General features: G+C 45.8%; 3 pseudogenes; all 3 read left to right on the top strand.

The window, feature by feature from the left end:
* Positions 1-23,724: 23,724 nt before the first annotated feature.
* Positions 23,725-174,520, top strand: LOC149298463 (neural-cadherin-like; annotated as a pseudogene).
* LOC149298464 (neural-cadherin-like) lies at positions 119,777-139,940 on the top strand (annotated as a pseudogene).
* Positions 174,521-206,743: 32,223 nt separating the features above from the next.
* LOC149298462 (neural-cadherin-like) lies at positions 206,744-256,179 on the top strand (annotated as a pseudogene).
* The last annotated feature ends 712 nt before the right edge of the window (positions 256,180-256,891 follow it).

The following is a 256,891-nucleotide window of genomic DNA, read 5'->3' as shown; positions in this document are numbered from 1 at the left end:
ATTGAATGTCCACACAGTACAATACAGAGAGTCAAATCACAAGTACAATGCAAAGAGTAACAAATCACAAGTAAATCACGAGTAGCAAATCACAAGTCAAAATGTAACAAGTACAGTGCAATGAGTAACAAATTACAAGGCTTAGAGATAAATACAATTATGAAGTCATGAGTAACATTAAGTGAAAGTAAAAGTAAGCCTACATTGACAATAATCACAGTTGAATTACATTCTTAGTCTGCTCCGGGTCCAGCCACACTGCTGTTAATGGGGTTTTGTTTCCATTCCCAAAGAGATTACAAGGGGTCGGCTCCTTCTCATCTTCAGACAAGACCTGACCACGCTGAGGCTTGGCTTTCCAGAGCAGGTGAACGTTACAGAGGGAGAATGGCATCGGATAGACCTGCGCATAAAAGATAAAGTAAGTTAATTATCACATTGTGAGCCAGACATGTAATTAATGCAGCCACAGGAAAGCTTAAATATTCTCCTTTACTCACAGAAGTAGAATGAAGGCAAATCTTTAAGAGCAGACACAGAGCTGCATTATACTCAACTAACTGACCCTCAGCTAACGCTACATGGAACATAACCAAGACAAGTCACACCAAATACACAACAATTCGAGTCGCACGCAGTCAAATTTACTTAAGGAAAATGTCAACGTCGGGCAGTCAGGGAAGATGAATTACTGACTTCATTTACTTCGGTGCAGGGAGTCAGCCTGACTCTGGATCACTGCCGCACGGCTTTGATAAATGACAGAGGGGATCGGAGGAAAGCTACTTACAGAGGATCGAACGAGTTGTGAAGTCCACGTAGTCATCATGCAGGACAGAAGGTATGAAGCACACGGACGGCTTGGGCGGGAGATCAGGGCTGACTTTACTGCAGTCACAGACGATAAACCGGGATTAATGCCTAGCGGCTGCTCCACTGGGTTTGCAGTCTGCGTGGATGAAGAGAAAGGAAGTGTTGAAGAATCATGACAATTTTTATGCATGTTTAATATTATCTGCAGTAGTAAAGCCCCACACCACGTGTTACTGTGACCCGTGTCTGATATGCATGCCATTCTCTGCAGGTTTTGGGAGCCGGATACCGTTCTGCAGCTCGGAGGCGTTAAGCAGTCATCTACTCGTTCCCACAATCTCCTTCCGCACAAACCCTTTAAAGGCTGTCTCCGCAACATCGTTCTTAATAAGCAGGTAATGACTTTCTATCACGCAGAGTATCGCTTACCTCTTACTGCAGACGGCTGCTCTGTAGTGGACGTGGGAGCTGCGGATGCATCTGGTAAACTGGATCAGCTTCGGTACTTTGGGGGTCACTGAGCAGAGGGACGCGGTATAACCAGGTGGGTTAGGATAGTCATGGCCGGTATCACGTAGGACAGAGGTTGGTAATGATTCCTATAAGACACGAATAAATGAGAGTTTTGATTAGTAACGTATATTACCAATATTCAGTAACATACAACTCGCAGATATGCAGCCGGACTGCACGAGGAGTCAGGTCAATAGACATTCTAAGGGTAACAAAGGGTAACTAAACCGTAAGAACACAACCGGTAGCGGGGTCCGTATCAAAGCTTTCCACAGAGTTATCTGAGCTACTTTGTGCTGACCTGCAGAATGATATCTAATAATTTTCTTTATGGGGTGTGTGTTTCCTTTAACACAGGTGTATGATCTAGCGGCACGCTGGAGGCCGTTAATAGTTCCCCAGGCTGTGCGAGGAAGGGTACAGCTTGCTCATCACCCGCACCCTGCGACTCTCCTTGCGTCAGTGACCCCCGGACCCCCAGCTGTGATTGCCCACCAGCTCACCAGGACTGTAGAAAAGGTACAGGTTTGGCTTTCACCGATGTGCTCACGGGTAATAACTCTACAAGAACATTAAAAGGAGAGAAACCTGAATTAATGGTTCCGCCACCTCGCTGATATCACAATGTCTCCCAATATACAAATGTGTTTTATATTAAGCCATTTAGAAGAAGTGCTATTTTTCATGCCAATATTTATGTTATATTAAAGAGACTCACCTGAACCAGGACATCTTTGTGAATGCCCAGAGTATAGTGTAGATTATTGGAAAATGGGGAGTCGCGGTGCGATCATCAAGGAATCCATTCGAATGTTTGGGGCCAAAGCTCCGCCAGAATGGACTCTTCATACATCACATCTGAACGCTCTGCCACCGCCTGGTGCTCTGCGGGGCGATCATTTCTGTATCATAGTGAATAGCGTAATCTGCATTATATACTCATCGTTTTGCAGATGTCCACGAACACTTCTTCCATCCTGGAGGCCACATCCAGTACCTGCTCCCTCATGCTCTCCATCCGCAGCGCACACATTTTCAGGCAACGTTTAGAACACGCAACGCCGACAGCATCATCCTGCGTTTGTCTTCTAAGGACCGGAGCGAATCCATCCACCTGCAGGTACCAAACAGCATGAAGTCCACACCTTGACATGCGCCATGCTGCACGTTGGGTAGAGTCGCGTCCACATCTGAAGCTCCCGATTCAGAGCAGCTGGTAGATGGGACAGCTTTAGGGTCATTGTATTTCAGCGTTCGCTGCGAGAGCCCAGAGTTCTCAACTGTTAGGTGGTCCGGGTCCGCAGCAATGGCGAGCAGCCTGTAGATCATAGCGGAGCTTCAGCACCCGATGGTTCAGCATGACCCGGGGATCTAACGGCACAGTTTGTTTTGTCGAGGTGAGGCATGGGCTTCTAACAGTCTCCTACAATCTCGGAGAGTGGAACAAAGCTGGCTTGGAAAGGATGCAGAACGAGTTCACGCTTCGCTTTAATGGAGGAGGGGAGCACAGAGAGACGACAGCAGCTCACAGGACCTACAAAAATTAAAGTCGTTCCGAGATGCGCGACTCTGGGAAGCATCAACCAATCGGGTTATCAAGGTAAAAAAACAATAGTTACAGATAGTAAGCGTTTACGCTTTCACAACAATGAGCTTCAATAAAACTAAAAGCATTTCTAGTGAATGTAAGAGTAGAAGCGATCTGTAAATCCATGGGGTATAAAGACTCTCCCTGCCCGTCATTACCTGGAATACACCATACAATGCTGAATTCTCACTGTCCCACCATGCGCTGATCTCCAATTCCTTCTGTGTAATCAGGATGCATAAAGAACGCGAGACTGAACGGCTACCGCCTGCCCATGGAGTGCATCTCAGACGTCTGTAGCAGCGGCTGCTTTGTCTGCGTTGATCTATGGATGAGCCACGAATGCAGGTATCACCCAACGCGTGCTGGGGTCACAAGACTTTGTGAGACAGAGCTTTGGGGTCTTACCTTGTGCTTTCTAAGCATTCCCAGTTAAGCTGCACTCCGTACACCGCATTCACTCCTCTCGATTGTTAAACCAGCACTCCCATGTGTGGAGGGATAATGAGAATCGTTGTCCTGTATAAAAGAAAAACATTTTGAAACACTTTGTTTATCCAGCGCTGGAAGTCCTACCAAGGGTGGATCAGGGCAAGTTAAGATTGGTAGCAACCCTGTTATTCATGATGGATCAAGAAAAAGCATTAAAATATAAAAAATATTCCGTACCTTGCATGCTTCAAGAGGATCATTGTTGTGTCTCCATTCGCAGCGCTGATTGTCGGAATTCTGTTGTGGTCTCGCTGGAAGAGGAGGAAGACCATAAACCAAGGAGTTTATCACGTATCCTGGGCATAGCCAGGACCTTGAGGACACCAGAAAAAACATCTTCCATTACAACGAATAAGGCGGCGGCACGAAGACCACGTGAGTAAAGAGTTTGTGGGATACAATGTTACATTTTTTATATGTAGTTTGTAGCAAGTTTAAGACTTTGGTCCACTCACCAACTAATACCAACCATGGACAATTACAGGCCGATAACAGGTGGGAGCTGCTGCTGATCCTGGAATTCTGATACAATCCGTACTCCATACGCCTTAAGCCGCTTCATACACAGCTGAACAGTTAAAGGGATAATTGCCTTGTGTAACGAGATGGAATGTTTTAATTACCTAATCACACTCAAAATACATTTATGGGGGGGGGTAGGCAAGCACAGATTTGGTGCAGGACGGGTTAAATTGGATGAATGCTCGTTTGGTTCGTTCGTCTGTCTCAGCGAGTTGCCAATCAGTTTTAATTCGAGTGAATGTTCTCTGCAGGACGCATTCAACGCGACAGAGCTCCAGCTGTGTGATAGGAGCAGCGCCGCGCACGCTTTCTGCAGGAAGACCGGAGGGCTTCATGGAAATGGTCCCTTAAGCTGCGATTCCGAGACGTCTGTCAGCCGTGTCGGAGCGGAGCAGTTTTACCAGCGGAGATTTCGGCCGATACTTCTACGACGCGTTCCAAGAAGCTGCCTACATCCAGCAAGCGCTTTCATGCGACAGCTTAAAGGTCTATCACGTGGAAGGAGACGGCTCCCCGGCGGGCAGCCTCAGCACGCTGGCGTCGTCCGGAGCCGAGGGGGACGTGGAGGAGCAAAGTTTGTGACTCTCTCTAAACTGTACTCTTACACGGACGCCGATGATCTGCAGTGAAAGAGCAATGATTGGGAAAGACATCCTATGCTTTTGGCAGAGACTTGCGGTGATAACATTGAGGATTGTGCACCCAAAGCAACAATGGTTTGATCTGGAGAAGCTGCAGAAATAAAGGAGAGAAAGCGGACCAAAGAGCTTACAGTCTAACCCGTGGTATCCCCTCGCTCACCTTGGGACCGAGTCCGCCAAGTCTGAAGATGTCCAGAACAGCAGCGAACAGGTCTGCAAACCTAGAGCCAGGACAAGAAGCTTGCATTAGTTCTCTAGTTACCCTTTATACCCCCGCGTGACTCCAATTAACGTCTGATCACCGCACCCCTATCAAAGCTTTAACGAGCTCCATCCGGGACTGGGATTCTATTTCCTTACGAGGGCCCAATAAGGATAGAGGATTCATTTCATTAACATTACGGGGCTCACTCGGCCCACCCACGTGACCCCCTGTTCATGCCTTACCGCCGGCATGCATTCACCTGTGCCAAAGCCTCAGCTCCCTCTTCTGTTTTCACCCTTTAAAGATTGAAATAAACTCAGTAAAACGATTTGGCTCTTTGTCCTCAATTTGTAGTAAAACATTGTTAGGGGCCGGCAATTAAAACAAACCATGGAAACAATTGGAGACCACCCCAAAACTTCATGAGGCCATTTTTTGCTGCACATGGTACATTCCAGCCCCAATATTTGTTTTATATAGCACCATCATATTTAGTAGCGCCGTACAATGGCTAGACAGGGTATAAGCCGTATGTAACAATTTGACTTAAAACACAGGTGAGGAGGGCCCGCTTGTGTTAATAGGGGGCAAACCCTGCATTTTCAAAGTATATTTGACACATTTCAAATAAAAAATATATATAGAAAACCGCTTCTAACAGGATTATGGCCCTTGAGAGCTCCTGTATACTGCGAAAGAGCATCTGAAAGCATGAAATTAACCATTTAAGTAACCAAACTACTGAAAAACTTATGTAACACAAAGAAATTACTTTCACAGCATTAGGTAACAAAAGGCAAATGAACTTGTACCAAAAAACTATGCATACCCTGACTATGTGAGACACTCTGTGACTGAAAGAAACGATCTTTGCTTCTGGGGGGTAGATCAAGAGGGCTGCATTCATTTCAAAATCACAGAATTCACAAACCTTTGCCGGTCAATCTCCAAGCTCAAGACCAGAGCATCAGCTCCACAGGACCAACACAAAGTTCTGGCTGGAAGACTGGAGAAACGCCCGGGTTAAATAGACTTTTGATTGAGGAAATGAGGTACAGGTGTGAGTCAGGAACAGGCAGACATCTTATGACCATGGAGAGGTAAATAGTACAAAATATATGTAGATATAGCTTGTTTCATGGCAAAACAGCAAAAAGTCTAGTTGTCTTGTGGCGTAATGGTGATTCTATTCCTGGTAAATATATATTATTATAGCGGCTGCGCGTATATCTAAGTCTTCAGAGTAGGTGAATTTGAGTTTATCTATTATGGACGAATGCACTTGGGATGTAGAAATAGTGAGACAAACTATAGCATTGGGAATGCTGTTCTGCCAGTGACAGCAGACAACAGGGATTTAGAGTAATAATTACTGATGACTTAAAGGTAAGCAGACAATGCCATAAAGCGTTGCAAAAAGCAAGCAGGGTGCTGGGTTGTATAACAAGAGGCGTTGGTAGCAGGAAGAGTTTCTGCCTTGTATTGTAAATTATAAATCATCCAAAATGTTATACAAGGAAACATGCTTCTCTACGTATATATTTTGTGCTGTTCCAATAGCATGAGCATCCTGCCATCGTGTACTATTCACCATACATCAACGGGCCCATCAGGAAATACTACTTTACAGAAAGGGTAGTGGATGCATGCAATCACCATACAGGAGAAGTGGTAGATGTTAATACAGTGAAGACATTTAAGCAAGCATGGGATAGGTATAGGGCTAAGCTAGATATAGGATGAGGCCAGATACTAAGGAAAGGATTCAGAGGTTGGGCAGACTGGATGGGCCGAATGCTTCTTATCTGCCGTCACTTTCTATGTTTAACACAGGCAGCCAGAAGGGACCCTTGCGCTCTCTCGGAAACTTTACTAAAGGAGCCAGTCGAGATTGGGTGCTCATTGACTCTTACTATTAGGTCCCTCAACATCGACATCCCTCACATCACAGTGTAACAAAATACACATCCTGACTGTAAGCAACGTCCACCATCCATTATATTTCCAGAATATGAACTTCACTTCCTAATCACAAATTCACCCGGCTTTTTGCAATCCATTTATTAAATGCAAGGTTTTTTTGTAATATAAATAAAAAAAAGGACATATCTCTTACTAATAAAGCTTTTCGACACGCGGGGATTAGAACCAGCAACCCTTTGCATGGAAGGTTGATCGCTCACCATTATGCCACATGGCAGTCACACAAACAATTCTGTTTCACATTTATATACCGGCTCCGTGATCCAGGCACAGGCAGGCATTATATATCCACGGGGAGCAGGACCATTTGTAAGAACCGTGTGGTGTGATGGTTAAGTGGGCTGTCTATGATGTGCAGGGTTGTTGGTTTGATTCCTCCAGATTGTGTTTGAGGAAAAAAACTGCTATGTGAATATATAATTAGCTGCATGCACTGATTATTTTTTTTTTCAGCACAAAATATCTTTAGATAACGGCATAAAAACAGGTGCCTTATCTCGTGATTCAATTCCCATGAGTCCTGACATACACAAACACACCATCACACACAAACACAAACATACTCATACACAACCACACCGACTCATGCGCTCAACCTAAGGCCGACACCACCACCACAGACACCACTACTGTTAGGGCTCATGGGAATTGAACCAGCAACCTTTTGTATGGTGCATAGGACACCTGACCATTGTGCCACCCACGTGGCCAAGAATTTCCACTTTCCATAGTCCTCTTATCCTCACATGCATTCGTTCTAAAACTTATATATATTTACATAAGTCAAGCTGGGGGAACGAACCTGTAACCTTCTGTATCAGAGGATTTACACCTAACCTTTGCGCCACCACATAGTTGGAAACTTTTTCCCCCCACAGATATATTACACTCGCCTGCCGCCCCTACGCACATCTCCTCAGGAACAGGCAGGCTTTATACGCCAAATGGGGAGACAAAGTGCATAACAGCGTTGTGGCATTGTGGTTAGGTGGGATGCCTACAAAGGACAAGGCTTCTGGCTCCACACCTAAGGGTTCTTGTACCGTGTGGTTGTGTAAATACGAACACAGCCGCTCTAACTTATACACAGCTCACAAAAGTATTTTGTCTTACATTTTTAGAGCAAATATTTTTACAAGTCAGGTGTCTTATCGACTGTTTTATACTTTCCACGATTCCTGATTTACACAGCCACTCAAACACATACACACACACCAACACCACAATGTTTATTTGAGCTATCCCTGAACTGTAAGGAGGGAGGAAAAAGGAGAGAGGTGCAGCTTAGTGAATGAGGGGACAAAGGGACTCTGGGGATGATTATGGGGGAGAGGACCCCCCAAAGTTACAGTATGGTCAGAACGAGGAAAGACTGCATTAACTCTCACCGTCTTCGCTTAGCCAGTGCGGCAAATATTTTATTTTGAGTTGTGGGAGCAGAGGGAGTGATTGCATGCTAGGGGGTGTGGAAGGCCCAGGTTTTGTTACAAACATTGCACTGTTACCAGTGTTTAATATATTACTGTACTTGTTTGCACTTGCACATAAACAATCTCTAATTAAAACTATCGGTAGTTGTTTGTTACAAGATGTTTTCCTTCCTTCCTTCCTTCCTTCCTTCCTTCCTTCCTTCCTTCCTTCCTTCCTTCCTTCCTTCCTTCCTTCCTTCCTTCCTTCCTTCCTTCCTTCCTTCCTTCCTTCCTTCCTTCCTTCCTTCCTTCCTTCCTTCCTTCCTTCCTTCCTTCCTTCCTTCCTTCCTTCCTTCCTTCCTTCCTTCCTTCCTTCCTTCCTTCCTTCCTTCCTTCCTTCCTTCCTTCCTTCCTTCCTTCCTTCCTTCCTTCGCCAGAGTAATTGTGTGCACAGGGAGCCTGAACATTCTAAACTTAACCTTCAAACAGGGGGCGGAACCCAACTTTGATTGAGGTCAGCTGTCATTCAATTCGTTAAATGGAGTCGTTAAAGCTTTGATAGGGGTGCGGTGATCAGACGTTAATTGGAGTCACGCGGGGGTATAAAGGGTAACTAGAGAACTAATGCAAGCTTCTTATTTAGACATAATACATCTTTAACCAAAACAGTGCACTGCTAATAATCTTAAACATAACCGTACATTAACCCTAAGCTATTTTTTAGTTCTTGTCGCACATTTTTCCATTCGCATACCTGCCAACACACCCAACATTTTTGTGGACAGTCCTGCTTTTATCCAGTTCTGTCCCATCAAATTTAGCTAAACTAGGTATACTAGTGCACGTAGGTAGGTATAGCTGGGTAGGGTAGCACTACAACGTTAAATAAATATAATAAAGTAAACAATAAATATAACTTTAAAATAAAATTAAATAATTCATTTGTTGATGCCAGACGAGCCCCCTTCCGGCGACTAATAGAGTCGCACACACGTACCTTCACGGCGCGAACGCATCTGCTGCTGCGGCTCCGATGTGTTCTTAACCACGTATTAACCCCTGCTACGCAGCCGGGAGAAAACGAAGATGAAACGAGCACGAAGAATGTCCGCGAATATTCGCCCGTTCCTGTCTTCTTTTCGGGCGAATATTCGTGGACATTCTTCGTGCCCGTTTCATCTTCGTTTTCTCCCGGCTGCGTAGGAGAGAAAAAACGCCATGAAAAAGCCATGTGGGTTTATTGCCTTGGCGTTTTTTATGGCGTTTTTTCCACAGTTACAATGCAGAGGATGGACCCAGTATCTGTGTGTCCTACGAGAAATAGGCTGAAAACAAACAGTTTCACACAAAACAAAGTCCTGGACTGGTTCATTTTGAATTTTACACCATTTGGAACAAACATACCATTACAAACAAACATACCCGACGCATCAACTGGATCCTGCGTGCCAAAAGCAACAGCAAACAATTTGCACCATCATTTGGGGCCAATCTTCCCAGAGGAGCAGACATTCGAAATAAAGCATGCCTTACAAACCACAGAAAAGAGACAAAAGGGTCTACCAAGTAAATGACATCAGGAGAGGGCAGATACTTGCCATTTATCCTAATCCCTTTTAGCTGGGTGAAACTTCTAACTTGTAATGGCTGGAAAAACTGCCTAAGGTCAAAAAAAGCAATTTCCACAGAAAGGCTAAAACGCCAGAAAAAACTCCAGAAAAAACGCCAAAACGCAGGTAAATGCAGTGGCAGTTTTCTTGGCGTTTTTCCTGGCGTTTTTCATCAAGAAAAAAACGCAGGACAAAAACCCAAGTGGAAACCTAGCCTTACGAAGATTTTTTCCCCCCTGAAGACGAACACGAAGAGCTCCCTGGTGCCCAAGTCTAATCGTTATAGTGGATCTGTGTATTTGTATCATTTTATACTTGGTGCATATGATTATATGTGGAGCAGGCAGACATCGTATGCATTGCTAACCATATAAAAGTATTTTGGTTCTAAACTCCATGAAAGCTGGATCTACATGTGTAGCGCGTCTGCATGTTCTTCTTATGTTTTTAGAGGGGGTCCGTATGAGTAAATATAGAGCAGGTGGGCGGGCCAACACCCTGTGGTGGTGTGGCGTAACGGTTAGGTGTATCGCCTAAACTGTGACTGGTTTCTGGTTCAAACCCGCTTTGCTCCCGTAGGTAACTGTATAGTGCTTCTAACCCCCTTCGCTTCGTGGCTAATTTATTTCTAATGTTTTTAGAGTCGGGAGATATTAGTATATGTGGAGCCGGTGGGCACCCATCTCCTGTAATGGAATGGCGTGATGGTTAAGTGAATTGTGTAACGTGTGGCTGGCTGCTGGTTCTCACCCGTCGGTCTGCTGTATGAGCTGATTTCTAATCTTTTAGAGCGGGTACATGAGAGTATTGTGCTGTGGAAACAGCAGCCAGCAAAGATCAATTTGCGCCGGTGGTGTAGATGTTAGGTGCCTTACCCACCACCCAAAACGCTACCGGTTCTAGTCTCCGTGAAACCCATGTTGATGTGTGCAACATGTCCGTGTGTTTTCTTTTAATGTGTTTAGAGGGGTATATATGAGTATATGTGGGGCAGGGGAAGTTCAGGAGGCATGCTGCTTCGTGGTGTAACGGTTAGGTGCGTCACCTACCGTTTCTCTTGTTGTTGGTTCTAACCCCCTTAACTCCTGTCGGTAACTTGATGTTGGCTTGAATGTTTTTTTTCTTAAGTGTTTAGAGTGGGGTACATAAGAGTATTTGGGGGACAATCCGTCAAGTCATAACCAGCCGCAGTGGTAGGTTAGGTGTTTGGTGCATTATCTACCATGCAGCGCTTTGTTGGCTCCAACCCCGTGATCTCAGTAAAAAAACGTCTGGTGAATGTGTTTTTTTTAAATGTTTTTAGAGCGTGTGAATCTAAGTATATGTTTATCATGCCATGGTGTGGTGTAGTGGCTGCGTGTATTACCTGTAATACAACAGGTGAACTCGCTGTGTATAGTGTGGCTGTGTTATAGTGAGTGTTATAGTGCGTGCGTGTGTGACTTATTTTATATTTGGTGCATGTATGTGTATCAGGCAGCCGGCGAGCTCCCGTTCATGCGGTGGCGTAAAGGTTGGGTGCGTTATTCATGTTGTGAATGATAATTTTAGTCCCTGTGAATGTGTGGTGCGGTTGTGTTGATTGTTATAGTGGATCTGTGTATTTGTATCATTTTATACTTGGTGCATATGATTATATGTGGAGCAGGCAGACATCATATGCGTTACTAACCATATAAAAGTATTTTGGTTCTAATCTCCATGAAAGCTGGATCTACGTGTGTAGCGCGTCTGCATGTTCTTCTTATGTTTTTAGAGGGGGTCCGTATGAGTAAATGTAGAGCAGGTGGGCAGCCGACGCCACGTCGTGGTGTGGCGTAACGGTTAGGTGTATCGCCTAAACTGCGACTGGTTTATGGTTCAAACACGCTTAGCTCCCGTAGGTAACTATATAGTTCTTCTAACCCACTTTGCTTCATGGCCGATTTATTTCTAATGTTTTTAGAGTCGGGAGATATTAGTATATGTGGAGCCGGTGGGCACCCATCTCGTGTGGTGGAATGGCGTGATGGTTAAGTGGATTGCCTAACGTGTGGTTGGCTGCTGGTTCTCACCCGCCGGTCTGCTGTATGATCTTATTCTTAATCTTTTAGAGCGGGTACATCAGAGTATTTGTGGAACTGGCAAACCTCCTGACCCAGTTGAGATGGTGGTCTAGGTGTTTGGTGCGTTACCCCCCCCCCCCTCCCCCCTCCCCTCATCCATACAAGTGGATGCAGGTTCTATTCTCCATGTATCCTGTATATAAACTAATGTTATGTTTTCAGAGTCGGTGAATCTGAGTATTTGTATAACAGACAAGGCACTTTTGCCCCATGGTACTGGTGGCGCATGTCTTAGCTGTGTTCATCACCATGCTCCTGGCCCCTGGTTCTAATCTCTGTGATTCCTGTATAACGTATGATTTTATGTTTTTTGGAGTAGGTAAATTTGAGTATATGTGGATGGGACAAGGGCGGCAATCCAGCTGTGTGTGTGGCACGTGTGTTAGGTGAATCGCTCACCATGCGTGAGGCTCCTGGTTCTAATCCCTGTGCGGCCTGCGTGTAAGGGTGGATATTTGTAACATTATGTTTTTCCAGTGGGTGAATTTGTGTATTTGTATTAGGGATGAGCAGCTCTTCTCCATCTCGAAGGTGGCGCGTGTGATGCGTGTATCACACACTGTGCCGTGAGTTCCGGGTTCGAGCCCCAGGAAGTCCTGCGACTAGAGACATTAAGTTATGTTTTTAGACTCTGTGAATTTGAGTATAAGTATTACGGACGAGCAAATTCGGTCTGCCACAAGGGTGGCGCAGGTGTCAAGTGTACTTACTTACCAAGCGGTTTGGTTTCTGGTTCTAATCCCCGTGAGGCCTGGCGAGTGGTTGCGGTGCGGTATGGTCGGTGCGGTGTGTAAGGCGTATGGGTATGTTCGGTGGTGTGTGAAAGTGCGTATGTGCGGGTCAGGATGATTGGGGGTTAGGGCCAGTCGGTAGTACACAACACCTTTTATGCTTTTTTTCTATAAATACTAAAAAAAATAACAATAATACTACAGCGCAGGTTTTTTTTTTTCAGGGTAAGACCACCGTACACACAGAGACATTGTCAGTAGCTGTACCGAGCCACACGTAAGCAAGCTATCAGCGCATCATCTCGTAGGCAACACACCGAACCTTCAAGCGAAATCAGACTGGGACCACAGCATTGAGTATGCAACACACCGAACCTTCAAACCACCGCATGGCTGGATGCTCCCCACAGAGCTACAGGGAATCGAACCGGGACCGCAACATATGGCAGGCAGTGCACCTAACCATTACACCATCGGATGATTGAAGGATCTTCCTCGCCATGAACATATGACGCCTGCGTGTGATGCACAAATACACATAACATCTAACATAATGCACACAATCTAAAAGGTGCACTGCCTATTGCTTAGTGTGTCTAACTGCTTAGTGTGTAGAATTATGGTTTCGGTGGGGGGGGGGGTATTTGAGTATTTGTATTACGGACAAGCAGCTTTGTCTGTTGCAAGGGTGGTGCAGCGGCAGTGTTTGTTACATCCCATGAAGGTTGGTCCTGGTTCTGATCCCTGTACGTAAAATTATGTTTTCAGATTGGGCGAATTTGAGTATTTGTATTACGGACGAGCAGATCCGTTTATCGGAAGTGTGACGCGCAGGTAAATTGTGTTCCTCGCCGTGCGGAAAGTTACAGGTTCTAATCTCATTAGAGCATCTGTCTCGGTGTATGTTGTGAGTTTGAGTATAAGTATTTTTTAGGGACGAGCTCATTCGGGTTATAACACATACATGCTGCAGCCACGGGGTGACACTCAGCAAGCCATTATAACACATACATGCTGCAGCCACGGGGTTACACTCAGCGAGCCCTTATTACACATACATGCTGCAGCCACGGGGTTACATGCACCAGGCCAGGACTGCAAACACTTTACTTATTAAACCCAACCCGCTGCACCCTCAGCGGCTCAGCATGATGGGAATTGCTGCACCAACAGCAGCCGCTGGCCTGAAATGCAGATAAATTAGTAGATCAGCCCCATTCGGCCCCCGTCCAGTCTCGTCTTAGATTCAGGAGCCGTATGTCTATCCCACACGTTTACGATCCCTTCACTGTATTAGCCTCTACCACTTCTGCTGGGGGGCTGTTTCACTTATCTTCCACCTCCTCTGTGTCAGGGGATTTACCCCCCCATCTTAGCTGAAGCCCCCTATATAGTGATGGGGTGGTTTTACACTGTTCAGCTGCACTGTATATATCTCCCTGCCTGCCCCAATAATAACCACCAGTGCAGATAAGTGCAGAAAAAATGGCCTCATGAAGTTTTGGGCTGGTCTCCAATTGTCTCCATATTTTGTTTTAATCGCCGGCCCCTGACAATGTTTTACTACAAACTGAGGACAAAGAGCCGAATAATCGTTTTACTGAGTTTATTTCAAACTTTAAAGGGTGAAAACAGAAGAGGGAGCTGGGGCTTTGGCACAGGTGAATGCATGCCGGCGGTAAGGCATGAACAGGGGGGTGTCACGTGGGTGGGCCGAGTGAGCCCCGTAATGTTAAAATGAAATAAATCCTGTATCCTTATTGGGCCCTCGTACGGAAATGGAATCCCAGTCCCGGGTGGAGCTCGTTAAATGGAGTCGTTAAAGCTTTGATAGGGGTGCGGTGATCAGACGTTAATTGGAGTCACGCGGGGGTATAAAGGGTAACTAGAGAACTAATGCAAGCTTCTTGTCCCGGCTCTAGGTTTGCAGACCTGTTTGCTGCTGTTCTGGACATCTTCAGACTCGGTCCCAAGGTGAGCGAGGGGATGCCACTGGTTAGACTGTAAGCTCTTTGGTCCGCTTTCTCTCCTTTATTTCTGCAGCTTCTCCTGATCAAACCATTGTTGCTTTGGCTGCACAATCCTCAATGTTATCACCGCAAGTCTCTGCCAAAAGCATAGGATGTCTTTCCCGATCATCGCTCTTTCACTGCAGATCCTCGGCGGCCGTGTAAGAGTAGAGTTTAGAGAGATTCACAAACTTTGGCCCCCGCCGTATTATCTCCTCCTCGTACTCCACGTCCCCCTCGGCTCCGGACGACGCCAGCGTGCTGAGGCTGCCCGCCGGGGAGCCGTCTCCTTCCACGTGATAGACCTTTAAGCTGTCGCATGAAAGCGCTTGCTGGATGTAGGCAGCTTCTTGGAACACGTCGTAGAAGTATCGGCCGAAATCTCTGCTGGTAAAAGAACCGCTCCGCTCCGACGCGGGGTACTTTGACGGCTCCTTCAGGCTGACAGACGTCTCGTAATCGCAGCTTAAGGGACCGTTTCCATGAAGCCCTCCGGTCTTCCTGCAGAAAGCGTGCGCGGCGCTGCTCCGATCACACAGCTGGAGCTCTGTCACGTCGAATGCGTCCTGCGGAGAACATTCACTCGAATTAAAACTGATTGGTTCGTTCGTCTGTCTCAGCGAGTTGCCAAACGAGTAGTCATCCGATTTAACCCGTCCTGCCCCAAATCTGTGCTTCCCTACTCTGTCCGGAGTCAGAGCTACTACTGCAGAAAATGGAAAATCTCCCCCCCCCCCCCCCCCCCCATAAATGTATTTTGAGTGTGATTTGGGTAATTAAAACATTCCATCTCGTTACACAAGGCCTTTATCCCTATAACTTTTCAGCTGTGTATGAAGCGGCTTAAGGCGTATGGAGTACGGATTGTATCAGAATTCCAGGATCAGCAGCAGCAGCAGCTGGTGAGTGGACCAAAGTCTTAAACTTGCTACAAACTACGAATAAAAAATGTAACATTGTATCCCACAAACGCTTTACTCACGTGGTCTTCGTTGTAATGGAAGATGTTTTTCTGGTGTCCTCAAGGTCCTGGCTATGCCCGGATCCGTGATAAACTCCTTGGTTTATGGTCTTCCTCCTCTTGCAGCGAGACCACAACAGAATTCTGACGATCAGCGCTGCGAATGGAGACACAAGAATTATCCTCTTGAAGCATGCAAGGTACTGAATATTTTTTATATTTTAATGCTTTTTCTTGATCCATCATGAATAACAGGGTTGCTACCAATCTTAACTTGCCCTGATCCACCCTTGGTAGGACTTCCAGCGCTGTATAAACCAATGCCCTTGGGTTAATGAATGACCGATCCCCTTAAAGGTGGTGCTGAGCCCCCCTCCCGGGTTACATGGGAGGTAATGAGGGAGACGGTGTGTTAAATTTACCTATGATCGTCAGGAGGCAAATCAAGATGATCTAAGGATTGCTGATCCAGAGTCCAGGGCTGAAGACGTGACATCCGCTCCCGACGTACCCCTCTGCGCAGAGGTGGGTGAATTTGGCTGGCGAGCGTGGCACGTGCCGTGTTTGCAGGGGTGGCTGGCACATACTGTGTAGACGCAGTGAGCCTCTGTGCCGTTCTCTGTAAGCAGGTATCCGGGGGGGCACCTGTTGAGTTACAGGGAGAGAAGGGGTTAAATCTACCATAACAGCGGAAGATCAGATACATTTTAAGCCAGTAAAACGAAATCATGTAAAGTGTTTCAAAATGTTTTTCTCTTTCATACAGGACAACGATTCTCATTATCCCTCGACACATGGGAGTGGTGGTTTAACAATCGAGTGGCGTGAATGCGGTGTATGGAGTGCAGCTTAACTGGGAATGCTTAGAAAGCACAAGGTAGGACCCCAAAGCTCTGTCTTCTGAAGTCTTGTGACCCCAGCACGCGTTGGGTGATACCTGCATTCGTGGCTCATCCATAGATCAACGCAGACAAAGCCGCGGCTGCAGGGGCTGCTGCTACAGACGTCTTAGACGCAGTCTTCGGTCACTCCTTCCCGGCTTATAACGGACACCGGCGAGGCCGTCGTGTTCTCCATGGGCAGGCGGCAGCCGTTCAGTCTCGCGTTCTTTATGCATCCTGATTACACAGAAGGAATTGGAGATCAGCGCATGATGGGACAGTGAGAATTCAGGATCGTATGGTGTATTCCAGGGAATGACGGGCAGGGAGAGTCTTTATACCCCATGGATTTACAGACGGCTTCTAATCTTACATTCACTAGAATTGCTTTCAATTTTATTGAAGCCCATTGTTGTGAAAGCGTAAACGCTTATCTTATTGGTAACTATTGTTTTTTTCCTGAAAAGAAAGGAAGTGTTGAAGAGTCATGACATAGTTTTTATGCATGTTTAATATCTGCAGTAGTAAAGCCCCACACCACGTGTTACTGTGACCCGTGTCTGATATGCATGCCATTCTCTGCAGGTTTTGGGAGCCGGATACCGTTCTGCAGCTCGGAGGCGTTAAGCAGTCATCTACTCGTTCCTACAATCTCCTTCCGCACAAACCCTTTAAAGGCTGTCTCCGCAACGTCGTTCTTAATAAGCAGGTAATGACTTTCTATCACGCAGAGTATCGCTTACCTCTTACTGCAGACGGCCGCTCTGTAGTGGACGTGTGAGCTGCGGATGCATCTGGTAAACTGGATCAGCTTCGATACTTTGGGGGTCACTGAGCAGAGGGACGCGGTATAACCAGGCGGGTTAGCAGGATAGTCACGGCTGGTATCATGTAGGACAGAGGTTGGTAATGATTCCTATAAGACATGAATAAATTAGAAAGTTCTTTGATTAGTAATGTGTATTATTACCAATATTCACTAACATACAACTCGCAGATATGCAGCCAAACTGTGTGAGGAGCCGGGTCAATAGACATTCAAAGGGTAACTGAACCGTAAGAACGTAACGGGTAGGTCCGTATCAAAGCTTTCCACCGAGTTATCTGAGCTACTTTGTGCTGACCTGCAGAATGATATCTAATAATTTTCTTGATGCAGTGTGTTTCCTTTAACACAGGTGTATGATCTAGCAGCCCCACTGGAGGCCGTTAATAGCTCCCCAGGCTGTGCGAGGAAGGGTACAGCTTGCTCATCACCCGCACCCTGCGACTCTCCTTGCGTCAGTGACCCCTGGACCCCCAGCTGTGATTGCCCACCCGCTCACCAGGACTGCGGAAAAGGTACAGGCTTGGCTTACACCGATGCGCTCACGGGTAATAACTCTACAAGAACAATAAAAAGACAAACCTGAATTAATGGTTCCACCACCTTGCTGATATCAGAATGTCTCCCACTATAAAGTGTGTTTTATATTAAGCCATTTAGAAGAAGTGCTATTTTTCATGCCAATATTTGTTATATTAAAGAGACTCACCTGAACCGGGACATCTTTGTGAATGCCCAGAGTATAGTGTAGATTATTGGAAAATGGGGAGTCGCGGTGCGATCATCAAGGAATCCATTCGAATGTTTGGGGCCAAAGCTCCGCCAGACAGGACTCTTCATACATCACATCTGAACGCTCTGCCACCGCCTGGTGCTCTGCTGGGCGATCATTTCTGTATCATAGTGAATAGCGTAATCCGCATTATATACTCATCCTTTTGCAGATGTCCACAAACTTCTTCCATCCTGGAGGCCACATCCGGTACCTGCTCCCTCATTCTCGCCATCCGCAGCAGACACATTTTCAGGCAACGTTAAGAACACGCAACGCCGACAGCGTCATCCTGCGTTTGTCTTCTAAGGACCGGAGCGAATCCATCCACCTGCAGGTACCAAACACAGCATGAAGTCCATACCTTGACACGCGCCATGCTGCACGTTGGGTAGAGTCGCGTCCACATCTGAAGCTTCCGATTCAGAGCAGCCGGTAGATGGGACAGCTTTAGGGTCATTGTATTTCAGCCTGTAGATCGTAGCGATGGTTCAGCATGACCCGGGGATCTAACGGCACCGTTTGTTTTGTCGAAGTGATGCATGGGCTTCTAACAGTCTGCTACAATCTCGGTGATGGTCCCAACACAGTCACACTTCCCGACCATAAAATAGACACTGGGGAGTGGAATGACGTTGGCTTGGAAAGGATGCAGAACGAGTTCACGCTTCGCTTTAATGGAGGAGGGGAGCACAGAGAGAAAACGGCAGCTCACGGGACCTACAAAGAAATTAAAGTCTATCCGAGAGGCGCGATTCTGGGAAGCATCAACCAGTCGGGTTATCAAGGTAGACTGCAAACCCAGTGGAGCAGCCGCTAGGCATTAATCCCGGTTTATTGTCTGTGACTTCAGTAAAGTCACCCCTGATCTCCAGCCCAAGCCATCCATGTGCTCCATACCTTCTGTCCTACATGATGACTCCGTGGACTTCACAACTCTTTCGATCCTCTGTAAGTAGCTTTCCTCCGATCCCCCTCTGTCTCATTTATCAAAGCCGTGCGGCAGCGCTCCAGAGTCAGGCTGACTCCCTGCACTGAAGTAAATGAAGTCAGTAATTCATCTTCCCTGACTGCCCGATGTTGACACTTTCCTTTAAGTAAATGTGACTGCATGCGATTAGAATCGTTGTGTATTTGGCGTGACTTGTCTTGGTTATATGTTCCATGTAGAGTTAGCTGAGGGTCAGTTAGTTGAGTATAATGCAGCTCTGTGTCTGCTCTTAAAGATTTGCCTTCATTCTACTTCTGTGAGTAAAGGAGAATATTTAAGCTTTCCTGTGGCTGCATTAATTACATGTCTGGCTCACGATGTGATAATTAACTTACTTTATCTTTTATGCACAGGTCTATCCGATGCCATTCTCCCTCTGTAACGTTCACCTGCTCTGGAAAGCCGAGCCTCAGCGTGGTCAGGTCTTGTCTGAAGATGAGAAGGAGCCGGCCGCTCGTAATCTCTTTGGGAATGGAAACAAAACCACATTAACAGCAGTGCGGCTGGACCCGGCGCAGACTAAGAATGTAATTAAATTGTGATTATTGTCAATGTAGATTTACTATTACACTCACTTCATGTTACTCGTGACTTCATAATTGTATTTGTAACTCTATGCCTTTGTAATTTGTAACTCATTGCACTGTACTTGTGATTCTTTGCATTGATTTTTAACTCATTGTATTTGTTACTCCTTGCCTTGTGATTTGTAATTCATTGCACTGTACTTGTTACTTTTTGCCTTGTTACTTTACTTGTTACTCTCTGCATTGTACTTGTGATTTGACTCTCTGTATTGTACTGTGTAGATATTCAATAAAAGTGGTTGGGTGGGACGCCTACAAAGGACAAGGTTTTTGGCTCCATACCTTAGGGTTCTTGTACAGTGTGGTTGTGTAAATATGAACACAGCCACTCTAACCTATACACAGCTCACAAAAGTATTTTGTCTTATATTTTTAGAGCAAATATTTTTACAAGTCAGGTGTCTTATCGACTGTTTTATACCTTCCACGATTCCTGATTTACACAGCCACTCAAACGCATACACACACACCAACACCACAATGTTTATTTGACCTATCCCTGAACTGTAAGGAGGGAGGAAAAAGGAGAGAGGTGCAGCTTAGTGAATGAGGGGACAAAGGGACTCTGGGGATGATTATGGGGGAGAGGACCCCCCAAAGTTACAGCATGGTCAGAACGAGGGAAGACTGCATTAACTCTCAGTCTTCACTTAGCCAGTACTGCAAATATTTTATTTTGAGTTGTGGGAGCAGAGGGAGTGATTGCATGCTAGGGGGTGTGGAAGGCCCAAGTTTTAATGCAAACATTGCACTGTTACCAGTGTTTAATATATTACTGTACTTGTTTGCACTTGCACATAAACAATCTCTAATTAAACTATCGGTAGTTGTTTGTTACAAGATGTTTTCCTTACTTTTGTGTGGGGCAGCAGAGCCAGAGTAATCGTCTGCACGGCGAGCCTGAACATTCTAAGCTTAACCTTCAAACAGGGGGCGGAACCAAACTTTGATTGGGGTCAGCTGTCATTCAATTAACACCTGCAGGTTTGCCTTAAAGAAAAGTCCCACAACAGGTTGGAAGATAAAGAAGCCCTCATTGAGTTGCCAAGACTCAAATTCAATAGTTTGATATTTTCCTTGTCTCCACTACCATAATGGTGACAATGTAACTATATAGTTGGGGTTAACTGCACCGTTTAGATTTTAGGGGTCATTTTATATTGACCCCTAAAATATATGTCCACAAGGCGGCGCTATATGTGCACTTTATAGCCTGATGAAGCCCGTGCACATTTTAAGGACCAACTATGACATTTTTCCATTATTTTTTAAAAGAACTAATGGCTCATCGAATTTCCAAGGAGCAGAATTATTTGTAGATATTTAGTTTAAAAGAAAGGGAGCTGAAGGTGGCACAATTAAATACGCTTAATATGCTGAACGTATCTCCCTCCGCCACTATTTAAAGGGCTGCCGGAAATAACCTTTTGATTTGGGAAGGCATAACTTTTTTGGCCTTTCTGGAAGTTATATCAGCCACACACACACACCATTCCTATAATGTTTTTAAGGCTCTAATAAGAGGTTGGTTTATGGTCATAAATCTCTACTGTGTAATACATGTGGATACCCAAAAGGGATGACGGGGAAACCTTTAGCACCCAGGATCCTTATTCCTAACTCCGCAATGTAAAACAATAAAGATTTCAAGTGTCCTTTAGTCTCTTAGTATCAACAAAATACTGTACGCGCGTATAGAGCGATAAAGTGATTATTATTCATTACTGATATATATAGCACCATCATATTCTGTAGTGCTGTACAATTGGCAGGTGTATCACCTAACAAGGTACTCTCTGTTTAATAAAGAGAGGGCTGGAAGGAGAACTGCATTTCACTGTTTATTAGGAAGGGTCCTATCCCGGGGGTTTCCTCCAACAAGAAAGGTTGAGCTGGCCCTGTATAATGTATAACTCAATAGGCGAGGAGACTTTGGAGAAATCTCATAGATTTAACCATACATTATACAGACAGGATCTTCCTGCAGCAAAAGCTCACCAGGGATGAGCATTTATAGTGTATTCAAATCTATTACAGAGCCACCCAGCTTTGAATATGAATATATATTGCCCTCAGCACAGAAATCCTAAAGGCAGCTCTGTGCCGCCATATACCTGCAGCCTACAGCATCAAACAACAGATAAGAAGCTAAGCAGAACATATTTTGTGTACATGCGTGTGTTCATGCGTGTGAACATGCACCAGGCTATACAGTTAACATATAGCGCCACCTTGTGGACACAATATAAAACGACCCTTTAAGGCAAACCTGCAGGTGTTAATTGAATACATTTGAATTGGGGGGTGGAGTTGAGCGTAGATTATATAAGTGGCTGGTTTCCTGGGCTCAGCTTACTTGGTTGCGTGTCTGTGTGCTGCTGGGCTTTCTGGCTTTTCTGTTTGTTTTGCTTTCTGGCTTTTCTGTTTGTTTTGCTTTCTGGCTTTTCTGTTTGTTTTGCTTTCTGGCTTTTCTGTTTGTTTTGCTTTCTGGCTTTTCTGTTTGTTTTGCTTTCTGGCTTTTCTGTTTGTTTTGCTTTCTGGCTTTGCTTCTCCCCCACCCCTGCTCTCTTTTGACTGCCCCTGCAGGTTGGTGGGTTGACCGGGACATGGAGGAGCTGCTCGCTGGCGTGCGGAAGGCTGCGTTGGAGCATAGCTCTGCACTGGAGCCGGTTCGGGGGTCTGGAAGGTCGGTGAAGAGGACTCGTCTGCTTCGTTGGTTGAGTCCTGGAGAGGAGGAGAGGCCCAGTGAGGATCGTAGTGCGGCCTCTGGAGCTGGACCAGGCCGGAGCACCGGTATTTCCCAGGGGGGCGGCCGGGATTCGGAGCGGAGGGGGAGGAGGAGGTGCCGGTGGGACGGCAGGCGACGGTGGGACGTTCTGGAGCTGATGGAGACCCCGGCCAGAGGCCGGGCAGGGAGCCAGCTCGCTCCCCAGACATAGGATCCAGTGTCCGGAGCTGCAGGAGACGGAGCAGTCGTGCTAGGCCTCCGGGGCCTAGAGGCCCGGATCAGGTGTCGTCTGGAGCAGAGTCCCTGGATCTGGAGACAGGGAGGAAGAGGAGCCGGCTTTACAGCTGGGTGCATCCTGCATCGTGGTCTGCGTGTGCTGGGAGGAGTCGACCAGACAAGTACGCAGGGCAGCAGGAGGTGGGGGGGGGGTAATGTTGCAGGTGGGGGTCCTGTGAGGGGTCCCCCTTTTCCATGGGGTCATAAGGGGGGGGGGTGGGTTCAGATAGGAGCTCGGTGGGTATGTCTGTTTCCCCTGTGGGTAGCGTGTTTGGGCCTCGGCAGCTTTGTGGTACGTCGGGTTCTTCTGCTGATTTAGTGGGGGCCGGGGGTGCTGGCCCAGCGGGTGGTTCTCCCAGGTCTGGTGGGGTGTTGGGGGCGAGCAGTGCATCTGGCCGTTCTCGGCGTGTTAGGTGTTCTCGTTCCCTGTCCCAGCGTAGTTGGTGCGTCGTTCTTCTTGTGATAGGGGGGTTTGCAGTGTTAGGGTCGGGATGTTCAGATGGTGTGGGGTCGTTCTCCTGTGGGGGGGGGCGGCGGGTATCTTGGGACAGGGCTACGGGGGTGCAGGCTTGGGGGGGTTGTTCCGTTGAGGCTGCGGGAGAGGTCATCGGGTTTGCGGTCTTTGGCAGCACATTCCAGGTGTCTTTCTGTTTCCAGGAGTCAGCGGGATGCTGAGGATCGACGGCAGCCGGCCTTACAGCCTGTGAGCGCGACTTCGGTGGCAGGCACTCCACAGGTTCCATAGACGTCAGTGCAGGATTCTACGGCCCAGCGGGTCGGTGAGTGTCTATTGCAGTTGATTAGCGCGTTGCCCAGGGCGCCAGTGGGTCGGTTCGGGGTTTGTTGCAGGGGCTTCGGGTTTTGGTGGAGGTGTGTGGGCAAGGGGCCAGTTCGGCCTCAGGGGTTAGGGGTGCGTGGGAGCCAGGGGCTCCGGTGGCAGGTGGTGCGGGTGAGGTACCCCAATTGGTAGGGCCAGACGTAGGGGGCGCAGGGGTGTCTGCTGAGGTTGAGGTCGGCGAGGGTGTGGGTGATAAGGGGTCGTTGGCAAGTGTGGTCCCAGATGCGGCGCGGCAGAAAGCATATGTCTCTTCGGTCCATTGGTGGTGCATTTAAAGTCCGACAAGAGGTGGAGGAAAATTCCGAAGACTTTCGGAAATTGGCTGCGGGCTTTTTGTATTTTGGCGAGCGTTATCGGGGAGAACGTGGGGGTAGTCGCAGCCTGTCCAAGTGCTTTAAGCGTGCCGAGGCAGGTGCATGCTCGGGTCAGTCTGGGTCTAAAAGGGAGAACGCCAGTGAACCGCGTTGCGATACTGCCGTGGCTAAGCCGTTACGGTAGGCGGGCGGATGCTGCGTTTCTGCGGGACTTCTTTGTAGATTGTTTAGGGTGCTGCAGGGTATTTGTTTTGAGGTGCTCTTGTTTCTGGCGGTTTTTGCTTTGGCCTTTTTCGGGTGTCGGAATTGGTTAGTCCCACTAAGTCTGTGTAAGGTGGTTTGGCTTTGTGGGATGTCGCGTGTGAGGGTGAGTCTGTGGTTATCTGGTTGAGGTCTTCTAAGACGGATGTGTTGGGACGAGGCGAGCCGGTACAGTTGAATGCTTTGCCCTGTGCAGTGCGTGCGGTGTTATTGGGGTGTTCGGCCGGCAAGTGGGGTGTCATTCTTGGTTCATCGGGATTTATCACCAGTATCTCTGTTTCAGTTTTTGCATGTGATGAGGCTGGGGCTTGGTAATTTGGGTTGGCGTTGGCTGAATTTGAGATGCATTCGTTCCGGATCGGGTTTGGGGTTGGATGGTGGAGTCATCCAGAGAATTGGTCGGTAGGAGTTGGCTTGTTTTCGGATGTTATCAGGCCGTTGCTTTTGTTGAGTTGATTGTGGTTTGTTTTGGTTGTTTGTTTCCTCTGTTCGTTACGTTTTTTTTTTTCGGTTTTGCTTTGCAGGGCCTCGTTTCATCGTTTGGATCATCGGCCACTCTTTTGTGTACTGGACCCGACGGAGAGCCACAGTTAGGCGCAACGGCCTCCACGCTGGGGATAATGATATGGGCAGGCCCGAACTTGGACAAAAAATAGGCCTGGACATTTCAGACTGAGCAGCCCGTTTTTATGAAAAAACATATGTACATACATACATAATACTTGGTCATTCAACATGGGAAGGCTGAAGCCACAATTTAGTGCGACTAATCCTTGAAATAAATATTAACGCAATACCTTTTCCACTAAATGATTTCAGGGCCTTGAATGTTTTGTCCCCTGAAGTCGCTACAAATTCAGGAAGGCGTTTAATCTCTGGATAAGTAAAAATGAAATGGTTCCTACTGTAAATTAAGTGCCAGGAAACCGAGCCTGTGTTGGTGTGTGTTTGGTTATCTGTCAGACACCCAGACACACACATGCCAGGATAGGCTCTGCCACACTGACACCCAAACACACACCAGGACAGGCTCTGCCACACCAACACCAGACACGCATACCAGGACAGTTAAAAAAGAAAAAATGGTTCAGCACTAAACTCCCAGGAAGCTGGGTGCTAGCAGGAAAAAAGGGACAACATAAACCCTCTTGAAGTATACGAATACAAAAAAGAATCCCAGCACTCCAATCGGCTTCCAGCCCTAAGGTTACTTTATTCAGAGAATGCAAAACAAAAAAAGCAACGTTTCGGCCAAACAAGGCCTTTTGAGCTTGACAAAAGCCCTGTTTGGCCGAAACATTGCTTTTTTTTTTTTGTTTTGTTTTGCTTTCTCTGAATAAATTAACCTAAGGATTGTAAGCTGATTGGACAGGCTCTGCCACACCAACACCCAAACGCACACACCAAGACAGGCTCTGCCACACTGACACCCTCATCTGGAGGGCTTCCATGGACGCTTTCACTTTGGTATTGATTTATGTGATGGTCGCTGCCCCCAAAACAGCCTTCCTGTGGCATCTTTGCCCCCTAAAACAGCCTGCCTGTTGCATCTTTGCCCCCCTACACATCCATATTATCACACTCATTCACGCCTTCACAAATATTTATTCACTAATTCAGATAATCATTCACTCCTTCAGATATTCATTCATACATTGATACTCATTAATTCCCTCCATTAATTCATTCACTCCTTCACAGATGCTGATTAATTTACTCACTCAATCTCACATTCTCCTTCATACAGCCTCCCTCACTTGAACTGATTATGTCCATGGAAGTCTGAGCGGAGCTTACAACCTGTTCTACTCCACAGGGGAAGCAAACGTGCAGCAGGGTCATGCGACGATGGCCAGTCCGGGCCTGGATATGGGGGTGATGTTGAGCGTTTGGAGCTGGTTTGTTTGGTCGGAGATGGTTCCGAGACGCAATTGGCGTCATGCGAGGGATAGTGCGGCTATGGAGCGTAGCCGTGGTAAGGTTAATAAGTTAATGGCGAGTTTTGTGCGTCGGCGTCGCGAGGTGGTGGTTAGACATGTTGCATTGGAGGAGTTTTGCCCTAGTTTTAGTGGTGATGGGGTACATCTGTCGGACTTGATTTCTTTAACTTGGCTACTACGGAGGGGATAGAAAAGGCCTCGTCTTTCCCTTAGTCGAAGCTTCAACTACAACTTGAAATAATAGGCAAGGTGCGCAGTTCCATCCATTCTTACTGTAGGAACAAAGAAAAAGTATCTCTCACACAGCTCACAAAAGTATTTTGTCTTGCATATTTAGAGCAAATACTTTTACATAGCGGCATAAATGTCAGCTGTCTTGTCGACCCTTTAAACTTTCCATGATTCCTGACCTACACAGGAACTCTCACACATACATACACACCAACACCACAATGTTTATTTGAGCTATCCCTGAAGGGAGAAATGTAAAAGAGGTACAGCTTAGTGAATGAGGTGACAAAGGGGCTCTGGGGATGATTATGGGGGAGAGGACCTCCCAACGTTACAGTATGGTCAGAACGAATGCATTAATTCTGTCTTCTCCTAGCCAGTGTGGCAAATATTTAATTGATTTTAGTGTGGGAGCAGAGGGAGTGATTGCATGCTAGGGACTGTGGAAGGCCCAAGTTTTGTTACAAACATTGCACTGTTACCTGAAGCCCATGGAGCAGCGCAGCTTAGGCAGAGTGGGCCTTGACAGAGCTAGGTGGTGTGCAAAAGGAGTGATTTAATTTAATTGGTTCAAAGTTGTTATGGGTGGGGTTATTATCAAGGTATATAAGTGGCAACCATTTTGTAAACGGTCACTTAACTGCTTTTCTAAATCCTGGTTGTTCTGTATTGAGCGATTTGGTTTGGAGAGGCTTTTGCTTTATTTTTCAGATGGTGCGGGAAATTTAGGAGATTCTGGAGGGGCTTCGAATGGCTGCGCGGTACCGGATGGCTGAGGGAGCAGTTGGCACCTGTACTGGACGTCGGGACGGTTCCTTCATTGGGTCGGCCTCAGGAACGTTTGAGCCCTGAGATGTCGATGGGAGGACGGCAGGTCCGAAGTCGCTCGGGAGACCGGCGTGACGAGCGTGCAGGAGGCCGGAGCGGAGCTGGTGTTCGTGGGAGTGGTACTTCGCGGGCGCTGCGTGGTCTGCAGTGGGCCCTGGCGGAACAGCAGAGGATGGAGGTCGACCTGGCTGGTGGCGGTCGGCAGGTATGAGGAACCGAGTGTGGCGGGCCCCGGGAGGTCGAGGGGTGCTGTCAAGTCTGCGAGGGGTGAGACAGGTGGCAGCGTGGTTGGCGGTGCGTCTGCCCCTGAGGTGCGCAGCGGCGGGAATTCCCCGACGTTTTCGTCGGAAGATGAGGGGGCGGCTTCTGCAGCGGTGAGGGTTAGTGGCAGCCCCCGAGCGTTTTCTTCGGGCCTTCGGTGCGGGGAAGGTGCCGTTTTTGCGACAGAGCAGCTGGCTGAAGGTGATGGGAGTTACACGGTGGGCCACGGGCGGTCCCGTGGTGCCGTCTCTGGATTTACGGCCACTTCGTTGGGCCGGGTGCAGCGTATGACGCAGGATGCTGGGTTTTTTGTTGAGGAGGCTAGTGGTAGGCAGGTGGGTCGTGGTGGCCGCACTTCTGATTATGGGAGCCAGGCTCAGGATGTTGGTCTTCGCGATGACATTGAAGCGCTGGTTTCGTCTGGTGGCTTAGGTAGAGGTTTGAGTAGGGCTTGTATTAGGTCTAGGTCTCCCAGTAGGAGCCCGGGGAGGGATGCTAGGGATGTTAGTGGCTTTCGGTCCCGGATTCCTGTTCGGCGGAATTCGTCATTTCGTGGGGAATCTGTCGGTGTCTCGGCTTTTATCTCCTCCTAGGTCTTCCAGTGCAGAAGGAGTTCATGGCCCGGGTCCTCAGCGACGTCCTGCTGCGGCTGGGAGTGATAGTAGTACGGCCTTGCCGGGGGATCTTCGTGAAGGCGGCGGCTAGGAGCTACGGCCGGAGGTTCCGATGGTGAGTCCAAAACCATGGTTGAAACTCAAAAGTTGTTAGATGGTTTGAAGGGTTTGTTGGGGTCTCTGCAGAAGGGGTCTCAGGTGGGTTCTGGTTGTGGTCAGGTGTGGTCTGCGGCTAGCTCCGGCTTGGGAGCGGCCAGTGCCGTGGTTGTACCAGCAGTGGAGGGCATGGATAGTAGTGAGGTTTTGGCAACGGGGGCTACTTCGGTTGGTGCCGAGCGGGCAGAGTTGACAGGTGGGATTCCTGATTCGGCTAGACAGAATGCCTGTTTCTTTTGCTGGCCCCCTGGGGGGGTCCATCTTAAGCAGGATGTTAAGGATAAGATTTGGAAAGGGGACTTTGTGGAGATATTTTCTTTGTTACCTTTAGAGGAGTTTATTGACTTGAAGGAGGAGGAGGAAAAGAAAAAGCGTTACAGGAAGATTCCCAAGTCGTTTGGGAATTGGTTGAGGGGTTTTTGTATTTTGGCTAGTGTTATTGGGGAGAAGTCACCTAATTTGTGCTCCCCCCTTTTCTGCTACTTGGATGGTATCTGGGAAGCATATAGGACATACGGGGGTCTAGCGTGGTGGAAATACGACGAGCAGTTTAGGCAGCGGTTGTCGGCTAATCCAGGTATGCGGTGGGACCAGATGGACCTGCCATTATGGATGAAGCTTATGATGGCGCAGAAGGCGCAGCCCTTTCAGTCGGGGGCCGGCGCGGCCGGGCACGGTTCCTCATCGGCTATCAACAGGAAAGGTTTTTCCTGGCTGTTCAACGACAGCCATTGTAAGTGGGGGTCTGCTTGCAAGTTCAAGCATGAATGTTCCGGTTGTGGGGGTGCCCATAGTTTCGCAAAGTATTTTAAGAAGGGAAAATCTGGAGGAGTCCCGGGAACCACGCCTTCCGGGTCCGGGGCCGCTTCCTCTGGGGCTAACCCCGGTGAGGTTAAACGCGATGCTACCCTGGCTAAGCCGTTACGGTAATCGTGAAGCGGCACAGTTGTTTGAGCGTTTTCGTTACGGGTTTTACATTCCTTTTTCTGTTCGGCAGTTTAGAAGTTGTAGTTGGAATTTGAAGTCGGTTTTGGAGTTTCCAGAGGTGGTGAGGGACAAGTTGACAAAGGAGGTTTCTTTGGGCAGGATGGCGGGCCCCTTTTCTGTTTCCTCTCTGGATAATTTACGTTTGTCACCATTGGGGGTGGTACCTAAAAAGGAAGTTGGGAAGTACAGGTTGATTCATCACCTGTCATACCAGAAGGGTTTGTCGGTGAATGATGACATTGACGAAGTGCTGTGTTCCGTTTCCTATGCATCATTTGACCAGGCTGTCGAGTTGGTTAGGAAGGCGGGCCCGAACGCACTTATGGATAAGGCAGATATTGAATCGGCGTTTCGTTTGTTACCGGTTCACCCTGATTGTCATCATTTGTTGGGTTGTTCTTTTGAGGGTCAGTATTTTGTCGACTTGTGTCTCCCTATGGGTTGCTCCATCTCTTGTTCTTATTTTGAGAAGTTCAGTTCGTTCATTGAATGGGTGGTCAGGATGGAGTCAGGGAGTCGGTTTTTGGTTCACTATCTGGATGACTTTCTTTGTGTGGGTCCTTGGGGCTCTGGGGAGTGTGGTTACTTGTTACGGATGCTGGAGTGGGTGACCGGGTCGTTTGGTGTTCCGCTGGCTGCGGACAAGACTGAGGGTCCCACTACCTGTTTACGTTTTTTGGGCCTGGAGATCGATTCGGTTGCTGGTGAATGCAGGCTGCCGCAAGATAAGCTGTGGGCGCTTCGGGATGTGGTTCGCGAGTTTCGCGGCGTTCGGAAAGTAACCCTGAGGCAGTTACAATCCTTGATTGGTCGTTTGAATTTTGCGTGTCGGGCAATACCTATGGGCAGGATTTTCATTCGGAGTCTGTCAAGGGCTACTTCGGGCGTCAAGTTGGCGCATCATTTTGTACGGCTTTCGGCGGCTATGAGAGCTGATTTGGAGGTTTGGGAGGTGTTTTTGCAACATTTCAATGGTAAAGTGTTTTTTCGCAGGGAGTTGGTGTCCACCGAGGAGTTGGAGCTTTATACTGACGCTTCTGGGAGAATTGGTTTCGGGGCGTACTTCCGGGGCTATTGGTGCGCGGAGCGTTGGCCGGATTCTTGGAGGGACAGTCCGCTCATGTGCAATTTACCGTTTTTGGAGTTCTTTCCTTTGGTGGTTGCCTTGTCTTTATGGGGCGATTCGTTTCGTGATAAGAAGGTGGTGTTTTTCTCGCATAATATGGCAGTGGTTCACGCGGTAAATCGGCTGTCGGCTTCATCTATGGCGGTTGTTCGGTTGTTAAGAAGATTTGTTCTGCTCTGTATGTCTTTTAATGTGGTGTTTCGGGCTGAGCATGTCCTGGGTTTCTTAAATGTTATAGCGGATTCCCTGTCTTGGGAAGGAATATGTCAGCCTTGGCATTTTTGTTCAAACTTAAGGGTTGGAAGGATCATACTAAGGAATTTTTGGTTCGCCAGGCTTTGAAGGGATTTCGGAGGCGGGTTAGTGTTGGTGACTCTAGGCGCCCGGTTTCTGTACAGGTGTTGCAGAAGGTGCTTGATGTTTTGCCGTTGGTGTTTTTCGGTTTATGAATCCAGGTTGTTCGGTTTGGCATTCATTCTGGCGTTTTTCGGAGCTTTCCGGATTGGGGAGCTGGTGAGCAGGAGTCGGGCAGGAGGTGGTGGTCTTCAACGGTCTGATGTGATGGTCAGCGAGGACATGGTGTCTATTTGTTTACGGCGGTCCAAGATGGATGTGCTTGGGAAAGGCTGCAATGTCATATTGTATCCATGGCTTGGGTCCGGGGTTGTTTTTGAATACTTGACTCATCGCCCTGAGGTGGTGGGACCTTTTCTCCTGCATGAGGACGGGTCGGCTTTGTCTCGGTATCGATTTTTACGGATCTTTCGTACTTGTTTGGATCGCGCGGGGCTGGATCCGCGTCAGTTTGGTACCCACTCTTTTCGTATTGGGGCTGCTACAGAAGCAGCCCGTCTGGGTTTTAGTGATGATCTGGTCAAGAAGTTGGGGTGTTGGGAGTCTGTACGATTTAGGTCGTATGTTAGGCCTGAAGGTCTGGTATGAGCTCAGCTTTGCTGGGGGGTTTCTGTTTAATGTTGATTTTGTTTTTTCAGGTTTGGTGGCATGGATCCTGGGTCATTCCTTACGTATATTGGGCTGGTCAGAGAGCCGCAGTTCGTGCGACGGGTCAACAACTGGGCTTTCCGGAGGATCGTCTGTTGCTACGTTGGATTGGCCTTCGTGGTGCGGGATGGAATGTCGTGTGTGCGGAACTTTGGCGCCTCTTACAGGAGGAGGGGGTTCCGGACATTGTTTTGTTTCATGCGGGAGGTAACGATTTAGGAAGATGGTGTCCGCTTAACTGATGTGGGCATGGATTTTTTGAATTTGGGTTTTCAGGATGCGTTAACCCAAGCTTTGTTTTTTCGGTGTGGCGGGGCTCAGACGGCTTGAGGGTTCAAGGTCTGGCCTGTGGCGGGGATAGTTGGGGATTATTGCCTAGTAAGGTGGTTTGTTATGTTTTGGTTTAATAATTTGACTTGGTTCAAGTTATTTGGGTAGGTTTCAAGCTGACCTGTGGCTCAGAACCTGGGGTGGTGTAGGGGTGTCTCGGTATGCCCCTGCATTGGGGGTTTGGTTAAATTGGTGGTGTAGGGGTGTCTCGGTATGCCCCTACATAGTTATAATTTGGTTAAACGGTCTGGTAGGGGTGTCTTGGTATACCCCTATTGTGGTTAATGGGTTAATGTGGAGGCACCTGGTATGTATTGGTGCCATTGTTATATGGTTAATTTATTTGTTATGGGAGGTCATTGTCAGTGTTAATAAGAGGAAAACTGTTAATTATGTTTAACCGGGGGTGGCTTGGTTGACAATGACCTTTAAATATTGTATATATGTTAAAGCTGTGGACAATATATTTTGCACCCAAATAAAGTGTCTGTGTCATTATTTGGGTACGGGGTACGGTCTTCCTGGGCACAATCTCAACTATGCACTTGTCAAGTGTTTAATATATTACTGCACTTGTTTGCACTTGCACATAAACAATCTTATTAAAACTATCGGTAGTTTGATACAAGACTTTTTCCTTACTTTTTTGTGGGACGGCAGAGCCAGAGTAATCGTCTGCAGGGGGAGCCTGAACATTCTAAACTTCCATAATTTCCAAAAGTAATGTGCTATGGAATTATACTTTTGTTATTGGGCTAAAATAATACTTGATCATTCAACATGGGAAGCCTGAAGCCACAATTGAGTGCGACTAATCCTTTAAATAAATATTATAACACAATAAATAACTTTTCCACTAAATGATTTCAGGGCCTTTAACGTTTTGTCCCCTGAAGTCACTACAACTTCAGGAGGGCATTTTATCTCTGGATAAATATAAATTAAATAATTCCTACTGTAAATTAAGTGCCAGGAAACACATGACCACACACACACACACCAACACAGGCTCTGTCACACCGACACCCAGACACACACCAGGACAGGCTCTGCCACACAGACAACCACACCACCACACACCCCCACCCAGACAGGCTCTGCCACACCCACACACACCCGAGGACAGGCTCTGCTACACTGATAATCAAAAACACACAAACAGCAGGACACAATCTACAGATGTCTACATCAGGATGGATTTTTCACACTGCATTGTCGTTTTTGCCCCTTGTGTATTGATGCCCCTGCTGCCCATATATATTATTAACCCCAGTTGCCGATAGCAGGTATAGATCAACACATTAACACACAAACCAAGCTTTGCATGTATAGATCAACTGAAATTCACTTGTGATCTAAGCACTGCAGGTATATATCAAATAAACAGAATCAGACACACAAATCCTGTATTTGCAGGTATACAATAGTATATGAAATGTAGCATTGCAGGTATAGATCAAAAATACATGGAAACAGCATTGCAGGTATTAATCAACTGAATAAGACATACAAACACTATTTGCAGGTATACATAATGTATGGAAATATATAGATATGGATCTACAGAATAACGCAAAAACCCAGCCCTGGTGTCCACACTGCCCACACAGCAATCACACTCCTATCATACCCAGGCAACCGGTAGATGCTGGTACCTAGGCATGATGGGACTGTGATTGCTGTTAGCAATCACACTATCATGCCAAGTCAGCCAGTACATGCAGGTACAGGGTGGCTGTAAGTGATGTGTAGACCCCATACTGCTGGCAGCATCAATACACAAGGGGGGCAGCAAGCTAGGTTTCAGCATGTACTGGCTAACTTGGCATGATAGGAGTGTGATTGCTAACAGCAAAGTCCCATCATACCTAGGTTCCAGCACTTACACACCATGCTATCACACACACTCATTCATTCATATATTCATTCATTCACAGATTAATTCCCTCAATCACGCATACTCATTCAAACACCCACCCCCACCCCGTTACATGCACTGCAGCTCCTCGATGCGTGGCCTCCCTCTGTGTTCTCTGGTACTGCACAGAGGAAGCAGGACTGGAGCAGAGTCATGTGATGTCACGTGAACTCTGCTAGGTTCCGCTTCCTCTATGTAGTACTTAGAAGACCCTCCCACAGGTAAGTAGCAGGGCTCGAGGTGCGGCCCGCGTAAGATCAGTTGCCCTGGCTGCCGATCTTACGCGGGCCGCAACTCGAGGTCTCGCGGGCTGCATTTTGGCAATGGGGGGCTTACATTGCCCCCCCTGTAGCGATGCCACTGGCTGAACCAAACTTTGATTGGGATCAGATGTCATTCAATTAACACCTGCAGGTTTGCCTTAAAGAAAAGTCACACAACAGGTTGGAATATAAAAATTCCCTCATTGAGTTGCCATGATTTAAATTCAATAGTTTGATGTTATTTTCCTTGTCTCCACTACCATAATGGTGACAATGTAACTATATAGTTGGGGTTAACTGCACCATTCCAGATTTTAAGGGTTGTTTTATATTATGTCCACAAGGCGGCTCATTTTATAGCCTGATGAAGCCCGTGCACATTTTAAGTGCCAACTATGGCATTTTCCCATTATTTTTCATTTATTTTTTATTTTAAAAAATCTTCATTTTGTTTTATATATAAAAAAAACAGACACTCACAACATATTAATATAAAGACAAAGGATGGTCAGCACCTTTGTTTGGTAAAAAGGTGAGCGAAAAACTCTTAACATATGAATTGTCCTTATTTTCAAGTGCTAAACCCTCTAGCGGAAAGATCTGGATCTTAGTCTCATAGTCACACCTAGTTGAGGTCTGATTATAAGACGAGGGGTGTTTTTCAGAGCATTTGCTCTGGAAAAAACTTTGTCTTATAATCGGGCAAATACGGTCTATTTTACAATACGATGTGTTTTTACGGTGGAAATGTAAAGATATAGCGCCCCAAATATCTGTCCAGTAGTTAGCAACTTGCATTTTTCAACGTTCTACATGGGGTTAAAAAATTTCCCCCATCGTACCAAAATATTAACAGTTCAGTCGTGTCACATATACCCCCCCTTTATAATATCTTACAATACGGAAAAGCTTACTGTGGCAATTTAAAAATATAGAGCACTAAATTTTAACCCATTGGTTAAAAACAGACTTTTTTCTATATCAGAAAAGGGGTAAAAAAAATTCCTCCATTGGACCAATACATTTACACTACATGTACCTCATACACCCCCCCCCTCTATAATATCTTACACATAGGGGCAACTCCATATGTACAATACTAATGGAACCGACAGTGAATTCCATGCATGTTTGCATCAATATAGAACAAATAAAAATCATAGATGTCAACATGCAAGAAAAAAAAATATTCTTAGCCCTGGTGGAAGAAATATCCGGAGCAAGAACCTTGATTTGAATGTAGTTGCGCTTCTTCTCCAGCAGGGGGCGACCTAACACTGCCTGCTTTTGGACATAGAACTGCTTCATTATTATTATTTATTATTATTGTTGTTATTATTTCTGCAGCGCCTCATACAGTCCATACATTCAAAGGCTGTGACAAATTTAGAATTGACAGACCAAGAGAAACAGATACATTCGAAAAAGAGCGACCGTCGTTTCCCTGCATATAAAACACTTCAAAACTGATATTCCTAAAATGGCCCATTGTATAATCTCCAATCACCTTTCCCTTACTTCTGTATTCATGTTCCCTGGATGCATTTTTGACAAATTGTATTGTATATACACAGGGCCGGCCCTATAATGGGGCAGACTGGGGCAATTGCCCCAGGTGGCACTTTAGAAGGGGCGGCACTTTGCCGCCCCAAGCGTTTTTTTTTTTTTGTTTTTTTTGAAGCGGAGGAGAGAGAGAGGGGCACCGAGTGGTTTTCGCTTACCCGCTCGGCGCCCCTCTCTCTCTCTCCTCTGCGGCGAGTCTCCCTGTTCGGTCCCGGTGCCGGCTTGTAATGCAGAGCGCCGGAAGTGACGTCAATTTCCGGCGCTCAGCATTACAAGCCGGCACCGTGGCAGAGCAGGGAGACTCGCCGCAGGACTGTTTAAAGGTAAGTACCGGGGGGGTCGTAGATTATGGCGTCGGCGAAGTTTAAAATGCCGTTTTAAACTTCGCCCCAGGCGGCGTTAAGTCTTCGGCCGGCCCTGTATATACAGAATGATACACTCTGCAATCTGCGCATTTGTATAGCAGAGCAATCATCCACCCTCTCAGTCTGGAGGTATCAGTAGCGGCTTGGAGATTGTCATAAATGGGACAATTTGCATAAAAAGCCTAAACACAAAGATTCCGCTGTAGCCACGGGTGAAGTATGTGCTTCCCTCATATTAAACCGTTATTATATGATATTATATATCCAATTATATTAAACACAAAGATTCCGCTGTATGCCCCCCGTTTAACACTCCCTCCCCCTCCCTCCTCCAAACTTACCGGTGCTTCTGAGTCCCCGGTGCTTAGTCCGGGCAGCGTGTAGAGCTGTACGCGATTCGCGTAGACAACTTCCGCTTGAGCGGAAGACGAGGGGTATTTTTCATAGCATTTGCTCTGGAAAAAACCTCGTCTTATAATCAAGCAAATACGGTACTGTTATTATTATTAATTAATATTATTACTACTATTAATAATATTATTACTATTAGTATTGATATTTTTTCTGATTATTTTTAGTAGTATTGCTATTATTGTTATTAATATAACAATAACTTTGTATAACACATACTATAGTCCAATCTTATAGCATAAAGTGCAGATATTGCCCCGTTATACATCGTTCACATAATAATGATTATTATTGCCCCTCTCCATGCGGTAGGTGCCCTGTTACAGCTCCTGTAGCTGTCCTCCGACGAATATCACAGTTTATTCACGTATTGTTACTGCGAGGTCTGATCCCCGCGGGCTGTCAGGATCTCCTGGTAGGAATGGAGGTGGATCTTGCAGGTAGAGGGCGGCCCTGATTGATCCACCTGGGTCAGGACTGCTGGGCTGTTCAGTGATTTCCACTGAACAAAGAGCTGCTTTGATGTTGCCGCTTAATCCACTCTTTCTATTAGGAAATGGAAACCCAAAAGACCCCACAAGTTTGCGTGGGGGGCTGCTGTCAACTTTCTGCCCCCCGAAAAGTCTGTTTGGAGTGAAGTGGGGAATTATCTGCTCAATCAAGCAGCAGGCCAAGGCCCTGGAATATAATATTGGTTGCAGATCGGCGGAGCTCTGGGGAATGGATTATTACACCAAAATCTACCGCATGGAGGGATTGTTTGGACTATTACAGTAAGGACACGGAGGGCCGGTGAGTGGCTTGTTTACAAGACAAGCATGTGGTTTTATTTACCAATAAATAGTTTTTTTTTAAAAATCCAAACTGGGCCGAAAGGGTTAAAGCCTGTGTTTTATGCTGTTGTGATGTAGCATCTGAGATGTTTGCCGCTCGCTTATATGTCTTTAACAATACGATTGTGTTTGCTTTGCAATGGGCCGCACGCCGCTGTGGAACACAGAGGGTTAATATTGTAGCGCTGTTTACTCTTTGTGCAGCGTTTATGTCCATGTTCTGGGGTTTGATTCGCTCGCTGGGCCGCGGCGTGCCGGTTACCCTCTCATGTGTGTAAAGCTCTTGGTGCTGATACGTTGTATATATTGTGTATATAAGTAATAATAATAGTAATAATGCCGTCTGCCATTTTTGTTTGCTATGTGTTATTTAAAGCCTCCCGCACGCCCCTAGATGCCCCTCGTTTCTCTGCCGTGTACTGGACGTTCCGTGTTTAATTGCCCGGATAATTCTGACTTTGTGCAACAAATGTGATATCAATGGCTGTGGGTAGTTGGCTCGGCCACACGTTACTTTCACTGGATTTGGCTCTTTATATCGTAACCTTATATCTGCAGATCTGCGTCTTTATATTATAACTTGATATCTGCAGATCTGCGTCTTTAAATTATAACTTTATATCTGCGTCTTTATATTCCAACATTATTTCTGCGGATCTGCGTCTTTATCTTGTAAAGACCTGCTGCCCGCGGACCTGCTGCCTGTGCGCGTACTCAGTGCCGTGGAACGTCCATATACCCGGTGGTCCGCGGAGCCTACAGCTGCTGCAGATCTGCTTTGGAAGCTAAGAGGTTGATGGCGCAGTGGGCTACAAGTTTGGGTTCTTAAAGGTTCCTATTGTTCGACTGCATACATGTTGGGTTCTAAAGCATTTATCCTGCTGGCTGTTGAGTTTGTAATGATGTACCAGACAAACCCTACAGCTGCTGCAGATCTTCTTTGGAAGCTAAGAGGTTGATGGCGGCTGTGGAGTACAAGTCGGGTTTCTCAGGATCTGCAGCAGTTATGAGCTTTACAAAGAGGATGGTTGATGACGGACAGTTCTGCTTGAGTTTGCATGAGCTCTGAGGTCTTTATGGATTGTATTGCCGTAGATATCATCGGATCTATTTGCACGCAGAGGAAAGATGAGGGTTATCTAAAGCCTGATTTGTGGTCTAAAAGCCGGCAGCCAAACTCAATGTGTAGCCCATCTGGAGAGGTAATAAAGTGTAATGCACCTCAATAAATAGTACTTGAGAATAACTCCCCGGGGTATCATACACCAAAGACTGCATCGTGCAAATGACATCGTAAGCGGCTTACGGCTCTACGAGTAATTACGTTTGCCACACATTATTTAGCCAAACGCTCGCAGATCTTGTTAAGCTCCTATAGAAACATATGGGCTTTGTCACTCTTCCTCGGAATCGGTCACACTGACAGTTTTAAGAGCCGGCCTCCAGATCTTTCCTTTCATAACTTTAATGTAAAAAATGTTGTGTCCATTAGGTTTCTGCGTAGAAATATCTACTAATGTTTCCAAAGGTCACTTGAAGAATAAAAATGTTACTGGGGGGGAAAAAATGGTCTTAAAGAAAAAAAAACTGACGTGTAACATTTTAAAAACGTTCTAGAACGAAAGAAAACGCCTCAAGTTCCCTTTTTCACGTTACAGGCAGAAAAATATCTGTTTTTTTTTTGGATGGGTATTTTTTTACGTCTCCCCCCCCAAAATTTTTGATGACTTTCTGGTTTGAGGACGTGCGATATCACTGATACGCGTAAATATAGAGAAAGGGGGACATTCTCCGATTTAACCTTGTTTACCCAAGTGGCAAAAAGACCGGCGCTGGCAACCCGAGAGTTAACACATCGTATATTGTTCCCAATGGAAAGCTCACTGATTTAATTACAGGATGAATCTCAAATCCGCCGTTCTTTGCCTTGTTCTACGGTAATTCTGAACGTTCTTCGTGCCCCGTCTCATGCATCGCTTAGTATATCAAAGGCTTGTTTTGGTTACTGAAATGCCCCCTCCTCTCCCTTCCCATCACATCCTAGCAGACCCCTTGATGTCTCTGCCACACACAGAGAGCGGGCTGAAGGTCTCCTCCTCCACCCATAGAGGGTGCCCTAAACGCGTCCAACTTGACCAAATCTCTGGCTTTCTGCATCAAACTGCCTTCAGCTCCAGGAGGATCGCAGATGTTGCTGGGTTTTGATACGTTGTATCTTCTCGTTCCCATTGAATCCCCTTTTCCTAGCCTGCTGGGGGTGATGAGGACCAGGCTCAGGGGCTGCCTGCTCTGCATCCTCCTTTCCAGGTGGGCTCTGGTGTCTCTGGCCACCTGGACTGATGAAGGACCTAAACTCAGAAGACCTGTCTTCTGTGTGTCGGTGCAGGAGAACTGGCCCATAGGGACTAAAGTGAATGGGTTAAACATCCCCCTGAACAGGATCAGCCCCCAGCCTTGGTGCTCCGGGGTAACAGGTCCCCAGCTGCATCTGGAGCTGCTCGGGGACAGGGGGTCTCTGTTTGAAGTCTATTTCCACCACAGGTATGCCCAGCTGTCTCTGAAGACCACCCAGGTGCTGGACAGGGAGGAGAGCTCCCGGTATGAGTTCAGGCTGGGGCTGTGCTGCCAGCGGTGCTCCTCTCCGGGGCATACCGTCAGCGAGCTGGCCGTGCTCACCGTGCACGTGTTGGATGAGAATGATAATGCCCCCCGGTTTTCCCCCGCAAAGCGCTCCACGATCAGCCTGGATGAGACGGCGGGGCGGAGGTCCGTGGTGTTCAGGGTCTTTGCCCACGATCCGGATCAAGGGACCAACGCCGAGCTGGTGTACATCGCCGAGCCCACCAGCGACTACTTCTTCATCGTCCCGAAGACCGGCCAGGTGGTCCTGGTGGGGTCCCTTCTCAACGTCAAGAAGCCCCTCAACCTGACTGTGTATGCCCGGGACCATGGCCAGCCCCCGCTGCGCAGCGCCCCTCTACAGCTGCGGATCTGCCCCAGGGCCAAGACGTTTTCGATGCCCAGTAAAGAGGAGGCATCTCCGGGCATCTTCAGGCGGAAGAGGGCATCCCCCGTGCCCCAGGCGTTCTATGCCATCTCCATAGCAGAAGACGCCGCCCCGGGCTCTGCTGTGAGCGCCCTGGAACCTGGAGAACTCAATGGCTCCTCATTCCAGCCAGTCTCCCCTGGGGACTGTCCCATTGGGGTGAACTGGGAGACCGGCGCCGTGACCCCCTTCAGGACCCTGGACAGAGAGTGCTGGACGGCACCGGTAAGGGGTCCATTCGTAACTCTGGTTTCCCCCTTTCTCTCTGTCTCCCCCTTTCTCTCTGTCCCCCCCTTTTCTCTCTGTCTCCCCCTTTCTCTCTGTCTCCCCCTTTCTCTCTGTCTCCCCCTTTCTCTCTGTCTCCCCCTTTCTCTCTGTCTCCCCCTTTCTCTCTGTCTCCCCCTTTCTCTCTGTCTCCCCCTTTCTCTCTGTCTCCCCCTTTCTCTCTGTCTCTCTCTTTCTCCCTTCTCTCTGTCTCTCTCTTTCTCCCTTCTCTCTGTCTCTCTCTTTCTCCCTTCTCTCTGTCTGGGTTCTGGCTCATGCGCTATACGTCCGGGCTCATGCGCTATACGTCCGGGCTCATGCGCTATACGTCCGGGCTCATGCGCTATACGTCCGGGCTCATGCGCTATACGTCCGGGTTCATCCAGACCAGCATAAGACCTCGCTGAGAGAATGAAGATACTAACATTTTCTTTTATATGGTCACTAGCAGCGTGTCTCGCGCAGGTCATTGTTCAGCTGACCGTCCTTTCTCAGGTTGGTGGAAGCAGATATCCTAACGAAGGCGAATCAAGAGAGGTCCGGAAACCCTCTAGGAAGAGATTCCCTGTGCATTGACTTTTAGTCTCATGTTAGACCCTCACCCGGTTTACCAGATACTTCATACCATCCTGAACTATAACGTGTCGCGGGATCGCCCCAGACGCAGAGACAGCACATTGTGTGGCCCTTGTCAGAGCCCCTAACCCCACGCATCAGATTGTGAGGCCCTTGTCAGAGCCCCTAACCCCATGCATCAGATTGTGTGGCCCTTGTCAGAGCCCCTAACCCCATTCATCAGATTGTGTGGCCCTTGTCAGAGTCCCTAACCCCCCACATCGCCCGCGGTGTGATTTTCCGCTGGAGACGTTTGCGCAGGCTCATTTAAAAGGGAAAGGACGGCTGGATCCGTAGCTCGTGGTGGCCCGGGGGAAATGTGATTTTCTAGATGTATGTAGCCGGAGCCATAGGCGGAAGGCGCCTGTCTGAGCGCAGCACACCTCGGGTCCCCCCACACCGCTTGTCTGCTCTCGTGAACAACAATAATAATAATTGCTTTGGGGGGGCATTTAAATCATTTGGCACTTCTGGGGACTGGATACTGTTACCAAGGATTAACCCATGTGCATACACACAACCTATCCCGTTAGTAGGGACTGCTTTTCAGTGCAGAGTGCACATTAATCTTTAAAAAAAGATTTTAACTGCTTGGGTGGTGTGACGGAAGCCTCCATCACTGGGACCACTGGAGAAGCCTGACTGCCAGCCTCCTCCCTATTGACTATGGGCCCTGGGTTTGTAAAGGCTTCTGTGGCTACCCCCAGCAGTATCCTCTCATCACTGGTTGAGAGGATTATCTCCAGCAGACAGCCAGGATCTGCCACCAGGGAGTGACCACCATTCTTTGATGTTTAATGTTGTATAAAGCAGTCTCCCCCCACCTATTGTATTGTTAATCCCGTTACTGCCCCTGTTGTCTCTGAGAGGCAGATTAAGGGGGCGGTTTGTGTCCCAATATCTTGTTTTATGTTAATGTGTGTTTAGCTGGATATATCCAGCTCTGTGTGTCTAAAATAAATCAGTCTTCGTTTGGTTTTACCCTACACTGAGTCTCGGCTAGTGACTGGGGAACCAGGGAAAGTGTGTTGTCCCAGGCTAAGGGACCATAAGACAGCGGAGGTAGTCGGTCGGACTAGCCAGCTCCGTGACATTGGTGGCAGCGGTGGGATTGCTTCTTAGTCCGAGGGACACTTACTTTCTACCGGGATTAACCGACAGGACGGAAGACTTCGGTCGCCTTGACGAGGACATGGATGTGGTATCAGAATTCCAGGGGCTGCTGCGGGTCATCCTCTCCTGCTACACCACTGCCCTGCCTACAGAATAATACCAGAACCTGAGGCAAGTGGTTCGACGGTCAGTATGGCAGAGGGCTGTTATATGCCGGGGTCAGTGTCTTCCAAGCTCCGAACAAAAGATTAGAGACCAGCGGGAACTACGGATGTCATTCCTGGGACAGCAACCCCAGGAGCAATGGGTATCCCAATTGGACAAGCTGGTCCAACAGGAGGTAGAGCTGGAAGATCACTATAGGGCTCTGCAGTGGTATACAGAGCAAGCATATTGGGGAACTGCGAAAGAATGTTCTCCAGAGGGCTATGACTTCGGTGGCCTGGGATTATTATGGGATAGTCTTCAGGAGGATCCGGACTTCGGCAGCACAGCGGAGTGGCGGATTGAGGACATCCGGGATTTCAGGGAGTGGGACCTCCCAGATGCACTAGAACTTAAAGGTGATTTAGACTTTTTAATTACACAGGAGTGGGAACTGGAGAAGGCGTATAAAAAACTGTTCGAACGCGTTCAACAGAATGCCCCGGTGTCCAGGGATTGTGTGGATTTTGTGGATGTGATTGAGTGGTCAGCGGAGGATGTTGACCAAGGCGGGGTGGATGGGACTGCGGTCTCCACCCCTGAGTCACAGGGATGCTGGGCAGCTAATCCAGATCCAATACTGGAGCTGTGCGACTGTGCTCCACAACCAGATCCAGAGATTGTGGATCTAACCGATTTTACATCTGAGGATGTTAACCCAAGAGGGGTGGATAACACTGCGGTCTCCACACCGGGGGCCTCAGAATGCTGGGCAGTCTGCCCAGATCTCTTAGTCCCAGCTGAAGAGCTGGCAACAGGGCAGAGCGCTGCTGGCTTCTGCCCCACACCTGCAATGACTACAGGGATCCAGGGAGATGTGGCAGCCGGCCCTTCTCCCCAGCGGCAGCTCACATGTCCGGGAGCGGAGGAACTTGTTTTTCCTCCCCAGCGGCAGTGGGAGGAACCGAGAGATGTGACAGCCGGTCCATCTTCCCAGCGGCAGCTCACATGTCCAGGAGCAGAGGAACCGGCCCTCCCTCCCCAGCGGCAGGCCGACCCACAAGATTCCCTAATCCCAGCTGAAGTGCTGGCAACCAGGCAGAGCATCGCTGCCCTCTGCCCAGCACCTACCAAAGCTGCAGGAGTTCAGGGAGATGCAGCGGCCGACCCGCCCCCCCAGCAGCAGAACCTAATTCCAGGACCGGATCAACCGGAACTCCCTCCTCAATGGCAACAGGAGCACCAGGGAGTGGATGCAGGCGGCATCACTCCCCAGCGGTACCCGGGAGATGGCGCAGCCGGCCCATCTCCCCAGCAGCAGCAGGAGCACCAATTTTGGGAGGGCATTAATGGGCCAAATAAACTGACTGACTACGGCGTCAACCCGTTTGGGGTCTCATCCTATGTCAGTCCAATTCGAAGGGGGGAGAATTGTGATGGAAGCCTCCATCACTGGGACCACTGGAGAAGCCTGACTGCCAGCCTCCTCCCTATTGACTATGGGCCCTGGGTTTGTAAAGGCTTCTGTGGCTACCCCCAGCAGTATCCTCTCATCACTGGCTGAGAGGATTATCTCCAGCAGACAGCCAGGATCTGCCACCAGGGAGTGACCACCATTCTTTGATGTTTAATGTTGTATAAATCAGTCTCCCCCCACCTATTGTATTGTTAATCCCGTTACTGCCCCTGTTGTCTCTGAGAGGCAGATTAAGGGGGTGGTTTGTGTCCCAATATCTTGTTTTATGTTAATGTGTGTTTTGCTGGATATATCCAGCTCTGTGTGTCTAAAATAAATCAGTCTTCGTTTGGTTTTACCCTACACTGAGTCTCGGCTAGTGACTGGGGAACCAGGGAAAGTGTGTTGTCCCAGGCTAAGGGAGCATAAGACAGCGGAGGTAGTCGGTCGGACTAGCCAGCTCCGTGACAGGTGGGTTAAATCACTTGAATGGTACAAGCTTATAATTAGCTGCTCTACAACACCTGATGTTTGAATAAAGAAGCCTTCAGGGCCAGGACAATGACTGGAGACGCTAGGTCGGTATTCGGAAATCCGCCAGGAGCGGCTCTGTACCTCGTTCACCTGGAGCTGACCATGGTGGACGTTAATGACCAGAGCCCAGACAATGGAGTCCTCGCCTTTCCTGGCTGCGGTGTTACCTTCTGCCGGCCCGGGAACACGCGTGTATAAGCTACATGCTATGGATAAAGACGAAGGCATGAGCGGAGAAGTGGAGTATTTCTTATTGGAAGGTAATAATTCCAGAAACAGCATACGAAATGCACAATGTATATGATCCCGACGCGTTCCTCTCTCAGATGTGTGCCATTTCTGGTGGGTATCCCAGAACCTTTTCTGCAAGCCCCTTGTAGGGGTTTTAACTTGGCATTGGGGCGAGAGTGTTCTTGCTTGAAGGTTTGCTCTTGATGTACAGTTTTATGACATCTGTTGGCTTTCCAGGTGGAGAAGACAGATTTGTCGTTGACCACAGCACAGGTTGGATACGGACAACTAACCAGAGTCTACAGGAAGGTCAGGAGTATCTGCTCAACGTGCAGGCCGCTGATAAGCTTGGGAGGAGAGGTTCCCCGGCTGTCGTGTCTGTGATCGCCGGTGTCAGACCCTCACAATTTAAACAAGCTTCATACACCGTACACGTTCCGGGAAGCACGTAAGTCGCCATTCAACGGTCTCTTTGGTTTTGGAGCCGCTGCCCGCGATGGATTGACCTGTCCTCCGTGTTCTAGGTTGGTGACCGTATCCGCGATATCGCATCAAAGTAATCCCCTGAGCTACAGCATTGTCGCAGATCCCCAAAGCTTGTTCTCCGTGGACCGGATCACTGGCGAGGCGGCGCTCATCAGGTGTAGATTTTGAGAGTGACCCGCACCAGTTTCTACTGGGAGTTACCGCTACCAAAAAGCCGACGGACCTGAAGAGCACCGTGCAGGTAGCCCAACAGACGGCGGACGGGGTCTAGGAGTATTTCTCTGTATATGCCGCAATGTACGCTGTTGTGTTGCCCCGTATCTCATACATTCGTAGCCAGGTAGTCATTATGTTTCAATGAAGTACGAGATCAGGAAACAGAGCTCCTATAATGTTCTTCCATAATGTTCCTATATATTTTAATTAAAGTGCTGCACAGAGAGGCTCGCTAATGCCTGCACAGATGGTGGGAGACTCTTTCTAGCCCAAAAGGAGATAAAATAGTGGAATTTATGCATCAGAAAGATGTCCGCTCGTTTGCCGGGACGTGCAGCGCTTACGCACGCGTTTGGGGAGAACGCACCCCGGCAGGAGACGTTTAGTGGCTTGAGATGTCTCCGCGCGCATGGTATACATTTGGATGCGTTGCTATGTTATGCAGATTGAATATTTTTCTCATTGAATATCTTGCAGGTGGCGGTTGGAATCACAGATGTTAATGACTGCAAGTCAGAATTTCAGCAGCGAATCCTTAGCAAGGATAACGTACCTGAAACAGTGCCTGCGGCAGCCGCTCTCTTACAAGGTTAATGTGATAGTCCTTGCTGGCGTGGGGGGTCTTATAGCTCTCTACCTGTACGCCCCACGAGATAGAATGCACTTTTCAGGTGATAACTCTCACTTCTTGGTATATTAGGAGATAGCGGCTGAGAAGAGGATCTATTTGTTAATTACTGAAGAGGTAGAATTTCATTATTCGTTAAGAAACCGAGACTGACTCTTCTCCGTTCTGGGACTGGAAAACTTTCATTTTTTAAGACTTTGTCATATTTCTATAGTATAATATATAGTATAATATATGGTATAATATATAGTATAGTATATGGTATAATATATAGTATAATATAATTATATAGTATTATATATGGTATAATATATAGTATAGTATATGGTATAATATATAGTATATGGTATAATATATAGTATATGGTATCATATATGGTATAATATATAGTATAGTATATGGTATAATATATAGTATTATATATGGTATAATATACAGTATAATATAGCTTCCTGCATCAGTCTGAAAGATGTCACCCATGCGGTGAGATACTCGGTGCTCTATTTCTATAATGCTCCTACTTCCAGAAGTGGAATTAGCAGAGTATGTATATGTGTGTGTGTGTTTATGTATGTATGTGTGTTTGTGTTTGTGTGTATGTGTATGTGTGTATATATATTTATGTGTATGTGTGTATGTATGTGTATATATATTTATGTATGTGTGTGTATGTATATGTATGTGTGTGTATTTATTTATGTGTGTGTGTGTGTGTGTGTGTGTATGTGTGTATATATATTTATGTATGAATGTGTGTGTGTATATATATGGATGTATGTGTGTGTGTATGTGTGTATATGTATGGATGTATGTGTGTATATGTATATGGATGTATGTGTGCGTGTGTGTATGTGTGTGTGTATAAGTGTATAAATGTATTGGGTAAAATGTCATTTTCCCTTTAAGGCTTCAAAATAATTTTCACCCAGTGATATCTGGGAATAAAGAAAGTGAACGTCGAGCGATCAGCAGCAGACTCAATTACAGCCGTAATCCCCCAAACCGTACGGCTGTCCTACTATAGGGCTGTATTGCCAGCTGTATTGATGTGTAATGATATGGTGTATCAGAGCGCCGCGCATGCTTATTGTTCTTGTGTTTGCTTCTAACCAGTGACAGCCACCGACTGCGACTCCGGTTTGAATGGCGAGGTTTCCTATTATTCTTTGAGCCCCGATTTTGGCATCTCCGAGGAGGGCGTTATCAGCCCCTTCCAGGAGTTGGATTACGAGAGGCCCAACCATCTTTACGAGTTTGTGGTTCTGGCGATAGACCACGGAGAAGACCCAAACACCGGGACAGCCACCGTCCGCATCCGTGTCTCCATGTCTCCAACATGAACGATGAAGCTCCGGAGTTCTCTCAAACCACGTAGGTGCAGCTCACGAGACTCTTCTTAGTTAGGGTAGGGCCGACATGTAGGTGGCAAACCTTTCCCCTTCACAGCGTGGAAGTAATGGATCCAAAACAGATTCAAACTTGAGAGGTTTGGGCAATCTTTCCCAAAGATTAATTGTTAAACTTTGGGCAATTTTCTAAGCTTCGCTTCCAAAGGGGAGGGCAATACAATGCTAGGTGATCATTTTAGAAGAGGGATAGTGTTGTCAGGTAATTAACAGCCACTCTATACTGCCCCCCGCAGGCCGGGGTGATGGTGCACCCACTCCGCGAGGCGTATGAAATGCCGTTTCTGTTGTCCTGTATGTTGCACTCGCTCTACCCGGGGTGCCGTGTATAGCCCTGATTGTCAGAATGATTGCAGGGCCATTAGTCAGTTTAATGAGCGTGAGATGGTCGTTTAAAGAGAGGCGTCTCGAGGGGCCAAAGTTTGTTTTGTTTTGTCCATTAACGCATCTCGGTGTATTGCCGGAATCCTTTCTTCTCTCCCTTCTTCTCCCCCATCACAAACTTGCACCTTCTGTAACTGATACATTGTTGCCCTACTTTTATTCTTTAAAGCCTCCTTTGTCTTGCGAGACCTTCCCGCGAAGTCACTTAGCTTTAAAACTGTCAAAGCTAAAATCAATTTGCTCGTTAGACCGGAGGCAAAGACAGGGGCCAGTCTCCTTCAATTTGCAGCCGTGTGATCCGGACAGAGCAGACGTCTCGGCGTAATGGCCGTTGGTTACTCTTTTTTCTCATTCAGGGTTTTCTCATTTCATATTTCTTCCGCTTGCACAAATTCATGCAATTGAGTTTTTTCTTTTTTAACCTATTATTAACAATGACATGTTTGTAACTGCCGCGATTCTTTGGAGCGCGATACATTTTAAAGCCGGGCGTAGAACGTCTATTACGTCTCTGCCGGGGAGAAGGTCACGGTTCGGTCTTTTTTCTAGACTTGGGCACCAGGGGGCTCCTCGTGTTCGTCTTCGTGCTCGTTTTCGGGGGGAAAAAAACCTTCGTATTCCGCGAATATTCGCCCGTTCCTGTCTTCTCTTCGGGCGAATATTCGCGGACGTTCTTCGTGCTCGTTTAATGTTCGTTTCCTTCCCGGTTGCCTAGCAGGGGTTAATACGGGGTTAACAACACATCGGAGCAGCAGCAGCTGCCGTGAAGGAACGTGTGTGCAACTCTATTGGTCGTTTCGGCAGGGGGCTGGTCTGGCATCAACAAGTGAATTGCAGAACGCACTTCATCCGTTGATGGCAGGCCAGCCCCCTGCCGAAACGACCAATAGAGTTGCACACACGTACTGAGGTGTACTGTACACAAAATGACCTAGAGACAAATGCTCCAAGGAACTTGGCCTCCGTTTATCATACACAATCACACATCCATAGATGTTTAATAAAAGAATAGGGATTATTTTACATTTTTAAATTGATTTTGGACCACTTGTAATACATGCCTAACATTTGCTACCTATTCACAATGGCATACTTTGCAACAACCCAACTTTTACTGGACAGGACTGGAAAAAAGCAGGACTGTCCACCAAAATCTTGGGTGTGTTGGCAGGTATGCGGATGGAAAAATGTTGGACAAGAACTAAAATATAGCTTTGGGTTAATGTACGGTTATGTTTAAGATTAGTAGCAGTGCACTGGTTTGGTTAAAGATGTATTATGTCTAAATAATAATTTAATTTTAATGGGTTTTAAAGAAAAAATTAGGGGTTTATTTAAATGTATTTTAAAGTTAGATTTATTATTTAGTACTTTATTATATTTATTTAATGTTTATACTAGTGCTACCTACCGAGCTATAACTACCAACGTGTATTTGCATACCTAGATAGCTAAATTAGATGGGACAAGACTGGAAAAAAGCAGGACTGTCCCTTAAAAAGTTGGGTCTGTTGGCAGGTATGTGGATGGAAAAATGTTATAGTATGAAGTGTGAGTTATAGCGTTAATGCTAGTGAGTGTAGAAGTGAAGGCCAGGACAAATAACAAGAGGAAAGGTCCTTGTGATTTGTGCATTGTACGTGTATGTGTTATGTGTGTTATGTGTTATGTCACTGTGTTATTTGTGTTATTGTGTGTTATGTTTGGTTGGTTGGTTGTGTATCAGAAGGAAAATAATGAAATGGAAAAGGCGAATGAGTGGGCAATTGACGACCCACTTACCTGTTTCACCCCAGAGCAAAGCATCCAAACACTGTCAGTCCTTGGCGTTTGGGAGCGGACTTCCAGAGCTCAGACACTAGGCCCTAGCGTAAATTGGCTACATTGGCGGAGGTAGCAGGCATTGCCACACCGCAGCAAGTGCAACCTGGGGGATTAACTACCCTCTCCATTAGGGACATTTGAGGCATGATTTCAGCCAGGAAGCGAACTGGCAAAAGATACTGGCACTACCACATGCAGCAGCGTTGGAAACGGAAAAAGATGAATGAGTGGGCAATTGACGACCCGCTCACCTGTTTCACCCCAGGGCAAAGCATCCGAAGACTGTCAGTCCTTGGCGTTTGGGAGCGGACTTCCAGAACTCAGACACTAGGCCCTAGCGTAAATTGGCTACACCGGCGGAGGTAGCAGGCATTGCCACACCCGCAGCAAGTGCAACCAGGGGGAGAAACTACCTTAAACATTACAGAGAAAAAAAATTAACTTGACCCTTGCACTGCCCATACCCAGGAGGTTCCCCATTTCCCAAACCCGAAATAAGAGACAGACACCAGCAGGATTGGATTTAGAAAAGGCCGAGACATTTATTTAACAAATGTCTCGACATAACTTTATTTAACATCTTATAAATTATTGTAAAAACACTTTAATAATAACTTCTGTATAAATACTATACAGTCTTCTGTACACCTATGTACAAACAGCTGAGGGTTCCCAACCTAAACACAAAACAATGGCTTCACACTACCCCTTCCGCCGGATACCACAATCGCCCAAGCGACCGCGGGTCGGATAGGGGAGCTCCACCTTAACGCTTTGGTTAATCCTGTACAGGGAGGGCATTAACTCTAACCTCTAACCAAAACCATCAACTTGCCACTCCCATTATCATTCAAACTTCTCCAGGGAACTCCTCCGCCACAGCAAAGAAAACAGATCCTGCAAAAAGAAAGGGGGAAAGAAAAAACACACAAAGCCAACACAGAAACACAAAGCCAAAAGACAAAAAAGGTGGAGGGCGGGCGGGAAACTGCTCCTGTGGTGTTCAGTAATTGCCCCTTGCACGTGTGCTTAGAGAGGCTTTATAGCCCTGTCCCCTTCCCCCTACAGTCACGTTCCTTGTGACTTCCCCCTCGTTCCCTGTGCATTCTTACCTCGTGCTAACCCTTGCTGAGTTAACCCTTTCCTGCCCTAATACCATGTGCACCGTCCTGTAGTGCTGGCAGGGTCATGTTCCCCTTACGCCTATGACTCCAGGGTTTCTTTCCAAGCAAAGAGCTGGGTAACCCAACTTGGGCAGATTGAATGTAAGAAAGGCAATCTGCTCCATCAGATGAGGTGGCATGCGTGAGCGCTGTGGACTCAGTATGTTTCCAGTCATAGAAAACATGCGCTCACTTTGAACAGTGGTTGGCGGACATGATAGTAGCTGCTGTGCAACCCATGAGAGTGCAGGCCACACACTCTTCTTTTCATCCCAGTAGCTAAGAGGATCAACATTAGGCGCAGAAGGAACTTCACAGAGGTAAAGTTTGACCATTTCAGCAGCACTACTCTCCTTTCTGCTGCTAGCTCTGTCAGATGGTCCAACTATACTCCCAAGTGCCTCTTCCCAAAACGCAGCTGCTCCACTCAGCTGTGTTGTGCTGCTTGTGGCACTGCTGCTGATGCTGCTGCTAGGAGTAGCAGACCACATCATCTCTTCCTCCTCCTGCACCTTTCCCTCCTCGGACAGCATTCCCATTTTAAGCTGCCAGTCACGCACCTTTTTGACCAATTGCTCCCGGTAGCTACTGAGAACATTAAATTTCAAAGCTAGCTTTCCCTTAATTCTTGGATCGCAAAGACACGCTAGCTGTACTTTTAGCAGATCCTTCAGCTTCCTGACTATGGCTGCTATGTCAGGATGTAGAGTGCCACCTTGAACAGCCTCACGGTTTCCAAGGAACACATCCATCTTGCTGCCTAGATGGGAGACCACTGGGTTTACCTGGGCCAGACTGGCAGTGTTTGAGCTTAAATTTTCTGTGGCATCCCTGAATGGTTTAAGGACTGCCACTAGCTGGGCGATCACTGTCCAATCCTCCCTATTCAATGGAGAGGTAATCCCAATATTGTGCTCTGAGGCAAGATTATGGATTGCCCTCTGCTGCTCCAAAATCCTCTCCAGCATGTCTAACGTGGAGTTCCACCGTGTACTGACATACTGACGTAGGCAGTGTATGGGAAGACCTGACCTCTCTTGCTCTTCCCTCAAAAGTTGGCTAGCCTTAACGCTATGGTGAAAGTGCCCAGCGATCTTTCTGCAGCGGGACAGAACTACTGCTGCCACATTAGTTCCTTCTGACATTGGTGCCTTCACTACAAGATGGATGATGTGGGCTGCATAGCGCACACCAACAATATGACCATCTCGCAGCGCTTTCACCATATTGGCACCTCCGTCAGTTACCACAAAACCAACTTCAACATTGGTGCCCGCCTCTGCTCCCACCCAAAGGCTAAACATTTTCCTCATTGCATGCAGAATATTTTGGGAAATGTGCTTTTCATCCATCACTTCTGCATGGAGAAGGAAAGATCGGTAGCCTGCTGCAGCAGCTTCCTTAGACACACCGGGCTGCCACCAGTGTGCTGTCAAAGAAAGAAAGGCATGCTGGCCGCTAGGTGCACTCCACAAATCTGTAGTGAAATGAACAGACTGACCAGCAGCCTTGGAAAGCTCGTCTTTCACTGCTGCAACACAGGACCGATACAATGAGGGGACAATGTTCCTGCTGAAAGTGGAACGTGACGGAACTGTATATTGTGGAGCCACAGCCGCCATCAATTGTTTGAAAGGCTCCCCTTCGATCATAGAGAAGGATGCCCCTCCAACAGCAATGAACTGACCAATCAGTCGCGTTACTTTATTGGCCTGCTGTTTGGGCATTGACCTTTTGGATTGGAATGCCAGGGTGGGCTGGACATGCAGTGCTCCAACCTGCCTTGGTCTCTGGCTGCCAGCACTAGCTGCTGCTGCTGCTGCTATTGGCTCAGAAGAAGAAGCTGTTGGGGTTTTTCCACGGCCACCAGCTATGCTGCCTGCATTAAGTTTTACTTCTGCATCTTTCCCCAATAGCACAGCGTTGTGTTGAGTGCTGAGGTGATGCTTCATGCTAGCACTGGTAAAATGGCCAGACACTTTCCCTCTGCTTATTAGCTTCCCACAATGTTTGCACTTTCCATAGCGCCCTTCTTCAACATTTTCAAAGTGCTCCCAAATTGGGGCGCGCATAGCCTTGGAGTGTGCCTTGGGTGCTGCTCCTACTGCTCGGGGTGGATGAACAGAGGCAGAACTAGTGGTGGTGGGACTGGTGGTAACAGTACTGGCCATAGTGGGACTGCTAATTGCTTTCGCTCTAGATTTGCTTGGTTTTGCTGCTGCTGGTGGCGGTGATGGTGATGATCGTAGCGGAGAAGGTGGAGGCTCAGGGGAAAATTGTGCACTAGTCATTTGGACACTGCTCCCTGAGGAATCTGATTCCTGACCACTCATCTCCTCTACTTCCAATGGCTCATAGTCTAGCTCTTCATTAGCCAGATCGAATGGAATTCCTGCTAGGCTGGAGCTAAGACTGATATCGTCGTGAGACTCGTGACTAGTAGTAGTGCGAGCAGGAAGAATAGACTCTGCACTTGGCCTCTCAGTCTCAGGCTCCTCTGCTACCTCGCTAGGTGGAGTTCCACTATGTGTAGCCCTCTCTCTAACTGCCTTTACAAAAATGTTGTAAGGACTTTGTGGCTTGCTAGAGGTACTAGGAGGACATGGCGTGGCGGTACCAGTGGGAACAGTAGGCGCAGCACTAGTGGTGGTAGAGGTGGGGGTGGGGGTGGTGGTTTTCCCTACAAAGGAATGAGATCGCTTTGGTTTGGGACCCCTCTGAGTCTTGCTGCTAATTTGGCTCTGCTTGGTACCTTGCATGCTGCTTGTGGATGGGGAAGATGCTGCTTGGGGCAAAAGGCACTTCTTTTTAGTCACTGGGCTGGTACTACTTGTGCTACCCTTTAACTTTGAACGTGCTTCTGGTGCTTTATGCTTTCCGTAAAAAACCATAGAGCTCGTGGACCTAGCCGCACTACTACTGCCTGCTTTTGGTTCCTTTCCTTTACTTGATGATCCTTCAAGCAATGCTTCCCCAAATGATAAGCGAGAGCTTGGCCTACTTGGCCGACTAGACTGACGCAAAGGCTGCATCTTAGAACTGGTGGTGGTGCTGGTGGTGGTAGATGGAGCTTGTCCCTCCTTAGTCCCAAAAGGAGGATCCATTTCAAATTTTGTGTTGTGTGTGTAGTGTGTTGTGTGTGTAGTGTAGTGTAGTGTAGTGTTTAAAAAACTATAAAAAAAAAAAATAAATTAAAAAAAAAAAATAAAAAAAAAAAAAAAGGAAAAATGAATTAAAGACAAAAAAATTAGAGGAAGTTCTCTTCAGTGCTACTGCTTAAAAAGTAAAACTATGCACTACTGCACTGTGCTGTTGTGTGCAATCTGCCAAAGTGCTAAAGTTATTTAAATTATTAACTCAAGATTAACTATTTAATAACTAGCAGTATTTTATTTTTAATTTGAATTTACACGGGCCTAAGAGCTTAGCCTTACTATAAGTCTACCTCTAGGCAGACGCTCTCAAACCCACTAAGCTAAAGTGAGGTTAAATCAGATTCAGTTTATGATTTATTAATTAATATTAAGTTATATTAATAGATTAGAAATAATTTACTTATATATTATGTATTATAGATAGAAGAATATAGATTATGAATTAGAATTTAGAATTAGAATTGATATTGTTATATATTATTTATAATATATTATAAATTAAGATTAAAGAAGATTAGAATTATTTTAGTACTACAGCTAGTAGCTTGAAGCTTTGCTTAGTACAGCTCGTCACACAGTCAATTTTTCTTGAAAAGAATTAGAAATAAAATAAAATGTCACAGCAAAACAGTTAGCTTCACTGCTTGCTGAACAAAAACACACAGCACTTATGCGGCTGCACTCACTAGCCCAACAAGTTCACTTCACTGATGGACTGAGGTGAGCAAAGCACTAAGGGTACTTTTAATAAAATTGAAATAAAATGTAAAATAAATGAGAAAATCTTTGCAAAACAGTTAACGTCACTGCTTGCTGATCAAAAAAAAACACAGCACTTATGCGGCTGCACTCACTAGCCCAACAAGTTCACTTCACTGATGGACTGAGGTGAGCAAATCAAATGAAATAAAATGAAAGATTAATTAAGAAAAATCTACTTGGTCTCTTACTGTTGCTAAAACAAAGCACAAACTATAGAGCTGCAGCACCAGTACTAATAAGATTAGCTGAACTATACGCTAGTAGTAATTAATTAATATTATTACTTTTATTTATAGTTAACTAATTTAATTAACTATTAAGATAAGAATTATTGATATTACTGATTTTAGATTAGACACTAGTAGATGTCTTGAATGTCTACAGTACACTCTACACTAGTATACTATTACTAACTATAACTGACAAATATATAATTTTATAATGAATTCAATTATTAATTATATTAATTAATATTACTGATTTTAAATTAGACACTAGTAGATGAATGTCTACAGTACACTCTACACTAGTATACTATAGTATATATATATATGACTGACAAATATATATATAATATTATAATGAGCTATTAAATTATAGATTCTATTAAATTATTATTTATAAATTCTATTTAATTTATTTCAGCAGGACAGGCAGTAGGCACTAGTGCCAGCCCAGGGCAAGGGCACCCCAGTGCCACTGAGGCACTGGGTGCACTGTCAACTCAACAGCACTTACACTACACTTAATGACAAATTAAATAAAAAAAAAATTAAACTAATCAAATTATTATTATTAATTATATTAAGTAGCACTGAAGTGAGGATGAAGTACACTGTGAGAAATGGCAGGCTGAGGCTTACCAGTCTCACACAGAACAGAACAATCTCTCTGTAACGCTCGGATGCAGCACAGCAGTGTTGCCAAAGCAGTCACAGCGAAAAATGAATGGATCTCTCAGGCAAGCTCTGGTCTTATAAAGGCGCCTTCAGAATTCAAAAAACAGCAGGACAGGCATTGGACGAGACCCTTAGCGTGACGTCACAAGAGTGAGCTGATTGGACAGACGAGATCAGCTCACTCCTGTTTGAAATTTTGGCGGCTGCGCGGCAAAAACGAAGACGATCTTCGTGGTTCTTCGATTCTTCGTGGTTGTGAGTCTTCGTCTTCTCCTACGTTTTGCCGGCACTGTATTCTCTTCGGCGTGTCTTCGGAACGAACAAAAAAACGGCCTCTTCGTGCTCGTTTTCATGTTCGCCCGAAGACGAATGCGCAAGTCTACTTTTTTCTTTATGGCGTAAAATATTGTAGCTTCACTCCCATAACCTAATACATTGTAATACATTGCGGTTCATCAGGTCTCTCCCAACGAAGGCTCGGGGGTTTGTCCCAATACGATCCATAAATGAAAGGCGACTGCATAGACTTCATTCTATAACTTCTTTGCCAGGGCCGGTGAGGCTGGGATGAGTTTTCAGCTCAGAAGGCCTATAGGTTTGGTGTTGGCCGAGCCTCGGGGTAGGGGGTAGCACTGAATGGGTCTCTTGGCAGCGTTTCTCTGCGGACGAACTTGATTATGTACTCAGTTTTCCAGATACAGAACGTTTGTATCGGAGGAAGCTGCTCCCAACAACCTGGTTGCCACCGTACATGCCTTTGATCCAGATGGAGATCATGTGACTTACAACATTTCGGAAGGAAATAAAGAAGGGAGCTTTATTATTGATTCCGAGAAAGGTACGTAGAGCTATATTTTGTATACATCCATAACTAACACCCCCCCCAATGCCACCGATGCTTTTTACAGATACCTGATGATTTCTCGCATATTCTGCTACATAAAGAAAAAAATTAGTCATCGAGATAAAATCGACTTCCTCCCCAGAATTCCGTCACAGTAACTATAACTTGAAGTTCCTAAATAGTTGAGTAGGGGGTATCACTTACCCTGGGTTAAGGATTTGTAACAATGGGACTGATTTATCCTCAAACCATTTAACAGGAATAATCCGTCTTGGTTCTAACCTGCTTCCAAAGCATCATGGAGCCGAGTATGTTCTGTATGTGACCGCCACAGATGACACCGCTTCGGGGGGTCCTCACAGCCTCACCAGCACGACTACAGTCGTCGTGAGAGTCGATGACGTCAACCAGAACAAGCCCGTCTTCCATCAGGTACCTCATACATTAAATCAAACTCCAGAAAACTGCTTAGGAGAATCATCCCTTACTGAACGCCAACGAACTAAAGCCGCGTTAGAACTGTCCTTGGCTCCAAGATGTAGCCGGATCCTAAAACAAATGTGTGGATTTAATGTTATTTCCAGTGTGCCCAGTACCGTCACCACGCCGTAGTCTTGTAGAAGCAGCCCCCAGGAACGTTTGTGCTGCAGGTGGAGGCGAAAGACGCAGACGTTGGCGTCAACGGTCAAGTGGAATACGGGATCGTTCATCGCGAGGGCTCTCTTCCTGCATTCAGCATCCATCCGGACACAGGTGCCACCGCCTCCTATACCTTAAAGCCCTTTAAACATTGTATGGAGAGACGGGCTGCGGCACGGTGACCGAGGACACACTTTCCTCCCCAGTGTATTTGTGTTCTAGGTTTTTAATATGCTTTTTGCTGGATTGCTGGATTGGTGGATACACTTCTACCCTTCTACCCCAGGGTCAACAGCCAGAGGTGACATCATGGAGCTTCATTTGATTCTGTTAAAACCAGTGGGTCAGATAGGCTCGGCGATGCAGGTTTTAACCATGGTTGTATTTCAGGTTAATCAGCCAAGCTTTTTTTCTCAAAAGCTTATGAGAAAATGTTCTTCACGTGTTATAGCAGGAATCACCAGTCACATCGCCTCCGTGCTTTCTTTAACACGTTTCCCACGCAGGAGTCCTGACAACCCTTCAGAGCATTGATCGGGAGAAGCAGAAAGAGTTCCCCGTCGCCATCAAAGCCACAGACCAGGCGGCCGAGCCTCTCATAGGGCTGTGCCAGATCAACATACAGATCCAAGACCAAAATGACGACCCCAGCTTTGAGAACAACCACTACGAATGTAATTGAGTCTCCGTGGGTAGAGTATGAGATCTCTACAAGCACCAAGTCCCCATCATGTTCTTCTGTCCTCTTCTAATTATAGCTTTAAGTGGAATTCAGCGTTAAGAGTCTTCCTAGATCTGCTGGTCCACAAGAGCTTGGCCGGCTCGCCCATGGGGTATTTGGGACCCCAGTGGACAACATAGAATTCAAATGTTTTCATTCTTGTCCTAGATTTCCTGAGAGAAGATGCTGCCGTGGGGAGCAGCTTCCTCCGCGTTGCGGCCCGTGATGACGATTATAGCCTGAATGGAACGATCACGTACTCCGTGTCTGGAGAGGAACCAGTGGCCTTCAGCATTAACACCTCTACGGGGTGGCTTTATGTTCGCCAGCCAATATCTCGGGTAACGTAGCAAGCGTTTACATGCCGTGTTTAGAGATACAACTTACATTTCAACAAGTGATTGTACTCTTAAATAAAAATATTGCGGGGTCACCTTCTGACCCCAGACCCCTTTATACAATATGACTTATAGTAGGATTGTAAGCCACTATATATATATATATATATATATATATATATATATATAAATATATATATAATGCCGTAATAAGATATGGCGCACTTGTATCTCTCTTTTGTTCCTAATATTAAGTAACCGGTTTAATGTACATGCGGACAAACTACAATGTATCTCTTATGACAGCGAGTAGCTTTGTGTTTGGATATTTCAACTTTATGCTTTGCAAACACAGCTGGTGGCTTTTTAAGTGGGGACGTAACGGGGCTTTTTGGATAGTTTTAAGGCATTGTCAAGCTGTCATGTTTGCTTTTTCTAAAATCAAAAGTCTCTACGACCAGACGACGACATCTGGACACTGATCGGAAGGCCCCCCGTGTGAGTCCCCGAGGTTACCGCTAAATGAGACTCTTCATTGCAGAAGTCCAGCTGTTTGCTGGGAATCGTCCACTGTCTTTTTTTTTTTTTCTTGTTTTTTTTACGTGCCTCTGGTTAGCTCTGCAATTGGAAATTGGTTGGGCGATAGAATGAAAAACACTCTAGAAAAAGTACCATACAACTAAATAACACTTTGAGTACCAGAGTATGTGAGTGGTGCATGAAACTCGTCAACCATCTGTCACTCACAGCTTTTAAATCAATTGGGAGAGCAATTTTGGGTTTGTTTTTTTTGGTCGGGGAGGTTGCTGAATGGAGAAGGTTTAAGTGAATGTAATTAATTTTTTTGTCTTAACCTTTTTTTCCCCATCAGAAATCATTAATAACACTAGAGGTCACGGCCACGGACGGAGGAAATAGAAGCACGCAGGTGGAAGTAGCCGTTCGAATCACAGATGCTCAGAATCAGCCTCCGGTCTGGGAAAAAGAAAGATATGACCTGGTGATTCCAGAAAATACCATGAGAGATACGCCTGTTGTGGTATGACGTGACCTCTGACCTGGAAACCAGTGGAATTTTTCCACCCGTCGGTGGGAACTGTACAATGCTTCCAGCCATTGGTTGGGCACCTTACAATGCTTCCAGCCGGGGCGTGGCTTGGATGGCTAAGAAGTAGGACGCAAGTTGGTGGAGCTCCTCCGGATTTTGTTCTATATTTGCAGTATATACTACATTTTTGGCACCTGGTTGAGTTTTTTTTGGCTTGTACCTGGCTGCTGTGATGTCCCTGAATAGGAATCGATCGTCTGCCCAAAACTTACCTGGCTTTTTTGAGCCTAAGCCAAAGAGAAAGGCGGCTTCCCGCGCTTTGCAGTTGGCGCGTGGGGGGGAGGAGGTAGATGATCCCATGTTGCTTCCAGACCCTGCTCTCCAACCGGCCTCGCCGACTCCTTCCACGGACGATTCTGAAAATCAAGCGGTTACCATTACATCTATGAAACTGCTGCTGGAGGAGATGAGACACAAGTTTCGTCATGACATTGAGGAAACCTTCTCTGCTGTCCAGAGGGACCTGCAGAACTTGGGAGACAGAACGAGCCACCTGGAAAACAAAATGGAGGACTTCTCCGCCGCCCATAATACGGTAGTGGATGTGTGTGATTCTCTCCAGGCTGAAGCTGACTCCCTACGCCTGAAGCTGAGTGATTTGGAGGACTGGTCACGCCGTAACAATGTTCGCATTCGTGGGATTTCTGAGGATGTATTGCCTGGCGACCTACGGGCCTATGTTTCCTCCTTTATGCGTGAGGTGCTGGATCTTCCTGACACGGCTGACATACATATTGACCGTATACATCGCCTGCCGGGCCGTAAATCACTGAAGGGTTCCCCTCCTCGTGATGTTATTCTGAGGGTACACTACTACGAACTCAAGGAACAGTTCATGTCCAAGGTGAGACTCAACACGGACATACCTGAGCGATACCGCCATTTGCAACTCTTTAATGACCTCTCACAATATACACTGCAACACAGAAAATCCCTGTCTGCGATCACAGCTACACTACGCTTCCACAAAATATCGTACAAGTGGGGTTTCCCTACTCGCCTCCTGATTTCTAGGGACGGTATGACCCACTTGATTCGGTCTCCCAGGGACGGTATGGCCTTATTGGCGGATTGGGGCTTAGATGTGCAACCACAGAACCCTCCCTCGGTTCCACCGCCTTCCTGCTCTACAGCCTCCTCACCCAAGCGATTGGCACGAGAATGGTCCACGGTGTCCGCTACGCGCTCCGCTCCCTAAGGTTTTTGGGCTCTCGTCTCGTATTCCACTATTGTGTTTGCCGGGTTGCTGGATTCCCCCTTTTGGTTTCTTTTTTTTTTTTTTTTTTTTTAATTATTATTATTTATTTTTATTTTTTATTTTATTATTGTTTGCTACACACTGGGACGATGTTTGCCGGGATTGCTACGGCTGAGCCTCCTCGACCGATTGGATCTGCCGGTAGATGTCGCCCTCGCACCCCGGGCCTTCTTTTTGCTGCCTCTACAACTTCCCGCCGTTCTGCGGTAGTCTGCGAGTTTGCCGGGCTGAGAGTGGCCTCCTCACCTCATTCGTCAAGGACGTTGACAGATGAAGACCGTACATCTGGGGGTTTGCTTTTTCGGCTCCCCCGCTTCGCGTGTCTCTGTGACTTCCCGATGTGGGATGTGTTCGTGTCCTGCGGCTGCCCGGCAGCGTCTCCAGATGGTGTCTCTGCTCCACGGGACTCATTTACGTTGCTGCCGGCTTATACGTGAGATGCTGTATTCATTGCTAGCGTTTTTAATTCCTTTGTTGCCTACACGTTTTCTTTCTTTTTTACACTACACACTACACATTGTCCTGTTGAGCGAGCCACCTGCATATTCTTCGAGATCCCGAGCAGTTTTTCAGTTTTTTGTTTATTCTTTCTGTTTTTGCCTGTGCCGGCCTTTTTTACACCACATTATTGGCTAGGTTTCGGCCTGATTATATATGGTTACTACTATTTTCGGCCTTCCTATGATGTACTTTGGCCCCATTTATTTTGTTGCCCTTCCTTCCCTCCCCCCCTTTCCCCTTTTTTTTCTTTTTTTTTTCTTTTTTTTTTTTTTTCTTTTCTCTCATACACATGCACCATGGTTTGTTTATATATCATTTCCTTACATAGTTTTTGTGGTATTTGTGCCGGAGGTCTCCTCTTGCACGCTCTCACATTAGCTCACACGTTCCACCTCCTCTCCTCTCTTGGGAGCCCTGTTTTCGGTACACAGGGTTCTCTATCTGCCTCCCCCCTTGGCGGCCTCCTGCTTCCTAGGTCGTGATTTTCGGAACATGTTTCCGTTTGATCTGTTTTTGTTTACATATTATTATTTTTGTTCTGTTTTGGATCAGCTATCGGACGCATATTATACCTACCTTATGTCATATCTTTTTGCGCATTGTGACCCTTCTGACCAATGGAATGTATTCGCATGCATATTTTTCTCAGGCTTCCTGATTTCTTTGGGTACCTTATGTTGTTTCTCGGTAATACCGTTATGTACAGAGACTGGGCGCGATCTTTTTCTCCTTTTGCTATTCGGCGGTCTTCCCTGGGGGTCTTCGTCATTTTGTTTTCTTTTTGTGTCTTGGCCCTTTCTATTATGTTTTCTAGGTTTTTATTTTGTCACCCTGTGTGCAGTCTCTAGTGCTCCCTCCATATTCTCCTGATGGCGTCTCTTACTGTAATGTCCATTAATGTTAATGGGCTCAACACGCCTCACAAACGGCGGATGTTATACTCGGAGGCCAAAAAAGCTCATGCACACATTTTATGTCTCCAAGAAACGCACTTTAAGCAATCAAAGCCCCCACCATATTTTTCCAAAGATTTCCCGTGGCATTTTCATTCTATGGCCAAGACTTGTACAGCGGGTGTTTCTATTTTTTTGTCTAGGCACCTATCGTTTCAACTACTTAGGAAGACGGCTGACCCCCAGGGGAGATTTATGATTCTTAATTGCATTATCAACTCACACGAATACACTCTGGTCTCCTTTTACACACCTAACACGTCGCAACTGCACTTTGTGACTAAGCTTTTGTCTAAGATTGATCGCCTGAAAAAAGGCCGTCTGGTTCTGGGTGGTGACCTTAACGCTCTTCTGGACCCTACATTAGACACTTCCACTACTTTTAGGGGCAGTTATGGTAAACAAGTGAAGTCGTTGGCTACTTCTCTTACTAAATCCTTTCACACCTTTCAGCTTTACGATACATGGCGCTTACGTCACCCACTGACAGGGACTATTCTTTTTTTTCGGCAGTGCATAAGTCTTACACTAGAATTGATCATATTTTGGTTGACAAACATACACTCCAACTGGTTTGGGACTGCTCTATTGGTGTTATAAATTGGTCGGATCATGCGCCGGTGTTTCTTTCGCTTCGGGTTGATCATTCTTTTGTTGGCAAGGGGTCTTGGCGCCTGAATAATTCCCTTATTTCTGATGTGGAGATACAATCTCAGGTTCATTCTCATCTAGGCCTGTATTTTGCTGAAAACCAATCCCCGCACACCTCCATAGAGACATTATGGAATGCCCATAAAGCGGTCATCCGTGGTCGGTTTATTAGTATTGCTTCCCAGTTGAAGAAGCAAAGGGCCATGGCTGGTGATAAGGACTCCTTACTTTTACAGCTTTATGATTTAGAATCCCTAAATAAACAACACCCCTCTGATCAATTGATTGCTGACATTGCTGCTATAAAGCTTAAACTGTCCACGATTCAGGCTGAACACACGTCTCGCATGCTGTTGCGCTTGCGTCAGCGCTTTTACTCTAAAGGTAATAAAGCCGACTCTATGTTGGCTAATAAGCTCAGGCATTCGATGGCCCTGGCGCGTCCTCAATTTGTCTTGTCACCACAGGGACTCCCCCTTAAAAACCCTTCTCACATAGCGGATAGGTTTGCCACTTTCTACTCTTCCTTGCATAACTTACGGTGCTTCTACGCCTCAACCCACTCTCTCCTCTATTAATACGTATCTTGACTCTGTGTCTCTGCCTACTCTTACGAAGGAGATGTTATCGCAACTAGAGGCCCCCCTGACCTTGGATGAGCTCCATTCCACAGTCCGCATGCTGAAGAAAAATTCGGTTCCGGGGCCTGATGGTTTAACATGCTTTTACTATAAAACCTTTTTTCCGCTTTTGGGTCCCCACCTTCTTTCTTTGTTCCAGTCTTTTTATGACCAAGGGCCATATTCCCTCTGAAAACTTATACGCCCATATTGTCACGATCCCTAAACCCGGTAAATCTACGGATAGATGTGAAAATTTCCGCCCCATTTCACTGTTGAATAATGATGTGAAACTTTACCCAAAACTTATCGCGAATAGACCTACCTATGGCCCTGTCCTATCAGCAGGACAGGGCCATACCAATCAGCAGGACAAGGCCATACTAGTTCATAGGACAGGACCATAACATTTCATAGCATAGGGCCATACCTATCAAGAGGACAGGGGTGCATACCAGTTTATAGCACAGGGCCATAACGATTCATGGGACAGGGCAATACTGATTCATAGGATAGGGCCATACTGGTTCAAAGGACAGGGGTGTATACCAGTTCATAGTACAGGGCCATACTGATCCGTGGGACAGGGCCATACCAATATCTACACAAGACCAGGGGGTCAGCACGTTAATTAGAGTTACTGATGCCACATAGGGGGGTTTTCTCGCCTGATAACACTGTCTGGTATTAGGGCCAGATTGTTGATTGTCGAGGGGTCATGTGTCAGTTAAAGCCACGAATAAATAATAAAGAGAAATTAAATTGGTTTGCGGCAGAGCAGACAGACCTTTTGCTCATCGGATCGCAGCATTTCCTGCGCACCGGCATTACTGTTACGTTAATAATATATGTAGTCCTGGCAGAACATGTTCAGTAAAAGCTTCCAGGCCTTTGCAACAAAGAGCATTTGTGATTTTCCATCAGTTCCACCTTATATCAGCAAAGTGTTTTCAGGGCAGCCTGCGCTAACTGTGGTCTGATTGTCTTGCTCCAGATCACCTATTCTATTTTAGAAGATCGCAGCGGAGACCATGCTCTGTTCCACATCGATCCCCAGACAGGAGTCATTTACACAGCTGCCGTGTTTGACCAAGGGCTCGTATCTCCTAGAAGTTATGTCGTCGGATGGATCAGAGTCTGCTCGACCTGGAAAACATGGGCAACCCAATTCTGGTGAGGATAATATGGGGTTTATTTTGGCACAGTGGCCTTACTGCTCAACAGAAATGCAGCATACATCCCAAGATCTATTCCTAAATAGTTGCCCACAACCCTCCCCACCCCAAGGTCCTGCCGAGATACCCATACCCCTCCCTACCCCAAGGTCTGATCCTGCTGAGATACCCATGCCACTCCATACCCCAAGGTCTGTTCCTGCTAAGTTGCCCACAAACCACCCCGATGTATCTTAACAAAGCAGTGCCCATAGCCCATAAAACCCCAATGCCTCATCCTGCTGAGGTGCCCATAGCCCTTCATACCCAAGGTCTGATCCTGCTGAGATACCCATACCCTTCCATACCCTTCCATACCCCAAGGTCTGATCCTGCTGAGATACCCATACCCCTCCATACCCCAACGTCTGATCCTGCTGAGATACCCATACCCCGCTTTACCCCAACATCTGATCCTGCTGAGATACCCATACCCCTCCATACCCCAACGTCTGATCCTGCTGAGATACCCATACCCCGCTTTACCCCAACATCTGATCCTGCTGAGATACCCATACCCCTCCACACCCCAACATCTGATCCTGCTAAAATACCCCAAAGTCTGATCCTGCTGCAGTGCCAGAGGGAGGGTCAATTGTTACGTTGGTAACTCTCAGCCCTGTTACCTCCTCACCTTTTAAATATTTAGGGTTGGGCACACCTGTCAACATGTAAAGAAACCCAGGGATTAACTCATGCAGTTCTGTTCGTATAAAATGACTTTAACCTGCCAGAAGCTAATGCAAATCATGTCACTTTTTGTGTATTTAAATTAAGTTATGCACAAAAAATTAAATGTATTCTTTTATGCAATGCTAATGAAAACTATTGTAGAAGCAGCTTCAGGCTTCACAAACGGCTTAATATCGTGAATTTATAATGGTGTTCAGAAGGATCTACATCCTAACGCTCCTCTGAAGAGCAGCACGGTTTGCAAATGAGAACAAATTAACCCCGATAAAATGCGTTATTGGGGCAATTGGGCCAGAAATAAAAAAATAAAAAAATGAGCCATTGACATGGGGCATCAGTTATACTCGTGTTATCCATTGAAACAAATTCCCGTCCACATTCATCTCATCTTCAAGAGCTTTGGAATAACGCGGCTGTATAAATTGTTTCCGAGCCGCAGGGTCTGTCCGTGGATTGTATGCATATTAGTTTTCCGTGAAGAGACAGATACTTACTTTCTTCTTATTGAAGTTGAAGACGGCGGAGGAATGAGTTCCAACGGTACGGCAACTATTCATGTTCTAGATATCAACGATCACGCTCCGGTGTTCACCCAGGATACGTGGCATGCTACCGTCTGGGAGACAAGTGAAATCACCTCTAACGTCCTTCAGGTGGTGGCAGTAGATGAAGATGATGGAGAAAACGCTTTATTGTCATTTAGCATCGTTGGAGGAGACCCAGGCCACGCATTCACTATTGAAAGCAACCAAAATGAGAAACACGCGATAATTAAACTTAATAAGAAGCTGGATAATGAGATCCCTGAGGAACGGAGATTTAACCTTACCATCGAGGTCCGGAACTGTGATTTTTCTTCAGTTTCCCACTGCCTGATCGAGTTACAGGACTGCAATGACCATCTGTTTTGCAAGTGCCCCCTTTCTTGGAAAATATAACCGTGGGCTCTACCGTTACGCATGTCACAGCTTCTGACGCCGACTCCGAATTAAATGGACAGTTTGCTTATGGCATTCACGCGGAGCCTGATGTCTTCGGTCAGTTTTATGTTGACCAAAGTGGGGCTGTCAAAGTGGTGAAAGCCCTAGACCGGGAGGTGACTTCCCAATACCACCTGGTCATTGTAGCCTCAGACCGGGGTATCCCAGTTCAAACAGGAGGCGCAACTGTCATTCTAGACCTTCTGGATGTTAACGACAACGGGCCAGCATTGGCTGCTCCGTACAAACCTATTGTTTGGGAAAACGCAGTCTGGCCTCAGAGCGTCCATGTCAACGAGACATCGGATTTTTTGTATGCTGTGGATCTGGATACTGCAGAGAACGGAGCCCCGTTTACTTTAACTTTGCCAAATGACCATCAGAATTATATCTTTACGTTCTCTGTCCCAGATGCATTATTTTACATGTTTTGGCTCAGAAATCTAATTTTCTTCTTGTCACCAAGTCTTTAATGACCCTTCCTATCCCCCCCCCCCCCCCCCCCCGAACATCAGTTTGGTTATACGTACGTTCTCTTGATAAAGAGGCAGGAATAATGTTTGTTTTTAAATTGATTATAGAGACGCGCGGCGAATGGTGGCTGTAAGATAAAGGTCGTTCTAGACACGTCATTTTTTTGCTAGAAGATTTATAAATATGAATTTTATATATGTACATAAAATGAATGAATAATTTAAGCATACGAGAGATTGAAACAAAGGAAAAAATAATTAATCTCCTTGCCAAGGACAGACGCGCATGCCCATTCTTATTTTTTTACATTTTTTAAGTAGGCTAATGACATGTAAAATATAAGAGTTGATATTTATTAGATCGCTTTAAATCTGCACAATGAGTTTACATCCAAAAATCCCTCCTGGGAAACGCCGCCAAGTGAAAGTGAGCAGCAACAGCGAATGAATAATCTTTAGGCAACGTTAATGGCTGTCAGAGTTATTTTCATTCCGCGCTTAACTGAGCTAAACAGGAGGGACGTATTGGAAATTAGTCCTAGTTAATTCTCCGGCAGGGCATGCTGATCGTATATTGTACAGTTCCTGACAGCAGAATGTAGGACAAATGATTAAAAATACAGATGGGCATGAATGCAGACATACTTATGAATGTCTTACCATTTTTTCTTGTTTAAAACAGCCGGGTGGTCATCAGTAGAGATTGGGAAGGTCGTTGTGCTGGATGAAGATGGGATATAAAACACTATTCCTCCGTCTCTCAAATACCCAGGTGAGTTCCATGGCTCGAATAACACACGCATTTCATGGTCATTAATGCACTTCACTATTGACACGCAATGGGTTATAGGTTGACCATGTCGGCCGGTGGCTGACCAGTTGCTTAAAGAGGTCTCAGAGAAGTTGATGGATATTTATTCATCAATCCAGAGGTAAATTGGAATACTCTGTCATGACAAGTGTTTGAGATGTCAGACTTTGATCATTCAGGTGGATCACTGCTAAGGTAGGACGATCTTTAGTGCCGGTCTATAAGGTGTATGAAGGAACTGGATGACAGGATTGAGCAGACGTGTCTGGTGTATGAGGGAGATAGATGTGTCTGATAAATGACGGAGTGAGAGGACATGTTGTATAAGAGAGGAAGTAGACGTGTCTGGTGTATAAGAGAGGGAGAAGACGTGTCTGGTGTATGAGGGAGAGAAAAGATGTGTCTGGTGTATGAGGGAGAGAGAAGACGTGTCTGGTGTATGACGGAGCAAGAAGACGTGTCTGCTGTATGAGGGAGAGAGATGATGTGTCTGGTGTATGAGGAAGCGAGCAGACATCTCTGGTGTATGAGGGAATGGGATGACATGTCTGGTGTATGACGGAGCAAGAAGACATGTCTAGTGTATGAGGGAGAGAGAAGACACGTCTGGTGTATGAGGGAACGGGATGACACGTCTGGTGTATGAGGGATTGAGCAGACGTGTCTAGTGTATGAGGGAGATAGATATGTCTGATGAATGACGGAGTGAGAGGACATGTCAGTTGTATAAGAGAGGTAGTTGACGTGTGGTGTATAAGAGAGGGAGAAGACATGTCTGGTGTATGAGGTAGAGAAGAGATGTGTCTGGTGTATGAGGGAGAGAAGAGATGTGTCTGGTGTATGAGGGAGAGAAGAGATGTGTCTGGTGTATGAGGGAGAGAAGAGATGTGTCTGGTGTATGAGGGAGAGAAGAGATGTGTCTGGTGTATGAGGGAGAGAAGAGATGTGTCTGGTGTATGAGGGAGAGAAGAGATGTGTCTAGTGTATGAGGGAGAGAAGAGATGTGTCTAGTGTATGAGGGAGAGAACAGATGTGTCTGGTGTATGAGGGAGCCAAAAGACATGTCTGGTGTATGAGGGAGTGAGCAGTCGTGTCTGGTGTATGAGGGAGAGAACAGATGTGTCTGGTGTATGAGGGAGAGAACTGAGGTGTCTGGTGTATAAAAGAGGGAGAAGACATGTCTGGTGTATGAAGGAGAGAAGAGATGTCTGGTATATGAGGGAGCGGGATGACATGTCTGTTGTATATGAAAGGGATGGGACAACTCTGGTGTATGAGTAAGCGAGCAGACGTGTCTTTTTAATGAGGGAGAGAGAAGACGTGTCTGGTATATGAGGGAGATAGGTTTGTTTGTTGTATAAGAGAGGGAGAAGGCATGTCTGGTGTATGAGGGAATGAGAAGAAATGTCTGGTGTATGAGGGAGAGAACAGATGTGTCTGGTGTATGAGGGAGCCAAAAGACATGTCTGGTGTATGAGGGAGTGAGCAGTCGTGTCTGGTGTATGAGGGAGAGAACAGATGTGTTTGGTGTATGAGGGAGATAACTGAGGTGTCTGGTGTATAAAAGAGGGAGAAGACATGTCTGGTGTACGAAGGAGAGAAGAGATGTCTGGTATATGAGGGAGCGGGATGACATGTCTGTTGTATCTGAAAGGGATGGGACAACTCTGGTGTATGAGTAAGCGAGCAGACGTGTCTTTTTAATGAGGGAGAGAGAAGACGTGTCTGGTATATGAGGGAGATAGGTTTGTTTGTTGTATAAGAGAGGGAGAAGGCATGTCTGGTGTATGAGGGAATGAGAAGAAATGTCTGGTGTATGAGGGAGCGAGCTGATGTGTCTCGTGTATGAGGAAGATAACTGAAGTGTCTGGTCTATAAAGGAGAGAGAAGACATGTCTGTTGTATAAGAGAGGGATAAGACGTGTCTGGTGTATGAGGGAGGAGATGTGTCTGGTGTATGAGGGAGAGAAAAGACTTGTCTGGTGTATAAGTGAGAGAACAGATGTGTCTGGTGTATGAGGGAGTGGGATGACGTGTTGTATAAGATAGGGAGAAGGGATGTCTGGTGTATGAGGGAGCGAGATTACGTGACTGATGTATGAGGGTGCGAGATTACTGTATAAGGGAGGGAGAAGACATGTCTACTGTATGAGGGAGAGAGAAGATGGGTCTGGAGTATGAAGGACTGAGAAGCCGTGTCTGGTGCATGAAGGAGAGGGAAGGTGTGTCTGGTGTATGAGGGAGCGAGAAGACATGTCTGGTGTATGAAGGAGTGAGAAGAAGTGTGTCTGGTGTATCAGGCAGAGAGAAGACATGTCTAGTGTATGAGGGAGAGAGAGGATGTGTATGACGGAGAGAGAAGATGTGTTTGGTGTATGAGGGAGAGAGAAGACGTGTCTGGTGTATGAGGGAGAGAGAAGACGTGTCTGGTGTATGAGGGAGTGAGAAGACGTGTCCGGTGTATGAGGGAGTGAGAAGACATGTCTGAGGGAGCAAGATAGTCTCTGGTGTATGAGGGAGCGAAAAGACATGTATGATATATATATATTTATTTTTTTTCCTTGCTCCCTCATACACAACACGTCTTCTCCCTCCCTCATAAACCAGACATGTCTTCTCGCTCCCTCATATACCAGACATGTCTTCTCTCTCCCTCATCCACCAGACACATCTGCTTGCTACCTCATACGCCAGATATGTCTTCTCCCTTTCTTATACAACAGACACGTCTTCTCACTCCCTCATAAACCAGACACGTCTTCTAGCTCCCTCATACAACAGACACGTCTGCTCTCTCCCTCATATACGAAACATGAATTCTCCCTCTTTCATACACCAGACATGTCTTCTCTCTCCTTTATACACCAGACACTTCAGATCACTCCCTCATACACCAGACACGTCTTCTCTCTCCCTCATACACCAGACACGTCTTCTCTCTTCCTCATACACCAGACACGTCTTCTCTCTCCTTCATTCACCAGACACGTCTTCTCTCTCCCTCTTACACCAGACACGTCTTTTCTCTCCCTCATACACCAGTCACATCTTTTCTCTCACTCATACACCAGACACGTCTTGTCCTTCCCTCATACACTAGTCACGTCTTCTCTCTCCCTCATCCACCAGACATGTCTTCTCTCACCCTCATACACCAGACACGTCATCTTGCTCCCTCATACACGAGACATGTCTTCCCTCTCCCTCATACACGAGACACGTCTTCCCTCTCCCACATACAGCAGACACATATTCTCTCCCCCTCAAACACCAGACACATCTTCTCTCACCCTCATACACCAGACACGTCTTCTCTCTACCTCATACAGCAGACATGCCTTCTCCCTCTCTTATACAATAGGCACGTAATGTCGCACCCTCATACACCAGACGTGTCTTCTCACTCCCTCATACACCAGACATGTCTTCTCTCTCTCTCATCCACCAGACACATCTGCTTGCTACCTCATACGCCAGCTATGTCTTTTCCCTTTCTCATACAACAGACATGTCATCTTGCTCCTCAAACACCAGACATGTCTTCTCGCTCCCTCATAAACCAGACACGTCTTCTCGCTCCCTCGTAAACCAGACACATCTTCTCTTTCGCTCATACACCAGACACGTCTTCTCTCTCCCTCATACACCAGACACGTCTTCTCTCTCCCTCATACACGAGACACGTCTTCTCTCTCCCTCATACACGAGACACATCTTCCCTCTCCCTCATACAGCAGACACATATTCTCTCCTACTCAAACACCAGACACATCTTCTCTCCCCCTCATACACGTCTTCTCTCACCCTCATACACCAGACACGTCTTCTCTCTACCTCATACAGCAGACGTGCCTTCTCCCTCTCTCGATACAATAGGCACGTAACCTCGCACCCTCATACACCAGGCACGTAATGTCGCACCCTCATACACCAGACGTGTCTTCTCACTCCCTCATACACCAGACATGTCTTCTGTCTCTCAAATGCAACAGATACATCTGCTTGCTACCTCATACGCCAGCTATGTCTTCTCCCTTTCTTATACAACAGACATGTCATCTTGCTCCCTCATACACCAGACATGTCTTCTCGCTCCCTCATACACCAGACATGTCTTCTCGCTCCCTCATAAACCAGACACGTCTTCTCGCTCCCTCATAAACCAGACACGTCTTCTTGCTCCCTCATAAACCAGACACGTCTTCTCTTTCGCTCATACACCAGATACTTCAGCTCACTCCCTCATACATCAGACATGTCTTCTTGCTCCATAAGACATGTCTGGTGTATGAGGGAGCAAGAAGACATGTCTGGTGTATGAGGGTGAGAGAAGACGTGTCTTTTGTATGATAAAGAGAGAAGATGTGTCTGGTGTATGAGAGAAGATGTGTCTGGTGTATGAGGGAACAAACAGACGTGTCTGGTGTATGAGGGAGAGAGCAGACGTGTCTCTTGTATAAGAGAGGGAGAATACATGTCTGATATATGAGGGAGCAAGAAGACATGTCTGATATATGAGGGAGAGAGTTGAAGTGTCTGGTGTATGAGGGAGAGAGAAGACGTGTCTGGTGTATGAGGGAGAGAGAAGACGTGTCTGGTGCATGAGGGAGAAAGAAGACGTGTCTGGTGTATGAGGGAGAGAGACGAAGTGTCTGTTGTATGAGGAAGAGAGAAGATGTGTCTGGTGTATGAGGGAAGATGTGTCTGGTGTATGAGAGAAGACGTTTCTGGTGTATGAGAGAGTCAGCAGACGTGTCTGGTGTATGAGGGAATGAACAGACGTGTCTGGTGTATGAGGGAACAAACAGACATGTCTGGTGTATGAGGGAGAGAGACGACATGTCTGGTGTATGAGGGAGAGAGACGACGTGTCTGGTGTATGAGGGAGTGAGCAGACGTGTCTGTTGTATAAGAGAGGGAGAATACATGTGTGATATATGAGGGAGAGAGCTGAAGTGTCTGGTGTATGCAGAGCCGGCCTTAAGTATTCTGGTGCCCTGTGCGGACTACTCTTCTGGCGCCACCCCCATCCCCTTCTCACTGCCCCTCCCCCCACTCTGCCCCTTCTCACTGACCCCCCCCCTTCTCACTGCCCCCTCCTCTGCCCCTTCTCCCTATCCTTACTTACCTCATTGCCGGAGTCCTGTGGTGGAAGCGGGAGGCGTCCGTCTTCCCGATCTGCTGCGGTGCGTGCTTCACAGCTGAGCGCCGGAATATTAAGAGTGAGGGGCGCCGAGCGGTCGCTGAAAACGTCACGAGCGACCGCTCGGCGCCTCTGCCAGGACTTAAATTGAAACATCGGGGTTTTTTTTGTTTGTTTTAACTTTATTTAACATCATCCATGTTAAATAAAGTAAAAAAAAAAAAACCAAAACAGAAAAACGATGCTTTAATTTAAGTCCCAGGCAGGCTCCCCTGTTGCCATGGCGCCCTGTGCGGCCGCACAGGTCGCACACCCCTAAGGCTGGCCCTGGGTGTATGAAGGAGAGAGAAGACGTGTCTGGTGTATGAGGGCGAGAGAAGACGTGTCTGGTGTATGAGGGAGAGAGAAGACGTGTCTGGTGTATGAGGGAGAGAGAAGACGTGTCTGGTGTATTAGGGGGAGAGAAGACGTGTCTGGTGTATGTGGGAGAGAGAAGACGTGTCTGGTGTATGTGGGAGAGAGAAGACGTGTCTGAGGAAGATAACATTGCATTGACAGTTTTTTTTGTAGGTATTTTTGGTTGAACCAAAACAAAGCGACAATCCTAATGACCGAGAGACCTCTGCAGGGAACGTACAACCTCAATATTACGGTTTCTGACGGTGTGTGGCCAGATACCTTCTCTACTATCAAAATGTATGTACAAGAGATTGGAAGTGACGCCTTCCGCAGCTTGGTGTCTCTGAGACTCACAAGTAAGTAATAAGTCGTGCGGAGGGGTCTCAGGTAGATTCTTGTAGGACTCCGCTGGGACATTTGATGGGAAGACTGCCTGGTTTGACCATCATAGAGTTTGCACTAGATAAAGAAGTGATGTACAGGTCACCAGAGCTACATATATATGTAACCATTTCCCTGGACTCCTTTACATTGTACCATGAAGACATTAAAATGATGTAGTATCCCTGCATAGGGATAAAAGGAAATGGTGGGACAGGAACACTCTTGGCATTAAGTGACCCCTGTCCTACTCAGTGCGTAACCCCAATTCCCTTCCCCGCTCCTATCTGGGTAAATATGTTACTATCTCTGCTTCTCAGTCACAACTTTTTAACCCGCATTTTAGGCATTACAGCAGAGGAATTCATCGAGAAGGCTGAGTTTGGAGTCAGCAGACGTGACCCGCTCCAGGCCGACGTGGCAGCTGCCCATCCCAGCCATATCCACATCTTCAGTGTGGTGAATGCAGAGGATAACGCGACCGACGTGACATTTTCAGTATGCGGAGCTGCCTCCTGCCTCAAACCCGAGATCTTACGGAGCTTATTGACAGCCCAGAGAGAGAAGGTATGGACAGAGTGTTTATGACGTTATTACTGAGTAAGAATAACGCTGGCTGTCTCTTAAAATTAATGATATTACAAAACGCAGAATATTTATCAGTCTCATGATATCTAGATGTATCCTGTTTGTCTTTCAGAGTTTTGTGGAAATAATTCACTTTATTTTGAATCTCTGAGGGTACAACCGGGGGTTTATTACTTTATAACAAAAGTAAAGCTCTAAGAGCGATGCGTTTTAATCATCTTTATCTGCGTTTGTTGTGGGAGGGAGCTGGTCCTGGGGTGCCTAATGGCAACAGAACTGTGATGGTGTCTAGATAAGTTTTTGGTGCCGTCTTAACTGAGTTTTTTTGTATTCTTCTCAATGACAGATCCGATCAGTTCTGAAGGAAAGGAATTCCCAAGTATCCATTGAGTTCTGTTCGCAGGATGGCGGGTGCACAATCCATGGCGCAGTCAGCAGATCCCCGCCTCTCGTGGGTGGAGGTAGCGCATCTTTAGTCTCAATTCCCCAAGTCAGAAACGTGTCCTGCACAGAAACAATTTTACCAGAACTGTTATTCTCTGCCCCAAAACCCTTGCCTGAATGGTGGGACTTGCACGTCGACTCTCACCGGTTACAGGTAGGCAGATTCTCTGGACTATGTTCCCGTGTGACTTATCCCTTACATCACCAACTTTAGACAGTCTACCTTTGGAACTAAAATATTTCCGTTTGTTTTTCTAGGTGTCACTGTTTGACTTTGTTCCTTGGGCCACGCTGCCAGCAGACTCAGAACATTTCACAGTATCGGCCACCCATATATCGTTGGAGTGCATAAGCGAAAGCACAGACGGATTATTACTACACAGCAGAGCGTCAAGAGACCGTAAGAACTTCATTGCAGTTGGTGAGTATCAGGAAAGGGTGTAGAGAGGAGGAGGAGCAGCAGCATCAACAACTAGAGAGCAGAGGCAGAGCACCTTCTCTTCCTTGTATTGTATGGTTATTATATACCCTCAGATGCTTTCTTAGGCACAAGAGAAGCTTGTTTGTTTCTTTTTGTGCTTTAATTGATTCAAACTGAAAAGAAATTGAGAACTAAACCACTTTTATTGAATGTCCACACAGTACAATACAGAGAGTCAAATCACAAGTACAATGCAATGAGTAACAAATCACAAAGCAAAGAATCACAAGTACAGTGCAATGAGTTACAAATTACAAGGCTTAGAGATACAAATACAATTATGAAGTCATAAGTAACATTAAGTGAAAGAAAGTAAGTCTACATTGACAATAATCACAGTTGAATTACATTCTTAGTCTGCTCCGGGTCCAGCCTCACTGCTGTTAATGGGGTTTTGTTTCCATTCCCAAAGAGATTACGAGCGGTCGGCTCCTTCTCATCTTCAGACAAGACCTGACCACGCTGAGGCTTGGCTTTCCAGAGCAGGTGAACGTTACAGAGGGAGAATGGCATCTGATAGACCTGCGCATAAAAGATAAAGTAAGTTAATTAACACATTGTGAGCCAGACATGTAATTAATGCAGCCACAGGAAAGCTTAAATATTCTCCTTTACTCACAGAAGTAGAATGAAGGCGAATCTTTAAGAGCAGACACAGAGCTGCATTATACTCATCTAACTGACCCTCAGCTAACACTACATGGAACATAACCAAGACAAGTCACACCAAATACACAACAATTCGAGTCGCACGCAGTCAAATTTACTTAAGGAAAATGTCAACGTCGGGCAGTCAGGGAAGATGAATTACTGACTTCATTTACGTCGGTGCAGGGAGTCAGCCTGACTCTGGATCGCTGCCGCACGGCTTTGATAAATGACAGAGGGGATCGGAGGAAAGCTACTTACAGAGGATCGAACGAGTTGTGAAGTCCACGGAGTCATCATGCAGGACAGAAGGTATGAAGCACACGGACGGCTTGGGCGGGAGATCAGGGCTGACTTTACTGCAGTCACAGACGATAAACCGGGATTAATGCCTAGCGGCTGCTCCACTGGGTTTGCAGTCTGCGTGGATGAAGAGAAAGGAAGTGTTGAAGAATCATGACAATTTTTATGCATGTTTAATATTATCTGCAGTAGTAAAGCCCCACACCACCTGACCTGTGTCTGATATGCATGCCATTCTCTGCAGGTTTTGGGAGCCGGATACCGTTCTGCAGCTAAGAGGCGTTGAGCAGTCATCTACTCGTTCCCACAATCTCCTGCCGCACAAACCCTTTAAAGGCTGTCTCCGCAACATCGTTCTTAATAAGCAGGTAATGACTTTCTATCACGCAGAGTATCGCTTACCTCTTACTGCAGACGGCTGCTCTGTAGTGGACGTGGGAGCTGCGGATGCATCTGGTAAACTGGATCAGCTTCGGTACTTTGGGGGTCACTGAGCAGAGGGACGCGGTATAACCAGGTGGGTTAGGATAGTCATGGCCGGTATCACGTAGGACAGAGGTTGGTAATGATTCCTATAAGACACGAATAAATGAGAAAGTTTTGATTAGTAACGTGTATTATTACCAATATTCAGTAACATACAACTCGCAGATATGCAGCCGGACTGCACGAGGAGTCAGGTCAATAGACATTCTAAGGGTAACAAAGGGTAACTAAACCGTAAGAACGCAACCGGTAGCGGGGTCCGTATCAAAGCTTTCCACAGAGTTATCTGAGCTACTTTGTGCTGACCTGCAGAATGATATCTAATAATTTTCTTTATGGGGTGTGTGTTTCCTTTAACACAGGTGTATGATCTAGCGGCACGCTGGAGGCCGTTAATAGCTCCCCAGGCTGTGCGAGGAAGGGTACAGCTTGCTCATCACCCGCACCCTGCGACTCTCCTTGCGTCAGTGACCCCCGGACCCCCAGCTGTGATTGCCCACCAGGACTGTAGAAAAGGTACAGGTTTGGCTTTCACCGATGTGCTCACGGGTAATAACTCTACAAGAACATTAAAAGGAGAGAAACCTGAATTAATGGTTCCGCCACCTCGCTGATATCACAATGTCTCCCACTATACAAATGTGTTTTATATTAAGCCATTTAGAAGTGCTATTTTTCATGCCAATATTTATGTTATATTAAAGAGACTCACCTGAACCAGGACATCTTTGTGAATGCCCAGAGTATAGTGTAGATTATTGGAAAATGGGGAGTCGCGGTGCGATCATCAAGGAATCCATTCGAATGTTTGGGGCCAAAGCTCCGCCAGAATGGACTCTTCATACATCACATCTGAACGCTCTGCCACCGCCTGGTGCTCTGCGGGGCGATCATTTCTGTATCACAGTGAATAACGTAATCTGCATTATATACTCATCGTTTTGCAGATGTCCACGAACACTTCTTCCATCCTGGAGGCCACATCCAGTACCTGCTCCCTCATGCTCTCCATCCGCAGCGCACACATTTTCAGGCAACGTTAAGAACACGCAACGCCGACAGCATCATCCTGCGTTTGTCTTCTAAGGACCGGAGCGAATCCATCCACCTGCAGGTACCAAACAGCATGAAGTCCATATCGTGACACGCGCCATGCTGCACGTTGGGTAGAGTCGCGTCCACATCTGAAGCTCCTGATTCAGAGCAGCCGGTAGATGGGACAGCTTTAGGGTCATTGTATTTCAGCGTTCGCTGCGAGAGCCCAGAGTTCTCCACTGTTAGGTGGTCCGGGCCCACAGCAATGGCGAGCAGCCTGTAGATCATAGCGGAGCTTCAGCACCCGATGGTTCAGCATGACCCGGGGATCTAACGGCACCGTTTGTTTTGTCGAGGTGAGGCATGGGCTTCTAACAGTCTCCTACAATCTCGGAGAGTGGAACAAAGCTGGCTTGGAAAGGATGCAGAACGAGTTCACGCTTCGCTTTAATGGAGGAGGGGAGCACAGAGAGACGACAGCAGCTCACAGGACCTACAAAAATTAAAGTCGTTCCGAGATGCGCGACTCTGGGAAGCATCAACCAATCGGGTTATCAAGGTAATAGAACAATAGTTACAGATAGTAAGCGTTTACGCTTTCACAACAATGAGCTTCAATAAAACTAAAAGCATTTCTAGTGAATGTAAGAGTAGAAGCCATCTGTAAATCCATGGGGTATAAAGACTCTCCCTGCCCGTCATTACCTGGAATACACCATACGATGCTGAATTCTCACTGTCCCATCATGCGCTGATCTCCAATTCCTTCTGTGTAATCAGGATGCATAAAGAACGCGAGACTGAACGGCTACCGCCTGCCCATGGAGTACATGACGGCCTCGCCGGTGTCCGTTATAAGCCGGGAAGGAGTGAGCGAAGGCTGCGTCTCAGACGTCTGTAGCAGCGGCTGCTTTGTCTGCGTTGATCTATGGATGAGCCACGAATGCAGGTATCACCCAACGCATGCTGGGGTCACAAGACTTTGGAAGACAGAGCTTTGGGGTCTTACCTTGTGCTTTCTAAGCATTCCCAGTTAAGCTGCACTCCGTACACCGCATTCACTCCTCTCGATTGTTAAACCAGCACTCCCATGTGTGGAGGGATAATGAGAATCGTTGTCCTGTATAAAAGAAAAACATTTTGAAACACTTTGTTTATCCAGCGCTGGAAGTCCTACCAAGGGTGGATCAGGGCAAGTTAAGATTGGTAGCAACCCTGTTATTCATGATGGATCAAGAAAAAGCATTAAAATATAAAAAATATTCCGTACCTTGCATGCTTCAAGAGGATCATTCTTGTGTCTCCATTCGCAGCGCTGATCGTCGGAATTCTGTTGTGGTCTCGCTGCAAGAGGAGGAAGACCATAAACCAAGGAGTTTATCACGTATCCTGGGCATAGCCAGGACCTTGAGGACACCAGAAAAAACATCTTCCATTACAACGAAGAAGGCGGCGGCACGAAGACCACGTGAGTAAAGAGTTTGTGGGATACAATGTTACATTTTTTATATGTAGTTTGTAGCAAGTTTAAGACTTTGGTCCACTCACCAACTAATACCAACCATGGACAATTACAGGCCGATAACAGGTGGGAGCTGCTGCTGATCCTGGAATTCTGATACAATCCGTACTCCATACGCCTTAAGCCGCTTCATACACAGCTGAACAGTTAAAGGGATAATTGCCTTGTGTAACGAGATGGAATGTTTTAATTACCTAATCACACAATAAATACATTTATTGGGGGGGGTAGGCAAGCACAGATTTGGTGCAGGACGGGTTAAATTGGATGAATGCTCGTTTGGTTCGTTCGTCTGTCTCAGCGAGTTGCCAATCAGTTTTAATTCGAGTGAATGTTCTCTGCAGGACGCATTCAACGCGACAGAGCTCCAGCTGTGTGATAGGAGCAGCGCCGCGCACGCTTTCTGCAGGAAGACCGGAGGGCTTCATGGAAATGGTCCCTTAAGCTGCGATTCCGAGACGTCTGTCAGCCGTGTCGGAGCGGAGCAGTTTTACCAGCGGAGATTTCGGCCGATACTTCTACGACGCGTTCCAAGAAGCTGCCTACATCCAGCAAGCGCTTTCATGCGACAGCTTAAAGGTCTATCACGTGGAAGGAGACGGCTCCCCGGCGGGCAGCCTCAGCACGCTGGCGTCGTCCGGAGCCGAGGGGGACGTGGAGTACGAGGAGGAGATGAGACGGTGGGGGCCAAAGTTTGTGACTCTCTCTAAACTGTACTCTTACACGGACGCCGATGATCTGCAGTGAAAGAGCAATGATTGGGAAAGACATCCTATGCTTTTGGCTGAGACTTGCGGTGATAACATTGAGGATTGTGCACCCAAAGCAACAATGGTTTGATCTGGAGAAGCTGCAGAAATAAAGGAGAGAAAGCGGACCAAAGAGCTTACAGTCTAACCAGTGGTATCCCCTCGCTCACCTTGGGACGGAGTCCGCCGAGTCTGAAGATGTCCAGAACAGCAGCGAACAGGTCTGCAAACCTAGAGCCGGGACAAGAAGCTTGCATTAGTTCTCTAGTTACCCTTTATACCCCCGCGTGACTCCAATTAACGTCTGATCACCGCACCCCTATCAAAGCTTTAACGAGCTCCATCCGGGACTGGGATTCTATTTCCTTACGAGGGCCCAATAAGGATAGAGGATTCATTTCATTAACATTACGGGGCTCACTCGGCCCACCCACGTGACCCCCTGTTCATGCCTTACCGCCGGCATGCATTCACCTGTGCCAAAGCCTCAGCTCCCTCTTCTGTTTTCACCCTTTAAAGATTGAAATAAACTCAGTAAAACGATTATTTGGCTCTTTGTCCTCAATTTGTAGTAAAACATTGTTAGGGGCCGGCAATTAAAACAAACCATGGAAACAATTGGAGACCAGCCCAAAACTTCATGAGGCCATTTTTTGCTGCACATGGTACATTCCAGCCCCAATATTTGTTTTATATAGCGCCATCATATTTAGTAGCGCCGTACAATGGCTAGACAGGGTATAAGCCGTATGTAACAATTTGACTTAAAACACAGGCCCGCTTGTGTTAATAGGGGGCAAACCCTGCATTTTCAATGTATATTTGACAAACACATTTCAAATAAAAAATATATATAGAAAACCGCTTCTAACAGGATTATGGCCCTTGAGACCTCCTGTATACTGCGAAAGAGCATCTGAAAGTATGAAATTAACCATTTAAGTAACCAAACTACTAAAAAAACTTATGTAACACAAAGAAATTACTTTCACAGCATTAGGTAACAAAAGGCAAATAAACTTGTACAAAAAAACTATGCATACCCTGACTATGTGAGACACTCTGTGACTGAAAGAAACGATCTTTGCTTCTGGGGGGTAGATCAAGAGGGCTGCATTCATTTCAAAATCACAGAATTCACAAACCTTTGCCGGTCAATCTCCAAGCTCAAGACCAGAGCATCAGCTCCACAGGACCAACACAAAGTTCTGGCTGGAAGGCTGGAGAAACGCCCGGGTTAAATAGACTTTTGATTGAGGAAATGAGGTACAGGTGTGAGTCAGGAACAGGCAGACATCTTATGACCATGGAGAGGTAAATAGTACAAAATATATGTAGATATAGCTTGTTTCATGGCAAAACAGCAAAAAGTCTAGTTGTCTTGTGGCGTAATGGTGATTCTATTCCTGGTAAATATATATTATTATAGCGGCCGCGCGTATATCTAAGTCTTCAGAGTAGGTGAATTTGAGTTTATCTATTATGGACGAATGCACTTGGGATGTAGAAATAGTGAGGCAAACTATAGCATTGGGAATGCTGTTCTGCCAGTGACAGCAGACGAGAGGGATTTAGAGTAATAATTACTGATGACTTAAAGGTAAGCAGACAATGCCGTAAAGCGTTGGAAAAAGCAAGCAGGGTGCTGGGTTGTATAACAAGAGGCGTTGGTAGCAGGAAGAGTTTCTGCCTTGTATTGTAAATTATAAATCATCCGAAATGTTATACAAGGAAACATGCTTCTCTACGTATATATTTTGTGCTGCCATCGTGTACTATTCACCATACATCAACGGGCCCATCAGGAAATACTACTTTACAGAAAGGGTAGTGGATGCATGCAATCACCATACAGGAGAAGTGGTAGATGTTAATACAGTGAAGACATTTAAGCAAGCATGGGATAGGCATAGTGCTAAGCTAGATACAGGATGAGGCCAGATACTAAGGAAAGGATTCAGAGGTTGGGCAGACTGGATGGGCCGAATGCTTCTTATCTGCCGTCACTTTCTATGTTTAACACAGGCAGCCAGAAGGGACCCTTGCGCTCTCTCGGAAACTTTACTAAAGGAGCCAGTCGACATTGGGTGCTCATTGACTCTTACTATTAGGTCCCTCAACATCGACATCCCTCACATCACAGTGTAACAAAATACACATCCTGACTGTAAGCAACGTCCACCATCCATTATATTTCCAGAATATGAACTTCACTTCCTAATCACAAATTCACCCGGCTTTTTGCAATCCATTTATTAAATGCAAGGTTTTTTTGTAATATAAATAAAAAAAAGGACATATCCCTTACTAATAAAGCTTTTTCGACGCACGGGGATTAGAACCAGCAACCCTTTGCATGGAAGGTTGATCGCTCACCATTACGCCACACGGCAGTCACACAAACAATTCTGTTTCACATTTATATACCGGCTCCGTGATCCAGGCACAGGCAGGCATTATATATCCACGGGGAGCGGGACCATTTGTAAGAACTGTGTGGTGTGATGGTTAAGTGGGCTGTCTTTGATGTGCAGGGTTGTTGGTTTGATTCCTCCTGGTTGTGTTTGAGGAAAAAAACTGCTATGTGAATATATAATTAGCTGCATGCACTGATTATTTTTTTTTTCAGCACAAAATATCTTTAGATAACGGCATAAAAACAGGTGCCTTATCTTGTGATTCAATTCCTGTGAGTCCTGACATACACAAACACACCATCACACACAAACATACTCATACACAACCACACCAACTCATGCGCTCAACCTAAGGCCAACACCACCACCACAGACACCACTACTGTTGGGGCTCATGGGAATTGAACCAGCAACCTTTTGTATGGTGCATAAGACACCTGACCATTGTGCCACCCGCATGGCCAAGAATTTCCACTTTCCGTAGTCCTCTTATCCTCACATGCACTCGTTCTAAAACTTATATATATTTACATAAGTCAAGCTGGGGGAACAAACCGGTAACCTTCTGTATCGGAGGATTTACACCTAACCTTTGCGCCACCACATAGTTGGAAACTTCTGCCCCCCACAGATATATTACACTCGCCTGCCGCCCCTACGCACATCTCCTCAGGAAGAGGCAGGCTTTATACGCCAAATGGGGAGAAAAAGCGCATAACAGCGTTGTGGCATTGTGGTTAGGTGGGATGCCTACAAAGGACAAGGTTTCTGGCTCCACGCCTAAGGGTTCTTGTACAGTGTGGTTGTGTAAATACGAACACAGCTGCTCTAACTTATACACAGCTCACAAAAGTATTTTGTCTTATATTTATAGAGCAAATATTTTTACAAGTCAGGTGTCTTATCGACTGTTTTATACTTTCCACGATTCCTGATTTACACAGCCACTCAAACACATCCACACACACACCAACACCACAATGTTTATTTGAGCTATCCCTGAACTGTAAGGAGGGAGGAAAAAGGAGAGAGGTGCAGCTTAGTGAATGAGGGGCGTAATGGAATGGCGTGATGGTTAAGTGAATTGTGTAACGTGTGGCTGGCTGCTGGTTCTAATCCGTCGGTCTGCTGTATGAGCTGATTTGTAATCTTTTAGAGCGGGTACATGAGAGTATTGTGCTGTGGAAACAGCAGCCAGCAAAGATCAATTTGCGCCAGTGGTGTAGATGTTAGGTGCGTTACCCACCACCCAAAACGCTACCGGTTCTAGTCTCCGTGAAACCCGTGTTGATGTGTGCAACATGTCCGTGTGTTTTCTTTTAATGTGTTTAGAGGGGTATATATGAGTATATGTGGGGCAGGGGAAGATCAGGAGCCATGCTGCTTCGTGGTGTAACGGTTAGGTGCGTCACCTACTGTTTCTCTTGTTGTTGGTTTTAACCCACCTAACTCCTGTCGGTAACTTGATGTTGGCTTGAATGTTTTTTTTCTTAAGTGTTTAGAGTGGGGTACATAAGAGTATTTGGGGGACAATCAGTCAAGTCATAACCAGCCACAGTGGTAGGTTAGGTGTTTGGTGCATTATCTACCATGCAGCGCTTTGTTGGCTCCAACCCCGTGATCTCAGTAAACAAACGTCTGGTGAATGTGTTTTTTTTAAATGTTTTTAGAGCGTGTGAATCTAAGTATATGTTTATCATGCCACGGTGTGGTGTAGTGGCTGCGTGTATTACCTGTAATGCAACAGGTGAACTCGCTGTGTATAGTGTGGCTGTGTTATAGTGAGTGTTATAGTGCGTGCGTGTGTGACTTATTTTATATTTGGTGCATGTATGTGTATCAGGCAGCCGGCGAGCTCCCGTTCATGCGGTGGCGTAAAGGTTGGGTGCGTTATTCATGTTGTGAATGATAATTTTAGTCCCTGTGAATGTGTGGTGCGGTTGTGTTGATTGTTATAGTGGATCTGTGTATTTGTATCATTTTATACTTGGTGCATATGATTATATGTGGAGCAGGCAGACATCATATGCATTACTAACCATATAAAAGTATTTTGGTTCTAATCTCCATGAAAGCTGGATCTACGTGTGTAGCGCGTCTGCATGTTCTTCTTCCGTATGAGTAAATGGAGAGCAGGTGGGCGGCCGACGCCATGTCGTGGTGTGGCGTAACGGTTAGGTGTATCGCCTAAACTGCGACTGGTTTATGGTTCAAACCCGCTTCGCTCCCGTAGCTGACTGTATAGTGCTACTAACCCACTTTGCCTCATGGCCGATTTATTTCTAATGTTTTTAGAGTCGGGAGATATTAGTATATGTGGAGCCGGTGGGCGCCTCCCCCCCCCCCCCCATCCATACAAGTGGGTGCAGGTTCTATTCTCCATGTATCCTGTATATAAACTAATGTTATGTTTTCAGAGTCGGTGAATCTGAGTATTTGTATAACAGACAAGGCCCTTTTGCCCCATGGTACTGGTGGCGCATGTCTTAGCAGTGTTCATCACCATGCTCCTGGCCCCTGGTTCTAATCTCTGTGATTCCTGTATAACGTATGGTTTTATGTTTTTTTGGAGTAGGTAAATTTGAGTATATGTGGATGGGACGAGGGTGGCCATCCAGCTGTGTGTGTGGCACGTGTGTTAGGTGTATCGCTCACCATGCATGAGGCTCCTGGTTCTAATCTCTGTGCAGCCTGCGTGTAAGGGTGGATATTTGTAACATTATGTTTTTCCAGTGGGTGAATTTGTGTATTTGTATTAGGGATGAGCAGCTCTTCTCCATCTCGAAGGTGGCGCGTGTGATGCGTGTATCACACACTGTGCCGTGAGTTCTGGGTTCGAGCCCCAGGAAGTCCTGCGACTAGAGACATTAAGTTATGTTTTTAGACTCTGTGAATTTGAGTATAAGTATTACGGACGAGCAAATTCGGTCTGCCACAAGGGTGGCGCAGGTGTCAAGTGTACTTACTTACCAAGCGGTTTGGTTTCTGGTTCTAATCCCCGTGAGGCCTGGCGAGTGGTTGCAGTGCGGTATGGTCGGTGCGGTGTGTAAGGCGTATGGGTATGTTCGGTGCGGTGTGTAAGACGTATGAGTATGTTCGGTGGTGTGTGAAAGTGCTGTGTGTATGTGCGGGTCAGGATGATTGGGGGTTAGAGCCAGTCGGTAGTACACAACACCTTTTATGCTTTTTTCTATAAATGCTAAAAAAAATAATAATAACATGGCAGCGCACATTTTTTTTTTTTTTTTTCCAGGGTAAGACCACTGTACACACAGAGACATTGTCAGTAGCTGTACCGAGCCACACGGAAGCGAGCTATTAGCGCATCATCTCGTAGGCAACACAGGGAACCTTCAAGCGAAACCAGACCAGGACCACAGGATCGAGTACGCAACACACCGAACCTTCAAACCACCGCATGGCTGGATGCTCCCCACGGAGCTACAGGGAATCGAACCGGGACCGCAACATATGGTAGGCAGCGCACCTAACCATTACACCATCAGATGATCGAAGGCTCTTTGTCGCCATGAACATATGACGCCTGCGTGTGATGCACAAATACACATAACATCTAACATAATGCACACAATCTAAAAGGTGCACTGCCTATTGCTTAGTGTGTCTAACTGCTTAGTGTGTAGAATTATGGTTTCGGGGGGGGGGGGGGGGCAATTTGAGTATTTGTATTACGGAGGAGCAGCTTTGTCTGTTGCAAGGGTGGCGCAGCGGCAGTGTTTGTTACATCCCATGAAGGTTGGTCCTGGTTCTAATCCTGTTGAGCCCTATACGTAAAATTATGTTTTCAGATTGGGCGAATTTCAGTATTTGTATTACGGACGAGCAGATCCGTTTATCGGAAGTGTGACGCGCAGATAAGTTGTGTTACTCGCCGTGCGGAAAGTTACAGGTTCTAATCTCGTTAGAGCATCTGTCTCGGTGTATGTTATGTTTTGTGAGTTTGAGTATAAGTATTTTTTAGGGACGAGCTCATTCGGGTTATAACACATACATGCTGCAGCCACGGGGTGACACTCAGCAAGCCGTTATAACACATACATGCTGCAGCCACGGGGTTACACTCAGCGAGCCCTTATTACACATACATGCTGCAGCCACGGGGTTACATGCACCAGGCCAGGACTGCAAACACTTTACTTATTAAACCCAACCCGCTGCACCCTCAGCGGCTCAGCATGATGGGAATTGCTGCACCAACAGCAGCCGCTGGCCTGAAATGCAGATAAATTAGTAGATCAGCCCCATTCGGCCCCCGTCCAGTCTCGTCTTAGATTCAGGAGCCGTATGTCTATCCCACACGTTTACGATCCCTTCACTGTATTAGCCTCTACCACTTCTGCTGGGGGGCTGTTTCACTTATCTTCCACCTCCTCTGTGTCAGGGGATTTACCCCCCCATCTTAGCTGAAGCCCCCTATATAGTGATGGGGTGGTTTTACACTGTTCAGCTGCACTGTATATATCTCCCTGCCTGCCCCAATAATAACCACCAGTGCAGATAAGTGCAGAAAAAATGGCCTCATGAAGTTTTGGGCTGGTCTCCAATTGTCTCCATATTTTGTTTTAATCGCCGGCCCCTGACAATGTTTTACTACAAACTGAGGACAAAGAGCCGAATAATCGTTTTACTTAGTTTATTTCAAACTTTAGAGGGTGAAAACAGAAGAGGGAGCTGGGGCTTTGGCACAGGTGAATGCATGCCGGCGGTAAGGCATGAACGGGGGGGGGGCACGTGGGTGGGCCGAGTGAGCCCCGTAATGTTAAAATGAAATAAATCCTGTATCCTTATTGGGCCCTCGTACGGAAATGGAATCCCAGTCCCGGGTGGAGCTCATTAAATGGAGCTCGTTAAAGCTTTGATAGGGGTGCGGTGATCAGACGTTAATTGGAGTCACGCGGGGGTATAAAGGGTAACTAGAGAACTAATGCAAGCTTCTTGTCCCGGCTCTAGGTTTGCAGACCTGTTTGCTGCTGTTCTGGACATCTTCAGACTCGGTCCCAAGGTGAGCGAGGGGATACCACTGGTTAGACTGTAAGCTCTTTGGTCCGCTTTCTCTCCTTTATTTCTGCAGCTTCTCCTGATCAAACCATTGTTGCTTTGGCTGCACAATCCTCAATGTTATCACCGCAAGTCTCTGCCAAAAGCATAGGATGTCTTTCCCGATCATCGCTCTTTCACTGCAGATCCTTGGCGGCCGTGTAAGAGTAGAGTTTAGAGAGATTCACAAACTTTGGCCCCCGCCGTCTCATCTCCTCCTCGTACTCCACGTCCCCCTCGGCTCCGGACGACCCCAGCGTGCTGAGGCTGCCCGCCAGGGAGCCATCTCCTTCCACGTGATAGACCTTTAAGCTGTTGCATGAAAGCGCTTGCTGGATGTAGGCAGCTTCTTGGAACACGTCGTAGAAGTATCGGCCGAAATCTCCGCTGGTAAAAGAACCGCTCTGCTCCGACGCGGGGTACTTTGACGGCTCCTTCAGGCTGACAGACGTCTTGTAATCGCAGCTTAAGGGACCGTTTCCATGAAGCCCTCCGGTCTTCCTGCAGAAAGCGTGCGCGGCGCTGCTCCGATCACACAGCTGGAGCTCTGTCACGTCGAATGCGTCCTGCGGAGAACATTCACTCGAATTAAAACTGATTGGTTCGTTCGTCTGTCTCAGCGAGTTGCCAAACGAGTAGTCATCCGATTTAACCCGTCCTGCCCCAAATCTGTGCTTCCCTACTCTGTCCGGAGTCAGAGCTACTACTGCAGAAAATGGAAAATCCCCCCCCCCCCCCCCCCAATAAATGTATTTTGAGTGTGATTTGTGTAATTAAAACATTCCATCTCGTTACACAAGGCCTTTATCCCTATAACTTTTCAGCTGTGTATGAAGCGGCTTAAGGCGTATGGAGTACGGATTGTATCAGAATTCCAGGATCAGCAGCAGCTGGTGAGTGGACCAAAGTCTTAAACTTGCTACAAACTACGAATAAAAAATGTAACATTGTATCCCACAAACGCTTTACTCACGTGGTCTTCGTTGTAATGGAAGATGTTTTTCTGGTGTCCTCAAGGTCCTGGCTATGCCCAGATCCGTGATAAACTCCTTGGTTTATGGTCTTCCTCATCTTGCAGCGAGACCACAACAGAATTCTGACGATCAGCGCTGCGAATGGAGACACAAGAATTATCCTCTTGAAGCATGCAAGGTACTGAATATTTTTTATATTTTAATGCTTTTTCTTGATCCATCATGAATAACAGGGTTGCTACCAATCTTAACTTGCCCTGATCCACCCTTGGTAGGACTTCCAGCACTGTATAAACCAATGCCCTTGGGTTAATGAATGACCGATCCCCTTAAAGTGGTGCTGAGCCCCCCCTCCCGGGTTACATTGGAGGTAATGAGGGAGACGGTGTGTTAAATTTACCTATGATCGTCAGGAGGCAAATCAAGATGATCTAAGGATTGCTGATCCAGAGTCCAGGGCTGAAGACGTGACATCCGCTCCCGACGTACCCATCTGCGCAGAGGTGGGTGAATTTGGCTGGCGAGTGTGGCACGTGTCGTGTTTGCAGGTGTGGCTGGCACATACCGTGTAGACGCAGTGAGCCTCTGTGCCGTTCTCTGTAAGCAGGTATCCGGGGGGGCACCTGTTGAGTTACAGGGAGAGAAGGGGTTAAATCTACCATAACAGCGGAAGATCAGATACATTTTAAGCCAGTAAAACGAAATCATGTAAAGTGTTTCAAAATGTTTTTCTCTTTCATACAGGACAACGATTCTCATTATCCCTCGACACATGGGAGTGGTGGTTTAACAATCGAGTGGCGTGAATGCGGTGTATGGAGTGCAGCTTAACTGGGAATGCTTAGAAAGCACAAGGTAGGACCCCAAAGCTCTGTCTTCTGAAGTCTTGTGACCCCAGCACGCGTTGGGTGATACCTGCATTCGTGGCTCATCCATAGATCAACGCAGACAAAGCCGCGGCTGCAGGGGCTGCTGCTACAGACGTCTTAGACGCAGTCTTCGGTCACTCCTTCCCGGCTTATAACTGACACCGGCGAGGCCGTCGTGTTCTCCATGGGCAGGCGGTAGCCGTTCAGTCTCGCGTTCTTTATGCATCATGATTACACAGAAGGAATTGGAGATCAGCGCATGATGGGACAGTGAGAATTCAGGATCGTATGGTGTATTCCAGGTAATGACGGGCAGGGAGAGTCTTTATACCCCATGGATTTACAGACGGCTTCTAATCTTACATTCACTAGAATTGCTTTCAATTTTATTGAAGCCCATTGTTGTGAAAGCGTAAACGCTTATCTTATTGGTAACTATTGTTTTCCTGAAAAGAAAGGAAGTGTTGAAGAGTCATGACATAGTTTTTATGCATGTTTAATATTATCTGCAGTAGTAAACCCCCACACCACGTGTTACTGTGACCCGTGTCTGATATGCATGCCATTCTCTGCAGGTTTTGGGAGCCGGATGCCGTTCTGCAGCTCGGAGGTGTTAAGCAGTCATCTCCTCGTTCCCACAATCTCCTTCCGCACAAACCCTTTAAAGGCTGTCTCCGCAACGTCTTTCTTAATAAGCAGGTAATGACTTTCTATCACGCAGATTATCGCTTACCTCTTACTGCAGACGGCTGCTCTGTAGTGGACGTGGGAGCTGCGGATGGACCAGTAAACTGGATCAGCTTCGGTACTTTGGGGGTCTCTGAGCAGAGGGACGCGGTATAACCAGGCGGGTTAGCAGGATAGTCACGGCTGGTATCACGTAGGACAGAGGTTGGTAATGATTCCTATAAGACACGAATAAATTAGAAAGTTTTTTGATTAGTAATGTGTATTATTACCAATATTCAGTAACATACAACTCGCAGATATGCAGCCAAACTGTGTGAGGAGCCGGGTCAATAGACATTCTAAGGGTAACAAAGGGTAACTGGACCGTAAGAACGTAACGGGTAGGTCCGTATCAAAGCTTTCCACCGAGTTATCTGAGCTACTTTGTGCTGACCTGCAGAATGATATCTAATAATTTTCTTGATGCAGTGTGTTTCCTTTAACACAGGTGTATGATCTAGCAGCCCCACTGGAGGCCGTTAATAGCTCCCCAGGCTGTGCGAGGAAGGGTACAGCTTGCTCATCACCCGCACCCTGCGACTCTCCTTGCGTCAGTGACCCCTGGACCCCCAGCTGTGATTGCCCACCCGCTCACCAGGACTGCGGAAAAGGTACAGGCTTGGCTTACACCGATGCACTCACGGGTAATAACTCTACAAGAACAATAAAAAGAGACAAACCTGAATTAATGGTTCCCACCACCTTGCTGTTATCAGAATGTCTCCCACTATAAAGTGTGTTTTATATTAAGCCATTTAGAAGAAGTGCTATTTTTCATGCCAATATTTGTTATATTAAAGAGACTCACCTGAACGGGACATCTTTGTGAATGCCCAGAGTATAGTGTAGATTATTGGAAAATGGGGAGTCGCGGTGCGATCATCAAGGAATCCATTCGAATGTTTGTGGCCAAAGCTCCGCCAGACAGGACTCTTCATACATCACATCTGAACGCTCTGCCACCGCCTGGTGCTCTGCTGGGTGATCATTTCTGTATCATAGTGAATAGCGTAATCTGCATTATATACTCATCCTTTTGCAGATGTCCACAAACTTCTTCCATCCTGGAGGCCACATCCGGTACCTGCTCCCTCATTCTCGCCATCCACAGCGGACACATTTTCAGGCAACGTTAAGAACACGCAACGCCGACAGCGTCATCCTGCGTTTGTCTTCTAAGGACCGGAGCAAATCCATCCACCTGCAGGTACCAAACACAGCATGAAGTCCATACCTTGACACGCGCCATGCTGCACGTTGGGTAGAGTCGCGTCCACATCTGAAGCTTCCGATTCAGAGCAGCCGGTAGATGGGACAGCTTTAGGGTCATTGTATTTCAGCCTGTAGATCATAGCGATGGTTCAGCATGACCCGGGGATCTAACGGCACCGTTTGTTTTGTCGAAGTGATGCATGGGCTTCTAACAGTCTGCTACAATCTCGGTGATGGTCCCAACACAGTCACACTTCCCGACCATAAAATAGACACTGGGGAGTGGAATGACGTTGGCTTGGAAAGGATGCAGAACGAGTTCACGCTTCGCTTTAATGGAGGAGGGGAGCACAGAGAGAAAACAGCAGCTCACGGGACCTACAAAGAAATTAAAGTCTATCCGAGAGGCGCGATTCTGGGAAGCATCAACCAGTTGGGTTATCAAGGTAGACTGCAAACCCAGTGGAGCAGCCGCTAGGCATTAATCCCGGTTTATTGTCTGTGACTTCAGTAAAGTCACCCCTGATGTCCAGCCCAAGCCATCCATGTGCTCCGTACCTTCTGTCCTGCATGATGACTCCGTGGACTTCACAACTCGTTCGATCCTCTGTAAGTAGCTTTCCTCCGATCCCCTCTGTCTCATTTATCAAAGCCGTGTGGCAGCGATCCAGAGTCAGGCTGACTCCCTGCACTGAAGTAAATGAAGTCAGTAATTCATCTTCCCTGACTGCCTGATGTTGACATTTTCCTTTTAAGTAAATGTGACTGCGTGCGATTAGAATCGTTGTGTATTTGGCGTGACTTGTCTTGGTTATATGTTCCATGTAGAGTTAGCTGAGGGTCAGTTAGTTGAGTATAATGCAGCTCTGTGTCTGCTCTTAAAGATTTGCCTTCATTCTACTTCTGTGAGTAAAGGAGAATATTTAAGCTTTCCTGTGGCTGCATTAATTACTTGTCTGGCTCACGATGTGATTAACTTACTTTATCTTTTACGCGCAGGTCTATCTGATGCCGTTCTGTCTGTAACGTTCACCTGCTCTGGAAAGCCGAGCCTCAGCGTGGTCAGGTCTTGTCCGAAGATGAGAAGGAGCCGGCCGCTCGTAATCTTTGGGAATGGAAACAAAACCACATTAACAGCAGTGCGGCTGGACCCGGCGCAGACTAAGAATGTAATTCAACTGTGATTATTGTCAATGTAGACTTACTATTACTCTCACTTCATGTTACTCGTGACTTCATAATTGTATTTGTAACTCTATGCCTTGTAATTTGTAACTCATTGCACTGTACTTGTTACTTTTTGCCTTGTTACTTGTTACTCTCTGCATTGTACTTGTGATTTGACTCTCTGTATTGTACTGTGTAGATATTCAATAAAAGTGGTTAGGTGGGACGCCTACAAAGGACAAGGTTTTTGGCTCCATACCTTAGGGTTCTTGTACAGTGTGGTTGTGTAAATATGAACACAGCCGCTCTAATTTATACACAGCTCACAAAAGTATTTTGTCTTATATTTTTAGAGCAAATATTTCTACAAGTCAGGTGTCTTATCGACTGTTTTATACCTTCCACGATTCCTGATTTACACAGCCACTCAAACACATACACACACCAACACCACAATGTTTATTTGACCTATCCCTGAACTGTAAGGAGGGAGGAAAAAGGAGAGGTGCAGCTTAGTGAATGAGGGGACAAAGGGACTCTGGGGATGATTATGGGGGAGAGGACCCCCTAAAGTTACAGTATGGTCAGAACGAGGAAAGACTGCATTAACTCTCACAGTCTTCACTTAGCCAGTGTGGCAAATATTTTATTTTGAGTTGTGGGAGCAGAGGGAGTGATTGCATGCTAGGGGGTGTGGAAGGCCCAAGTTTTGTTACAGACATTGCACTGTTACCAGTGTTTAATATATTACTGCACTTGTTTGCACTTGCACATAAACAATCTCTAATTAAACTATCGGGAGTTGTTTGTTACAAGATGTATTCCTTACGTTTGTGTGGGGCGGCAGAGCCAGAGTAATCGTCTGCACGGCGAGCCTGAACATTCTAAACGTAACCTTCAAACAGGGGGCGGAATCTAACTTGGATTGGGGTCAGCTGTCATTCAATTAACACCTGCAGGTTTGCCTTAAAGAAAAGTCCCACAACAGGTTGGAAGATAAAGAAGCCCTCATTGAGTTGCCAAGACTCAAATTCAATAGTTTGATGTTATTTTTCTTGTCTCCACTACCATAATGGTGACAATGTAACTATATAGTTGGGGTTAACTGCACCGTTCCAGATTTTAAGGGTCGTTTTATATTATTTCCACAAGGCGGTGCTATATGCTCATTTTATAGCCTGATGAAACCCGTGCACATTTTAAGTGCCAACTATGGCATTTTTCCATAATTTTTTTATTTTAAATCTTTATTTTGTTTTGTATACAAAAAAAAACCAGACACTCACAACATAATATAAAGACAAAGAATGGTCAGCACCTTTGTTTACAGATAGTAAAAAGGTGAGCGAAAAACTCTTAACATATGAATTGTCCTTAGTTTCAAGTGCTAAACCCTCTAGGGGAAAGATCTGGATCTTAGTCTCATAGTCAGACCTAGTTGAGGTCTGATTATAAGACGACTCTGATTATAAGACGAGGGGTCTTTTTCAGAGCATTTGCTCTGGAAAAAAACTCGTCTTATAATTGAGCAAATACGGTATATCTTACAATACGATGTGTTTTTACGGTGGAAATGTAAAGATATAGCGCCCCAGATATCTGCCCAGTAGTTAGCAACTTGCATTTTTCAACATTCTACATGGGGTTAAAAAATTTCCCCCATTGTACCAAAATATTAACAGTTGAGTCGTGTCACATATACCCCCCCTTTATAATATCTTACAATACGGAAAAGCTTACTGTGGCAATTTAAAAATATAGAGCCCTACATTTTAACCCATTGGTTAAAAACAGACTTTTTTCTATATCAGAAAAGGGGTAAAAAAAATTCCTCCATTGGACCAATACATTTACACTACATGTACCTCATACACCCCCCCCTATAATATCTTACACATAGGGGCAACTCCATGTGTACAATACTGATGGAACCGACAGTGAATTCCATGCATGTTTGCATCAATATAGAACAAATAAAAATCATAGATGTCAACATGCAAGATAAAAAATATTCTTAGCCCTGGTGGAAGAACAGAAATATCCTGAGCAAGAACCTTGATTTATATGTAGTTGCGCTTCTTCTCCAGCAGAGGGTGACCTAACACTGCCTGCTTTTGGACATAGAACTGCTTCATTATTATTATTATTATTATTTATTATTATTATTGTTATTATTTCTGCAGCGCCTCATACAGTCCATACATTCAAAGGCTGTGACAAATTTAGAATTGACAGACCAAGACAAACAGATACATTTGAAAAAGAGGGACCGTCGTTTCCCTGCATATAAAACACTTTAAAACTGATATTCCTAAAATGGCCCACTGTATAATCTCCAATCACCTTCCCCTACTTCTGTATTCATGTTCCCGGGATGCATTGTTACAAATTGTATTGTATATACAGAACGATACACTCTGCAATCTGCGCATTTGTATAGCAGAGCAATCATCCACCCTCTCAGTCTGGAGGTATCATTAGCGGCTTGGAGATTGTCATAAATGGGACAATTTACATAAAAAGCCTAAACACAAAGATTCCGCTGTAGCCGCGGGTGAAGCATGTGCTTCCCACATATTAAACCGTTATTATATGATATTAATTATTATTATATATCCAATTATATTAAACACAAAGATTCCGCTGTAGCCACTGATGAGGCATGTGCTTCCCTGATATTAAACCGATATTATATATTATTATATATCCAATTATATTAAACACAAAGATTCCGCTGTAGCCGCGGATGAAGTATGTGCTTCCCTCATATTAAACAGTAATAATATGATATATTATATTATTATATATCCAATTATATCAAACACAAAGATTCCGCTGTAGCTGCGGATGAAGCATGTGCTTCCCTCATATTAAACCGTTATTATATGATAATAAATAATATCCAATTATATTAAGCACAAAGGACAGCAGAGAGGAGATGTGCTGCCGGAGAAATGTATCGTCTTCTTTAACACAAAAGCACTTCACTTACTGTGAAGGGGTAATGGGGGTAGGGGTTACTTTGGATGAAAGTACTTATCTTACTGCACGGTGGTCAGCTACAAATGCATGTGTTGCGGTGATTTACGGAGCTCATCCACCAAGCATTGAGCATAACAGGGGGGCATCCAAACGTCACATGATCACCAGCAATAGCGTGCGCTAGGGCTGCAGATAATGTAAGTGAAAGATAAAAAATCTTGTCATTTTGGAGAATTGTAACGATTCAGCTATAATAAAATGCAGCATGAGTAATGAGGATGTTGATACATTATTACAAAGTGTTACATCCCTAATACATTCCAGCATCTATTATTATTATTACCGTATTTGCTCAAGTATAAGACGACCCTGATTATAAGACGACCCCCCAAAATCTGAATATTAATTTAGGAAAAAAAGAAAAAGCCTGAATATAAGACGACCCTATAGGAAAAAAGTTTTACCAGTAAATGTTAATTCATGTAAACTATGTGAACAATTTTTTGTTAATAAAAGCTATGATTGAGAAAAATATTTTATTTTAATTTCCTTTTCTTACAACCTGCCCCCCCAGTTATGCACATCTGCCCCCAGGCTTGCCACTCTGCCCCAGAAATGCCTTATACCCCCTATATGCCACTGTGCCCCATGATGTGCCTTTAAAACCTCTAAATGCCACTGTGCCCCATGATACGCTTTTTAACCCTCTATATGCCACTGTGCTCCATGATATGCCTTTTGACCCCCTATGTGCCACTCTGCCTCCAGAATTGCCTTATAATTGCCAGAGTGGCATATAGGGGGTTAAAAGGCATATTATGGGGCAGAGTGGCATATAGGGAGGTATAAGGCATTTCAGGAGACAGAGTGGAGTATAGAGGGTTAAAAGGCATTTCTGGAGGCAGAGTGGCATTAAGGGGGTAAAAAGGCATTTCACAGAGCACTCTGCCTCCAGAAATGCCTTATGCCCCCCGTTTAACACTCCCTCCCCCTCCCTCCTCCAAACTTACCAGTGCTTCTGAGTCCCCGGTGCTTAGTCCGGGCAGCGTGTAGAGCTGTACGCGATTCGCGTAGACAACTTCCGCTTGAGCGGAAGACGAGGGGTATTTTTCATAGCATTTGCTCTGGAAAAAACCTCGTCTTATAATCGAGCAAATACGGTACTGTTATTATTATTGTTATTAATAATATTATAACTACTATTAATAATATTATTACTATTAGTATTGTTATATTTTATGATTATTATTATTAGTATTGCTATTATTGTTATTAATAATATTATTATTATTGTTATCGATACAATCATTTATTTTAAAAAAATGTTGCATCATTGAATATGTTGGTTGACAATGAACCCCATTAATTTCCCGGTACCCCCTGAGGCTGGGGTGAGGATGAACAGACGCCATGTCTGAAACCTTATATAGCACATACTATAGTCCAATCTTATAGCATAAAGTGCAGATATTGCCCCGTTATACATCGTTCACATAATAATGATTATTATTGCCCCTCTCCATGCGGTAGGTGCCCTGTTACAGCTCCTGTAGCTGTCCTCCGATGAATATCACGGTTTATTCACGTATTGTTACTGCGAGGTCTGCCCCCCGCAGGCTGTCAGGATCTCCTGGTAGGAATGGAGGTGGATCTTGCAGGTAGAGGGCGGCCCTGATTGATCCACCTGGGTCAGGACTGCTGGGCTGTTCAGTGATTTCCAAAGAGCTGCTTTGATGTTGCCTCTTAATCCACTCTTTTTATTAGGAAATGGAAACCCAAAAGACCCCACAAGTTTGCGTGGGGGGCTGCTGTCAACTGTCTGCACCCCGAAAAGCCTGTTTGGGGTGAATTGGGGAATTATCTGCTCAATCAAGCAGCAGGCCAAGGCCCTGGAATATAATATTGGTTGCAGATCGGCGGAGCTCTGGGGTCTGGATTATTACACCAAAATCTAACCCCTGGAGGGATTGTTTGGACTCCGGCTGAACTGTTACAGTAAGGACACGGAGGGCCGGTGAGTGGCTTGTTTACAAGACAAGCATGTGGTTTTATTTATCAATAAATTGTTTTGGTTTTTTTAAAAATACAAACTGGGCCGAAAGGGTTAAACCCTGTGTTTTATGCTGTTGTGATGTAGCATCTGAGATGTTTGCCGCTCGCTTATATGTCTTTAACAATACGATTGTGTTTGCTTTGCAATGGGCCGCACGCCGCTGTGGCACACAGAGGGTTAATACTGTGGCGCTGTTTACTCTTTGTGCAGAGTTTATGTCCACGTTCTGGGGTTTGATTCGCTTGCTGGGCCGCGGCGTGCCGGTTACCCTCTCATGTGTGTAAAGCTCTTGGTGCTGATACGTTGTATATATTGTGTATATAAGTAATAATAATAATAGTAATAATGCCGTCTGCCATTTTTGTTTGCTATGTGTTATTTAAAGCCTCCTGCACGCCCCTAGATGCCCCTCGGTTCTCTGCCGTGTTCCGGACGTTCCGTGTTTAATTGCCCGGATAATTCTGACTTCGTGCAACAAATGTGATATTAATGGTTGTGGGTAGTTGGCTCGGCCACGCGTTACTTTCACTGGATTTGGCTCTTTATATCGTAACTTTATATCTGCAGATCTGTATAATAATGCGCCGATACTGGATGCAAGAAATCCGCTTTGGAATGTTGATAAATTGATTAATTGGAGGGAAAGGGACCGGGGAGGAAAAACCTGGGAGCGTACAAGGGGTCACAGATAAAGTGATGGAAAGGGCCGGCCCATGACTGAGTAATGAGGGTCCTGGTCCAAGACATTTTAGGCAGCGGTTGGGAGGTTTACCTACTTGTATTTGTCTTGTAACCCAAGGCATTAAGTCCTTTTGATGGCTATTATAAGCGGAGGATCACATGCCCATGCGCAGGCTTATAGACACGTTGGCCTTGGTGCCTTCTCGCCACTGCCGTAAAGAGAAGGGATGCGTACCCGGTGGCGTGTATTCCCCGTGGGAATCCTACTGCCGTGGAACGTGCGTGCATCCGGTGATATACCCGGTGCCGTGCTTCTGGTTCGCATACGTGCGCATACCCGGGGCTGCCCCTGCGCGCCTGCCCGCGGACCCGCTGCCCCTGCGCGCCTGCCCGCGGACCCGCTGCCCCTGCGCGCCTGCCCGCGGACCCGCTGCCCCTGCGCGCCTGCCCGCGGACCCGCTGCCCCTGCCCGCGGACCCGCTGCCCCTGCCCGCGGACCCGCTGCCCCTGCCCACCTACCCGCTGCCCATTTACCCGCTCCGCTCCTGCGCGCGGACCCGCTCCGCCCCTGCGCGCGGACCCGCTCCGCCCCTGCGCGCGGACCCGCTCCGCCCCTGCGCGCGGACCCGCTCCGCCCCTGCGCGCGGACCCGCTCCCCCTGCGCGCCTGCGTGCCAACCCGCTGCCCCGGCCCGCGGACCCGGCGTGCCTTCCCACTGGCCCATTGCCCCGGTGTGCCAACCTGCTGCCCCTGCGCGCCTGCCCACTGGCCCATTGCCCCTGCGTGCCAACCCGCTGCCCATGGACCCGCTGCCCCTGCGTGCCTGCCCTTGGACCCTCCTGCCCGCGGACCCGCTGCCCCTGCCCGCGGACCCGCTGCCCCTGCGCGCCTGCACGCGGACCCGCTGCCCCTGCTGCGGAGTATGCTCTGCGCCTTCTCTCTGATTAGTATTAATGGCGTAAAGTTTACATTAAATTGTCCCCGTAGTAATAAAAGTCACTTTGTAGCAACGATACCCTGGGGATAGCAGCATATTTTTGGCTACGGCTTCCCTGTTCTATTTGCATAGTCTAATAGTTAAGATCATTTTTATGTTCTCTCCGTCACAATGAGAATAAATAAATGAACTCCTATTTCTGCCGCAATCTGTTGCCAATTGTCTAAGATTCATATAATGAGTTACAGAAATACTGCTTCGGTTTCAGAGATGCCCTCAGATGTGCAAAGTCAGAAACCCACTCCAAAAACAACAAAATTGCCCCGGAGAACCATTCATCAGCCTGTGTGACCTTAATGGGACAGAGCAAGAGCCAGTGTGATGGAACCTGTTGGCCGCTGGGGTTGTGATGATGTACAAAGAAAAATAGACAAACCCTACTGCTGCGGATCTTCTTTGGAAGCTAAGGTGTTGATGGCAGCTGTAGGGTTCTAAAGGGTTCCTATTGTTCTAAAGCATTTAGTCTGTTGGCTGGTAAGACTGCGTGAATGATGCAGACAAACCCTATGGGTGCTGTAGATCTTATTTGGAAGCTAAGGTGTCGATGGCAGCAGTAGGGTACAAGTTGGGTTCTTAAGGGTTCCCACTAGTCTCATAGCGATGAGATTGTGATGGTTTACACAAACCAGACAACCCCTACAGCTGCTGCAGATCTTCTTTAGAAGCTAACATGTTGATGGCAGCAATAGGGTACAAGTTGGGTTTCAAATGGTTCCTATTGTCCTACAGCATCTAGCCTGTTGGCTGGTGAGATTATGTGAATGATGCAGACAAACCCTACAGCTTCTGTGGATCTTCTTTGGAAGCTAAGAGGTTGATGGCAGCAAAAGGGTATATGTTGGGTTCTAAAGCATTTATCCTGTTGGCTGGTGAGATTATGTGAATGATGTAGACAAACCCTACAGCTGCTGCAGATCTTCTTTGGAAGCTAAGAGGTTGATGGCGCAGTGGGCTACAAGGTTGGGTTCTTAAGGGTTCCTATTGTTCCACCGCATACATGTTGGGTTCTAAAGCATTTATCCTGCTGGCTGTTGAGTTTGTAATGATGTACCAGACAAACCCTACAGCTGCTGCAGATCTTCTTTGGAAGCTAAGATGTTGATGGCGGCTGTGGACTACAAGTCGGGTTTCTCAGGATCTGCAGCAGTTATGAGCTTTACAAAGAGGATGGTTGATGACGGACAGTTCTGCTTGAGTTTGCATGAGCTCTGAGGTCTTTATGGATACCCCACGTTGACCTCGCCGAGTGGGATTGTAGATTTCATTGCCGTAGATATCATCGGATCTATTTGCACGCAGAGGAAAGATGAGGGTTATCCAAAGCCTGATTTGTGGTCTAAAAGCTGGCAGCCAATCTCAATGTGTAGCCCATCCGGAGAGGTAATAAACTGTAATGCACCTCAATAAATAGTACTTGAGAATAACTCCCCGGGGTATCATACACCAAAGACTGCATCGTACAAATGACATCGTAAGCGGCTTACGGCTCTACGAGTAATTACTAGACTTGCGCATTCGTCTTCGGGCGAACATGAAAACGAGCACGAAGAGGCAGTTTTTTTGTTCGTTCCGAAGACACGCCGAAGAGAATACAGTGCCGGCACAACGTAGGAGAAGACGAAGACTCCCAACCACGAAGAATCGAAGATTCTTCGTGATCGTCTTCGTTTTTGCCGCGCAGCCGCCAAAATTTCAAACAGGAGTGAGCTGATCTCGTCTGTCCAATCAGCTCACTCTTGTGACGTCACGCTAAGGGTCTCGTCCAATGCCTGTGCTGCTGTTTTTTGAATTCTGAAGGCGCCTTTATAAGACCAGAGCTTGCCTGAGAGATCCATTCATTTTTCGCTGTGACTGCTTTGGCAACACTCCTGTGCTGCATCCGAGCGTTACAGAGAGATTGTTCTGTTCTGTGTGAGACTGGTAAGCCTTAGCCTGCCATTTCTCACAGTGTACTTCATCCTCACTTCAGTGCTACTTAATATAATTAATAATAATAATTTGATTAATTTAATTTTTTTTTTATTTAATTTGTCATCAACTGTAGTGTAAGTGCTGTTGAGTTGACAGTGCACCCAGTGTCTCAGTGGCACTGGGGTGCCCTTGCCCTGGGCTGGCACTAGTGCCTACTGCCTGTCCTGCTTAAATAAATTAAATAGAATTTATAAATAATAATTTAATAGAGTCTATAATTTAATAGTTCATTATAATATTATATATATATATTTGTCAGTCATATATATATATATATACTATAGTATACTAGTGTAGAGTGTACTGTAGACATTCATCTACTAGTGTCTAATTTAAAATCAGTAATATTAATTAATATAATTAATAATTGAATTCATTATAAAATTATATATATATTTGTCAGTTATAGTTAGTAATAGTATACTAGTGTAGAGTGTACTGTAGACATTCAAGACATCTACTAGTGTCTAATCTAAAATCAGTAATATCAATAATTCTATAATTCTTTCTTATCTTAATAGTTAATTAAATTAGCTATAAATAAAAGTAATAATATTAATTAATTACTACTAGCGTATAGTTCAGCTAATCTTATTAGTACTGGTGCTGCAGCTCTATAGTTTGTGCTTTGTTTTAGCAACAGCAAGAGACCAAGTCAATTTTTCTTAATTAATAATCTTTCATTTTATTTCATTTGTTTTGCTCACCTCAGTCCATCAGTGAAGTGAACTTGTTGGGCTAGTGAGTGCAGCCGCATAAGTGCTGTGTTTTTTTTTGATCAGCAAGCAGTGACGTTAACTGTTTTGCAAAGATTTTCTCATTTATTTTACATTTTATTTCAATTTTATTAAAAGTACCCTTAGTGTTTTGCTCACCTCAGTCCATCAGTGAAGTGAACTTGTTGGGCTAGTGAGTGCAGCCGCATAAGTGCTGTGTGTTTTTGTTCAGCAAGCAGTGAAGCTAACTGTTTTGCTGTGACATTTTATTTTATTTCTAATTCTTTTCAAGAAAAATTGACTGTGACGAGCTGTACTAAGCAAAGCTTCAAGCTACTAGCTGTAGTACTAAAATAATTCTAATCTTCTTTAATCTTAATCTATAATATATTATAAATAATATATAACAATATAAATTCTAATTCATAATCTATAATATAAGTAATTCTAATTCTAAATTCTAATTCATAATCTATATTCTTCTATCTATAATACATACCGTATTTGCTCGATTATAAGACGACCCCGATTATAAGACGACCCCCCAAAATCAAAATATTAATTTAGGAAAAAAACAAAAAGCCTGAATATAAGACGACCCTATAGGAAAAAAAGTTTTACCAGTAAATATTAATTCATGTAAATATATTTTTTAAATTTCCTTTTATTTGCCAACCTGCCCCCCCCCCAGTTATGCCACTCTGCCCCCAGAAATGCTTTATACCCCCCCTATTTGCCACTCTGCCCCATGATATGCCTTATACCCCTATATGCCACTCTGGCATATAGGGGGTTAAAAGGCATATCATGGGGCTGAGTGGCATATAGGGGGTTAAAATGCATTTCTGGAGGTATATATGCATATCATGGGGCTGAGTGGCATATAGGGGGTTAAAATGCATTTCTGGAGGTCCAGAAATGCATTTTAACCCCCTATATGCCACTCAGCCCCATGATATGCCTTTTAACCCAGCATGTACTGGCTGCCTTGGCTTGATAGGAGTGTGATTGCTGCTAACAGCAATCACACTCCTATCAAGCCAAGGCAGCCAGTACATGCTGGAACCTGGGGATGATAGTAGTGGGATTACAGCCTCCCTATGCCATGCTACAACCCCCACCCCCCTTACACATCCATGCTATCACACACAAACACACATTCACAAACATTTAAATACTCATTCATTCCATTAATCACACATACTTCACACATTAATCACACATACTTACCCCAAAACCCTCCCCCACCCCCTTACCTGAACTGCAGATCTCTCACTCGAAGACTTCTGCAGGGGACCGGCTGTACCAGCAACTTCTCTGGCCCCGCCCCCAGAGGAGGGAGGGGGAGAAAGAGTTCTGTGAGGAAGCTACAAGCTTCCTGTCCTCCTGCTTCTAACGGAAGAGACGCTGCTCGCGACCGGTAAGCAGCATGGCCCCAGCCATTTTTTTGGGGTCTGATTAGAAGACGACCCCGATTATAAAACGAGGGGTATTTTTCAGAGCATTTGCTCTGGAAAAAACCTCGTCTTATAATCGAGCAAATACGGTAATATATAAGTAAATTATTTCTAATCTATTAATATTATATAATTTAATATTAATTAATAAATCATACTGAATCTGATTTAACCTCACTTTAGCTTAGTGGGTTTGAGAGCGTCTGCCTAGAGGTAGACTTATAGTAAGGAAATATAGCTTTAGGCTAGCATAGTAGTAGGCTAAGCTCTTAGGCCCGTGTAAATTCAAATTAAAAATAAAATACTGCTAGTTATTAAATAGTTAATCTTGAGTTAATAATTTAAATAACTTTAGCACTTTGCCAGATTGCACACAACAGCACAGTGCAGTAGTGCATAGTTTTACTTTTTAAGCAGTAGCACTGAAGAGAACTTCCTCTAATTTTTTTGTCTTTAATTCATTTTTCCTTTTTTTTTATTTTTTATTTTTTTTATAGTTTTTTAAACACTACACTACACACACAACACAAAATTTGAAATGGATCCTCTTTTTGGGACTAAGGAGGGAAAAGCTCCATCTACCACCACCACCACCACCACCACCAGCACCACCACCACCAGTTCTAAGATGCAGCCTTTGCGTCAGTCTAGTCGGCCAAGTAGGCCAAGCTCTCGCTTATTATTTGGGGAAGCATTGCTTGAAGGATCATCAAGTAAAGGAAAGGCACCAAAAGCAGGCAGTAGTAGTGCGGCTAGGCCCACAAGCTCTATGGTTTTTTACGGAAAGCCTAAAGCACCAGAAGCACGTTCAAAGTTAAAGGGTAGCACAAGTAGTACCAGCCCAGTGACTAAAAAGAAGTGCCTTTTGCCCCAAGCAGCATCTTCCCCATCCACAAGCAGCATGCAAGGTACCAAGCAGAGCCAAATTAGCAGCAAGACTCAGAGGGGTCCCAAACAAAAGCGATCTCATTCCTTTGTAGGGAAAACCACCACCACCACCACCCCCACCGCCTCTACCACCACTAGTGCTGCGCCTACTGTTCCCACTGGTACCGCCACGCCATGTCCTCCTAGTACCTCTAGCAAGCCACCAAGTCCTTACAAAATTTTTGTAAAGAGAGTTAGAGAGGGCTACAAATAGTGGAACTCCACCTAGCGAGGTAGCAGAGGAGCCTGAGACTGAGAGGCCAAGTGCAGAGTCTATTCTTCCTGCTCGCACTACTACTAGTCACGAGTCTCACGGCGATATCAGTCTTAGCTCCAGCCTAGCAGGAATTCCATTCGATCTGGCTAATGAAGAGCTAGACTATGAGCCAGAGGAAGTAGAGGAGATGAGTGGTCAGGAATCAGATTCCTCAGGGAGCAGTGTCCAAATGACTAGTGCACAATTTTCCCCTGAGCCTCCACCTTCTCCGCTACGATCATCACCATCACCACCACCACCAGCAGCAGCAGCAGCAAAACCTAGCAAATCTAAAGCATTTAGCAGTCCCACTATGGCCAGTACTGTTACCACCAGTCCCACCACCACTAGTTCTGCCTCTGTTCATCCACCCCGAGCAGTAGGAGCAGCACCCAAGGCACACTCCAAGGCTATGCGCGCCCCAATTTGGGAGCACTTTGAAAATGTTGAAGAAGGGCGCTATGGAAAGTGCAAACATTGTGGGAAGCTAATAAGCAAAGGGAAAGTGTCTGGCCATTTTACCAGTGCTAGCGTGAAGCATCACCTCAGCACTCAACACAACGCTGTGCTATTGGGGAAAGATGCAGAAGTAAAACTTAGTGCAGGCAGCATAGCTGGTGGCCGTGGAAAAACCCCAACAGCTTCTTCTTCTGAGCCAATAGCAGCAGCAGCAGCAACAGCAGCTAGTGCTGGCAGCCAGAGACCAAGGCAGGTTGGAGCACTGCATGTCCAGCCCACCCTGGAACAATTTGTGGCATTCCAATCCAAAAGGTCAATGCCCAAACAGCAGGCCAATAAAGTAACGCGACTGATTGGTCAGTTCGTTGCTGTTGGAGGGGCATCCTTCTCTATGATCGAAGGGGAGCCTTTCAAACAATTGATGGCGGCTGTGGCTCCGCAATATACACTTCCGTCACGTTCCACTTTCAGCAGGAACATTGTCCCCTCATTGTATCGGTCCTGTGTTGCAGCAGTGAAAGAGGAGCTTTCCAAGGCTGCTGGTCAGCGTGTTCATTTCACTACAGATTTGTGGAGTGCACCTAGCGGCCAGCATGCCTTTCTTTCTTTGACAGCACACTGGTGGCAGCCCGGTGTGTCTAAGGAAGCTGCTGCAGCAGGCTACCGATCTTTCCTTCTCCATGCAGAAGTGATGGATGAAAAGCACACTTCCCAAAATATTCTGCATGCAATGAGGAAAATGTTTAGCCTTTGGGTGGGAGCAGAGGCGGGCACCAATGTTGAAGTTGGTTTTGTGGTAACTGACGGAGGTGCCAATATGGTGAAAGCGCTGCGAGATGGTCATATTGTTGGTGTGCGCTGTGCAGCCCACATCATCCATCTTGTAGTGAAGGCAGCAATGTCAGAAGGAACTAATGTGGCAGCAGTAGTTCTGTCCCGCTGCAGAAAGATCGCTGGGCACTTTCACCATAGTGTTAAGGCTAGCCAACTTTTGAGGGAAGAGCAAGAGAGGTCAGGTCTTCCCGTACACTGCCTACGCCAGGATGTCAGTACACGGTGGAACTCCACGTTAGACATGCTGGAGAGGATTTTGGAGCAGCAGAGGGCAATCCATAATCTTGCCTCAGAGCACAATATTGGGATTACCTCTCCATTGAATAGGGAGGATTGGACAGTGATCGCCCAGCTAGTGGCAGTCCTTAAACCATTCAGGGATGCCACAGAAAATTTAAGCTCAAACACTGCCAGTCTGGCCCAGGTAATCCCAGTGTTCTCCCATCTAGGCAGCAAGATGGATGTGTTCCTTGGAAACCGTGAGGCTGTTCAAGGTGGCACTCTACATCCTGACGTAGCAGCCATAGCCAGGAAGCTGAAGGGTCTGCTAAAAGTACACCTTCGCAAACGAATGGAAGAGAGTCCCGAAATGATGCTAGCGTGCCTTTGCGATCCAAGAATTAAGGGAAAGCTAGCTTTGAAATTTAATGTTCTCAGTAGCTACCGGGAGCAATTGGTCAACAAGGTGCGTGACTGGCAGCGTAAAATGGGAATGCTGTCCGAGGAGGGAAAGGTGCAAGAGGAGGAAGAGATGATGTGGTCTGCTACTCCTAGCAGCAGCATCAGCAGCAGTGCCACAAGCAGCACAACACAGCTGAGTGGAGCAGCTGCGTTTTGGGAAGAGGCACTTGGGAGTATAGTTGGACCATCTGACAGAGCTAGCAGCAGAAAGGAGAGTAGTGCTGCTGAAATGGTCAAACTTTACCTCTGTGAAGTTCCTTCTGCGCCTAATGTTGATCCTCTTAGCTACTGGGATGAAATGAAGAGTGTGTGGCCTGCACTCTCATGGTTGCGCAGCAGCTACTATCATGTCCGCCAACCACTGTTCAAAGTGAGCGCGTGTTTTCTATGACTGGAAGTCCACAGCGCTCACGCATGGCACCTCATCTCATGGAGCAGATTGCCTTTCTTAAATTCAATCTGCCCAAGTTGGGTTATCCAGCTCTTAGCTTGGAAAGTTAATTTTTTTTCTCTGTAAAGGGGGCCCCCTGGACCTATAGGAAAGGGGGATCATGACTGCTGGCCCATGCATGGTGGTTTAGTTAGTTTCTCTCATTGGTGGGTAGCTGCAACAATGTTGCAGCTATCAGGGTTTATAGGAAGGTGAAGAGGTGACTCTTACCTCTTTTTCCTTGTACCAACAGCAGCTTCCAGACATTCCAGGAGTTCCTGTTCTGCTGTTTGGCTCTAATACCTGCAAAAAAAGAAAAAAAAAAAACTTTTCAAACAGAAGAAGATAGGTGACAGTGAGCCTACTCCTGTACTTGCTATGGACGCTACCCAAATTGTCACCTTGCTGCGAGCTTATGCTGCAGCTAATGGTGGAACGTCCCTACAAGACCTGATGCTGCAGGCACAAAGCGAGGATGCCTCGCCGGCTGCAGCAGAAGTGGTGCCCGCGGTGAGAGGGCGAAGAACGAGACGCTCCCGCCCTCCGGTACGTCTTAGCCCAAGCCCGGTCCGGCGGGCACGAGGGGGAGGAGTGCCGTCTTCGGCTGTGGCTCCTGAGGAGGCGATTCAGGATGCCGAGTCTCCGACCAGTCCTCCGGTTTTGGTCGTCAGCCGGCCGCGCCAGGCAGCTTCTCCATCGCCCGTCCGGAGAACCACGAGGTCAGGCCGCGCTTCCAGCAGTTCGGCGCGAAGACGGGGGCGTTCCAGAAGCCCACGAACGTCGCTCCTGATGACGCGCATAGCGGCTGACGTCAGCGCGCATGCGCATCTACGGCCACGAGGGAGCAGACGCCAGAGCTCGTCTGCTGGCAGGCAGACGGAGCACCCGCAGATCACGGTGACGTCACAGGGGATTCCGCGGCATGGGCGTCCGTCTAGTGAACGGATGGCCCCGGTTTTATCCCCCCAGCGGCGCTCTCACCCGAGAGTGGCTAGAGGACGGACGGCATCTCCTAGACCATCACACCCGGATCCGGATCTCGACCTCCACACCTCTGAGGATGATCTGCATGAGCCTCTTCAGTTGCCTGTCACATCTGCAGCTGCCCCTGGTGGTGAGTTTTGGGAGCACAGGGCATGGGATGTTGCCTCTAGTTGTCCAGGGGTTCCGGCTGAGAGTGGTGGGAGTGATCTGGTTAAACTGCTAAAGGCAGTGGTGGACAGGCTTGATACCCTTCGTCCAGCTGTTAATAGTAACCCAGCTGTTTTAGGTCATGGAGACGGTGCTCCTTTGTTTTCTGTTCCGGCTTCTGCATGTGAGTTGTCACCTTTGGGCATGCATATTCCTGCTGACATTAAAGAAAAAATTTGGCGAGGGGAATTTGTTGATGTTCTGACACTAGTTCCCCCTGATAGGGAATCGGTTGACAGACCACGGAGGTCGGAGGGCCACGATTCGGATAAGGTTAAACAGCTTCCCAGAAGCTTCGGTAATTGGTTGCAGGGTTTTTCGGCATTTTCTGCAATTTTATGTGAAAAGTTCCCAGAACGGAGTCCTTCGTTGTTTGCGTATCTTGATTTGATTTGGGGTGCTTACAAAGTTTACGGTGGTCAGTGCTGGTTCCTGTATGATCAGCAGTTCCGCCAGAAAATGGCGGTGCGTCCTGGTTTGCGTTTTGACATGCAGGATGGCAACCTGTGGCTGTTGCTTATGACTCCTGCTAGGCCTCTGCCCTTTCGGGGTGCCGCCGCTGCTGCCTCAGGAACGGCGGCGGCGGCCTCCAAGAGGGGACTCTGCTGGCTCTACAGTGAGAGCCATTGTAGATGGTATAATTCCTGCAGGTTCAGACATGAATGCTCCCATTGTGGGGGAGCGCACCCAGCATTGCGTTGTTTTAAAAAAGGTAGAGGTTCTGGGGGTAAGCAAGGAAAGGATGACTCAGGTAAGGGTGAAGACGCGGGTGAGCGTCCAAAGGATGCGCCCGTGGCTCGCCCAGTACACTAAACGGCGTGATGCTTTACTGTTGGAGGATAGTTTCTCTAGAGGTTTCTGGATCCCTTTTGTTCCGTCTGATTCCCCTTCCATTTCCAAAAACCTACAATCTGTTCGGTTGAATGAGCAGATAGTTGCGGAAAAGCTTCAAAACGAGGTAGAGGCTGGTAGGATGGCTGGCCCCTCTTCTTCCCCTCCTTTCACCAATCTTAGAGTCTCTCCGCTCGGGCTAGTGCCCAAGAAGGAGCCAGGCAAATTCCGCCTCATCCATCACCTGTCATACCCTCCGGGTGTCTCTGTCAATGATGGAATTGACAAGGCTGAGAGTAGGGTTCATTATGCGTCTTTCGATAGGGCACTCGAGTTAGTTCGGGAAGCGGGTTCGGGTTGTTTTCTGGCTAAGGCGGACATCGAGTCCGCTTTTCGACTCCTTCCTATCCATCCAGCCTGTTTTCACTTGCTGGGTATATTTTTTCAGGGTTACTATTATTTTGACATGTTTTTGCCCATGGGGTGTTCTATCTCCTGCTACTATTTTGAAGTTCCTCGAGTGGGTGGTTAAGCTCCGGTCAGGTCTTCATTCGGTGCTCCATTATCGTGACGATTTTTTGTTTGTTGGTCCTTCTGGTACTTCGGCTTGTCAGCGGTTGTTGGACGAATTCCGCTCGGTTGCTCAGGAATTTCATATTCCTCTGGCGGAAGATAAGACGGAGGGCCCTTGCACGACGATGTCCTTTCTAGGCATTGAAATCGACACGTTAGCGATGGTTTTTCGCCTTCCACAGGCTAAGATTGACACTCTGGTTCAGCTATTGGAAAGATTTTTAGGTGCTCAAAAGGTTCAGTTGAAACAGGTTCAGTCTCTTCTAGGTCACCTGGTTTTTGCATCCCGTGTTATGCCCATGGGTCGGGCTTTTTGTAGGAGGCTGTCCTTATCGTTAGTGGGTGTGCGGAACCCTAGGCACTTTATTAGGGTTACTAGAGCCGTCAAGGAAGACCTTTCTGTGTGGCGCACCTTTTTGGATCAGTACAATGGGCAGACTTGTTGGCAGCAGGCTGAGTGCTTTTGCTCAGAGCTTGAGCTTTACACTGATGCCTCCGGCTCCATCGGATTCGGAGCATATTTCCAAGGTCAGTGGTGTGCACATGAGTGGCCTGCTGCTTGGGTTGCTTCCGATTTGCGACGCAATTTAACTCTTTTGGAGCTATTTCCTATTGTAGTTGCTGTTGAGCTGTGGGGTCATGAACTCGCTGATCGGCGTGTTGTATTCAGAACTGATAACATGAGCGTCGTTCACGTTATCAATCGTTGTTCCTCCAGTTCACTCCCGGTGTTGGCTTGGTTGCGTCACTTAGTTCTTCGCTGTCTCCAATTCAACATCTGGGTGAAGGCTAGACATATTCCCGGAGTGTCAAATGTCATTGCGGACTCATTGTCTCGTTTGCAGTTCAGTCGTTTTCGGGAGGTGGCTCCTTCGGCAGCGGTGTCCGGCCTTCCTTGCCCTACGCACTAATGGACCCTCGTTTCTCAGGCCTCCTGAAGCTCTTGGGTAGATCGTTGTCATCGCAGTCGATCCAGGCTTATTGCAAGGTGTGGAAGTCTTGGTGGCTCTTCGCGGAAAATCGTTCCGGTTTTCGGGATAATGACGGTAGGATGCGGGCCACTTTGTGTTATCTCGAGAATTTAAGAATGTCGGGTCTTTCGGGTTCGTCTGCTGCACGTGACTTGTCTGCTTTATCCTTTTTGTTTCAAGCCTTAGGGTGGCAGGATGTTACCAAGGACTTTGTGATTCGTAAAATAATAAAAGGTTGGAAGAGGGGTAAGCGGCCGGATCGCCGGCGACCAGTCTCATTGTCCTTATTAAGGTCTATACTGTGTCATATTTCGTCTTTTTGTTATTCAGCTTTTGAACTCGCATTGTTCAAATCCGTTTTTTCTTTGGCTTTCTTTGGGGCCTTTCGCATTGGTGAACTTGTGTCGGTTAATAAGAGTTCCCCCGGCGGCATTTTGAGGGAAGATGTTTCCATCTCTGGCGGGCTCTTGGTTGTTAAAATTCGGAGATCCAAAACCAATCAGCAAGGCCGTGGTTGTTTGGTATCTTTGAGGAGAATTGGTGGTGAGTCCTGTCCAGTTGCTTTGCTAGAGGCCTTCTTGAGGGTCAGGCCATTGGTTGGGGGCCCATTATTTGTACATCTTGATGGTATCCCACTGACTCGATATCAGTTTTCTTCGGTATTCAAGCGTTGTCTCTCTGTAGCTGGGGTTGATTCTAGTCATTTTTCCTCACACTCCTTTCGTATAGGGGCTGCCACTGAAGCGTATAGGTGTGGTTTTTCTTCGGGTAAAATTCGTAGTATTGGTAGGTGGCGCTCTAATAGTTTTCGGCTTTATGTTCGCCCTCAGTTGTTGCTGTAATTGTTGTCTCTCTCTTTCCTAGGCCCCCCAAGATTGGTCTGGATCATCGGGCCTTCTTATATTCACTGGGCAGCTCTGAGGGCGGAATCGCGTGTTTACGGCAGGAATTTGGGTTTTTCGTTTGACGTGGCCCGCATCCGTTGGCGTGGTTTTCGTGGTCTTCGATGGGATCGTCTGTTTCATGAGTGTCGTTTATTGCACAGGTTTGCGCCTAAATTCATTATTTTAGTCATTCACGCCGGCGGGAATGACATTGGTACGGTTAAGACCATTTCCCTCATTCATCAGATCAAAGATGACTTGGCCAGATGTTGTTCTTTGTTTTCAGGTGTTACTCTAGTCTGGTCCGAGGTCGTTCCTCGCCCGGTTTGGTCTAATGATCCTAGGCTTAAGCCATTGGAGAGGTGTCGTAGGAAGCTTAATCATTCTGTCTCGAAATTTGTCTCCAGTATAGGTGGCGTGGTGGTTCGTCATAGAGAGCTGGAGGGTGATAATCGTAACCTCATGCGTAAGGATGGTGTTCACCTGAATTCTATTGGCCTTGATATTTTTCATTTGGGTCTTCAGTCGGGTATTGAAAGGGCGCTGTCGGCGGGGGGGGGGCGCTTCCCGGCCCATAGTGGTCTCTGGTCCGGGTCGCGGTGGCGGTCTGGTCCCCTGGCCAGCGAGGTAATTTCAGGCAACCTGGATCATTTGCCCATAGCGGGCTTGGGGAGGCGTGTCCTGCGGGCGGCTCATGGCACCCGCAGGGCTGGGACTCTTGGTACAATCGGTGGTAATTTAACTGCCTGTTGGGCCTAGCGCTCAGCAGCTGGCAGGTTGTTTTCAGATGTGTATGTTTGGTTTCCGCTGGCCTGGGGAATGGTTTTAATAAAGCTGTGGCCAAATGCCCTATCCCACTCAATGGTGTCTAGTGTCTTTATTTCAGGGGGTTTGGGTGGGGTTATTTGGTTCTTCTTGTTTGTTCACCTTGCTATGGGTTTAAGCAGTCAAGGGGGCCCCCTGGACCTATAGGAAAGGGGGATCATGACTGCTGGCCCATGCATGGTGGTTTAGTTAGTTTCTCTCATTGGTGGGTAGCTGCAACAATGTTGCAGCTATCAGGGTTTATAGGAAGGTGAAGAGGTGACTCTTACCTCTTTTTCCTTGTACCAACAGCAGCTTCCAGACGTTCCCCTCCCGCCCGCCCCTCTATATTGGTCATGTATATTTTGTGTTGTATTATGTATATTGCTTTGTTTTTTCTTTCCTGTTTGTTCTCTTTATTGTCACAGCAGCGGTCTGGTCCCCTGGCCAGCGAGGTAATTTCAGGCAACCTGGATCATTTGCCCATAGCGGGCTTGGGGAGGCGTGTCCTGCGGGCGGCTCATGGCACCCGCAGGGCTGGGACTCTTGGTACAATCGGTGGTAATTTAACTGCCTGTTGGGCCTAGCGCTCAGCAGCTGGCAGGTTGTTTTCAGATGTGTATGTTTGGTTTCCGCTGGCCTGGGGAATGGTTTTAATAAAGCTGTGGCCAAATGCCCTATCCCACTCAATGGTGTCTAGTGTCTTTATTTCAGGGGGTTTGGGTGGGGTTATTTGGTTCTTCTTGTTTGTTCACCTTGCTATGGGTTTAAGCAGTCATGTTTAAGGTAGTTTCTCCCCCTGGTTGCACGTGTTTGTGGTGTGGCAACGTCTGCTACCTCCGCCGGTGTAGCCAATTTACGCTAGGGCCTAGTGTCTGAGTTCTGGAAGTCCGCTCCCAAACGCCATGGACTTGACAGACTTTCATGCTTTGCCCTGGGGTGAAACAGGTGAGCGGGTCGTCAATTGCCCACTCATTCAACTTTTTCCGTTTCCAACGCTGCTGCTGGTGGTGGTGCCAGTATCTTTTGCCAGTTCGCTTCCTGGCTGAAATCATGCCTCAAATGTCCCTAATGGAGAGGGTAGTTTCTCCCCCTGGTTGCACTTGCTGCGGTGTGGCAATGCCTGCTACCTCCGCCGGTGTAGCCAATTTACGCTAGGGCCTAGTGTCTGAGTTCTGGAAGTCTGCTCCTAAACGCCAAGGACTGACAGTCTTTGGATGCTTTGCCCTGGGGTGAAACAGGTGAGCGGGTCGTCAATTGCCCACTCATTTACCTTTTCTAATGTTGCTACTGCTGCTGGTGGTGGTGCCAGCGTCTCTTCTCTGCCAGTTCGCTTCCTGGCTGAAATCATGCCTCAAATGTCCCTAATGGTAAGGGCAGTTTCTCCCCCCTGGCTGCGTCTGTTTGCGGTGTGGCAACGCCTGCTACCTCCGCCGGAGTGGCCAGCTTACGCTAGGGCCTAGTGTCTGAGCTCTGGAAGTCTGCTGCCAAACGTCTAAGACTGACAGTGTTTGGGTGCTTTGCCCTGGGGTGAAACAGGTGAGTGGGTCGCCAATTGCCCACTCATTCGCCTTTCCCATTTTTCAATGCTGCTGCTGGTGGTGGTGGTGGTGGTTGTGGTGGTGCCAGCATCTCTTCAGAACAGCCCCGGAGGGAAAGAATTGGACAGAGGGGCCCCATGAATGTAGTGCGGACGAGGTACCCATGGTCAAGCCGGTTTAAGGGGTTAAGGCATGACTAAGCGGAAATTTTAGCACGGAAGGAGTTAAGTTTGGAGGCACGTGCAGGGCCAGAGGGGAGGGGGTAATTACCCTCCCTGGGGGATATATAAGGAAGGGTCGTGGCCTATAGGGGCAATTATTTTCAAAGAGATTTTTCCCGCCCATCCCTCCCCTAATTTTTGGCTCTGCCGGGTACTCTGGTTTGGTTAAGCTGGTACGGTGCAGGAGTTAACCATCTAGGTATGGTTACTTGTGGTGCACAGAGGTGTAAGTGCAGGACACTCCAGGGGCATGCGCCTCTGTGAATCGTAAGGTCATGTGACTGCCGCGCTAGGGGACGCCGGCAGTTCCAGCAGAGATACAGGTGGCACGCCCATACCAGCAGGTTATTAATTTGGTTATTAATGGTTACAATTGGTTATGTTGTCTTTCGTTTTGACAATAATTATTGATATATGTTGTGTCAAATTTGTTGTGTTTATAATATTTGACACTTTATGACATATTAATAAAGGTTGAGTGTCGCGGTGCTGAAGTGTTTAAGTCCGCACCGCGGACAAATAATTCCATTCTGACGTTAATAAAATTTTGAAATAAAGAAGTGTCTCTTGTTTTATTTGTGAAAGAGGTACCGAAACTGGACGCTACTTCATTCATGTGCCAGTTCGCTTCCTGGCTAGAGTCATGCCCAAAATGTCCCTAATGGTAAGGGCAGTTTCTCCCCCCTGGCTGCGTCTGTTTGCGGTGTGGCAACGCCTGCTACCTCCGCCGGAGTGGCCAGCTTACGCTAGGGCCTTGTGTCTGAGCTCTGGAAGTCCGCTGCCAAACGTCTAGGACTGACAGTGTTTGGATGCTTTGCTCTGGGGTGAAACAGGTGAGTGGGTCGCCAATTGCCCACTCATTCGCCTTTTCCATTTCCTTTTCCATTTCCATTTCATTATTTTCCTTCTGATACACAACCAACCAACCAAACATAACACACACAATAACACAAATAACACAGTGACATAACACATAACACATATAACACACAGTGACAACACACATAACACACATAACACATACACGTACAATGCACAAATCACAAGGACCTTTCCTCTTGTTATTTGTCCTGGCCTTCACTTCTACACTCACTAGCATTAACGCTATAACTCACACTTCATACTATAACATTTTTCCATCCACATACCTGCCAACAGACCCAACTTTTTCAGGGACAGTCCTGCTTTTTTCCAGTCCTGTCCCATCTAATTTAGCTATCTAGGTATGCAAATACACGTTGGTAGTTATAGCTCGGTAGGTAGCACTAGTATAAACATTAAATAAATATAATAAAGTACTAAATAATAAATCTAACTTTAAAATACATTTAAATAAACCCCTAATTTTTTTTTTTAAAACCAATTAAAATTAAATTATTATTTAGACATAATACATCTTTAACCAAACCAGTGCACTGCTACTAATCTTAAACATAACCGTACATTAACCCTAAGCTATTTTTTAGTTCTTGCCCAACATTTTTCCATCCGCATACCTGCCAACACACCCAAGATTTTGGTGGACAGTCCTGCTTTTTTCCAGTCCTGTCCAGTAAAAGTTGGGTTGTTGCAAAGTATGCCATTGTGAATAGGTAGCAAATGTTAGGCATGTATTACAAGTGGTCCAAAATCAATTTAAAAATGTAAAATAATCCCTATTCTTTTATTAAACATCTATGGATGTGTGATTGTGTATGATAAACGGAGGCCAAGTTCCTTGGAGCATTTGTCATTTTGTGTACAGTACACCTCAGTACGTGTGTGCAACTCTATTGGTCGTTTCGGCAGGGGGCTGGCCTGCCATCAACTAATGAAGTGCGTTCTGCAATTTACTCGTTGATGCCAGACCAGCCCCCTGCCGAAACGACCAATAGAGTTGCACACACGTTCCTTCACGGCAGCTGCTGCTGCTCCAATGTGTTGTTAACCCCGTATTAACCCCTGCTAGGCAACCGGGAAGGAAACGAAGATTAAACGAGCACGAAGAATGTCCGCGAATATTCGCCCGAAGAGAAGACAGGAACGGGCGAATATTCGCGGAATACGAAGGTTTTTTTTCCCCCGAAGACGAGCACGAAGACGAACACGAAGAGCCCCCTGGTGCCCAAGTCTAGTTTTTACGTTGATATGTGCCTCCCGATGGGTTGTTCTATATCCTGCTCCTATTTCGAATGTTTTAGCACGTTTTTGGAGTGGGTTGTTCGGGAGGAGGCGGGTTTGGCTTCTATCCTGCATTATCTAGACGATTTCTTGTGTATCGGGTCGGGGGATTGTCTTCGTCTCCTGCACACTGTGCAGGCGTGATGCGTCGTTTTGGAGTTCCTCTTGCGGCCGACAAGACGGAGGGGCCGTCCACCTGTCTGAGTTTCCTTGGAATCGAGATTGATTCTGTGGCGATGGAGTGCCGCCTGCCTGTTGATAAGCTGGTTGACTTGAAGGGGTTTGTTGCCAGGGTGCGGGGGAGGCGGGAAGGTTCAGCTTTGTCAGTTGCAATCGCTGTTGGGGAAGTTGAACTTCGCTTGTCGCATTTTGCCGATGGGTCGGGTTTTTAGCCGGCGGCTGGCTGCGGGTGTTGTTCGGCCCCGCCATTTTATTCGGCTTACTCGCCCGCTGCGGGGCGACTTGGCTGTCTGGGGGTCTTTTTTGGATGCCTACAATGGTCGGTCTTATTGGCAGGCGCCCCAGGTTTCTAATTCCCATCTTTACACGGATGCGGCTGTGTCGGTGGGTTTCGGGGCTATCCTGGGTGTGCACTGGTGGGGAGTTGGTTAGCCCTAGTAAGCGTGTTCCTGGGGGTGTTTTGGCGGAGGATGTGGAATTGGGGGCTGGTGGTCTGAGCTTTCGCATTCGGCGCTCAAAGACGGATGTCCTGGGTAGGGGGTCTTGCGTTCGTTTGGGTGCCATTGCGGGCTCCCCTATTTGCCCAGTGTCGTCGGTTCGCGAGTTTCTCCTGGTACGCCCGGCGGTGGGGGGTCCGCTGTTGGTGCATAAGGAGGGGTCCTTTTTATCCCATTTCCAGTTTGTCGGCGTTTTTCGGAAATCGCTGTCAGTCTTGGGTGTTCCTGCCGGGTCTTTTGGGGGCCATTCCTTTCGGATTGGTGCCGCCACGGAGGATACCCGGGTTGGTTTGCCTGATTCCTCAGTGCAACGTATTGGGCGCTGGCGATCGGGTCGTTTTAGGTAGTATGTTCGTTTGGATATGCCTGTTTAATGTTCTCTGTTTTTTGTAGGTGTGGTTCTCCCTCAAGTCTGGCTCGTTGGACATTCCTTCGTCTTCTGGGCCAGGAGGGGGGCGGCAGTTCGCCCGAACGGGGAGCAGTTGGGGTTCTCTCCTCTTGCGGTTGAGGTGCGGTGGTTCGGGAAGCGGGGGATGCGGTGGGTTCATCTCCTCCTTGAGCTGGTTCGGTTGTCTCGGTTGTTGGGTCCTTCCTCGGTCCTGGTGATTCACCTCTGGGGGAATGATCTTGGGGTAGTCCCGGTCAGGACTCTGGGGGATACGGTTCTTCGGGACCTCGCTAGGCTTCTGGTTTTGTTTCCTGATGCCCGGTATGGTCCGAGGTGGTGTCTCGGAATTTTTGGCGGGTGGCGACTAACCAGCGGGCCCTGGAGCGGTCGCGGGTTAAATTTAATCGTTGGATTTCCGCGTTAATGGCGTGACGGTTCGGCATAGGGTGTTTGAGAGGGACGCGGCTAATTTGTTTCGGAGTGATGGTGTTCATTTGAATGACATCGGTTTGGATCTTTTCAATTTGGCTCTGCAGGAGGCTATCGGTCAGGCCATGGCGTGTGCTGATGGGGGCCCCCGCTGATTAGTGGCTGTTTGTGTGTCCTTGCCGGTCTGTTTTTGGTAAGTGATGGAGTTTGGATGATGGTGTAATGGAAGGCTCAATCCTCCCCTAACCTCTGGTGTTTTATTGGACGTGCCCACCGAGCTTGTGGACGGCTGGTGATTAGCATTGGTGGTGGGACAGCGAAAGGTAGCTGTCATCTTTGTTTGGACGAGGGGGGAGGTGAGTACCTGTGGTCTGGATTGTGCAGTGTGAGAGGCCGGCAAGGACGGGGTTAATTCGATTCCTGTGTTATGTTTGAATATGTTATGGTAATGTGTTATGTATATTTGTATTTATTATTTATCGGTTATTGTATATTCTTGTTATTGGTTTATGGTGTTTTGGGCCAACACAGTGTTTTATGGTTTATAATAAAATTGTGCTGTGGCCTGCTTTATCCAATTTCAGTCTCTGTGTCGTTATTTGGTGGGTTAAATGGTATCGGGTTCACAATGCACGGTACACACTACCTACATACATGATGTGTAATGATATGGTGTATCAGAGCGCCGCGCATGCTTATTGTTGTTATGTTTGCTTCTAACCAGTGACAGCCACCGACTACTACTCCGGTTTGAATGGCGAGGTTTCCTATTATTCTTTGAGCCCCGATTTTGGCATCTCCGAGGAGGGCGTTATCAGCCCCGTCCGGGAGTTGGATTACGAGAGGCCCAACCATCTTTACGAGTTTGTGGTTCTGGCGATAGACCACGGAGAAGACCCAAACACCGGGACAGCCACCGTCCGCATCCGTGTCTCCAACGTGAACGATGAAGCTCCGGAGTTCTCTCAAACCACGTAGGTGCAGCTCACGAGACTCTTCTTAGTTAGGGTAGGGCCGACATGGAGCTGGCAAACCTTTCCCCTTCACAGCGTGGAAGTAATGGATCCAAAACAGATTCAAACTTGAGAGTTTTGGGCAATCTTTCCCAAAGATTAATTGTTAAACTTTGGGCAATTTTCTAAGCTTCGCTTCCAAAGGGGAGGGCAATACAATGCTAGGTGATCATTTTAGAAGAGGGATAGTGTTGTCAGGTAATTAACAGCCACTCTATACTGCCCCCCGCAGGCCGGGGTGATGGTGCACCCGCTCCGCGAGGCGTATGAAATGCCGTTTCTGTTGTCCTGTATGTTGCACTCGCTCTACCCGGGGTGCCGTGTATAGCCCTGATTGTCAGAATGATTGCAGGGCCATTAGTCAGTTTAATGAGCGTGAGATGGTCGTTTAAAGAGAGGCGTCTCGAGGGGCCAAAGTTTGTTTTGTCCATCAACGCATCTCGGTGTATTGCCGGAATCCTTTCTTCTCTCCCTTCTTCTCCCCCATCACAAACTTGCACCTTCTGTAACTGATACATTGTTGCCCTACTTGTATTCTTTAACGCCTCCTTTGTCTTGCGAGACCTTCCCGCGAAGTCACTTTATTTGTTGTCGAGCGGCGTTAGCGTCCCTCCAGCCTGGTGCATTAAACGAGGGATTCACAAATAATCTCCTCTCCAGTCTCCTTCAATTTGCAGCCGTGTGATCCGGACAGAGCAGACGTCTCGGCGTAATGGCCGTTGGTTACCCTTTTTTCTCATTCAGGGTTTTCTCATTTCATATTTCTTCCGCTTGCACAAATTCATGCAATTTTTTTTTTTCTTTTTTAACCTATTATTAACGATGACATGTCTGTAACTGCCGCGATTCTTTGGAGCGCGATACATTTTAAAGCCGGGCGTAGAACGTCTATTACGTCTCTGCCGGGGAGAAGGTCACGGTTCGGTCTTTTTTCTTTATGGCGTAAAATATTGTAGCTTCACTCCCATAACCTAATACATTGTAATACATTGCGGTTCATCAGGTCTCTCCCAACGAAGGCGACTGCATAGACTTCATTCTCTAACTTCTTTGCCAGGGCCGGTGAGGCTGGGATGAGTTTTTGGCTCAGAAGGCCTATAGGTTTGGTGTTGGCCGAGCCTCGGGGTAGGAGGTAGCACTGAATGGGTCTCTTGGCAGCGTTTCTCTGCGGAGGAACTTGATTATGTACTCCGTTTTCTAGATACAGAACGTTTGTATCGGAGGAAGCTGCTCCCAACACCCTGGTTGCCACCGTACATGCCTTTGATCCAGATGGAGATCATGTGACTTACAACATTTCGGAAGGAAATAAAGAAGGGAGCTTTATTATTGATTCCGAGAAAGGTACGTAGAGCTATATTTTGTATACATCCATAACTAACCCCCCCCCAATGCCACCGATGCTTTTTACAGATACCTGATGATTTCTCGCATATTCTGCTACATAAAGAAGAAAATTAGTCATCGAGATAAAATCGAGTTCCTCACCGGAATTCCGTCACAGTAACTATAACTTGAAGTTCCTAAAAAGTTGAGTAGGTGGTATCACTTACCCTGGGTTTAGGATTTGTAACAATGGGACTGATTTATCCTCAAACCATTTAACAGGAATAATCCGTCTTGGTTCTAACCTGCTTCCAAAGCATCATGGAGCCGAGTATGTTCTGTATGTGACCGCCACAGATGACAATGCTTCGGGGGGTCCTCACAGCCTCACCAGCACGACTACAGTCGTCGTGAGAGTCGATGACGTCAACCAGAACAAGCCCGTCTTCCATCAGGTACCTCATACATTAAATCAAACTCCAGAAAACCACTTAGGAGAATCATCCCTTACTGAACGCCAACGAACTAAAGCCGCGTTAGAACTGTCCTTGGCTCCAAGATGTAGCCGGATCCTAACAGAAATGTGTGGATTTAACGTTATTTCCAGTGTGCCCAGTACCGTCACCACGCCGTAGTCCTGGAGAAGCAGCCCCCAGGAACGTCTGTGCTGCAGGTGGAGGCAAAAGACGCAGACGTTGGCGTCAATGGTCAAGTGAAGTACGGGATCGTTCATCGCGAGGGCTCTCTTCCTGCATTCAGCATCCATCCGGACATAGGTGCCACCGCCTCCTATACCTTAAAGCCCTTTAAACATTGTATGGAGAGATGGGCTGCGGCACGAGGACACACTTTCCTCCCCAGTGTATTTGTGTTCTAGGTTTTTAATATGCTTTTTGCTGGATTGGTGGATACGCTTCTACCCTTCTACCCCAGGGTCAACAGCCAGAGGTGACATCATGGAGCTTCATTTGATTCTGTTAAAACCTGTGGGTCAGATAGGCTTGGCGATGCAGGTTTTAACCATGGTTGTAGGTCAGGTTAATCAGCCAAGCTTTTTTTCTCAAAAGCTTATGAGAAAATGTTCTTCACGTGTTATAGCAGGAATTGCCAGTCACATCGCCTCCGTGCTTTCTTTAACACGTTTCCCACGCAGGAGTCCTGACAACCCTTCAGAGCTTTGATCGGGAGAAGCAGAAAGTTCCCCGTCGCCATCAAAGCCACAGACCAGGCGGCCGAGCCTCTCATAGGGCTGTGCCAGATCAACATACAGATCCAGGACCAAAATGACAACGACCCCAGCTTTGAGAACAACCACTACGAATGTAATTGAGTCTCCGTGGGTAGAGTATGAGATCTCTACAAGCACCGAGTCCCCATCATGTTCCTCTGTCCTCTTCTAATTATAGCTTTAAGTGGAATTCAGCGTTAAGAGTCTTCCTAGATCTGCTGGTCCACAAGAGCTTGGCCAGCTCGCCCATGGGGTATTTGGGACCCCAGTGGACAACATAGAATTCAAATGTTTTCATTCTTGTCCCAGATTTCCTGAGAGAAGATGCTGCCGTGGGAAGCAGCTTCCTCCGCGTTGCGGCCCGTGATGACGATTATGGCGTGAATGGAACGATCATGTACTCCGTGTCTGGAGAGGAACCGGTGGCCTTCAGCATTAACACCTCTACGGGGTGGCTTTATGTTCGCCAGCCAATATCTCAGGTAACGTAGCAAGCGTTTACATGCTGTGTTTAGAGAACCAACTTACTTTTCAACAAGTGATAGTACTCTTAAATGAAAATATCGCGGGGTCACCTTCTGACCCCAGACCCCTTTATACAATATGACTTATAGTAGGATTGTAAGCCGCTATATATATAATGCAATAATAAAATATGGCGCACTTGTATCTCTCTTTTGTTCCTAATATTAAGTAACCGGTTTAATGTACATATTGCAAAACTACAATGTATCTCTTATGACAGCGAGTAGCTTTGTGTTTGGATATTTCAACTTTATGCTTTGCAAACACAGCTGGTGGCTTTTTAAGTGGGGACGTAACGGGGCTTTTTGGATAGTTTTAAGGCATTGTCAAGCTGTCATGTTTGCTTTTTCTAAAATCAAAAGTCTCTACGACCAGACGACGACATCTGGACACTGATTGGAAGGCCCCCGTGTGAGTCCCCGAGGTTACCGCTAAATGAGACTCTCCATTGCAGAAGGCCAGCTGTTTGCTGGGAATCGTCCACTGTCTTTTTTTTTTTTTCTTGTTTTTTTTACGTGCCTCTGGTTAGCTCTGCAATTGGAAATTGGTTGGGCGATAGAATGAAAAACCCTCTAGAAAAAGTACCATACAACTAAATAACACTTTGAGTACCAGAGTATGTGAGTGGTGCATGAAACTCCTCAACCATCTGTCACTCGCAGCTTTTAAATCAATTGGGAGAGCAATTTTGGGTTTGTTTTTTTTGTCGGGGAGGTTGCTGAATGGAGAAGGTTTAAGTGAATGTAATTAATTTTTTTGTCTTAACTTTTTTTTCCCCATCAGAAATCATTAATAACACTAGAGGTCACGGCCGCGGACGGAGGAAATAGAAGCACGCAGGTGGAAGTAGCCGTTCGAATCACAGATGCTCAGAATCAGCCTCCGGTCTGGGAAAAAGAAAGATATGACCTGGTGATTCCAGAAAATACCATGAGAGATACGCCTGTTGTGGTATGACGTGACCTCTGACCTGGAAACCAGTGGAATTTTTCCACCCGTCGGTGGGAACTGTACAATGCTTCCAGCCATTGGTTGGGCACCTTACAATGCTTCCAGCCATTGGTAGGAGTCATAGAAGGATTCCGCCCATTGGTGTATGATCTCATCTGAATATGGATTTCTCCCTCATGCCCGGCTACCAGGGATCATACCCATCTAGACATCTGCTTCCCGTTAGGCCTGATATGAAACTAGTGAGAGGGAACGGGGTATGGAGACATCACCACTAAGGAGCCTTAATCACCCTTCTAATGCCTGTCGTTTCCCAGTTGACTTCCTGCTGTTGAGGGCTTCTTTTTACTGTAATTTACTGTTAATTACACAATGTTCTGCCATTCCTACAGACCGTTAAAGCTTCCTCACTGCTGGGAGACCCTCGTGTGACGTACAATTTAGAGGAAGGATTGGTCCCGGAGACTAACATGCCCGTTCGTTTCTACCTGACGGTAAATCGAGAAGAAGGCTCTGCCTCCGTTCTTGTAGCTGAACCTTTAGATTATGAAACAACCAGGACTTTTATCCTGAAGATCCGAGCTCAGACCGTTGCTGCTGTGCCATTGGCTGCCTTCACTACGGTGTACATTAACATTACAGGTAGAATCTCCGGATATCGATTCTGTGCCTGCGCTGCTAGAAGAGCAAATGTGAAGCCGGACTTGTTTATATTGCAGATGTGAATGACAATGTGCCCTTCTTTACGTCGTCCATATATGAGGCCACCGTTACAGAAGGCCTTGAATTGGGAACATTTGTGCTCCAGGTGTCTGCATCTGACCAAGATCTCGGACTGAATGGAGAGGTGAGTTCACACGTGAAACCTCATCACACGCACACTCTGACTCCTATAGCTCTGTGTTCCTAGGAATACTAAATGCGGTACCAACTTATAAAATCTGCACCCATTGACGCATTTTCTTCAGATATCCCTGGTCCTTTTAGCCATAGCATATATTCCTGTAATTTGCACATGTAAAACAATGTGCTTTATGGCCATACCAATCCGTAGGACAGGGGCATACCAATCTGTAAAACAGGGGCATATTAATCCGTAAAACAGGGCCATACCAATCCATAAAACAGGGCCATACCAATCCATAAAACAGGGCCATACCAATCCGTAGGACAGGGGCATATCAATCTGTAAGACAGGGCCATACCAATCTGTAAGACAGGGCCATACCAATCTGTAAAACAGGGCCATACCAGTTTGTAAGACAGGGCCATACCAGTCTGTAAGACGGGCATACCAGTCTGTAAAACAGGGCCATACCAGTCTGTAGGACAGGGGCATACCAATCTGTAGGACAGGGCCATACCAATCTGTAGGACAGGGCCATACCAATCTGTAGGACAGGGGCATACCAATCTGTAGGACAGGGGCATACCAATCTGTAGGACAGGGCCATACCAGTCTGTAGGACAGGGCCATACCAGTCTGTAGGACAGGGGCATACCAATCTGTAGGACAGGGCCATACCAATCTGTAGGACAGGGCCATACCAATCTGTAGGACAGGGCCATACCAATCTGTAAGACAGGGCCATACCAATCTGTAAAACAGGGCCATACCAATCTGTAAAACAGGGCCATACCAATCTGTAAAACAGGGCCATACCAATCTGTAAAACAGGGCCATACCAATCTGTAAGACAGGGCCATACCAATCAGCAGGACAGCGCCATACCAATCAGCAGGACAGGGCCATACCAATCAGCAGGACAAGGCCATACTAGTTCATAGGACAGGACCATAACATTTCATAGCATAGGGCCATACCTATCAAGAGGACAGGGGTGCATACCAGTTTATAGCACAGGGCCATAACGATTCATGGGACAGGGCAATACTGATTCATAGGATAGGGCCATACTGGTTCAAAGGACAGGGGTGTATACCAGTTCATAGTACAGGGCCATACTGATCCGTGGGACAGGGCCATACCAATATCTACACTAGACCAGGGGGTCAGCACGTTAATTAGAGTTACTGATGCCACATAGGGGGTTTTCTCGCCTGATAACACTGTCTGGTATTAGGGCCAGATTGTTGATTGTCGAGGGGTCACGTGTCAGTTAAAGCCACGAATAAATAATAAAGAGAAATTAAATTGGTTTGCGGCAGAGCAGACAGACCTTTTGCTCATCGGATCGCAGCATTTCCTGCGCACCGGCATTACTGTTACGTTAATAATATATGTAGTCCTGGCAGAACATGTTCAGTAAAAGCTTCCAGGCCTTTGCAACAAAGAGCATTTGTGATTTTCCATCAGTTCCACCTTATATCAGCAAAGTGTTTTCAGGGCAGCCTGCGCTAACTGTGGTCTGATTGTCTTGCTCCAGATCACCTATTCTATTTTAGAAGATCGCAGCGGAGACCATGCTCTGTTCCACATCGATCCCCAGACAGGAGTCATTTACACAGCTGCCGTGTTTGACCGGGAGACCAAGGGCTCGTATCTCCTAGAAGTTATGTCGTCGGATGGATCAGAGTCTGCTCGACCTGGAAAACATGGGCAACCCAATTCTGGTGAGGATAATATGGGGTTTATTTTGGCACAGTGGCCTTACTGCTCAACAGAAATGCAGCATACGAGCGGCGAGTGAAACGCTGAAACGGAGAAGCGGCCAGCGGTGAGGAGGTGAAGCTTGGAGGTGGAAAAAGCGGAAGAAAAAAGGGGAAAAAGAAAAGCGGAAAATATAAAGTTTGAAAATTGTGAAGTATTGAGCGATCTGAGCTGTTTTGGAGGGGTATAAGAGAGCGGGAGTGACGCAGAGACAGATTCGCTGGATTTCGATGGCAGATGCATGGAGGTACTATAGAGATAGAGATCTTTGATATTAGGAGAGACTGCAGAAACTCCAAATGCTCTATATTACTATATTAAGCTTTAAAGACCATATTTGATTATATCTTCGTGAGTAATATATCAATCTGCTGGACATTATTATATTAAGCTTTAAAGCCTATATTTGATTATAAGTTTTTGAGCAATATATCAACTCGCTGGATATTATATAAACCGTTTCTATAATGCCGCCGAAAAAGGATAAAGAAAAAGAGAGGGATAAAGAAAAGCTTCAAAGTACTAAAACAAAAGCAATGAGTGCAATAAGTGGATATTATTCCCCAAAAGCTGCGAATATACTCAGGAAATCGTTACCTGGTTTGATGGCAACTCCTGAGAGAACAAATCTTGAAAGCTCTGCTGACTCTACGGAATTAACCTTTAACGAAAGTCTAACAAAAGCCTTGGAAACTCTCCGCGAACAAATTAAAGCTGATCTCAAGGAAAATATGTCAGATCTTAAGCAAGACATCCATTTAATTTCAGAAAATATCAGTAGACTGTCGACTGAGACACAATCCTTGAGGAATGAGGTAGAACAACTATATGCACATAATAAACTCTTTAAAGCAGAACTGCACAATTTAGAGATTAAAGTTACAGATATGGAGGATCGATTAAGGAGAAGAAACCTTCGTATAAGAGGTATTCCTGAGGATGTCTCTAACGATCGGTTAGAGATATTTTGCAAAAAATGGGCCTCCTCAGTGATTAAAGAGGATATGTTGGGAAACTTCCCATTCGAGCGCATCCACAGATTACCAAAACCAAGAAACCTCCCCAATATGGAAAAACCAAGAGATGTGATTATATGTTGTAATAACTATAAAATTAGAGATCTACCGATGAAGGCGGCTAGAGCCAGGCAATTTCCGGACCCGTATAAAGACTTATTGTTGTTCTCAGATTTATCCCTGGCAACAAGAAATAGCAGACGTAAATTCTCAGATGTAACGATGATTCTGAGGAAGATGGGAATTACATACAGATGGCTTTTTCCAACCAGATTATTCTTTTTATTTCGGCATCAAGAACATATTTATGAAGACCCAGAAAAGGCAAAAGCTTTTCTAGTACAGGCTGAAGAACAGAATTAACAAACATAATTAACAGAACTCAATTAACAAAAGTGAAGCTGCATTCGGTTTTTTATGCTCGAAATTTAATTATTAATTATTATTTTTTATTATTTTTTTTTTTAGAATAAGATATAGTATGCACTTTATGCACAGAATAAACACTCTGTCAGATACATTAAGGAATACAAAATAGAGCACAGATTATTAAATTTTGAACATGGCATAGTTGATACTGTTGTATAACTTATTTACTTGGTAATAACAAGACTATTATAGAGTACTAGAGTATGAAACAGTATCGCTGTGTACTATTTCATGATATTTATTTATTAATTTATTTTTTAATTTTTTGCGTTTTTTTTTAGAACTTGACACATTATGTACTTCCTGCACAGAATAAATATTATACAAAGCAGATACCTAAAGCACGGATTTATAGTGATCCCCTCATGAATTGAGGGAATTTAAATATTAGTTTTAGGGTAATAATTATATATACTGTAAAGGGGATATTATCACTGCTATTATATTTGATACTACTACGATTGCTTTAGAATGGACACCATATACTAGCACCTTACGACTGATGAACTGGTGAGTCAGATACATTAAGGGAACACAAAATAGAGCACAGATTATACATTCTTGAATATGATATAGGTGATACTGTTAAATTACTTATTTACTGGATAATAACAAGATTATTATAGATTACTGGTGTATGAAACAGTATCGCCGTGCACTATTTTATGATTTTTTTGTTTTTTATTTTATATAAAGGCGATACACTATGCACAGAATGAAATTATATAAAGGGGATATTTAAAGCACAGATCTATAGTGATTTGCTCAGGTATTGAGCGAATCTATGTATTAGATTTAGTTTAATATTTATGAATATTGTAAAGGGTATATTAACACTGTTATTATATGTTAAGATATTTGAGAGTATTATGATTATTTTAGAATGGATACTACATATTAGCACTTTATGAATTTTTTTCTAAATATTTAACTTTTTATAAATAGGTCTGTAAAAGACTGAAATATAGTGACTAGCTGATGATTGATTAACTGGAGAGTCAGCTATGTTAAGGGAATATATAATAGAGCACAGATTATTATTGTGAACATGGTAAGGTGTTATTCCTATATTATTTGTTTACTTGGTAATAACGAGATCATTATAAAGTACTAATGTATGAAACGATATTGCTGCGCTCTATGTATGAAATGTTTTTTTTTTTGTTTTTTTTTTTCTCTTTTTCCCGAGCATGATTTTCTCGCCATTTCTCTATCTCCTCGCGTCTCCACCTGAGTGTGCTCTGATTTTATTTTGGTATCAGAGCTGGAGATGCATAATTTTCTGTATCTCTTGAGTATGAAAGGTATGTTTGTGAGTTGTGGCGGTGGGCTCGCGGTAGAGGGCTATTGGTGGATCGGGAGAATTTGGATCAGACACTATGGGGTGAAGTTTAAAATAAAATGATAAACTTAGTTACTATAAATGCCCAAGGTCTAAACACACCTCAAAAGAGGATGTATTTATATGAAACCTTAATTAGAGAAAAGATATCGATCTGCTTTGTGCAGGAGACACATTGGGATGATAGAGGTTCTACGTACTGGAAATTTAAAAAGTACCCTATTATTTATTCATCTAATTTATCAACTAAAAAAAAAAGGGGTGCCGCGATAATTTTGGCTACTGAAATGAAGTTTGATTATATATTTCATGAGAGTGATCTGCTTGGTAGATATGTTATATTGATATGTAAATTAAACGATGTAATTTACACTTTGGTTAATGCCTATGCTCCCAATGATTATCCGGTGAAATTTTTGACGTTACTCATTAAAAGAACGGAGGAAGTTAAAAGAGGCATCTTATTATTTGGAGGAGATCTGAATTGTGTCTTAAATGTGGATTTAGATAAGAAATTAAGAGATAGTAGATCCTTCGACAGGGCCGCAGGGAATATGGCTCAGAGACTGTCTACACTTACCGAAAATTATAATTTATTTGATATATGGAGGACCCAACACCCTGTAGAAAGGGATTATACATTTTTTTCTAATAGACACCTCTCTTATTCAAGGATTGATGCAGTTTATACTAATTTAGTAGCTTTAAAAAATTGTATTTCATCTCGTATCGGGAATATTTTCTGGTCTGACCATGCACCAGTTTTTTTTTCTTTGAGCGATCAATTTAAACATAGTGTTAGACCGGGATGGAGATTGAATGAGTTCAATTTTAAATCCGACTTATATAAGCAAAATCTTCTTAAAGAAGCTCAGCAATTTTTGCAGATAAACGACAATGGCTTGGTTCAAGATTCTACTTTATGGGGGGCATTTAAATGCACATTAAGAGGCTATTTAATAAAAACTGATGCCTTTATTAATAAGCAAAAAGGTAGAACTATGTCTGAACTTTATATAGCACTGGCAAAGGCCGAACGTATCAATAAATTAAACCCCACTTCGGATCTGACTAAGGAAATAACAATGATTCAGAGGGAGATTAAAATCAAATTGGATGAGAGATTAGCGCGAGCTATCTCGTATTCCAAACAGAGGTGGTATTATGATAATAATCGTCCGAATAAGTGGATAACTAATAAAATTAAGTCAGTAATTCAAAGACATAGAATAAAAAAATTAATAGTTAATAATAATGCACTGCTGGACCCCTCACAAATTACAGAAGCCTTTAGAGGTTATTATAAATCCCTTTATAATCTTAGAGCAAGAGATATCTCGCTTACTCGTATTGAACGTTTCCTGCGTAATCTTCCAATTCCAAAATTATCTAGAGAAAAAGCTGAATATATTAATAGACCTTTCTCATTACCTGAAATAAGAGAAGCTATTTTAAATCTAAAGAATGGGAAATCACCTGGCCCAGATGGGTACACAGCAATTTTTTATAAATCGTTAGATCCTTTGATTTCTTCTCTTTTGTTGAGAGTCTTTAATAAGATTGGAGAAGATGGTGTAGCCTCTAAAGATTTTCTCCAAGCTTCTATCTGTCCAATCCCAAAGGCAGGGAAGGATCCCTGTTTTCTTTCAAATTATAGACCGATCTCTTTGATAAATGTAGATGCAAAGATCTACTCTAAAATCTTAGCAAAGAGATTAAGTAAAGTAATAATGGATCTGATTCATCCAGATCAATCTGGATTTATTAGTGGCAGAAATGGGGAAGATAATACTCGGAAATTATTAGATTTGATTGCGCAGGTGCATTATACTCGCATTCCTTCAGTGTTTCTTGCTTTAGATGCCGAGAAGGCGTTCGATAGGGTAAGATGGAATTTTTTGAGTGCGACTCTGGACGCGGTAGGGATTACGGGTTTTTTCAAGTCGAGTACAATGGCTCTTTATAGTAATCCTACCGCTAAAGTCACAGGTCCTGCTTTAAATTCTACATTTTTTGATATCGCCGATGGTACTAGACAGGGGTGTCCGCTGGCACCTCTGCTTTATGCGCTAACAATTGAACCTTTGGCGATTCAAATTAGGTCATCACAAGATATTGAAGGGATGAGAATTAAAGAACAATCCTTTAAAATAACATTATATGCTGATGATGTCATACTCACTTTGACAAATCCAGAGGTATCAGTCCCTGCGGCCCTGTCAGCCATCCGAGAATTCAGTCTATATTAGAATTACAAATTGAACTTTGCTAAGACCCAGGTGATTTCAGCATATATCTCTTCTGCTCAAAAGACTTTTTTTGCGGACCAATATCATTTAGATTGTTCAAAAGAGTCGGTGGACTATCTTGGAATTAAATTAATGTTTGATCTAAAAAAATTAGTATTTTTGAATTATGAAATCGTACTGAATAATCTTGCCTCCTCTATAGAAAAATTGAAATTAATAGAATTATCTTGGCTTGGCAGAATTAATATGGTAAAATCTTATTTAATCCCTAAAATTATATATCTATTTAGGACAATACCTCTTCGAGTGCCGGGTTACATTTTGGATACATTTTCTAGAATGGCTCTCTCCTTTGTTTGGAAATCGGGTAAATCCAGAATAAGTCAGAAAATAATAAAAAGAAGTTATAGATATCTGGGCCTGGGATTTCCAGATATTAGAATGTTGCACGAAGCTGTAATGTTTACACATGTCCTATTTTGGGACATTAAAAAGGATACAAATTTGGGATGGCTGTATTGCGAACGTAATCAGGCAAACGAGTATGATTTATTTAATTTCTTTTGGCTTAGCCGCTCTATTTCGAAAAAAGTAAATCTTATGAATCCGATTATAATGGACGCAATAAAAACAAGCTATAAGTTTAGATCACTTGAAAGTACAGATGCGGAATTTACAATCCTTACTCCTTTGAAGGTCCTTAAATATTATATTCAGAATATTGAATTACTAAATTGGACCTCAAATAATATTAATACTCTTGGAGATTTACAAGTGAATGATTCATTCCTCAGTTTTTCCGATTTACAAACTAAATTTAAGCTTCCTGATAAAGAATTATTTTTATATATTAGATTGAAGCACCTTTTGAATTCCAAGATGGTCCATCCTCCTTCAGAATTAGATTTATTAATTAATAAGCATCAGAAAAAAAAATTAATCTCTTCGATGTCAGCGTATCTTGATACGCAAAAGAACGACATAATACCTGCTTCTATAGAAAATTGATTGTCAGGTTATATTACTTATCGAGAGTTGGGCTGATTCCTGGACACAAGTCAGGAATGCGGTGCATGCAATTAATATACAAGAGATGTTTTTTAAGTTGCTACATCGCTGGTACTTAGTTCCCTCCCGGCTAAGTAAATTTTCTAATGCAAGTTCTAACTTATGTTGGAGATGTGGCTATGAGGAGGGGACTCAACTGCATATTTGGTGGGCATGTTGCAAACTGGATAGTATTAAGTTAGAAGTTACTAAGCTTCTTTCGTTTATTTTTAGATGCAACTTTTCCATCCATTCTTATACCTGGCTTTTTCATCTAGCTCTTCCTCCTTCAATTAGCGCATTTAAATTATTGGCAGTTAACATCTTATTAGCTATTAAAATATGTATTGCTAGAGCATGGAGGAAAGCTGAATCTCCTACTTGGAAAGAAATAATTGATCAAATAACCCATCAAGCTAAGATGGAGAAATATTTCTATTTGACGAATCAAAATTTGTCTAGATATAATCAGATATGGTCCTTGTGGTTTAACTATATTACGGATACTTATTCAAACGATTCTGTCTCTATCATATAGATACCCTCTTTTGGGTGCTAACTTTAATTCCCTTGAGTCTCTCTCTGAATTTGTATTATTCTTGGAATTCAAACTAATTATTGATGAAATTAAAATCTCACTTCTCTGTTATATTTTTAGATTGGAGTAAATTTCAAGATCTTTAAGTCTGCATATAGTGGATTGTATTAGGTATTTATGAAATGAAAGACCCCAATGGGTATAGAGTCCTCGGAGTACATTATAGTTACCAATATCTTAACCTCTACCCTTCCCACCGCCACTCTCGTTTGTTTGCGTCCTGCGTGTTTGTGTATGAATGTAGGGTATTATGAAGATTTATATATGCCTCATTACTGTTTAAGGATATTAATGTAGTTTATTTGAAGTGGACCTGAGTAGCTCATTTTATTCCTTAATTATAATGGGTTTGTATCAGTAAGAGTTGTAACTCTAGTTTACTAATGAATTGTTGTGTATATTCTTCATATACTGTGTATGGTTTTTTTAATATGTGTTTTTTATATTTGAAAAATCCAATAAATTATATAAAAAAAAAAAAAAAGAAATGCAGCATACATCCCAAGATCTATTCCTAAATAGTTGCCCACAACCCTCCCCACCCCAAGGTCCTGCCGAGATACCCATACCCCTCCCTACCCCAAGGTCTGATCCTGCTGAGATACCCATGCCACTCCATACCCCAAGGTCTGTTCCTGCTAAGTTGCCCACAAACCACCCCGATGTATCTTCACAAAGCAGTGCCCATAGCCCATAAAACCCCAATGCCTCATCCTGCTGAGGTGCCCATAGCCCTTCATACCTAACGTCTGATCCTGCTGAGATACCCATACCCTTCCATACCCCAAGGTCTGATCCTGCTGAGATACCCATACCCCTCCATACCCCAACGTCTGATCCTGCTGAGATACCCATACCCTTCCATACCCCATGGTCTGATCCTGCTGAGATACCCATACCCCTCCATACCCCAACGTCTGATCCTGCTGAGATACCCATACCCCTCCATACCCCAACATCTGATCCTGCTGAGATACCCATACCCCTCCATACCCCAACGTCTGATCCTGCTGAGATAGCCATACCCCTCTTTACCCTAACATCTGATCCTGCTGAGATACCCATACCCCTCCACACCCCAACATCTGATCCTGCTAAAATACCCCAAAGTCTGATCCTGCTGCAGTGCCAGAGGGAGGGTCAATTGTTACGTTGGTAACTCTCAGCCCTGTTACCTCCTCACCTTTTAAATATTTAGGGTTGGGCACACCTGTCAACATGTAAAGAAACCCAGGGATTAACTCATGCAGTTCTGTTCGTATAAAATGACTTTAACCTGCCAGAAGCTAATGCAAATCATGTCACTTTTTGTGTATTTAAATTAAGTTATGCACAAAAAATGAAATGTATTCTTTTATGCAATGCTAATGAAAACTATTCTAGAAGCAGCTTCAGGCTTCACAAACGGCTTAATATCGTGAATTTATAATGGTGTTCAGAAGGATCTACATCCTAACGCTCCTCTGAAGAGCAGCACGGTGTGCAAATGAGAACAAATTAACCCCAATAAAATGCGTTATTGGGGCAATTGGGCCAGAAATAAAAAATAAAAAAATGAGCCATTGACATGGGGCATCAGTTATACTCGTGTTATCCATTGAAACAAATTCCCGTCCACATTCATCTCATCTTCAAGAGCTTTGGAATAACACGGCTGTATAAATTGTTTCCGAGCCGCAGGGTCTGTCCGCGGATTGTATGCATATTAGTTTTCCGTGAAGAGATAGATACTTACTTTCTTCTTATTGAAGTTGAAGACGGCGGAGGAATGAGTTCCAACGGTACGGCAACTATTCATGTTCTAGATATCAACGATCACGCTCCGGTGTTCACCCAGGATACGTGGCATGCTACCGTCTGGGAGACAAGTGAAATCACCTCTAACGTCCTTCAGGTGGTGGCAGTAGATGAAGATGATGGAGAAAACGCTTTATTGTCATTTAGCATCGTTGGAGGAGACCCAGGCCACGCATTCACTATTGAAAGCAACCAAAATGAGAAACACGCGATAATTAAACTTAATAAGAAGCTGGATAATGAGATCCCTGAGGAACGGAGATTTAACCTTACCATCGAGGTCCGGGACTGTGATTTTTCTTCAGTTTCCCACTGCCTGATCGAGTTACAGGACTGCAATGACCATCTGTTTTGCAAGTGCCCCCTTTCTTGGAAAATATAACCGTGGGCTCTACCGTTACGCATGTCACAGCTTCTGACGCCGACTCCGAATTAAATGGACAGTTTGCTTATGGCATTCACGCGGAGTCTGATGTCTTCGGTCAGTTGTATGTTGACCAAAGTGGGGCTGTCAAAGTGGTGAAAGCCCTAGACCGGGAGGTGACTTCCCAATACCACCTGGTCATTGTAGCCTCAGACCGGGGTATCCCATTTCAAACAGGAAGCGCAACTGCCATTCTAGACCTTCTGGATGTTAACGACAACGGGCCAGCATTGGCTGCTCCGTACAAACCTATTGTTTGGGAAAACGCAGTCTGGCCTCAGAGCGTCCATGTCAACGAGACATCGGATTTTTTGTATGCTGTGGATCTGGATACTGCAGAGAACGGAGCACCGTTTACTTTTACTTTGCCAAATGACCATCAGAATTATATCTTTACGTTCTCTGTCCCAGATGCATTATTTTACATGTTTTGGCTCAGAAATCTAATTTTCTTCTTGTCACCAAGTCTTTAATAACCCTTCCTATCCCCCACCCCCCCCCCGAACATCAGTTTGGTTATACGTACGTTCTCTTGATAAAGAGGCAGGAATAATGTTTGTTTTTAAATTGATTATAGAGACCCGCGGCGAATGGTGGCTGTAAGATAAAGGTCGTTCTAGACATGTCATTTTTTGCTAGAAGATTTATAAATATGAATTTTATATATGTACATAAAATGAATGAATCATTTAAGCATACGAGAGATCGAAACAAAGGAAAAAATAATTAATCTCCTTGCCAAGGACAGACGCTCATGCCCATTCTTATTTTTTATTTATTTTTTTACATTTTTTAAGTAGGCTAATGACATGTAAAATATAAGAGTTGATATTTATTAGATCGCTTTAAATCTGCACAATGAGTTTACATCCAAAAATCCCTCCTGGGAAACGCCGCCAAGTGAAAGTGAGCAGCAACAGCGAATGAATAATCTTTAGGCAACGTTAATGGCTGTCAGAGTTATTTTCATTCCGCGCTTAACTGAGCTAAACAGGAGGGACGTATTGGAAATTAGTCCTAGTTAATTCTCCGGCAGGGCATGCTGATCGTATATTGTACAGTTCCTGACAGCAGAATGTAGGACAAATGATTAAAAATACAGATGGGCACGAATGCAGACAAACTTATGAATGTCTTACCATTTTTTCTTGTTTAAAACAGCCGGGTGGTCATCAGCAGAGATTGGGAAGGTCGTTGTGCTGGATGAAGATGGGATATAAAACACTATTCCGCCGTCTCTCAAATACCCAGGTGAGTTCCATGGCTCGAATAACACACGCATTTCATGGTCATTAATGCACTTCACTATTGACACGCAATGGGTTATAGGTTGACCATGTCGGCCGGTGGCTGACCAGTTGCTTAAAGAGGTCTCAGAGAAGTTGATGGATATTTATTCATCAATCCAGAGGTAAATTGGAATACTCTGTCATGACAAGTGTTTGAGATGTCAGACTTTGATCATTCAGGTGGATCACTGCTAAGGTAGGACGATCTTTAGTGCCGGTCTATAAGGTGTATGAAGGAACTGGATGACACGTCTGGTGTATGAAGGATTGAGCAGACGTGTCTGGTGTATGAGGGAGATAGATGTGTCTGATAAATGACGGAGTGAGAGGACATGTTGTATAAGAGAGGAAGTAGACGTGTCAGGTGTATAAGAGAGGGAGAAGACGTGTCTGGTGTATGAGGGAGAGAAAAGATGTGTCTGGTGTATGAGGGAGAGAGAAGACGTGTCTGGTGTATGAGGGAGTGGGATGACGTGTTGTATAAGAGAGGGAAAAGGGATGTCTGGTATATGAGGGAGCGAGATTACGTGACTGATGTATGAGGGTGCGAGATTACGAGTCTATTGTATAAGGGAGGGAGAAGACATGTCTACTGTATGAGGGAGAGAGAAGATGGGTCTGGTGTATGAAGGACTGAGAAGCCGTGTCTGGTGCATGAAGGAGAGGGAAGGTGTGTCTGGTGTATGAGGGAGCGAGAAGACATGTCTGGTGTATGAAGGAGCGAGAAGAAGTGTATCTGGTGTATCAGGCAGAGAGAAGACATGTCTAGTGTATGAGGGAGAGAGAGGATGTGTATGACGGAGAGAGAAGATGTGTTTGGTGTATGAGGGAGAGAGAAGACGTGTCTGGTGTATGAGGGAGAGAGAAGACGTGTCTGGTGTATGAGGGAGAGAGGACGTGTCTGGTGTATGAGGGAGAGAGAAGACGTGTCTGGTGTATGAGGGAGTGAGAAGACATGTCTGATGTATGAGGGAGCAAGATAAAGTCTCTGGTGTATGAGGGAGCGAAAAGACATGTATGATATATATATATATTTTTTTTTCCTCCCTCATACACAACACGTCTTCTCCCTCCCTCATAAACCAGACATGTCTTCTCGCTCCCTTATATACCAGACATGTCTTCTCTCTCCCTCATCCACCAGACACATCTGCTTGCTTCCTCATACGCCAGATATGTCTTCTCCCTTTCTTATACAACAGACACGTCTTCTCGCTCCCTCATACAACAGACACGTCTGCTCTCTCCCTCATATACGAAACATGAATTCTCCCTCTCTCATACACCAGACATGTCTTCTCTCTCCTTTATACACCAGACACGTCTTCTCTCTCCCTCATACACCAGACACGTCTTCTCTCTCCCTCATACACCAGACACGTCTTCTCTCTCCCTCATACACCAGACACGTCTTCTCTCTCCCTCATACACCAGACATGTCTTCTCTCTCTCTCATCCACCAGACACATCTGCTTGCTATTTCATACGCCAGCTATGTCTTCTCCCTTTCTCATACAACAGACATGTCATCTTGCTCCTCAAACACCAGACATGTCTTCTCGCTCCCTCATAAACCAGACACGTCTTCTCGCTCCCTCATAAACCAGACACGTCTTCTCGCTCCCTCGTAAACCAGACACATCTTCTCTTTCGCTCATACACCAGACACGTCTTATCTCTCCCTCATACACCAGACACGTCTTCTCTCTCCCTCATACACCAGACACGTCTTCTCTCTCCGTCATACACGAGACACGTCTTCTCTCTCCCTCATACACGAGACACGTCTTCCCTCTCCCTCATACACGAGACACGTCTTCCCTCTCCCTCATACAGCAGACACATATTCTCTCCTACTCAAACACCAGACACATCTTCTCTCCCCCTCATACACGTCTTCTCTCCCCCTCATACACCAGACACGTCTTCTCTCTACCTCATACAGCAGACTTGCCTTCTCCCTCTCTTATACAATAGGCACGTAATCTCGCACCCTCATACACCAGGCACGTAATGTCGCACCCTCATACACCAGACGTGTCTTCTCACGTCCTCATACACCAGACGTGTCTTCTCACTTCCTCATACACCAGACATGTCTTCTCTCTCTCAAATGCAACAGATACATCTGCTTGCTACCTCATACGCCAGCTATGTCTTCTCCCTTTCTTATACAACAGACATGTCATCTTGCTCCCTCATACACCAGACATGTCTTCTCGCTCCCTCATAAACCAGACACGTCTTCTCGCTCCCTCATAAACCAGACACGTCTTCTCTTTCGCTCATACACCAGATACTTCAGCTCACTCCCTCATACATCAGACATGTCTTCTTGCTCCATAAGACATGTCTGGTGTATGAGGGAGCAAGAAGACATGTCTGGTGTATGAGGGTGAGAGAAGACGTGTCTTTTGTATGATAAAGAGAGAAGATGTGTCTGGTGTATGAGAGAAGATGTGTCTGGTGTATGAGGGAACAAACAGACGTGTCTGGTGTATGAGGGAGAGAGACGACATGTCAGGTGTATGAGGGAGTGAGCAGACGTGTCTCTTGTATAAGAGAGGGAGAATACATGTCTGATATATGAGGGAGCAAGAAGACATGTCTGATATATGAGGGAGAGAGTTGAAGTGTCTGGTGTACGAGGGAGAGAGAAGACGTGTCTGGTGTATGAGGGAGAGAGAAGACGTGTCTGGTGTATGAGGGAGAGAGAAGACGTGTCTGGTGTATGAGGGAGAGAGAAGACGTGTCTGGTGCATGAGGGAGAAAGAAGACGTGTCTGGTGTATGAGGGAGAGAGACGAAGTGTCTGTTGTATGAGGAAGAGAGAAGATGTGTCTGGTGTATGAGAGAAGACGTTTCTGGTGTATGAGAGAGTCAGCAGACGTGTCTGGTGTATGAGGGAACAAACAGACATGTCTGGTGTATGAGGGAGAGAGACGACATGTCTGGTGTATGAGGGAGAGAGACGACATGTCTGGTGTATGAGGGAGTGAGCAGACGTGTCTGTTGTATAAGAGAGGGAGAATACATGTGTGATATATGAGGGAGAGAGCTGAAGTGTCTGGTGTATGCAGAGCCGGCCTTAAGTATTCTGGTGCCCTGTGCGGACTACTCTTCTGGCGCCACCCCCATCCCCTTCTCACTGCCCCTCCCCCCACTCTGCCCCTTCTCACTGCCCCCCCCCCCCATTCCCCTTCTCACTGCCCCCTTCCTCTGCCCCTTCTCCCTATCCTTACTTACCTCGTTGCCGGAGTCCTGCGGTGGAAGCGGGAGGCGTCCGTTTTCCCGATCTGCCGCGGTGCGTGCTTCACAGCTGAGCGCCGGAATATTAAGAGTGAGGGGCGCCGAGCGGTCGCTGAAAACGTCACGAGCGACCGCTCGGCGCCTCTGCCAGGACTTAAATTGAAACATCGGGTTTTTTTTGTTTGTTTTAACTTTATTTAACATCATCCATGTTAAATAAAGTTAAAAAAAAACAACAAAACAGAAAAACGATGCTTTAATTTAAGTCCCAGGCAGGCTCCCCTGTTGCCATGGCGCCCTGTGCGGCCGCACAGGTCGCACACCCCTAAGGCTGGCCCTGGGTGTATGAAGGAGAGAGAAGACGTGTCTGGTGTATGACGGAGAGAGAAGACGTGTCTGGTGTATGAGGGAGAGAGAAGACGTGTCTGGTGTATGAGGGAGAGAGAAGACGTGTCTGGTGTATGTGGGAGTTAGAAGACGTGTCTGAGGAAGATAATATTGCATTGACAGTTTTTTTTCTGTAGGTATTTTTGGTTGAACCAAAACAACGCGACAATCCTAATGACCGAGAGACCTCCGCAGGGAACGTACGACCTCAATATTACGGTTTCTGGCGGTGTGTGGCCAGATACCTTCTCTACTATCAAAATGTATGTACAAGAGATTGGAAGTGACGCCTTCCGCAGCTTGGTGTCTCTGAGACTCACAAGTAAGTAATAAGTTGTGCGGAGGGGTCTCAGGTAGATTCTTGTAGGACTCCGCTGGGACATTTGATGGGAAGACTGCCTGGTTTGACCATCATAGAGTTTGCACTAGATAAAGAAGTGATGTACAGGTCACCAGAGCTACATATATATGTAACCATTTCCCTGGACTCCTTTACATTGTACCATGAAGACATTAAAATGATGTAGTATCCCTGCATAGGGATAAAAGGAAATGGTGGGACAGGAACGCTCTTGGCATTAAGTGACCCCTGTCCTACTCAGTGCGTAACCCCAATTCCCTTCCCCGCTCCTATCTGGGTAAATATGTTACTATCTCTGCTTCTCAGTCACAACTTTTTAACCCGCGTTTTAGGCATTACAGCAGAGGAATTCACAGAGAAGGATGAGTTTGGAGTCAGCAGACGTGACCCGCTCCAGGCCGTCCTGGCAGACGTGGCAGCTGCCCATCCCAGCCATATCCACATCTTCAGTGTGGTGAATGCAGAGGATAACGCGACCGACGTGACATTTTCACTATGCGGAGCTGCCTCCTGCCACAAACCCGAGATCTTACGGAGCTTATTGACAGCCCAGAGAGAGAAGGTATGGACAGAGTGTTTATGGCGTTATTACTGAGTGAGAATAACGTCGGCTGTCTCTTAAAATTAATGATATTACAAAACGCAGAATATTTATCAGTCTCGTGATATCTAGATGTATCCTGTTTGTCTTTCAGAGTTTTGTGGAAATAATTCCCTTGATTTTGAATGTCTGAGGGTACAGCCGGGGGTTTATTACTTTATAACTAAAGTAAAGATCTAAGAGCGATGCGTTTTAATCATCTTTATCTGCATTTGTTGTGGGATGGAGCTGGTCCTGGGGTGCCTAATGGCAACAGAACTGTGATGGTGTCTAGAAAAGTTTTTGGTGCCGTCTTAACTGAGTTTTTTTGTATTCTTCTCAATGACAGATCCGATCAGTTCTGAAGGAAAGGAATTCCCAAGTATCCATTGAGTTCTGTTCGCAGGATGGCGGGTGCAGCGCATCTTTAGTCTCAATTCCCCAAGTCAGAAACATGTCCTGCGCAGAAACGATTTTTACCAGAACTGTTATTCTCTGCCCCAAAACCCTTGCCTGAATGGTGGGACTTGCATGTCGACTCTCACCGGTTACAGGTAGGCAGATTCTCTGGACCATTTCCTGTGTGACTTATCCCTTACATCACCAACTTCAGACAGTCTACCTCTGAAACTAAAATATTTCCATTTGTCTTTCTAGGTGCCGCTGTTTGACTTGGTTCCTTTGGCCACGCTGTCAGCAGGCTCAGAACATTTCACGGTAACGGCTATGCATGGATTCATCCTATCGGCCACTGCTCGGACATCCGTTTATCGCTGGAGTGTGTAAGCGACGGCACAGACGGATTATTACTACACAGCGGAGCGTCAAGAGACAGTAAGAACTTCATCGCAGTTGGTGAGTATCAGGAAAGGGCGTAGAGAGAAGGAGCAGTGGCATCAACAACTAGAGAGGAGAGGCAGAGCACATTCTCTCCCTTATAGTGTATAGTTATTATATATGGTTATTTAATAGTTATTATATACCATACACCCCCCCCCCATGCTTCCTTTTGAGCTTTCTTAGGAAGAAGAGAAGCTTGTATGTTTTTCTTGTGCTTTAATTGATTCAAACTGAGAAGAAATCTAGAACTAAACCACATTTATTGAATATCTACACGGTACATTAGAGAGTCAAATCACAAGTACAATGCAATGAGTAACAAATCACAAGTAACAAATCACAAGTAACAAATCACAATTCAAAAAGTAACAAGTACAGTGCAATGAGTTACAAATTACAAGGCTAAGAGATACAAATACAATTATGAAGTCATGAGTAACATTAAGTAAAAGTAAGTCTACATTGACAATCACAGTTGAATTCCATTCTTAGTCTGCTCCAGCCGCACTGCTGTTAATGTGGTTTTGTTTCCATTCCCAAAGAGATTACGAGCGGTCGGCTCCTTCTCATCTTCAGACAAGACCTGACCACGCTGAGGCTCGGCTTTCCAGAGCAGGTGAACATTACAGATGGAGAATGGCATCAGATAGACCTGCACATAAAAGATAAAGTAAGTTAATTAACACATCGTGAGCGAGACATGTAATTAATGCAGCCACAGGAAAGCTTAAATATTCTCCTTTACTCACAGAAGTAGAATGAAGGTGAATCTTTAAGAGCAGACACAGAGCTGCATTATACTCAACTAACTGACCCTCAGCTAACTCTCCATGGAACATATAACCAAGACAAGTCACACCAAATACACAACGACTCGAGTCACACGCCGTCAAATTTACTTAAGGAAAATGTCAACGTCGGGCAGTCAGGGAAGATGAATTACTGACTTCATTTACTTCGGTGCAGGGAGTCAGCCTGACTCTGGATCGCTGCCGCACGGCTTTGATAAATGACAGAGGGGATCGGAGGAAAGCTACTTACAGAGGATCGAACGAGTTGTGAAGTCCACGTAGTCATCATGCAGGACAGAAGGTATGAAGCACACGGACGGCTTGGGCGGGAGATCAGGGCTGACTTTACTGCAGTCACAGACGATAAACCGGGATTAATGCCTAGCGGCTGCTCCACTGGGTTTGCAGTCTGCGTGGATGAAGAGAAAGGAAGTGTTGAAGAATCATGACAATTTTTATGCATGTTTAATATTATCTGCAGTAGTAAAGCCCCACACCACGTGTTACTGTGATCCGTGTCTGATATGCATGCCATTCTCTGCAGGTTTTGGGAGCCGGATACCGTTCTGCAGCTAAGAGGCGTTGAGCAGTCATCTACTCGTTCCCACAATCTCCTTCCGCACAAACCCTTTAAAGGCTGTCTCCGCAACGTCGTTCTTAATAAGCAGGTAATGACTTTCTATCACACAGAGTATCGCTTACCTCTTACTGCAGACGGCCGCTCTGTAGTGGACGTGGGAGCTGCGGATGCATCTGGTAAACTGGATCAGCTTCGGTACTTTGGGGGTCACTGAGTAGAGGGACGCGGTATAACCAGGTGGGTTAGTATAGTCGTGGCCGGTATCATGTAGGACAGAGGTTGGTAATGATTCCTATAAGACACGAATAAATTAGAAAGTTTTGATTAGTAACGTGTATTATTACCAATATTCAGTAACATACAACTCGCAGATATGCAGCCGGACTGCACGAGGAGCCGGGTCCATAGACATTCTAAGGGTAACAAAGGGTAACTAAACCGTAAGAACGCAACCGGTAGCGGGGTCTGTATCAAAGCTTTCCGCCGAGTTATCTGAGCTACTTTGTGTTGACCTGCAGAATGATATCTAATAATTTTCTTTATGGGGTGTGTGTGTTTCCTTTAACACAGGTGTATGATCTAGCAGCCCCGCTGGAGGCCGTTAATAGCTCCCCAGGCTGTGCGAGGAAGGGTACAGCTTGCTCATCACCCGCACCCTGCGACTCTTTGCGTCAGTGACCCCCAGACCCCCAGCTGTGATTGCCCACCAGGACTGCGGAAAAGGTACAGGCTTGGCTTTCACCGATGTGCTCACGGGTAATAACTCTACAAGAACATTAAAAGGAGAGACAAACCTGAATTAATGGTTCCACCACCTCGCTGATAGCACAATGTCTCCCAATATACAATGTGTTTTATATTAAGCCATTTAGAAGAAGTGCTACAAATAAAAAATGTAACATTGTATCCCACAAACACTTTACTCACGTGGTCTTCGTTGTAATGGAAGATGTTCTTCTGGTGTCCTCAAGGTCCTGGCTATGCCCAGATCCGTGATAAACTCCTTGGTTTATGGTCTTCCTCCTCTTGCAGCGAGACCACAACAGAATTCTGACGATCAGCGCTGCGAATGGAGACACAAGAATTATCCTCTTGAAGCATGCAAGGTACTGAATATTTTTTATATTTTAATGCTTTTTCTTGATCCATCATGAATAACAGGGTTGCTACCAATCTTAACTTGCCCTGATCCACCCTTGGTAGGACTTCCAGCACTGTATAAACCAATGCCCTTGGGTTAATGAATGACCGATCCCCTTAAAGGTGGTGCTGAGCCCCCCTCCCGGGTTACATTGGAGGTAATGAGGGAGACGGTGTGTTAAATTTACCTATGATCGTCAGGAGGCAAATCAAGATGATCTAAGGATTGCTGATCCAGAGTCCAGGGCTGAAGACGTGACATCCGCTCCCGACGTACCCCTATGCGCAGAGGTGGGTGAATTTGGCTGGCGAGCGTGGCACGTGTCGTGTTTGCAGGTGTGGCTGGCACATACCGTGTAGACGCAGTGAGCCTCTGTGCCGTTCTCTGTAAGCAGGTATCCGGGGGGGCACCTGTTGAGTTACAGGGAGAGAAGGGGTTAAATCTACCATAACAGCGGAAGATCAGATACATTTTAAGCCAGTAAAACGAAATCATGTAAAGTGTTTCAAAATGTTTTTCTCTTTCATACAGGACAACGATTCTCATTATCCCTCGACACATGGGAGTGGTGGTTTAACAATCGAGTGGCGTGAATGCGGTGTATGGAGTGCAGCTTAACTGGGAATGCTTAGAAAGCACAAGGTAGGACCCCAAAGCTCTGTGTTCTGAAGTCTTGTGACCCAGCACGCGTTGGGTGATACCTGCATTCGTGGCTCATCCATAGATCAACGCAGACAAAGCCGCGGCTGCAGGGGCTGCTGCTACAGACGTCTTAGACGCAGTCTTCGGTCACTCCTTCCCGGCTTATAACTGACACCGGCGAGGCCGTCGTGTTCTCCATGGCCAGGCGGTAGCCGTTCAGTCTCGCGTTCTTTATGCATCCTGATTACACAGAAGGAATTGGAGATCAGCGCATGATGGGACAGTGAGAATTCAGGATCGTATGGTGTATTCCAGGTAATGACGGGCAGGGAGAGTCTTTATACCCCATGGATTTACAGACGGCTTCTAATCTTACATTCACTAGAATTGCTTTCAATTTTATTGAAGCCCATTGTTGTGAAAGCGTAAACGCTTATCTTATTGGTAACTATTGTTTTCCTGAAAAGAAAGGAAGTGTTGAAGAGTCATGACATAGTTTTTATGCATGTTTAATATTATCTGCAGTAGTAAAGCCCCACACCACGTGTTACTGTGACCCGTGTCTGATATGCATGCCATTCTCTGCAGGTTTTGGGAGCCGGATGCCGTTCTGCAGCTCGGAGGTGTTAAGCAGTCATCTCCTCGTTCCCACAATCTACTTCCGCACAAACCCTTTAAAGGCTGTCTCCGCAACGTCGTTCTTAATAAGCAGGTAATGACTTTCTATCACGCAGAGTATCGCTTACCTCTTACTGCAGACGGCTGCTCTGTAGTGGACGTGGGAGCTGCGGATGGACCAGTAAACTGGATCAGCTTCGGTACTTTGGGGGTCTCTGAGCAGAGGGACGCGGTATAACCAGGCGGGTTAGCAGGATAGTCACGGCTGGTATCACGTAGGACAGAGGTTGGTAATGATTCCTATAAGACACGAATAAATTAGAAAGTTCTTTGATTAGTAATGTGTATTATTACCAATATTCACTAACATACAACTCGCAGATATGCAGCCAAACTGTGTGAGGAGCCGGGGCAATAGACATTCTAAGGGTAACAAAGGGTAACTGAACCGTAAGAACGTAACGGGTAGGTCCGTATCAAAGCTTTCCACCGAGTTATCTGAGCTACTTTGTGCTGACCTGCAGAATGATATCTAATAATTTTCTTGATGCAGTGTGTGTTTCCTTTAACACAGGTGTATGATCTAGCAGCCCCACTGGAGGCAGTTAATAGCTCCCCAGGCTGTGCGAGGAAGGGTACAGCTTGCTCATCACCCGCACCCTGCGACTCTCCTTGCGTCAGTGACCCCTGGACCCCCAGCTGTGATTGCCCACCCGCTCACCAGGACTGCGGAAAAGGTACAGGCTTGGCTTACACCGATGCGCTCACGGGTAATAACTCTACAAGAACAATAAAAAGACAAACCTGAATTAATGGTTCCACCACCTTGCTGATATCAGAATGTCTCCCACTATAAAGTGTGTTTTATATTAAGCCATTTAGAAGTGCTATTTTTCATACCAATAGTTATGTTATATTAAAGAGACTCACCTGAACCAGGACATCTTTGTGAATGCCCAGAGTATAGTGTAGATTATTGGAAAATGGGGAGTCGCGGTGCGATCATCAAGGAATCCATTCGAATGTTTGTGGCCAAAGCTCCGCCAGACAGGACTCTTCATACATCACATCTGAACGCTCTGCCACCGCTTGGTGCTCTGCTGGGCGATCATTTCAGTATCATAGTGAATAGCGTAATCCGCATTATATACTCATCCTTTTGCAGATGTCCACGAACACTTCTTCCATCCTGGAGGCCACATCCGGTACCTGCTCCCTCATGCTCTCCATCTGCAGCGGACACATTTTCAGGCAACGTTAAGAACACGCAACGCCGACAGCATCATCCTGCGTTTGTCTTCTAAGGACCGGAGCGAATCCATCCACCTGCAGGTAACAAACACAGCATGAAGTCCATACCGTGACACGTGCCATGCAGCACGTTGGGTAGAGTCGCGTCCACATCTGAAGCTCCCGATTCAGAGCAGCTGGTAGATGGGACAGCTTTAGGGTCATTGTATTTCAGCGTTCGCTACGAGAGCCCAGAGTGCTCCACTGTTAGGTGGTCCGGGTCCGCAGCAATGGCGAGCAGCCTGTAGATCATAGCGGAGCTTCAGCACCCAATGGTTCAGCATGACCCGGGGATCTAACGGCACCGTTTGTTTTGTCGAGGTGAGGCATGGGCTTCTAACAGTCTCCTACAATCTCGGAGAGTGGAACAAAGCTGGCTTGGAAAGGATGCAGAACGAGTTCACGCTTCGCTTTAATGGAGGAGGGGAGCACAGAGACGACAGCAGCTCACAGGACCTACAAAGAAATTAAAGTCGTTCCGAGATGCGCGACTCTGGGAAGCATCAACCAATCGGGTTATCCAGGTAAAAAAACAATAGTTAGATAGTAAGCGTTTACGCTTTCGCAACAATGGGCTTCAATAAAACTAAAAGCATTTCTAGTGAATGTAAGATTAGAAGCCGTCTGTATATCTATTGGGTATAAAGACTCTCCCTGCCCGTCATTACCTGGAATCCACCATACGATGCTGAATTCTCACTGTCCCATCATGCGCTGATCTCCAATTCCTTCGGTGTAATCGGGAAGCATAAAGAAGGCGAGACTGAACGGCTACCGCCTGCCCATGGAGTACACAACGGCCTCGCCGGTGTCCGTTATAAGCCGGGAAAGAGTGACTGAAGGCTGCGTCTCCCACGTCTGTAGCAGCAGCCCCTGCAGCCGCGGCTTTGTCTGCATTGATCTATGGATGAACCACGAATGCAGGTATCACCCAACGCGTGCTGGGGTCACAAGATTTAAGAGATTAGAGCTTTGGGGTCTGACCTTGTGCTTTCTAAGCATTCCCAGTTAAGCTGCACTCCATACGCCGCATTCACTCCTCTCGATTGTTAAACCACCACTCCCATGTGTCGAGGGATAATGAGAATAGTTGTCCTGTATGAAAGAGGAAGAAACATTTTGAAACACTTCATGATTTCGTTTTACTGGCTTAAAATGTATCTGATCTTCCGCTGTTATGGTAGATTTAACCCCTTCTCTCCCTGTAACTCCACAAGTGCCGCCCAGGATACCTGCTTACAGAGAACAGCACAGAAGCTCACTGCGTCTACACGGTATGTGCCAGCCACCCCTGCAAACACGGCACGTGCCACGCTCGCCAGCCAAATTCACCTGCCTCTGTGCAGAGGGGTACGTCGGGAGCGGATGTCACGTCTTCAGCCCCGGACTCTGGTTCAGCACTCTTATGGCATCTTGATTTGCCTCCTGACGATCATAGGTAAATTTAACACACCGTCTCCCTCATTACCTCCCATGTAACCCGGGAGGGGGGCTCAGCACCACCTTTATGGGGATCGGTAATTCATTAACCCAAGGGCATTGGTTTATACAGCGCTGGAAGTCCTACCAAGGGTGGATCAGGGCAAGTTAAGATTGGTAGCAACCCTGTTATTCATGATGGATCAAGAAAAAGCATTAAAATATAAAAAATATTCAGTACCTTGCATGCTTCAAGAGGATAATTCTTGTGTCTCCATTCGCAGTGCTGATCGTCTGAATTCTGTTGTGGTCTCGCTGCAAGAGGAGGAAGACCATAAACCAAGGAGTTTATCACGGATCTGGGGACCTTGAGGACACCAGAAAAAAACATCTTCCATTACAACGAAGAATGCGGCGGCACGAAGACCACGTGAGTGAAGAGTTTGTGGGATACAATGTTACATTTTTTATATGTAGTTTGTAGCAAGTTTAAGACTTTGGTCCGCTTACCAACTAATACAAACCATGGACAATTACAGGCCAATAACGGGTGGGAGCTGCTGCTGATCCTGGAATTCTGATACAATCCGTACTCCATACGCCTTAAGCCGCTTCATACACAGCTGAACAGTTAAAGGGATAATTGCCTTGTGTAACAAGATGGAATGTTTTAATTACCCAAATCACACTCAAAATACATTTATGGGGGGGGTAGGCAAGCACAGATTTGGTGCAGGACGGGTTAAATTGGATGAATGCTCGTTTGGTTCGTTCGTCTGTCTCAGCGAGTTCCCAATCAGTTTTAATTCGAGTGAATGTTCTCTGCAGGACGCATTCAATGCGACAGAGCTCCAGCTGTGTGATTGGAGCAGCGCCGCGCACGCTTTCTGCAGGAAGACCGGAGGGCTTCATGGAAACTGTCCCTTAAGCTGCGATTCCGAGACGTCTGTCAGCTGCGTCGGAGCGGAGCTGTTCTTTTACCTGCGGAGATTTCGGCCGATACTTCTACGACGCGTTCCAAGAAGCTGCCTACATCCAGCAAGCGCTTTCATGCGACAGCTTAAAGGTCTATCACGTGGAAGGAGACGGCTCCCCGGCGGGCAGCCTCAGCACGCTGGCGTTGTCCGGAGCCGAGGGGACGTGGAGTACGAGGAGGAGATGAGGAGATGAGATGGTGGGGGCCAAAGTTTGTGACTCTCTCTAAACTCTACTCTTACACGGACGCCGATGATCTGCAGTGAAAGAGCGATGATTGGGAAAGACATCCTATGCTTTTGGCAGAGACTTGCGGTGATAACATTGAGGATTGTGCACCCAAAGCAACAATGGTTTGATCTGGAGAAGCTGCAGAAATAAAGGACAGAAAGCAGACCAAAGAGCTTACAGTCTAACCAGTGGTATCCCCTCGCTCACCTTGGGACGGAGTCCACCGTGTCTGAAGATGTCCAGAACAGCAGCAAACAGATCTGCAAACCTAGAGCCGGGACAAGAAGCTTGCATTAGTTCTCTAGTTACCCTTTATACCCCCGCGTGACTCCAATTAACGTCTGATCACCGCACCCCTATCAAAGCTTTAACGACTCCATTTAACGAGCTCCACCCGGGACTGGGATTCCATTTCCTTACGAGGGCCCAATAAGGATAGAGGATTTATTTCATTTTAACATTACGGGGCTCACTCGGCCCACCCACGTGACCCCCCCTGTTCATGCCTTACCGCCGGCATGCATTCACCTGTGCCAAAGCCCCAGCTCCCTCTTCTGTTTTCACCCTTTAAAGATTGAAATAAACTCAGTAAAACAATTATTTGGCTCTTTGTCCTCAATTTGTAGTAAAACATTGTTAGGGGCCGGCGATTAAAACAAAACCATGGAAACAATTGGAGACCAACCCAAAACTTCATGAGGCCATTTTTGCTGCATATGGTAAGTTCCAGCCCCAATATTTGTTTTATATAGCGCCATCATATTAAGTAGCGCTGTACAATGGCTAGACAGGGTATAAGCCGTATGTAACATAAGATAACTTAAAACACAGGTGAGGAGGGCCCGCTTGTGTTAATAGGGGGCAAACCCTGCATTTTCAAAGTATATTTGACAAACACATTTCAAATAAAAAATATATATAGAAAACCGCTTCTAACAGGATTATGGCCCTTGAGAGCTCCTGTATACTGCGAAAGAGCATCTAAAAGTATGAAGTTAACCATTTAAGTAACCAAACTACTGAAAAACTTATGTAACACAAAGAAATTACTTTCACAGCATTAGGTAACAAAAGGCAAATAAACTTGTACCAAAAAACTATGCATACCCTGACTATGTGAGACTTAAAGAAACGATCTCTGCTTCTGGGGGGTAGATCTAGAGGGCTGCATTCATTTCAAAATCACAGAATTCACAAACCTTTGCCGGTCAATCTCCAAGCTCAAGACCAGAGCATCAGCTCCACAGGACCAACACAAAGTTCTGGCTGGAAGGCTGGAGAAACGCCCGGGTTAAATAGACTTTTGATTGAGGAAATGAGGTACAGGTGTGAGTCAGGAGCAGGCAGGCATCTTATGTCCATGGAGAGGTAAATAGTGCAAAATATATGTAGATATAGCTTGTTTCATGGCAAAACAGCAAAAAGTCTAGTTGTCTTGTGGCGTAATGGTGATTCAATTCCTGGTAAATATATATTATTATAGCGGCTGCGCGTATATCTAAGTCTTCAGAGTAGGTGAATTTGAGTTTATCTATTATGGACGAATGCACTTGGGATGTAGAAATAGTGAGGCAAACTATAGCATTGGGAATGCTGTTCTGCCAGTGACAGCAGACGAGAGGGATTTAGAGTAATAATTACTGATGACTTAAAGGTAAGCAGACAATGCCGTAAAGCGTTGGAAAAAGCAAGCAGGGTGCTGGGTTGTATAACAAGAGGCGTTTGTAGCAGGAAGAGTTTCTGCCTTGTATTGTAAATTATAAATCATCCAAAATGTTATACAAGGAAACATGCTTCTCTACGTATATATTTTGTGCTGTTCCAATAGCATGAGCATCCTGCCATCGTGTACTATTCACCATACATCAACGGGCCCATCAGGAAATACTACTTTACAGAAAGGGTAGTGGATGCATGCAATCACCATACAGGAGAAGTGGTAGATGTTAATACAGTGAAGACATTTAAGCAAGCATGGGATAGGCATAGGGCTAAGCTAGATATAGGATGAGGCCAGATACTAAGGAAAGGACTCAGAGGTTGGGCAAACTGGATGGGCCGAATGCTTCTTATCTGCCGTCACTTTCTATGTTTAACACAGGCAGCCAGAAGGGACCCTTGCGCTCTCTCGGAAACTTTACTAAAGGAGCCAGTCGACATTGGGTGCTCATTGACTCTTACTATTAGGTCCCTCAACATCGACATCCCTCACATCACAGTGTAACAAAATACACATCCTGACTGTAAGCAACGTCTACCATCCGTTATATTTCCAGAATATGAACTTCACTTCCTAATCACAAATTCACACGGCTTTTTGCAATCCATTTATTAAATGCAACGTTTTTTTGTAATATAAATAAAAAAAGGACATATCTCTTACTAATAAAGCTTTTCGACGCGCTGGGATTGGAATCAGCAATCCTTTGGATGGAAGATGGATCGCTTACCATTATGCCACACGGCAGTCACACAAACAATTCTGTTTCACATTTATATACCGGCTCCGTGATCCAGGCACAGGCAGGCATTATATATCCACGGGGAGCATAGCCATTTGTGAGAACCTTGTGGTGTGATGGTTAAGTGAGCTGCCTATGATGTGCTGGGTTGTTGGTTTGATTCCTCAAGGTTGTGTTTGAGGAAAAAATCTGCTGTGTAAATATATAATTAGCTGTATGGACCAATTATTATTTTTTTCAGCACAAAATATCTTTAGATAACGGCATAAAAACAGGTGCCTTATCTTGTGATTCAATTCCCATGAGTCCTCACATACACAAACACACCATCACACACAAACACACTCATACACACTCATACACAACCACACCAACTCATGCACTCAACCTAAGGCCAACACCACCACCACAGACACCATGGACACCACTACTGTTAAGGCTCATGGGAATTGAACCAGCAACCTTTCAGTATGGTGCATAAGACACCTGACCATTGTGCCACCCACGTGGCCAAGAATTTCAGCTTTCCGTAGTCCTCTTATCCTCACATGCACTCGTCACAAAAACTTATATATATTTACATAAGTCAAGCTGGGGGAACGAACCGGGAACCTTCTGTATCGGAGGATTTACACCTAACCTTTGCACCACCACGTAGTTGGAAACTTCTACACCCCACGGATATATTACACTCGCCTGCCGCCCCTACGCACATCTCCTCAGGAACAGGCAGGCTTTATACGCCAAATGGGGAGACAAAGCGCATAACAGCATTGTGGCATTGTGGCTAGGTGGGATGCCTACAAAGGACAAGGTTTCTGGCTCCATACCTAAGGGTTCTTGTACAGTGTGGTTGTGTAAATACGAACACAGCCACTCTAACTTATACACAGCTCACAAAAGTATTTTGTCTTATATTTTTAGAGCAAATATTTTTAAAAGTCAGGTGTCTTATCGACTGTTTTATACTTTCCACGATTCCTGATTTACACAGCCACTCAAACACATACACACACACCAACACCACAATGTTTATTTGACCTATCCCTGAACTGTAAGGAGGGAGGAAAAAGGAGAGAGGTGCAGCTTAGTGAATGAGGGGACAAAGGGACTCTGGGGATGATTATGGGGGAGAGGACCCCCCAAAGTCACAGTATGGTCAGACGATGGAAGACGGCATTAACTCTCACAGTCTTCACTTAGCCAGTGTGGCAAATATTTTATTTTGAGTTGTGGGAGCAGAGGGAGTGATTGCATGCTAGGGGGTGTGGAAGGCCCAAGTTTTGATACAAACATTGCACTGTTACCAGTGTTTAATATATTACTGTACTTGTTTGCACTTGCACATAAACAATCTCTAATTAAACTATCGGTAGTTGTTTGTTACAAGATGTTTTCCTTTCTTTTGTGTGGGGCGGCAGAGCCAGAGTAATCGTCTGCACGGGGAGCCTGAACATTCTAAACGTAACCTTCAAACAGGGGGCGGAACCAAACTTTGATTGGGGTCAGCTGTCATTCAATTAACACCTGCAGGTTTGCCTTAAAGAAAAGTCCCACAACAGGTTGGAAGATAAACAAGCCCTCATTGAGTTGCTGTGACTCAAATTCAATAGTTTGATGTTATTTTCCTTGTCTCCACTACCATAATGGTGACAATGTAACTATATAGTTGGGGTTAACTGTTCCAGATTTTAAGGGTCGTTTTATATTATGTCCACAAGGCGGCGCTATATGTTCACTTTATAGCCTGATGAAACCCGTGCACATTTTAAGGGCCAACTATGACATTTTTCCATTATTTTTTAAAAGAACTAATGGCTCATCCAATTTCCAATGAGCCGAATTATTTGTAGATATTTAGTTTAAAAGAAAGGGAGCTGAAGGTGACACAATTAAATACGCTTAATATGCTGAACGTATATATTTTTAAAAGGCTGCCGAAAATGGTTTATGGTCATAAATCTCTACTGTGTAATTCATGTGGATACCCAAAAGGGATGACGGGGAAACCTTTAGCACCCAGGATCCTTATTCCTAACTCCACAATGTAAAACAATAAAGATTTCAAGTGTCCTTTAGTCTCTTAGTATCAACAAAATACTGTACGTGCGTATAGAGCGATAAAGTGATTATTATTCATTACTGATATATATAGCACCATCATATTCTGTAGCGCTGTACAATTGGCAGGTGTATCACCTAACAAGGTACTCTCTGTTTAATAAAGAGAGGGCTGGAAGGAGAAGTGCATTTCGCTGTTTATTAGGAAGGGTCCAATCCCGGGGTTTCCTCCAACAAGAAATGTTGAGCTGGCCCTGTATAATGTATAACTCAATAGGCGAGGAGACTTTGGAGAAATCTCATAGATTTAACTATACATTACACAGACATTATCTTCCTGCAGCAAAAGCTCACCAGGGATGAGCATTTATAGTGTATTAAAATCTATTACAGAGCCACCCAGCTTTGAATATGAATATATATTGCCCTCAGCACAGAAATCCAAAAGGCAGCTCTGTGCCGCCATATACCTGCAGCCTACAGCATCAAACAACAGATAAGTAGCTTAGCAGAACATATTTTGTGTACATGCGTGTGTTCATGCGTGTAAACATGCACCAGGCTATACAGTTAACATATAGCGCCACCTTGTGGACACAATATAAAATGACACGTTAAGGCAAACCTGCAGGTGTTAATTGAATACATTTGAATTTGGGGGTGGAGTTGGGGGTAGATTATATAAGTGGCTGTTTTCCAGGGCTCAGCTTACTTGGTTGCGTGTGCTGTTGGGCTTTAGCTGTCTTTTCTGTTTTGCTTTCTGGCTTTTCTGTTTTGCTTTCTGGCTTTTCTGTTTTGCTTTCTGGCTTTTCTGTTTTGTTTTCTGACTTTGCTTCTCCCCCACCCCTGCTGTCTTTTGACCGCCCCTGCAGGTTGGTGGGTTGATTGGGACATGGAGGAGCTGCTCGCTGGCGTGCGGAAGGCTGCGTTGGAGCATGGCTCTGCACTGGAGCCGGTTTGAGGGCCTGGAAGGCCGGTGAAGAGGAATCGTCTGCCGTGTCGGTTGAGTCCTGGAGAGGAGGAGAGGCCCGGCGAGAATCGTGGTGCTGCCTCCGGAGCCGGAGCGCCGGTATTTCCCAGGGAGGCGGCCGGGATTCGGAGGGGAGGCGGCGGACGGCAGGCGACGGTGGGATGTTCCGGAGCTGGTGGAGACCGAGGCCGGACAGGGAGCCAGCTCGCTCCCCAGACATAGGATCCAGTGTCCGGAGCTGCAAGAGAAGGAGTAGTCGTGCTAGGCTTCCGGGGCCTAGAGGAGGCCCGGATCAGGTGTCGCCTGGAGCAGAGTCCCTGGATCTGGAGACAGGGAGGAAGAGGAGCCGGATGGACGGCATCGCGGTCTGCGTGTGCTGGGAGCAGTCGACCAGAGAAGTACGCGGGGCAGCAGGAGGTGGGGGGGGGGGATGTTGTAGGTGGGGGTCCTGTGAGGGGTCTCCCTTTTCCATGGGGTCGTAAGGGGGGGTGGGTTAAGGTAGGAGGTCGGTGGGTATGTCTGTTTCCCCTGTGGGTAGCGTGTTTGGGCCTTGGAAGTTTTGTGGTATGTTGGGTTCTTCTGCTGATTTAGTGGGGGCCGGGGGTGCTGGCCCAGCGGGTGGTTCTCCCAGGTCTGGTGGGGCGTTGGGGGCGAGCGGTGCATCTGGCCGTTCTCAGCGGGTTAGGTGTTCTCGTTCCCTGTCCCGGCGTAGTTGGTTGGTGCGTCGTTCTTCTCGTGATAGGGGGGGGTTTGCAGTGTTAGGGTCGGGGTGTTCAGATGGTGGGGGGGGGGTTGGCGGGTATCTCGGGACAGGGCTACGGGGGTGCAGGCTTGGGGGGGTTGTTTCGTTGAGGTGGCGGGAGAGGTCATCGGGTTTGCGGTCTTTGGCAGCACATTCCAGGTGTCTTTCTGTTTCCAGGAGTCAGCGGGATGCTGAGGATCGCCGGCAGCCGGCCTTACAGCCTGTGAGCGCGAGTTCGGTGGCAGCCACTCCACAGGTTCCCTCGACGTCAGCACAGGATTCTACGGCCCAGCGGTTCGGTGCAGCCGGGGGATCGGTCGGTGAGTGTCTATTGCAGTTGATTAGCGCGTTGCCCAGGGCGTCAGTGGGTCGGTTCAGGGTTTGTTGCAGGGGCTTCGGTTTTGTTGGAGGCCTGTGGGCAAGGGGCCAGCTTGGCCTCGGGGGTTAGGGGGGCGTGGGAGCCAGGGGCTCCGGTGGCAGGTGGTGCTGGGGAGCGTTTGGCTGGTGAGGTACCCCCATCGGTAGGGCCAGACGTAGGGGACGCAGGGGCGTCTTCTGAGGTTGAGGTCGGCGAGGGTGTGGGTGATAAGGGGTCGTTGGCCGGTGTGGTGCCGGATGCGGCGCGGCAGACAGCGTATGTCTCTTGGGTCCATTGGGGGTGCATTTAAAGTCCGACAAGAGGTGGAGGAAAATTCCGAAGACTTTCGGAAATTGGCTGCGGGCTTTTTGTATTTTGGCGAGTGTTATCGGGGAGAACGTGGGAGTAGTCACAGCCTGTCCAAGTGCTTTAAGCGTGCCGAGGCAGGTGCATGCTCGGGTCAGTCTGGGTCTAAAAGGGAGAACGCCAGTGAACCGCGTCGCGATACTGCCGTGGCTAAGCCGTTACGGTAGGCGGGCGGATGCAGCGTTTCTGCGGGACGACTTTGTAGATTGTTTGGGGGTGCTGCAGGGTATTTGTTTTGACGGTTTTGAGGTGCTCTTGTTTTAGGCGGTTTTTGCTTTGGCCTTTTTCGGGTGTCGGAATTGGTTAGTCCCACTAAGTCTGTGCAAGGTGGTTTGGCTTTGCGGGATGTCGCGTGTGAGGGTGATTCTGTGGTTATCTGGTTGAGGTCTTCTAAAACGGATGTGTTGCGACGAGGCAAGCCGGTACGGTTGTATGCTTTGCCCTGTGCCGTGCGTGCGGCGTTATTAGGTTGTTCGGCCGGCAAGTGGGGTGTCATTCTTGGCTCATCGGGATTTATCACCAGTATCTGTTTCAGTTTTTGCATGTGATGAGGCTGGGGCTTGGTAATTTGGGTTGGCGTTGGCTGAATTTGGGATGCATTCGTTCCGGATCGGGGCGGCTACGGAGGCGGCACGTTTGGGGTTGGATGGTGGAGTCATCCGGAGAATCGGTCGGTGGGAGTTGGCTTATTTTCGGATGTTATCAGGCCGTTGCTTTTGTTGAGTTGACTGTGATTTGTTTTGGTTGTTTCTTTCCTCTGCTAGTTATGTTTTTTTCAGTTTTTCCTTTGCAGGGCCTCATTTCATCGTTTGGATCATCAGCCACTCTTTTGTGTACTGGGCCCGACGGAGAGCCGCAGTTAGGCGCAACAGCCTCCACGCTGGGGATGATATGGGCAGGACCGGACTGGGACAAAAAAAAGGCCCGGACATTTCAGACTAAGCAGCCCATTTTTATGAAAAAACATATATGTACATACATACATACATACATACATACATACATACATACATACATAATACTTGGTCATTCAACATGGGAAGCCTGAAGCCACAATTTAGTGCGACTAATCCTTGAAATAAATATTAACGAGTAAATAATGCAATACCTTATCTTTTCCACTAAATGATTTCAGGGCCTTCCTGTGACATCTTTGCCCCCTAAAACACATTCACTCCTTCACAAATATTTATTCACTAATTCAGATAATCATTCACTCCTTCAGATATTCATTCATACGTTGATACTCATTCATTCACTCACTCCTTCACAGATGCTGATTAATTTACTCACTCAATCTCCCATTCTCCTTCATACAGCCTCCCTCACTTGAACTGATGATGTCCACGGAAGTCTGAGCGGAGCGTACAACCTGTTCTACTCCACAGGGGAAGCAGACGTGCAGCAGGGTCATGTGACGATGGCCAGTCCGGGCCTGGATATGGGGGTGATGTTGAGCGTTTGTTGGAGCTGGTTTGCTTGGTCGGAGATGATTCCGAGATGCGATTGGCGTCATGTGAGGGATAGTGCAGCTATGGAGCGTAGCCGTGGTAAGGTTAATAAGTTAATGGCGAGTTTTGTGCATTGACGTCGCGAGGTGGTGGTTAGACATGTTGCATTGGAGGAGTTTTGCCCTAGTTTTAGTGGTGATGGGGTACATCTGTCGGACTTGATTTCTTTAACTTGGCTACTACGGAGGGGATAGAAAAGGCCTTGTTTTTTTTCTTTAGGGGGGAGTCCATCCAGCTTAAGGTGTCAAGGGATGGGCTCTTGGCGGCAGCTTGCCAGGTATCCAGGGGGTTAATTTGGTGGTAAGTGAATTGTTGGTAACATCTGGCGGGAGGTTCTTGGCTGTCGGTGCTGGGAACCTCAGGTCAGGGTGGGGGCATCTGGGTATGTCCCTTAAGTGGTATTTGGTTATGGTACCTGGATTACTTGGCAAGCTTGGTGTGTGCATTGTGTTTATTGTATATATTTACATATTTGTGTCTCGAGTCATTGTCCTTGTTAACGCGCCTATGTTTATTGTTTCAGGTTTTGGCGTGACAATGACTCAAATAAAATCGGCTGTGGCCTTTTCTCATCCATATTCAATGGAGTGTGGTGTCATTATTGGGGTTAATGGGGGGTTAAGCCTAGCCCGGAGAATCGAAGCTACAACTTCAACTACAACTTGAAATAATAGGCAAGGTGCGCAGTTCCATCCATTCTTACTGTAGGAACAAAGAAAAAAGTATCTCTCACACAGCTCACAAAAGTATTGTCTTACATATTTAGAGCAAATACTCTTACATAGCGGCATGAAAGTCAGGTGTCTTATCGACCCTTTAAACGTTTCATGATTCCTGACCTACACAGGAACTCTCACATACACACACACCAACACCACAATGTTTATTTGAGCTATCCCTGAACTACAGGGAGAAATGTAAAAGAGAGGTGCAGCTTAGTGAATGAGGGGACAAAGGGACTCTGGGGATGATTACGGGGGAGAGGACCTCCCAACGTTACAGTATGGTCAGAACGATGGAAGACTGCATTAACTCTGTCTTCACTCAGCCAGTGTGGCAAATATTTTATTTTAAGTTGTGGGAGCAGAGGGAGTGATTGCATGCTAGGGGGTGTGGAAGGCCCAAGTTTTGTTACAGACATTGCACTGTTACCAGTGTTTAATATATTACTGCACTTGTTTGCAGTTGCACATAAACAATCTCTTATTAAAACTATCGGTAGTTGTTTGTTACAAGATGTTTTCCTTACGTTTGTGTGGGGCGGCAGAGCCAGAGTAATCGTCTGCACGGCGAGCCTGAACATTCTAAGCTTAACCTTCAAACAGGGGGCGGAACCAAACTTGGATTGGGGTCAGCTGTCATTCAATTAACACCTGCAGGTTTGCCTTAAAGAAAAGTCCCACAACAGGCTGGAAGGTAAACAAGCCCTCATTGAGTTGCCATGACTCAAATTCAATAGTTTGATGTTATTTTCCTTGTCTCCACTACCATAATGGTGACAATGTAACTATATAGTTGGGGTTAACTGCACCGTTCCAGATTTTAAGGGTCGTTTTATATTATGTCCACAAGGCGGCGCTTTATGCTCATTTTATAGCCTGATGAAACCCGTGCGCATTTTAAGTGCCAACTATGGCATTTTTCCATTATTTTTTTATTTTAAATCTTTATTTTGTTTTGTATATAAAAAAAAAACACACTCACAACATATTAATATAAAGACAAAGAATGGTCAGCACCTTTGTTTACAGATAGTAAAAAGGTGAGCGAAAAACTCTTAACATATGAATTGTCCTTATTTTCAAGTGCTAAACCCTCTAGGGGAAAGATCTGGATCTTAGTCTCATAGTCAGACCTAGTTGAGGTCTGATTATAAGACGATTCTGATTATAAGACGAGGGGTCTTTTTCAGAGCATTTGCTCTGGAAAAAAACTCGTCTTATAATCGAGCAAATACGGTATAGCTTACAATACGATGTGTTTTTACAGTGGAAATGTAAAGATATAGCGCCCCAGATATCTGCCCAGTAGTTAGCAACTTGCATTTTTCAACATTCTACATGGGGTTAAAAAATTTCCCCCATTGTACCAAAATATTAACAGTTGAGTCGTGTCACATATACCCCCCCCCTTTATAATATCTTACAATACGGAAAAGCTTACTGTGGCAATTTAAAAATATAGAGCCCTACATTTTAACCCATTGGTTAAAAACAGACTTTTTTCTATATCAGAAAAGGGGTAAAAAAAATTCCTCCGTTGGACCAATACATTTACACTACATGTACCTCATAGACCCCCCCCCCTCTATAATATCTTACACATAGGGGCAACTCCATGTGTACAATACTAATGGAACCGACAGTGAATTCCATGCAGGTTTGCATCAATATAGAACAAATAAAAATCATAGATGTCAACATGCAAGATAAAAAATATTCTTAGCCCTGGTGGAAGAACAGAAATAGCCTGAGCAAGAACCTTGATTTATATGTAGTTGCGCTTTTTCTCCAGCAGAGGGCGACCTAACACTGCCTGCTTTTGGACATAGAACTGCTTCATTATTATTATTGTTATTATTTCTGCAGCGCCTCATACAGTCCATACATTCAAAGGCTGTGACAAATTTAGAATTGACAGACCAAGACAAACAGATACATTTGAAAAAGAGGGACCGTCGTTTCCCTGCATATAAAACACTTTAAAACTGATATTCCTAAAATGGCCCATTGTATAATCTCCAATCACCTTCCCCTACTTCTGTATTCATGTTCCCGGGATGCATTGTTACAAATTGTATTGTATATACAGAATGATACACTCTGCAATCTGCGCATTTTTATAGCAGAGCAATCATCCACCCTCTCAGTCTGGAGGTATCATTAGCGGCTTGGAGATTGTCATAAATGGGACAATTTACATAAAAAGCCTAAACACAAAGATTCCGCTGTAGCCGCGGGTGAAGCATGTGCTTCCCTCATATTAAACCGTTATTATATGATATTAATTATTATTATATATCCAATTATATTAAACACAAAGATTCCGCTGTAGCCACTGATGAGGCATGTGCTTCCCTGATATTAAACCGATATTATATATTATAATATATCCAATTATATTAAACACAAAGATTCTGCTCTAGCCGTGGATGAGGCATGTGCTTCCCTCATATTAAACCGTTATTATATGATATTATATGATATTATATATGAAATTATATTAAACACAAAGATTCTGCTCTAGCCGTGGATGAGGCATGTGCTTCCCTGATATTAAACCGTTATTATATGATATTATATATTATTATATATCCAATTATATTAAACACAAAGATTCCGCTGTAGCCACGGGTGAAGTATGTGCTTCCCTCATATTAAACCGTTATTATATAATATTATATATTATTATATATCCAATTATATTAAGCACAAAGGACAGCAGACAGGAGATGTGCTGCCGGAGAAATTTATCGTCTTCTTTAACGCGAAAGCCCTTGACTTACTGTGAAGGGGTAATGGGGGTAGGGGTCACTTTGGATGAAAGTACTTATCTTACTGCACGGTGGTCAGCTACAAATGCATGTGTTGCGGTGATTTACGGAGCTCATCCACCAAGCACTGAGCATAACAGGGGGGCATCCAAATGTCACATGATCACCAGCAATAGCGTGTGCTAGGGCTGCAGATAATGTAAGTGAAAGATAAAAAATCTTGTCATTTTGGAGAATTGTAACGATTCAGCTATAATAAAATGCAGCACGAGTAATGAGGACGTTGATACATTATTACAAAGTGTTACATCCCTAATACATTCCCGTATCTATTATTATTATTACCGTATTTGCTCGAGTATAAGATGACCCTGATTATAAGACAACCCCCCAAAATCTGAATATTAATTTAGGAAAAAAAGAAAAAGCCTGAATATAAGACGACCCTATAGGAAAAAAGTTTTACCAGTAAATGTTAATTCATGTAAACTATGTGAACAATTTTTTGTTAATAAAAGCTATGATTGAGAAAAATATTTTGTTTTTATTTCCTTTTTTTACAACCTGCCCCCCCAGTTATGCACATCTGCCCCCAGGCTTGCCACTCTGCCCCAGAAATGCCTTATACCCCCTATATGCCACTGTGCCCCATGATGTGCCTTTTAACCCTCTAAATGCCACTGTGCCCCATGATACGCCTTTTAACCCTCTATATGCCACTGTGCCCCATGATATGCCTTTTGACCCCATATGTGCCACTCTGCCTCCAGAATTGCCTTATACCCCTATATGCCACTCTGGCATTTAGGGGGTTAAAAGGCATATTATGGGGCAGAGTGGCTTTAAGGGGGTAAAAAGGCATTTCACAGAGCACTCTGCCTCCAGAAATGCCTTATGCCCCCCGTTTAACACTCCCTCCCCCTCCCTCCTCCAAACTTACCGGTGCTTCTGAGTCCCCGGTGCGTAGTCCGGGCAGCGTGTAGAGCTCTACGCGATTGGCGTAGACAACTTCCTCTTGAGCGGAAGACGAGGGGTATTTTTCACAGCATTTGCTCTGGGAAAAACCTTGTCTTATAATCGAGCAAATACGGTACTGTTATTATTATTGTTATTAATAATATTATAACTACTATTAATAATATTATTACTATTAGTATTGTTATATTTTATGATTATTATTATTAGTATTGCTGTTATTGTTATTTATAATATTATTACTATTAGTATTGTTATATTTTATGATTATTATTATTAGTATTGCTGTTATTGTTATTAATAATATTATTATTATTGTTATCGATACAATCATTTATTTTTAAAAATTTTTGCATCATTGAATATGTTGGTTAACAATGAACCCCATTAATTTCCCGGTTCTCCCTGAGGCTGGGGTGAGGATGAACAGACGCCATGTCTGAAACCTTATATAGCACATACTATAGTCCAATCTTATAGCATAAAGTGCAGATATTGCCCCGTTATACATCTTTCACATAATAATGATTATTATTGCCCCTCTCCATGCGGTAGGTGCCCTGTTACAGCTCCTGTAGCTGTCCTCCGATGAATATCACGGTTTATTCACGTATTGTTACTGCGAGGTCTGCCCCCCCCCAGGCTGTCAGGATCTCCTGGTAGGAATGGAGGTGGATCTTGCAGGTAGAGGGCGGCCCTGATTGATCCACCTGGGTCAGGACTGCTGGGCTGTTCAGTGATTTCCAAAGAGCTGCTTTGATGTTGCCTCTTAATCCACTCTTTCTATTAAGAAATGGAAACCCAAAAGACCCCACAAGTTTGCGTGGGGGGCTGCTGTCAACTTTCTGCCCCCCGAAAAGCCTGTTTGGGGTGAATTGGGGAATTATCTGCTCAATCAAGCAGCAGGCCAAGGCCCTGGAATATAATATTGGTTGCAGATCGGCAGAGCTCTGGGGTCTGGATTATTACACCAAAATCTACCCCCTGGAGGGATTGTTTGGACTCCGGCTGAACTGTTACAGTAAGGACACGGAGGGCCGGTGAGTGGCTTGTTTATAAGACAAGCATGTGGTTTTATTTATCAATAAATAGTTTTTTTTAAAAAAAATACAAACTGGGCCGAAAGGGTTAAACCCTGTGTTTTATGCTGTTGTGATGTAGCATCTGAGATGTTTGCCGCTCGCTTATATGTCTTTAACGATACGATTGTGTTTGCCTGGCGATGGGCCGAACGCCGCTGTGGCACACAGAGGGTTTATATTGTAGCGCTGTTTACTCTTTGTGCAGAGTTTATGTCCATGTTCTGGGGTTTGATTCGCTCGCTGGGCCGCGGCATGCCGGTTCCCCTCTCATGTGTGTAAAGCTGATCGTTCCAAGTTCTTGGTGCTGATACGTTGTATATAAGTAATAATAATAAAAGTAATAATGCCGTCTGCCATTTTTGTTTGCTATGTGTTATTTAAAGCCTCCCGCACGCCCCCAGATGCCCCTCGGTTCTCTGCCATGTTCTGGACGTTCCGTGTTTAATTGCCGGATAATTCTGACTTCGTGCAACAAATGTGATATTAATGGCTGTGGGTAGTTGGCTCGGCCACGCGTTACTTTCACTGGATTTGGCTCTTTATATCGTAGCCTTATATCTGCAGATCTGCGTCTTTATATTATAACTTTATATCTGCAGATCTGTGTCTTTATATTATAACTTTATATCTGCAGATCTGCGTCTTTATATTATTACTTTATATCTGCAGATCTGTGTCTTTATATTATAACTTTCTATCTGCAGATCTATGTCTTTATATTATAACTTTATATTATAACTTTATATCTGCAGATCTATGTCTTTATATTATAACTTTATATCTGCAGATCTGTGTCTTTATATTATAACTTTATATCTGCAGATCTATGTCTTTATATTATAACTTTATATCTGCAGATCTGTGTCTTTATATTATAACTTTATATCTGCATATCCGTGTCTTTACATTATAACTTTATATCTGCAGATCTGCGTCTTTATATTATAACTTTATATCTGCAGATCTGCGTCTTTATATTATAACTTTATATCTGCAGATCTGCGTCTTTATATTATAACTTTATATCTGCAGATCTGCGTTTTTATATTATAACTTTATATCTGCAGATCTGCGTCTTTATATTATAACTTTATATCTGCAGATCTGCGTCTTTATATTATAACTTTTTATATCTGCAGATCTGCGTCTTTATATTATAACTTTTTATATCTGCAGATCTGTGTCTTTATATTGTAACTTTATATCTGCAGATCTGCGTCTTTATATTATAACTTTATATCTGCATATCTGCGTCCTCATATTATAACTTTATATCTGCAGATCTGCGTCTTTATATTATAACTTTATATCTGCAGATCTGCGTCTTTAAATTATAACTTTATATCTGCAGATCTGCGTCTTTATATTATAACTTTATATCTGCATATCTGTGTCCTCATATTATAACTTTATATCTGCAGATCTGCGTCTTTATATTATAACTTTATATCTGCAGATCTGCGTCTTTATATTATAACTTTGTCTGCATATCTGCGTCTTTATATTATAAAGACCTGCTGCCCGCGGACCTGCTGCCTGTGCGCGTACTCAGTGCCGTGGAACGTCCATATACCCGGTGGTCCGCGGAGCCTACAGCTGCTGCAGATCTGCTTTGGAAGTTAAGAGGTTGATGGCGCAGTGGGCTACAAGTTTGGGTTCTTAAAGGTTCCTATTGTTCCACCGCATACATGTTGGGTTCTAAAGCATTTATCCTGCTGGCTTTTGAGTTTGTAATGATGTCCCCGGGGTATCATACACCAAAGACTGCATCGTACAAATGACATCGTAAGCGGCTTACAGCTCTATGAGTCATTACATTTGCCACACGTTATAGAAAGAGATGGGCTATGTCACTCTTCCTCGGAATCTGTCACGCTGACAGCCGGCCTCCAGATCTTTCCTTTGATAATTTTAATGGAAAAAATGTTTCCAAAGGTCACTTGAAGAATAAAAATGTTACTGGGGGGGAATAGTCTTAAGAAAAAAACCCGATGCGTAACATTTGAAATACCTTCTAGAACAGAAGAAAACGCCTCAAATTCACTTTTTCACTTTTTTATGCCTACGGGCAGAAAAAAAATATTTTTTTTGGATGGGTGTTTTTTTAGGACTCCCCCTCAAATTTTTTATGACTTTCTGGTTTGAGGATGTGCGATAATATCAGATAATATCACTGATACACGTAAATATAGAGAAAGGGGGACATCCTCCGACTGGCAATTTGTCTTGTCATCATTGTGACCTTGTTGACCCTTCAAGTGGCAAAAAGACCGGCGCTGGCACACCGAGAGTTAACACATCGTATATTGTTCCCAATGGAAAGCTCACTGATTTAATTACAGGATAAATCTCAATTGCGCCGTACTTTGTCTTATTCTAGGGTAATTCTGAATGTTCTTCGTGCCCCGTCTCACGCATCGCTTAGTATATCGAAGGCTTGTTTTGGTAAATGAAATGCCCCCTCCTCTCCCTTCCCATCACATCCTAGCAGACCCCTTGATGTCTCTGCCACACACAGAGAGCGGGCTGAATGTCTCCTTCTCCACCCATAGGGGGTGCCCTAAACGCCTCCAACTTGACCAAATCTCTGGCTTTCTGCATCAAACTACCTTCAGCTTCAGGAGGATCGCAGATGTTGTTGGGTTTTGATACGTTGTATCTTCTCGTTTCCATTGAATCCCCTTTTCCTAGCCTGCTGGGTGTGATGAGGACCAGGCTCAGGGGCTGCCTGCTCTGCATCCTCCTTTCCAGGTCGGCTCTGGTGTTTCTGGCCACCTGGACTGATGAAGTACCTAAAAGACCTAAAAGTCTTCTCCGGGTCAGTGCAGGAGAACTGGCCCATAGGGACTAAAGTGAATGGGTTAAACATCCCCCTGAACAGAATCAGCCCCCAGACTTGGTGCTCCGGGGTAACAGGTCCCGGCTGCATCTGGAGCTGCTCGGGGACAGGGGGTCTCTGTTTGAGGTCTATTTCCACCACAGGTATGCCCAGCTGTCTCTGAAGACCACCCAGGTGCTGGACAGGGAGGAGAGCTCCCGGTATGTGTTCAGGCTGGGGCTGTGCTGCCAGCGGTGCTCCTCTCCGGGGCATACCGTCAGCGAGCTGGCCGTGCTCACCGTGCATGTGTTGGATTAGAATGATAATGCCCCCCGGATTGCCCCTGCGAACTGCTCCACAATCAGCCTGGATGAGATGGCGGGGCTGAGGTTCGTGGTGTTCAGATCCACGATCCGGATCAAGGGACCAACGCCGAGGCTTCTCCGGGCTTCTTCAGGTGGAAGAGGGCATCCCCCGTGCCCCAGGCGTTCTATGCCATCTCCATAGCAGAAGACGCCGCCCCGGGCTCTGCTGTGAGTGCCCTGGAACCTGGAGAACTCAATGTCTCCTCATTCCAGCCGGTCTCCCCCGTGGACTGTCCTGTTGGGGTGAACTGGGAGACCGGCGCCGTGACCCTCTTCAGGACCCTGGACAGAGAGTCCGCTGCCAAACACCGCTGTCTCTTCAGAGTGCTGGACGGTACCGGTAAGGGGTCCATTCGGAACTCTGGGACAACGTGCTACATGGCAAACATCACACTGGTCTCCATGGTGACTGCACTACTTTTAACACCCCACTGGTCTCCATGGTGACTGCCCCACATGTAAAATCTTGCTGTGTGTTCTGCTTTTAAACAATTAATAGAGAAATATGTGGGAGTCTATGGAGCGATCCCTGTTATAACCTGCAGTGATCAGAGCCCACGGATATGTATTGCCATGCGCTCTCTCTCTGTAAGCTCTGTGAATCTGATTTAGGGGCAATGCAGGGACCTCAAAGCAGAACTCCACGATATTCTGTGATCCGAACAACATCATAAGAAACCGTCTTATTGGAGAAACTCGTGAGTGAGGGTCCGGCTTATTGGAGAAACTCGTGAGTGAGGGTCCGGGTTATTGGAGAAACTCGTGAGTGAGGGTCCTGCGTATTGGGGAATCCCTCATTTCTCCAATAATCTCCTCTCCGGTCTCCTTGGAATTGCAGCCGTGTGATCCGGACAGAGCAGACGTCTCGGCGTAATGGCCGCTGGTTACCCTTTTTTTCTCATTCAGGGTTTTCTCATTTCATATTTCTTCCGCTTGCACAAATTCATTTATCATAAAGTCATGCAATTTTTTTTTTCTTTTTCAACCTATTATCATCGATGACATGTCTGTAATTCCCGCGATTCTTTGGAGACGAGAGCTCAATACGTTTTAAAGCCTGGCATAGAACGTCTATTACGTCTCTGCCGGGGAGAATGTCACCTTTTGGTCTTTTTTTTTTCATGGCGTAAAATATTACAGCCGGCGTATCAGCTTCACTCCCATAACCTAATGCGTTGTAATACATTGTGGTTCATCGGGTCTCTCCCAACGAAGGCTCGAGAGTTTCCCCCGATACGATCCATAAATGAAAGGCGACTGCATAGACTTCCTTCTATAACGTCTCACAAGTGGTTTGCCGGGGGCGGTCAGGCTGGGATGAGTTTTAGGCTCAGAAGACCTATAGGTTTGGTGTTTCACGAGCCTCGGGGTAGGAGGTAGCACTGAATGGTTCTATGGCAGCGTTTCTCTGCGGAGGGACTTGATTTTGTACTCTGGGGACTGTTTTCCAGATACAGAACGTTTGTATCGGAGGAAGCGGCTCCCAACACCCTGGTTGCCACCGTACATGCCTTTGATCCAGATGGAGATCATGTGACTTACAACATTTTGGAAGGAAATAGAGAAGGAAACTTTATTATTGACTCCGAGAAAGGTACGGGGAGCTTTCTTTTGTAAAATACCACCAATGCTTTTTACAGATACCTGATGATTTCTTGCATATTCTGCTACCTTAGGAAGAAAATTCAGATAAAATCAAGTTCCTCCCCAGAATTCCATCGCAGTAACTATAACTTGACATTCTTAAGTAGTTGAGTAGGGGGTATCGCTTACCCTGGGTTAAGGGTTTGTAACAATGGGACTGATTTATCCTCAAACCATTTAACAGGAAAAATCCATCTTGGTTCTAACCTGCTTCCAAAGCATCATGGAGCCGAGTATGTTCTGTATGTGACCGCCACAGATGACAACGCTTCGGAGGGTCCTCACAGCCTCACCGGCACGACTACGGTCGTCGTGAGAGTCGATGACGTCAACCAGAACAAGCCCTTCTTCCAATCAGGTACGTCATACATTAACTCCAGAAAACCGCTTAGAAGAATAATCCCTTACTGAACGCCAACGAACTAAAGCCGCGTTAGAACTGTCCTTCGCTACAAGATGTAGCCAGATCCTAAAAGAAATGTGTGGATTTAACGTTATTTCCAGTGTGCCCAGTACCGTCACCACGCCGTAGTCCTGGAGAACCAGCCCCCAGGAACGTTTGTGCTGCAGGTGGAGGCGAAAGACGCAGACGTTGGCGTCAACGGTCAAGTGGAATACGGGATCGTTCATCGCGAGGGCTCTCTTCCTGTATTCAGCATCCATCCGGACACAGGTGCCACCGCCTCCTATACCTTAAAGCCCTTTAAACATTGCATGGAGAGAAGGGCTCCGGCACGGTGACCGAGGACACACTTTCCTCCCAGTGTATTTGTGTTCTAGGTTTTTAATATGCTTTTTGCTGGATTGGTGTATACGCTTCTACCCTTCTACCCCAGGGTCAACAGAGGTGACATCTTGGAGCTTCATTTGATTCTGTTAAAACCAGTGGGTCAGATAGGCTCGGTGATGCAGGTTTTAACCATGGTTGTTGGTCAGGTTAATCAGCCAAGCTTTTTTTCTCAAAAGCTTATGAGAAAATGTTCTTCACGTGTTATAGCAGGAATTGCCAGTCACATTGCCTCCGTGCTTTCTTTAACACGTTTCCCACGCAGGAGTCCTGACAACCCTTCAGAGCTTTGATCGGGAGAAGCAGAAAGAGTTCCCCGTCACCATCAAAGCCACAGACCAGGCGGCCGAGCCTCTCATAGGGCTGTGCCAGATCAACATACAGATCCAGGACCAAAATGACAACGACCCCAGCTTTGAGAACAAACACTACGAATGTTTCCGTGGGTAGAGTATGAGATCTCTACAAGCACCAAGTCCCCATCATGTTCTTCTGTCCTCTTCTAATTATAGCTTTAAGTGGAATTCAGCGTTTAGAGTCTTCCTAGATCTGCTGGTCCACAAGAGCTTGGCCAGCTCGCCCATGGGGTATTTGGGACCCCAGTTGACAACATAGAATTCAAATGTTTTCATTCTTGTCCCAGATTTCCTGAGAGAAGATGCTGCTGTGGGAACCAGCTTCCTCCGCGTTGCGGCCCGTGATGACGATTATGGCGTGAATGGAACGATCACGTACTCGGTGTCTGGAGAGGAACCAGTGGCCTTCAGCATTAACACCTCTACGGGGTGGCTTTATGTTCGCCAGCCAATATCTCGGGTAACGTAGCAAGCGTTTACATGCCGTGTTTAGAGAACCAACTTACATTTCAACAAGTGATAGTACTCTTAAATGAAAATATCGCGGTGTCACCTTCTGACCCCAGACCCCTTTATACAATATGACTTATAGTAGGATTGTAAGCCACTATATATATAATGCAATAATAAGATATGGCGCACTTGTATCTCTCTTTTGTTCCTAATATTAAGTAACCGGTTTAATGTACATATTGCAAAACTACAATGTATCTCTTATGACAGCGAGTAGCTTTGTGTTTGGATATTTCAACTTTATGCTTTGCAAACACAGCTGGTGGCTTTTTAAGTGGGGACGTAACGGGGCTTTTTGGATAGTTTTAAGGCATTGTCAAGCTGTCATGTTTGCTTTTTCTGAAATCAAAAGTCTCTACGGCCAGACGACGACATCTGGACACTGATTGGAAGGCCCCCGTGTGAGTCCCCGAGGTTACCGCTAAATGAGACTCTCCATTGCAGAATGCCAGCTGTTTGCTGGGAATCGTCCACTGTCTTTTTTTTCTTGTTTTTTTGATACGTGCCTCTGGGTAGCTCTGCAATTGGAAATTGGTTGCGCGATAGAATGAAAAACCATACAAAAAAAAGAAAAGTACCATACAACTAAATAACACTTTGAGTACCAGAGTATGTGAGTGGTGCATGAAACTCCTCAACCATCTGTTACTCACAGCTTTTAAATCAATTGGGAGAGCAGTTTTGGGTTTGTTTTTTTTGTCGGGGAGGTTGCTGAATGGAGAAGGTTTAAGTGAATGTAATTCATTTTTTTGTCTTAACCTTTTTTTTCCCATCAGAAATCATTAATAACACTAGAGGTCACGGCCGTGGACGGAGGAAATAGAAGCACGCAGGTGGAAGTAGCCGTTCGAATCACAGATGCTCAGAATCAGCCTCTGGTCTGGGAAAAAGAAAGATATGACCTGGTGATTCCGGAAAATACCATGAGAGATACGCCTGTTGTGGTATGACGTGACCTCTGACCTGGAAACCAGTGGAAATTTTTCCACCCGTCGGTGGGAACTGTACAATGCTTCCAGCCATTGGTAGGAGTCATAGAAGGATTCTGCCCATTGGTGTATGATCTCATTTGAATATGGATTTCTCCCTCATGCCCGGCTACCAGGGATCATTCCCATCTAGACATCTGCTTCCCGTTAGGCCTGATATGAAGCTAGTGAGAGGGAACGGGGTATGGAGACATCACCACTAAGGAGCCTTAATCACCCTTCTAATGTCTGTCATTTCCGAGTGGACTTCCTGCTGTTGAGGGCTTCTTTTTACTGTAATTCACTGTTAATTACACAATGTTCTGCCATTCCTACAGACCGTTAAAGCTTCCTCACTGCTGGGAGACCCTCGTGTGACGTACAATTTAGAGGAAGGATTGGTCCCGGAGACTAACATGCCCGTTCGTTTCTACCTGACGGTAAATCGAGAAGAAGGCTCTGCCTCCGTTCTTGTAGCTGAACCTTTAGATTATGAAACAACCAGGACTTTTATCCTGAAGATCCGAGCTCAGACCGTTGCTGCTGTGCCATTGGCTGCCTTCACTACGGTGTACATTAACATTACAGGTAAAATCTTCGGATATCAATTCTGTGCCTGCGCTGCTAGAACAGCAAATGTGAAGCCGGACTTGTTTATATTGCAGATGTGAATGACAATGTGCCCTTCTTTACGTCGTCCATATATGAGGCCACCGTTACAGAAGGCCTTGAATTGGGAACATTTGTGCTCCAGGTGTCTGCATCTGACCAAGATCTCGGACTGAATGGAGAGGTGAGTTCATACGTGAAACCTCATCACACGCACACTCTGACTCCTATAGCTCTGTGTTCCTAGGTATACTAAATGCGGTACCAACTTATAAAATCTGCACCCATTGACGCATGTTCTTTAGATATCCCTGGTCCTTCTAGCCATAGCATATATTCCTGTAATTTGCACATGTAAAACAAAGTGCTTTATGGCCATACCAATCCGTAGGGCAGGGCCATACCAATCCGTAGGACAGGGCCATACCAATCCGTAGGACAGGGCCATACCAATCCGTAGGACAGGGGCATATCAGTCTGTAGGAGAGGGGCATACCAATCTGTAAGACAGGGCCATACCAATCTGTAAAACAGGACCATACCAGTCTGTAAGACAGGGCCATACCAATCTGTAGGACAGGGGCATCCCAAACTGTAAGACAGGGCCATACCAATCAGCAGGACAGGGTCATACCAATCAGCAGGACAGGGCCATACCGATCCATGGGACAAGGCCATAACATTTCATAGCATAGTGCCATACCTATCAAGAGGACAGGGGTGCATACCAGTTTATAGCACAGGGCCATTACGATTCATGGGACAGGGCAATACTGATTCATAGGATCAGGCCATACTGGTTCAAAGGACAGGGGTGTATACCAATTCATAGCACAGGGCCATACCGATCCATAGGAGAGGGGTGTATACCAGTTCATAGTACAGGGCCATACTGATCCGTGGGACACGGCCATACCAATATCTACACTAGATCAGGGGGTCAGCACGTTAATTAGAGTTACTGATGCCACATAGGGGGGTTTTCTCGCCTGATAACACTGTCTGGTATTAGGGCCAGATTGTTGATTGTCGAGGGGTCACGTGTCAGTTAAAGCCACAAATAAATAATAAAGAGCAGACAGACCTTTTGCTCATCGGATCGCAGCATTTCCTGCGCACCGGCATTACTGTTACGTTAATAATATATGTAGTCCTGGCAGAACGTGTTCAGTAAAAGCTTCCAGGCCTTTGCAACAAAGAGCATTAGTGGTTTTCCATCAGTTCCACCTCATATCAGCAAAGTGTTTTCAAGCCAGCCTGCGCTAACTGTGGTCTGATTGTCTTGCTCCAGATCACCTATTCTATTTTAGAAGATCGCAGCGGAGACCATGCTCTGTTCCACATCGATCCCCAGACGGGAGTCATTTACACAGCTGCCGTGTTTGACCGGGAGACCAAGGGCTCGTATCTCCTAGAAGTTATGTCGTCAGATGGATCAGAGTCTGCTCGACCTGGAAAACATGGGCAACCCAATTCTGGTGAGGATAATATGGGGTTTATTTTGGCACAGTGGCCTTACTGCTCAACCAAAATGCAGCATACATCCCAAGATCTATTCCTAAATAGTTGCCCACAACCATCCCCACCCCAAGGTCCTGCCGAGATACCCATAGCCCTCCCTACCCCAAGGTCTGATCCTGCGAAGTTGCCCACAAACCACCCCAATGTATGTTCACAAAGCAGTGCCCATAGCCCATAGCCCATAAAACCTCAATGCCTCATCCTTCTGAGGTGCTCATAGCCCTTCATACCCCAACGTCTGATCCTGCTGAGATGCCCATAGCCCTTCATACCCCAACGTCTGATCCTGCTGAGATACCTATACCCCTCCATACCCCAACGTCTGATCCTGCTGAGATACCCATACCCCTCCATAGCCCAATGTCTGATCCTGCTGAGATACCCATACCCCTCCATACCCCAAGGTCTGATCCTGCTGAGATATCCATGCCCCTCTTTACCCCAACATCTGATCCTGCTGAGATACCCCAAAGTCTGATCCTGCTGCAGTGCCAGAGGGAGGGTCAATTGTTACGTTGGTAACTCTCAGCCCTGTTACCTCCTCACCTTTTAAATATTTAGGGTTGGGCACACCTTTCAACATGTAAAGAAACCCCGGGATTAACTCATGCAGTTCTGTTCGTATAAAATGACTTTAAGATGCCAGAAGTTTATGCAAATCATGTAACTTTTTGTGTATTTAAATTAAGTTATGCGCAAAAAATGAAATGTATTCTTTTATGCAATGCTAATGAAATTCACTAATATCATTAATTTATAATGGTGTTCAAAAGGATCTACGTCCTAACGCTCCTCTGAAGAGCAGCACGGTTTGCAAATGAGAACAAATTAACCCCAATAAAATGCGTTATTGGGGCGATTGGGCCAGAAATAATTTTTTTTTTTTAAATGAGCCATTGACATGGGGAGTTATACTCGTGTTATCCATTGAAACAAATTCCCGTCCACATTCATCTCATCTTCAAGAGCTTTGGAATAACGCGGCTGTATAAGTTGTTTCCGAGCCGCAGGGTCTGTCCGCGGATTGTCTGCATATTAGTTTTCATTTAACATGCGGGCGGACAGTTTAAGGAATTGCGGCTGACAGAAGTGCCTCTGTGAAGTATTTTAATCTCCTGCCTCTCGTCTCTGCAGACTCGGCGTACGTGAGCGTTTTCATCAGCGATGTTAATGATAACCAGCCGGCCTTCGCTCAGCGCGCTTACCACGTTAACGTGCAGGAAGACCAGGACGTGGGGTCCATTGCTGCCCTTGTCAGTGCCACTGATCTTGACGAAGGTGAAATAAGTGTGACCGAGTTGTAAGAGAGTTACAGAGCTCTGCCCCCAAAGAGTTATAAATGTAGGAATGTGACCAAGGATAGTTCAGCTGGGTCTAGGAATGTGACCAAGGATAGTTCAACTGATACCCCTAGACCAGGGGTTTCCACCCCTAGTTCTCAAAAGAGTAAAGAATGGTAATAAACTGATTTTTTGTACCAAGAAGAAATTGCTAATCTACATAAAGTCCATGTTACGGAAGTTTGGTGAGCAAAGGAATTATCAGTAACTAGTAATATCTCATTCCTGTGCTTATCAGTAATGCGGATCATTCATTTGACTCGACATACAAGTCATTCCGTTTAAAGGGAAGCTGTTTGGTTTGGAAGAAGCTCTCAGAATGTTTGTTTATGTTACAGGGATGAATGCAAAGATCCGCTATCAGATCACAGCTGGGAATAACGGGGGAGCCCTGGATGTAGACCCAGAAACCGGCGCTGTCTTCATTTTCCAGCCACTGAATTACGAGGAGGTGCCGGTCTATGAACTCACTGTGCTGGCGTCGGACGGGAAGTGGGAAGATTATACCACGGTCATGATCAACGTGTTGAACAAAAATGATGAGGCTCCGGTTTTCTCGCAGAACGAGTACCAAGGTCACATAATGGAAGAACTGTCACACTTACCGGTTTTGGTACTGGTACTTTGAACATGTTTCCAGAATTTGTTTGACTTCATCTTCCTTATAACTCTCAGAACAAGGGGGTTAGGGGTATTCTTCAAATGTTCTTGGCCAATAATAACAATACTACTGTGTTTACTCTTTGACGTATGTCAAGGTTTCTGCTGTAGACCCAGATGACCGAGAACAAGGAACCATGAAGTATTTTCTGCATGGAAGCGGAGCAGGTAATGTTTTTACCATAAATGAAAGGACAGGAGGAATATTTGCCCAAAAGCCTCTGGATCGCGAGGAACACGCTCTCTGGAGGTTTGTGGTTCTTGCCACAGATGAAGGAGGAGATGGCCTCACAGGATTTGCCGATGTGATCATTTATGTAGATGATGTGAATGACCACGTACCGCATTTCATCTGTGAGAGAAACACCTGCAGTGGAGATGTGCTGGAAAACGCTCCTGCCAACGCGTCCGTCATGGAGATGAGTGCAGTTGAACCAAGGGTTCCAATGCTATTCTGACTTACTCCATCGTTAACAATCCCCTGGATTTGCTTAACCGAAGCATCTTCGGCATAGACTCCACCTATGTTATTTTTACAGCCCTCGGGAACCTAGACCATGAAGAGACAGATACTTACTTTCTTCTTATTGAAGTTGAAGATGGCGGAGGAATGAGTTCCACCGGTACGGCAACTATTCATGTTCTAGATATAAACGATCACGCACCGGTGTTCACTCAGGATACGTGGCATGCTACCGTCTGGGAGACAAGTGAAATCAACTCTAACGTCCTTCAGGTGGTGGCAGTAGATGAAGATGACGGAGAAAACACTTTATTGTCATTTAGCATCGTTGGAGGAGACCCAGGCCACGAATTTACTATTGAAAGCAACCAAAAGGAGAAACACGCGATAATTAAACTTAATAAGAAGCTGGATTATGAGATCCCTGAGGAACGGAGATTTAACCTTACCATCGAGGTCCGGGACTGTGATTTTAATTCAGTTTCCCACTGCCTGATCCGAATTAAATGGACAGTTTGTTTATGGCGTTCACGCGGAGTCTGATGTCTTCAGTCTGTTTTATGTTGACCAAAGCGGGGCTGTCAAAGTGGTGAAAGCCCTAGACCGGGAGGTGACTTCCCAATACCTCCTGGTCATTGTAGCTTCAGACCGGGGTATCCCAGTTCAAACAGGAAGCGCAACTGTCATTCTAGACGTTCTGGATGTTAACGACAACGGGCCAGCATTGGCTGCTCTGTACAAACCTATTGTTTGGGAAAAGATTGTAAGTGAGTAGCCTCAATAGTCTCTTCTCTGCTGTTGTGACCAGTATTGTAGCTATTAATTATATCTTTACGTTCTCTGTCCCAGATGCATTATTTTACATGTTTTGGCTCCAAGTCTTTAATAACCCTTCCTATCCGCCCCCCCGCCCCGAACATCAGTTTGGTTATACGTACGTTCTCTTGATAAAGAGGCAGGAATAATGTTTGTTTTTAAACTGATTATAGAGACCCACGGCGAATGGTGGCTGTAAGATAAAGGTCGTTCTAGACACGTCATTTTTTGCTAGAAGATTTATAAATATGAATTTTATATTTGTACATAAAATTAATAATTTAAGCATACGAGAGATCGAAACAAAGGAAAAAATAATTAATCTCCTTGTCAAGGACAGACACGCAGGCCCACTTATTTTTTATTTTTTTTACATTTTTTAAGTAGGCTAATGACATGTAAAATATTGATATTTATTAGATCGCTTTAAATCTGCACAATGAGTTTACATCCAAAAATCCCTCCTGGCAAACGCCGCCAAGTGAAAGTGAGCAGCAACAGTGAACGAATGATCTTTAGTCAACGTTAATGGCTGTCAGTTATTTTCATTCCGCGGTTAACTGAGCTAAACAGGAGGGACGTATTGGAAATTAGTCCTCGTTAATTCTCCAGCAGGGCATGCTGATCGTATATTGTACAGTTCCTGACAGCAGAATGTAGGACAAATGATTAAAAATACAGATGGGCACGAATGCAGACATACTTATGAATGTCTTACCATTTTTTCTTGTTTAAAACAGCCGGGTGGTCATCAGCAGAGATTGGGAAGGTCGCTGTGCTGGATGAAGATAAATGGGATACAAAACACTATTCCGCCGTCTCTCAAATAACCAGGTGAGTTCCATTGCTCGAATAACACACGCATTTCATGGTCATTAATGCACTTCACTATTGACACGCAATGGGTTATAGGTTGACCATGTCGGCCGGTGGCTGACCAGTTGCTTAAAGAGGTCTCAGAGAAGTTCACGGATATTTATTCATCAATCCAGAGGTAAATTGGAATACTCTATGTCCTGACAAGCGTTTGAGATGTCAGACTTTGATCATTCAGGTGGATCACTGCTAAGGTAGGACGATCTTTAGTGGCGGTCTATAAGGTGTATGAAGGAACTGGATGACAAGTCTGATGTATGAAGGATTGAGCAGATGTGTCTGGTGTATGAGGGAGATAGATGTGTCTGATAAATGACGGAGTGAGAGGACATGTTGTATAAGAGAGGAAGTAGACATGTCTGGTGTATAAGAGAGGGAGAAGACGTGTCTGGTGTATGAGGGAGAGAAAAGATGTGTTTGGTGTATGAGGGAGAGAGAAGACGTGTCTGGTGAATGACAGAGCAAGAAGACGTGTCTGCTGTATGAGGGAGAGAGATGATGTGTCTGGTGTATGAGGAAGCGAGAAGACATGTCTAGTGTATGAGGGAGAGAGAAGACACGTCTGGTGTATGAGGGAACGGGATGACACGTCTGGTGTATGAGGGAGTGGGATGACGTGTTGTATAAGAGAGGGAGAAGGGATGTTTGGTGTATGAGGGAGCGAGATTACGTGACTGATGTATGAGGGTGCGAGATTACGAGTCTATTGTATAAGGGAGGGAGAAGACATGTCTGCTGTATGAGGGGGAGAGAAGACGTGTCTGGTGTATGAGGGGGTCAGGAGACATGTCTGGTGTATGAAGGACTGAGAATCCGTGTCTGGTGTATGAGGGAGAGGGAAGACGTGTCTGGTGTATGAGGGAGAGGGAACACGTGTCTGGTGTATAAGGGAGAGGGAAGATGTGTCTGGTGTATGAGGGAGCGAGAAGACATGTCTGGTGTATGAGGAAGCAAGAAGAAGTGTGTCTGGTGTATCAGGCAGAGAGAAGACATGTCTGGTGTATGAGGGAGAGAGAAGATGTGTATGACGGAGAGAGAAGGTGTGTCTGGTGTATGAGGGAGAGAGAAGACGTGTCTGGTGTATGAGGGAGAGAGAAGACGTGTCTGATGTATGAGGGTATGAGAAGACATGTCTGATGTATGAGGGAGCAAGATAAAGTCTTTGGTGTACGAGGGAGCGAAAAGACATGTCTGATGTATGATGGAGCAAGAATACATGTCTGATGTATGAGGGAGTGAGCTGAAGTATCTGGTGTATGAGCGAAAGAGAATACATGTCTGGTTTATGAGGGAGTGAGAAGATGAGTCTGGTGTATGAGGGAGAGAGAAGACATGTCTGGTGGATGAAGGAGAGAAGAGAACGTAACTGGTGTATGAGGGAGAGACAAAACGTGTCTGGTGTATGAGGGAGAGAAAAGACGTGTCTGGTGTAAGAGGGAGAGAGAAGACGTGTCTGGTATATGAGGGAGAGAGAAGACGTGTCTGGTATATGAGGGAGAGAGAAGACGTGTCTGGTGTATGAGGGAGAGAGAAGACGTGTCTGGTGTATGAGGGAGTGATCTGAAGTGTCTGGTGTATAAAGGAGAGAGAAGACAAGTCTGGTGTATGAGAGAGGGAGAATTCATGTTTCGTATATGAGGGAGAGAGCAGACGTGTCTGTTGTATGAGGGAGCGAGAAGACGTGTCTGGTTTATGAGGGAGCAAGAAGACATGTCTGGTGTATGAGGGAGCAAGATGACATGTCTGTTGTATAAGAAAGGGAGAAGACATATCTGGCATATGAGGTAGCAAGCAGATGTGTCTGGTGGATGAGGGAGAGAGAAGACATGTCTGGTGGATGAGGGAGAGAGAAGACATGTCTGGTATATGAGGGAGCGAGAAGACATGTCTGGTGTATGAGGGAGGGAGAAGACATGTCTGGTGTAAGAGGGAGAGAGAAGACGTGTCTGGTATATGAGGGAGAGAGAAGACGTGTCTGGTATATGAGGGAGAGAGAAGACGTGTCTGGTATATGAGGGAGAGAGAAGACGTGTCTGGTGTATGAGGGAGCGAGAAGACGTGTCTGGTGTAAGAGGGAGAGAGAAGACGTGTCTGGTATATGAGGGAGAGAGAAGACGTGTCTGGTGTATGAGGGAGCGAGAAGACGTGTCTGGTTTATGAGGGAGTGAGAAGACGTGTCTGGTTTATGAGGGAGCGAGAAGACATGTCTGGTGTATGAGGGAGCAAGATGACATGTCTGTTGTATATGAAAGGGAGAAGACATATCTGGCGTATGAGGTAGCAAGCAGATGTGTCTGGTGGATGAGGGAGAGAGAAGACATGTCTGGTATATGAGGGAGCGAGAAGACATGTCTGGTGTATGAGGGAGGGAGAAGACATGTCTGGTGTATGAGGGAGGGAGAAGACATGTCTGCTGTATGAGGGAGAGAGAAGACATGTCTGGTGTATAAGGGAGAGAGAAGACGTGACTGGTGTATGAGGGAGCAAGGAGACATGTCTGGTATATGAGGGAGCAAGGAGAAATGTCTGGTATATGAGGGAACCGGATGACGTGTTTGTTGTAAAGGGGGGGTGAAGAGATGTCTGGTGTATGGGGGAAGCAAGAAGATGTATCTGGTGCATGAGGAAGCGGGATGGTGTGTCTGTTGTATTAGAGAGGAAGAAGTCCTCTGGTGTATGTACATGTCTGGTGTATGAGGGTGCGAGATTACGTACCTGGTGTATGAGGGTGCGAGATTACGTACCTGGTGTATGAGGGTGCGAGATTACGTGCCTATTATATAAGAGAGGGAGAAGGCATGTCTGCTGTATGAGGGAGAGAGAAGACATGTCTGGTGTATGAGGGTGCGAGATTACGTGCCTATTGTATAAGAGAGGGAGAAGACATGTCTGCTGTATGAGGGAGAGAGTTGAAGTGTCTGGTGTATGAGGGAGAGAGAAGACGTATCTGGTGTATGAGGATGAGAACAGATGTGTCTGGTATATGAGGGAGAGAGAAGACGTGTCTGGTGTATCAGGGAGTGAGGAAACGTGTCTGGTATATGAGGGAGCGAGGAGACGTGTCTGGTATATGAGGGAGCGAGGAGACATGTCTGGTATATGAGGGAGCAATCAGACGTGAATGAGGGAACGAGATGACGTGTTTGTTGTATAAAAGAGGGTGAAAAGTTGACTGGTGTATGAGGGAAACGAGAAGATGTATCCGGTGTATGATGGAACGGGATGGCGTGTCTGTTGTATTAGAGAGGAAGAAGACATGTCTGGTGTATGAGGGAGTGAGAAGACACGTCTGGTGTATGAGGGTGCGACATTACGTGCCTGGTGTATGAGGGTGCGAGATTACGTGCCTTTTGTATAAGAGAGGGAGAAGACATGTCTGGTGGATGAGGGAGTGAGAAGAAGTTTCTGGTGTATGAGGGAGAGAAGAGGACGTAACTGGTGTATGAGGGAGAGAGAAGACATGTCTGGTGTATGAGGGAGTGATCTGAAGTGTCTGGTGTATAAAGGAGAGAGATGCCTGGTGTATGAGAGAGGGAGAATTCATGTTTGGTATATGAGGGAGAGAGCAGACGTGTCTGTTGTATGAGGGAGAGAGAAGACGTGTCTGGTGTATGAGGGGGAGAGAAGACGTGTCTGGTGTTTGAGGAGGAGACAAGACGTGTCTGGTGTATTAGGGAGCGAGATGACGTGTTTGGCGTATGAGGGTGAGAGAAGACGTGTCTAGTGTATGAGGGTGAGAGAAGACGTGTCTGGTGTATGAGGGATCAAGGTGATATGTCTGTTGTATAAGAGAGGGAGTAGATATGTTTAGTGTATTAGGTAGTGAGAAGACGTGACTGATATATGAGGGAGAGAGAAGACGTGACTGGTGTGTGAGGGAGAGAGAAGACGTGTTTGGTGTAGGAGGGAGCGGGATCATATGTCTGTATTATAAGAGAAGGAGAAGACATGTCTGGTTAACGAGGGAGAGAGAAGATGTGTCTGGTGTATGAGTGAGCAAGCAGACGTGTCTCGTTTGTAATGGAGAGAGAAGACGTGGCTGGTTAATGAGGGAGACAGAAGACGTGTCTGGTGTATGAGGGACTGAGAAGCCGTGTCTGGTGTATGAGGGAGAGAGAAGAAGTGTCTGGTGTATGAGGGAGCGACCAGAAGTATCTGGTGTATGAGGGAGAGAGAAGACATGTCTGGTGTATGAGGGAGCAGGATGATATGTCTGTATTATAAGAGAAGGAGAAGACATGTCTGGTTAATGATGGAGAGACATGATACAGGAGACAAGACGTGTCTGGTGTATTAGGGAGCGAGATGACGTGTTTGGCGTATGAGGGTGAGAGAAGACGTGTCTAGTGTATGAGGGTGAGAGAAGACGTGTCTGGTGTATGAGGGATCAAGGTGATATGTCTGTTGTATAAGAGAGGGAGTAGATATGTTTAGTGTATTAGGTAGTGAGAAGACATGTCTGGTGTATAAGGGACAGAGAAGACGTGACTGGTGTATGAGGGAGATAGAAGACATGTCTGGTGCATGAGGGAGCAGGATGATATGTCTGTATTATAAGAGAAGGAGAAGACATGTCTGGTTAATGAGGGAGAGAGAAGACGTGTCTGGTTAATGAGGGAGACAGAAGATGTGTCTGGTGTAGGAGGGACTGAGATGCCATGTCTGGCGTATGAGGGAGAGAGAAGACGTGTCTGGTGTATCAGAGAGTAAAGAGACATGTCTGGTATATGAGGAAGCGATCAGACGTGAATGAGGGAGTGACATGAGGTGTTTGTTGCATAACAGACGGAGAAGACATATCTGGTGTATGAGGGAGCGGGATGAAGTGTTTGTTGTGTAAGAGAGGTTGAAGAGATGTCTGGTGTCTGAGGGAAGCGAGAAGATGTATCTGGTCCATGAGGGAGCAGGATGGCGTGTCTATTGTATAAGAGAGGGAGAAGACATGTCTGTTGTATGAGTGAGAGAGTTGAAGTGTCTGGTGTATACGGGAGAGAAGACGTGTCTGGTGTATGAAGGAGAGAGAAGACATGTTCGGTGTAAGAGAGAGGGAGAATACATGTCTGGCGTATGCGGGAGAGAGAAGACATGTCTGGTGTATGAGGGAGAGTGAAGACGTGTCTGGTATATGAGGGAGAGTGAAGACATGTCTGGTGTATGAGGGAACAAGCAGAAGTGTCTGGTGTATGAGGTAGAGAGAAGACGTGTCTCGTTTGTGAGGGAGAGAGAAAACGTGTCTGGTGTATGAGGGAGAGAATAGACGTGTCTGTTTTATAAGAGAAAGAGTAGACATGTCTGGTGTATGAGGGAGAGAGAAGACATGTCTGGTGTATGAGGGAGAGAGAAGACATGTCTGGTGTATGAGGGAGAGAGAAGACGTGTCTGGTGTATGAGGGAGAGAGAAGACATGCCTAATGTATGAGAGAGAAAAGATTTGTCTGGTGTATGAGGCAGTGAGAAGACATGTCTGGAGTAAGAGGGAGCGGGATGACGTATTTGTTGCATAAGAGAGGGAGAAGACATGTCTGGTGGATGAGGGAGAGAGAAGACATGTCTGGTGTATGAGTCAGCGAGAAGAAACATGTCTGGTGTATGAGGGAGCGGAATGACATGTCTGGTATCTGAGGGAGAGCTGATGTGTCTGGTGTATGAGGGATTGAGAAGATGTGTCTGGTGTATGACGGAGTGACGAGACATGTCTGTTGTATAAGAGAGAGAGGAGACATGTCTGGTGTATGAGGGAGAGAGAAGATGTGTCTGGTGTATGAAGGAGAGAGAAGACATGTCTGGTGTATGAAGGAGAGAGAAGACATGTCTGGTGTATGAGTGAGCGAGTAGACTTGTCTGGTGTATGAGGGAGAGAGAAGATGTGTCTGGTGTATGAGTGATCGAGGTGACGTGTCTGGTGTACGAGGAAGTGAGGAGACATGTCTGGTATATTTTTGTTGTATAAGAGAGGGAGAAGACATGTCTGGTGTATGAGGGAGTGAGAAGACATGTCTGGTGTATGAGGGAGCTAGAAGATGTGTGTGGGGTATGAGGGAGCGGGATGGCGTGTCTGTTGTGTTAAAGAGGAAGAAGACATGTCTGGTGTATGAGGGAGCGAGATGACGTGTCTGCTGTATGAGGGAGAGGGAAGACGTGTCTGGTGTTTGGGGGGAGAGAAGGCATGTCTGGTGTATGAGGGAAAGAGAAGACGTGTCTGGTGTTTGAGGGAGAGGGAAGACGTGTCTCGTGCATGAGGGAGAGGGAAGAAGTGTCTCGTGTATGAGGGAGAGGGAAGACGTGTCTCGTGTATGAGGGAGAGAGAAGACATGTCTAATGTATGAGGGAGAGAGAAGACGTGTATGAGGCAGCGAGATGACGTATCTGTTGTATTAGAGTGGAAGAAGACATGTCTGGTGTATGAGGGAGCGAGATGACGTGTCTGGTGTATGAGGGATCGAGGTGACATGTCTGTTGTATGAGAGAGGGATAAGACATGTCTGGTGGATGAGGGAGTGAGAAGACATGTCTTGTGTATAAGAGAGGAAAAAGACATGTCTGATGTTTGAGGAAGTGAACTGAAGTGTCTGGTGTATGAGGGAACGAGAAGACGTGTCTGGTGTATGACGGAGATTAAAGATGTGTCTGGTGTATGAGGGAGCGAGATGACATGTCTGTTGTATAAGAAAGGGAAAAGACATATCTGGTGTATGAGGTAGCGAGCAGATGTGTCTGGGACTGAGGGACTGAGAAGCCGTGTCTGGTGTATGAGGGAGAGAGAAGTGGTGTCTGGTGTATGAGGGAGTGATCAGAAGTGTCTGGTTAATGAAGGAGAGAGAAGACGTGTCTGGTTAATGAGGGAGGTGGAAGACATGGCTGGTTAATGAGGGAGACAGAAGACGTGTCTGGTGTATGAGGAACTGAGAAGCTTTGTCTGGTGGATGAGGGAGCGAGAAGACAAGAATGATGTATGAGGGAGCAAGAAGACATGTCTGATGTATGAGGGAGCTGGCTGAAGTGTCTGATGTATGAGGGAGCGAGCTGAAGTGTCTGGTATATGAGGGAGCAAGATGACATGTCTGTATGAGTGAGTGAGGAGACATGTCTGGATTATGAGGGAATGAGAAGACATGTCTGGTGTATGAGGGAGTGAGAAGACATCTCTGGTGTATGAGGGAGAGAGATGATGTGTCTGGTGTATGAGGGAGTGAGAAGACATGTCTGATTCATTAGGGAGGAAGACGACATCTCTGGTGTGTGAGGGAGTAAGCAGACATGTCTGATATATGAGGGAGAAACACAACGTCTCTGGTGTATGTGGGAGCGAGACAACGTGTCTGGTGTATGAGGAAGTTAGAAGATGTGTCTGCTGAAGGAGGAAGATAGAAGACACGTCTGGTGTATGAGTGAAGGAGAAGACGTGTCTGGTGTATGAGGAAGAGAGAAGATGTGTCTGGTGTATGAGGGAGTGAGGAGATTTGTCTGGTGTATGAGAGAGAGAGAGACGACGTGTCTGGTGTATGAGGGAGTGAGGAGATGTGTCTGGTGTATGCGAGAGGGAGAATACATGTCAGGTGTATGAGGGAGTGAGAAGACGTGTCTGTTGTATAAGAGAGGGCGAATACATGTCTGATATATGAGGGAGCAAGAAGACGTCTGGTGTATGTTGGAGCTTGATGACTTGTCTGTTATGTACGTGAACAACCACATGTGTCAGGTGTATGAGGGAGCAAGAAGACGTGTCTGGTGTATGAGGGAGTGATGAGATGTGTGGTGTTTGAGGGAGCGAGAAGAGATGTCTGATGTATGAGGAAGAGAGAAGATGCGTCTTGTGTATGAGGGAGCAAGAAGACATGTCTGGTGTATGAGGGAGCGAGATGACGTGTCTTGTGGATGAGGGAGAGAGAAGACGTGTATGAGTGAGTGAGGAGACATGTCTGGGTTAAGAGGGAGTGAGAAGACATGTCTGATTTATGAGTGAGGAAGACAACGTCTCTGGTATATGAGGGAGTGATGAGATGTGTGTTGTATGAGGGAGCAAGATGAGATGTCTGGTGTATGAGGGAGAGAGAAGACGTGTCTGGTGTATGAGGGAGTGATGAGATGTGTGTTGTATGAGGGAGCAAGATGAGATGTCTGGTGTATGAGGGAGAGAGAAGACGTGTCTGGTGTATGAGGGATAGAGAAGACATGTCTGGTGTATGAGGGAGAGAGAAGACGTGTCTGGTGTATGAGGGAGAGAGAAGACGTGTCTGGTGTATGAGGGAGAGAGAAGACGTGTCTGGTGTATGAGGGAGAGAGAAGACGTGTCTGGTGTATGTGGGAGTTAGAAGGCGTGTCTGAGGAAGATAACATTGCATTGACTGTTTGTGTTCTGTAGGTATTTTTGTTTGAACCAAAACAACGGGACAATCCTAATGACCGAGAGACCTCCGCAGGGAACGTACAACCTCAATATTACGGTTTCTGACGGTGTGTGGCCAGATACCTTCTCTACTATCAAAATTTATGTACAAGAGATTGGAAGTGACGCCTTCCGCAGCTCGGTGTCTCTGAGACTCACAAGTAAGTAATAAGTGGTGCGGAGGGGTCTCAGGTAGATTCTTGTAGGACTCCGCTGGGACATTTGATGGGAAGACTGCCTGGTTTGACCATCATAGAGTTTGCACTAGATAAAGAAGTGATGTACAGGTCACCATAGCTACATATATATGTAACCATTTCCCTGGACTCCTGTACATTGTGCCATAAAGACATTAAAATGATGTAGTATCCCTGCATAGGGATAGAAGGAAATGGTGGGACAGGAACGCTCTTGGCATTAAGTGACCCCTGTCCTACTCAGTGCGTAACCCCAATTCCCTTCCCCGCTCCTATCTGGGTAAATACGTTACTATCTCTGCTTCTCAGTCATAACTTTTTAACCCGCATTTTAGGCATTACAGCAGAGGAATTCATCAAGAAGGATGAGTTTGGAGTCAGCAGACGTGACCAGCTCCAGGCCGTCCTGGCAGACATGGCAGCTGCCCATCCCAGCCATATCCACATCTTCAGTGTGGTGAACGCAGAGGATTACGCGACCGACGTGACTGTGACAGAACCTGCCATCACTGGGGCCCCTGGAGAGGCCTGAGAGCCAGCCTCCTCCCTATCGACTATGGGCCCAGGCCTTGTAGAGACTTCTGTGTGTGGATACAGGGGTTCAGTCTGCTGATGTACCCCATGTTTTAGCACTCAGAGTCTCAGAACTGCAACGTCTGCTGGGCATCCTGTGGTAGGAAGAAGGCTGATTGTCTTAGCATTGATGATTGTATAGGTGTGAAGTGTTTCCCCTGTTATTGTGTGAGTTAGCCCTTGTAGGTATGACTTGGTGTCACTGCTGCATACCTAATTATACATTACATAACAGGTAGCTGTTAATCCTGTGAGCTCCTGTTATCCCTGTGTCCTGGCCATTGTCTGTCTTAAGCCAATTATATGTCTATTGTCATTCCACGTCTACGTCCCCAGTTAATGTAATTATTTATGTCTCGTGTCATCCTGTCCTTCCCCCGGATATTGTGTTCCAGGATTTGATCTAATTACTTCCTTCCTGCCATGGTAATTAGATCATGTGATATTTGTCTTGCCCCTTTTCTACTTGTGTATATATAGTTCTGTATTTGGCTTTAATAAATGAGTCCTGCTTTCACCTCAACATGAGTGTTGCCTGATGTTTGGGGTGGGCTGTAGCCACGCTGTGTAGCTAAGCTTTGGATAGCCACAGTGCCAATGCGGCTTCGGTGCAGCGACGTCCCTCCTTCTATCTACAACGCTGGTTATGCCCGGTGCTGAAGGGGTTACTTGTTGGTGTCCCGTCAGGAGGAAGCAACGTTTGGCGGGAGTACCCAGTCGGGGTACAGGTCGGTCCCGTCACAAGGGTCTCCTGAGCAAAGTTGGCCCGGGGATGGCCACAAAAGGGCAGGGGAACCTGGGACACAGTCAGGGCTTGGGTCACAGTTAAAATTGCTCACCTGTGTCTTGTCCTTGAGCATGTCTTTTGCTCTTTGTGCCCGCTGTTGGATGACAGCTGCACAGTTCTTCGTGAGTGAATGTGAGTGAATTAATAAAAGAGTCCTGCTTTCACCTCAACATGAGTGTTGCCTGATGTTTGGGGTGGGCTGTAGCCACACTGTGTAGCTAAGCTTCGGATAGCCACAGTGCCAATGCGGCTTCGGTGCAGCGACGTCCCTCCTTCTATCTACAACGCTGGTTCTGCCTGGTGCTGAAGGGGTTACTTGTTGGTGTCCCGGCAGGAGGAAGCAACGTTTGGCGGGAGTACCCAGTCGGGGTACAGGTCGATCCCGTCACAGTGACATTTTCAGTATGCGGAGCTGCCTCCTGCCACAAACCCGAGATCTTACGGAGCTTATTGACAGCCCAGAGAGAGAAGGTATGGACAGAGTGTTTATGGCGTTATTACTGAGTAAGAATAACGTCGGCTGTCTCTTAAAATTAATGATATTACAAAACGCAGAATATTTATCAGTCTCGTGATATCTAGATGTATCTGGTTTGTCTTTCAGAGTTTTGTGGAAATAATTCCCTTGATTTTGAATCTCTGAGGGTACAGCCGGGGGTTTATTACTTTATAACAAAAGTAAGGATCTAAGAGCGATGCGTTTTAATCATCTTTATCTGCATTTGTTGTGGGAGGGAGCTGGTCCTGGGGTGCCTAATGGCCACAGAACTGGGATGGTGTCTAGATAAGTTTTTGGTGCCGTCTTAACTGAGGTTTTTTGTATTCTTCTCAATGACAGATCCGATCAGTGTTGAAGGAAAGGAATTCCCAAGTATCCATTGATTTCTGTTCACGGATGGGCTGTTTGCAGGATGGCGGGTGCACAATCCATAGCGCAGTCAGCAGATCCCCGCCTCTCGTGGATGGAGGTAGCGCATCTATAGTTTCAATTCCCCAAGTTGGAAACATGTCCTGCAGATGTCCGGTACAGAAACACTTTTACCAGAACTGTTATTCTCTGCCTCAAAACCCTTGCCTGAATGGTGGGACTTGCACATCGACTCTCACCGGTTACAGGTAGGCAGATTCTCTGGACCATGTTCCCGTGTGACTTATCCGTGTGAAATATTTCCATTTGTCTTTCTAGGTGCCACTGTTTGACTTCGTTCCTTGGGCCACGCTCCCAGCAGACTCAGAGGTAACGGCTATGCATGGATTCATCCTATCGGCCACTGCTCGGACAGCCATTTATCGCTGGAGTTCGTAAGCGACAGCACAGATGGATTATTACTACACAGCGGAGCGTCAAGAGACAGTAAGAACTTCATCCCAGTTGGTGAGTATCAGGAAAGGGTGTAGCGTGGAGGAGCAGCATCAACTAGCGAGCAGAGGCAGAGAACCTTCTCTCCCTTATATTTTATACTTATTATGTATGGTTATTAAGTAATTAAAACATCCTTTTAAGTTGCTTTAGGAGGAAGATAATGTTGTATGTTTTTGTGCTTTAATTGATTCAAACTGAGAAGAAATCGAACTAAACCACTTTTATTGAATATCTACACAGTACAATAGAGAGAGTCAAATCACAAGTACAATGCAGAGAGTAACAAGTAAAGTAACAAGGCAAAAAGTAACAAGTACAGTGCAATGAATTACAAATCACAAGGCAAGGAGTAAAATACAATGAGTTACAAATCAATGCAAAGAATCACAAGTACAGTACAACGAGTTACAAATACAATTATGAAGTCACGGAGTGTAATAGTAAATCTACATTGACAATAATCACAATTTAATTACATTCTTAGTCTGCGCCGGGTCCAGCCGCACTGCTGTTAATGTGGTTTTGTTTCAATTCCCAAAGAGATTACGAGCGGCCGGCTCCTTCTCATCTTCAGACAAGACCTGACCACGCTGAGGCTCGGCTTTCCAGAGCAGGAGAACGTTACAGACAGAACGGCATCGGATAGACCTGCGCGTAAAAGATAAAGTAAGTTAATTATCACATCGTGAGCCAGACATGTAATTAATGCAGCCACAGGAAAGCTTAAATATTCTCCTTTACTCACAGAAGTAGAATGAAGGCAAATCTTTAAGAGCAGACACAGAGCTGCATTATACTCAACTAACTGACCCTCAGCTAACTCTACATGGAACATATAACCAAGACAAGTCACGCCAAATACACGATTCTAATCGCACGCAGTCACATTTACTTAAAGGAAAGTGTCAACATCGGGCAGTCAGGGAAGATGAATTACTGACTTCATTTACTTCAGTGCAGGGAGTCAGCCTGACTCTGGGTCGCTGCCACACGGCTTTGATACATGACAGAGGGGATCGGAGGAAAGCTACTTACAGAGGATCGAACGAGTTGTGAAGTCCACGGAGTCATCATGCAGGACAGAAGGTACGGAGCACATGGATGGCTTGGGCTGGAGATCAGGGCTGACTTTTCTGAAGTCACAGACAATAAACCGGGATTAATGCCTAGCGGCTGCTCCACTGGGTTTACAGTCTACCTTGATAACCCTACTGGTTGATGCTTCCCAGAATCGCGCCTCTCGGATCGACTTTAATTTCTTTGTAGGTCCCGTGAGCTGCTGTTTTCTCTCTGTGCTCCCCTCCTCCATTAAAGCGAAGCGTGAACTCGTTCTGCATCCTTTCCAAGCCAACGTCATTCCGCTCCCCAGTGTCTATTTTATGGTCGGGAAGTGTGACTGTTGGGACCATCACCGAGATTGTAGCAGACTGTTAGAAGCCCATGCATCACTTCGACAAAACGGTGCCGTTAGATCCCCGGGTCATGCTGAACCATCGCTATGATCTACAGGCTGAAATACAATGACCCTAAAGCTGTCCCATCTACCGGCTGCTCTGAATCGGGAGCTTCAGATGTGGACGCGACTCTACCCAACGTGCAGCATGGCGCGTGTCAAGGTATGGACTTCATGCTGTGTTTGGTACCTGCAGGTGGATGGATTCGCTCCGGTCCTTAGAAGACAAACGCAGGATGACGCTGTCGGCGTTGCGTGTTCTTAACGTTGCCTGAAAATGTGTCCGCTGCGGATGGAGAATGTGGGAGCAGGTACCGGATGTTGCCTCCAGGATGGAAGAAGTTTGTGGACATCTGCAAAAGGATGAGTATATAATGTGGATTACGCTATTCACTATGATACAGAAATGATCGCCCAGCAGAGCACCAGGCGGTGGCAGAGCGTTCAGATGTGATGTATGAAGAGTCCTGTCTGCGGAGCTTTGGCCACAAACATTCGAATGGATTCCTTGATGATCGCACCGCGACTCCCCATTTTTCCAATAATCTACACTATACTCTGGGCATTCACAAAGATGTCCCAGTTCAGGTGAGTCTCTTTAATATAACAAATATTGGCATGAAAAATAGCACTTCTTCTAAATGGCTTAATATAAAAACACTTTATAGTGGGAGACATTCTGATATCAGCGAGGTGGTGGAACCATTAGTTCAGGTTTGTCTCTTTTTAATGTTCTTGTAGAGTTATTACCCGTGAGCGCATCGGTGTAAGCCAAGTCTGTACCTTTTCCGCAGTCCTAGTGAGGGGGTGGGCAATCACAGCTGGGGGTCCGGGGGTCACTGACGCAAGGAAAGTCGCAGGGTACAGGTGATGAGTAAGCTGTACCCTTCCTCGCACAGCCTGGGGAGCTATTAACGGCCTCCAGTGGGGCTGCTAGATCATACACCTGTGTTAAAGGAAACACACACTGCATCAAGAAAATTATTAGATATCATTCTGCAGGTCAGCACAAAGTAGCTCAGATAACTCGGTGGAAAGCTTTGATACGGACCTACCTGTTACGTTCTTAAGGTTCAGTTACCCTTTGTTACCCTTAGAATGTCTATTGACCCGGCTCCTCACACAGTTTGGCTGCATATCTGCGAGTTGTATGTTACTGAATATTGGTAATACACATTACTAATCAAAGAACTTTCTAATGTATTCGTGTCTTATAGGAATCATTACCAACCTCTGTCCTACATGATACCAGCCGGGACTATCCTGCTAACCCACCTGGTTATACCGCGTCCCTCTGCTCAGAGACCCCCAAAGTACCGAAGCTGATCCAGTTTACCGGATCCATCCGCAGCTCCCACGTCCACTACAGAGCAGCCGTCTGCAGTAAGAGGTAAGTAATACTCTGCGTGATAGAAAGTCATTACCTGCTTATTAAGAACGACGTTGCGGAGACGGCCTTTAAAGGGTTTGTGCGGAAGGAGATTGTGGGAGCGAGTAGATGACTGCTTAACGCCTCCGAGCTGCAGAACGGTATCCGGCTCCCAAAACCTGCAGAGAATGGCATGCATATCAGACACGGGTCACAGTAACACGTGGTGTGGGGCTTTACTCCTGCAGATATTAAACATGCATAAAAACTATGTCATGACTCTTCAACACTTCCTTTCTTTTCAGGAAAAAAACAATAGTTACTGATAATAAGATAAGCGTTTACGCTTTCACAACAATGGGCTTCAATAAAACTGAAAGCAATTCTAGTGAATGTAATATTAGAAGCCGTCTGTAAATCCATGGGGTATAAAGACTCTCCCTGCCCGTCATTACCTGGAATACACCATACAATGCTGAATTCTCACTGTCCCATCATGCGCTGATCTCCAATTCCTTCTGTGTAATCAGGATGCATAAAGAACGCGAGACTGAACGGCTGCCGCCTGCCCATGGAGAACACGACTGCCTCGCCGGTGTCCGTTATAAGCCGGGAAGGAGTGACCAAAGGCTGCGTCTGCGACGTCTGTAGCAGCGGCCCCTGCAGCCACGGCTTTGTCTGCGTTGATCTATGGATGAACCACGAATGCAGGTATCACCCAACGCGTGCTGGGGTCACAAGACTTCAGAAGAGATTAGAGCTTTGGGAAATTACCTTGTGCTTTCTATGCATTCCCAGTTAAGCTGCACTCCATACACCGCATTCACTCCTCTCGATTGTTAAACCACCACTCCCATGTGTCGAGGGATAATGAGAATCGTTGTCCTGTATGAAAGAGAAAAACATTTTGAAACACTTTACATGATTTCGTTTTACTGGCTTAAAATTTATCTGATCTTCCGCTGTTATGGTAGATTTAACCCCTTCTCTCCCTGTAACTCAACAGGTGCCCCCCCGGATATCTGCTTACAGAGAACGGCACAGAGGCTCACTGCGTCTACACGGTATGTGCCAGCCACCCCTGCAAACAGGGCACGTGCCACGCTCGCCAGCCGAATTCACCCACCTCTGCGCAGAGGGGTACGTCGGGAGCGGATGTCACGTCTTCAGCCCTGGACTCTGGATCAGCAATCCTTAGATCATCTTGATTTGCCTCCTGACGATCATAGGTAAATTTAACACACCGTCTCCCTCATTACCTCCCATGTAACCCGGGAGGGGGGCTCAGCACCACCTTTATGGGGATCGGTAATTCATTAACCCAAGGGCATTGGTTTATACAGTGCTGGAAGTCCTACCAAGGGTGGATCAGGGCAAGTTAAGATTGGTAGCAACCCTGTTATTCATGATGGATCAAGAAAAAGCATTAAAATATAAAAAATATTCAGTACCTTGCATGCTTCAAGAGGATAATTCTTGTGTCTCCATTCACAGTGCTGATCGCCGGAATTCTGTTGTGGTCTCGCTGCAAGAGGAGGAAGACCATAAACCAAGGAGTTTATCACGGATCTGGGCATAGCCAGGACCTTGAGGACACCAGAAAAAACATCTTCCATTACAACGAAGACCACGTGAGTAAAGTGTTTGTGGGATACAATGTTACATTTTATATATGTAGTTTGTAGCAAGTTTAAGACTTTGGTCCACTCACCAGCTGCTGCCGATCCTGGAATTCTGATACAATCCGTACTCCATATGCCTTAAGCCGCTTCATACACAGCTGAAAAGTTAAAGGGATAAAGGCCTTGTGTAACGAGATGGAATGTTTTAATTACCCAAATCACACTCAAAATACATTTATGGGGGGGGGGGGGGATTTTCCATTTTCTGCAGTAGTAGCTCTGACTCCGGACAGAGTAGGGAAGCACAGATTTGGGGCAGGACGGGTTAAATCGGATGACTACTCGTTTGGCAACTCGCTGAGACAGACGAACCAATCAGTTTTAATTCGAGTGAATGTTCTCCGCAGGACGCATTCGACGTGACAGAGCTCCAGCTGTGTGATCGGAGCAGCGCCGCGCAAGCTTTCTGCAGGAAGACCGGAGGGCTTCATGGAAACGGTCCCTTAAGCTGCGATTACAAGACGTCTGTCAGCCTGAAGGAGCCGTCAAAGTACCCCGCGTCGGAGCGGAGCGGTTCTTTTACCAGCGGAGATTTCGGCCGATACTTAAAGGTCTATCACGTGGAAGGAGACTGCTCCCCGGCGGGCTGCCTCAGCATGCTGGCGTCGTCCGGAGCCGAGGGGGACGTGGAGTACGAGGAGGAGATGAGACGGCAGGGGCCAAAGTTTGTGACTCTCTCTAAACTCTACTCTTACACGGATGCCGATGATCTGCAGTGAAAGAGCGATGATTGGGAAAGACATCCTATGCTTTTGGCAGAGACTTGCGGTGATAACATTGAGGATTGTGCAGCCAAAGCAACAATGGTTTGATCGGGAGAAGCTGCAGAAATAAAGGAGAGAAAGCGGACCAAAGAGTCTAACCAGTGGTATCCCCTCGCTCACCTTGGGACGGAGTCCGCCGAGTCTGAAGATGTCCAGAACAGCAGCAAACAGATCTGCAAACCTAGAGCGGGGCCAAGAAGCTTGCATTAGTTCTCTAGTTACCCTTTATACCCCCGCGTGACTCCAATTAACGTCTGATCACCGCACCCCTATCAAAGCTTTAACGACTCCATTTAACGAGCTCCACCCGGGACTGGGATTCCATTTCCTTACGAGGGCCCAATAAGGATACAGGATTTATTTCATTTTAACATTACGGGGCTCACTCGGCCCACCCACGTGACCCCCCCTGTTCATGCCTTACCGCCGGCATGCATTCACCTGTGCCAAAGCCCCAGCTCCCTCTTCTGTTTTCACCCTTTAAAGTTTGAAATAAACTAAGTAAAACGATTATTCGGCTCTTTGTCCTCAGTTTGTAGTAAAACAGTGTCAGGGGCCGGCGATTAAAACAAAATATGGAGACAATTGGAGACCAGCCCAAAACTTCATGAGGCCATTTTTTCTGCACTTATCTGCACTGGTGGTTATTATTGGGGCAGGCAGGGAGGTATATACAGTGCAGCTGAACAGTGTAAAACCACCCCATCACTATATAGGGGGCTTCAGCTAAGATGGGGGGGTAAATCCCCTGACACAGAGGAGGTGGAAGATAAGTGAAACAGCCCCCCAGCAGAAGTGGTAGAGGCTAATACAGTGAAGGGATCGTAAACGTGTGGGATAGACATACGGCTCCTGAATCTAAGACGAGACTGGACGGGGGCCGAATGGGGCTGATCTACTAATTTATCTGCGTTTCAGGCCAGCGGCTGCTGTTGGTGCAGAAATTCCCATCATGCTGAGCTGCTGAGGGTGCAGCGGGTTGGGTTTAATAAGTAAAGTGTTTGCAGTCCTGGCCTGGTGCATGTAACCCCGTGGCTGCAGCATGTATGTGTTATAAGGGCTCGCTGAGTGTAACCCTGTGGCTGCAGCATGTATGTGTTATAACGGCTCGCTGAGTGTCACCCCGTGGCTGCAGCATGTATGTGTTATAACCCGAATGAGCTCGTCCCTAAAAAATACTTATACTCACAAAACATAACATACACCGAGACAGATGCTCTAATGAGATTAGAACATATAACTTTCCGCACGGCGAGTAACGCAACTTACCTGCACGCCACGCTTCCGATGAATGGATCTGCTCGTCCGTAATACAAATACTCAAATTCGCCCAATCTGAAAACATAATTTTACGTACAGGGCTCAACGGGATTAGAGCCAGGACCAACCTGCATGGGATGTAACAAACACTGCCGCTGCGCCACCCTTGCAACAGACAAAGCTTCTCGTCCGTAATACAAATACTCAAATTTGCCCCCCCCCCCACCGAAACCATAATTCTACACACTAAGCAGTTAGACACACTAAGCAATAGGCAGTGCACCTTTTAGATTGTGTGCATTATGTTAGATGTTATGTGTATTTGTGCATCACACGCAGGCGTCATATGTTCATGGCGACGAAGATCCTTCAATCATCCGATGGTGTAATGGTTAGGTGCACTGCCTGCCATATGTTGCGGTCCCGGTTCGATTCCCTGTAGCTCCGTGGGGAGCATCCAGCCATGCGGTGGTTTGAAGGTTCGGTGTGTTGTGTACTCGATGCTGTGGTCCCAGTCTGGTTTCGCTTGAAGGTTCGGTGTGTTGCCTACGAGATGATGTGCTGATAGCTTGCTTCCGTGTGGCTCGGTACAGCTACTGACAATGTCTCTGTGTGTACGGTGGTCTTACCCTGAAAAAAAAAAACCTGCGCTGCAGTATTATTGTTATTTTTTTTTAGCATTTATAGAAAAAAGCATAAAAGGTGTTGTGTACTACCGACTGGCTCTAACCCCCAATCATCCTGACCCGCACATACGCACTTTCACACACCACCGAACATACTCATACGTCTTACACACCGCACCGAACATACCCATACGCCTTACACACCGCACCGACCATACCGCACCGCAACCACTCGCCAGGCCTCACGGGGATTAGAACCAGAAACCAAACCGCTTGGTAAGTAAGTACACTTGACACCTGCGCCACCCTTGTGGCAGACCGAATCTGCTCGTCCGTAATACTTATACTCAAATTCACAGAGTCTAAAAACATAACTTAATGTCTCTAGTCGCAGGACTTCCTGGGGCTCGAACCCAGAACTCACGGCACAGTGTGTGATACACGCATCACATGCGCCACCTTCGAGATGGAGAAGAGCGGCTCATCCCTAATACAAATACACAAATTCACCCACTGGAAAAACATAATGTTACAAATACCCACCCTTACACGCAGGCCGCACAGGGATTAGAACCAGGAGCCTCACGCATGGTGAGCGATACACCAAACATACGTGCCACACACACGGCTGGATGGCCACCCTCGTCCCATCCACATATACTCAAATTTACCTACTCCAAAAAACATAAAATCAAATGTTATACAGGAATCACAGAGATTAGAACCAGGGGCCAGGAGCACGGTGACGAACACAGCTAAGACATGCGCCACCAGTACCATGGGGCAAAAGTGCCTTGTCTGTTATACAAATACTCAGATTCACCGACTCTGAAAACATAACATTAGTTTATATACAGGATACATGGAGAATAGAACCTGCATCCACTTGTATGGATGAGGGGAGGGGAGTAACGCACCAAACACCTAGACCACCATCTCAACTGGGTCAGGAGGTTTGCCAGTTCCACAAATACTCTGATGTACCCGCTCTAAAAGATTAAGAATAAGATCATACAGCAGACCGGCGGGTAAGAACCAGCAGCCAACCACACGTTAGGCAATCCACTTAACCATCACGCCATTCCACCACACGAGATGGGTGCCCACCGGCTCCACATATACTAATATCTCCCAACTCTAAAAACGTTAGAAATAAATCGGCCATGAAGCAAAGTGGGTTAGAAGCACTATATAGTTACCTACGGGAGCAAAGCGGGTTTGAACCATAAACCAGTCGCAGTTTACGCGATACACCTAACCGTTACGCCACACCACAACATGGCGTCGGCCGCCCACCTGCTCTACATTTACTCATACGGACCCCCTCTAAAAACATAAGAAGAACATGCAGACGCGCTACACACGTAGATCCAGCTTTCATGGAGATTAGAACCAAAATACTTTTATATGGTTAGTAATGCATACGATGTCTGCTTGCTCCACATATAATCATATGCACCAAGTATAAAATGATACAAATACACAGATCCACTATAACAATCAACACAACTGCACCACACATTCACAGGGACTAAAATTATCATTCACAACATGAATAACGCACCCAACCTTTACGCCACCGCATGAACGGGAGCTCGCCGGCTGCCTGATACACATACATGCACCAAATATAAAATAAGTCACACACGCACGCACTATAACACTCACTATAACACAGCCACACTATACACAGCGAGTTCACCTGTTGTATTACAGGTAATACACGCAGCCACTACACCACACCATGGCATGATAAACATATACTTAGATTCACACGCTCTAAAAACATTTAAAAAAAACACATTCACCAGACGTTTGTTTACTGAGATCACGGGCTTGGAGCCAACAAAGCGCTGCATGGTAGATAATGCACCAAACACCTAACCTACCACTGCGGCTGGTTATGACTTGACTGATTGTCCCCCAAATACTCTTATGTACCCCACTCTAAACACTTAAGAAAAAAAACATTCAAGCCAACATCAAGTTACCGACAGGAGTTAAGGGGGTTAGAACCAACAACAAGAGAAACGGTAGGTGACGCACCTAACCGTTACGCCACGAAGCAGCACGGCTCTTGATCTTCCCCTGCCCCGGATATACTCATATATACCCCTCTAAACACATTAAAAGAAAACACACGGACATGTTACACACATCAACACGGGTTTCACGGAGATTAGAACCGGTAGCGTTTTGGGTGGTGGGTAACGCACCTAACATCTACACCACCGGCGCAAATTGATCTTTGCTGGCTGCTGTTTCCACAGCACAATACTCTCATGTACCCGCTCTAAAAGATTACAAATCAGCTCATACAGCAGACTGACGGGTGAAAACCAGCAGCCAGCCACACGTTACACAATTCACTTAACCATCACGCCATTCCATTACAGGAGATGGGCGCCCACCGGCTCCACATATACTAATATCTCCCGACTCTAAAAACATTAGAAATAAATTAGCCACGAAGCGAAGGGGGTTAGAAGCACTATACAGTTACCTACAGGAGCAAAGCAGGTTTGAACCAGAAACCAGTCACAGTTTAAGCGATACACCTAACCGTTACGCCACACCACAACATGGTGTTGGCCGCCCACCTGCTCTACATTTACTCATACGGACCCCCTCTAAAAACATAAGAAGAACATGCAGACGCGCTACACACGTAGATCCAGCTTTCATGGAGTTTGGAACCAAAATACTTTTATATGGTTAGCAATGCATACGATGTCTGCCTGCTCCACATATAATCATATGCACCAAGTATAAAATGATACAAATACACAGATCCACTATAACGATTAGACTTGGGCACCAGGGAGCTCTTCGTGTTCGTCTTCAGGGGGGAAAAAATCTTCGTAAGGCTAGGTTTCCACTTGGGTTTTTGTCCTGCGTTTTTTTCTTGATGAAAAACGCCAGGAAAAACGCCAAGAAAACTGCCACTGCATTTACCTGCGTTTTGGCGTTTTTTCTGGAGTTTTTTCTGGCGTTTAAGCCTTTCTGTGGAAATTGCTTTTTTTGACCTTAGGCAGTTTTTCCAGCCTTTACAAGTTAGAAGTTTCACCCAGCTAAAAGGGATTAGGATAAATGGCGAGTATCTGCCCCCTCCTGATGTCATTTACTTGGTAGACCCTTTTGTCTCTTTTCTGTGGTTTGTAAGGCATGCTTTATTTCGAATGTCTGCTCCTCTGGGAAGATTGGCCCCAAATGATGGTGCAAATTGTTTGCTGTTGCTTTTGGCACGCAGGATCCAGTTGATGCGTCGGGTATGTTTGTTTGTAATGGCACGTTTGTTCCAAATGGTGTAAAATTCAATATGAACCAGTCCAGGACTTTGTTTTGTGTGAAACTGTTTGTTTTCAGCCTATTTCTCGTAGGACACACAGATACTGGGTCCATCCTCTGCATTGTAACTGTGGAAAAAACGCCATAAAAAACGCAAAGGCAATAAACCCACATGGCTTTTTCATGGCGTTTTTTCTCTCCCATAGACTTCTATTGGAGAAAAACGCCAAGATTTCCTTGAAAAAACGCCAGAGTGTGAACATGCTGCGATTTTGAAAAACTGCCACAGAGCCCAAAAAAGCAGAAAAACGCCAAAGAGGACTGAAAAAACGCCAAACAGAAAAACGCCAAGTGGAAATGGCATTTTGCGATTTCCTATTGAAGAACAGCTAACATCTGGCTGCAGCGTTTTTTCACTAAAAAACGCCAGGTGGCGCTATTGGCGTTTTTATGGGCGTTTTTAGAAAAAAAAAAACAAGTGGAAACCTAGCCTAACCCCTGCTACGCAGCCGGGAGAAAACAAAGATGAAACGAGCACGAAGAATGTCCACGAATATTTGCCCGAAAAGAAGACAGGAACGGGCGAATATTCGCGGACATTCTTCGTGCTCGTTTCATCTTCGTTTTCTCTCGGCTGCGTAGCAGGGGTTAATACGGGGTTAAGAACACATCGGAGCCGCAGCAGCAGATGCGTTCGCGCCGTGAAGGTACGTGTGTGCGACTCTATTGGTCGCCGGAAGGGAGCTGGTCTGGCATCAACAAATGAATTATTTAATTTTATTTTAAAGTTATATTTATTGTTTACTTTATTATATTTATTTAAAGTTGTAGTGCTACCCTACCCAGCTATACCTACCTACGTGCACTAGTATACCTAGTTTAGCTAAATTTGATGGGACAGAACTGGAAAAAAGCAGGACTGTCCACAAAAATGTTGGGTGCGTTGGCAGGTATGCGAATGGAAAAATGTGGGACAAGAACTAAAAAATAGCTTAGGGTTAATGTACGGTTATGTTTAAGATTATTAGCAGTGCACTGTTTTGGTTAAAGATGTATTATGTCTAAATAAGAAGCTTGCATTAGTTCTCTAGTTACCCTTTATACCCCCGCGTGACTCCAATTAACGTCTGATCACCGCACCCCTATCAAAGCTTTAACGACTCCATTTAACGAATTGAATGACAGCTGACCTCAATCAAAGTTTGGTTCCGCCCCCTGTTTGAAGGTTAAGCTTAGAATGTTCAGGCTCCCCGTGCAGACGATTACTCTGGCTCTGCTGCCCCACACAAAAGTAAGGAAAACATCTTGTAACAAACAACTACCGATAGTTTAATTAGAGATTGCTTATGTGCAAGTGCAAACAAGTGCAGTAATATATTAAACGCCGGTAACAGTGCAATGTTTGTAACAAAACTTGGGCCTTCCACACTCCCTAGCATGCAATCACTCCCTCTGCTCACACAACTCAAAATAAAATATTTGCCACACTGGCTGAGTGAAGACTGTGAGAGTTAATGCAGTCTTCCCTCGTTCTGACCATACTGTAACGTTGGGAGGTCCTCTCCCCCATAATCATCCCCAGAGTCCCTTTGTCCCCTCATTCACTAAGCTGCACCTCTCTCCTTTTTCCTCCCTCCTTACAGTACAGGGATAGCTCAAATAAACATTGCGGTGTTGGTGTGTGTGTATGTGTTTGAGTGGCTGTGTAAGTCAGGAATCATGGAAAGTATAAAACAGTCGATAAGACACCTGACTTTTATGCCACTATGTAAAAATATTTGCTCTAAAAATATAAGACAAAATACTTTTGTGAGCTGTGTATGGGTTAGAGTGGCTGTGTTCATATTTACACAACCACACGGTACAAGAACCCTTAGGTATGGAACCAGAAGCCTTGTCCTTTGTAGGCATCGCTCCTAACCACAATGCCACAACGCTGTTATGCGCTTTGTCTCCCCATTTGGCGTATAAAGCCTGCCTGTTCCTGAGGAGATGTGCGTAGGGGCGGCAGGCGAGTGTAATATATCTGTGGGGTGGAGATCTTTCCAACTACCTGGTGGCGCAAAGGTTAGGTGTATATCCTCTGATACAGAAGGTTACCGGTTCGTTCCCCCCAGCTTGACTTATGTAAATATATATAAGTTTTAGAACGAGTGCATGTGAGTATAAGAGGACTACGGAAAGCTTAAATTCTTGGCCATGCGGGTGGCCCAATGGCCAGGTGTCTTATGCACCATACAAAAGGTTGCTGGTTCAATTCCCATTAGCCCCAACAGTAGTGGTGTCTGTGGTGGGGGGGGGTCAGCATTAGGTTGAGTGTATGAGTCAGTGTGGTTGTGTATGAATATGTTTCTGTGTGTGTCAGGACTCATGGCAAATGAATCATGAGATAAGGCACCTGTTTTTATGCCGTTATCTAAAGATATTTTGTGCTGAAAAAAAAAAATAATTGGTGCATACAGCTAATTATATATTTACACAGCAGCTTTTTTTTTTTTCAAACACAACCAGGTGGAATCAAACCAACAACCTTGAGCATCATAGGTAGCCCACTTAACCATCACACCACAAGGTTCTTACAAATGGCCCTGCTCCCCGTGGATATATAATGCCTGCCTGTGCCTGGATCACGGCGCCGGTATATAAATGTGAAACAGAAATGTTTGTGTGACTGCCGTGTGGCGTAATGGTAAGCAATCAACCTTCCATCCAAAGCGTTGCTGCTTCTAATCCAAGCGCATCGAAAAGCTTTATTAGTAAGAGATATGTCCTTTTTTTTATTTATATTACAAAAAACCTTGCATTTAATAAATGGATTGCAAAAAGCCAGGTGAATTTGTGATTAGGAAGTAAAGTTCATATTCTGGAAATATAACAGATGGTAGACGTTGCTTACAGTCAGGATGTGTATTTTTTTTACACTGTGATGTGAGGGATGTCGATGTTGAGGCACCTAATAGTAAGAGTTAATGAGCACCCAAACTCGACTGGCTCCTTTAGTAAAGTTTCCGAGAGAGCGCAAGGGTCCCTTCTGGCTGCCTGTGTTAAACATAGAAAGTGACGGCAGATAAGAAGCATTCGGCCCATCCAGTCTGCCCAACCTCTGAGTCCTTTCCTTAGTATCTGGCCTCATCCTATATCTAGCTTAGCCCTATGCCTATTCCATGCTTGCTTAAATGTCTTCACTGTATTAACATCTACCACTTCTCCTGTATGGTGATTGCATGCATCCACTACCCTTTCTGTAAAGTAGTATTTCCTGATGGGCCCATTGATGTATGGTGAATAGTACACGATGGCAGGATGCTCATGCTATTGGAACAGCACAAAATATATACGTAGAGAAGCATGTTTCCTTGTATAACATTTTGGATGATTTAAAATTTACAATACAAGGCAGAAACTCTTCCTGCTACCAACGCCTCTTGTTATACAACCCAGCACCCTGCTTGCTTTTTGCAACGCTTTATGGCATTGTCTGCTTACCTTTAAGTCATCAGTAATTATTACTCTAAATCCCTCTCGTCTGCTGTCACCGGCAGAACAGCATTCCCAATGCTATAGTTTGCCTCATTATTTCTACATCCCAAGTGCATTCGTCCATAAAAGATAAACTCAAATTCACCTACTCTGAAGACTTAGATATACGCGCAGCCGCTATAATAATATATATTTACCAGGAATAGAATCACCATTACGCCACAAGACAACTAGACTTTTTGCTGTTTTGCCATGAAACAAGCTATATCTACATATATTTTGTACTGTTTACCTCTCCATGGACATAAGATGTCTGCCTGCTCCTGACTCACTCCTGTACCTCATTTCCTCAATCAAAAGTCTATTTAAAGCGGGCGTTTCTCCAGCCTTCTAGCCAGAACTTTGTGTTTCTTGGTGCTGTGTGTTGGTCCTGTGGTGGAGCTGATGCTCTGGTCTTGAGCTTGGAGATTGACCGGCAAAGGTTTGTGAATTCTGTGATTTTGAAATGAATGCAGCCCTCTTGATCTACCCCCCAGAAGCAGAGATCGTTTCTTTCAGTCACAGAGTGTCTCACATAGTCAGGGTATGCATAGTTTTTTGGTACACGTTTATTTGCCTGTGTGTTACCTAATGCTGTGAAAGTAATTTCTTTGTGTTACATAAGTTTTTCAGTAGTTTGGTTACTTTAAATGGTTAACTTCATACTTTTAGATGCTCTTTCGCAGTATACAGGAGCTCTCAAGGGCCATAATCCTGTTAGAAGTGGTTTTCTATATATATATTTTATTTGAAATGTGTTTGTCGAATATACTTTGAAAATGCAGGGTTTGCCCCCTATTAACACAAGCGGGCCCTCCTCACCTGTGTTTTAAGTCAAATTATGTTACATACGGCTTATATATTATATATTAATATTGGGGCTGGAACTTGCCATGTGCAGCAAAAAATGGCCTCATGAAGTTTTGGGCTGGTCTCCAATTGTTTCCATGGTTTGTTTTAATCGCCGGCCCCTAACAATGTTTTACTACAAATTGAGGACAAAGAGCCAAATTGTTTTACTGAGTTTATTTCAATATTTAAAGGGTGAAAACAGAAGAGGGAGTTGAGGCTTTGGCACAGGTGAATGCATGCCGGCGGTAAGGCATGAACAGGGGGGGTCACGTGGGTGGGCCGAGTGAGCCGTGTGAGCCGTGTAATGTTACAATGAAATAAATCCTGTATCCTTATTGGGCCCTCGTAAGGAAAAGGCACCTGGGAATCAGCGTAGCTAAATGGACAGGGAGCATGTATGTGTGTGGGTTAGTGCATGCTCAGGGCATGTCCGTGTTTTGATTGGGGTATGTTAATTGAGGGGTGGGAGACCTTAGGTGATATAAGGTGCCCTCTGGGTGACCCCGGTCACTGTCATTTTTTACAGACACGGCCAACAGTCTTACCTGCTTACCACCCTCCCTATTTCTTGTGTACTAACTTTCTTTTGTCACAGCTGGCGGTTTGTGTGTCCTTGCCGGTCTGGTTTTGGTAAGTGATGGAATTTGGATGCTGGTGTAATGGAAGGCTCACTCCTCCCCTGACCTCTGGTGTTTATTGGACGTGCCCACCAAGCTTGTTGGACGGCTGGTGGTTAGCATTGGTGGTGGGACAGCGAAAGGTAGCTGTCAATTTTGTTTGGACGAGGGGGGGAGGTGAGTACCTGTGGTCTGGATTGTGCAGTGAGAGAGGCCGGCAAGGACGGGGTTAATTCGGTTCCTGTGTTATGTTTTGACTATGTTACGGTAATGTTATGTATATTTGTATTTATCGGTTATTGGATATTCTTATTGGCTTATGGTGTTTTGGGCCAACAGTGTTTTATGGTTTTATAATAAAATTGTGCTGTGGCCTGCTTTATCCAATTTCGGTCTCCGTGTCGTTATTTGGTGGGTTAAACTGGTATTGGGTTTACAATGCACGGTACACACGACCTACATACATGGAATCCCAGTCCTGGGTGGAGCTCGTTAAATGGAGCTCGTTAAATCTTTGATAGGGGTGCGGTGATCAGACGTTAATTGGAGTCACGCGGGGGTATAAAGGGTAACTAGAGAACTAATGCAAGCTTCTTGTCCCGGCTCTAGGTTTGCAGACCTGTTCGCTGCTGTTCTGGACATCTTCAGACTCGGCGGACTCGGTCCTAAGGTGAGCGAGGGGATACCACGGGTTAGACTGTAAGCTCTTTGGTCCGCTTTCTCTCCTTTATTTCTGCAGCTTCTCCAGATCAAACCATTGTTGCGTTGGGTGCACAATCCTCAATGTTATCACCGCAAGTCTCTGCCAAAAGCATAGGATGTCTTTCCCAATCATCGCTCTTTCACTGCAGATCATCGGCGGCCGTGTAAGAGTAGAGTTTAGAGAGAGTCACAAACTTTGGCCCCCACCGTCTCATCTCCTCCTCGTACTCCACGTCCCCTCGGCTCCGGACAACGCCAGCGTGCTGAGGCTGCCCGCCGGGGAGCCGTCTCCTTCCACGTGATAGACCTTTAAGCTGTCGCATGAAAGTGCTTGCTGGATGTAGGCAGCTTCTTGGAACGCGTCGTAGAAGTATCGGCCGAAATCTCCGCTGGTAAAAGAACCGCTCCGCTCCGACGCGGGGTACTTTGACGGCTCCTTCAGGCTGACAGACGTCTCGGAATCGCAGCTTAAGGGACCGTTTCCTGCAGAAAGCGTGCGCGGCGCTGCTCCGATCACACAGCTGGAGCTCTGTCGCGTTGAATGCGTCCTGCAGAGAACATTCACTCGAATTAAAACGGATTGGTTCGTTCGTCTCAGCAAGTTGCCAAACGAGCATTCAGCCAATTTAACCCGTCCTGCACCAAATCTGTGCTTGCCTACCCCCCCCCATAAATGTATTTTGAGTGTGATTAGGTAATTAAAACATTCCATCTCGTTACACAAGGCAATTATCCCTTTAACTGTTCAGCTGTGTATGAAGCGGCTTAAGGCGTATGGAGTACGGATTGTATCAGAATTCCAGGATCAGCAGCAGCTCCCACCCGTTATCGGCCTGTAATTGCCCATGGTTGTTAAGTTGCTGAGTGGACCAAAGTCTTAAACTTGCTACAAACTACATATAAAAAATGTAACATTGTATCCCACAAACTCTTTACTCACGGGGTCTTCGTTGCCGCCGCCTTCTTCGTTGTAATGGAAGATGGTTTTTCTGGTGTCCTCAAGGTCCTGGCTATGCCCGGATCTGTGATAAACTCCTTGGTTTATGGTCTTCCTCCTCTTGCAGCGAGACCACAACAATGATCCTCCTGAAGCATGCAAGGTACTGAATATTTTTTAGATTTTAATGGTTTTTCTTGATCCATCATGAATAACAGGGTTGCTACCAATCTTAACTTGCCCTGATCCACCCTTGGTAGGACTTCCAGCGCTGTATAAACCAATGCCCTTGGGTTAATGAATTACCGATCCCCATAAAGGTGGTGCTGAGCCTCCCTCCCGGGTTACATGGGAGGTAATGAGGGAGACGGTGTGTTAAATTTACCTATGATCGTCAGGAGGCAAATCAAGATGCTATAAAGAGTGCTGAATCAGAGTTCGGGGCTGAAGACGTGACATCCGCTCCCGACGTACCCCTCTGCGCAGAGGCAGGTGAATTTGGCTGGCGAGCGTGGCACGTGCCGTGTTTGCAGGGGTGGCTGGCACATACCGTGTAGACGCAGTGAGCTTCTGTGCTGTTCTCTGTAAGCAGGTATCCTGGGGGGCACCTGTGGAGTTACAGGGAGAGAAGGGGTTAAATCTACCATAACAGCGGAAGATCAGCTACATTTTAAGCCAGTAAAACGAAATCATGTAAAGTGTTTCAAAATGTTTCTTCCTCTTTCATACAGGACAACTATTCTCATTATCCCTGGACACATGGGACTGGTTTAACAATCGAGTGGAGTGAATGCGTTGTACAGAGTGCAGCTTAACTGGGAATGCTTAGAAAGCACAAGGTAAGACCCCAAAGCTCTAATCTCTTCTGAAGTCTTGTGACCACAGCACGCGTTGGGTGATACCTGCATTCGTGGTTCATCCATAGATCAATGCAGACAAAGCCGCGGCTGCAGGGGCTGCTGCTACAGACGTCTTAGACGCAGTCTTCGGTCACTCCTTCCCGGCTTATAACTGACACCGGCGAGGCCGTCGTGTTCTCCATGGGCAGGCGGTAGCCGTTCAGTCTCGCGTTCTTTATGCATCCTGATTACACAGAAGGAATTGGAGATCAGCGCATGATGGGACAGTGAGAATTCAGGATCGTATGGTGTATTCCAGGTAATGACGGGCAGGGAGAGTCTTTATACCCCATGGATTTACAGACGGCTTCTAATCTTACATTCACTAGAATTGCTTTCAATTTTATTGAAGCCCATTGTAGTGAAAGCGTAAACGCTTATCTTATTGGTAACTATTGTTTTCCTGAAAAGAAAGGAAGTGTTGAAGAGTCATGACATAGTTTTTATGCATGTTTAATATTATCTGCAGTAGTAAAGCCCCACACCACGTGTTACTGTGACCCGTGTCTGATATGCATGCCATTCTCTGCAGGTTTTGGGAGCCGGATGCCGTTCTGCAGCTCGGAGGTGTTAAGCAGTCATCTCCTCGTTCCCACAATCTCCTTCCGCACAAACCCTTTAAAGGCTGTCTCCGCAACGTCGTTCTTAATAAGCAGGTAATGACTTTCTATCACGCAGAGTATCGCTTACCTCTTACTGCAGACGGCTGCTCTGTAGTGGACGTGGGAGCTGCGGATGGACCAGTGAACTGGATCAGCTTCGGTACTTTGGGGGACGCGGTATAACCAGGCGGGTTAGCAGGATAGTCACGGCTGGTATCACGTAGGACAGAGGTTGGTAATGATTCCTATAAGACACGAATAAATTAGAAAGTTTTGATTAGTAATGTGTATTATTACCAATATTCACTAACATACAACTCGCAGATATGCAGCCAAACTGTGTGAGGAGCCGGGTCAATAGACATTCTAAGGGTAACAAAGGGTAACTGAACCGTAAGAACGTAACGGGTAGGTCCGTATCAAAGCTTTCCACCGAGTTATCTGAGCTACTTTGTGCTGACCTGCAGAATATCTAATAATTTTCTTGATGCAGTGTGTGTTTCCTTTAACACAGGTGTATGATCTAGCAGCCCCACTGGAGGCCGTTAATAGCTCCCCAGGCTGTGCGAGGAAGGGTACAGCTTGCTCATCACCCGCACCCTGCGACTCTCCTTGCGTCAGTGACCCCTGGACCCCCAGCTGTGATTGCCCACCCGCTCACCAGGACTGCGGAAAAGGTACAGGCTTGGCTTACACCGATGCGCTCACGGGTAATAACTCTACAAGAACAATAAAGAGACAAACCTGAATTAATGGTTCCACCACCTTGCTGTTATCAGAATGTCTCCCACTATAAAGTGTGTTTTATATTAAGCCATTTAGAAGAAGTGCTATTTTTCATGCCAATATTTGTTATATTAAAGAGACTCACCTGAACCGGGACATCTTTGTGCATGCCCAGAGTATAGTGTAGATTATTGGAAAATGGGGAGTCGCGGTGCGATCATCAAGGAATCCATTTGAATGTTTGTGGCCAAAGCTCCGCCAGACAGGACTCTTCATACATCACATCTGAACGCTCTGCCACCGCCTGGTGCTCTGCTGGGCGATCATTTCTGTATCATAGTGAATAGCGTAATCCGCATTATATACTCATCCTTTTGCAGATGTCCACGAACTTCTTCCATCCTGGAGGCCACATCCGGTACCTGCTCCCCCATTCTCGCCATCCGCAGCGGACACATTTTCAGGCAACGTTAAGAACACGCAACGCCGACAGCGTCATCCTGCGTTTGTCTTCTAAGGACCGGAGCGAATCCATCCACCTGCAGGTACCAAACACAGCATGAAGTCCATACCTTGACACGCGCCATGCTGCACGTTGGGTAGAGTCGCGTCCACATCTGAAGCTTCCGATTCAGAGCAGCCGGTAGATGGGACAGCTTTAGGGTCATTGTATTTCAGCCTGTAGATCATAGCGATGGTTCAGCATGACCCGGGGATCTAACGGCACCGTTTGTTTTGTCGAAGTGATGCATGGGCTTCTAACAGTCTGCTACAATCTCAGTGATGGTCCCAACACAGTCACACTTCCCGACCATAAAATAGACACTGGGGAGTGGAATGACGTTGGCTTGGAAAGGATGCAGAACGAGTTCACGCTTCGCTTTAATGGAGGAGGGGAGCACAGAGAGAAAACAGCAGCTCACGGGACCTACAAAGAAATTAAAGTCTATCCGAGAGGCGCGATTCTGGGAAGCATCAACCAGTTGGGTTATCAAGGTAGACTGCAAACCCAGTGGAGCAGCCGCTAGGCAATAATCCCGGTTTGTCTGTGACTTCAGTAAAGTCACCCCTGATCTCCAGCCCAAGCCATCCATGTGCTCCGTACCTTCTGTCCTGCATGATGACTCCGTGGACTTCACAACTCATTCGATCCTCTGTAAGTAGCTTTCCTCCGATCCCCTCTGTCTCATTTATCAAAGCCGTGTGGCAGCGATCCAGAGTCAGGCTGACTCCCTGCACTGAAGTAAATGAAGTCAGTAATTCATCTTCCCTGACTGCCTGATGTTGACATTTTCCTTTTAAGTAAATGTGACTGCGTGCGATTAGAATCGTTGTGTATTTGGCGTGACTTGTCTTGGTTATATGTTCCATGTAGAGTTAGCTGAGGGTCAGTTAGTTGAGTATAATGCAGCTCTGTGTCTGCTCTTAAAGATTTGCCTTCATTCTACTTCTGTGAGTAAAGGAGAATATTTAAGCTTTCCTGTGGCTGCATTAATTACTTGTCTGGCTCACGATGTGATTAACTTACTTTATCTTTTACGCGCAGGTCTATCCGATGCCGTTCTGTCTGTAACGTTCACCTGCTCTGGAAAGCCGAGCCTCAGCGTGGTCAGGTCTTGTCCGAAGATGAGAAGGAGCCGGCCGCTCGTAATCTCTTTGGGAATGGAAACAAAACCACATTAACAGCAGTGCGGCTGGACCCGGCGCAGACTAAGAATGTAATTCAACTGTGATTATTGTCAATGTAGACTTACTATTACTCTCACTTCATGTTACTCGTGACTTCATAATTGTATTTGTAACTCTATGCCTTGTAATTTGTAACTCATTGCACTGTACTTGTTACTTTTTGCCTTGTTACTTGTTACTCTCTGCATTGTACTTGTGATTTGACTCTCTGTATTGTACTGTGTAGATATTCAATAAAAGTGGTTAGGTGGGACGCCTACAAAGGACAAGGTTTTTGGCTCCATACCTTAGGGTTCTTGTACAGTGTGGTTGTGTAAATATGAACACAGCCGCTCTAACTTATACACAGCTCACAAAAGTATTTTGTCTTATATTTTTAGAGCAAATATTTTTACAAGTCAGGTGTCTTATCGACTGTTTTATACCTTCCACGATTCCTGATTTACACAGCCACTTAAACACATACACACACCAACACCACAATGTTTATTTGAGCTATCCCTGAACTGTTAGGAGGGAGGAAAAAGGAGAGAGGTGCAGCTTAGTGAATGAGGGGACAAAGGGACTCTGGGGATGATTATGGGGGAGAGGACCCCCCAAAGTTACAGTATGGTCAGAACGAGGAAAGACTGCATTAACTCTCACAGTCTTCACTTAGCCAGTGCGGCAAATATTTTATTTCGAGTTGTGGGAGCAGAGGGAGTGATTGAATGCTAGGGGGTGTGGAAGGCCCAAGTTTTGTTACAGACGTTGCACTGTTACCAGTGTTCAATATATTACTGCACTTGTTTGCACTTGCACATAAACAATCTCTAATTAAACTATCGGGAGTTGTTTGTTACAAGATGTATTCCTTACGTTTGTGTGGGGCGGCAGAGCCAGAGTAATCGTCTGCACGGCGAGCCTGAACATTCTAAACGTAACCTTCAAACAGGGGGCGGAACCAAACTTTGATTGGGGTCAGCTGTCATTCAATTAACACCTGCAGGTTTGCCTTAAAGAAAAGTCCCACAACAGGTTGGAAGATAAAGAAGCCCTCATTGAGTTGCCAAGACTCAAATTCAATAGTTTGATATTTTTCTTGTCTCCACTACCATAATGGTGACAATGTAACTATATAGTTGGGGTTAACTGCACCGTTCCAGATTTTAAGGGTCGTTTTATATTATTTCCACAAGGAGGTGCTATATGCTCATTTTATAGCCTGATGAAACCCGTGCACATTTTAAGTGCCAACTATGGCATTTTTCCATAATTTTTTTATTTTAAATCTTTATTTTGTTTTGTATATAAAAAAAACCAGACACTCACAACATATTAATATAAAGACAAAGAATGGTCAGCACCTTTGTTTACAGATAGTAAAAAGGTGAGCGAAAAACTCTTAACATATGAATTGTCCTTAGTTTCAAGTGCTAAACCCTCTAGGGGAAAGATCTGGATCTTAGTCTCATAGTCAGACCTAGTTGAGGTCTGATTATAAGACGACTCTGATTATAAGACGAGGGGTCTTTTTCAGAGCATTTGCTCTGGAAAAAAACTCGTCTTATAATTGAGCAAATACGGTATATCTTACAATACGATGTGTTTTTACGGTGGAAATGTAAAGATATAGCGCCCCAGATATCTGCCCAGTAGTTAGCAACTTGCATTTTTCAACATTCTACATGGGGTTAAAAAATTTCCCCCATTGTACCAAAATATTAACAGTTGAGTCGTGTCACATATACCCCCCCTTTATAATATCTTACAATACGGAAAAGCTTACTGTGGCAATTTAAAAATATAGAGCCCTACATTTTAACCCATTGGTTAAAAACAGACTTTTTTCTATATCAGAAAAGGGGTAAAAAAAATTCCTCCATTGGACCAATACATTTACACTACATGTACCTCATACACCCCCCCCCTATAATATCTTACACATAGGGGCAACTCCATGTGTACAATACTGATGGAACCGACAGTGAATTCCATGCATGTTTGCATCAATATAGAACAAATAAAAATCATAGATGTCAACATGCAAGATAAAAAATATTCTTAGCCCTGGTGGAAGAACAGAAATATCCTGAGCAAGAACCTTGATTTATATGTAGTTGCGCTTCTTCTCCAGCAGAGGGTGACCTAACACTGCCTGCTTTTGGACATAGAACTGCTTCATTATTATTATTATTATTATTATTTATTATTATTATTGTTATTATTTCTGCAGCGCCTCATACAGTCCATACATTCAAAGGCTGTGACAAATTTAGAATTGACAGACCAAGACAAACAGATACATTTGAAAAAGAGGGACCGTCGTTTCCCTGCATATAAAACACTTTAAAACTGATATTCCTAAAATGGCCCACTGTATAATCTCCAATCACCTTCCCCTACTTCTGTATTCATGTTCCCGGGATGCATTGTTACAAATTGTATTGTATATACAGAACGATACACTCTGCAATCTGCGCATTTGTATAGCAGAGCAATCATCCACCCTCTCAGTCTGGAGGTATCATTAGCGGCTTGGAGATTGTCATAAATGGGACAATTTACATAAAAAGCCTAAACACAAAGATTCCGCTGTAGCCGCGGGTGAAGCATGTGCTTCCCACATATTAAACCGTTATTATATGATATTAATTATTATTATATATTCAATTATATTAAACACAAAGATTCCGCTGTAGCCACTGATGAGGCATGTGCTTCCCTGATATTAAACCGATATTATATATTATTATATATCCAATTATATTAAACACAAAGATTCCGCTGTAGCCGCGGATGAAGTATGTGCTTCCCTCATATTAAACAGTAATAATATGATATATTATATTATTATATATCCAATTATATCAAACACAAAGATTCCGCTGTAGCTGCGGATGAAGCATGTGCTTCCCTCATATTAAACCGTTATTATATGATAATAAATAATATCCAATTATATTAAGCACAAAGGACAGCAGAGAGGAGATGTGCTGCCGGAGAAATGTATCGTCTTCTTTAACACAAAAGCACTTCACTTACTGTGAAGGGGTAATGGGGGTAGGGGTTACTTTGGATGAAAGTACTTATCTTACTGCACGGTGGTCAGCTACAAATGCATGTGTTGCGGTGATTTACGGAGCTCATCCACCAAGCATTGAGCATAACAGGGGGGCATCCAAACGTCACATGATCACCAGCAATAGCGTGCGCTAGGGCTGCAGATAATGTAAGTGAAAGATAAAAAATCTTGTCATTTTGGAGAATTGTAACGATTCAGCTATAATAAAATGCAGCATGAGTAATGAGGATGTTGATACATTATTACAAAGTGTTACATCCCTAATACATTCCAGCATCTATTATTATTATTACCGTATTTGCTCAAGTATAAGACGACCCTGATTATAAGACGACCCCCCAAAATCTGAATATTAATTTAGGAAAAAAAGAAAAAGCCTGAATATAAGACGACCCTATAGGAAAAAAGTTTTACCAGTAAATGTTAATTCATGTAAACTATGTGAACAATTTTTTGTTAATAAAAGCTATGATTGAGAAAAATATTTTATTTTAATTTCCTTTTCTTACAACCTGCCCCCCCAGTTATGCACATCTGCCCCCAGGCTTGCCACTCTGCCCCAGAAATGCCTTATACCCCCTATATGCCACTGTGCCCCATGATGTGCCTTTAAAACCTCTAAATGCCACTGTGCCCCATGATACGCTTTTTAACCCTCTATATGCCACTGTGCTCCATGATATGCCTTTTGACCCCCTATGTGCCACTCTGCCTCCAGAATTGCCTTATAATTGCCAGAGTGGCATATAGGGGGTTAAAAGGCATATTATGGGGCAGAGTGGCATATAGGGAGGTATAAGGCATTTCAGGAGACAGAGTGGAGTATAGAGGGTTAAAAGGCATTTCTGGAGGCAGAGTGGCATTAAGGGGGTAAAAAGGCATTTCACAGAGCACTCTGCCTCCAGAAATGCCTTATGCCCCCCGTTTAACACTCCCTCCCCCTCCCTCCTCCAAACTTACCGGTGCTTCTGAGTCCCCGGTGCTTAGTCCGGGCAGCGTGTAGAGCTGTACGCGATTCGCGTAGACAACTTCCGCTTGAGCGGAAGACGAGGGGTATTTTTCATAGTATTTGCTCTGGAAAAAACCTCGTCTTATAATCGAGCAAATACGGTACTGTTATTATTATTGTTATTAATAATATTATAACTACTATTAATAATATTATTACTATTAGTATTGTTATATTTTATGATTATTATTATTAGTATTGCTATTATTGTTATTAATAATATTATTATTATTGTTATCGATACAATCATTTATTTTAAAAAAATGTTGCATCATTGAATATGTTGGTTGACAATGAACCCCATTAATTTCCCGGTACCCCCTGAGGCTGGGGTGAGGATGAACAGACGCCATGTCTGAAACCTTATATAGCACATACTATAGTCCAATTTTATAGCATAAAGTGCAGATATTGCCCCGTTATACATCGTTCACATAATAATGATTATTATTGCCCCTCTCCATGCGGTAGGTGCCCTGTTACAGCTCCTGTAGCTGTCCTCCGATGAATATCACGGTTTATTCACGTATTGTTACTGCGAGGTCTGCCCCCCGCAGGCTGTCAGGATCTCCTGGTAGGAATGGAGGTGGATCTTGCAGGTAGAGGGCGGCCCTGATTGATCCACCTGGGTCAGGACTGCTGGGCTGTTCAGTGATTTCCAAAGAGCTGCTTTGATGTTGCCTCTTAATCCACTCTTTTTATTAGGAAATGGAAACCCAAAAGACCCCACAAGTTTGCGTGGGGGGCTGCTGTCAACTTTCTGCACCCCGAAAAGCCTGTTTGGGGTGAATTGGGGAATTATCTGCTCAATCAAGCAGCAGGCCAAGGCCCTGGAATATAATATTGGTTGCAGATCGGCGGAGCTCTGGGGTCTGGATTATTACACCAAAATCTAACCCCTGGAGGGATTGTTTGGACTCCGGCTGAACTGTTACAGTAAGGACACGGAGGGCCGGTGAGTGGCTTGTTTACAAGACAAGCATGTGGTTTTATTTATCAATAAATTGTTTTGGTTTTTTTAAAAATACAAACTGGGCCGAAAGAGTTAAACCCTGTGTTTTATGCTGTTGTGATGTAGCATCTGAGATGTTTGCCGCTCGCTTATATGTCTTTAACGATACGATTGTGTTTGCCTTGCGATGGGCCGCGTGCCGCTGTGGCACACAGAGGGTTTATATTGTAGCGCTGTTTACTCTTTGTGCAGAGTTTATGTCCATGTTCTGGGGTTTGATTCGCTCGCTGGGCCGCGGCGTGCCGGTTCCCCTCTCATGTGTGTAAAGCTGATCGTTCCAAGTTCTTAGTGCTGATACGTTGTATATATTGTGTATATAAGTAATAATAATAATAGTAATAATGCCGTCTGCCATTTTTGTTTGCTATGTGTTATTTAAAGCCTCCTGCACGCCCCTAGATGCCCCTCGGTTCTCTGCCGTGTTCCGGACGTTCCGTGTTTAATTGCCCGGATAATTCTGACTTCGTGCAACAAATGTGATATTAATGGTTGTGGGTAGTTGGCTCGGCCACGCGTTACTTTCACTGGATTTGGCTCTTTATATCGTAACTTTATATCTGCAGATCTGTATAATAATGCGCCGATACTGGATGCAAGAAATCCGCTTTGGAATGTTGATAAATTGATTAATTGGAGGGAAAGGGACCGGGGAGGAAAAACCTGGGAGCGTACAAGGGGTCACAGATAAAGTGATGGAAAGGGCCGGCCCATGACTGAGTAATGAGGGTCCTGGTCCAAGACATTTTAGGCAGCGTTTGGGAGGTTTACCTACTTGTATTTGTCTTGTAACCCAAGGCATTAAGTCCTTTTGATGGCTATTATAAGCGGAGGATCACATGCCCATGCGCAGGCTTATAGACACGTTGGCCTTGGTGCCTTCTCGCCACTGCCGTAAAGAGAAGGGATGCGTACCCGGTGGCGTGTATTCCCCGTGGGAATCCTACTGCCGTGGAACGTGCGTGCATTCGGTGATATACCCGGTGCCGTGCTTCTGGTTCGCATACGTGCGCATACCCGGGGCTGCCCCTGCGCGCCTGCCCGCGGACCCGCTGCCCCTGCGCGCCTGCCCGCGGACCCGCTGCCCCTGCGCGCCTGCCCGCGGACCCCCTGGCTGCGGACCCGCTGCCCCTGCCCGCCTACCCGCTGCCCATTTACCCGCTGCGCCCCTGCGCGCGGACCCGCTGCGCCCCTGCGCGCGGACCCGCTGCGCCCCTGCGCGCGGACCCGCTGCGCCCCTGCGCGCGGACCCGCTGCGCCCCTGCGCGCGGACCCGCTCCCCCTGCGCGCCTGCGTGCCAACCCGCTGCCCCGGCCCGCGGACCCGGCGTGCCTTCCCACTGGCCCATTGCCCCGGTGTGCCAACCTGCTGCCCCTGCGCGCCTGCCCACTGGCCCATTGCCCCTGCGTGCCAACCCGCTGCCCATTTACCCGCTGCGCCCCTGCGCGCGGACCCGCTGCGCCCCTGCGCGCGGACCCGCTGCGCCCCTGCGCGCGGACCCGCTGCGCCCCTGCGCGCGGACCCGCTGCGCCCCTGCGCGCGGACCCGCTGCGCCCCTGCGCGCGGACCCGCTCCCCCTGCGCGCGGACCCGCTCCCCCTGCGCGCCTGCGTGCCAACCCGCTGCCCCGGCGTGCCTTCCCACTGGCCCATTGCCCCGGTGTGCCAACCTGCTGCCCCTGCGCGCCTGCCCACTGGCCCATTGCCCCTGCGTGCCAACCCGCTGCCCATGGACCCGCTGCCCCTGCGCGCCTGCCTGCTGGCCCATTGCCTCTGCGCGCCTGCCCTTGGACCCTCTGCCCGCGGACCCGCTGCCCCTGCGCGCCTGCACGCGGACCCGCTGCCCCTGCTGCGGAGTATGCTCTGCGCCTTCTCTCTGATTAGTATTAATGGCGTAAAGTTTACATTAAATTGTCCCCGTAGTAATAAAAGTCACTTTGTAGCAACGATACCCTGGGGATAGCAGCATATTTTTGGCTACGGCTTCCCTGTTCTATTTGCATAGTCTAATAGTTAAGATCATTTTTATGTTCTCTCCGTCACAATGAGAATAAATAAATGAACTCCTATTTCTGCCGCAATCTGTTGCCAATTGTCTAAGATTCATATAATGAGTTACAGAAATACTGCTTCGGTTTCAGAGATGCCCTCAGATGTGCAAAGTCAGAAACCCACTCCAAAAACAACAAAATTGCCCCGGAGAACCATTCATCAGCCTGTGTGATCTTAATGGGACAGAGCAAGAGCCAGTGTGATGGAACCTGTTAGCCGCTGGGGTTGTGATGATGTACAAAGAAAAATAGACAAACCCTACTGCTGCGGATCTTCTTTGGAAGCTAAGGTGTTGATGGCAGCTGTAGGGTTCTAAAGGGTTCCTATTGTTCTAAAGCATTTAGTCTGTTGGCTGGTAAGACTGCGTGAATGATGCAGACAAACCCTATGGGTGCTGTAGATCTTATTTGGAAGCTAAGGTGTCGATGGCAGCAGTAGGGTACAAGTTGGGTTCTTAAGGGTTCCCACTAGTCTCATAGCGATGAGATTGTGATGGTTTACACAAACCAGACAACCCCTACAGCTGCTGCAGATCTTCTTTAGAAGCTAACATGTTGATGGCAGTAATAGGGTACAAGTTGGGTTTCAAATGGTTCCTATTGTCCTACAGCATCTAGCCTGTTGGCTGGTGAGATTATGTGAATGATGTAGACAAACCCTACAGCTGCTGCAGATCTTCTTTGGAAGCTAAGAGGTTGATGGCGCAGTGGGCTACAAGGTTGGGTTCTTAAGGGTTCCTATTGTTCCACCGCATACATGTTGGGTTCTAAAGCATTTATCCTGCTGGCTGTTGAGTTTGTAATGATGTATCAGACAAACCCTACAGCTGCTGCAGATCTTCTTTGGAAGCTAAGATGTTGATGGCGGCTGTGGACTACAAGTCGGGTTTCTCAGGATCTGCAGCAGTTATGAGCTTTACAAAGAGGATGGTTGATGACGGACAGTTCTGCTTGAGTTTGCATGAGCTCTGAGGTCTTTATGGATACCCCACGTTGACCTCGCCGAGTGGGATTGTAGATTTCATTGCCGTAGATATCATCGGATCTATTTGCACGCAGAGGAAAGATGAGGGTTATCCAAAGCCTGATTTGTGGTCTAAAAGCTGGCAGCCAATCTCAATGTGTAGCCCATCCGGAGAGGTAATAAACTGTAATGCACCTCAATAAATAGTACTTGAGAATAACTCCCCGGGGTATCATACACCAAAGACTGCATCGTACAAATGACATCGTAAGTGGCTTACGGCTCTACGAGTAATTACTAGACTTGCGCATTCGTCTTCGGGCGAACATGAAAACGAGCACGAAGAGGCCGTTTTTTTGTTCGTTCCGAAGACACGCCGAAGAGAATACAGTGCCGGCACAACGTAGGAGAAGACGAAGACTCCCAACCACGAAGAATCGAAGATTCTTCGTGATCGTCTTCGTTTTTGCCGCGCAGCCGCCAAAATTTCAAACAGGAGTGAGCTGATCTCGTCTGTCCAATCAGCTCACTCTTGTGACGTCACGCTAAGGGTCTCGTCCAATGCCTGTGCTGCTGTTTTTTGAATTCTGAAGGCGCCTTTATAAGACCAGAGCTTGCCTGAGAGATCCATTCATTTTTCGCTGTGACTGCTTTGGCAACACTCCTGTGCTGCATCCGAGCGTTACAGAGAGATTGTTCTGTTCTGTGTGAGACTGGTAAGCCTTAGCCTGCCATTTCTCACAGTGTACTTCATCCTCACTTCAGTGCTACTTAATATAATTAATAATAATAATTTGATTAATTTAATTTTTTTTTTATTTAATTTGTCATCAACTGTAGTGTAAGTGCTGTTGAGTTGACAGTGCACCCAGTGTCTCAGTGGCACTGGGGTGCCCTTGCCCTGGGCTGGCACTAGTGCCTACTGCCTGTCCTGCTTAAATAAATTAAATAGAATTTATAAATAATAATTTAATAGAGTCTATAATTTAATAGTTCATTATAATATTATATATATATATTTGTCAGTCATATATATATATATACTATAGTATACTAGTGTAGAGTGTACTGTAGACATTCATCTACTAGTGTCTAATTTAAAATCAGTAATATTAATTAATATAATTAATAATTGAATTCATTATAAAATTATATATATATTTGTCAGTTATAGTTAGTAATAGTATACTAGTGTAGAGTGTACTGTAGACATTCAAGACATCTACTAGTGTCTAATCTAAAATCAGTAATATCAATAATTCTATAATTCTTTCTTATCTTAATAGTTAATTAAATTAGCTATAAATAAAAGTAATAATATTAATTAATTACTACTAGCGTATAGTTCAGCTAATCTTATTAGTACTGGTGCTGCAGCTCTATAGTTTGTGCTTTGTTTTAGCAACAGCAAGAGACCAAGTCAATTTTTCTTAATTAATAATCTTTCATTTTATTTCATTTGTTTTGCTCACCTCAGTCCATCAGTGAAGTGAACTTGTTGGGCTAGTGAGTGCAGCCGCATAAGTGCTGTGTTTTTTTTTGATCAGCAAGCAGTGACGTTAACTGTTTTGCAAAGATTTTCTCATTTATTTTACATTTTATTTCAATTTTATTAAAAGTACCCTTAGTGTTTTGCTCACCTCAGTCCATCAGTGAAGTGAACTTGTTGGGCTAGTGAGTGCAGCCGCATAAGTGCTGTGTGTTTTTGTTCAGCAAGCAGTGAAGCTAACTGTTTTGCTGTGACATTTTATTTTATTTCTAATTCTTTTCAAGAAAAATTGACTGTGACGAGCTGTACTAAGCAAAGCTTCAAGCTACTAGTTGTAGTACTAAAATAATTCTAATCTTCTTTAATCTTAATCTATAATATATTATAAATAATATATAACAATATAAATTCTAATTCATAATCTATAATATAAGTAATTCTAATTCTAAATTCTAATTCATAATCTATATTCTTCTATCTATAATACATAATATATAAGTAAATTATTTCTAATCTATTAATATTATATAACTTAATATTAATTAATAAATCATACTGAATCTGATTTAACCTCACTTTAGCTTAGTGGGTTTGAGAGCGTCTGCCTAGAGGTAGACTTATAGTAAGGAAATATAGCTTTAGGCTAGCATAGTAGTAGGCTAAGCTCTTAGGCCCGTGTAAATTCAAATTAAAAATAAAATACTGCTAGTTATTAAATAGTTAATCTTGAGTTAATAATTTAAATAACTTTAGCACTTTGCCAGATTGCACACAACAGCACAGTGCAGTAGTGCATAGTTTTACTTTTTAAGCAGTAGCACTGAAGAGAACTTCCTCAAATTTTTTTGTCTTTCATTCGTTTTTCCTTTTTTTTTATTTTTTATTTTTTTATAGTTTTTTAAACACTACACTACACACACAACACAAAATTTGAAATGGATCCTCTTTTTGGGACTAAGGAGGGACAAGCTCCATCTACCACCACCACCACACCACCACCAGCACCACCACCACCAGTTCTAAGATGCAGCCTTTGCGTCAGTCTAGTCGGCCAAGTAGGCCAAGCTCTCGCTTATTATTTGGGGAAGCATTGCTTGAAGGATCATCAAGTAAAGGAAAGGCACCAAAAGCAGGCAGTAGTAGTGCGGCTAGGCCCACAAGCTCTATGGTTTTTTACGGAAAGCCTAAAGCACCAGAAGCACGTTCAAAGTTAAAGGGTAGCACAAGTAGTACCAGCCCAGTGACTAAAAAGAAGTGCCTTTTGCCCCAAGCAGCATCTTCCCCATCCACAAGCAGCATGCAAGGTACCAAGCAGAGCCAAATTAGCAGCAAGACTCAGAGGGGTCCCAAACAAAAGCGATCTCATTCCTTTGTAGGGAAAACCACCACCACCACCACCCCCACCGCCTCTACCACCACTAGTGCTGCGCCTACTGTTCCCACTGGTACCGCCACGCCATGTCCCCTAGTACCTCTAGCAAGCCACCAAGTCCTTACAAAATTTTTGTAAAGACAGTTAGAGAGGGCTACAAATAGTGGAACTCCACCTAGCGAGGTAGCAGAGGAGCCTGAGACTGAGAGGCCAAGTGCAGAGTCTATTCTTCCTGCTCGCACTACTACTAGTCACGAGTCTCACGACGATATCAGTCTTAGCTCCAGCCTAGCAGGAATTCCATTCGATCTGGCTAATGAAGAGCTAGACTATGAGCCAGAGGAAGTAGAGGAGATGAGTGGTCAGGAATCAGATTCCTCAGGGAGCAGTGTCCAAATGACTAGTGCACAATTTTCCCCTGAGCCTCCACCTTCTCCGCTACGATCATCACCATCACCACCACCACCAGCAGCAGCAGCAAAACCTAGCAAATCTAAAGCATTTAGCAGTCCCACTATGGCCAGTACTGTTACCACCAGTCCCACCACCACTAGTTCTGCCTCTGTTCATCCACCCCGAGCAGTAGGAGCAGCACCCAAGGCACACTCCAAGGCTATGCGCGCCCCAATTTGGGAGCACTTTGAAAATGTTGAAGAAGGGCGCTATGGAAAGTGCAAACATTGTGGGAAGCTAATAAGCAAAGGGAAAGTGTCTGGCCATTTTACCAGTGCTAGCGTGAAGCATCACCTCAGCACTCAACACAACGCTGTGCTATTGGGGAAAGATGCAGAAGTAAAACTTAGTGCAGGCAGCATAGCTGGTGGCCGTGGAAAAACCCCAACAGCTTCTTCTTCTGAGCCAATAGCAGCAGCAGCAGCAGCAGCAGCTAGTGCTGGCAGCCAGAGACCAAGGCAGGTTGGAGCACTGCATGTCCAGCCCACCCTGGAACAATTTGTGGCATTCCAATCCAAAAGGTCAATGCCCAAACAGCAGGCCAATAAAGTAACGCGACTGATTGGTCAGTTCGTTGCTGTTGGAGGGGCATCCTTCTCTATGATCGAAGGGGAGCCTTTCAAACAATTGATGGCGGCTGTGGCTCCGCAATATACACTTCCGTCACGTTCCACTTTCAGCAGGAACATTGTCCCCTCATTGTATCCATCCTGTGTTGCAGCAGTGAAAGAGGAGCTTTCCAAGGCTGCTGGTCAGTGTGTTCATTTCACTACAGATTTGTGGAGTGCACCTAGCGGCCAGCATGCCTTTCTTTCTTTGACAGCACACTGGTGGCAGCCCGGTGTGTCTAAGGAAGCTGCTGCAGCATGTTACAGGGTCACCGTACCCAAGGCTGGGTCCCCCTGTTTGAGGGCTGAGGAATCACCAGTCAGTCCCTCATAAGGATAGCACTCAGCTATCCACGGATCATCCAGACCACCATTCGTAGTAAACCAAGAAGAAGAACTCTTTTATTTACAAACACACAGAACTTATATACAATCTCAATAAAATGTGTACCGAACCCAACCCCCAATCCCATCAGCCACATCCCATCACAAATCCCATCAGTATACAGGGGATGTATCAGGTGAGGGGATTACAGAATACAATGGGTTCCCCCACCTGTGTTATCCCCCCTGTAGTGCGGGTGCCGTCTGGGCAGACAGGGCTGTGCTGGCTGATTAAGAGCCCCAGCCAGATTATAGGATCGTCTCTTTGAAGGCTGGGGCTGAATCCACATCAGTCTCTGGGCCGGTTTCACAATAAACACAATATAATATATTACCGGGTCACGGTATACAGAACCGGACACAAAAATGCTCCGTGACCCGGCTAAACTTCATATGACACATGAGCCAGCTAGCCTGGCCCTGTCACAGATCTCCCCCTTGACCAACGGTTCGGCAGACCAGGCAGATCCACACGGGTCTGCTGCAGGCTGTCCGAGTGGACAAAGTTCAAAGGTGCAGGCCTTAGTTCATGGCCCCCTTTGTCAGAAGCATCCATTGAAGGTGGGCCAGGGCCCTGGTCGCCCAAAAGGATAGTCAATAGTCCTCTGTGAATTGGAGGACGGTCCCAGCTCAGCCGGGGGCACATGGCTATCCCCCTCACCGGGGTAACAGGGGCACGTGGGGACTCTTGCTCCCTAGTCTTGGGAACTGAGTCTGGGGCAGCTGCCAGGCCAGGGTGGTTGCATGGAAGGAAAACCCTGCTGATCGGGCTGGGGGCACTCTGGGAACCAGGGAAACACGTAGAGGTAGTAAGCGAGGCCTCTACCGGGACACTGGAGTGACCTAGGGGACACTCTGGGACAGGAACAGGTGCCCTTACAGGGTTATTGGGCGAGCTAAGCAGCTCTGCGGGGTACTCAGGGGACCCAGGGGAATACTCCGGGGCAAGGACAGGTGCCAATACTGGACCACCGGGAGTGTTAAGCAGACCCTCGATCTTCCTCTCTGGGACAGGTGCCTCTGCCTGGGCACGGAGAGAGTCAGAGGAACACTCTGGGACAGTGACCTGGGCTTCTAGGAGGACACTTGGGGAACCAGGGATCACTTCGGAGAACACAGGGATAGGAACCAGGGCCTGCGCCAGGCTACTGAGAGGACCCAGGGAACTCGGCAGCCCCTCTGGTGTCCTCACTAGGTTAGGGAACGGTGCCTCTACCGGGTCACCGGGGACTTCACAGGGAACCTTTGGGGCAGTGACCCGGACTTCTTCCAGGACACTCGGGAAATCAGGGGGACAATCTGGGGCCCTGGCTTCTACGGGCATAGATAAGGGTTTGGTGAGGGGGATTGTGCCACTTACTCGGGCGGTGGGGACAGTCATCTCTTCTGCCGGGGTAGAGCAGCCAGGGTTGTTGGTGAGGACTTGGGTCGGAGCTTTTGGCTTCCTCCTCCGCTTCTTTTTGCTGGCGAGGACCTCGGTTCTTCTCGCCAGGGCAGGGGCCGAGGAGTAGGTGAAGAGGACCTCGGTCCCACTCCCGCAAGTTGTAGTATCATGCTCCCAGTCTCCTTGTAACTCCTGGAGCTCCACTCTCCGCAGCAATTCTTTATAGTCCCTCTCGAGCTGCCATTCCTCTTGGACCAGGCAATCCATAACAGCCTCCAGCTTGGGGGGAATAGCATAAACCAGGACTTCTGCACGGTTGTCCCAGATTGTATCCCTGCGATACTGGCAGGGGCTTCCGAAGGACGAATCAAATTGGAAGGCATCATATATCAGTCCTGGGTCGACGGGGCTATACAGCATCAGAGGGTCGCTGTGGTCTTCACCTGCTAACTGCTGGGAGAATCCCTGGTAGCGGCTCTGGAGGTCCAGCTCTGCATATATGAGACCCCTCAATTCGTCTTCCCACTCCGGCAACGGGTTCTCACCCAGGAGTGGAACTCGTATATCCCACATTGTCCAGTATTGTGCCCAGTAAGTTTCAAAGTGGGGATGGGAGAAATCATCCCTCCAATCTGCAGGCACAGACTCCAACTGCCTCTGCTGGTGTTCCAGCTCACACACCTCGGCTGTAACCTGGTCTGTCTCATCCTCTGGGTCTCGGAAGGGTTGGATATCCTGGTATGATATTTTGGGGGTCTGTTCCCCTAGTCTGGGAGATACAGACCCACTCTGGCTCAGTTCCTGGTGACACATTTTTTTTTTTTCAAAATCAGATTTTTATTGAAATTTTCAAAAACAGAAAGGAGGGAGGTAGGGCAGGGATACAGAAGGAAAAAAGGAAGGGGGGCAAGGGGGAATCAGGACACCACGGCACGAGACAGTGGAACATAAAACTACAAAGCAAGGTACATAACACAAGTACAGGCAGAGGCTTACACCAGCACGCAAGCAGCGTTGCAAATACCCAGCTCAGGAACAATGGAGAACACAAATCAAGAAGTCCGGACAGCTCGCGGCCACGAGCATCGGCCCGCCGAATAGCCGGGCGACACCGGGCGAAACTAGGCAACTATACATCGCGCCCAACAACCGAGGATAACCAGTAAAACCACGTGGCCATATAGGCCTCCCTAAGTTTCGGGGTCGAGGCGGAGAGATCCTCCACCCTCCTGATCTCCTCCACCCTCGCCACCCAGTCCCGGTGAGAGGGAGGGCAAGGTCGCTTCCAGTGTAAGGGTATAAGGCTTTTAGCAGCGTCGAGGAGATGTCGGACCACCGACCGTTTGTAATGAGAGATCGAGTGAGACGTGTGATGCAAGAGCATGGGCAGCGGACGGAAAGGGGGGGGAGAGTCTGATAACTCCGAAATCACCCGGTGAACCTCCCGCCAGTAAGGTTGCAGCAAGGGACAGGACCACCATATGTGCAACATCGTGCCCACATCCCCACCGCACCTCCAACACCTGTCGGACGTACCCGGGAACATACGCTGAAGGCGCTGCGGCGTTCTGTACCAGTGCGTCAACAGTTTATAGTTAGTCTCCTGCGTCTTAGTGGCTCTCGAGCTCTTATGGGTGAAAACAAATATCTTATCCCAGTCCTTGTCAGAGAGTCGAGCGTCACAAACGGTCTCCCAGGTCTCACAGAAGGACGGTCGAGTCGTAGAGGTCACAGTCATCAGTAAGGAATAGAGCAAGGAGATGGCCCTCTCCGGTGGGCTGGTGACACATTTTAATCACCGCCGTCACTTGCTCCGATGTAGCCCCTCCTGGGTACAGGGATAGGTGCCATAGAATGTTCTTTTGTAGAGCACTCAGTCCGAGGCTCTCCTCTGGGGCATCCTGGTGCCGGTCCATCTCTCTGCAGTCCGCAATCAGAGTAGCCTTTCCTTTGCTACAAACCTCCAGGAGCTCTCTTGGTGTCTCTCGTCTGCAATCCCAGTTGGTGGTTTGGATTTCACCCAAGTCGTGGGATTCATCCCACCGCTGCCACCAATGTTACAGGGTCACCGTACCCAAGGCTGGGTCCCCCTGTTTGAGGGCTGAGGAATCACCAGTCAGTCCCTCATAAGGATAGCACTCAGCTATCCACGGATCATCCAGACCACCATTCGTAGTAAACCAAGAAGAAGAACTCTTTTATTTACAAACACACAGAACTTATATACAATCTCAATAAAATGTGTACCGAACCCAACCCCCAATCCCATCAGCCACATCCCATCACAAATCCCATCAGTATACAGGGGATGTATCAGGTGAGGGGATTACAGAATACAATGGGTTCCCCCACCTGTGTTATCCCCCCTGTAGTGCGGGTGCCGTCTGGGCAGACAGGGCTGTGCTGGCTGATTAAGAGCCCCAGCCAGATTATAGGATCGTCTCTTTGAAGGCTGGGGCTGAATCCACATCAGTCTCTGGGCCGGTTTCACAATAAACACAATATAATATATTACCGGGTCACGGTATACAGAACCGGACACAAAAGTGCTCCGTGACCCGGCTAAACTTCATATGACACATGAGCCAGCTAGCCTGACCCTGTCACACAGCAGGCTACCGATCTTTCCTTCTCCATGCAGAAGTGATGGATGAAAAGCACACTTCCCAAAATATTCTGCATGCAATGAGGAAAATGTTTAGCCTTTGGGTGGGAGCAGAGGCGGGCACCAATGTTGAAGTTGGTTTTGTGGTAACTGACGGAGGTGCCAATATGGTGAAAGCGCTGCGAGATGGTCATATTGTTGGTGTGCGCTGTGCAGCCCACATCATCCATCTTGTAGTGAAGGCAGCAATGTCAGAAGGAACTAATGTGGCAGCAGTAGTTCTGTCCCGCTGCAGAAAGATCGCTGGGCACTTTCACCATAGTGTTAAGGCTAGCCAACTTTTGAGGGAAGAGCAAGAGAGGTCAGGTCTTCCCGTACACTGCCTACGCCAGGATGTCAGTACACGGTGGAACTCCACGTTAGACATGCTGGAGAGGATTTTGGAGCAGCAGAGGGCAATCCATAATCTTGCCTCAGAGCACAATATTGGGATTACCTCTCCATTGAATAGGGAGGATTGGACAGTGATCGCCCAGCTAGTGGCAGTCCTTAAACCATTCAGGGATGCCACAGAAAATTTAAGCTCAAACACTGCCAGTCTGGCCCAGGTAATCCCAGTGTTCTCCCATCTAGGCAGCAAGATGGATGTGTTCCTTGGAAACCGTGAGGCTGTTCAAGGTGGCACTCTACATCCTGACGTAGCAGCCATAGCCAGGAAGCTGAAGGATCTGCTAAAAGTACACCTTCGCAAACGAATGGAAGAGAGTCCCGAAATGATGCTAGCGTGCCTTTGCGATCCAAGAATTAAGGGAAAGCTAGCTTTGAAATTTAATGTTCTCAGTAGCTACCGGGAGCAATTGGTCAACAAGGTGCGTGACTGGCAGCGTAAAATGGGAATGCTGTCCGAGGAGGGAAAGGTGCAAGAGGAGGAAGAGATGATGTGGTCTGCTACTCCTAGCAGCAGCATCAGCAGCAGTGCCACAAGCAGCACAACACAGCTGAGTGGAGCAGCTGCGTTTTGGGAAGAGGCACTTGGGAGTATAGTTGGACCATCTGACAGAGCTAGCAGCAGAAAGGAGAGTAGTGCTGCTGAAATGGTCAAACTTTACCTCTGTGAAGTTCCTTCTGCGTCTAATGTTGATCCTCTTAGCTACTGGGATGAAATGAAGAGTGTGTGGCCTGCACTCTCATGGGTTGCGCAGCAGCTACTATCATGTCCGCCAACCACTGTTCAAAGTGAGCGCGTGTTTTCTATGACTGGAAACATACTGAGTCCACAGCGCTCACGCATGGCACCTCATCTCATGGAGCAGATTGCCTTTCTTAAATTCAATCTGCCCAAGTTGGGTTATCCAGCTCTTAGCTTGGAAAGTTAATTTTTTTTCTCTGTAAAGGGGGCCCCCTGGACCTATAGGAAAGGGGGATCATGACTGCTAGCCCATGCATGGTGGTTTAGTTAGTTTCTCTCATTGGTGGGTAGCTGCAACAATGTTGCAGCTATCAGGGTTTATAGGAAGGTGAAGAGGTGACTCTTACCTCTTTTTCCTTGTACCAACAGCAGCTTCCAGATGTTCCAGGAGTTCCTGTTCTGCTGTTTGGCTCTAATACCTGCAAAAAAAGAAAAAAAAAACTTTTCAAACAGAAGAAGATAGGTGACAGTGAGCCTACTCCTGTACTTGCTATGGACGCTACCCAAATTGTCACCTTGCTGCGAGCTTATGCTGCAGCTAATGGTGGAACGTCCCTACAAGACCTGATGCTGCAGGCACAAAGCGAGGATGCCTCGCCGGCTGCAGCAGAAGTGGTGCCCGCGGTGATAGGGCGAAGAACGAGACGCTCCCGCCCTCCGGTACGTCTTAGCCCAAGCCCGGTCCGGCGGGCACGAGGGGGAGGAGTGCCGTCTTCGGCTGTGGCTCCTGAGGAGGCGATTCAGGATGCCGAGTCTCCGACCAGTCCTCCGGTTTTGGTCGTCAGCCGGCCGCGCCAGGCAGCTTCTCCATCGCCCGTCCGGAGAACCACGAGGTCAGGCCGCGCTTCCAGCAGTTCGGCGCGAAGACGGGGGCGTTCCAGAAGCCCACGAACGTCGCTCCTGATGACGCGCACAGCGGCTGACGTCAGCGCGCATGCGCATCTACGGCCACGAGGGAGCAGACGCCAGAGCTCGTCTGCTGGCAGGCAGACGGAGCACCCGCAGATCACGGTGACGTCACAGGGGATTCCGCGGCATGGGCGTCCGTCTAGTGAACGGATGGCCCCGGTTTTATCCCCCCAGCGGCGCTCTCACCCGAGAGTGGCTAGAGGACGGACGGCATCTCCTAGACCATCACACCCGGATCCGGATCTCGACCTCCACACCTCTGAGGATGATCTGCATGAGCCTCTTCAGTTGCCTGTCACATCTGCAGCTGCCCCTGGTGGTGAGTTTTGGGAGCACAGGGCATGGGATGTTGCCTCTAGTTGTCCAGGGGTTCCGGCTGAGAGTGGTGGGAGTGATCTGGTTAAACTGCTAAAGGCAGTGGTGGACAGGCTTGATACCCTTCGTCCAGCTGTTAATAGTAACCCAGCTGTTTTAGGTCATGGAGACGGTGCTCCTTTGTTTTCTGTTCCGGCTTCTGCATGTGAGTTGTCACCTTTGGGCATGCATATTCCTGCTGACATTAAAGAAAAAATTTGGCGAGGGGAATTTGTTGATGTTCTGACACTAGTTCCCCCTGATAGGGAATCGGTTGACAGACCACGGAGGTCGGAGGGCCACGATTCGGATAAGGTTAAACAGCTTCCCAGAAGCTTCGGTAATTGGTTGCAGGGTTTTTCGGCATTTTCTGCAATTTTATGTGAAAAGTTCCCAGAACGGAGTCCTTCGTTGTTTGCGTATCTTGATTTGATTTGGGGTGCTTACAAAGTTTACGGTGGTCAGTGCTGGTTCCTGTATGATTAGCAGTTCCGCCAGAAAATGGCGGTGCGTCCTGGTTTGCGTTTTGACATGCAGGATGGCAACCTGTGGCTGTTGCTTATGACTCCTGCTAGGCCTCTGCCCTTTCGGGGTGCCGCCGCTGCTGCCTCAGGAACGGCGGCGGCGGCGGCCTCCAAGAGGGGACTCTGCTGGCTCTACAGTGAGAGCCATTGTAGATGGTATAATTCCTGCAGGTTCAGACATGAATGCTCCCATTGTGGGGGAGCGCACCCAGCATTGCGTTGTTTTAAAAAAGGTAGAGGTTCTGGGGGTAAGCAAGGAAAGGATGACTCAGGTAAGGGTGAAGACGCGGGTGAGCGTCCAAAGGATGCGCCCGTGGCTCGCCCAGTACACTAAACGGCGTGATGCTTTACTGTTGGAGGATAGTTTCTCTAGAGGTTTCTGGATCCCTTTTGTTCCGTCTGATTCCCCTTCCATTTCCAAAAACCTACAATCTGTTCGGTTGAATGAGCAGATAGTTGCGGAAAAGCTTCAAAACGAGGTAGAGGCTGGTAGGATGGCTGGCCCCTTTTCTTCCCCTCCTTTCACCAATCTTAGAGTCTCTCCGCTCGGGCTAGTGCCCAAGAAGGAGCCAGGCAAATTCCGCCTCATCCATCACCTGTCATACCCTCCGGGTGTCTCTGTCAATGATGGAATTGACAAGGCTGAGAGTAGGGTTCATTATGCGTCTTTCGATAGGGCACTCGAGTTAGTTCGGGAAGCGGGTTCGGGTTGTTTTCTGGCTAAGGCGGACATCGAGTCCGCTTTTCGACTCCTTCCTATCCATCCAGCCTGTTTTCACTTGCTGGGTATATTTTTTCAGGGTTACTATTATTTTGACATGTTTTTGCCCATGGGGTGTTCTATCTCCTGCTACTATTTTGAAGTTCCTCGAGTGGGTGGTTAAGCTCCGGTCAGGTCTTCATTCGGTGCTCCATTATCGTGACGATTTTTTGTTTGTTGGTCCTTCTGGTACTTCGGCTTGTCAGCGGTTGTTGGACGAATTCCGCTCGGTTGCTCAGGAATTTCATATTCCTCTGGCGGAAGATAAGACGGAGGGCCCTTGCACGACGATGTCCTTTCTAGGCATTGAAATCGACACGTTAGCGATGGTTTTTCGCCTTCCACAGGCTAAGATTGACACTCTGGTTCAGCTATTGGAAAGATTTTTAGGTGCTCAAAAGGTTCAGTTGAAACAGGTTCAGTCTCTTCTAGGTCACCTGGTTTTTGCATCCCGTGTTATGCCCATGGGTCGGGCTTTTTGTAGGAGGCTGTCCTTATCGTTAGTGGGTGTGCGGAACCCTAGGCACTTTATTAGGGTTACTAGAGCCGTCAAGGAAGACCTTTCTGTGTGGCGCACCTTTTTGGATCAGTACAATGGGCAGACTTGTTGGCAGCAGGCTGAGTGCTTTTGCTCAGAGCTTGAGCTTTACACTGATGCCTCCGGCTCCATCGGATTCGGAGCATATTTCCAAGGTCAGTGGTGTGCACATGAGTGGCCTGCTGCTTGGGTTGCTTCCGATTTGCGACGCAATTTAACTCTTTTGGAGCTATTTCCTATTGTAGTTGCTGTTGAGCTGTGGGGTCATGAACTCGCTGATCGGCGTGTTGTATTCAGAACTGATAACATGAGCGTCGTTCACGTTATCAATCGTTGTTCCTCCAGTTCACTCCCGGTGTTGGCTTGGTTGCGTCACTTAGTTCTTCGCTGTCTCCAATTCAACATCTGGGTGAAGGCTAGACATATTCCCGGAGTGTCAAATGTCATTGCGGACTCATTGTCTCGTTTGCAGTTCAGTCGTTTTCGGGAGGTGGCTCCTTCGGCAGCGGTGTCCGGCCTTCCTTGCCCTACGCACTTATGGACCCTCGTTTCTCAGGCCTCCTGAAGCTCTTGGGTAGATCGTTGTCGTCGCAGTCGATCCAGGCTTATTGCAAGGTGTGGAAGTCTTGGTGGCTCTTCGCGGAAAATCGTTCCGGTTTTCGGGATAATGACGGTAGGATGCGGGCCACTTTGTGTTATCTCGAGAATTTAAGAATGTCGCGTCTTTCGGGTTCGTCTGCTGCACGTGACTTGTCTGCTTTATCCTTTTTGTTTCAAGCCTTAGGGTGGCAGGATGTTACCAAGGACTTTGTGATTCGTAAAATAATAAAAGGTTGGAAGAGGGGTAAGCGGCCGGATCGCCGGCGACCAGTCTCATTGTCCTTATTAAGGTCTATACTGTGTCATATTTCGTCTTTTTGTTATTCAGCTTTTGAACTCGCATTGTTCAAATCCGTTTTTTCTTTGGCTTTCTTTGGGGCCTTTCGCATTGGTGAACTTGTGTCGGTTAATAAGAGTTCCCCCGGCGGCATTTTGAGGGAAGATGTTTCCATCTCTGGCGGGCTCTTGGTTGTTAAAATTGTTAAAATTCGGAGATCCAAAACCGATCAGCAAGGCCGTGGTTGTTTGGTATCTTTGAGGAGAATTGGTGGTGAGTCCTGTCCAGTTGCTTTGCTAGAGGCCTTCTTGAGGGTCAGGCCATTGGTTGGGGGCCCATTATTTGTACATCTTGATGGTATCACACTGACTCGATATCAGTTTTCTTCGGTATTCAAGCGTTGTCTCTCTGTAGCTGGGGTTGATTCTAGTCATTTTTCCTCACACTCCTTTCGTATAGGGGCTGCCACTGAAGCGTATAGGTGTGGTTTTTCTTCGGGTAAAATTCGTAGTATTGGTAGGTGGCGCTCTAATCGTTTTCGGCTTTATGTTCGCCCTCAGTTGTTGCTGTAATTGTTGTCTCTCTCTTTCCTAGGCCCCCCAAGATTGGTCTGGATCATCGGGCCTTCTTATATTCACTGGGCAGCTCTGAGGGCGGAATCGCGTGTTTACGGCAGGAATTTGGGTTTTTCGTTTGACGTGGCCCGCATCCGTTGGCGTGGTTTTCGTGGTCTTCGATGGGATCGTCTGTTTCATGAGTGTCGTTTATTGCACAGGTTTGCGCCTAAATTCATTATTTTAGTCATTCACGCCGGCGGGAATGACATTGGTACGGTTAAGACCATTTCCCTCATTCATCAGATCAAAGATGACTTGGCCAGATGTTGTTCTTTGTTTTCAGGTGTTACTCTAGTCTGGTCCGAGGTCGTTCCTCGCCCGGTTTGGTCTAATGATCCTAGGCTTAAGCCATTGGAGAGGTGTCGTAGGAAGCTTAATCATTCTGTCTCGAAATTTGTCTCCAGTATAGGTGGCGTGGTGGTTCGTCATAGAGAGCTGGAGGGTGATAATCGTAACCTCATGCGTAAGGATGGTGTTCACCTGAATTCTATTGGCCTTGATATTTTTCATTTGGGTCTTCAGTCGGGCATTGAAAGGGCGCTGTCGGCGGGGGGGGGCGCTTCCCGGCCCATAGTGGTCTCTGGTCCGGGTCGCGGTGGCGGTCTGGTCCCCTGGCCAGCGAGGTAATTTCAGGCAACCTGGATCATTTGCCCATAGCGGGCTTGGGGAGGCGTGTCCTGCGGGCGGCTCATGGCACCCGCAGGGCTGGGACTCTTGGTACAATCGGTGGTAATTTAACTGCCTGTTGGGCCTAGCGCTCAGCAGCTGGCAGGTTGTTTTCAGATGTGTATGTTTGGTTTCCGCTGGCCTGGGGAATGGTTTTAATAAAGCTGTGGCCAAATGCCCTATCCCACTCAATGGTGTCTAGTGTCTTTATTTCAGGGGGTTTGGGTGGGGTTATTTGGTTCTTCTTGTTTGTTCACCTTGCTATGGGTTTAAGCAGTCATGTTTAAGGTAGTTTCTCCCCTTGGTTGCACGTGTTTGTGGTGTGGCAACGTCTGCTACCTCCGCCGGTGTAGCCAATTTACGCTAGGGCCTAGTGTCTGAGTTCTGGAAGTCCGCTCCCAAACGCCATGGACTTGACAGACTTTCATGCTTTGCCCTGGGGTGAAACAGGTGAGCGGGTCGTCAATTGCCCACTCATTCACCTTTTTCCGTTTCCAACGCTGCTGCTGGTGGTTGTGCCAGTATCTTTTGCCAGTTCGCTTCCTGGCTGAAATCATGCCTCAAATGTCCCTAATGGAGAGGGTAGTTTCTCCCCCTGGTTGCACTTGCTGCGGTGTGGCAATGCCTGCTACCTCCGCCGGTGTAGCCAATTTACGCTAGGGCCTAGTGTCTGAGTTCTGGAAGTCTGCTCCTAAACGCCAAGGACTGACAGTCTTTGGATGCTTTGCCCTGGGGTGAAACAGGTGAGCGGGTCGTCAATTGCCCACTCATTTACCTTTTCTAATGTTGCTACTGCTGCTGGTGGTGGTGCCAGCGTCTCTTCTCTGCCAGTTCGCTTCCTGGCTGAAATCATGCCTCAAATGTCCCTAATGGTAAGGGCAGTTTCTCCCCCCTGGCTGCATCTGTTTGCGGTGTGGCAACGCCTGCTACCTCCGCCGGAGTGGCCAGCTTACGCTAGGGCCTAGTGTCTGAGCTCTGGAAGTCTGCTGCCAAACGTCTAAGACTGACAGTGTTTGGGTGCTTTGCCCTGGGGTGAAACAGGTGAGTGGGTCGCCAATTGCCCACTCATTCGCCTTTCCCATTTTTCAATGCTGCTGCTGGTGGTGGTGGTGGTGGTTGTGGTGGTGCCAGCATCTCTTCTGTGCCAGTTCGCTTCCTGGCTAGAGTCATGCCCAAAATGTCCCTAATGGTAAGGGCAGTTTCTCCCCCCTGGCTGCGTCTGTTTGCGGTGTGGCAACGCCTGCTACCTCCGCCGGAGTGGCCAGCTTACGCTAGGGCCTTGTGTCTGAGCTCTGGAAGTCCGCTGCCAAACGTCTAGGACTGACAGTGTTTGGATGCTTTGCTCTGGGGTGAAACAGGTGAGTGGGTCGCCAATTGCCCACTCATTCGCCTTTTCCATTTCCTTTTCCATTTCCATTTCATTATTTTCCTTCTGATACACAACCAACCAACCAAACATAACACACACAATAACACAAATAACACAGTGACATAACACATAACACATATAACACACAGTGACAACACACATAACACACATAACACATACACGTACAATGCACAAATCACAAGGACCTTTCCTCTTCTTATTTGTCCTGGCCTTCACTTCTACACTCACTAGCATTAACGCTATAACTCACACTTCATACTATAACGTTTTTCCATCCACATACCTGCCAACAGACCCAACTTTTTCAGGGACAGTCCTGCTTTTTTCCAGTCCTGTCCCATCTAATTTAGCTATCTAGGTATGCAAATACACGTTGGTAGTTATAGCTCGGTAGGTAGCACTAGTATAAACATTAAATAAATATAATAAAGTACTAAATAATAAATCTAACTTTAAAATACATTTAAATAAACCCCTAAATCGCTGTCAGTCTTGGGTGTTCCTGCCGGGTCTTTTGGGGGCCATTCCTTTCGGATTGGTGCCGCCACGGAGGATACCCGGGTTGGTTTGCCTGATTCCTCAGTGCAACGTATTGGGCGCTGGCGATCGGGTCGTTTTAGGTCGTATGTTCGTTTGGATATGCCTGTTTAATGTTCTCTGTTTTTTGTAGGTGTGGTTCTCCCTCAAGTCTGGCTCGTTGGACATTCCTTCGTCTTCTGGGCCAGGAGGGGGGCGGCAGTTCGCCCGAACGGGGAGCAGTTGGGGTTCTCTCCTCTTGCGGTTGAGGTGCGGTGGTTCGGGAAGCGGGGGATGCGGTGGGTTCATCTCCTCCTTGAGCTGGTTCGGTTGTCTCGGTTGTTGGGTCCTTCCTCGGTCCTGGTGATTCACCTCTGGGGGAATGATCTTGGGGTAGTCCCGGTCAGGACTCTGGGGGATACGGTTCTTCGGGACCTCGCTAGGCTTCTGGTTTTGTTTCCTGATGTCCGGTATGGTCCGAGGTGGTGTCTCGGAATTTTTGGCGGGTGGCGACTAACCAGCGGGCCCTGGAGCGGTCGCGGGTTAAATTTAATCGTTGGATTTCCGCGTTAATGGCGTGACGGTTCGGCATAGGGTGTTTGAGAGGGACGCGGCTAATTTGTTTCGGAGTGATGGTGTTCATTTGAATGACATCGGTTTGGATCTTTTCAATTTGGCTCTGCAGGAGGCTATCGGTCAGGCCATGGCGTGTGCTGATGGGGGCCCCCGCTGATTAGTGGCTGTTTGTGTGTCCTTGCCGGTCTGTTTTTGGTAAGTGATGGAGTTTGGATGATGGTGTAATGGAAGGCTCAATCCTCCCCTAACCTCTGGTGTTTTATTGGACGTGCCCACCGAGCTTGTGGACGGCTGGTGATTAGCATTGGTGGTGGGACAGCGAAAGGTAGCTGTCATCTTTGTTTGGACGAGGGGGGAGGTGAGTACCTGTGGTCTGGATTGTGCAGTGTGAGAGGCCGGCAAGGACGGGGTTAATTCGATTCCTGTGTTATGTTTGAATATGTTATGGTAATGTGTTATGTATATTTGTATTTATTATTTATCGGTTATTGTATATTCTTGTTATTGGTTTATGGTGTTTTGGGCCAACACAGTGTTTTATGGTTTATAATAAAATTGTGCTGTGGCCTGCTTTATCCAATTTCAGTCTCTGTGTCGTTATTTGGTGGGTTAAATGGTATCGGGTTCACAATGCACGGTACACACTACCTACATACATGATGTGTAATGATATGGTGTATCAGAGCGCCGCGCATGCTTATTGTTGTTATGTTTGCTTCTAACCAGTGACAGCCACCGACTACTACTCCGGTTTGAATGGCGAGGTTTCCTATTATTCTTTGAGCCCCGATTTTGGCATCTCCGAGGAGGGCGTTATCAGCCCCGTCCGGGAGTTGGATTACGAGAGGCCCAACCATCTTTACGAGTTTGTGGTTCTGGCGATAGACCACGGAGAAGACCCAAACACCGGGACAGCCACCGTCCGCATCCGTGTCTCCAACGTGAACGATGAAGCTCCGGAGTTCTCTCAAACCACGTAGGTGCAGCTCACGAGACTCTTCTTAGTTAGGGTAGGGCCGACATGGAGCTGGCAAACCTTTCCGCTTCACAGCGTGGAAGTAATGGATCCAAAACAGATTCAAACTTGAGAGTTTTGGGCAATCTTTCCCAAAGATTAATTGTTAAACTTTGGGCAATTTTCTAAGCTTCGCTTCCAAAGGGGAGGGCAATACAATGCTAGGTGATCATTTTAGAAGAGGGATAGTGTTGTCAGGTAATTAACAGCCACTCTATACTGCCCCCCGCAGGCCGGGGTGATGGCGTATGAAATGCCGTTTCTGTTGTCCTGTATGTTGCACTCGCTCTACCCGGGGTGCCGTGTATAGCCCTGATTGTCAGAATGATTGCAGGGCCATTAGTCAGTTTAATGAGCGTGAGATGGTCGTTTAAAGAGAGGCGTCTCGAGGGGCCAAAGTTTGTTTTGTTTTGTCCATCAACGCATCTCGGTGTATTGCCGGAATCCTTTCTTCTCTCCCTTCTTCTCCCCCATCACAAACTTGCACCTTCTGTAACTGATACATTGTTGCCCTACTTGTATTCTTTAACGCCTCCTTTGTCTTGCGAGAACTTCCCGCGAAGTCACTTTATTTGTTGTCGAGCGGCGTTAGCGTCCCTCCAGCCTGGTGCATTAAACGAGGGATTCACAAATAATCTCCTCTCCAGTCTCCTTCAATTTGCAGCCGTGTGATCTGGACAGAGCAGACGTCTCGGCGTAATGGCCGTTGGTTACCCTTTTTTCTCATTCAGGGTTTTCTCATTTCATATTTCTTCCGCTTGCACAAATTCATGCAATTTTTTTTTTCTTTTTTAACCTATTATTAACGATGACATGTCTGTAACTGCCGCGATTCTTTGGAGCGCGATACATTTTAAAGCCGGGCGTAGAACGTCTATTACGTCTCTGCCGGGGAGAAGGTCACGGTTCGGTCTTTTTTCTTTATGGCGTAAAATATTGTAGCTTCACTCCCATAACCTAATACATTGTAATACATTGCGGTTCATCAGGTCTCTCCCAACGAAGGCGACTGCATAGACTTCATTCTCTAACTTCTTTGCCAGGGCCGGTGAGGCTGGGATGAGTTTTTGGCTCAGAAGGCCTATAGGTTTGGTGTTGGCCGAGCCTCGGGGTAGGAGGTAGCACTGAATGGGTCTCTTGGCAGCGTTTCTCTGCGGAGGAACTTGATTATGTACTCCGTTTTCTAGATACAGAACGTTTGTATCGGAGGAAGCTGCTCCCAACACCCTGGTTGCCACCGTACATGCCTTTGATCCAGATGGAGATCATGTGACTTACAACATTTCGGAAGGAAATAAAGAAGGGAGCTTTATTATTGATTCCGAGAAAGGTACGTAGAGCTATATTTTGTATACATCCATAACTAACCCCCCCCCCCAATGCCACCGATGCTTTTTACAGATACCTGATGATTTCTCGCATATTCTGCTACATAAAGAAGAAAATTAGTCATCGAGATAAAATCGAGTTCCTCACCGGAATTCCGTCACAGTAACTATAACTTGAAGTTCCTAAATAGTTGAGTAGGTGGTATCACTTACCCTGGGTTAAGGATTTGTAACAATGGGACTGATTTATCCTCAAACCATTTAACAGGAATAATCCGTCTTGGTTCTAACCTGCTTCCAAAGCATCATGGAGCCGAGTATGTTCTGAATGTGACCGCCACAGATGACAATGCTTCGGGGGGTCCTCACAGCCTCACCAGCACGACTACAGTCGTCGTGAGAGTCGATGACGTCAACCAGAACAAGCCCGTCTTCCATCAGGTACCTCATACATTAAATCAAACTCCAGAAAACCACTTAGGAGAATCATCCCTTACTGAACGCCAACGAACTAAAGCCGCGTTAGAACTGTCCTTGGCTCCAAGATGTAGCCGGATCCTAACAGAAATGTGTGGATTTAACGTTATTTCCAGTGTGCCCAGTACCGTCACCACGCCATAGTCCTGGAGAAGCAGCCCCCAGGAACGTCTGTGCTGCAGGTGGAGGCAAAAGACGCAGACGTTGGCGTCAACGGTCAAGTGAAGTACGGGATCGTTCATCGCGAGGGCTCTCTTCCTGCATTCAGCATCCATCCGGACATAGGTGCCACCGCCTCCTATACCTTAAAGCCCTTTAAACATTGTATGGAGAGATGGGCTGCGGCACGGTGACCGAGGACACACTTTCCTCCCCAGTGTATTTGTGTTCTAGGTTTTTAATATGCTTTTTGCTGGATTGGTGGATACGCTTCTACCCTTCTACCCCAGGGTCAACAGCCAGAGGTGACATCATGGAGCTTCATTTGATTCTGTTAAAACCTGTGGGTCAGATAGGCTTGGCGATGCAGGTTTTAACCATGGTTGTAGGTCAGGTTAATCAGCCAAGCTTTTTTTCTCAAAAGCTTATGAGAAAATGTTCTTCACGTGTTATAGCAGGAATTGCCAGTCACATCGCCTCCGTGCTTTCTTTAACACGTTTCCCACGCAGGAGTCCTGACAACCCTTCAGAGCTTTGATCGGGAGAAGCAGAAAGTTCCCCGTCGCCATCAAAGCCACAGACCAGGCGGCCGAGCCTCTCATAGGGCTGTGCCAGATCAACATACAGATCCAGGACCAAAATGACAACGACCCCAGCTTTGAGAACAACCACTACGAATGTAATTGAGTCTCCGTGGGTAGAGTATGAGATCTCTACAAGCACCGAGTCCCCATCATGTTCCTCTGTCCTCTTCTAATTATAGCTTTAAGTGGAATTCAGCGTTAAGAGTCTTCCTAGATCTGCTGGTCCACAAGAGCTTGGCCAGCTCGCCCATGGGGTATTTGGGACCCCAGTGGACAACATAGAATTCAAATGTTTTCATTCTTGTCCCAGATTTCCTGAGAGAAGATGCTGCCGTGGGAAGCAGCTTCCTCCGCGTTGCGGCCCGTGATGACGATTATGGCGTGAATGGAACGATCATGTACTCCGTGTCTGGAGAGGAACCGGTGGCCTTCAGCATTAACACCTCTACGGGGTGGCTTTATGTTCGCCAGCCAATATCTCAGGTAACGTAGCAAGCGTTTACATGCTGTGTTTAGAGAACCAACTTACTTTTCAACAAGTGATAGTACTCTTAAATGAAAATATCGCGGGGTCACCTTCTGACCCCAGACCCCTTTATACAATATGACTTATAGTAGGATTGTAAGCCGCTATATATATAATGCAATAATAAAATATGGCGCACTTGTATCTCTCTTTTGTTCCTAATATTAAGTAACCGGTTTAATGTACATATTGCAAAACTACAATGTATCTCTTATGACAGCGAGTAGCTTTGTGTTTGGATATTTCAACTTTATGCTTTGCAAACACAGCTGGTGGCTTTTTAAGTGGGGACGTAACGGGGCTTTTTGGATAGTTTTAAGGCATTGTCAAGCTGTCATGTTTGCTTTTTCTAAAATCAAAAGTCTCTACGACCAGACGACGACATCTGGACACTGATTGGAAGGCCCCCGTGTGAGTCCCCGAGGTTACCGCTAAATGAGACTCTCCATTGCAGAAGGCCAGCTGTTTGCTGGGAATCGTCCACTGTCTTTTTTTTTTTTTCTTGTTTTTTTTACGTGCCTCTGGTTAGCTCTGCAATTGGAAATTGGTTGGGCGATAGAATGAAAAACCCTCTAGAAAAAGTACCATACAACTAAAAAACACTTTGAGTACCAGAGTATGTGAGTGGTGCATGAAACTCCTCAACCATCTGTCACTCGCAGCTTTTAAATCAATTGGGAGAGCAATTTTGGGTTTGTTTTTTTTGTCGGGGAGGTTGCTGAATGGAGAAGGTTTAAGTGAATGTAATTAATTTTTTTGTCTTAACTTTTTTTTCCCCATCAGAAATCATTAATAACACTAGAGGTCACGGCCGCGGACGGAGGAAATAGAAGCACGCAGGTGGAAGTAGCCGTTCGAATCACAGATGCTCAGAATCAGCCTCCGGTCTGGGAAAAAGAAAGATATGACCTGGTGATTCCAGAAAATACCATGAGAGATACGCCTGTTGTGGTATGACGTGACCTCTGACCTGGAAACCAGTGGAATTTTTCCACCCGTCGGTGGGAACTGTACAATGCTTCCAGCCATTGGTTGAGCACCTTACAATGCTTCCAGCCATTGGTAGGAGTCATAGAAGGATTCCGCCCATTGGTGTATGATCTCATCTGAATATGGATTTCTCCCTCATGCCCGGCTACCAGGGATCATACCCATCTAGACATCTGCTTCCGGTTAGGCCTGATATGAAACTAGTGAGAGGGAACGGGGTATGGAGACATCACCACTAAGGAGCCTTAATCACCCTTCTAATGCCTGTCATTTCCCAGTTGACTTCCTGCTGTTGAGGGCTTCTTTTTACTGTAATTTACTGTTAATTACACAATGTTCTGCCATTCCTACAGACCGTTAAAGCTTCCTCACTGCTGGGAGACCCTCGTGTGACGTACAATTTAGAGGAAGGATTGGTCCCGGAGACTAACATGCCCGTTCGTTTCTACCTGACGGTAAATCGAGAAGAAGGCTCTGCCTCCGTTCTTGTAGCTGAACCTTTAGATTATGAAACAACCAGGACTTTTATCCTGAAGATCCGAGCTCAGACCGTTGCTGCTGTGCCATTGGCTGCCTTCACTACGGTGTACATTAACATTACAGGTAGAATCTCCGGATATCGATTCTGTGCCTGCGCTGCTAGAAGAGCAAATGTGAAGCCGGACTTGTTTATATTGCAGATGTGAATGACAATGTGCCCTTCTTTACGTCGTCCATATATGAGGCCACCGTTACAGAAGGCCTTGAATTGGGAACATTTGTGCTCCAGGTGTCTGCATCTGACCAAGATCTCGGACTGAATGGAGAGGTGAGTTCACACGTGAAACCTCATCACACGCACACTCTGACTCCTATAGCTCTGTGTTCCTAGGAATACTAAATGCGGTACCAACTTATAAAATCTGCACCCATTGACGCATTTTCTTCAGATATCCCTGGTCCTTTTAGCCATAGCATATATTCCTGTAATTTGCACATGTAAAACAATGTGCTTTATGGCCATACCAATCCGTAGGACAGGGGCATACCAATCCGTAGGACAGGGGCATACCAATCTGTAAAACAGGGGCATACCAATCTGTAAAACAGGGGCATATTAATCCGTAAAACAGGGCCATACCAATCCATAAAACAGGGCCATACCAATCCATAAAACAGGGCCATACCAATCCATAAAACAGGGCCATACCAATCCATAAAACAGGGCCATACCAATCCGTAGGACAGGGGCATATCAATCTGTAAGACAGGGCCATACCAATCTGTAAAACAGGGCCATACCAGTTTGTAAGACAGGGCCATACCAGTCTGTAAGACGGGCATACCAGTCTGTAAAACAGGGCCATACCAGTCTGTAGGACAGGGGCATACCAATCTGTAGGACAGGGCCATACCAATCTGTAGGACAGGGGCATACCAATCTGTAGGACAGGGGCATACCAATCTGTAGGACAGGGCCATACCAGTCTGTAGGACAGGGCCATACCAGTCTGTAGGACAGGGGCATACCAATCTGTAGGACAGGGCCATACCAATCTGTAGGACAGGGCCATACCAATCTGTAGGACAGGGCCATACCAATCTGTAAGACAGGGCCATACCAATCTGTAAGACAGGGCCATACCAATCTGTAAGACAGGGCCATACCAATCTGTAAAACAGGGCCATACCAATCTGTAAGACAGGGCCATACCAATCAGCAGGACAGCGCCATACCAATCAGCAGGACAGGGCCATACCAATCAGCAGGACAAGGCCATACTAGTTCATAGGACAGGACCATAACATTTCATAGCATAGGGCCATACCTATCAAGAGGACAGGGGTGCATACCAGTTTATAGCACAGGGCCATAACGATTCATGGGACAGGGCAATACTGATTCATAGGATAGGGCCATACTGGTTCAAAGGACAGGGGTGTATACCAGTTCATAGTACAGGGCCATACTGATCCGTGGGACAGGGCCATACCAATATCTACACTAGACCAGGGGGTCAGCACGTTAATTAGAGTTACTGATGCCACATAGGGGGTTTTCTCGCCTGATAACACTGTCTGGTATTAGGGCCAGATTGTTGATTGTCGAGGGGTCACGTGTCAGTTAAAGCCACGAATAAATAATAAAGAGAAATTAAATTGGTTTGCGGCAGAGCAGACAGACCTTTTGCTCATCGGATCGCAGCATTTCCTGCGCACCGGCATTACTGTTACGTTAATAATATATGTAGTCCTGGCAGAACATGTTCAGTAAAAGCTTCCAGGCCTTTGCAACAAAGAGCATTTGTGATTTTCCATCAGTTCCACCTTATATCAGCAAAGTGTTTTCAGGGCAGCCTGCGCTAACTGTGGTCTGATTGTCTTGCTCCAGATCACCTATTCTATTTTAGAAGATCGCAGCGGAGACCATGCTCTGTTCCACATCGATCCCCAGACAGGAGTCATTTACACAGCTGCCGTGTTTGACCGGGAGACCAAGGGCTCGTATCTCCTAGAAGTTATGTCGTCGGATGGATCAGAGTCTGCTCGACCTGGAAAACATGGGCAACCCAATTCTGGTGAGGATAATATGGGGTTTATTTTGGCACAGTGGCCTTACTGCTCAACAGAAATGCAGCATACGAGCGGCGAGTGAAACGCTGAAACGGAGAAGCGGCCAGCGGTGAGGAGGTGAAGCTTGGAGGTGGAAAAAGCGGAAGAAAAAAGGGGAAAAAGAAAAGCGGAAAATATAAAGTTTGAAAATTGTGAAGTATTGAGCGATCTGAGCTGTTTTGGAGGGGTATAAGAGAGCGGGAGTGACGCAGAGACAGATTTGCTGGATTTCGATGGCAGATGCATGGAGGTACTATAGAGATAGAGATCTTTGATATTAGGAGAGACTGCAGAAACTCCAAATGCTCTATATTACTATATTAAGCTTTAAAGACCATATTTGATTATATCTTCGTGAGTAATATATCAATCTGCTGGACATTATTATATTAAGCTTTAAAGCCTATATTTGATTATAAGTTTTTGAGCAATATATCAACTCGCTGGATATTATATAAACCGTTTCTATAATGCCGCCGAAAAAGGATAAAGAAAAAGAGAGGGATAAAGAAAAGCTTCAAAGTACTAAAACAAAAGCAATGAGTGCAATAAGTGGATATTATTCCCCAAAAGCTGCGAATATACTCAGGAAATCGTTACCTGGTTTGATGGCAACTCCTGAGAGAACAAATCTTGAAAGCTCTGCTGACTCTACGGAATTAACCTTTAACGAAAGTCTAACAAAAGCCTTGGAAACTCTCCGCGAACAAATTAAAGCTGATCTCAAGGAAAATATGTCAGATCTTAAGCAAGACATCCATTTAATTTCAGAAAATATCAGTAGACTGTCGACTGAGACACAATCCTTGAGGAATGAGGTAGAACAACTATATGCACATAATAAACTCTTTAAAGCAGAACTGCACAATTTAGAGATTAAAGTTACAGATATGGAGGATCGATTAAGGAGAAGAAACCTTCGTATAAGAGGTATTCCTGAGGATGTCTCTAACGATCGGTTAGAGATATTTTGCAAAAAATGGGCCTCCTCAGTGATTAAAGAGGATATGTTGGGAAACTTCCCATTCGAGCGCATCCACAGATTACCAAAACCAAGAAACCTCCCCAATATGGAAAAACCAAGAGATGTGATTATATGTTGTAATAACTATAAAATTAGAGATCTACCGATGAAGGCGGCTAGAGCCAGGCAATTTCCGGACCCGTATAAAGACTTATTGTTGTTCTCAGATTTATCCCTGGCAACAAGAAATAGCAGACGTAAATTTTCAGATGTAAAGATGATTCTGAGGAAGATGGGAATTACATACAGATGGCTTTTTCCAACCAGATTATTCTTTTTATTTCGGCATCAAGAACATATTTATGAAGACCCAGAAAAGGCAAAAGCTTTTCTAGTACAGGCTGAAGAACAGAATTAACAAACATAATTAACAGAACTCAATTAACAAAAGTGAAGCTGCATTCGGTTTTTTATGCTCGAAATTTAATTATTAATTATTATTTTTTATTATTTTTTTTTTTAGAATAAGATATAGTATGCACTTTATGCACAGAATAAACACTCTGTCAGATACATTAAGGGAATACAAAATAGAGCACAGATTATTAAATTTTGAACATGGCATAGTTGATACTGTTGTATAACTTATTTACTTGGTAATAACAAGACTATTATAGAGTACTAGAGTATGAAACAGTATCGCTGTGTACTATTTCATGATATTTATTTATTAATTTATTTTTTTATTTTTTGCGTTTTTTTTTAGAACTTGACACATTATGTACTTCCTGCACAGAATAAATATTATACAAAGCAGATACCTAAAGCACGGATTTATAGTGATCCCCTCATGAATTGAGGGAATTTAAATATTAGTTTTAGGGTAATAATTATATATACTGTAAAGGGGATATTATCACTGCTATTATATTTGATACTACTACGATTGCTTTAGAATGGACACCATATACTAGCACCTTACGACTGATGAACTGGTGAGTCAGATACATTAAGGGAACACAAAATAGAGCACAGATTATACATTCTTGAATATGATATAGGTGATACTGTTAAATTACTTATTTACTGGATAATAACAAGATTATTATAGATTACTGGTGTATGAAACAGTATCGCCGTGCACTATTTTATGATTTTTTTGTTTTTTATTTTATATAAAGGCGATACACTATGCACAGAATGAAATTATATAAAGGGGATATTTAAAGCACAGATCTATAGTGATTTGCTCAGGTATTGAGCGAATCTATGTATTAGATTTAGTTTAATATTTATGAATATTGTAAAGGGTATATTAACACTGTTATTATATGTTAAGATATTTGAGAGTATTATGAGTATTTTAGAATGGATACTACATATTAGCACTTTATGAATTTTTTTCTAAATATTTAACTTTTTATAAATAGGTCTGTAAAAGACTGAAATATAGTGACTAGCTGATGATTGATTAACTGGAGAGTCAGCTATGTTAAGGGAATATATAATAGAGCACAGATTATTATTGTGAACATGGTAAGGTGTTATTCCTATATTATTTGTTTACTTGGTAATAACGAGATCATTATAAAGTACTAATGTATGAAACGATATTGCTGCGCTCTATGTATGAAATGTTTTTTTTTTTTGTTTTTTTTTTTCTCTTTTTCCCGAGCATGATTTTCTCGCCATTTCTCTATCTCCTCGCGTCTCCACCTGAGTGTGCTCTGATTTTATTTTGGTATCAGAGCTGGAGATGCATAATTTTCTGTATCTCTTGAGTATGAAAGGTATGTTTGTGAGTTGTGGCGGTGGGCTCGCGGTAGAGGGCTATTGGTGGATCGGGAGAATTTGGATCAGACACTATGGGGTGAAGTTTAAAATAAAATGATAAACTTAGTTACTATAAATGCCCAAGGTTTAAACACACCTCAAAAGAGGATGTATTTATATGAAACCTTAATTAGAGAAAAGATATCGATCTGCTTTGTGCAGGAGACACATTGGGATGATAGAGGTTCTACGTACTGGAAATTTAAAAAGTACCCTATTATTTATTCATCTAATTTATCAACTAAAAAAAAAAGGGGTGCCGCGATAATTTTGGCTACTGAAATGAAGTTTGATTATATATTTCATGAGAGTGATCTGCTTGGTAGATATGTTATATTGATATGTAAATTAAACGATGTAATTTACACTTTGGTTAATGCCTATGCTCCCAATGATTATCCGGTGAAATTTTTGACGTTACTCATTAAAAGAACGGAGGAAGTTAAAAGAGGCATCTTATTATTTGGAGGAGATCTGAATTGTGTCTTAAATGTGGATTTAGATAAGAAATTAAGAGATAGTAGATCCTTCGACAGGGCCGCAGGGAATATGGCTCGGAGACTGTCTACACTTACCGAAAATTATAATTTATTTGATATATGGAGGACCCAACACCCTGTAGAAAGGGATTATACATTTTTTTCTAATAGACACCTCTCTTATTCAAGGATTGATGCAGTTTATACTAATTTAGTAGCTTTAAAAAATTGTATTTCATCTCGTATCGGGAATATTTCCTGGTCTGACCATGCACCAGTTTTTTTTTCTTTGAGCGATCAACTTAAACATAGTGTTAGACCGGGATGGAGATTGAATGAGTTCAATTTTAAATCCGACTTATATAAGCAAAATCTTCTTAAAGAAGCTCAGCAATTTTTGCAGATAAACGACAATGGCTTGGTTCAAGATTCTACTTTATGGGGGGCATTTAAATGCACATTAAGAGGCTATTTAATAAAAACTGATGCCTTTATTAATAAGCAAAAAGGTAGAACTATGTCTGAACTTTATATAGCACTGGCAAAGGCCGAACGTATCAATAAATTAAACCCCACTTCGGATCTGACTAAGGAAATAACAATGATTCAGAGGGAGATTAAAATCAAATTGGATGAGAGATTAGAGCGAGCTATCTCGTATTCCAAACAGAGGTGGTATTATGATAATAATCGTCCGAATAAGTGGATAACTAATAAAATTAAGTCAGTAATTCAAAGACATAGAATAAAAAAATTAATAGTTAATAATAATGCACTGCTGGACCCCTCACAAATTACAGAAGCCTTTAGAGGTTATTATAAATCCCTTTATAATCTTAGAGCAAGAGATATCTCGCTTACTCGTATTGAACGTTTCCTGCGTAATCTTCCAATTCCAAAATTATCTAGAGAAAAAGCTGAATATATTAAGAGACCTTTCTCATTACCTGAAATAAGAGAAGCTATTTTAAATCTAAAGAATGGGAAATCACCTGGCCCAGATGGGTACACAGCAATTTTTTATAAATCGTTAGATCCTTTGATTTCTTCTCTTTTGTTGAGAGTCTTTAATAAGATTGGAGAAGATGGTGTAGCCTCTAAAGATTTTCTCCAAGCTTCTATCTGTCCAATCCCAAAGGCAGGGAAGGATCCCTGTTTTCTTTCAAATTATAGACCGATCTCTTTGATAAATGTAGATGCAAAGATCTACTCTAAAATCTTAGCAAAGAGATTAAGTAAAGTAATAATGGATCTGATTCATCCAGATCAATCTGGATTTATTAGTGGCAGAAATGGGGAAGATAATACTCGGAAATTATTAGATTTGATTGCGCAGGTGCATTATACTCGCATTCCTTCAGTGTTTCTTGCTTTAGATGCCGAGAAGGCGTTCGATAGGGTAAGATGGAATTTTTTGAGTGCGACTCTGGACGCGGTAGGGATTACGGGTTTTTTCAAGTCGAGTACAATGGCTCTTTATAGTAATCCTACCGCTAAAGTCACAGGTCCTGCTTTAAATTCTACATTTTTTGATATCGCCGATGGTACTAGACAGGGGTGTCCGCTGGCACCTCTGCTTTATGCGCTAACAATTGAACCTTTGGCGATTCAAATTAGGTCATCACAAGATATTGAAGGGATGAGAATTAAAGAACAATCCTTTAAAATAACATTATATGCTGATGATGTCATACTCACTTTGACAAATCCAGAGGTATCAGTCCCTGCGGCCCTGTCAGCCATCCGAGAATTCAGTCTATATTAGAATTACAAATTGAACTTTGCTAAGACCCAGGTGATTTCAGCATATATCTCTTCTGCTCAAAAGACTTTTTTTGCGGACCAATATCATTTAGATTGTTCAAAAGAGTCGGTGGACTATCTTGGAATTAAATTAATGTTTGATCTAAAAAAATTAGTATTTTTGAATTATGAAATCGTACTGAATAATCTTGCCTCCTCTATAGAAAAATTGAAATTAATAGAATTATCTTGGCTTGGCAGAATTAATATGGTAAAATCTTATTTAATCCCTAAAATTATATATCTATTTAGGACAATACCTCTTCGAGTGCCGGGTTACATTTTGGATACATTTTCTAGAATGGCTCTCTCCTTTGTTTGGAAATCGGGTAAATCCAGAATAAGTCAGAAAATAATAAAAAGAAGTTATAGATATCTGGGCCTGGGATTTCCAGATATTAGAATGTTGCACGAAGCTGTAATGTTTACACATGTCCTATTTTGGGACATTAAAAAGGATACAAATTTGGGATGGCTGTATTGCGAACGTAATCAGGCAAACGAGTATGATTTATTTAATTTCTTTTGGCTTAGCCGCTCTATTTCGAAAAAAGTAAATCTTATGAATCCGATTATAATGGACGCAATAAAAACAAGCTATAAGTTTAGATCACTTGAAAGTACAGATGCGGAATTTACAATCCTTACTCCTTTGAAGGTCCTTAAATATTATATTCAGAATATTGAATTACTAAATTGGACCTCAAATAATATTAATACTCTTGGAGATTTACAAGTGAATGATTCATTCCTCAGTTTTTCCGATTTACAAACTAAATTTAAGCTTCCTGATAAAGAATTATTTTTATATATTAGATTGAAGCACCTTTTGAATTCCAAGATGGTCCATCCTCCTTCAGAATTAGATTTATTAATTAATAAGCATCAGAAAAAAAAATTAATCTCTTCGATGTCAGCGTATCTTGATACGCAAAAGAACGACATAATACCTGCTTCTATAGAAAATTGATTGTCAGGTTATATTACTTATCGAGAGTTGGGCTGATTCCTGGACACAAGTCAGGAATGCGGTGCATGCAATTAATATACAAGAGATGTTTTTTAAGTTGCTACATCGCTGGTACTTAGTTCCCTCCCGGCTAAGTAAATTTTCTAATGCAAGTTCTAACTTATGTTGGAGATGTGGCTATGAGGAGGGGACTCAACTGCATATTTGGTGGGCATGTTGCAAACTGGATAGTATTAAGTTAGAAGTTACTAAGCTTCTTTCGTTTATTTTTAGATGCAACTTTTCCATCCATTCTTATACCTGGCTTTTTCATCTAGCTCTTCCTCCTTCAATTAGCGCATTTAAATTATTGGCAGTTAACATCTTATTAGCTATTAAAATATGTATTGCTAGAGCATGGAGGAAAGCTGAATCTCCTACTTGGAAAGAAATAATTGATCAAATAACCCATCAAGCTAAGATGGAGAAATATTTCTATTTGACGAATCAAAATTTGTCTAGATATAATCAGATATGGTCCTTGTGGTTTAACTATATTACGGATACTTATTCAAACGATTCTGTCTCTATCATATAGATACCCTCTTTTGGGTGCTAACTTTAATTCCCTTGAGTCTCTCTCTGAATTTGTATTATTCTTGGAATTCAAACTAATTATTGATGAAATTAAAATCTCACTTCTCTGTTATATTTTTAGATTGGAGTAAATTTCAAGATCTTTAAGTCTGCATATAGTGGATTGTATTAGGTATTTATGAAATGAAAGACCCCAATGGGTATAGAGTCCTCGGAGTACATTATAGTTACCAATATCTTAACCTCTACCCTTCCCACCGCCACTCTCGTTTGTTTGCGTCCTGCGTGTTTGTGTATGAATGTAGGGTATTATGAAGATTTATATATGCCTCATTACTGTTTAAGGATATTAATGTAGTTTATTTGAAGTGGACCTGAGTAGCTCATTTTATTCCTTAATTATAATGGGTTTGTATCAGTAAGAGTTGTAACTCTAGTTTACTAATGAATTGTTGTGTATATTCTTCATATACTGTGTATGGTTTTTTTAATATGTGTTTTTTATATTTGAAAAATCCAATAAATTATATATAAAAAAAAAAAAAAGAAATGCAGCATACATCCCAAGATCTATTCCTAAATAGTTGCCCACAACCCTCCCCACCCCAAGGTCCTGCCGAGATACCCATACCCCTCCCTACCCCAAGGTCTGATCCTGCTGAGATACCCATGCCACTCCATACCCCAAGGTCTGTTCCTGCTAAGTTGCCCACAAACCACCCCGATGTATCTTCACAAAGCAGTGCCCATAGCCCATAAAACCCCAATGCCTCATCCTGCTGAGGTGCCCATAGCCCTTCATACCTAACGTCTGATCCTGCTGAGATACCCATACCCTTCCATACCCCAAGGTCTGATCCTGCTGAGATACCCATACCCCTCCATACCCCAACGTCTGATCCTGCTGAGATACCCATACCCTTCCATACCCCATGGTCTGATCCTGCTGAGATACCCATACCCCTCCATACCCCAACGTCTGATCCTGCTGAGATAGCCATACCCCTCTTTACCCTAACATCTGATCCTGCTGAGATACCCATACCCCTCCACACCCCAACATCTGATCCTGCTAAAATACCCCAAAGTCTGATCCTGCTGCAGTGCCAGAGGGAGGGTCAATTGTTACGTTGGTAACTCTCAGCCCTGTTACCTCCTCACCTTTTAAATATTTAGGGTTGGGCACACCTGTCAACATGTAAAGAAACCCAGGGATTAACTCATGCAGTTCTGTTCGTATAAAATGACTTTAACCTGCCAGAAGCTAATGCAAATCATGTCACTTTTTGTGTATTTAAATTAAGTTATGCACAAAAAATGAAATGTATTCTTTTATGCAATGCTAATGAAAACTATTCTAGAAGCAGCTTCAGGCTTCACAAACGGCTTAATATCGTGAATTTATAATGGTGTTCAGAAGGATCTACATCCTAACGCTCCTCTGAAGAGCAGCACGGTTTGCAAATGAGAACAAATTAACCCCGATAAAATGCGTTATTGGGGCAATTGGGCCAGAAATAAAAAAATAAAAAAATGAGCCATTGACATGGGGCATCAGTTATACTCGTGTTATCCATTGAAACAAATTCCCGTCCACATTCATCTCATCTTCAAGAGCTTTGGAATAACACGGCTGTATAAATTGTTTCCGAGCCGCAGGGTCTGTCCGCGGATTGTATGCATATTAGTTTTCCGTGAAGAGATAGATACTTACTTTCTTCTTATTGAAGTTGAAGACGGCGGAGGAATGAGTTCCAACGGTACGGCAACTATTCATGTTCTAGATATCAACGATCACGCTCCGGTGTTCACCCAGGATACGTGGCATGCTACCGTCTGGGAGACAAGTGAAATCAACTCTAACGTCCTTCAGGTGGTGGCAGTAGATGAAGATGATGGAGAAAACGCTTTATTGTCATTTAGCATCGTTGGAGGAGACCCAGGCCACGCATTCACTATTGAAAGCAACCAAAAGGAGAAACACGCGATAATTAAACTTAATAAGAAGCTGGATTATGAGATCCCTGAGGAACGGAGATTTAACCTTACCATCGAGGTCCGGGACTGTGATTTTTCTTCAGTTTCCCACTGCCTGATCGAGTTACAGGACTGCAATGACCATCTGTTTTGCAAGTGCCCCCTTTCTTGGAAAATATAACCGTGGGCTCTACCGTTACGCATGTCACAGCTTCTGACGCCGACTCCGAATTAAATGGACAGTTTGCTTATGGCATTCACGCGGAGTCTGATGTCTTCGGTCAGTTGTATGTTGACCAAAGTGGGGCTGTCAAAGTGGTGAAAGCCCTAGACCGGGAGTTGACTTCCCAATACCACCTGGTCATTGTAGCCTCAGACCGGGGTATCCCATTTCAAACAGGAAGCGCAACTGTCATTCTAGACCTTCTGGATGTTAACGACAACGGGCCAGCATTGGCTGCTCCGTACAAACCTATTGTTTGGGAAAACGCAGTCTGGCCTCAGAGCGTCCATGTCAACGAGACATCGGATTTTTTGTATGCTGTGGATCTGGATACTGCAGAGAACGGAGCACCGTTTACTTTTACTTTGCCAAATGACCATCAGAATTATATCTTTACGTTCTCTGTCCCAGATGCATTATTTTACATGTTTTGGCTCAGAAATCTAATTTTCTTCTTGTCACCAAGTCTTTAATAACCCTTCCTATCCCCCACCCCCCCCCCGAACATCAGTTTGGTTATACGTACGTTCTCTTGATAAAGAGGCAGGAATAATGTTTGTTTTTAAATTGATTATAGAGACCCGCGGCGAATGGTGGCTGTAAGATAAAGGTCGTTCTAGACATGTCATTTTTTGCTAGAAGATTTATAAATATGAATTTTATATATGTACATAAAATGAATGAATCATTTAAGCATACGAGAGATCGAAACAAAGGAAAAAATAATTAATCTCCTTGCCAAGGACAGACGCTCATGCCCATTCTTATTTTTTATTTATTTTTTTACATTTTTTAAGTAGGCTAATGACATGTAAAATATAAGAGTTGATATTTATTAGATCGCTTTAAATCTGCACAATGAGTTTACATCCAAAAACCCCTCCTGGGAAACGCCGCCAAGTGAAAGTGAGCAGCAACAGCGAATGAATAATCTTTAGGCAACGTTAATGGCTGTCAGAGTTATTTTCATTCCGCGCTTAACTGAGCTAAACAGGAGGGACGTATTGGAAATTAGTCCTAGTTAATTCTCCGGCAGGGCATGCTGATCGTATATTGTACAGTTCCTGACAGCAGAATGTAGGACAAATGATTAAAAATACAGATGGGCACGAATGCAGACAAACTTATGAATGTCTTACCATTTTTTCTTGTTTAAAACAGCCGGGTGGTCATCAGCAGAGATTGGGAAGGTCGTTGTGCTGGATGAAGATGGGATATAAAACACTATTCCGCCGTCTCTCAAATACCCAGGTGAGTTCCATGGCTCGAATAACACACGCATTTCATGGTCATTAATGCACTTCACTATTGACACGCAATGGGTTATAGGTTGACCATGTCGGCCGGTGGCTGACCAGTTGCTTAAAGAGGTCTCAGAGAAGTTGATGGATATTTATTCATCAATCCAGAGGTAAATTGGAATACTCTGTCATGACAAGTGTTTGAGATGTCAGACTTTGATCATTCAGGTGGATCACTGCTAAGGTAGGACGATCTTTAGTGCCGGTCTATAAGGTGTATGAAGGAACTGGATGACACGTCTGGTGTATGAAGGATTGAGCAGACGTGTCTGGTGTATGAGGGAGATAGATGTGTCTGATAAATGACGGAGTGAGAGGACATGTTGTATAAGAGAGGAAGTAGACGTGTCAGGTGTATAAGAGAGGGAGAAGACGTGTCTGGTGTATGAGGGAGAGAAAAGATGTGTCTGGTGTATGAGGGAGAGAGAAGACGTGTCTGGTGTATGAGGGAGTGGGATGACGTGTTGTATAAGAGAGGGAAAAGGGATGTCTGGTATATGAGGGAGCGAGATTACGTGACTGATGTATGAGGGTGCGAGATTACGAGTCTATTGTATAAGGGAGGGAGAAGACATGTCTACTGTATGAGGGAGAGAGAAGATGGGTCTGGTGTATGAAGGACTGAGAAGCCGTGTCTGGTGCATGAAGGAGAGGGAAGGTGTGTCTGGTGTATGAGGGAGCGAGAAGACATGTCTGGTGTATGAAGGAGCGAGAAGAAGTGTATCTGGTGTATCAGGCAGAGAGAAGACATGTCTAGTGTATGAGGGAGAGAGAGGATGTGTATGACGGAGAGAGAAGATGTGTTTGGTGTATGAGGGAGAGAGAAGACGTGTCTGGTGTATGAGGGAGAGAGAAGACGTGTCTGGTGTATGAGGGAGAGAGGACGTGTCTGGTGTATGAGGGAGAGAGAAGACGTGTCTGGTGTATGAGGGAGTGAGAAGACATGTCTGATGTATGAGGGAGCAAGATAAAGTCTCTGGTGTATGAGGGAGCGAAAAGACATGTATGATATATATATATTTTTTTTTTTCCTCCCTCATACACAACACGTCTTCTCCCTCCCTCATAAACCAGACATGTCTTCTCGCTCCCTTATATACCAGACATGTCTTCTCTCTCCCTCATCCACCAGACACATCTGCTTGCTTCCTCATACGCCAGATATGTCTTCTCCCTTTCTTATACAACAGACACGTCTTCTCGCTCCCTCATACAACAGACACGTCTGCTCTCTCCCTCATATACGAAACATGAATTCTCCCTCTCTCATACACCAGACATGTCTTCTCTCTCCTTTATACACCAGACACGTCTTCTCTCTCCCTCATACACCAGACACGTCTTCTCTCTCCCTCATACACCAGACACGTCTTCTCTCTCCCTCATACACCAGACACGTCTTCTCTCTCCCTCATACACCAGACATGTCTTCTCTCTCTCTCATCCACCAGACACATCTGCTTGCTATTTCATACGCCAGCTATGTCTTCTCCCTTTCTCATACAACAGACATGTCATCTTGCTCCTCAAACACCAGACATGTCTTCTCGCTCCCTCATAAACCAGACACGTCTTCTCGCTCCCTCATAAACCAGACACGTCTTCTCGCTCCCTCGTAAACCAGACACATCTTCTCTTTCGCTCATACACCAGACACGTCTTATCTCTCCCTCATACACCAGACACGTCTTCTCTCTCCCTCATACACCAGACACGTCTTCTCTCTCCGTCATACACGAGACACGTCTTCTCTCTCCCTCATACACGAGACACGTCTTCCCTCTCCCTCATACACGAGACACGTCTTCCCTCTCCCTCATACAGCAGACACATATTCTCTCCTACTCAAACACCAGACACATCTTCTCTCCCCCTCATACACGTCTTCTCTCCCCCTCATACACCAGACACGTCTTCTCTCTACCTCATACAGCAGACTTGCCTTCTCCCTCTCTTATACAATAGGCACGTAATCTCGCACCCTCATACACCAGGCACGTAATGTCGCACCCTCATACACCAGACGTGTCTTCTCACGTCCTCATACACCAGACGTGTCTTCTCACTTCCTCATACACCAGACATGTCTTCTCTCTCTCAAATGCAACAGATACATCTGCTTGCTACCTCATACGCCAGCTATGTCTTCTCCCTTTCTTATACAACAGACATGTCATCTTGCTCCCTCATACACCAGACATGTCTTCTCGCTCCCTCATAAACCAGACACGTCTTCTCGCTCCCTCATAAACCAGACACGTCTTCTCTTTCGCTCATACACCAGATACTTCAGCTCACTCCCTCATACATCAGACATGTCTTCTTGCTCCATAAGACATGTCTGGTGTATGAGGGAGCAAGAAGACATGTCTGGTGTATGAGGGTGAGAGAAGACGTGTCTTTTGTATGATAAAGAGAGAAGATGTGTCTGGTGTATGAGAGAAGATGTGTCTGGTGTATGAGGGAACAAACAGACGTGTCTGGTGTATGAGGGAGAGAGACGACATGTCAGGTGTATGAGGGAGTGAGCAGACGTGTCTCTTGTATAAGAGAGGGAGAATACATGTCTGATATATGAGGGAGCAAGAAGACATGTCTGATATATGAGGGAGAGAGTTGAAGTGTCTGGTGTATGAGGGAGAGAGAAGACGTGTCTGGTGTATGAGGGAGAGAGAAGACGTGTCTGGTGTATGAGGGAGAGAGAAGACGTGTCTGGTGTATGAGGGAGAGAGAAGACGTGTCTGGTGCATGAGGGAGAAAGAAGACGTGTCTGGTGTATGAGGGAGAGAGACGAAGTGTCTGTTGTATGAGGAAGAGAGAAGATGTGTCTGGTGTATGAGAGAAGACGTTTCTGGTGTATGAGAGAGTCAGCAGACGTGTCTGGTGTATGAGGGAACAAACAGACATGTCTGGTGTATGAGGGAGAGAGACGACATGTCTGGTGTATGAGGGAGAGAGACGACATGTCTGGTGTATGAGGGAGTGAGCAGACGTGTCTGTTGTATAAGAGAGGGAGAATACATGTGTGATATATGAGGGAGAGAGCTGAAGTGTCTGGTGTATGCAGAGCCGGCCTTAAGTATTCTGGTGCCCTGTGCGGACTACTCTTCTGGCGCCACCCCCATCCCCTTCTCACTGCCCCTCCCCCCACTCTGCCCCTTCTCACTGCCCCCCCCCCATTCCCCTTCTCACTGCCCCCTTCCTCTGCCCCTTCTCCCTATCCTTACTTACCTCGTTGCCGGAGTCCTGCGGTGGAAGCGGGAGGCGTCCGTTTTCCCGATCTGCCGCGGTGCGTGCTTCACAGCTGAGCGCCGGAATATTAAGAGTGAGGGGCGCCGAGCGGTCGCTGAAAACGTCACGAGCAACCGCTCGGCGCCTCTGCCAGGACTTAAATTGAAACATCGGGTTTTTTTTGTTTGTTTTAACTTTATTTAACATCATCCATGTTAAATAAAGTTAAAAAAAAACAACAAAACAGAAAAACGATGCTTTAATTTAAGTCCCAGGCAGGCTCCCCTGTTGCCATGGCGCCCTGTGCGGCCGCACAGGTCGCACACCCCTAAGGCTGGCCCTGGGTGTATGAAGGAGAGAGAAGACGTGTCTGGTGTATGACGGAGAGAGAAGACGTGTCTGGTGTATGAGGGAGAGAGAAGACGTGTCTGGTGTATGAGGGAGAGAGAAGACGTGTCTGGTGTATGTGGGAGTTAGAAGACGTGTCTGAGGAAGATAATATTGCATTGACAGTTTTTTTTCTGTAGGTATTTTTGGTTGAACCAAAACAACGCGACAATCCTAATGACCGAGAGACCTCCGCAGGGAACGTACGACCTCAATATTACGGTTTCTGGCGGTGTGTGGCCAGATACCTTCTCTACTATCAAAATGTATGTACAAGAGATTGGAAGTGACGCCTTCCGCAGCTTGGTGTCTCTGAGACTCACAAGTAAGTAATAAGTTGTGCGGAGGGGTCTCAGGTAGATTCTTGTAGGACTCCGCTGGGACATTTGATGGGAAGACTGCCTGGTTTGACCATCATAGAGTTTGCACTAGATAAAGAAGTGATGTACAGGTCACCAGAGCTACATATATATGTAACCATTTCCCTGGACTCCTTTACATTGTACCATGAAGACATTAAAATGATGTAGTATCCCTGCATAGGGATAAAAGGAAATGGTGGGACAGGAACGCTCTTGGCATTAAGTGACCCCTGTCCTACTCAGTGCGTAACCCCAATTCCCTTCCCCGCTCCTATCTGGGTAAATATGTTACTATCTCTGCTTCTCAGTCACAACTTTTTAACCCGCATTTTAGGCATTACAGCAGAGGAATTCACAGAGAAGGATGAGTTTGGAGTCAGCAGACGTGACCCGCTCCAGGCCGTCCTGGCAGACGTGGCAGCTGCCCATCCCAGCCATATCCACATCTTCAGTGTGGTGAATGCAGAGGATAACGCGACCGACGTGACATTTTCACTATGCGGAGCTGCCTCCTGCCACAAACCCGAGATCTTACGGAGCTTATTGACAGCCCAGAGAGAGAAGGTATGGACAGAGTGTTTATGGCGTTATTACTGAGTGAGAATAACGTCGGCTGTCTCTTAAAATTAATGATATTACAAAATGCAGAATATTTATCAGTCTCGTGATATCTAGATGTATCCTGTTTGTCTTTCAGAGTTTTGTGGAAATAATTCCCTTGATTTTGAATGTCTGAGGGTACAGCCGGGGGTTTATTACTTTATAACTAAAGTAAAGATCTAAGAGCGATGCGTTTTAATCATCTTTATCTGCATTTGTTGTGGGATGGAGCTGGTCCTGGGGTGCCTAATGGCAACAGAACTGTGATGGTGTCTAGATAAGTTTTTGGTGCCGTCTTAACTGAGTTTTTTTGTATTCTTCTCAATGACAGATCCGATCAGTTCTGAAGGAAAGGAATTCCCAAGTATCCATTGAGTTCTGTTCGCAGGATGGCGGGTGCAGCGCATCTTTAGTCTCAATTCCCCAAGTCAGAAACATGTCCTGCGCAGAAACGATTTTTACCAGAACTGTTATTCTCTGCCCCAAAACCCTTGCCTGAATGGTGGGACTTGCATGTCGACTCTCACCGGTTACAGGTAGGCAGATTCTCTGGACCATTTCCTGTGTGACTTATCCCTTACATCACCAACTTCAGACAGTCTACCTCTGAAACTAAAATATTTCCATTTGTCTTTCTAGGTGCCGCTGTTTGACTTGGTTCCTTTGGCCACGCTGTCAGCAGGCTCAGAACATTTCACGGTAACGGCTATGCATGGATTCATCCTATCGGCCACTGCTCGGACATCCGTTTATCGCTGGAGTGTGTAAGCGACGGCACAGACGGATTATTACTACACAGCGGAGCGTCAAGAGACAGTAAGAACTTCATCGCAGTTGGTGAGTATCAGGAAAGGGCGTAGAGAGAAGGAGCAGTGGCATCAACAACTAGAGAGGAGAGGCAGAGCACATTCTCTCCCTTATAGTGTATAGTTATTATATATGGTTATTTAATAGTTATTATATACCATACCCACCCCCCCTATGCTTCCTTTTGAGCTTTCTTAGGAGGAAGAGAAGCTTGTATGTTTTTCTTGTGCTTTAATTGATTCAAACTGAGAAGAAATCTAGAACTAAACCACATTTATTGAATATCTACACGGTACATTAGAGAGTCAAATCACAAGTACAATGCAATGAGTAACAAATCACAAGTAACAAATCACAATTCAAAAAGTAACAAGTACAGTGCAATGAGTTACAAATTACAAGGCTAAGAGATACAAATACAATTATGAAGTCATGAGTAACATTAAGTAAAAGTAAGTCTATATTGACAATCACAGTTGAATTCCATTCTTAGTCTGCTCCAGCCGCACTGCTGTTAATGTGGTTTTGTTTCCATTCCCAAAGAGATTACGAGCGGTCGGCTCCTTCTCATCTTCAGACAAGACCTGACCACGCTGAGGCTTGGCTTTCCAGAGCAGGTGAACATTACAGATGGAGAATGGCATCAGATAGACCTGCACATAAAAGATAAAGT

The sequence above is a fragment of the Sceloporus occidentalis genome, unplaced genomic scaffold (assembly GCF_023333645.1).
Source record: "Sceloporus occidentalis isolate IW3139 unplaced genomic scaffold, rSceOcc1.0.p SCAF_32, whole genome shotgun sequence".
Lineage (NCBI taxonomy): Eukaryota > Metazoa > Chordata > Lepidosauria > Squamata > Phrynosomatidae > Sceloporus > Sceloporus occidentalis.
This window is presented reverse-complemented; position numbering and strand designations above follow the sequence as displayed.